This window comes from Cricetulus griseus (genome assembly GCF_003668045.3).
Source record: "Cricetulus griseus strain 17A/GY chromosome 1 unlocalized genomic scaffold, alternate assembly CriGri-PICRH-1.0 chr1_0, whole genome shotgun sequence".
In the NCBI taxonomy this organism is placed as follows: Eukaryota; Metazoa; Chordata; class Mammalia; order Rodentia; family Cricetidae; genus Cricetulus; species Cricetulus griseus.
The window spans coordinates 192,618,546-192,906,903 of NW_023276806.1; the positions used below are offsets into that span (position 1 = coordinate 192,618,546).

The window sequence follows — 288,358 nt, forward strand, 5'->3', positions numbered from 1 at the left end:
CCTGCTGCCTTTCTAGCAAGTTCTTTGGTGCAAGTGCTGTAAATGGCTGAGTGGACTCCAAGGGAGCACTCCACACACAGGAATGGGGGCAGGAAGGCAGAGGGATTTTTGAACCAGGATCACGACAAGTCAGAGGTCAGACTCTGACTTGAGCCAGCTTCCTCCTCAGGCGCCTTCTGGCTGCACTCTATATCACAAAGTCTACACAGGGAGATAGCAACTGCTTTAACAAAGATAAATGCAAACTCACTCCTTCTGAGCTGGAGCAGGGACTCCCAAGTGATAAGGGAAATGAGTGTGCAGACCAAAGTCAAACCTTCTTCTTAGCTAAGACCAGACCCCAAACTCCAAAGGATGATAGAGTCACTCTCTTGCAAAGAGGAAGGGTTTTTTGTTTGCTTGTTTTTGTTTCTTTATTTTTTTTTACATTCCAATCCCAGTTCCCCCTCCCTCCTCTCCTCCTGCTTTCCTACATCCCCCCCCCACTTCCCATAGGCTCCTCGGAGAGGGTAAGGCCTCCCCTAGGAAGTCTACTAAGTCTGCCCCATCATCTCGTTGAGGCAGGACCAAAAAGGTTTTGTAAAGCACTCTGAAAAGAACCGGCTCAGTGGCAGAGTGGGTAGTATGTCTCTACAGTATCTTTTACCCAGTCAGCAAATAGTAATGGGCACAATTCTAGTTTCTATACAGTGTATTCCTATACAGTGTATTCCTATACAGTGATGAACGACAAAGACAGGTTCCATTCTCTCCTGGAGCTGGCATTCTAGTGACAGGAGGGACAAAGCACACGCACCTGAATAAAGAAAATATGCTTTGTTGGATGGCAATAAAGTAAGGACAGGCTAGAGTGTGTGCAAAAGCTCATTGTCCTAAATATGGGAGTCACAGAAGGCCCCATTGAAAAAAGTCACAAACAACCTGAATGGGGAGGGAGTCTTTCTATCTCTGAGAAGCATGGGGCGAGTACTTCAGGCAGAAGAAACAGACATGCAAAAGCCTTGAGACAAAGCTTGCCGCATGTGCTAAAAAAACAGTGAAGCTGTTTGTGGCCAGAGCCATGTGAGCCAGGAAGATGGGAGATGCATGCAGAGCTGATGGGGACTCTGATCTTGGAGCACCTGGTACCACGTGGAGATTTTTGCTTGTCCTCTAGAAGAAGTAGAACCAGAGACAATTCTGGGTGGAGTAACATCTGCAGGCCCTGTTTCCACAGATAGAGAGCTTAGAACAGATTAAAGGGTGAGCCGGGGGCCAGAGCTAGAGGCACCATTAGGGGAGATGCTCAGGGTTAGAAGACCAGGAGGCTGCCTGGATGTGGCAAGACATAGGCAAGTTCCTGATGAAATTGGAAAGGACCATCGCCAAAATTTGATGATTAGTTGGATACGGGCTGTTAAAGAAAGAGGATGCCAAAGATGGCGACTGAGCCACTGAGGGAGCTGGAAAAGGCTGGGGATGATGCAGGAGAAGCGTGTGAGTATGTGAGAGTGTGCATGAGGTAACTGAATAATAATGGCCCTGTGGGCTCAGAGATTGGCACTATTGGAAGGTGTGGCCTTGTTGGTGGAGATGTAGCTTTGTTGGAGAAAGTGTGCTGATAGGGGGTTGGTTGGCTTTAAGGTCTCAGAAGCTCAAGGTGGGGCTCGTGTGTCTCAGTGGCTTCCTGCTGCCACTGGATGTAGAACTCTCAGCTCCTTCTCTAGTACCACGTCTGCCCACATGCAGCCCGCCATGCTTCCCGCTCTGATGATAATGGACTAAACCTCTGAACTGTAAGACAGGCCCAATTAAATGTTTTCCTTTATAAGTGCTGCTATGGTAGCTGGGCAGTTGTGGTGGTGCACGCCTTTAATCCCAGCATTCAGGAGGCAGAGGCAGGTGGATCTCTGTGAGTTCAAGGCCAGCCTGGTCTACAGAGAGAGCTCCAGGATATGCTCCAGAGCTACACAGTCCCCCACACAACAACAAAAAAGAGTTGCTGTGGTCACAGTGTCTCTTCACAGCAATAGAAAACCTAAGACAGTGTGTGGGGGAGAATGCGTGAGAGAGTCTATGTGGCTGGGATTGATTGTATGCATGGGTTGGGAGTAGAGGGATGTAAATGGAAAAACTATAGCCCCAAGCCAATTACAAATCCCCAAAGGAAGCTAGAGGAGGAAAGAGGGACTAACCTTGAAACCTAGAAGCTACAACTTCAGTACAGCAGTCAGTGTGGCCAGGAGAAGGGTGAAAACACAGGACTGAGACCAGCATATAACTTTACAAGCAGGCAGAGGAGAAGAAAGCATACCTGAAGCAAGGGGGAAGTAGAAACACGTGGAAGACACAGCCATGTGCTTACGGATCCCTATCAGATCCGGTGGAGAGGAGAAAGTGGATGATGGAGGAAAGAAAAGCTTGAGTCTCTGGATCTGCATCTTCACAGAGGCTTCGTGCACACATGGGTGGGTATGGTGGGTGGGTGGGGGGTGGGTGGATGTACACGGAGCAGGGGACCAGCATGAGGGAGGAGCAAAAGGTGGGAAGAAGTTGTCTCTGCCCTCATCCCCAAGGCCAGCGTGTTCTGCAGACTTTCAAGCAAGAAGACCAGTGTGTCCCGGGTATCCCTGAGACAGGCGCATGGAGTGACCATGAGGATTTTACACATCCCAGAAAGATGTTTAGTGCTTGGGCTGGGTGTGCAAAACTAGGAAGGAAAGCAAGAAAGCAAGTAGGCCAGGTTCACACCCCACAAAATATACACAAAGCCTGCAAGTGTGAGCAAAGCCTCCAGCAACCTTCTTGTCTGAGACCCAGTGGTCCAGCGGATGTGGGGGCACTCTCTAAGTACTCTTTGTTGTTCCCATTTTCTCTCCCTCCTCTCCCTTCCCTCTGGTGGGAGGAGGATGCTAAGCTTGATAGTGGTCCAGAACTACCTCCCTGACAAGCCTATGCTGCCACACAGTTCGTGTATGGCTCATAGGGAACAAGGAACTAAATGTACAGTGGCATCCGTAAATCAGGGCTACTGTTTTAGTTAACATCCAGTTGTTCTTTTTAGTCAGTCCTATTGAGCCCACCTTCTGAGCCTTACAGTATGCAGAGCTGAGAGAGAGAGAGAGAGAGAGAGAGAGAGAGAGAGAGAGAGAGAGCAGAAAACTCGTTCCCTATCCCAGGAGCTGGCAATCTTGAGAGCCTTTTCCAGGCAGTGAGACAGCAAGGCACTAAGTGTGCAGAGAAAGCCTCAGAGGTAGATGTGTGCCAAGGGATGAACAGGAGAGGACGGCTGGCCTGTCACCCAGCAATGTGAGAGCATGACTTATTTCAAGCTTTGTATATGTTTCGATAGGACCCAACCGGCACTTGTTTTGGCCATGGGCACTGTTGGCAGGATTCAGCCTTCATAATTGTGGGCAAGGACATCTGAGGTGGGTGTAGGGACCACTTGTTTGACATTGCCTGGGTAGACATAACTGTTTCTCACTGGCTACCTCCAGCATCTCCAGGTCTTGTCTAAAGAGTCACATGTAAGCAGTTGAAGAGCCACTGAGATGTCAGCCTAAAGGAAGCTACCCTCCAGCAGCCTAGGGACATACATGTCTCTGCCCTTGCCCAAAGCACAGGATCAAAGCAGCTGTAGAGATATGGGGTGCAATAGTGCCAAGGGATGAACCAATGTGGGAAGTGGGAGAAGGAAAAGAAGAGGGACCCTTCTTTAAACTACCTGTGCTTCAGCTGGAAAGCCATATGAGGGAGCTCTGGGTTTGACTGAGAGACCCTGCCTCAAAGAATAAGGTAGAGGAGCAATCAAGGAAGATTCCTGACCTCAACTTCAGCCCTCCACATTGCATACACACGTGTACAAGTGCACAGACACGCACACATACACACACATACACACACACACACACACATACCCACACACACACAAACACCACACACACACACATACACACCACACACACACACCACACACACAAACACACCACACACACACAAACACCACACACACACCACACACACACCACACACACACACATACACACAACACATACACACACATACACATACACACACACATGCACAAACACCACACACATACACACACACCACACACACACAAACACCACACACACACACACTCACATACACTACACAAACACACATATACACATGTGCATGTGCACACACACACACCACACACCACACACACACATACACACCACACACACATACACACCACACACACACCACACACACACAAACACCACACACACACAAACACCACACACACACAAACACCACACACACACACATACACACCACACACACACATTCACATACACCACACAAACACACATATACATATGTGTATGTGTACACACACACACCACACACCACACACCACACACACACATACACACCACATACACACACCACACACACACAAACACCACACACATACATACACACACATACACACACACCACACACCACACAAACACACATACACACACCACACACACACAAACACCACACACACACACACCACACACACACACATACGCATACACACACAAACACCACACACACATACACACATACACACACACAAACACCACACACACACATACACGCCACACACACACACATACATGCCACATACACACACCACACACACACAAACACCACACACATACCACACACACATACACACACACATACACACACATACACATACACACACACATACACACATACCCACACACACTCAAACACCACACACACACAAACACCACACATACCACACACACATACATACACACATACACACACATACACACACACATACACATACACACACATATACACACATACCCCCCCACACACAAACACTACACACACACACAAACACCACACATACCCACACACACAAACACCACACACACACATACACACCACATACACACACCACACACACACAAACACCACACACACACACCACACACACACACATACACACACATACACACACACAAACACCACACACACACACACATACACACATACCCACACACACACAAACACCAAACACACACACAAACACCACACACACACACAAACACCACACATACCCACACACACACACAAACACCACACACACACACACAAACACCACATACACACAAACACCACACACACACACATATACACACCACATACACACACCACACACACACATACACACACAGGCACAAACACCACACACATACACACACCACACCACACACACACACACACATACACACACACACACAAACAGCACACACACAAACACCACACACACACAAACAAACACTACACACACATACACACACACAAACAGCACACACACACACACAAACACCACACACACACAAACACTACACACACACACAAACACCACACACACAACACATACATGTGCATGTGCTCACACGCACACATACACACACACACACACACACACACACACACCACAAAAAGGGAAAACAAGATATTTGTTCATCCCACACACGTTCCACACAACCACCATCCTAGACTGGGCTCTGAGGCTGCTTCTACTGCTTACCACCAGTGTCACTAGTAGGTATGAGAACAGCAGCTGTTAGGAATGACAGCGCCCATCATTGAGCTCAGTTTCAAATGGGGAAGTGTATTCTCCTTGACTCTGAGAATTAGGGGCTCCCTAAATAAAGTAAGCATGATAAAAAAAATGGGTCCTCCAGAAAGGGACTGAGTGAAGAAAGCCCATGCCTAAGGCTACAGTAACTTCCCTGGGGACACCTAGGGAGCCCATGATGACAGGGAACAGAGAGCCCCAACCCACGACATTGTTCCTTCCCCCCTCCATCTGCTGGAGGTGGATATTTTTATGAGAATGACGCTCTGCCTACAGCACTAAGGGGGCATTTAAAGGTGGGTATTTTAAAGTTTCCAATAAGAAAGATATTCTGGGACTAGAAAAAAAATGGTTCAACAATTAAAGGCAATGGCTGCGCTATCCTAGAACCTGGGTTTCATTGCCAGCATTCATAATGTGCCTGCCACATCTGCCTATAAATCCAGTTCCAGGAAATCCAACACCCTCTTCTGGCCTCCTTGGACACTGAGAGCATGTGGTATACACAAAGACAGGCTGGCACACACATATTCTAAATAAGATACCTAAGAAGATGAGGCAGGCGACATGGAAGAATTAAGCTGGAACCCACCTGGACACCTCCTCCCTAAGGACGAGCTCTCCGGGTAGGGGGCAAAGCTATGCAAGATGCTAAGGAAGAAAACCAATCAACAGTCCTACCCAGCTACAGCTACACCTATGAACAATCGCAAAGGCTAGAATGGCAAGATCTCCCTAGAGTTGACATTGTGCCTCTTTTGTCATGGTTGTAAGCAACAACCATCTAAGGCTTGCTCAGGAGGAAGGAATTCATGCCTGGTAGTGTAAACCTGGCCTGCGATTTGTGACTGGTGAGGCCATGCATGGGCCCTAGAAGAGAACCTACTACTGACATCACACTATAGCAATATAATCCTAACTGTATTCTAAATACTTATTCTTATCCCCACATATAAGTGTAGCCCTCTCCCCATATATAGAAGCTTCTCCTTGCAGTAGATAGAAACTATTACAGAAAGTCCCAACTGATCAAAATGCAAATATATATATATATATATATATATATATATATATATATATATATATATCAACCACTTTACCTAAGGCTCAAGGAACATCTCAGAAGAAGGGACAGAAAGATTCTAAGATCCAGAGAACCAGGATAGGAGGCTGCAAGACAGTCTTTTATATGTGACAGGGAAACTGCACCCAGGAAATCTCAACAATATGGTTGCCTAAATAAGACCTTAAAAATGACAACACCGGGGCTGGAGAGATGGCTGTGCAGTTAAGAGCACTAGCAGCTCTTCTAAAAGACCCAGGTTCAATTCCCAGCACCTACATGGCAGCTCATGACTGTCTGTAACTCCAGTTCCAAGGAATCTGGCACCCTCACACAGACAAATGTGCAGGCAAAACACCAATGCACATAAAATAAAAGTAAATAGTTTTTTTTTAATCCATAAGGCCTTTGTTTAAAAAAAATACAACACACTGGCATATCAACATGGGTAGGGGAATTCTCACAAGGCTCCACACACAGAAGAAGAGCTACAGGCAATTGATGGTTGGGGGGAGAGGGAGAATCGGTCTTCTCCAAGGATGAGACTCCACCCCCAGGAGGTTAGCAGACCCTAGGAAGCCAACTCTAAACACTTATGAACAACACTAAATGAACCCAGCAGGCTGTGTTTACAAATTTATGTATATACATATATGTGTATACATACACACACAGAGATAGATAGATAGATAGATAGATAGATAGATAGATAGATAGATAGATAGATAGATAATTAAAGAATAAGAGACCAAGAGAAACATGGGAAGAGTTGGATGAGGAGGGGAAGAGTTGCTGATGTAAATACAAGGCTCATATGAAATTCTCAAAAACTAAATTATAAAAAGAAAGATGTTCTGGGAGAGTTGGGGAGTGAAGTTTCTCTCAGATCCTGGCTCGAGTCAGGCTCCTCCATCTTTCCACACAGGTAGAAAAGAAAAGCCATAAAAAGGACAGTGGGAAGATGGACAGAGGGCAGGGGGCTTGTTGTGCAAGCGTGAGGACCTGAATTCAAATTCTCAGCACCCATGTAAAAGCCAGGCATGGCAAAGCCAGGCATGGCAGCACGAACATGGAACCTCAAAGCTGTGGTATGGGGACAGCAGCAGCCCTGGGGCTCCCTGGCCAGCCAATCTAGCTAAAACAGAAGCCCCAGGTTCAGTGGGAGACCCTGTCTCCAAATACAAAGGTGAAGAACTGACTAAGGAAGATATCCAAATGTCAACCTCTGGTCTCCACCTCATGACCTTACAAGCAAGTGCACCATCACGCATGTGTGTACATGCATGCACACACACAAGCACACGGAAACAGCTCACTCCCTGATCTACACCAGGTAGCCATGTTTCGTTTGGTACAAAGAAGACAGAAAAACCGCACATCCTGCTGGGACCCTCCCTTGCTACTTCCAGGCAACAGGCGTGCAGAAGCACAAAGCCACATTCACCCCAGGCCTGAGGGACTTGTGACAATGGCCACAAACAAGCTACTGCCAAGGCCACTTCAGCAAAGCTGCACACGGCCACCGCAGGAGATTCCAAGGGTAGACCTTTCAGATCGTCTTTTATCATTTCTGATGGAAATCATTCTGGAGGGCTTTACACCGCTCCTGCCCTCTTTAGCACATTTAACAGAACTCAGTGCACGGAACATAGGCACTACCACCATGCAGCAGAGTAACCACCGATGGCTATGAAGAGTATAGTTGTACAACCTCAGAGGGCCACCCACACAGTCGTCTGGTTTTTACATTTCTTTCCCTGGTTTCCTAAAGGTCACAATCCTTTTCTACCCATAGGCTTACCAACCATCTGTGACTGGCGTCTGCCGCATGGAGGGGCTGAGCAGGTGGTGGGAGCTGTTTGATCCAGTCCTGAAGAACTGGGGTTTCGTGTAATCATTCCGTGTTCAACAGTTTTCTGTTTTTTCCTCCACTCCTCCCTCAGTTTCTAGCGCTTTCGGTCCTGCAGCCCACCAGGAACCCACCCATCTCCCTCCAGCTTCCAAATGTGTCCCTGGCCTTGACTGTGCCGGAAATGCATTGTTAAATCACCTTGTAGGAAGCTCTGAGCTCCACCACATGGTCCCCCTAGAGCCCAGTGTCAAGGTCTTGCAGCAGTTTGCTTCCTTTCCTTTTTCATCTGTGGGAAGATCCTTGGCATTTCTACTTCAGATGTTTAGCCGAAGTCTCTGATCACAGGCTGCAATGCAGCCCTTACACACTGACTGTTTTAAGCACTTGGGTGTGCAGTGTGTTAGGCAATAGTTTTAGGGACTCCCTTGACAAATTAGGGAACTCTTATTTGCTTGCTTTTTTTCTATTTTGCCTCATCTGCTTTGTTCTAACCTAAATTTCCTAGTACAAACTTAGCCCTGGTTGATAAATGTTTCCCAGTGTCTTGGATGCTTCTGCTGAGTTACTAGTCTGACATGCCTGGGAGCTCTCTGAGACACAAGACGAGCCTGTCACCTCCCCTCAGCTATGTCCACCACTTTCAAAATAGACTTGAGGGCTTCCCACAAGGTTAAGTCTAGAGTGGTGATCAATGCCTGTGCCAATGCCACAAGTCACTTTCTTGTCTCTTCCAGCTGCACTGTTCCCTGCTGCCCACCGGCCAAAGAGGTCCTTGTCATTGCCATTGAATCCAATCCTGCAGACCTCCCTGGAGGATGTGGAACTCCTCTATGAGGTAAGCAAAGGGAAAGCCATTGACCTAAGTCACATACATCTTCTCCCTTTTTCTGAGAATGGTCTGCCTGGGCCCGTGGACTTGAATGGTCTGTCTGTAGCAGGGAATAACCTAGACTCGTTCCTGGAGGTGATGAAATCTGGCCTATACCAAAGTATGGGACTCCTGGGACCACCTCACCTTTTCCATGTGTCCTGATATAAATGGCCGTATTCGGAGTTCAGTCCAGGCATAAGGAAAGGTGGGATTTGTCTCATGGGGCCACTACCACACCAAGGCAAAATCTTCAGGCATCACTCATCAGTTGTGTCCTGGCAAAGCCACATTGGGACCCAGGCATTATCATGTCTCTGAGGCTTTGCCTGCTGTTCAGAGATGCTGTCTGGCTGTCCCACTAACTCACCTAAGTTTCTAGAAGCCTGTACTACCAGAAGGGCTTCCTTCTTCCACTTACACCTGCTTCCCTGAGACTCCCCTCCTCTAAACCACCAGGTGAGTCTCTGGAGGTCACTTGGTTCAGGTCAGTGCTAGAAGCTTTAACTTCCAAGTTTGGACTTCTATCCTTTTGTCAAGAGTCTCTGAGCCTGATTCTTAACTGTTACATGGAGTTTAAGTGTGATACCAGAAAGTCTCTTCCAGCTTTGACACCGGTGACACAGTGAAGCCAGCGAGGAGATTTCAAACCCGGCCCTGGGCAGCAAACTGCCATGCATGGCCTCTACCAAGCCTTAAAAACGGGAGTCACAAATCAATGGTTCAGAAAAACAGCAGTGTCACGGAAGGCAGAGGAGAGCAGAGAGAGAGGAGGACATTTTAAGAAGTGGAGTCTTTCCATTCTTGGAGTATTTACTAGATTCCTCATGGAACAGGGCAGGGATGAAGATGATAGACACAGCCCCTATTGTTGGAAGCCCGTGAGATAGGACATCTCTGTATCCCAACAACCCCAGCACAACCCTCTGCAGTCTTGAAATTCCCAACTTCTGGTTACGATTTTATCTGTGATGATCAGTTTATACTTCAGAAGGTCTTCAGTGGGTAAGAGGGAAAAGAGAAGATAGGATCAGTGAACTAAATGATGACACTGACACCGGGCACCATGTCACATGTGCCTATATTTGTCTTGTGTGCTTCTCCTGCTATCCCAATGGAGTAGATACTGCAACTGATCATGTTACAGAAAAGTGAGGTTCAGAGAGGTTAATGAGGAAGGTCAGAGCTGGGGCCCAGGTCCCTTGGATTCTAAGCTCTTTCTACAGCTCCCTCCCTACCTTAACAATACCTTAACAATACCCGGCTTTGTGTTTTTCCTTATCCCACCTTTCTCCACAGCTCTTGCTGGCTGAAATCGACATCAGCCCAGACCTGAAGATCTCCATCAAGGATGAGGAGCTAGCTTCACTGAGGAAGGCTTTGAACTTCCACTCTATCTGCAATAATATAATCCCCAAGAACATCCCAGATATCCGCAGGCTGAGCACCAGCCTGGCCAACTACCCTGGAATCCTCAAGAAAGAAGACTTTGAAAGGACAGCACTGACTCTGGCTTATGCGGCCTACAGAACAGCCCTGTCTGAAGGGCATCAGAAGGACATCTGGGCCCAGTCCCTCATTAGCCTTTTCCAGGCCCTGAGGCATGACTTAATGCGGTCCTCAGGCCCTGGAATGTCTTCCTGAGAGACTGGCCTATGCCAGGACCATGAAGCAGGGACAAGCACACATAGTCTTCCAGAACATTCATCCTCTATGTACAGAGACCATGAAGAAAATATGTACTGCCCACACAGAATAGCAAAGATAAATGAGTCATCCCAATACTCTTTCATTTCTTGTTGTTTTCTGACAGACATCTCTGAACTACGATATAATGTTATCTAAGCTAAAAGAAAGGACTAGATTGGTCTTTCAAGATACATCCAGAGGTCAACTGGTCTACCTGGTAATGAGCAGAAGTCTAAGATATACTTACACACACACACAAGAGTACAGACTGAGGGTGGAGTCTGGGCATAGCAGGAAGACAGTGGTCAGATTCCTTTGGCTCTAAGGAACCTGTGTTGAATGAATATTTTCTGGCAGGTTCTATGATAAATACTAAAAAGGCAGAGATACACTCAAATAAATACACTGTTAGCCAAGAAAGACGTACTTTGTTTTCCTCAAAGCCATGGAGAAGCATCAGTCAAAAAGCCAGTAATGTGGTGACAAATGGCTTGACTCATCTTTTCTGAAGTTATTATGAAACAGAAGAAATAGGAAGGGCCCATGGAAGTGCTAGAAGTCAGTCCACCCACGCCCTGTCATTTGAACATGGAAGCCAAGCTAAAGCACCTAGTGCCCTCCTAGCGAAAGAGGTGGTAACACCATGCTCGTCTGTCCTAAAATGCTATGGTGTTGTCAGAGATTTTGGTGCTCCTGATAAAAATCACTTTCAGATGTCTTATTGTTTACTTCCAAATGATGAACTTTTTATTTTCAAAATGCTTGTTCAACATCTATTCATTATTTATATTAAATAATTACTAATTAATTAAATGGTATGTATGCAATGTCTTCCACCCTTGTTTGATATCTAAATTATTTAGGACAGTCTAATAAAGGAGGCAGAAGACTCTCAGGTCCCTTCTACTCATGAAATGACTGTAGTCATCTAGTAACTGTGAGGTTCTATGGGGAGGGACCTGTGTCTGTGGAGTCCCTGCCCCCTCTATCTCACACACAAGACCCAGACAAGCCCTGTCCACCCTGTGTGGGGTCCTGGGGTTATCCTCTGTCCCCTGACATCCAGGTCATTAAAGTATACTTTTCACTGTGATGCATACACTTACTCCTGACAGCTATCCTTCTTGAGTGGCCGGGCCCAAAATAAGCCAGGCTTCTTAACATGTGCTGAGACATAGGTGATGACCTGTGTGGGAAGTGAAGCACCTGGGCCCTAGACAGCTTTGCCCCAGAACAAAGAACTATCTTTTTTCTCCTCCTGGGCTTCAGCGGGATTCTGGGACCTACACTGCAGAGAGTCTGATATTTGAACGAGGGCATCTGCTGGGTGACATTCCGGAAAAGGTATTTTACAATCTCCTCTTAAGCATGATGAGTTTGGACTTCCCCAAAATCTTCAAGGTGAGCTTTGCCTGCATGTTCTGGCTGCATGATCTCTCTGCAGAAGGGCTAGCATGCAGGAAGAAAGTACTTCCCAAGAACAAGCATGGTGTTTTGTCCTCAAATTCTCCTGCTCGGAACAGTAGCCCCAACGGTTTCTAATGCTGCCTTTCTCCACCCTGCCTTCACTCCTTCTCTCTCTCTCTCTCTCTCTCTCTCTCTCTCTCTCTCTCTCTCTCTCTCTCTCTCTCTGTGTGTGTGTGTGTGTGTGTGTGTGTGTGTGTGTGTGTGTGTGTGTGTGTTTGTGTTCAGTGCATGTATGTACATGTGAGGGGTGCATACAGAGGTCAGAGGAGAGTGTCCGGTGTCCTGCTTCTCTCACTCTACTTTAACCCCTTGGGACAAGGTCTCTCACTGAACTTAAGCCAGGCTGGCTACCAGAAATCCAAGCAATCCTCCTATATCTGCAACCCTCAGTGCTGGGGTTACTGGGGTTCATGGCCACATCTGGATTTTCACATGGGGCAATGGAGATTTGAACTCAAGCCTTCATGCTTGCCCAGCAAATGTTCTTACCCACTGAGCTATTCCTTCAGCCCTGATGCTGCTTTTGCTAAATTTTTCTCACTTGCACATTCCTTGTTCTGTGACAGTCTGTTGCCCTGCTTGCCTCCTCTTCTATTATAGTTGGGTCGAGTTGTGAATATTTTGGGGAGGTTATATGTCTCTAGCCTCTTATAGTATCCCTTCTCCTTCCCTCTCAATATCTCACTTCATGCATACTTTTCCTTTGCTTCCTTCGGCTATAGCGAAGGTCAGCATGCAGACATGCTTGGATTTTGTAGAAATGAACCCATAATTCATGGCTGACCTTTACTCTGTGTAGTCTCCTGGATGTGAAGTGGGTAAGGAACCAGCAATACCTCAGCTCCTAGATACTGTGCAAAACACTCAGAGCAGCTTTGTCCCCACCCGGAGACTACACCAAATTCATTCCTGTACCTGATGGAAGACCCACCTTTGGGCTGGCTGCCTACCATGCTGTAAGAGCAGCAACTTACGGGGAAGGGGGACTAGAGATGTATAAGGAGGAAAACTATTCCAGGGAACACTGGGATTAATGGTAATTCATTCACCCAACACACACACACACACACACACACACACACACACACACACACACACTCTAAAAGCAATTTTATATTCATAAATTGGAGCCTGAATTTATGAACAATCAACAGCTTAAAAATGCAAAAAGGACATGCCCTTTTCAAGATAAATGAAGACTTCATTTTCAAAGTAACTAGATTCTTTTTAAAGTCACTTTATTAAATTAATTCATTTATTATTCCCAGCTTGATCATTGCTTTCCTCCCTCCTCTTCTCCCAGTCTCTCCCTCACTAACCTCCACTACCCCACCCCGCATTCCTCCTCCTTTCTCTTCAGAAAAAGGCAGGCTTCCCTTGTAAATCAGTTTGCAAGACATATCAAGTTTCAGAAAGACTAGGCACCCCTCTCCTATTAAGGCTGGACTGGCCCAGGTAACCTGGTAGGAAAAACTGGTCCCAAAAACAGGTAATGGAGTTAGAGACTCCCACTGTTAGGAGTCCCACAGGAAGACCAAGCTACATAGCTATAACATATATGTAGAGGGACGAGATCAGTCCAATGCAAGCTCTCTGGTTGGAGGGTCAGTCTCTGTGAACCCCTATGAGCCCAGGTTAGCTGATTCTGTGGGCTTTCTTGTGGTATCCTTGCCCCCTCTGGTTCCTACAATCCTTCCTCCCCCTCTTCTGCAGGATTGCCTAAGCCCCACCTACTGTTTGGCTGCAGGTCTCTGCATCTGTTTCCATCAGTTGGATGGGTGGAGCCGCTCTCTGATGACAAGTGGACTAGACACCAATCCATGATATAGCAGAATATCATTAGGGATCATTACATTGACTTTTGTCTTGCCAGTCGTTTTTGGTTCTATCCTAGGTCTCTGGGCTACCCAGCTTCTGGATCCTGGCCCTCCAGGCAGAGTCAGGGGTGGGCTCCCTCTCACGGTATTGGTCTCAAGCTGGACCAGCCATTGGTTGGCCACTCCCATAATTTCTGTGCCACCTTTACTCCAGCATATCTTGTAGGCAGGGCAAATTGTAGATCAATGGTTATATGGCTGGTTCATGGTCCCAATCCCTCCAGTGGAAGTGTAGCCTGGAGTAACTAGTTTCTTAGATATCACTCTAGTCTGAATGAAGACAGATGTATTTTATACACAAGAAGTTTATAACATTGACTTCATTGATACATAAAATCAAATATTATGTCCAACAAAGTAACCCCCACACACAAATAATAACCCCACACTTGGCTCAGAGGAGACAGGTTAAAAACACACCTTCCTGTTTTGCCTCCTTAGTGCCCATCCTACACACAGCAATCATATTTGCTCACAGAGTTTTGGGGCATGAAATTTGCTGGGGAGACTCGCCTGTCATTTCCACACTGTCTGCAAGCTTCCCGTGCAGCTGGGATGCTCGCAGCCATCTGCATCTCTGGTGTTACAATGACAAACCTATCACAGCTGATGCTGTGTTGCTCAGTCACCTCACCTGAATCTCATGAAGGAGCCACATCTGGAATCGTTGGGTCAAAAGCATGTCACCAAGTGAACTGCTATGAAACATAATGCCAGCTAAGTGACTTTGTAATGCCCCCTACTTCCTAGCCTGTCTTAATACATTGCATATCCTCCTTTTTTTGTAGTTTAAAAAAAAAAAAAAACACAACATGAACTTGCCATCAGAGCTGTGTTGACATATCCTAACTCTCATGTATCTGCACAATGCTTTCTTAGTCTTTTTTTCTTTTGTTTTGTTTTGGTTTTGGGTGAGGGGGTGGGGTGAGGGTGCAAGGTTCAATCCCAGGACCACCTGCCCACTGGGCAAGTGCTCTGCCACCGAGCCATGTTAGCAGCCCGTTACACATTGATGTGTGACCGCCCTCTGAAAGGTTTCCATCTTGATGAACTGTGACTCTGCAACTTTTGAACAATTCTCTTCCTGTCTCTCCCCACATCTTGGCAACTGTTCTACTTTTTCATGAGAGCCTGACTACTTTATCAGGGGGTGGGGGCTCACACCTGTATTCTCAGCACTCAGGAGGCTGCTACTGGAGGATCCCCGTGAGTTGGAGGTCAGCCTGGGCTATATAATGAGTTCCAAGCCATCCTGGCCTAGAGAGTGAGACTCTGTCTCAAAAATGCAAAATAAATATTTTGAGAGTTTGACCTACTTTGGATACCTTCTTCATCTGGAATCTATCCTGTACTCCTTAGCACTATATTCTGGGAAGAGTTTTTCTTCATGTGGGAAACTGATAGACCAGGGGAACTACTGGCCCTAACATGCAACTTGCCTTGCTTCATTTTATTCAACAAGTTTCACCTATGGTGTAATGCAAATGGCCCAACCTTGTTACTAAACTCACTGGAATCTTTGTCACCTCAGATTATCTCATGGAGGAATTTGAAGCGGCTCCCGGATTTGACAGATGTTGATTTCTACAGCTGTTTAGTATTATCCAATCCCTCTCAGCTCTGTAAGCAAAACACCACAAGCATGTGGTCTTGTTTATTCTGCATTTCCAAACTGTCACAAAAATGAGGCAAGGATGGAGTAGATGAACTAGCCCGTGTTTGACATGCAGGTAGAGATGACTCATCAGACATCATACAATGGCTAGATGACTTCAAAGATCTGTCAGTAGTTTCACTGGCCCTGACAGTCAAGGAGAACTGGTTTTGTGGGGGTCACCTCTGGGCACTCTACTTTTAGTCCAGGGATCACTTCAACGGGCTTGGCTACAGATCTTACAAGGTGCTCAAATCCTGTGAGTGCTCACAAATCCTGGCTCTGTATCTCCCAGATCAAGGAAATCCAGTCAAGAACCATCTGGTAGAAGAGGTTAGGGTCTTTCCTTTCTCTTTTTCATCTTGTTCCAAATCTATGTGTCCTTTCTGAACAATGGAAAAAAAAAAAAAGGCTAATTATTTGTCCAAATCTGTAAGCAGGAGAAATCCCGGTTCTAACTATTGATGAGCCTTGTTCCATCACCGGCATGGTACTGCATTCTCTACCCTGTGTCTCCATCAAGGACGTCCGCCTGCCTCCTTGTTGGTAAAGGGCCTGCCTCCTCCTTGGTAAAGGGACTCAGAGAGCTTCATGAACACCCACTCAGACTGGCATCTAGACTTTTCCAGAAGGGAGGGGAGCCTCCCCTCTCCCGATGCATCCCAGGGTATTTTCCTCCAGGCTCGCTCTTCCTGCTGGCTCTGACCTTTCTAACCCCCAAGTGTCCAAGAAGCAAACTTTGCCTGAGGGGAAGTCTTAATACTGTTCAGTCCAGAATGAATGTCCATATTCCCTGCCACCAAATGTGTCTTCCTCCCCAGGTGGTGAGCAAGTGATTCTCCCGGGAAACCTGGGGCCCATGCTTGGAAACAGCGCAGCAGTGCTTGGGGAGGTGGGATTATGCTCAGGGTGCTGACCAACATCCAGCCCCTGGGACGTTTGAGAAATGGAAAAACAAGCTTCGAAAGCCGCCTGGGTTCTGCCAAATCAGCAGGCCCCTGCTGTGACCAATCAAGGGCTGCCTTCAGATGCGACATTGGCTCATTCTTTTCAACTTGCTGATAGGCTTTGAGGAATGGGCGGAACGACTGCCCTGTGCCTGTTTCCCATTGGTGCAGGAAAGTTAAAGGTGGGCCTCCAGCAGGTTTTAGTCCTGCAACAAAAAAGGAATGCCCTGGAGATTCTTCACGCCTGCTTTGGAAGTCCAGACTCCAGGAAAACTCTAACTAGGAGCCCAATTTGAAGGAAAGAAATCTAAACAGAGTTAAGGTGTCAGGTCCTGGGACACAGCCCCACCCCCACCCCCACCCAACTCCAGTCTGAGGTCTACAGGTGCCTCAGGCTAACACGGGTGCTTGCTTTAGGGGAAGGGGCTACCAGAATTTTACCAACAATCAGGTCGGAGGTGAAACAGCAGCTGCCTCCAAACTGGTCATCAGAAAGAAGAAAAGCAACTTTTTTTTTTTTTTTTTTTTAAGCCTTCAATGGTTCTTCGAGGCTGATCACCAGCCGCAAGCACACTGCTTGTGAGGGCTTTTGCTGACACCTAGAATGAAGCCACCCTCTTGTTAACCAGGGAGCGAGAACCCACCGCCCCCGGCATATAAACCCTTCTCCAGCTCCTTTTCCATGGCCATAACACTATGCTGCTCCATCCCACCTAAGGCAGAAGGCAAGGAGCCCAGCCTTCCGTGGAAACTGGGTACAGCCACCCTGCTTTGCTGCTCCAAAGACCAAAGAGGTCTGACTTGTGGAAGCCAAGGAAGTTGTGAGGAGTCTTCCTGGACTGAGAGCGGAGCATAGCGTGGAGGAGCAGAGGAGAAACCATCGAGAACTCAACCCAGACAGGTCCACCATGGGCTTGCTGCAGGGCCTTCTCCAAGCAAGAAAGCTGCTATTGGTTATCTGTGTACCGCTGCTGCTGCTGCCGCTGCCCACCATATACCCAACCAGTGTAAGTAGCAGCCTGCCTCCCCCCGCCAGGGCATCAGAGGGAGTCGGGGAGCCAAGGAGGGGGGTCTGGAGGGAGTGGAGTGTTTTGGGGGCACCCCAAAATGACTTCACTGTGACTTGGATGAAGTTGTCCCACTTTTCTAGAAGAGACCAAAGTACTTTCTTCCTTAAAACTATCGTTTCCATCCCCCTGTCTCAAGAAAGGTCCCCCAGATCTGCCCTCCACAGAGTGGGCGACCACAGCTGAAATGACTGCTGGAAAAGGGGAGGAGCTGTGGTTAACCCCATAGAAAGAACAAGCTGGGGAGCCCCTACTTCTCAACCTGTGGCTATCATTATGTAATAGTAATTAGAGATACAAAAAGCCCTTCACTATCAATCCAGAAAGGGTGGGGCTGGGAAGGAGTCTGTCCAGAGATCATGGTGGCCTCGGACAATCAGAATGTGAAAATAGCCATCCTCAACCTTCTATGCAAACGATTATTGAAGGTGAAAGCATAGGTTAGCCTGTTACTTTGGTCCTCAGACTATCTGAATCTTCTAAATTTTCTGCTCAAAAAACAAAAAACAAAAAAAAAACAGACCTAAAGCAACAAGAAAACAGAAATGCAAGCTCCAGAACTCTAGACCATGACCTGATTTTAAAGCAGGGGTTCGAGAACTAAGGAGCTGAAACTTCATTCCCATTCAGGCGGCCTCTTGTACCTTCATGGTCTTCCTTGGCTTCTTTCCCACTCTCTCCTCAGATGTCTGGGGGGGGGGTTGAGGGGGAGAGAAGAAATAGGCCCACCCAGGGCTGGCACTGTCCTTAAGACTTTAGGAAAAAACTAAGCTAAGACAGGTTGACTACAGGAATATCCCCCACACTGTTTCCTGGGGGACTGGGTAACCAAGATTAAATTTAAAAAGTTAAACAGAAGGGATTATCATAGTCTTGTTAAACACAAGATGACTTAAATCTTTAGCAAAATAAACACTTCAGCATGCCAAGGAGGCACTGACTAACTCTGGTCTGAGATTAACAGACAGTAATTGCCAATGACATTTTTTTTTCTGGGCTATATAACGATTAATTTTCTGCTTTGTCTAAATAGACCTGATTGTTTTGAGTTTTCTTCTGATGGTATTTTTTCTCCGAATGTCAGGTCAGTTTAAGGAAATTCCAAGGAGAGACACATTGCACTCTTCTACTGAGCAGCATTAGGAAAGCCCGCCTGCCTACCCCCTCACCTCCACACTGTCAGCCTTCATCTTTGGGGACCTTAACTAGTGTCCACAGGAGGCACAAACTAGGTGCACAGTGCCTGTTATGTCTCTCGGCTACCTTCCATCCCTTCATCCAACTCTGAGTTCTGATAGTAAAATCCTTAGAATTCCTAGAGAGAAATGCTTGCTCCAGGCTACCCTTGAGAGAGGCGGCTGAGTATCTGGGTAGGAGCCCTCAGCTTGCAGTCTGCTGATTCTTCTAAATGATGAGCCACAGCCACATCTTAGGAGGTGTTGAAATGACTTCTCCTCTCTCCTTGCCCAGTCCTTTAAAGTCTAGGCTCTATGATGTACAGAAGAAGAGGGTAGGGGTGGGGATGTGGCTAGGTGGCACTTGCTTAGCATACAAAAGGCCCTAGACTTGCTCTCCAGCAGTGAGAGAATCACCAAAGAGGACATTTATCTGAACACTTCAGTGTCCCTACTGGAATTTGCACCCCAATCTTCCAAAAGAGATGTATCAAAGTGCTCCTCGGTCAGGCACAGCAGAGGAACAGACTTCAAGCCCCATCTAGTAAGGTTTGAGTGAGGTATGACTGAGGAGGGTTGGAGGGTGAACTTCCTAGGAACCTAAGTGAAGGTAGGAAACTGTCTTCACAGGGGAAAGCCACTTTGAACACTTCCCCTTTTTACTGTGTGTTTGATTCTATCCTGTTTTTGACACGGTGCCTTGCCAGGTAGCCCAGGCTAGCCTCAAATTCACAATCTTCCTCCCATGCCTGGCTTCCATTCTAATTCTAGGAAGGGAGAAAAAGAAATAAGCACTGCCTATTAAAGGTATTCCTGACCTGAATGCTTGTATGGGGCCTGGGGGCTCCAGAGCACTCTCTCTCTCTCTCTCTCTCTCTCTCTCTCTCTCTCTCTCATACACACACACAGAGAGAGAGAGAGAGAGAGAGAGAGAGAGAGAGAGAGAGAAGAAGAGAGAGGGAGAGAGAGAGAGTAAGATAAGAGACCTGTTAGCCAACATAGATTTATCCATGTGCCAGAGTCTGGTCAGATGCGGGGGACTCTATGATGTCCCAGGGGATCTACTCCACAGTCACCTGAAAGGTGAAGAGGGATGGGAAACGGAAGAAGAAAGTTGGTGTGGATTCCATGGGCAAACTAAGTGAGGAACAGACAAAAGATCCTCTAAAGATGTCTTTCATCCTTCTACTCTAAAGGAAGCTAGACAAAAATGACAGCGGGTTACTCTCTTCTCAATACTGCAGGAGACAGGCAATCATTAACGTTTCCTTATGCTATTTACAACCGAAAAGGGCAGCCCTGCCTACCTAACTCTTCCCGACTCCAAGCAAATAGTGCCTAGCAGAAAGAAAATCAGTCTGTTGCACTATCTATCTATCTATCTATCTATCTATCTATCTATCTATCTATCTCTATCTGTGTGTGTGTCTCTCTCTCTCTATCTCTATCTGTGTGTGTGTCTATCTCTCTCTCTCTCTGTGTCTGTCTCCTTTTCTCACTTAAATTGGGGCCCTGTAAAGTAACCAGGACAAAGGTCTCCTAGTGAGGCACAAACAACATTCTGCCCCTTTATCCTAACCTGGAATTAAAACCTTTCCTCTTGTCTTTTTGCCACGCCCCCCCAACCCAGCCAGGAAGCCATTTCTCTAAACTGCATCCTTTCCCCAAATCACTTCCATTATATTATCAGCCTTTCCAAAAGGTTTATCTCTTATCTGATCCTTTGTCCTTAGAGGGAATTTCATTGGGACCTGCAGTCAACAGTGGACTCACTTCCCGTCTCCTAACCCAGCCTGCCATAATCCATGACCATGTGGAGGGTGCAAGGTCCCTTCCAGCAAAGCCAATCACTGGTCCAGGAACATAGCAAGATTTGTCAGGTTCCTTGTTGGGCAAGCAGATTGGGCCAGGTCATACCTGCTCTATGTGAACACTGAGAGAGAGACAGCTAGCTTGGGTTCTCTGTGTAATTGACTGCCCTCTGTGCGCAGCTTGGAATGTTGCAATTATTAAGATCTTGGACAGTAACCTCCCCGGGACCACTTCTTGGCACCATTCACACAATCAACATTGCTGGAAGCCAAGGCTAAGCAGGGTGGGATTTTTACAAAGTTGTATTTATTTACCCTCTGCACACTTTGGTTGCACAGTGTGATTTTTGGTGAGTTGAGAAAAATACCTGTAAATTTCCAGATGTCCCACCCTGCCATCTCCTGCAGATGGATAATATTCTATCCGCTCTGTAGAAGGAGGTTTCTGTGGTATCAGGCCGTGGATGTGGCCTCCAAAGACAATGAACAGCTTTTGGGATTGTTATTACCGGGAAGATACTACTGATGGCTAAGTGGGAAGAGGCAGGTGATGCTACCAAGCACAGTGCACTATATGGGAAGACCCAGGGGCAAAGAATGATCCCATCCCAAGGGTCATTACAGCCAAGCTGAGAAATGATGAGTCTGTTCGCCCCCCTCCAAAATGAGGCTCTCAGTCTGGGGTCAAAACCAGACCCCCACACACACACACTTGGGAAGAGCTCCCCACTCACTGAAGGGGAAAATAGCCAACAGTTCTTGCCTACCAATTCGTTGGATTACCATCTAAGCCAGATGTGGTGGCAAGCCTAAGTCCCAGCTGCTCCAGAGGCTGACTAAGGAAAACCACTTGAACCCATGAGCCTGAAACCAGCCTGGAAACATAGCTAGACCCCTGTCCCCCACAAACAAAAACAAAACAAAACTAATGAATCAAATTGCTTGAACAAATATTTTGAAGCAAGGAGATTTAACTTTACTTATTTTTAAGACAGTAAAACCTGCTTATATTCCAAGGGAAATTATAAGTGTAACAACAGTATGTAAATCCAATGAGGCTAGAGACAGGGGTGGATTCAGGCCTTTCTGGTCTCCCTAGAAGAGTCCTGAGAGAGGAGCTCTCCCTAGAGGCTATGGAAGCCACCTTATGGGTTCTTTTTAACTCTCACTTCTTCCCAAACCACTCCTTTCAGTGGGTACAGACCAGATGCCCCAAATCTTCATACATTGTAGACCTGGGTTGAAGTGTAGGATGGCTGGCCACAAAGCCCGCATGTAAACCAATCGTACGCACACTGATCTGTCTTCCACTACCCCCAAGAGCCTCCAGTAGCTTAACAAGTTGACCCAATATGCAGCAATTAAAGCTTTGAATTCTACCTTTATACTCTGAGCACTTGGCCCAAATGCTGTGCTCAAAATCAATCATCACCCTCTATGGCTTTAAGACTCATCAGAGCTGGGACTCTGTCAAAGACCAGGGCCCACATGGATGCACGTATCAACCACACACACAGCATAGGTCCTTCCAGTGAGCAGCCATACCTTCACCCACAAAGGATGGCTGCCACAGTCATTAGCCAGTATCAGCTTAGCACCTCCCAGGACTGTACCCTGGCATCCTCGTGGAATCTAAGTGTCTATTGTCTTGACCCGGGGTCTCATTTGGCGTCTTCCATGGCAACGACTGTCCCACTAACTAAGTACCTCTTTCTTCCCCTTCCAGGAGGCTGCGTGTGCCTACGTGTTGCTTGTGACTGCCGTGTACTGGGTGTCGGAGGCGGTGCCTCTTGGAGCTGCAGCCCTTGTGCCTGCCTTCCTCTACCCGTTCTTCGGAGTTCTCCGATCCAGTGAGGTTAGACCACTTATGACCCAACCCTGTGCTCAGATCTGCTAGACCAGTGAAGGGGGTCTTCAGATGACAGGAGAGAGGCACTTGATGGGAGGGGCTGTCCTTACTCACAGGAAGAACTCCTGAGCACTAGGCTTTACATCTGCTGATCCAGACACTGAATTCTTCCCCTTCAGCTCCTTCAAAGTGCTCAAAACTTGAGGCTTTGAAGTCTTCCCTGATCAAACATAGCCAATTGTTCCTTACATTCCAAGTTTTTTTTTTGGTTTGGGTTTTTTGTTTGTATTTAAGACAAGGATCTCATTATATAGCTCTGGCTGGCTTGGAGCTCATTCCATAGAACAGTCTGATCTTGATCTCATAGAGCTCCATCTGCTTCTGGCTCCTAAGCACTGAAATTAAAGGCATGTGCCACCATGGCTTTTAGGAACTGTATGATTTGTGCCTATTGGAGATAGTGGTTGATCTTTTTCAGTGTCTTGTATGTCCTTCAGACTGCAGTTACATAGACAGGAAGCAGGACCCCATCTGCTGGGCTCTTACTGCTTAGCTCACACGAAGGAGGGATTCAGTTGTTGACAAGCTGTGTGCTGCCTTCTTTCTTCTTCCATTTCTGATCCTTCCTCCCCAACTCCAGATCACAGCATATTCTCTTTGCCTGCAGCTAGCAAGCTCTGTTCACTTTACAGTATTTGGCAAAGCTCAAATTGAAACTGCTGGTAACAACCCCAGGTTGTGACCAAATTTCAGGGCAAAGCCTACTTTTAAAAAAATAAGAATAGGGGGTGGGGAGGAGGGATGGAGGGGAGGGAAGGGAGAGGGAGAAGGGACTTACATGTGAAACAAGCTTGTTCCCTAACTTGAACTAATAAAAAAAATTAAGAATAACCTGCAGGAAAACCGGGCGTTGGTGGCACACGCCTTTAATCCCAGCACTCGGGAGGCAGAGGCAGGTGGATCTCTGTGAGTTCAAGACCAGCCTGGTCTACAAGAGCTAGTTCCAGGACAGTCTCCAAAGCCACAGAGAAACCCTGTCTCAAAAAACAAAAAAAAAAAAAAAAAAAAAAAAGAATAACCTGCAGGATGAGAGCCAGATGAATAGTGTTTCTCAACCTATGGGTCACTGCCCCTTTGGTGGTTGAATGGTCTTTCAGAGGCTTCGGGTATCAGATATTTACATTGTGATTCATAACAGTAGCAAAATCACACTTCCGAAGTATCAATGAAAATAATTTTGTGGTTGGTGGTCACCACAACATGAGGAACTTTATTAAAGGGTGGCAGCATTAGGAAGGTTGAGAATCACTGGTCTAGGTTACCTGATGAGGAAACTGAAAAGAAGAGTTGGGCAAGGCAGACGCACTGGAGGAAGCCGGGAAGAGGCAATTGGGTCTGCTGAAGAAAAAGGCTCTACATTAGAAGTCTGAGTTCGTTCTTTAATAGAGAACTCTCAAGAGTTCTAGGAACAGGGTGTCGGTGTCAATGACTCCAATCCACACAGTAGGAAAGAGGCTTAGAGAGTAAAACTGACCCCAGTCATACAGTAGAAATTGGCAGACTGTACCTGTTAGATTTCAGAGCCTGAACGCTTGTTCACTCTACCATATGAAGGAAATTCCTAAAATATATGGGCCTTCACAGTGTTAGCAGTTGCTAGGAATTGTGGGTATCCCTGTCTCTGTGCTGTGAGGAAGAATGAAGCTGGCCTATGGGCTGCCTTAACCTTGAACAAGAGAACATTCTTGAAAGTTCCCTTGATGGTTGTCTGTGGTCACCAGTGAACAGCTCTTTCTATGGGATGAACTTGACTGACCAATTTTTGTTAGTTTGCCTTAGATTTCTTTTACATTTTTCAGTGAGTAGTCAGCCTAAGGATAGAATCCCCAAACAGTGAGCAAGTTTTTGTCCCTACAGATATGTGTGTAACATGAATATAAGAAAAGGGCACATACAAAACCCAGTCAGTGAGGCAGTTGCTCCATCTCCTTCTCCACCCCCACCCTTCTTCTGAGGGTGAAAAGAGGGATGTGATGGGTTTCCAGGCACATCTAAAAGAGCAAGCGACCTCAAAGACAACTTTTCTCAGGAAAAGTGTGCAAACTTCTTCCTGCTCGTTTCTCCTTAAAATTGTGGAACAAAAACTTCATTAGGGAGTGGGGTTGGGGGTGACTGAAGGGTTAGCAGGAATCCTCCAGGTGAGCCCAACAGCCCAATAGACTATAGAGATGTTGCTAGGCAACAGCTATGCAAGTCCCACCCCTTTTTATAGCCAGGAAGGTCAACCTAATAGGGAGACTGTTTAGAGGCAAAGGTTTGGGAAAGGGTCTTTTAACTTGAAAGGAATGGCCTTCATGCATGATTAGGTATTGCTGTTTCTGGGTGGGTGGAATTAAAAAGATGCATTTTATCATCTGAGGCAAAAATCTTAAAACATCTGTGTTTTTAGGTGGTTTTGACAGGTAGTTATATTTAGCAGTTGGGCTACAATGAGCAGCTTAGTCCAAATATAGTCTGTTCAGCTGACCTTAGCTCGGATTCAAGGAAAATGCCAGCAGGGTAAAGGACATGGGTGATAGCTCCTTGTGGGCCATAAGAAGCACCCATTGCACCCTCTCTAACTACACCCTTATACCATCATCATGGCTCCCCAGGAAAAGCTAGGCAGTTCTCCCACAGAGCCTCCTAGTCATCCATCCATTCTGTTCCTAATCCAGCTCCTGTTCTTCCATCCCCTTGCCAAGACTTGGGGAGCCCTCTCCATTTTGGAAGATTCTTTGAAATTTCTTTACTTTTCAAATCCTACTACTCAATTATGCTCTGGCGAGAGGTTTCTGAAGACCTCACCTAAGAGTAGTTCCCTTCCCTCTGAGCCAACTTGATGTTTTCACCTTTTAAGAGGTGCATGCCAAAGGTAACTCTTCCGCAGACACGTGTTCTTTAGGACTTGCGACTGTCTTGTGGCCCAGGTGTGTCCCAGTGCTCTCAGGTTGTGGTTCCTGATTCCTGTGCTTTGGGGAGCTAAAGAATACAACCTCCAAGTGAAGGAACACATGTGAACAGGGTTGGTGTGGCCCTGGGACTGTGGCTTTTGTCCCTCATGTCACTCACTGACTTCTAGATCTCCCATTCAGGGTGGTACAGTACCCAGAGGTGACAAAAGTAAGTACGTCACTCTGCCCACTGGAGTCTTATTTCTGGCTCCTGAGTTCCCACCACCTGAGGCTATTTATAGTCGTCAGCGCTCTGCAGAAAAGAGGAGCAATCCAACAGGGAGTGGGGCAGCGTTGCTGTAGGTACAGACGTGGAAAGAGAGGGCTTTGTTATAAGAAGCTGCCTCAGCCATGCTGAGGAGACATTCCATGACCTGCTGCTGCCTCAGTAATCCCAGAGCACAGGGTATGAGCTCTGTGAGTCCAATGGTCAGAGACCCAGCAGAGCTGACGGCATAAATCCCAGCCAAAGAGCAGAAACTAAGATGAAAGGTCCCAGCTCAAGCAGCAGAGCTGGGGAAAGGGGCCTTCTTCCCCGTCTCTTTACTTCATGCCAGGCTCCATGAACACCATCTCCAGGCACTGCGTTATTTAATCTTCTATAAGGAGACATCGTTTTCTATCTTTGTTTCATAGAGGGGCAAACTGAAGTTCAGAAAGGTTAAGTCACTTACCCAAGGTTGCACAGCTAGTAAACAATAGAACCAGAACTTGGGTCCAGGGGTGTGTGATTCTTAAACTCTTGACCCCTGGGTCATCTGTACCAAAGGCTTCAGCTGAGTTAATAAATGATGGGCACAACACAGCAGGCGGCACAGGGAGCTCTTCCAGAGGTGAGTTGGCCAGAACATCAAAGATCTGGAACCGGAGAGGCCTGGGGAATGAAGAAATGATTTAGGGATACATCATTTCTGGCTTCTGAGCCTCGTATGGCAGGCTCAGTCCAAACTAAATAGTCAAAGAGCTAGAAGGAGCTCCTACCATGAGTTCCATGTATACGGGGAAAACTCTGGAACAGGTGCCTGTGTGTGGTCCTCATATTCTCATTCCAAAAGGTTTGAGCCAAACAATCACATCAGGGACACCAGACTAGAGATGGACTTCCGGGCCTTGGCACTATGGTCTCCTTGACTTTGGGACTCCACCGCTCATTTTTTGAATAGGTCTTCGTACATAGCCTAAGTTGAATCACCACCCAAGCATTCTCCCCCATACCTGCCTACATTGTTCCCAGGAGCACCCAGCAACTTCCCTCTGCTGTTGTGCAGAACTCAGCTCTGGATTTTGGGTTGGTGTTTATATTTCATTGTATTTGTTTGGGCTCCACTGTGATTGTTACTGACATTATGTCTGTCTTAAAAGTCTTCTCATCCCTTGCTGCTATGTTGCTTGTGATTCTGATAGCCTGGGCACAAGAGCAGTGTCACCCCAGTTAGCTCAGATTCACTGTGCTTAGGAGGACTGGCACACCGTGAGCACCAAAGGACCAGGATGGAGGTCAGGGGTGGCGTGAGATGCATGGTGGCACCATGGGAGGAGCTTGGGTCACTTCCCTGGGAAGCCCAGGCACAGTAATTTCTTCTGATGGTATTTACGTGTTCTGTCTATACACAACCCCCTCCCTCTCCATCCTCTGCCCTCCCACTGCAAGCCACCAGGTCAGCCTCACTCACATTCAAGCTCCTGCCAGGGCAAGAGAGATTGGAGGCACCCCCCCACCCCCACCCCCACCCACCCACGTACTGGGATAGCAGCCATGTCTTGCTGGAGTCTGATGTCGTGAATCTGCTTCCCTGCTGGCTCCCAGTCGTTCTGACCCTCTGGATGCCTGCCTGCCTGCCTGCTGTACAAACGCTGGATTTCTCTGTTTGTTCAACCCTGAAGCCATTCCCCAGCCCATTCTCAAGGTCAGAGAGGGCTGACCCTCGTCCTGCACGCAGGCCTTTGGGGATGTGGGCAGCACATGAGGTGAGCTATCTGCCCTAAGCTCAGCCACCCATCAACCTCAGCTGCAGTTCATATCAGATCTGATATAGGAAGCTGTAGGCCCCGTAGCCTTTGAGGTTAAGTTCTCGTTTCTGTGGGAGGAACAACGTCCCCTGAGCCATTACCAGACCAGTCTTCATGCCTGACCTCAAGCCCAGCCCCTGCCTCAGCCTCCCCATTCTACACTTCACACAGTCCCAAGTCAGAAACTGGAGTTGTGGTGAATAAGGTCAAGATCTCCAGCTGTATGGGAACTAGGCCAGGTTTGGGGTCTCCCTGGATGTCCATCTAGGACTCCTTGCTAAGGTCGAGTGTTAAAATAATTTTTAAATTTTTTGTTATTTATATTTATTTATGTGTGTATGTGTGTATGTATGTGTGCATGTATGTATACATGTATGTATGTATGCCTGGGTGAGTTTGTGTGCTCTGGCACACAACTTGAGGCTAGAAAAACTCAGAGCCTCTGGAGCTGGAATTACAGGCAGTTGTGAGCCACCTGATGTGGGTGCTGGGAACCGAACCCAGGTCCTCTGGGAAAGCTGTAAATACTCTTTACCATTGAGCCATCTCTCCAGCCCCCCCCCAAATAATATTTTTATCAGCAACAATGCCTTTTCTCTCCTCTCCTTTTTCCTTTCTGTGGCCCTTCATTTATTTGTTGAGGAGTAGAAGTCTTACTGTATAGCTCAGGCTGGAGTCAAGCTTTCAATCCCCCTGCCTCAGCATTACAGATGTGTGCCACCAGACCTGACTCAATGCTTTTCTTGAAAACCAATCCTCAGATGTACAAAACAGGGAAAGGGCGAGGCCTGCTCAAATAGGGATGGGAGCCTGGGGCACCAGCTACTTGGACTTCCCTGGTCCCTTCCTTCCTGGCTACCCCTGGAATTGGCTGAAGCAGTGGATGTATTTGGAAACCAGTGTTCCCAGGAATGAAGATCGCTGAAGAGAAGGGGCTGGAATCCCTGCAGGGCATTCTCTGCCTGAAGAGAATGGCAAAGAGAGAAGTAGATATGGATGGCCTTTGTGTCCTCCACAGACATTAGCCAGAGTGGAGCACTGTCCCTGGCTTTAACGGGACTCAGTGTTAAGGGAGAGCTAATTCAGACATGCAGTTCTGGGTCTAAAGTTGCAGATGTGTCCAGCCTGTGGCCCCCAGACTGCATGCACCCTAAAGTAACTATGAATGCAGTCCAATGTAAAACGTCAACTGGAGATGAGGAGATGGCCTAGTGAGTTAGAGGGCTTTTTGTGAAGTTGAGAGGACCTGAGTTCAAATCTCTAGCACCCATGAGAACACCAGGTATGGCTATGGGTGTCAGGTGTTGCCCCTAGTCCCATGGGCTGGAGAAAGGTGGATCCTGTCTCAATGGCTGGCCAACCTAGCCAAAACACCAAGCTTTAGGCTCAATGAGTATTTTGCCCACATTGTAAAAACCTGACAAAACAGAAATATCTACCCCCATGGGCACTGTGAGACCCTTGTGCTGTTCTGAGTGTGACATGCCTATCACAGCACCAGCTTACAGGCAAGAGAACAGGGAGTCGGTCGTCTATCTGTCTGCCTCCCATGAGGATGACCCCAAAGAGGTTCAAGCCCACATCCTCTGTGAGGAAGACAGCAAGATGAAGTTGATATCTGGATTTCTATTCTCAAACTTCTTGGAACAGAGCTACAATTTCCTTCTTCCCATTTTAAAAAAAAAGAGTTTAAAAAACTGAAAGTAATACTTCATAGTCCACTACACACACACACACACACACACACACACACACACACACACACACTTATACATTATACATGGGGGCTGTGTTCCAAGTCTCCCTGTGGTTGCCTAGAAACAAGGAGCATTAAACACTAGATGCATTACGTTGCTTGGTGCCCTGCAGTTTTGCCACTAAGGACCAGAGTTCGAATGTCCTTCTGGAGCTTAAGCTCACTGCCACCTTTGCATCTCTCCCCTCCTTGCTTTAGGGTCATCTTTAAATGCAATGAGTCATTTGCACACAGGTGCCACAATACAACAGTGATTCCAGTGACTAACACAGGTGATGGATGACTAGCGGGAGCATAGCATATACAGAGTAGAAACGTTGGGTCTGGGGATAACTCATGTCCCAAAGAGGAGGCAGGAGATTTCACACTGCTACTGGGAAGAGTACAAGTTCAAATTTAGGGACTTGTTTATTTCTGGAATTTTCCACTTAATATTTTCCAACCACTGTTAGCCTCGGGTCACTAAAACCACAGAAAAGTAAAACTGCAGATAAAGTGGAGGTGGGTGTGTCCAGGGTATGTTTGTGGCCAGTAAAGGTAAAGTTTAAAGCTCTCTGTTAGCTAAAGTCACCTGCAATTCCCTAACAAAGGACTAGTTAGTTAACAGGCATCCTATGGCTTTTGTCCCCCAAACCAAGGCCAAGCCAGTAGCTCTTTCAAAGTCCTCCAGTCCTTGGAGGGATTTCTGTCTCTTGTGTCTGCCCTGTCCCTCCTGTATCTTCTCATCCCTTCCACTTGCTTGTCTTGGCCGACCTACTCCTCATTCTGCAGCCCCTGGCATTGATTGCTTTTCCTTTTTTGATAAGTACTTCCTGCTGAGCACTTCTTAGGGCCCAGCTGTTCCATCTCACTCAGGGCTGCCAAGGCTATGACTATTACTTAGTGAGCTATGTGGCTCTGCTGTTGCCACTTCACAGGCTGGAGTGACCAATATGGGGTTCGTTAGCTTGCCCTAGAGCCTCCAGCTCGTGGGTGGGATGGGTGGGTGTTAGGTAGGGTGAACAGCCACTGGCTGATCTCCAAAGCCCAGGCTCCTCACCATCTCCCTCTGTGATGACATCTTTTCAAGGAGAACCCATCTCTTCTAAAATGCAATCTCCCAACGCTCCAAGGTCAAGGACATGGTGCCTGAGGAAAGCCACAGAGCATTAAGGCCGAGAAGGCAATAGCTGCCCACACCCATCACAAACCCATGTGCTGTCTTCCTGGGAAGAGCGCTCTGTTAGGACCTAGCGCTTCCTATAGATAACTCTAACAGGTTCTGCTAGCAGGTCTTCCAAGCCAACAAGTATTAGAACTTGGGAAAGGGCAGCTAAGGACACTTCATGGCCTGAGAACAAGATAGAAAAAGTATAAGATGTGGACATGGAAAGGGAGACTCAGCTCTGGCAGCAGCTAGTGAGGCATACATGGCCCTGTGTGGGCACTGCTGGCCTGCGAGTAGGACGCAGGAGGGCTATCCATGATGGAAAGAGGCTGAGACAAAGTGGGAGCCCTAATAAAGTCAGGAAGCAGGTAGCACACTTGATAACTCGGTTAAGATAATCCTTAGGAATCTGGAGACTCGGGGATTCCCTGGGAGGGCTCTACAGAAGCGGGCCTTATGGTGGAAAAAAAGTCAATGGACTGGAAAAGTCACAGAAGCTGCCACTGAGCAGGGCTTTCACTTACCTATGTGACGAAGCAGCCAGCCCTGTCGCTTAGCTCTGGGCATGAGTCTGTTCAGTGTGCTGATGGCCCCAGACCGGGTCAGGCTTTGATGAAAGTTCCTAGGAGCAGAACTGACCCAGTCTGGGGCCAGTGTTAGGACTGTGACTGTGGATGAAGGTTAGAAATGGATGCCGGCCTGTGCTTCCCAGAAACTGAAAGGTCTGCTCCCAGCTGGTTTCTGGTTGGTTGGTCCACCTCATACACCATGTTTTTATGTTGTTTTTGTTTGTTTGTTTGTTTGTTTGTTTGTTTTGTCTGTGGCTTTGGAGGCTGTCCTGGAACTAGCTCTTGTAGAGTAGGCTTAATGTGGTAATTACCAATACGGAGTCAGGTAAAAATATAAGGGAATTTACTAGGGAAAGGCCTTACTTACAGAGCAACCTAGCCAGCCGGCAGGGTAGAAGTAAGTACAGCAAGCCGAAGATGAAATGGAAGAAGGGAAGGCCACATGAGCACCCCTCATTCTTTAAACCTTCCCTACCGTCACCCTGACCACGCCCTCTCAGGCGTGGTCAGGCATACCTGTAGCCAGCCCCTAGCAGGCATGGTTAAGGTGTCCCCTACACAGGCTGGTCTCGAACTCACAGAGATCTGCCTGCCTCTGCCTCCCGAGTGCTGGGATTATGGGCATGTGCTACCACTGCCCGGCCTCATACATCATGTTACCTAGTAGGTTTTAGCATCAGCTATGCTTGGATGCCCCACCTTTGCCCTTGCACTGTGACTTCACACAGGTTCCTCAGCCTTTCTGAGTCCACTCGTCTTAAAGTTAGACACGACCAGTATACATCCAACAGGACTTCTGTGGGGCTCAGAGAACACAAGTGCAAACTGCAAAGCACCTGGAGTGTAGAAGGTGCTCCAGTCTTCTTGATGTTCTTCCTCTCACCCTTGGGTGGGACCCAGAGAAAGAAGTCCCACCTCTGTGAAGCACTGAGCCTTCTGAAAGACATCACAGACAAACTGGTGTTAAGGGATGACACATGCCAAAGAAATAGAGAACATGCTGTTGTTACCAGCTCCTAAAAGAAGAATTACAGTTTCATTAACTTTTCAGTATCGGGAGGCAGGGGTCATAGGGTAGCAGAGGGACCATTGGCCACAATTTCCATGTCTCATATCTGCTGTGTGGTGGCCTCTCCATAGACAAAGGAAAATACAAGCCTGTCCCCAAGCTAACCTGCCAGGAGCAATCATTGCTGTATGCTGTAAAAAAGATTGCCAGCATTTTTTTTTCTCCTTGAGGGTCTTTTCTCCCTCTTTAATAAGATTTTGGATATCAGGGTAATGGTTATACATTCTGAGGACCTCATTTATGAAATTCCAATAAGAGCAGGCAGAAGCAGGGACCATTTCTGGCCCCCAAAAATGCTGTCAATCTTTTGCAAGAGGTCCCATACAGCAATGATCGCTCCTGGCACTATCCCACAGAAGCCTAGGAAGGAAACTAGAGAGGTCCTAGCCCCAACAGCAGAGCCTGCCAGCATCCCAGCCATGCTCCTCCTGGGGGATAGCGTCTTGCCCAGAAAAGTTTCAAACCACTCATAGTAGGAGACCGTCTATGGCCTCTGGGAGCATTAGTGACCAGGGCTCTGCCTCCTTGGAAGTGGTCACAGACGTGAACCACACTGTGAAAAACACTCATGAAATTTCCATGGGACAAAAAAAAAAAAAAAAAAAAAAAAAAAGAATGAAAAGAAATAGAGCAGGTGCCTTTGTTGTGGCTATGAAGGGCTATTTGAACAAAGTTTAAACCTGAATGATCAAGAGTCTATCATGAAAGCCATCCATGCCCTTCCCCAGCTCTTCCTCACTTCAGTCTTATTAAGTCCCACCCATCTAGCCTCGGACGCCATGTCTTTCACCTATGCTAACCCTCTGGCATTAATCACCATATTCCCACTGAGTCACTGGTTTTAGACATGATTAAATGACACCTCCCATTATGGCAGGTAAGGCCTGTGTTCTCTTCAGTCCCCACTGTGCCTCCTTCATTCTCCAGTAAGTAACTAACTATATTGGAGGGGTGGTGTCTACAGGTATGTATGCACCACAGCACATATGTGGAGGCCGGGGGACAATTTTAAGAAACTAGTCCTTGCCTTCCACCTTGTTTGAGGCAGAGTCTCTCTTGTTTCTGGGACAGTCTAGCTGATCTGAGAGCTTCCACATGACTGTCCTGTCTCCATCTCTCATCTCCCCATAGGTGTACTGGGATTACAGGTCCCTGCTTTTTTACGTGTACTCTCAGGGAAGCCAAGCTCATATCATCAGGCTGGCTGGCACATACTTTTACCAACCAAGCTATCTCTCTCTAGCGCCTCCCCCCAACTTCTTTTAATCCAATAACCAAAAGGAAACTCTTAGTGTGGTTATGGCAATATTATTGACTGCCAGTCCCACATATTTTACTATATTTAAATGTCCTTTGCTGCTCAATTATTTTTTCCTGCAGTTAAAAATGCTCTTTAAAAGTTCAACTCCTCCCTTTCTGCCATGGTTCTTCCAACCGTGTGACTGTCATCTACTTTTTCATGTTATTCCACTGTTGGCAATCCAAAATTTTTAATAATGTCTGAAGAGACAGATGTAAAAAGTAACCAAAGCACAGTACATACCTCAAGCCACCACCCCAGCCTTGCCCTGAGCTCTCTACAATGTACAGAATTAACTAAAGCCACAATCCCAGCCTTGCCCCAAGCACCCTACAGTGTACGGAATTAATAGCGTCCACAGGGAACGATCAAAGGCTAGAACCACAGGAAGGTGTTCTGGAGGGCACCTGGCCTGAACTTGGCTTTGAAGTCTGTTCTGAAGGTACAGCCAGAGCTGAAGACAGAGTGTTCCCAGTGAGAACACAGCAGAACACAGGTGATGAGAAAGGGGAACGCTGGGGGAGGGGAGACTCAACAAGGATGGGGGCATGTACAGGAGAGACAAGGGGGGTGAAAAGGGAAAGTTAACCAAAGTGAAGGATGAAAAATTAATTATAGTCTATAATTTTATTCTTTATTAATATGTCAGTTTTTCTTCATTTGAGTGAAACATGAGAAAAGGAAGGCAAACCGTAATAATACCTTCAAGAATTCTCTCCCACTGAGCGTGACAACTTTGACTATAATCCCAACACAGGTCTATGCTACCACATCCTGTTTTAATAATTTTTTAAGATCAAAATAAAATATATATGTATATATTTTAGTTTTTTAAAACTCACAGTCATAAAAATAAATTTATTAAAGAAAAACTTGCATTCATATCGAATTCAAGTTTAGCGCTTTCTACAGAGACTATTGGTGACATGAAGCTATCGGAGGGGTGGCATGAAATGGCCTTTGTGAAGAGCTTAATGTGGCAGATGTCCAAGGCCAACTGGAGCTTAGGAGTTACTGTTTCTTTTTTTAAATATTTATGTGTTTATTTATTTATTACGTGTACAGTGTCCTGCCTGAATGTTGCTTGCAGGCCAGAGGAGGGCACCAGATGTCATTACAGATGGTTGTGAGCCACCATGTGGTTGCTGGGAATTGAACTCAGGACCTTTGGAAGAACAAGCAGTGCTCTGAACCACTGAGCCATCTCTCCAGCCTCAGGAGTTACTGTTTCTAAATCACCAACTATTTTAACTAATGGTGGAGGTTAGTGGTAGAGTGTTTGCCCAGCATGGGGAAGGCCCTGGGTTTGATCCCAGGACTGAAGGAAGCTAAGGGAAGGAAATAACCAGCTATCTGAAAAAGGCTCGCCTCCCTGTTTCTCCTCTGCCAGCCTCTGGCTCTCAGAACACACGGTACTGGCCATGGCCCTTTTCCCAGCTGGTGGCTAACCTTCCCACCCTCCCCACAGGTGGCGGCCGAGTACTTCAAGAACACCACGCTGCTGCTGGTGGGTGTCATCTGCGTGGCGGCGGCTGTAGAGAAATGGAATTTACACAAGCGCATCGCCCTGCGCATGGTCTTGATGGCCGGAGCCAAGCCGGGCATGTGAGTCCCATGTGGGGTACGGGGGCAGTGGCCTGAGTCACAGCAGGCTGCGGACTTGAGTTCCCCTGCTGGTGGGGAGAGGACTCTCACCTCCCGCATCCACGAAAGAGGTCCCATAACCCTGGAGCAGAGATTTGAACAGCCGCCCTGATACAACTATCTCCTAAATCTAAGGCATTACCCCCACAGCCTGGACTGGAGGGACGGCAGGTTTGCAACCTGCCTTGTTAGAGCCTTGTTAGAGCACAAAACGGCCAAGAGAAATAGTCTCCCAATTTTTGCCCTGTAGGTTAGGGTGCGCCCTGGACAAAGGATTGGGCGGCTCTTCCGACGTCCTTTGAGAAAATGTGGGCATCTCTTCCCATCCACCCGAGTTGCTGGGGGAGGGGGGGGGTTCAGACCACTGATCCAGCAGGTGAGCCGTGTCTGACCGTGTCCTCACAGGCTGTCTCTTTCTCCTTCCACTCTGCCATCAAGAAGCCAACGAAGGAGAGATGCTCACCCTCAAAGAATATGTGGGGGCATCGAGGTGGACCGTTTTTGTGGGCGCTCGGCTCCCACTGCTCTGGATCTCCCGTGTTCTTTGTCTTTCCCTTCTCCACTCGTACTTCATAACTTTTCACTACGTCTTATGCAAGCTGCCTCACCAGTTGGAGGGGCAAACTGTAAATAATGGAGCCTTAGTTTTCAGCATTAGTCTTTTACACTAATATGTCGGGACTATACAGCATGTTCCTGTCTCCCAGGTAGCTAAGGGGAGTGGCTAACTACAGCTTAATCCTTGTAGGCCCAGCAACCGTCTGCCCACTCAGCTTCCCAGGCACACAGGGGCATTTCTTCCAGCAAGTTGGGACCTTGTGGCTCCTTTGTTTTAGTTTTGTTTTGTTGCTTTTGTGTATGAGTAGGGGTGTGTGTGTGTGTGTGTGTGTGTGTATGTGTGTGTGTGTGTGTGTGTAAGGAGGGAGGGAAGCAGGCCCAAGTCCTCGCCCTAGGCAAGCACTCTAGCCCCAAGCCATATCTCCAGCCCCTGCAGAGCTCTTGAGAGCTCGGTGCTATCAACAAGAATCTTCACCCGTTTGTGTTTCCCTTCTTCTGTGTTTACCACACTACCCAAGCAAGTTTGCACCGGCGTGGCATGCTCCCAGTGGGTGTGCAAAGCATTCAAACTGTGCTGCTGCCAGCTCAAACAAAACACCGGCAGGACTCTGCCCTACTTGGGCACAATCCACATATGTGCTGTCCCCAGATTGTGCAAAGTCACCTAAAATATAAAGAAAATCATCTTTGTTTCGGCTTATCTAATGACAACAAGCACCGGGTCTGTGAGGCACAGCTTGCACTGTGCTTCAAGGTCAAAGGGAAATAACTTGAAGGTTACTTTTGTTCTGTGTTCCTCCAAGCTTGACTCGTTTAGTGACCAGCTGGACACACACACACACACACACACACACACACACACACACACACACACGCACGCACGCACGCACGCACGCACGCACGCACGCACGCACACACACACACACACGCACGCACACACACACGCGCACACACACAGAGTGACAGGCACCGCTTCTGTGGCTTTGTGGCCATCCTTGCAGCCAGCTGATGCTGAGACAAGCAGTAGGGAGAACTGAGTGCCAGACACTCATCTGTTTGCTCCCAAATCACTATGTTGACTTGCACAGAGCAAGGGGTGCCGTTGTGCCCCAGACTTGCTGGCTGCAGGCAGGGGGAGAAGAACCCCCTTGTCCCTAAGAGACACATTACAGAGCTCCACCCAATGCCCACAGAGCAAGAAGAGTGAGTTCGTACCCTTCCCACCAAAGGTATCCTTTCCTTCTCAAAGGGCTTTTTCCTGGCCAAGGGTACTAGCCATGCAATCCGAATCCTTCGCTGGACCAGAGCTGAAATCCAGGTTACTCTGCACCAACTCTGTGGGGAGTTGGAAGCTGACTGCACCCTGTGCGGAGCGAAGGGCGTGATTCGCAGTAGGCTAACGCTCTTCCCGCCTGTCCCCGCCTCCCAGGCTCCTGCTCTGCTTCATGTGCTGTACCGCCATGCTGTCCATGTGGCTCTCCAACACCTCCACCACCGCCATGGTGACGCCCATCGTGGAGGCCGTGCTGCAGGAGCTCATCAACGCCACCGAGGAGGAACAGCTGGGGGCAGGCAACTCCAGCTCTGAGGAGGCAGAGCTCATGGGTACAGCTCACGAGAGCTCATCTCCCCTCTGCTTCTCCACCCTCCTCTCTGGGTTCCCTGCCAGTCTCCATGGAGACACTGTCCACTGGTGCCCATCCCCTCATCTTCACACCCCTTCCCCCATAACCCGAGTACCCTTTACCCACGCGCACTCTTCCTTCCTACTTTGCTTCCAGGCACCCACCCCCTTCTCTTTGTCCCCGGTGCTCAAGCATTATTGCAAAACTCTGGGGTCTGTCCGCATCTGCAGCCCCACCGTACCTTCAGACCAGAGAGAAGGGGAGGAGGTCACCTGTGCCCCTGCTCTGACCCCTGGACTTCCCTGTAGCGTCCACTCTAGCCTCGGTTTTCACTTCCTGTGTTTCTTTACCACTGTAGGTCTTGACGTAAACAAAAGGCAAACTTCTGTGGAACTCATCTTTGTCAATGAAGAGTGAGTATGACTGCTCTCCTCTCAGACAGAGCCTCTTGGGTCCATTGGAGGTGCCAGGAAAGATAGGAGCAAATGCATCTCCTTTAGATATGGTGTCCCAAGCTCACCGTCTTGTCTCCATCCACGGGATCTACTTCTCAAGATCTTGATGGAGCTTCTCTTGATCCCAGAACACTTGGAGATGAAAAGGAGTAAAAATAATGTTAAATCTGAGTAAATGTGGGAGCTGCCCTATGGCTGGCTACCAAGCACCATTTCACCTGCACTGATGCTCTTGGAATACCAGGTGACAGTTAGCAGCAGGCTGTGTGATGCTCTAGAAAGGCAAAGCTTGGAAAGGAGAGACATGTTTTGGGCATTCTATATGTTGTGGAGTCTACAAACAGCTGATTTCCTTGCAGAGTCTCTACCAATGTAGTCTTTCAGGGTGCTCCATGGTAAATGCTACGCATTTAGAAGTTGTATTTGCAATGGGTCTTTGTAATTTCTGCCTTTTAAATTAAAAAGAAATGGAGAGCTCACACTGAGTGAAGTCAACCTATATAGCTGGACAGACACAGAGGGGACCTGGCAGAAGTGTCATCTTTGTCTTACCCCTATCTTCCATCATGACCTGTAGCTTTGCTGTCTTCCTTCCACCTTTGCTCCTATTTCAGGCTGATGACCCAGATTTTCTGGACCTTTCAGAGAGGCAGAATGATCTCACTTTCAGATCCTCAGCAGTCTAGCCCACATTCTCGTCAAAACTCTGATCTCTTTCCAAAGCTTCTCTCCTCTCCTAGAGCCCACACCTGTTTCCTCTGGCCCGAAGCCTGCAGAAGAACGAGAGGAATGAAACTGACCTTCCATTGTCCCCTGTACCCTCTCCTGCTGTCCCCTCACTCTGCTACTTCCACAGTCTCCAGAGTGGGACAAACCTAGGATACAGAAGAGACCAAAGGACAAAAAGGCTCCTGGCTAGGGTCCTGTCTGAGATCCATCCCTAGCTCTGAAACTTGTGGGCACAGAGCTTCTGGAACCACAGGTCACCCCTTGAGGTGACCTCTTCACCACCCAGGCCTGATGGCTCTTGGGTCTTGGATGGCCACCCATCTCCCTTCTTGTCAGTTCTGCTGGTTCAGCCCTCTTTGTTTCCTTGGCCACTGTTTTATAGGCAACGCTTTTCCAGATGGCCCCAGTCCTGCTCCTTCCCGTGTCCCCTCCCTGAGAAGATGGGCATCATGCCCACTAATGCACAGGAAGTACAGGCTGCCCTATAACCACAGTCACTCTTCCCTCTGGCCTTTCTGACTACACTGTATCAGTACCACAAGTCTGAAACAAAAGCTCAACTGTCCCTAGACCTCCAGAATCCTCTGTGCTGGCAGAAGCCTGGGTATTTGGTGCTCTTCCACGTCACTGATACCTCCCCTGCCTTCTGAAGCGATCCTAACTTCCCTCTTCAGCCAGTCTAGGAAGAAAGTGAAACACAACAGCACATTCTCCAAAGAACCCTTTACTGCAACCCTCCCTCCGCTGCTACCGATGCAGCCTTGACATTCTGGTGGCTACAGGACTCTGTGTCCTGTGCGTGAGTGCCAGCTCTGTCATCAGCCTTCATAGGTGAGCTGGTGGGGCCACAGTCTACACAACTGAGGTAGACCACAAACAGCTGCTGAGAACTCGGTGTGTCCGGATTTCTGATTGCTCCCAGCTTCCTCTGTCTTCAGGGAAAAAACTGGGGAAGCCATGTGGGAGGGACTGAGCAGGTCAGATAACTGTCCCCTCCCTGAGGTGCAGCTCCTGGCCCAAAATTCTTCCCCATCTTGTTTTCTCCCTTGCCTGTCCTTCCTGCTGTTGCCACCTCAAATAAGCATGTCACCTAGAGCGTGACCTTCTTGAGCCAGCTAATAAGGACACTATCAGGGCACGGGTTCTGCAATGGGACAGTGAGAGACCATGTGCACCCACTTCTGACATCCTAGCTCTAGGTGGTGATGGAAATAGATGCTGGTAGCCCGGATCTGTTGAGGGTTGACCGTGTCATAAAGAAGGAACCCCAAATTTAAGTGCCTGCACCCAATCAGAACTCCATATATGTCATTATTGGGAATGTTGATGTCACTTCTTATGAAGCTGCCGCCCCATCCTTGGGAGGAAGCAAGCCCCTGGACTCTCAGAGCCTCTCAGGAGTCAGCGAAGGCTAGGGAAAGATTGGTCCTCTTTGTAGGCTAGAAAACTTGAGTCTAACGTTAAGAGCCTTATACCAAACACTCAGCACGAGGAAGAGCATCCTCCTCAAACCTGCTCCACTCCGGTTTCCCTGTTCTTTTGCTTCTTTTCAGCACAACCACTGCAGACTTCACTTCCCTGATGCAGAACAAGGTATGACTTTGGTTCCCCGTTCTGGGCTTTAACATCACCCGGGATTCCCTCAAGATAACTCAGGCACCAAGATGCTTGGTAGCTTTTCCTATAGGCCGGCAGCCTCGGTGGATTAAGACTAGAGAGGTGCTCACCCAGGCTGGACACAAGAAGCCAGTGGGTCTTCTGAGAAGGGCATGAGAGATTCTGAACCCCAGCTCGGAGTCCTGGGTAGCTAAACAAGGCAATGCAAGTTAAATAAGTAAAATACAAGTTAGCCTATTTATGAAAGCCAAAATTCAGACATTCTGATTTCAAAAGCCACGTGTTCAAGCTCAGGATTTTATCCTCACTGCGGTTTCCATTTGCAAAATCTTAATACTAACAATAGGATTGCCTGTATGCATTGCTCAGACTCACCTCTCTCCATAAAGGTTTTACACCTCTTCATAGGAATAACTGGCCAACTAAACCATGCATTCTTTTAAGATTTATTTTTAATGATGTGTGTGTGTGTGTGTGTGTGTGTGTGTGTGTGTGTGTGTGCATGTAAGCACAGAGGCCTGCAAAATCCAGGTTTCAGATCCCCTAGAGTTGAAATTATAGGTGGCTGTGAGCCACCTGACGTGGGTTCTGGGAACTGAACTCACGACCTCTGTAAGAGCAGTATATACTCTTAACTACAGAGCCCTCTCTCCAGCTCCCCCCAACTGTGGATTTCACTGTGGTAGATTATTGCTAATGTTTTGGGTTTTTAAAAAGTAATAGAATGCTTCACTTGCTAATGAACTCCCAGAAAGCCAATCTTGCCTGTAAGTGCAAAGTAATGATCCCCAGGTTCCAAAGCATCTTCCCTTGGCTGGATGGAAGCTGTGAAGATGGATCCTACATGCCCTTAGGCTTCTGGGCTCTGCGTCCCATAGTGGCAATCCCTAGGGTAGCCCTGGGACAAGTGGTACCTCTCCAGATACTTGGACCATATCCTCTTCCTAACAGTGTGATGGTTTTGTCCCAGCAGAACCTGAATGGTGTGCCCATGGTCACCAAACCTGTCAAAACAGCAAACCAACAGCAACATCAGAGGCAGCATTCATCACAGGTAACTGAACACTATACACAATATCTTAGGTCTCTGAAAGGTACTGCCCCAATGTTGTCATTAGTGAGCTGTCATTAGCATGATGTGTGTGTCATGAAAAGAAAGCACCTGAGCTCCCTGGGCATCACCAAAAGCCAGGGTGAGCCACTTCCCGGGTCACAGGTTTTTCAACATGTAAATGCTTAAGTTTGGTAGATATGAGGTTCAAATGATTCTTCAAGGGAACTATAGATATTTTTCATTTTAAAAATTACATTTATTGTGTGTGTGCAGGTACAAATGTAAATGAAGGTTTCTCTCCTGCCTGCCAGTTCCCAGTTAAACATTCAGAGGCTTACAATTAATTCTAATTGTTTGGCCAATGGCTCAGGCATATTACAGACTAGCTGTCACAATTAAATTAACCCATTTTTACTAACCTGTGTGTCACCACATGGCCATGGCTTACCAGTAATGTTCTGACATCCCACTCCTTCAGGGCTGCATGGCATCTCCTTGACTCTGCCTTCTCTCACTCCATATCTCTGCTTGGATTTCCCACCTAGTTATATTCTTCCCTGCCATAGGCCAAAACAGCTTTATTTATCAACCAACAAAAAAAATATATTTGCAGCATACAGAAGGACCTCCCACATCATACAAATGTGAAGGTCAGTTCTCTCCATCCACCATGTAGGTTCTAGGGATGCAACTCAGGCTGCCAGGGTGGGATGCAAGTGCCTTAACCCAGAAGCATCTTACCAATTCCTGCTGAAAACATTTTCTCATACTGTCCTGAGTTTATAAGCATGGTTGCTCTACTGCACAAATGAGTCTTTTCCTGTTGCTGTAACACTAAAACAAAATGCAGAAAGGATGCTGAGGCTGGTCTGAGAGGCATCGGTTACCTATACAAAGCCCTTGATTTCAGATTTTTTTTTAATCCGTCATTGGTTTCAGTTGTTTTACGGCCTTCACTGTCACCATTAATAAATGCCACCATTTATGAAATGTTTATTTTTATGAACATGTGCTGACATGGGGCTAAGCACTTTCTCCACAGTCCTGGCTCGGTAGGGTAGCGGTTCTGAACTTCATTCTTGCAAATGTGGTAGAGCAATGAAACCAGGGACCAGCAGTGGGGCGCTGGGAAGCTCAGCATCTTGATTCCAAGCCAGTCTCCTTGAGCACTCGTAGTTAAACCCCCGGTAGACTTTCAGCTACAAAATAGAAGCCAGTTAAAAGCTGCAGTTAGTTCATGTATTCAGGTTCAGTATAAATTGCACTAGAAGAAAAGATCATGGTAAATCCTTTCCAACTCAAGCCAGCAGCGAATCTTCTGGAGGCTGGAAGTGTCCAAGCCTTACTGTGGCCTTCAGAAGATAGACAACAGTTAAGGGCTCTTAGCAAGTTAAACCTCTTCTAAAGATCAGTTTTCTTGTGAATTGACCTGCTGATGTTTGCACCAGGCTTCTCTGAGTCTGTACAGCCAGGCATGATAGTGCCAGTCTGTAGTTTCAGCACTTGGGAGGTGGAGGCAACAAGATGAGAATGAGCCAAAAAGCACTTTAAAAATGAAAAGAATTAGTGAGAGAGTGAGGGGACTCAGCCTAGAAGGAATGGGGAACACCTGCTTCTTAAGTCCATACCTGAGGTTGTGAACTAGAACAAGCAAGCCTGAGAAGGCCTTGCCAAGGCCAAGGAAAGGCAAACACGAAAGAGAGGGGAAAGAGTGAGGCAGGGAGGGAGAGATCATGCGTGTCATCTTCTCCTCATGAAAGCTAGGTTCTGCTGTGATTGTTGTGCAGTATTAGGTGGCAAACCCAAGGCCTTGCTCAGAATAAGCAGGCGTCTGCCACTGAACTACATTGCCATCCCAAGCTTAATTCTAACACTTCTCCCCACCAGGACTGTCATTCCACCTCCACATAAAAATAACACCTTGGGGTTGGAGAGATGGCTCAGTAATGAAAAACACTTGCTGCTCTTGCAGAGGACCTGGGTTCATTTCCCAACACCCACATGTTGGCTCACAACTGCCTCTAACAACTCCAGGGGATATGATGTCCTCTTCTTGCTTCCCTGGATACTGTATGCACACGGTGCAGGTACACATACATACGTTTAAACACATTAAAAAATAAACATTTTAGTCAAAATAATAGCATCCACTGTTGGCCTAACTGCCAACTGGAGTGTTATTGGAGTTCAAGTGAAAAACAATGCTATCCGTATTAAAAACATCAATAACACCAAAAATCCTAATTAGCCAGGAGTGGTGGGTGGCACATATCTACATAAACAGATGTTTTAGGTCCCGACTGCCCGGTCCCAAATAACTGACTCAGAGGCTTAATATGAATAAATAACTGACTCAGAGGCTGAATATGAATTATGACTGCTCGGCCAATAGCTCAGGCTTGTTACTAGCTAACGCTTACACCTAAATTAACCCACAGTCCTATTTATGATTTGCCACGTGGTTCATGGCTTGTTATCTCATTTTTTTACACATCCTGCTTACTCGGCCGCTGGCTGGTATCTCCTCTGACTCCCCTGACTTCACACTTCCTCTTCCCATCATCCTCTCTGCATCAAACTGTCTCGCCCAATCTCTTCTTGCCCCACTATTGGCTAATCAGTTTTTTATTAACAATAAACATAATCCACATCATCCTACAATGCTAGCACTTGGGAGGTGGAAGGAGGAGGAAGGTCCAAGGTCACCTCAGCTACATAAGTTTGAAGCCAATAGGGGTTTCCTTCAGACCCTGTCTCCAAAAAAGAAAAAAATCATAATAGTTTATCATCTTTAAAAGATTTAGTTTTATGTGTATGTGTGTCTACATGTATAGATGTGGGCCATACACATGTTTGTTGCCCTCAGGGGCCAGAAGAGAGCATGAGACTCCTTAAACCAGAGTTACTGGTATTGGTGAGACACCCAACATGTGTGCTGGGAACTGAACCCAGGTCCTCTGGAAAAGCAGGCAGTGCTCTTAACCTGTAGCCATCTCTCCAGCCCCAATGACACCCATTCTTTAATGAAGGACAGGAAGTAATCCAAGAGTCTTGTATGTATTAGTTCCTTTATCTTCACAACCATGTAGCAGAGGATATGGTTTTGCAGAAGAAAGTGGTGCTCAGAAGCGGGCCTAGTCAGCACAGGAGAAACGGGTTTATCCATCTGATGCTAAAACTCATCACCTGTCCACTGAACCACTGTGTCTGCTGCCTCTCTGGTTTCATGTCCTGGGCAACCCAAGCTCACTTTCTTTTGGTAGGAAAAGTCAGGAGTCCTGACTCCCAGCTCCAAGAACCAGGAAGCAAACAGGAAGAAGTACAGATCCCACCATGACCAAATGATCTGCAAGTGCCTTTCTCTGAGCATATCCTACGCCGCAACCATTGGTGGCCTGACCACCATTATTGGCACGTCCACCAGCCTTATTTTCCTAGAGCATTTCAACAAGTAAGTAATTCACTCGGTCAGCAAGTACCAAGCCTCACCAGAACGGGACTAGATGCCAGGGATATTGCAGGAGTCAGAGCTGAGTGGCTGCTGGGCCAGTTGAGGAGGGTAAGAGGAATCCAGGATTCTGCTCAGGGAGCTCTTCCACCTGCAGGCAGAGAGGGTGATTGATGGTGACGGGGCCACCTGGATGATGAGGCGGGGAACTAGATGGAAATTTCCAAAGAATTTACAGCAGTGTGAAGGCTCCAAGGCAAGAGAATGGAGAACTCAAAAGAAATGACAGGGCAAAGGGGACCAGGGAGGGAGAGGGACAGATGTCAAAGGGCTGGCAAGAACCACAGAGAGCTTGGACAGTACCGGGAAGGCCATGAGAAGCCTTCAAGGAATTTGAAGTAAGGGTAAAGGCGTCAGAGTTAAAGTTTTGAAACTCATTCTGGATGAGCAATTTGGAATGGGGGACCTAGGGATAGATGTCCTCGAGGTCTCAGGAGGGAGTCCCAGTGAGGAGGAGGAGCGGAGTTGAGTCTGCACAGTTCTAGATAATGTCTGATCAAACGTTACTGTAGTTTCCTCTGCCCTCGGCCCCGCTGTGTGTCTTCTGAAGGAGCTCTTGGCTATCACTCCCAAGTTCCATGTGGAAATAGCATCCCTTCCTTACCCCTGGCCTGATCTCTACCTTCCAGCCAGTATCCGGCGGCAGAGGTGGTGAACTTTGGAACCTGGTTCCTCTTTAGCTTCCCCATCTCGCTCATCATGCTGGTGGTCAGCTGGTTCTGGATGCACTGGCTCTTCCTGGGCTGCAAGTGAGTGCCAGGGCCCTGTGGGCAAACGCCAAGGTTCTCTCAAGGTCTGTGGTTCAAGTGGGAAGGCTCTGCTCTAAGTGGACAGGCCAGGACCCAACAGCCTGTGCTCTGGGAATGCAGGGGATGCAACTAGGAGCTGAACATTGTGTCTTCTGGAGACTCGAAGATTTCATGAACTCTGCACTTCTCTCTGAGTGCACGATGAGATGTTCTTAATTCCAACCACTTGGCTTGCAGACCTGTCTGGTCTATAGAAAGCCTGGAAAGTGATACAGTTTCATTGCCCTCAAATCAGAGAGCAACCTCAACCTCTCTTAAAGATATGGTTCTAAGTAAAACTGCCCTGACTTTAATTCTATAGATAGGAGATTTCTGTTTAGAAGTTTGTATGGATCTCTCAAAATGAGAAGTTGGACATGACCCTAGTGATATTATTTATAATATTGAACTGCTTAGTAAGCCCTCTCATCACAACCATCAGTCTACTCTAAATTTGATCAACCTCAAATGCAAAAGAGGAAAATTCGCATAATGTTTCGTTAGTAAATCGCCTATGGAACCCACCACTCTGTTGGCCAAGGAATGTTTTCTTTTTACTCAACTTATTGTCAATCCAAAGAAGGCTGTATACAGCAGGCCAATGTTGTCATATAAAGCTAGCACGTACTTCTGCCCCAGGCAAACCTTGTCTCTAGACAAATAAGTGTGTGTGCATGCATGCACACACCCCCAACACTGACTCTACTCACGTATGAGACAGTTGTGTGGAAGCAACTAGATATAAGTATACATCTGTAAGACATAATCCCACACTAATACACCCCAACCATGTCCAGATGGATATAAACAAGGGCCCGGGGAAGGCCTAAGAGGGGCTGGGCACCTAGGCAGAAAGAAGCTGCGCAAACAGGAGGGTGAGGTGGTGTGTTTGTGCATCTGTGCAGAGGCAAGAAGATCACAGCAGGAGTGGAGCAGTATTTCTGACCTCAGAAGCGTATTTTACCTTTGTGCCCACTCTCCCTTCTTAGCTTTAAAGAGACCTGTTCTCTGAGCAAGAAGAAGAAGACCAAAAGGGAAGAGCTGTCAGAGAAGAGGATCCGGGAGGAATACGAAAAGCTGGGAGACATTAGGTAAGAGCTACACCGGCCCCTTTCCCCTGCCCCAGTGCAACAGTAAAGGGAACCAGCAGCCCTGGTCCTGACAGTCCCTCACATTAGCAGAATTTTCCGGAAACCCAAATCTAAGCATTCAGAAGGTGCTATTTAATGTCAGAGCCATGCCGGCCCAGATTTTAGTGGCCACCCTCTTCTGTCTTCAGAGTCCAAGGCATGGGGTGGAGTATCTAGTAGGACAGTTGGAAAAAAACCAACAGGAAGAAAGCACAGTCACAAGCAGAACCGGCTAGACTCCTTGTAAAGCCTCAGATCTTTACTTTATCAGATGGGTCACAATAGTAATCAGCTGTCACCCCAGCTGGGGGCCTTGGTGCTATAGTTAGAGCACAAGACACAGACTTGAAGACAGGAGAATCAGGACATCACTACCAACTTCAGCATCACAAACACTTCTGTAAGCATTCCCACAGTACCCCATACAGCCTTCTGACTAATGCTATATCTCCCTATACACAACTTTGAGTAAAAAAAAATCCGACTTAGATTATATTTTTAAAGCTTTAATTTATAAAAGGAATAAATATTCATGGTTTGCCATTTATAAAATATAGGAATAGCTTTAATCCCAGTACTTGGGAGGAAGAGGCAGGTGAATCTCTATATGTTTGAGGCCAGCCTGGTCTATAGAGCTAGTTCCAGGAAAGCCAGAGCTGTTACACAGAGAAACCCTGTCTTGAAAATCAATCAATCAATCAATCAATCAATCAATCAATCAATAAATAAATAAATAAATAAATAAAATGGGCTTGTATCCTAGTGTTAATTGTTAGCATAATATATTCCTTTCCATTGTGTTTGTCTCTCTCTCTCTCTCTCTCTCTCTCTCTCTCTCTCTCTCTCTGTGTGTGTGTGTGTGTGTGTGTGTGTGTGTGTGTGTAAATTATGTGATTAAACTGGGTTTATAATCCTAATTAACTCCAAAGGTTGAGGCAGGAAGGTAAGTTCAAGACCAGACTGGACAACTTAGACTATTTCAAATTAAAGTCAGAGGGAGCTGGGAAGGTTAACTCAATAGTAGAGCACTTGCTGAGCATGCAAAAAGCCCTGGGTTCAAGCCTCAGTACCTACAGGATATGCATATTATAAATATATGTATACATAATGTATATATTTTTATAAGAGTCATACTGAACATAGTTGTATATGCTGTCTATTTTCACCTAGTACATTGTTGTATATGCCGTCTACTTTCATTTTTCTGCTCTGATTATGTCCCTATGTCATTCATTCTGCCATGGCAACATGTCTGTTAATATTTGGCTCTCATTTGAACAATAACATCAAAACGTATCCATTGTCACTGAATCTAATTGGATAAACAACACTGTTGTTTCCCTTTGCCATCCTTAGTAATTCACTGTGCATTGCCAATTACTGTCTCAGGTGAAGAGAAAAACCAAAACTAAAGCTCCTAAGGTATACAGTAAATTGCCCTAAAACACTGGTTGGTAGCAGTTCGTGCTCCCACCAGCAGAACCTAAAAGTGCTCACTATGTGGTGCTCTCCTGAAAGGAGAAGATTAAGCTGTTTTATTTATAACACTGCTGTGCTCTCTCCCTCCCACCTACATTTCTCCAGGAAACTTGGCTTCTGTCACCTCTAGCATCCTTGTCAGTTCTTTTTCTAAGTCACTGCCAGCCAATCTAGCGCTAAAGTAGCGACTGTGTTTTATGTCATCAGTATTGGGGGTCTGAACAGGAGCTTCCAGAAGCCATGTGAAAAAGCTCTAAGTTCCCAGTTCCTGAGGCAGGTCTTCCTCTTTCTTTGACAGCTACCCTGAAATGGTGACTGCATTTTTCTTCATCCTGATGACAGTGCTGTGGTTTACCCGCGAGCCTGGCTTCGTCCCTGGCTGGGATTCTTTCTTTGAAAAGTAAGTGACATTGTTTCCTCCTGAACCCATCCCCACTCATTCCTTAAGCTGTAACCATATATTACACAAACTCAAAGCATTTTGGCCCTTGAGAAATCCATTCCTTATAAGGAAGTGGCAGTATGGAGCCAGGAAGAAAGCACAATGTTGGGAGTCCCTGTCTAGGCTTGGAACCAGGGGCCGCCATTTACCACCTGTGTGACTTACTCATCTCACAGAAGTGCTTGGAGCCTCACCTATCTCCTAGGATGCCAAGAGTGTTAAAGGGGAAACATCTAGAAAGGACTAGCTATAATGAAACTATGGCCTCAGAGTCCTGTGGAGGAAGAAGCCACCAAGCGAGGTACACACAATTTCCAGGCCACCACTGTGGATTTACAAGCTCTCCCAGCACCAACATTGAGGTGTGGTCCTCACAGGAGAGAGGCCCATGCTTTGTTTGCTATTATCTAAACAACTCTGATCATGCCTAAACTCAAGGACTACCCGGCTGTCACTTCACACTAAGACACCTCCCTTAGGGAGGCTGTCGCCAGGCATTAACCCTGCCTATGAATCCACCATAGCACAGCCCAACAACTGGCGAAAGTCAGGTTTTTGTCACTGCTGGATTATGTCCTGTGAAGAGGCGCTGTGTTCCCACAACCTGTCCTGAGACTTGTGTTGCTCTCAAGGACTCCTGACTCTCCTCCTCCTGCCTCGTGTGTCTCTTTGCTAGGAAAGGCTACCGCACTGATGCCACAGTCTCTGTATTCCTTGGCTTCCTGCTTTTCCTCATTCCAGCAAAGAAACCCTGCTTTGGAAAGAAGAGTGATGGTGAGAGAAGACTTAAGGGACAAAGCCGGGGGTGGTTTTAAACAGAGAATATCAAGTCAGAATTTTCAAGAGACTTTCCCAGGCCCTTCAGAAACCAACCCAGCTAGCTAGCTCCCAACCCCTGCCATTTATGCATTAGGTAGGCCCTTCTTCATAAATCATCCCTCCCGGGGTTTTACCTGCCTCCATTTCTTCCTGTCTGTGATCCAGAGGCGAGCCAGGAGCCCACCCAGGGGATGGAGCCCATCATCACATGGAAGGACTTCCAAAGGACTATGCCCTGGGAGATCGTCATCCTGGTGGGAGGAGGCTATGCCCTGGCTTCCGGCAGCAAGGTAACAGTTCAGTTCTCTTCTCGGTCAAATGTTGGTTAGATTCCTAAAGAGTCCATTACAACCCTGAAGGAGAGACTAGAAGTTCCCGAGGGAGAGCACAACGGTCACTGAGTCAGTAGGAAGGATGGCAACACAACAGGACAGACACTGGTTCCTCCCTGCCATCTCAGTTGGTGCCACAAGTAAGCACAGACATTGATACCGCCTTCGCAGGCCCCATACAAGCAAAAGGAATTGGGGCTGTTATAGGCATCTCCTTTCTGGGGCCTCATACCACTGACGTGAGGTGGGTTGCAAAGACTCATAGAGACCCCACGTGATAACTCAGTAGGTTGCCCCTCTGTCCGACTACACACCTAGACTGAGCCTCTCAGAGAATCTGAGCTGAAGCTGGTATAAGTCTGCTTGGCTTCCTGGTTGGGAACACTCAGCGCGGGATCTTTTTTAGTGAGGCTGGTGGGAAATAATTGAAGCTCTCCCACCATTAGCCCTCTATGAAGGAAAGAATCCCGTGAATGAATCAGATTGAGGTTCAGACTGCTTCTCCCTCCACCATGGCCACATACACTAACGTGGCCCGAACTTGTAATATTTGTAAACTTAAAATTGATTTAATGTGTAGTAGTGTTTTACCTGTGTGTGTGTGTGTGTGTGTGTGTGTGTGTCTGTGTGTGTGTGTGTGTGTGTGTGTGTGTTTGTGTGTGTGTGTGTCTGTGTGTGTGTGTGTGTGTCTGTGTGTGTGTTTCAGAGTTCAGTAGACATCAGATCCCCAAGAACTGGAGTTAGGGTCAGTTGTGAGCCACCACATGGGTGTTGAGAACTGAAACCAGGTCCTTTGCAAGAACAAGTGTTCTTCACTGCTGAGCCTTCTCTCCAGCCCCAACCTGGTACACTTCTGATTGCACACTCCTTTCGGGCCTCAATACTATCTCATCATTGACAGCCAGCCAGACTCCTATATGGGAAGGGACCTCAGGGGACACTGAGGCCGAATTCCTACCCAGTGAGTATTCCCTCCAGGACACTCATCTTTGTACACCTCCACTAATGGGGTACTCCCTATACAGAGAATAGTTACTCATTTCCAGCCAAGTTGTTCTCCATTCTCTGTGTTGGTTCTAGAATTCCAGGTACTATTGTAATAAATAGGTCCTGTTGGATTTTTTCCAGCTAAAACTCCCTAGCTCTATCAAGCATCCTCAGAGGTTGCAATTCCTGTCTCACTCAGGACTCACTCAAGTTTTCCTCAGCTGTATTTAAATATGATCCCAGGGCGGTCAGTCTGTCTGTTAATTACAGTAGCTAACCTTGTTCTCTCCCTGATGGCAGCACAGCCTGCAGTTGCTTGGGAGCTTTTATGAGGCTTCCTGGGCATTTACACTGCCATCACCTGCGGCTCTAATCCTTTGCATTACTGGCCACTATCAGACCACAGTCCTTTCAGCCACCCTGTTCCTAGCCTGTCGCCGTTTCTAATTCTGTGTTCAAAGTTTTATATTGATTTTTTATTGTGTTTCAGTTATTAGTTTGGCCTGGGCCTACCCTGACAAGACCTATTCTTTTTCCATCAAAACCGTATATAAATTATAGACACTAGTCTGTCTTTGTAAAACCTTTTGACTCATCTAGTTTTAGTACTACAGCAATTCAGGTAAAATCTGTGTCATTCCTACTGACTCTGAAACTATTGCAGTTTTGACACAGGTAAGGAAAATGCAATGTAAAGCATTTTCACACCAAGTCGTTTAAAAAGTAAGACTCTCTTTGTTGTGTTTCTTCTAACTTGGCACCATAATTTATCAATTTATTTCAAACTCTTGTATAAAAAATTTCTATTGGAAAAGTAGTTTTCATTAAATTACTTTATAAGTTATAAGTACTATTTGGAAAACATCATGAATAAAACTCAATTGTTTCCTAAAATGCATCATTTATAACTCATCTGATGGCCCTTCCTGCCTTTGTGCAATAATGTGTTACAAGAAGGGACAATGACAGCTGCCAGAGACTGCAAAGAGCTATATGAATTATTAACCAACACCGGGTACTGTGTGTGCAGCTCTCAAAGTCTTCCACACGCCTCAGCTACAGCACAGAGAATTCTGAAGGCCTCTGGCCATCACTTATCTATGAGTTTGCCATGATGTGATGAGGGTTCCCCGGAGATCCATGAACTCTTGATGACTTTAGCAAAGGGAGCAAAGGGAGCTTGCCACCTGGGCATGTGGTGCTATGGTCTTGAAGCTTGACCCACCTTGCTTCCTGCACATTCTCCATTTCCCTTTTTTTTTTTTTTTTTGGTTTTTTGGTTTTTTGAAGACAGGGTTTCTCTGTGTAGCTTTGGAGCTTATCCAGGCACTTGCTCTGGAAACCAGGCTGGCCTCGAACTCACAGAGATCTGCCTGCCTCTGCCTCCCAAGTGGTAGGATTAAAGGTGTGCGCCACCAACGCCCAGCTCCATTTCCTTTTTTTAAGATTTATTTTTTTATATGCATTGGTGTCTCCCTGCCTGTGTGAGGGTGCTAGATCCAATGGAACTTAAGTTACAGACATTTATGAGTTGCCATGTGGGTGCTGAGAATTAAACCCAGGTTCCTCTGAAAGAGCAGTCAGGACTCTTAACCACCAAGCCATTTCTCCAGTCCTACTCTCCATTTCTGTATCACCTTTGCAGTCTCTAAGATACTCTAAGAAGAGTCTGAGCATGTCAACCACAGAAAAGAGAAAGAAGAAAATGCATATGGTGGCCTGGAATGTTTCAGTACAGAAACTCCATGTCGTTGACCATTTTTTTAGGAGAGGGGGGATAGCCCTCACCATTGCAAGGGGGATGCACAGAGTGAGGCTGTCATCCTCAGAGTGAGAGTAACCTTGAAGTGCCCCCCCCCAATTCTGCCTAGAGAGGATCTTGTGTGGCCAAGGTGGGTGGCTCTAATGCCCCATGACCAGGAAACCCAAAGACAGAATGTTGTACCTTCTTGAGACATGTCTGAGCTATAAAATTAACCTACTCATAAACTCAACGTGGGCTCTGGTGAGGCCAAACAGATGGGATGAGGCCTGGTAGCCCTCCCAGGCGGCAGTACCGAGCCCTCAGCCTACAAGCTCCCTCTGGAACACACTTTTACTCCTTTCCTCTCACTGTGCCACCCCCTCCGCAGAGCTCTGGCCTCTCCACGTGGATTGGACACCAAATGCTGTCCCTGAGCAGCCTCCCCCCCTGGGCTATCACTCTGCTGGCATGTGTGCTGGTGTCCATTGTCACAGAGTTTGTCAGCAATCCAGCCACCATCACCATCTTCCTGCCCATCCTATGTACCCTGGTGAGTACATGAGACCCCCCTAGATGGCCAGACACATGTGCCAGGGCCTCAGTGCCCAGCCTGACCCGGGGAACAGTTTCCATCGCTATCCCTTTCTCACTACCAGCTGCTTTCAGTGATTGCTGTTCAATCCATGGTGGAAGCAGTGGATTTTTTCAAATTGCAATTAGTAAAGTAAAATTATATATTAATATATCCATAGTTTAGAAACACTTTTCCAAAAAAAAAAGTAGAATTAATTTATTTGAGGTAGTAGCATGGGCTGCATAATGAAGCCATCTCAGGAAAACAAATATGCAAGACCATAGCTTGAACAGGCACCACCTCCATTATCAGCCTAACTCCATGGCCTCAGACCTATTGGTAATGAGTGGAGCAAGTGCTGAAGTCCCCAAAGTGATAGATACCCTTGATCAAATGACATACCAGGAAATGTAGGGCACGAAGGCGCCCACCAATCTCCTACAAGGTCTTTCCTGCTCTATGGAATGCCAGCTCTCGGGGCTACTCTGCTCTCTGCTCAGATGTCTGCATCTGCCTCTGCCTTCCAGTGCTGGAACTAAATACATGTGCCACAATGCCCTTCCAAACCATTTCCTGAAAACACGGCTATACTGAAAGCAAGGTCATGGGTTCAAATCCCAAAAAGGGCAACTAAACTGTCTTCCAGGGTGGGAGAGTCCCTCAGATCTATACCCCAAGGGTGAGGGATTCTTGCTCCGATTAAAGACACTTATTCATGAGATTTTCTTATAGAAGGGATTTCTTAGCTAAAGAGTGAACTTCAAGAACCATGTCACTAAGATGTCCCCTCCCCCTCAAAGCTCAGACATCCACCTTGGAGTTGCCTCAGAGTTTCAGCCCTGTGAGCAGAAGCACTGCATGTCCAGAGGGCAGGGGACTAACAAGCCCCAGACCATGGCGTCCAGACCAAGCCATCATTAGAGCACATTCCATGCCAACCTCTTCTCAGGGTTAACGTCTCTGTGACTCCTCTCTTCCAGTCTGAGACACTGCACATCAATCCACTATACACGCTGGTCCCGGTCACCATGTCTATCTCCTTTGCTGTGATGTTGCCGGTGGGCAACCCCCCCAATGCCATCGTCTTCAGCTATGGACACTGCCAGATCAAAGATATGGTGAGCTGTGGGTGCCCTCTGCCAGGCCCCAGACCATGAGGGTGGTTTGCTGTGTGGCTTCTCCTGGAGTCTATTTCATAGCAGGCTCCCAGCGCTCTCGCTGGTGTGTGGAAAGAATGACTCCTGTAGAAAGGTTCTTGGTTGGCCTGTAAGCTCCAGGAATAGCAATGGGCTTTTCCTAACTGTCATCTGGGGAAAAAGTAGGCACGGGGAGAGAGAAAGCTACCAGGGCACAGGCTGTGGCCTCATTCCAGAAGGCATGAGCTTGCACAAACCTTCTGGACAAGTGCTGATTCATTCATGGACAATGGAGTTATGAGAACCTGTATGAACCCGGGTGAAAGGCGTCTTGTGAGAACAGCATCCTTCTGTTCAGTTCTCACCCAAGCAAGGAAGCCCTGAAGCAGGGATACAAAGTAAAACGCCTCCACTCCAGACTCTGGTTTCCAGCTGGCTCACAAGAGATGGCGCTGCAGAGACCTTCTGTGGCTGCCATTAGTGCTGGGCATGCCCACATTCCACTCTCAGCCTATAATTATGGCTGATCTTAATCCTCATAGCTGACCACAGGCGAGGAGAAAGTAAACAAACTAATACAAACCACTGAGGCCCAACTGTCTGAAGCAGGGTCCCATTACCCTTGCCGAGGTAAAACTTTTCCTCAGCAGCCACACACAACAGCAGAGCTCTCCTTATGTTTAATATAGTTTCCCCTCATTTGTTACACAAATCACTACATTCCTCAGATCTGGTTTCCCAGGTAGCTCACAGACCTCCTAGGATTCTGCTTAACGATGAGACATTGCTATAGGCAAGAAGTTGATTCTTATCACTCTCCCATGCCCCTTACCCCCACCTTTCCAGTCCTTCCACAGACGGGTGCCACTTGATGAGGTAGAATAGAGCTGGAGAAGTCCAGGAAGCTCTTGGGAGGAATCAGAACAGCGTGGGGGCAAAACTAAGGCGGGGCCTAGGAAGGGCTCACGGTGGGGCAATCTGGCTACTGTTGACTCAGAATGACCGGGGCTTTCTGGCTGTTGTCCCACAGGTGAAAGCTGGCCTAGGAGTCAATGTCATTGGCCTGGTGATAGTGATGGTGGCCATCAATACTTGGGGAGTTAGCCTCTTCCACTTGGACACTTTCCCAGCCTGGGCTAAGGTCGGCAACATCACGGATCAGACCTAATGCAAGTGGACAGTTATTAGCAGAGCCAGAGCTGAGCCATGGGCAAACAAAACCACCAGGAGCACACAGTCCAGACCCATACGGAGGACATCCCTGCTGCCAGATTCCTCCACCAGCCACCAGATGTGCTGGGTGTGTTTCCTGCCCAGCCTGCCTGCTTCCCTTAGCACCACTCTCAAGAAAGCCTACAGTTGCTCTCTCCGTGTCCAGCCTTAACTCTTCCTGAAGACCAGAACCGCTGCAAGCCTTAGTTCCCCGAGGGACGCCTCACAAACTGACTGGCCTCACCTGGTTTTATGCTCCCTGTCATACTTTCCTAGGAAGCAGAAATAGTAGAAACTCTGCCTACACAGACGAGACCTGTGAGCTCTCTTCTTGGGGGGAAAGCCTTACCTAGTATTCTCAAGCATCTGTGTCTAGAAAAAGGTAACCCCTGGGAGGTCCTCTTTGTGGCAATCTGTACTTTGGTCAGTTTTATTTGCCTTAAGTATCTCTCTTTAGTGGTTCCCCTTTACCTTGGCACCAAATTGCTGGAAAGAAATAATATTCCCCTTAGAAAGAGGCTGGCCTTATTCCATCAAAGGAAAGAGGTGGGAAAAAAAATTGTGGGATGCAAATCTCTATGCATTGTCATTAAATGGAAATGCCATTGCCTTGGGAGTATGGTGAGGGAGAAAGAAGGTTCATATCTGTCTTATTAGAGAGACCAGAACTCACAGTATTATTGATATACAATTGCTTCTCCATTTAATGACTAGCTTGTTTCTAAGAACACCAAGTCCTAAGTAGTGCCCAAAGACCCTGCCAAGCCCTTCCTATGCACCCCTGAGCCCTTGGAGGGGAGATGTGTCTTGGGTTCTTTACAATGTATTAAACTCTAACTGCTTAATAAATGTTTCCGATGGGGGGGGGGACAATCACTGCAAAGCAAGGCCTACTCCTTCCGCTGGAGAACCGAGTCATTTTTCCTATCAGATGCCCTTGCAAGGGGGTTAGATGGAGATCTCCATCCCTTCTGTTTGCTGTCATTCTATGCTTCTGATTTCACTATCAGTTGCTTGTTAAGTATCTTAGAAAAGAGGAGTCTCCTGCAGGTACCACACTGTTGTAACCGATTTCAGTTGACTACTGATGGCATACAGTTTCTTGTGGCAATTTATCTGTTAAAACACACCTTTAGCTTACCATGAGTCTGAGCTGTGAAGTTCCTGGTGTGCCAGTCAGCGCTTCCAGGCTCCACAGAATGTAACCAACCAGGTTTAACCAGGAATACAACCACTTACTTCTACCTTACTAATTAGCACAGCCAATCACACAGCCAAGACTTCACAAGCCCAAACACAATGCCAATAGTGCAGCTGGCTTCAAAGTAATGGCATCCCAATGCAATTTGCTTTCAAATGTTTTGAGTCAGGGTGTTTGTCCCATTATCGGAATGGCTTATCACGGTTCGGAACCATTAGAGAACTCCTGGGTTAGACAAGAAAAGCATAGGTAATATAATTCGGGGAGAACAGGAAGTAAAAAGACAAAGGAAAGTTGGCTCAAGTAAGTGTACTTGGAATTGCTGGCCACCTTCAGGGACTTGGGTCTTCCTCGGGGAAAGCAATGACACCTCCCACAGCAGTGGCTGCAGGAGAAGGGTCTCCATTAGTGGATGCTTTCAACCATTACGGACGGGGCTGTGCACAGTACAGCACTGTCTTCCCTAACCCAGACTCTGGCCAAACATGACTGCCTACCTTGACAATGGAGTGGCAGACGTGATTAACCGCTGGTCATCTAAAAGCACTTCACTTCAACCCTTGCCATTGCAGGGTCTGATTTTTATTTCATTATAATTTTGTTGTTGTTTTTTGTTTTTTGTTTTTTGTTTTTTGTTTTTCGAGACAGGGTTTCTCTGTGTAGCTTTGGAGCCTATCCTGGCACTCGCTCTGGAGACCAGGCTGGCCTCGAACTCACAGAAATCTGCCTGCCTCTGCCTCCCGAGTGCTGGGATTAAAGGCGTGCGCCACCGACGCCCGGCTATTTTTATTTTCTACTATCCCTCAGCATTTGTGAAAATACAGTCATCTTACAATAGCTCATCTCCCAGATGATGAAACAGACCTGAGGGTATTATTAAGTATGGCTGCATCTTATTCTTGTAAGTTGAGTATCAAATTTGCTCAACGCTGCCTTTGAAATCCCTTTGAGTCATCTATGTCATAGCTACCTTTGGTTACCAACTTGATGCGTCTGCAAAGAGGCAACCTCAACCTAAGAACAGTTCCCATCAGATTGGTGGGCATGTCTATGTAGTATTTCCTTAATTGCTAATTGGCATAGGAGAACATAGCCTCTGTAAGCTGTGCCAGCCCTGGGCAGGTAGGTACCTGCGCTGTGTAAGGCAGCTGAGCAAGCCATGGGAAGCAAGCCAGTAAGCAGCACTCCTCCTTGGCCTCTGCTTCAGTTTTTGCCTCTAGGTTCCTACCTTGAGCTCCTGGGTCTTTTTGCTTAACCCATAAGCAAAAAAAACTCCTTGCTTTACAAGTTGGTTTTTTTTTTTTTTTTTTGTCAGAGTGTTACTAAAACACAGCAACAGTAAGCACGGGTATGAGCTCTCACATTTAGAATTTACACGTCATAAAGACTTACATCCATCATCATGGTTTTTAAAAACTGCTACTTCTACTCCCATGGAGGATATGTGTCAGCTACTGTGGCATTCATGCCATGACTAGTCTGAGTATCGGGCGAAAGCCTGGAGATTTAGTTCAACACAGAGACGTCCGGCCACTTGTGCTATGTGCATCTTTCCATCTTTACTCGTCTGCTATTTTCCGGGGAGAGAGCAGCCTTAAATACATTTACAGCACAGTGGAAAAACCCTAGGTGCAAGAGCGCATGGAGAAACCCCAGGTGCAAGAGCTTATAGAGAGCTTGTGGAGAGACTCCAGGTATAAGAGCTCGTTTTTGATGCCAGTGGGCAAGGCCAGGGCTGTAAGACAGGACTAGAAAACAGGATGTACCTGTGGTTATTGGCTGACAAGCAACTCACAGAGACTCCGTGGGGGCTGGGACCCAACAAGCTATATACAGACGCACACCACTGTACAGGAGGGACTTGAGCATCTTGGGTCTTGCTATCTACAAGGGGCCTGGAACCAATTCCCTGAGAATACCAAAGGCAGCACAGTTAGTTTCACATGCAGACACTCTACGGTTAGTATCTCTAAACACTAGAACCACTGTCAGTACTTCAAGATGCTTGACCCACAGACAAAGAGAGGCTGAAACTCTCCAAATGAACGCGGTTTTACATTGTACTTTCTGTCCTAGCCCTGTGCATCTGCACATGAGAGGTGACACACAACACCTTTCCCACTGTCCGGCCACTGTGGCAATGACTCAGGCAAAGCTCCACCCTGGGCTTTTTCCATAAAAACCCTCTCAGGTCTCACACTGTGCCTTATAAAAACTGCCATCCATTACGTCCTCTTATATGGCTGAGTATGCTGAACCCCTGAAATCCTAAGTACCACAACTCCCCATGAAGAACAAGCAAGGTCTTTAAATATTTTCCCTTCGCTCACTGCCCTGTCCCTTTCCACAAGGCAAGGCCCTAAGAGCAGAGGAAAAGAACTCATTGGCAGGTATCAGGAGCAAACCCAAGGCTGGGAGCTTAAGGGTGGCTTCATTTGCTACAGTACAGTACAGTGTTCTTTCACAAGGAGAACCGTTAGAGTAATGTTTAAAATGTGGGAGGCCTCAGCAGAAAAACAAACACCAGCACAGTATCCAGGGCATGAGCTTTTGAGTTACCGAGGGGAAATGAAAACATCACACATGTGGACATGTGCTCCATTGCCAGCAGGACAGACGACGAGGAAACCCACATGTCACTTCTCTCTGCAGCGGGAGGAGTACACTCTGAGTAAGTCAGAGAAAAAGAAATGAGGTTTCTCCTTTACACCAGAAGTAGGTATCTGCTTAACTCCATAAATCACCAACTCAGAAGATGCCATTGTGATGGCTCACAAAAGGTCACCCCTTAAGAATATTAAACGTTAGTTGGCTTTTTTCTCTAGGTTTATAGTTAAAGATATGTCTTTCAAGTTTAGTGTGCTTATTTAATTTCCAACAATCATGCCAGGAAGCGATGGCACATACTTTTTTTTCCTCTCTTTTTTTGAGACAGGGTTTCTGTGTGTGTAGTCCTGGCTACACTGGAACTCACTTTACAGACCAGGCTGGCCTCGAACTCACAGAGATCCACCAGCCTCTGCCTCCCAAGTGCTGGCATTAAAGGCATGCACCACCACCCGGCTTAGCCACCACCACGCTGTCTGACACATACCTTTAATCCCAGCCTGGTCCAGGACAGCCGGGGCTACACTGAGAAAACCTGTCTCAAGAAACAAAAATACATACACACATAAAATAATTCCAATAATCCTTAAGTCTTCTATTTTACGTGTCAGAGGAGCTGTGGTAGTATTTTAGGTAACTCTCTCACGGTCACCCAAGGTAGTTTTCTTAAAATACATCCACAGATTCCTCGACTATTTTTTTAAATGGAGACAGGGAAGGCCATGTCTTGGTGATGGCTCTTCACAAGCACAACCCCACTCACATTACCAGCTTCCAGTCCCTGCCCCCCACAACTTACAGTAGTTCCAGACACTTCCAACACTTACGTCATTGGCAGACTTCTTACCCAAGAGCTGAGCTACCTCTCACTGCTACAGAGCAGAAAGCCAGGGCTGGAGATAAGACTGCAGCAGAGCACTTGCCCAGGCATCAGAAAATAAACAGCAACAAACAAACAAACAAACAAAACAGGAGACTGTACCTGAACCGCAAACTTGCAACTAGCCTATATTTATTGTGTGCCCATTTCTTTGGTGGAGCTGAAATTAAGGCAGTTCCCCTTATAGAAACAATCCTATCAATACAGACAAGTGTCACTCCTGAGGGAAGCCCTCAGTCCCCAAGAGTTTGACTACATAATAAGACCATAAGAGTTTGACTACATAATAAGACCATAAGAAGACCATGGGACTGAAGAGATGGCTCAGTGGTGAAGAATACTCACTGCTAGTTCAGAGGACCAGAATTCATTTCCTAGCACCCCCACCAGGTGGCTCACAACCATCTGTAAGTCTAGCTGGATGGGATCTGAGCCTCGTGTCTCCTCAGGGTGCCTGCACTGACATGAACATACCCATATGCAGACATACACATAATTAAAAATAATATGAATAGGGACTGGAGAGATGGCTCAACGGTTAAGAGCACTGACTGCTCTTCCAGAGGACCTGAGTTCAATTCCCAGCAACCACATGGTGGCTCACAACCATCTGCAGTGGGATCTGATGCATTCTTCTGGCATAAAGGCATATACATGCAGATAGAGCATTCATATACATAAAATCTTTTTTAAAAAACATGAATAAGTCCCCGGGCGTTGGTGGAGAATGCCTTTAATCCCAGCACTCGGGAGGCAGAGGCAGGCGGATCTCTGTGAGTTTGAGGCCAGCCTGGTCTCCAGAGCGAGTGCCAGGATAGGCTCTAAAGCTACACAGAGAAATCCTGTCTCGAAAAACCAAAAAAAAAAAAAGAAAGAAAAAAGAAAAGACATGAATAAGTCCTTCTTTTATATAAAGACCTAATCTCCTAATATCTAAAGGCCCATCATCTCCAAAGCTACCCATACAATTTGCCAACAGCTTTCTAAGGAAGCCTTTACCCAGCATTCTGAATATCTTCAAAGATGACAAACCTTTCTTCTTTGGGGCTGTAGTTTATTCTGCTAAGCACCTAGTGATTTACAATCAGATCTTGTGAACTGGGAGGTACAAGGACAGTGGGTATCGCATACTTTATGAAATTTTGAAATATTTATGAAATACAAGACTAACCACAGAATACCACCACACTCTACATGATTCACCAGCTGGTGAATTGAAAGCAATTGCAGAAACACAACAGCAGTATGACCCAAAGCATCGTGTTTCAACTAGTACCTGCTATTTATTGAACAGTTTGCAAAGCACAGTTTAACAGAGCACGTACATCATCTCAATTGTTTCCCATGAAACCCTCATGAGCTAGGTGTCCCATTTCAGAAGACCACACCACTTGTACACCGCCCACCGCTAGGGAGGAGCCAAACCAAATTTGTTCTTCCTCTGTCTCCCACCAAAAGATGATTTCTACAGGGATAAAATGCATCCCCCGCCCTCAAGTATGAGCGCCATGTTCTGACTCCCATATGGGACCAGTGTCATCCCTTTCTTAAAACAGGTGTCTCTAAGTAACCCTTGCTGCTGTTGTCCACCAAAATATCTTCAGAAAGGCATTGTCAAAGAAGCTGCCCAGCAAGTCCTCTGAAACAAGACACACTGTCTTTGTGCAAGCTAGACTTTTAGAGCTTTATCTTATAGCTACACTCTGGGCAGGTATGGACAGCAGGGTCAGGGTTGTCACCACGCCAGCAAAAAAGCCACCTGAGCATTCACTGGCAGCACATTCAATTATGAAAGATCCATTCAATAGACTCTTACAGAGCAAACAGAGGGTTAAGGTTCCTTGTTCTTAACATACTGTCATGGAATACATTCCGTTAAGAATAAAAGAGCAAGCTGAGTATGATAGAGCAGGCCTTTAATCCCAGCACTCGGGAGGCAGAGGCAGGCAGATTTCTGTGAGTTCGAGACCAGCCTGGTCTACAGAATGAGTTCTAGGACAACAAGAGCTACAAGTTGAGACCCTGTCTCAAAAACAAACAAATGGTGGTGCAGTGGTGGCACACGCCTTTAATCCTTGCACATGGGAGGCAGAGGCAGGAGGATCAAAAGTTCAAAGTCATCCTTGACAATAGTGACACTCTGTCAAGCAAACAAAAGTAAAGGGAAAGGAAGAGACAAAAAGCAAAGAGTACTGTGTTAAAACAAACAAACAAAAACACACATGTGTTTAAACACTCTCTCAAAGGTACACAGGAAACTGACACAGGATTGCCTGAGGAACTGTACTAGAGAACAAGACAGAAGCTGGGAAGAACCTTTGTGTGAAATCACTTTCCTATCGTCTCCTGTGAGCACAATTACCTTTTAAAATATTTTTTACTTTAAAAAAATTATGGACTAGGCCAGACACCATGGTGCACACCTGTAGTCCTAGCACCTGGAGATAAGGCAGGAAGATTGCTTGAGCCCAGGAGTTCAAAACCACCCTGGGTGACACAGGGAAACTATCTTTAAAAAAAAAAAAAAATGATGATGGTGTTATGCTTGATGATCCATCCCGATTCAGGGGGGGAAAAAGCTTCGATTATACAGAAAAGTGGAATTTTCCCCATGGTCTCATCTTATCATACATCCGGACATCTCTCTGAGGGGGAATCACTATAAACTTATACAAGTAAGTAGTACATATTTTAATGTTAAAAATTTAACATTCTCTTATCAACAGCTTCTCACTTACCCACCTGTCATACAATGTTGCATGCAAGCATAAAGAATGGTTCTTTTAATGGCAGAGTCGGAGCAAATACATCATTAAAGAAAAACACTCAGGCTAAGTAAATGGAGTGCTACTCAAGACAACAATTATTTTGCATGTTTTAAAATTTCCCAGTTCTTACAGAATTCAGTTTCTTGGTTAATCCAGCAAATGATTTATTGGTTAAATTATCAATCATGGAGCTCAATGATAACAAAATAAATGGATAATTCACTAGAATCTGGCTTGAAAGTACTGACTTTAATTAATTTGGCAACAAAAATTTAGTTAACAAACATCTAACAATTAGCTCTTTTAACTGCTAGACAGTGAAATCAGCTATCCAAATCCATGTTTTGTTTTCTCTTGACAAGAGATGGTAGAACTCCCAGGAGACGGGTGAGTAAATTCTAATAAAGATTGTATTTGCTAACCTAGCACCATAGTTCCAGGCTCAGGACTCATAAGTAGCTGGATGGAAGTTATAGGAGGAAGGGCAGCTGCCAGAACGTAAGGTAAACCTTTGACTTCTGGCCCCATGTTGGCTTTGAGGCAGCAGGCAGGGTGTGAGGCTGAAGAGGAACACAGCTTTGGGTTGTGGCTATGAAGGAGGCAGGCCCCTCAGGAGGAAACTGATGAGTCCAGAGAGCAGTGCCAGGCAGGCATCAGGAACTAGGAGGTTTCTTCTTGGCTTCCAGGTCCTTTTTAATATCGTCAAGCTTTTTAGTCAGGTTTGGCATCTTTAAAAGAAAAAAAGGAGCATTGTAATTTAGCATCTACCTAACCAATATTCCTTCACGTCTCTTCTATTAATAATGGCTTTGCAAGGTTTTGACTTCCTCTGGAGGAGACCCTCTCAATGGTGGCATTTCTAGCTGCATATAAAAGCCATCAGCGTTAAATTTATGTCCCCCCCCCCGAAAGCCAGGCCCAACACTCAGCCCTTCAACCCAGTGTCAGCTAAAAGATATATACATCTATATGCAACAAATCATAAAGCAATAAAGTCCCTGACTAGAAAACTAAATTCTAGCGATGGGAATCCTTTAATACAGAGGAAAGCACAATCCCTTGTCTTTCTAAAACACCTTTTAGGATTCCCCATCTGGCTGTGACACCCAGTTCTCCACTCCCCCTCCCCCAAACTGCCATCCTTACATGAGCCACACTATAAATCCACATCTACAATTCTCTTGTGATGATGTGGGGACTTAAATGAGTTCAATTATTTTTTCAAACAATAGGAAAACTGTCTATAAAACTAAGAACTCATACTTATGGGCCTTATTTATGCAAGTAGGCAAACCTCACCTGAAGAGAGAAAAATAACTATGAAACAGTTACAGGGAGCCAAGGAAGATGTGAGTATGGCCACTTACGTCATAGTTCTGAGCCAGATACATTCCAACCATGTTGCCCAAAGTAAATCCAAGCTGAAACAAGAGAACAGGAGAGTTACACTGCAGACAGAATCCATCATTGGCCTGCAAGCAGGCAGAACACACGTGCTACATCTTCTCAAGATGCACGGCAGGTGAGTGCGTGCCCAGGTGCTCCGTGTAAGACTGCAGGAGACTTGGAAGTCACATCTTTCTTCTATGAAACAATCACATTCATATGTGCCATGGGCCAGTGTCAGAGATAAACCGGGGCTATGAGCAAGTTTCCCTTATCTCTACAAGCCCCCCTAAAATCCTGAATGGAGGTCTAGAAACGCAGGTGGGGTTCTGATTTTGTTACTGAATGCTACTTGGTCTCCCTTTTTGTTTATTTTATTGTAGGTGCTGTTACTCCTGTCCACAGCTGATAAAGAGTATTCAGTTATAAGCACCCACTGGAGCTGGGCATGGTGGCTCACTCTTGCAATCCCAGCATTCAGGAGACAGAGGCAGGAGGATCCTCCGCAGTAAGAGACCAGTGCGAGTCTCAGCTACAGAGCAAGAGTTCCATCCCACACATACACAGCAAGACTTGGCCTCAAGACGACAAACAAAGGAACAACAACAAAACTCATTTGGATCAAGGAAGTTTAGAAAATAAAGGGGCTCTCAGAGTCTGTCTCTCCATATTTCAGAGGAACGATAGTGGTTTGCCCAGGGTTATTCACAAAAGCAGCACAGGACAACTTGAATTACTCACAAACTAAGATCCACAAGGGCAGAAGAAACAGGAAACTGACACATCACTGAGCCCAGCACAATGCCAAGGAACTAAAGGGCAGGGCACTTAAGGCCTGTGGGGAACTTGGCTCCCACTCAACAACAAAAGGAACAAGAACAACTTTTTGAGAACTGTAAATGTTTATCCTACTGAGTATTTTCCTGAAAATTTAGAGCACTCCCTATACAAAAATGGGATAAGTTCCTCAGCTTTGGGTTTTAATGATGACAATTCTGTTTTCCCCAGTGATTTTTTACTTTTTTTTTTTGGGGGGGGGGTTCAAGACAGGGTTTCTCTGTGGCTTTGGAGGCTGTCCTAGAACTTGCTCTTGTAGACCAGGCTGGTCTCGAACTCAGAAACATCCGCCTGCCTCTGCCTCCCAAGTGCTGGGATTAAAGGTGTGCACCACCACCACCACCCGGCAAGTGACTTACTTACAGAGCTCATAACAGCAGGCTAATTTCTAACTTAATACACTCAAATTGGCATGTAACCTCTCCCCATTACTTTGTTTAAACAGTGTTGCTTCTGCTCCATCTCAACAGGGAAGTTAAAACAGAAATCAAAGCACAGCCCTGACTGTATCATCAATCTCATGTGAGGTGCCTATCAAATCTCCCACCTAGATGCACAAGGGGCAAGGGTACAGATGGGGTCCTGGAGAGAGGGCTCAGGGTTGAAAAGCATGCATTACCACTCTTTCAGAGGACCAGAGCTCAGTTCCCATCACCATGTTAGTTAGCTCACACTGAGTCCAGCTCCAGGGACCCAACACCTCATTCTGCCTTCTGCAGCCGTCTGCACTTCAGTGTGCATACTCCCACCCCAACTAAAAACCATAAAAATAAAGCCTAAAGAGGAAAGCAGCAACAACAACAACAACAACAACAACAAACCCCCCTGGGTCTTTCTATAGTTAACCTTTAAATTCCAGGGCAATTTTAAATTGGATTGCTGTTAGCAAGAACGTAAATGAGGCTATCTGGTTTCTAATCCCTGACCATTTTCTGATGCTTTAAAAAATCATTACCGCTGGATGTTGGTGGTGCACACCTTTAATCCCAGCACTCGGGAGGCAGAGACAGTCGGATCTCTGTGAGTTCGAGGCCAGCCTGGTCTCCAGAGCGAGTGCCAGGACAGCCTCCAAAGCTACACAGAGAAACCCTGTCTCGAAAAAAAAAAAAAAAAAAAACAAAGAAAGAAAATCATTTCCAAAGTGGCACCAAGAAGCAAAATTACTGTTTTTTTCCACTCTAGTCGATCCAAACCACAAGTTCTTGAAATCCAGAAAGATAGTTAAATTTGAGACAAAGTTTATAAGGAAGAGGGAAAAAAGGAAAAGAAAAGAAAAGAAAAGAAAAGACCTGGAGGATACTATCTTCATACAGATCAGAAGGAAACCAGGACTGAGAAGATGTCAAGAAGCAATAGCACTAGAACTCGGGTTGTGAGAGCCATCCATCTATGTGCCTTCAGGTGCACCATTCAACCGGCCCCAGCTTCGCTGAGCTTCCTGGTCTCTTAAAATAGCCTAACACTGAAATGTTCCAGCTCACACTTAAAATTCCTGGTTCTTACTATGTATGTCTCAAAATAAATACAGGCTAACAGATATCTAGTGTGGTTCTGTCTTGGCAACATCACCGAGCACTGGTGCACAAGAGAAGGGAACAGTTATTTTAAAACACAAAACAATGACGCCCTGTTCCAGTTTCAGAGTACTACCAGATTTAACAATAAGACATTTTAAATAGGATATATAGCACAATCTGAGAAGTCACTCACTCAGAGAAATGATACCCAGGAAGTCAGGAAAGCATGCAAGATCTTCAGGAGATGTCAGCAGGCAGGAACAAGCTGGAAACATAAAATCTAAACTTCCCCTCTGGCCTCTACATCCATGTGCACAGGCAAGCAGTGTTAGTGTCCAGGCACCTGTACTGGCCTGTCCTTGGGGTTCTGACAGGATACACCCTCAGCTGCAGCCACTAAGAGGGCACATTCACTATGTCCCCTTTTAAAAGGGGCCCTGCCTACCTCTCAGCCACCTCTCTCCTCCTCTTTCCTTTCTCCTCTCTCCTGCTCTCCTGTCTCCGAGACTGGTCTCCCCACTTCCCTTTCCTCTTTTCATGATCCCTTTCCCTCATTAATAAAAAACCCTTCTGCTTGAACCCTGTCATGTGGTGTCTTTCTCTCATGCGCTGCTTTTCTTGAATTACAAGTAGCCCTGCATGTATTCATGTGTACACACACACATACACCACACACATAAAATAAATAACTATTTTTAAATGTCTGCCTTTCAAATAATACCATCAAAGATAAAGCACAAACCACAAAATGGAATTATTTGTGAATCATGTATCTGTTAGTATTTGTATCCAGAATAAAGATCTTTAACAATTAAATAACAAAGAAATATAATCCAATTTTAAAAAGCTTTGAGTGGATTTCTTCAGAGAAGACACCCAGTCAACAAGCCCCTAAAATGTCTGATGTCAGTTAGTTGTTGGGGAACTGAAAATCAAAACCATGACGAACCATGGCACACCCACTAAGATGGCTTTATTGAAAAAACAAAACAGAAGACACCCAGCCCCTGCCCTGCAGCACGGAATGGCTAGCAGGCACCACTACAATGAACAAATACGAAATGGAGAGATGGGAAAGACAGAGTGGGGGGATGGGGTGGGAGACAAAGGACAGCAGACAGATGTGAGGAGCCTGTGCAGCCACCTGAGGCCATGGTAATGTTCCGCCAGGCTGCTGCTGAGGTCCATTCTGATGTCCAGTGTCTAGGCTGCCACCTGAGGCCACCTGAGGTGGTATCTGCACCAGGGCCATGTCTGGGTCCATGGTCCTATTGCAGCTAGGGTCTGTGTTGATGTCTGTGACCGATGTTAACACCAAAGGCCATGTGGATGTCTGTGGTCTGAGCTGCCACCTGAGGCCATGGTAATGTTCCGCCAGGCTGCTGCTGAGGTCCATTCTGATGTCCAGTGTCTAGGCTGCCACCTGAGGCCACCTGAGGTGGTATCTGCACCAGGGCCATGTCTGGGTCCATGGTCCTATTGCAGCTAGGGTCTGTGTTGATGTCCGTGACCGATGTTAACACCAAAGGCCATGTGGATGTCTGTGGTCTGAGCTGCCACCTGAGGCCATGGTGATATCCAAGGCAGTACTGTCACCAGGTATCATACTTATCTGAGTGGCCTGCACTGTAACCTGAGTTCATGGTGATGTCCAGCCCATGCTGTGGCTAGGGGTTATGTCTGGATCTGAGGCTCAAGTTACCACCTAGGACATTCAGATGTCTGTGGTCTGGGCTCGTGCCTGAAGCCATGTTGATGTCCTACCCTTCACAGGCCACTGCATGGGACAGCTGGTCACAGCATCAGTGTAGACAATGGTGGGACTGTGGGGGAGCTTCTTTCGGGGAGGAAGGCTCAGCAGAGACTTGGGCTAGCCAGCTCAGCTACCACCCAAGCCCAAATCCAGGGCCTTGAGTTGGCCCACCCCAACACCTACCCCATTCAATGAGCAGCTAGGGCACATGAAGGGGCAGGTCTTACAGAACCACAGCTGTAGGATCCCCATGACTGCAGCAACAACAAGATATCCAAGAGGACACAGTGACAGTAAATAAACCAGTGGCTGTCTGGGTTGGAGAGGGGGATAAGAAAAGAATCCTAACATTATACAGTTTCTTTTTTATATAAAACAAGACAGAGTGATAGTTACACTGAGTACACTAAAACCACTGAATTACAGACATTAGATGGGTGGATTTTTGTCTCAATGTGAGAGAGAGAGAGAGAGAGAGAGAGAGAGAGAGAGAGAGAGAGAGAGAGAAAGAGAGAGAGAGAGAGAGAGAGAGAGAGAGAGAGAGCTAAAATTTGATAAAAATAATGTCAGCTACATGGGATGAAATGGAAGAAACCAAAGACAAGTTCATAGCTTCCAAAGTGGACTTTTTCAGAAAGAATGCAATGCCAGAGGAACAAAAAAGCAGTCAAATAAATGGTACAGCCTGCACAGAAGAAATCTAAAAATACTGTGCAAGTACTTTTTTAAACACATGAACAGATCAGTCAACAATACTTTATCCATTAACATTAAAAAGGCACTGACTGTGAAGGGGAACAAAGACTACTCCAAAAAAGAGGCAGCTGGCCTTTGCTCAAGCCCTTTCCCTTCAGAAAGTTGTGTCTGGAGATCGGTAAATACAACTACATTTATCTGGGGACGGCTCCTGGCAAGAACCCAAAGTGGTGACAAGTCCAAACTATGACTCATCAAATTCTATTTTCAAAGATAACATACCCAAGCCCAAGTTACTGACAAGGGTTTAAGAATCTAAAAAGAAGGGTAGAGAGATGGCTCAGTGGCTCAGAGCATGTATTATTCTTGCAGAGATGAGAGTTCAGTTCCTAGCACCCACATCAGGCAGCTCACAAACACCTGTAACTCACCAGAGAACCGAATACCTCTGCCTTCCAGGTGTGTGTGTGTGTGTGTGTGTGTGTGTGTGTGTGTGTGTGTGTGTGTGTGTGTGTGTGTGTGTGTGTGTGTGCAGGCTAGCGCATGTGTGTGCGTGCATGCACACACAAAACACACACACTTAAAATAATAAAAATAAATCTTAAAAAGACTAAGCAAATATAATTACATACTAGAATTGAAAAGGAAGCCTAAAAATATTTGGTCTATGGTGAGAACATCTACAACACAAAACTATACATTAACTAACTAGAATTAATAAAAAGCAAAGTTGGTAACAATATTTTAAGTGTTACTGATTATTATCTGCATGGGTATTTTGCCAACATTTATAATGTACATCACTTTCGTGCAGTACCCACAAAGGCCAAAAGACGACATCAGATTCCCTAGAACTGGAATTACAGATGTTGTGAACCACTGTGTCTGTGAACCACTGTGTCTGTGCAGCAAATCAAACCCACATCCTTTGTAAGAGTGCTCTTTAAAGCTGAGGTATCTCTCTGGCCCTGTTAAGAGTGTTCTTAAATGTTAGACTTAAAAGAAGAAATCAGAAGGCCTTCCAAGGAAGCACACTACCATTTCCGTGTCTTAACTTGGTGTGAACACTATCATAAGATGCTTAATGGCTGCTCCAATTAGTAAAAATGTCTATATTCTGTACATTAAAACAAAACCCTAATAAGGATTAAAAAAAAACAAAACAACCTCTATGCTTCCTAGAAAAGCAGTTTTTAAGAGGTAAGCTATGGCTGGGTGCAGTGGCACACGCCTTTAGTTCCAGCATTCAGGAGGCAGAGGCAGACAGCTCTCTGAGTTCAAGGCCACCTGGTCTACAAAATGAGTTCCAAGACAGCCAGGGCTACACAGAGAAATCCTGTCAAAAAAAAAAGGGGGGGGGCTACGTTTTATATTCAATAATATTGCTTAGAGTATAAACTAAGAAAAACAAAATAAGAAAAATATTAACTCTTAACTGTGCCAATATTCAACAGGGGCACATGAAAATCCTTCTGGGAAGGAAGGGTCTACTGGTTTGCCTGCTCTCAAAGAAGCTGGTGAAAATATTTAACTATCTTATAACCAAAAGCAGTAATGAAGTGAAAAGAAAGACCTAAGGTTAATGAGGGGATCCATGCCAGGGCACGCCTCACACTAACACCTGGAGCTGTTCACACTGGCTCCACAACTGCAGAGAAGCCCACCCACATCCCCCAGCACACTCTAACCCTCTAGATCACTCACAATGCCTACTGCAACGCAAGGCCACAGAGACAGTCAGTCCATCCCTCTGTACTGTTTCAGAATGACAAGGAAAGACTGTACACATGCAGTGCATATATGCAGCTGTTTCCTAGCGTCTTTCGTCCGTGCTTAGTTAAATATGCAGGTGGGCCCAGCAATATGGAGGAAGGACTGCCTGCAAATGAAATCAGTCCCTTGTATGTCCCCGGACTAAAGCCCTCGGCAGTGAAGATAAGCAGCAGCATGTCAGTCAGACATGAGAGCCCTTCCAGCTCACAAGCTGGATTCCACAGGAGGCAGCTGGTGCGGCTGCTCTTCAAGAAGAGTGGGAACGACTCAACCTGCCACACAGTGAGCAGAGCAAGCTTCCGTGGGTCAGTCATGGAGACCTTATGGCCTACATGAAAGGCAGCAGTCTGTTTCCTTGACTCTTGATCCTCACAGCCTTACAGAACCACGATTATTGCCCAGATTTACCCTGGGAAAACTGAAGCACAGAGCAATGAAAGACCCTAGTCAAGACTACACAGTGAATCTGGCCTGGAAAATGGCTCAGCAGGCAAACACCCCTGCCACCAAGCCTGGTAACCTGAGTTCAATCCCCAGAACCCATATGGGGCAAGGAGAAAAGCTGTCCTCTGACCTCTGCATGTGTGCGCCCCCACAGTAGAGACATACAGAGACAGATACATAGACGGATGGATGATAGACAGACAGACAGACAGACAGACAGACAGACGTGATTTAAGAAAAATCTGCTGTATGTAAGATGCACCACTGTATCTCATGATTTTAAGAAAAAATTATGTAAACAAGTGAATACACATGTCAGGCCTATGATATCAACAATGAAGCAGTTTTAAATAAAATGAGGGACTGGAGAGATGGCTCAGGGGTTAAGAGCACTGGCTGCTCTTCCAGAGGTCCTGAGTTCAATTCCCAGCAACCACATGGTGGCTCACAACCAAGTGGGAGTTATGTGTGGGTAAAGCAGGGAGGGACAGTCAATCCAGATGAGCTGGGTCTGGGAGAAAGGCAAATAAGAGATGCTGACAGTTAACAGAGGGAGCTGGAACACACAGAAAAGTTTTGGAAACTGTCAGTGAAGATATGAAAGGTGACAGCTTGATAAAGAACACATTCCCCAAGAGTAAATTTAGAGAGCACAGTGGCTCAAGACCCAGGCTTAAGCCATCCTGGTAACTAAGAGCAGAGGGAAGCAGCCAGTGAAAACAGGAAAGATCTGCTACAACCAGATGCGGTCCACACTTGGAGGGCAGTGACCAGTCACCCTCACGATGCGATTCTGAGTCTTAACACCGCAGAACCTAGGCAGCACAGTACACAGGCCCCCAAAGCTAAAGGAAGATGCGATTTCACAGCCGCTGTGGGCTCAAGAGGAAAGACGGACTGATACTGTGGCAATGCTCACAGTCGGCTCCCCATCCACGTTTTTGAAATAACTACAGCCAAGGTAGGGGCAAGGTGTGGAATGAAAGGAGGATGAGGGGTGGCCATTTTAATCCAAAGGGAAGGGAACACACAAGCAACATAACCAAATGCACAAGTTTTACATTAGTCCCCTGAGCAGCAACTGAGGAAACATTTCCGAGGGTCACAGAGGGACTGAGATCCTCCTCCCATCACTCCCAACCCTCTCCTATCATCTGTCTGTGGGACACAGATACCTCCCATTTCTGATACCTTACAAAAGAGGAGGGGCAGTATGTCTTTAGTAAGTGCCAATATTCAAGTGTTTAATGTATTGGCTCCTTTTGGAAGCTCACAAGTGCAAACTGAAGCACAGAAATTTTAAATAATCTGCCCAACCCCCACATCATGAGAATAATAAGATAGGGGACAAATTCAAGTGTGATTCTGAAGTCTAAACATTTTTGTTTGGGGTTTTTTGTTGTTGTTTTCCAAGACAGGGCTTCTCTGTATAGCCCTGGGTGTCCTAGAACTCGCTCTGTAGACCAGGCTGGCCTCAAACTCACACAGATCCACCAGCCTCTACCTTCTGAGTGCCCTGCAGTGGAGTCTAAACTCTCAAACACTAGGCCATGATGGCCAGTGTTTTCTGGATGACATGGCTAACATAAAGAGCAAGATTTGCTGAAGTTAATAGTGTCTGACTGAGTCTACAACATTTTCATGCCACCTCTGCCCACCTGTATCCATTTTTCCCCAACAAAAGCAATGAAAAGGAGGAAGGCCCAGGTCAAGAGAACACCGGTGGGGGCCAGGTTACTACCTGTGCTAAGAGTCCGAATGGACAGCTTCAGCATCTCTCCTTAAATGTTGAAAAATTTGAATTCCCAAAAGAACTCACATTAGTAGGGAGCAACTTAGTCCCACACCAAATACACTCATTCGGCAAAAGCACGCAAAAATGTTGCGTAAACTGACTTGTTATCAAGGAGATCCAGATGCAGTAGAAGGGCCAGTCATACCTTATACTAGCTGGTTGACACTGCTTTTAAAAGTGACTCCTAACAAGTAAACAACTGTTCATTACCCCTACCTCCTAAGCAAAGGCACAGTTAGGACACTGAAGAAACGCCCAGAAGCAAGAAGAGCAGGGGCCTGTCTTTGTGGGGCAGTTTAGGTCAACAATCGTGTTTGGACCAACTGGACTAATGGCAACTCCTTCCTGGAGCACCAGGTGCCCACTGACCATCTGAAAGAAAGAGGGTAACGCTTTATTAGAATTAGAAGATAAAACGTCAAGTTTGAAAACTTTCGTCTGAAAACTGGACCGGCAAGGTCTCCTGGAAGCCTCAACGGGCCATTTTAGAAATACTTGATTTTTTGCCAGACAACCTGTTAATTCAAAGGGGAGAATGGGATAATTCGCTTTTGATTCTCATTTTTCACTCCCCTCCCAAAAGGGTCTGTGTGTGTGTAGGGGGTGGGGTGGGTGCGGGGTGTCCTATTAAGAGTTCCTGGACTCACTCCCCAAAGCGTGCAAACCATGAAGGTCTGAGGGTGTCCCTTTCCCCGGGTCCCTCGCTCGCTCGCTCCGACCTCGTGAGGCGGCTGGCCAATGCACGGCTTGCGAAAGGCACTGTAGGGGTCTCAGAAAAGCCAATTACGAGGCCGAGTACGGGTCGGGGGTCGGGCTGGGGGCAGAGGGCAAGTCACCGGGGGCCTCTCTGACCAAACTCTCACCCACTGGGAAGACGCAGCGAGCTCGCGAGCTCGCGGTGGGCGGCTCTGAGACGCCTCAAAGTGTCCACAACTTGAACGGCTGCGTCTAAACCCGGGCGAAGGACCCGAGGCCGGAGGGGGACGCGCGAGCTACCCCAAGGGGCGGCGGCCGGCTCGAGCCGCAGCTGCGGAGCGGTGCACCACCGGCCCGGCCCGGCCCGGGGCCCCGATCCTCCGAGGCGCCACTCACCACGAACTGGAGCATGATGTCGGCGGGGAGGGCGCGGAGGGTGTGAACGCCGCCTCGGCTCCAGCTCTGCTCCCGGACTCCTCCTCCCCGGCGCGAGGGCGGAACCCGCCGTCAGGTTCCGGTTTACGCCCGGCCCCGCCCTCTCCATTCCCGGAAGCGACTTGCGGTGCCGCAGCGCCCCCTGTCGGTCATCTCCGGGAGCGAGGTGCAGGCCTGAGCCTCTCTGAACCAGCAGGGGCCTGGGTTGAATAAAGCCCAGGGTTTTACCTGATTTCAATTGTGCAGTCAATTATGATAACACAGTCGGACTTGGCTGAGGGTGAGGTGCCGGGTCCCATGCCAGGTGAGCCTTTGCAGAGCCCACGCCAGTCGCCCCCACAGCGGACTCTCAGGCGGAAAGTGGAAATTTCCCATTTTTCTTTTTTTCATTTTTTTAAATAATTTATTTAACTTTATTTTATGTGCAGTGGTATGATGGTGTCAGATCCCCCGGAACTGTAGATACAGACAGTTACAAGCTGCCATGTGGGTGCTGGGAATTGAACCCAGGTCCTCTGGAAGAGCATCAGTGCTCTTTAACCGCTGAGCCATCTCTCCAGCCCCCATCTTTCTTTTTTTCAAAAGCCCACGATGGTGCCTTGCAGTCCTCGGACCTGTGATAAAGAATGGAGAGAGATCTTCGGAGACTGGCACAGCAGGATCCATGTAGTGATGGCTGGCAGCCACCAGCAACTGCCTGATGATCCATGTGAGGGTCACTAAAGGCCTGTGCAAGTGCTGCTTGCATCAGCCACCATGTAGAAGCCAAAGACCAATGTGGACATGAGCATTCTTGGCCTGTCACACTGCTGACCACCTCCTTCATACACAAACACAAGGAAACAAATACCCTTCTCTCTTCGAATTCAACTTTATCTGCCTAAGTGGAACTCTGGTTTCAAATAACAGAAAAACAAATCATAGCTGGTCTAGCCGTGCACGCCTAGAGTCTCTGTACGGAGGGTCAAAAGCAGAAGGCTTGAGGCACGTTCAAAGTCAGCATGCTTGACATATCGTGTTTTTAGGTGGGTCAGAGCTGGATAGCAAGACTGTGTCTCAGAAAAACAACCAGGAAAACAAATCATATTATCTTAAACCAAATGGGAGTGTGTTATATGGATATAGAAAAAGTATAATGTATATTTCTAAGATATATTAATTTTTTAATTGCTTAGCCTGCATATATGTAGGTGTACCAAGTGTGTGCCCAGAGCCCTTGCAGGTCAGAAGGGGACACTGGATCCCCTGGAACTGGAGTTATGGATGATGGTTATAGATGGTGCTTAGCCACCATAAGGTTGCTGAAAACTGAACCTGGGTATTCTGGGAGGAAAGTGCTCTTAACCCTTCCCTGAGCCATCTCTCCAGCCTGTTATCAGAATTTTCTCTCCATTTCTGCTTTTCTCATCCACCTGTTCATCGCCTGTCACTTTCCCTCCTCCTCTCCCACTCCACTGCCAAACTGACAAAAGATCTGGTTATAGGAAAAAAAATAGATAAAACTTAGAGATCGGGCTGGAGAGATGGCTCAGAGGTTAAGAGCACTGGCTGCTCTTCCATAGGTCCTGAGTACAATTCCCAGCAACCACATGGTGGCTCACAACCATCCGTTATGAGATCTGGTGCCCTCTTCTGGTCTGCAGATATACATGGAAGCAGAATGCTGTATACATAATAAATAAATAAAATAAATAAATAAATAAATCTAAAAAAAAAAAAAAACTTAGAGATCACACACCACCAAGGAGAAGATTGATAGATCTGACATATTAAAATGTGGGGAAAAACTGAGAAAAATAACCTAGTAAACTTCAAGTAAGTATCTGCAGAGAAAATGGGGAAGGTCTGAATTTATTATACAATTGCTTCATACCCATAAAAAAATAGATAACCCAGTGTACTGGCTAGTTTTATGTGCACCTGATAAAAGTTAGAGTCATCAGGGGCCTCAACTGAGAAATTACCTCGATAAGATCCAGCTGTAATGCAGGGTGGTGGTGGCACACGCTTTTAATACCAGCATTCAGGAGACAGAGGCAGGAGGATCTCTGTGAATTTGAGGCCAGACTAAACTACAGAGTTTCAGGACAAGCAAGGCTGTTACACAGAGAAAACCAGTATCGAAAGAAAAAAACAAAAATCCAGCTGTAAGGCTTTTTCTTCATTAGTGATTGATGGAGGAGGGCCCAGCCCAGTGTGGGTGATGATGGTTCTGGCTTCTGTAAGAAGGCAGGCTGAGCAGGCCAATAAGAAGCACCCCTTGGTCAGAGGAAAGGTGGAGCTTTAGGCCCCAAACCTGGGAGCAGTGTCAGAGGGAGGCCCAGGAGCCAGGAGTGATCACCGGGTGAAATGACAGAATGACAGCAGCGGTTTTCCAGCAGTAACTTCCAGGAACTATCACAAAAACTTCCTCTGGGAAAGAGCACCTGTGTCCCAACCAGCACCCATGACACTTCTCGGTTGGAGATACCCCGCTACTACATCCACCGCTGGACCCTCAGTCCCGCCTAGACCTCCAACAGTAGGCGCGTCCACCGGAGCTGTAGCCCCACTTGCACCTGAAGGAAAGACACCTGAGCACTGAGCAAAGGAGGAGCGCTCACAGGAGGCTCTACTCTGCTTGTGCCTGAAGGAGCTGTCAAGGGAGTCACAGCCCCCAGAGAGACCCCCTGAAGCACAAGCTCCACCTAAACCAATTAGGGTAAGTGATGGGTAGACAACAAGGTAAGGATACACTAAACAATACAAAGAGCAATACGGCACCACTAGAAACTAGTGGAGCTAGTGAACATCCCAACACAGATGCAGATGAAGAAAACGACCTACAAAATAACTTTATAGCTGGGCGTTGGTGGCGCACCACTTTAATCCCAGCACTCGGGAGGCAGAGGCAGCCGGATCTCTGTGAGTTCAAGGCCAGCCTGGTCTCCAGAGCAAATGCCAGGATAGGCTCCAAAGCAATACAGAGAAACCTTGTCTCGAAAAAAAAAAAAAAAAATTACTTGATGAGGATGAGGTCCCCAAAGAGGAAATGAATACTTCCTTTAATGAAATGGAGGAAAAGACAAAAAATTGGAAGATATCAACAAATCCCCTAAAAAAAAACCAAGAAAAAGCAATCAAGCAAGTGAAGGAAATTATTCAAGACGTGAAATCTGAAACAGAGGCAATAAAGAAAACACAAACCGAGGGAATTCTGGAAATGGAAAAACTGGGTAAATGATCAGAAACCACAAATGCAAGCATAAACAACAGAATACAAGAGATGGGAGAGAGAATTTCAGGCATTGAAGATATGATAGAGGAATATTCATTTGTCAAAGAAAATTTTAAGCACAACAAATCCTTAACACAAAACAGGCAGGAAATCTAGGACACCATGAAAAGAATAATAGGGATAGAAGAAGTCCAACTCAAAGGCACAGAAAATACATCCAACAAAATCATAGAAGAAAAATTCCCCAACCTAAAGAAAGACACCCCTGTGAAAATACAAGAGGCTTACAGAAACCAAATAGACTAGACTAATAAAATAAAAATAAAAAAGTCCCCTCATCACATAATAATCAAAACAATAAACATATAGAATAAAGAAAGAATATTAAGATCTGCAAAGGAGAAAGGCTAGGTGTCCTATAAAGGCAGACCTATCAGAATTACACCTGACTTCTCAATGGAAACAATGAAAGCCAGAAGGTCCTGGTCAGATGTTATGTATATACTAAGGGACAACGGATGCCAGTCCAGACTACTTTACTCAGAAAAGCTTTCAATAACCATGATGGAGAAAACAAGATATTCCATGATAAAACCAAATTTAAACAATACATGTCCACAAACCCAGCTCTACAGAAAGTACTAGAAGAAAAATGCCAACCCAAGGAAATGACCTATGTCCACAAGAACACAGGAAAGACATGAGCTTATCACAGTAGCAAATCCCAAAAAAGGGAATTGAACACACAATTCCATCACTAACAACAAAAACAAAAATAACAGAAACTAGCAATCACTAGCCATTAATATCCATTAATAAAAATGGTCTCAATTCACCTATAAAAAGACACAGGCTAACAGATTGGATACGAAAACAGAATCCATCCTTCTGCTGCATACAAGAAACACACCTCAACCTCACAGACAGACATTACTTCAGAGTTCCAATCAAATGGACCTAAGAAACAAGCTGGTGTAGTTATCCTAATACCTAACAAATAGACTTCAAACTAAAATCAATCCAAAAAGATAAAGAAGGGCATTTCATATTCATCACAGGAAAAATCCATCAAGAAGAAATCTCAATTCTGAACATCTATGCCCAAATACAAGGGCTCCTGCCTTTGTAAAAGAAACATTACTAAAGCTTAAATTACAAATCAAGCTCCACACACTAATAGTGGGAGACTTCAACACCCCACTCTCACCACTGGACAGATCTGCCAGACATAAGCTTAACAGAGAAATAAGGGAACTAACAGATGTTATGACTCAAATGGACTTAACAAACATCTATAGAACATTCCACCCAAACACAAAAGAATATACTTTCTTTTCAGCACCTCATGGAACCTTCTCAAAAATCAACCACATACTTGGTAACAAAGCAAAATTCAACAGATTTAAAAAAAAAATTGGAATAAACCCCTGTACCCAATCAGATCACAACAGCTTAAAGTTAGAATTCAACAGCAACATTAATTTCAGAAAGTCTACAAATACATGGAAATTGAATAATGATCAACCTAACCACCACTGGGTCAAGTAAGAAACAAAAAATAAATAAATAAAAGACTCCCTAAAATTTAATAAAAATGACCACACAACATACCTAAACTTGCTGAAAGTTCATAGCACTTAATGCCAACATAAAGAAGCTGGAAAAAATCCCACATTAGTGAATTAACAGAACAACTGAAAGTCCTAGAACAAAAAAGAAGCAAACTAAACCAGAAGAAATAGATGGCAACAAATAGTGAAATTGAGGGCTGCAATCAATAAAATAGAAACAAAGAAAACAATGCAAAGAATCAATGAGACAAAGAGTTGGTTCTTCACATAGGCACAGAAGGCCACTTCCTAAATAAAACACCAGTAGCACAGACACTGAGAGCAACAATTAATAAATGGGACCTCCTGAAACTGAGTTTTGTGAGGCAAAGAACATTATCAACAAGACAAAAACGGCTCTCTACAGCAAGATCTAACTCTCTCTCTCTCTCTCTCTCTCTCTCTCTCTCTCACACACACACACACACACACACACACACACATATATACATACACTCACACACATATATATACACACCCACACTCACGCACACTCACACACCCACACCCACATATATATACACCCACACACACACCCCCACACACTCACACACACATATATATACACACACTCACACACACTCACACACACACACACACACACACACACACCAATTAGAGGTGTTATCAATTGTGTGAAAAATACGAGACTTCTCACCCTGCAGGCAAGAGTACATTGGGAAACACTAAGAAAAAGAGCAATGTCTATCAAAAACAGGGCTCTTGCCCTCCCAAGCAGGATTTCCACTTCAGGTTACATAATGTGCAGAAGCCCTCTTACATGGCATACGTCTCGCCAAGGAGATATGTATATAATCAACACCGCAGTTCAAAAATATTGAGACCTAACTGTCTGTTGATGCCATTATAGCACAAGGCATAAACCAGGACGTTTGCACAACAGAAGGTGTTGTGTGTAACTATTCAATAATTACAAGAACACAAAACTACCAGAAAGCAGAAAGCATGCTAATTGAAAAGCAATTTACAAGTTGTTTCACGCAGTATGAAAACAGGTAACTGTATTTTGCTCTGCAAAGTATTACTACTTAATGCCTGTGAACCCACACTCGGAAGTACCAAACGTGGATCGGAAGAAGCAATGATGAATTAAGAAGTGACCTCTGGGAGGGAAGCAAGAAAGTAGGCTCAGTGAGTCATGGGGACCTAATCCTGCCTACCACACTTTTCCCACACAGGACAGAGAGCCAATGAGTCAGTACCCATGACTGTGAGCATGTGTGTCGGTATGTGCCTGCGCCTGTACCCGTGCAGAAGCCAAGAGAACCCTGGGTGTCCTATACTATTTGTTGCTTCTTCCTACTGGGAGCTAGCAAGACCCAGAAAACCTCCTTCCTATCTCTGCCCCCAGAGCACTGGGGTTATTGATTGGCACATATATGCAGCCACGTCCAGCTCTCTATGTCGGTTCCTGAGTCCAGTCTCCATCAGTCCAAGCTTGAATAGCAAGGGCTCTTTCTCCAGCCTGAAACTGTTATTTATTTTAAGGTATAAAATTAGGTGTATGACATCAAAGAGGACTGGCTATCCAGGTTTGTTGTACTCGAAGCATACAGTTTTTAAATATTTTAATGAAATGACTAATTAAATGATTAAAGGTTCTCCTGGGATCAGGATATTCGGTCTGGAAGTATTGCCCCACAAATTAGCTACTCCAATGGGAAATGACCTTTGCATCTCACCAAACGACCACTTAGTGTCTGTCACAGAACACGCTGGCGGGAACTTCCTGATGAGATACGATGATGGAAATCACCTGCCAAGTTGATTCTGGTGGAAACTATTCATGAATCTAATCAAAAGACAAGAATGGATGCTCTTTCTAACCAGCTTAAACCTGTGAACTTCTCACCTCCTTAGAAGAAGGGGAGCAGCAAGGTTTGCAAATACAGATGACTAGAGAGGTAAATATATGTACTATGTGATTCTTTTTTCTTTTTTTTTTTCTTTTTTTTTTTTTAAGGTTTTTTTGAGACAGTTTTCTGTGTGGCCCTTGCTGTCCTGGAACTTGCTCCTAGCTCTGTGCAATTCCTAATTGGTTGTTACGATTTTAAAAAGTTTTAAACTAAGTTTTAAAGACAACTGAGGAAATTTAGATACGGAAGGCATATTACAAGGTTTTGCATTTTATAGTAAAATGTCTAAAACATGGAAATGTTATTGGTTAGGAATCATTTGGGCACAGGTATCAACTGAAGGAAGAAACCAGAATGCACATGCATTAAAAAGAAAGGACATGTGCACACTGTTGACAATAGTGACTAGGTTAAAGGGAGTTGCTCGTCTTCACAGTAACTTGAGGAAAGTTGTGTTTGGAAAGGACTAAATCCATGCCTTTTACAGCACATAAACCAGTTTGTCAAAGCTACAGCAGTAGTGGCAACAAGAACATACTTTTTGAATCACCAGCTCCAATATATTAATTAACTTAGTAAAAATGAATTAGGGGCTGGAGAGATGGCTCAGCGGTTAAGAGCACTCTATGGCTACTCTTCCAGAGGTCCTGAGTTCAATTCCCAGCAACCACATGGTGGCTCATAACCATCCGTTATGAGATCTGGTGCCTTCTTCTGGGCTGCAGACAGAACACTGTGTAATAAATAATTAATTTTTAAAAAAAAGAATTAAAGACCTACATTAACTTAGCCCTTTTTAAGGAATAGTCTTTCCTATAAATGCGAAAACGGTAAATCAAAATATCTTAAACCTGCTTCTCTCCCCTCTTCACTGCAGGGGAACCCATACATGACCCCTCTCTCCAGGCCTCTTGTATGGGAGCCTCGGTCAGGCCTTCCTACTCCTACCCATTACCCTCTGCTGCACGAAGCAGGGATTCTGGTCAGCAGCACTGCTGCGGCTGATGGCATCACCCCCTCCCACACTTTCTCACTGCCCTGCTGATCTCTGAGCCGGCCCTCTGCACTGCTGGAAGAACTGATGAGATTTTAAAAAGATAATGCTTGACAGGTGGTGGTTGCACACCTTTAATCCCAACAGAAGCAGGTGGATCTCTTAAGTTGGAGGCCAGCCTGGTCTACAGAGCAAGTTCCAGGACAGCCAGGACTACACACAAAGAAACCCTGTCTCGAAAAATAAAAAGGAAAAGAAAAAAAAAGATAATGCTGGGCCAGTAAGCGGGCTCTTGCCACCAAGCTCAACAACCTGAAACCCTCACAGTGAAAAGAAAACTGACTCCCCCAAGCCATCTCGGAACCCTGTGCAAGCTATCGTTTCCTTTGGAAGCTTCTCGGGTGTTGAAGGTTGGTAGGTTCACATTTAGTTACTTGTATGTGGTACACTTGTGCCACCATGCACAAACATGCAGAAGCCAGAGGACAACATGCTAGAGTTAGTTCTCTATCTCTACCAAGTAGGTTCCAAAATTCAAATTCAGGCCATCAGACATGGCAGCGAACACCATTATGCACTGGCCATCTTGCTGCTGGTCCAATGCTGTGTTCTTGGGGACACACAATGTGCTGGAGGTAGAGGTCAGTGGCAGAACATTTGCTACCATGAGTGAGGCCCTAGGTTCTCCCAGGATCACAAAAGACTTTAGAAGAGGGCCAGTGCAGCAGCAGGCAGGAGGCTAACATTTTAACATACTGGATCCAGTTATATGCTCACTCATCTCCCCAGGACTTGTGGCTACTATCATGACATTTTCTATTTAAAGGCTGCTTAGCTAGTGGGCAGCCAATTGCTTACAAAATATAACAATGACCAAGCCATTTTAACTACAATGATTAAAAAGCTGGACAAATTTTATTAGAAAATTTAAAACAAAAGCCACCAACTATAATACCATGGACTGACAGCTACACTCTGTGTTCACGTGAGTCAGGATTCAGCCTTCTCGGCATCCTCTTTTGTAGCAGGCTAGAGTTTCTCCTGGAAGGGAAAACATACCACAGGGCAGTGGTGATTATGTAATTTTTTCCTCAGTGGTAACCACATTAGTAAGAAAATAGGTAGATGATTAATTTGAGAATTGTCACAATCCTTTCAAAGAAACCAAGAGAGATTGTACTGCCATTTGAAATGCAGGAAGGAAGGGCAAAGCTACCTTTAGGAGAAGGAGTGGCATTTTTTAGGCATTTCTGTTTTCAGAGCATGAACATGGCTGCAGTTCATTATCTACTCTGCTACAGAGTACCTCAGCATCAAAAGGCATACCACAACAACTGAAAACAAACTGTGCTTTAATTGTGCATTCAGAATCTTTCCAGGGAAAATCAAAACATCTTTATGTTGAGTCTTAATAATTTCAAAAGACTGATTATATATTGTTTTGTTATTTTTTTAAAAAGTATTTTATTGTTCACAAGTGAGGGTGAAATAAGGCAGAGGTTTACAGAAAAGATGTCCATATATCAAGAAAGAAATAGCAAAATATCTTTTGGTCATAATTTAGAAATAAAGTCATCTATAAAAAGGAGATGGTTTTCCTCAGTTCATCTCTTCCACAGAAGAGTAAAAGCACAATTCTCAACTCCTTGATATCCTCAGCAGGCCACGGATACGTCTGACAAGAGCCTGTATGAAACTATAGCGGGATCGAACTTTTGAATACAACCCTTCAATGTCCAGAAGTTTCTTTTGTAGTGATTCTCCAAAAGCATTGATGGCATCAGACTGAAGCTGGAGGTAACACAGAAAACCTTTTATTATTACATTGTTTTCTCAGGTATCTCATCCTTTGTCTTTTCATTTAAAACACTGTTACACTATTCCAATGTGTTCTTTCTTATATAAAATAAGATGGGCGTATACTTCAGAGGCAGACTGTGTGCCTAGCATGTGCCAGGCCTTGGGCTGGAAACCCAGCACCACCACTACCCCATACCTACCTCACCCACACGTACATTCACAAAAGGCATTTTTCTAAAGTTAAACACTATCAGATTTTGCAATGCGGTACCAAATTAATTAAAAGCTTACATTTCTACCTTAGACTGTCTTGTGGTTTTAATTCCTATACAAATGTGATTAAACTAATGATGTATCTATCTTCAATAGCAACAACTGCTGATGCTGATAAACGAGCAGACACAACAGACAGACAAACCTGGCTCCTCAAGGCCATACCAAGCGTTGTTAAGGGGCTTGGTGGTTAAGAGCAATGGCTACTCAAGGAGATGATGGGACAGACTCAGTAGACTTCCTATGAGAGACCTTACCCTCTCTGAGGAGCAATGGGAGGTGGGGTGGTAGGGATTGGAATGTAAAAAATAAATTAATTCAAAAAGGAGCACCAGCTGCTCTTCAGAGGATCTGGGTTCAATTCCCAGCACTCGAATGGAAGCTTACAACCATGTAAAACTTCAGTTCTAGGAGACCCGATGCCCTTTTCTGACCTCTGTGGGTACCAAAACACATGTTTCGCAGATACACTTTCAGGCAAAACACCCATAAGTAAAATAAAAATCAATGTTTCTTGTTTCTTTAAGTTTCTGTGTGTCAGACTTGTGATAGATAAGTTGCTAAGGGCACTTGGTATTCTCACAAAGAACCAGGATTCAGTTTCCAGCACCCATATCAAGCAGCTCACAGCTGTCTCTGACTCCTGTTCCAGGGTATCTGAAGCCCTCTTCTGACCTAATAAGGTACCAGACACACACATGGTGCACATACATATACACAAACACTTTCATATACACATAAGAATTCTTTAAAAAAAAAAGAAAAAAAGAAAAAAAGTGCCTTTAGGGAATAAAAAGAAACTTTTATTCTCTACTTTTATCAAAAAACCAAGTTTCCCTTTTAAAGAAAAAAGAATATGAGGACAGAATCTTACCTGGTCTATATCGTGTTGGCTCACTAGAGCCAGCCCACTTCTGAAGTCCAGATTGGGTTCTGTGGAAAAGGAATCTAGAGATAAGAGACACAGTGAGCAGCTTTGCTAACATGCGCCTGCGGCACAGCAGAGGCACCTGCCGGCAGCAGCACACAGAACACAGTGATTAGCACCTAAACTCAGCTTTGAGCACTGGAAGCCTGGGACCTATCCCAGTCCAGGATAGGTCTCGCCCTCCCTTTAGGAGTCTAACGAATGCTCACCCACATCAGAACCCCCGGCACAAGAACAATGGCTTCTATCTATTCTTCTGAAAAACCAGCTCTGACATGACTGCAGCTGGAGCAAACTTAACTATAGGAAAACAAAGGACAACAAATAAGCAGGCTCCAGAAAACTTCCCAGGGGCAAGAAGTAAAATACAGAAAAACGGTTGTGTTTACTATTTGGCTCTCCAGCACTCGGCTCACTGAGGAATCTGAAACATGACATTTAAGGTGGCTTGGAATAGTTTGTGGTGTACATCCACAATCCAGCTACTTAGGAGGCTGGATCAATTGAGCCCAGGATTTTAGGGCCTCTCTGGGAAATGAAACAAGACCTTGCTGCAAAAAACAAACAAAAAAAGCTGGCTTTTCAGAGCAGTAAAATGTAGACACTTTCCTGGCTCATTTGTTTTGAGAACAGCTTACCTTGTAGTCTTCTGTTTTTAAAGAAACTCCTACAAGCAAACAAGGAGTCCTGGGAATCTGTTGGCGTGCAATGTAACAAGTAATACTCCAGATGGCGCCAAAGAATAAACAGGCAGGTCTCTATGATAACTGGAGTTCAGATTAAAGAATCTCATCGAGTATTTTTTACAAACCAGTTTCCGAGGAGAAAAAAAAAGAGCCTGTGCTTGATCATGCAACATGAACTTGCTCTAGCAGACAGATGAAGTTCTACTGAACATGCTTCCAGAAAACGCTACAATGTGAGCTATGGGAAGTGAGGCCCACGGGGTATTGTGCCAGCAGCCTCTTGCCCAGACAGTAAGCATCTGCAGACTTTATAGTATCCCTAGCTACTCAAGGAGGTAAGAATAAAAATAAGGAGAAAATACACCAGGTATTTACTGAGCAAAAAAGATAGGTCACTAAACAATAATTATGTCCCTTTCCTTATGGTTTTGGTAGCAAAATGATGTAAGCATTAAGTAAGTGCTGTCTCATTTTAGGGTCTGCACTCTGGGCTGTGGCTGTAGAAGGATACAGGAACAGAGGGACAGCAGCTTGGCACGGTTATTGATCAGCTTCACCAGACGCCGTCTTGCTAAGACACACTTCTGCGCAGTAGAGATTTTATCAACACCAGCAGGCATCACCGACTGGCACAACTAAGGAAAAGAAAAAGTATAAATTGAAACAACTTAAAATAATGTACTATGAACAAGTCATTATAATAAGAACTGTGAAAACACTCAAATGTATTTAGACTGCTTTGTGGACAAGAGTTAATTATCAAAAGATGAGATTTAAAGAAGCAGTCAATTCCCACATGAATGTTTATCTGCTGCCTTTGAAAGTCTCCACTCCTTTGAAAGTCTGGTAGACAGACAGACACTTTCATCCCACAAGTGGCCCACCAGCCCTTGGTGTCCTATTTAATTAAACAAACAGCCCTTTTAAGCAGTAGGTGAAAAAAACCGCGTGAGTTTGTCGAGTAGCTTCAGGCTAAGGTGGGATGGTGGATATGCGTTAGACATAAAGTGATCAGGACTGATATCCCACCCCATCTGTTTGGAAACTTCAGTACAACAAGAAGATGCTGAAGACAGACAACTGCCCAAGTTCTACTGCAAAAACATTTGCAGCAGGAAGCCCCATTTCTCTGCAGCGTTTGAAGAGATTACTGGGAGCTCTTTATTGGGGAGGCCACCCACCCATTTTCTTGAGGAGACACTTGGCTGTTTCTGAAGTCAAGAGGTCCATGCGTATGAGGTATGCGTAAAGGAAAATCAGTGCAGATCCTTTAGTAGCACTGAGTGCCTCATCTTTATCCCCGAGCCCAAGCCTTGTACCTGGGCTCTTGTTGGTGCAGCCAAGACTTTTCCAGTCCCACAGCTCATACAAGGGTCATACCTCTTTTATCTCATCTGGGGGAAGCTGTTCTACATTCTGTAGCTTGTTGACGCTGCGTCGGTGACTGTCATAATAGCTGAAGAAATCGCTGGCACTCTGTTTCAGCAAGTAGACAATAATGCCCAAGCCAGGCAGGCGCCAATATGGAACCATCGGAACCTGGGTATCTAACAGGTAACAAAAAACAGAGTTCTACTTAGACACATTTTCTATCGATTTCATTTGTTTTAAAGAGGAGAACATGAAAGCAGTCCTCTACTACCACACAGATTACACAGTGGAGATTCCTACATTTGGGGAACTCACAGGGGTCAGCAAACCTAGAGTTCCATGGATGAGCCTCACCCTGGGAAAACAACCTTCTGTGAATTTTAGCCATCTGTAAAAATTAGAGATGCTCTATGATTTAGGTCATGTAAGATATGATTAGTAACAATTCAAGACTACATTTGAAAACCACTGCTGGGGCTGGAGAGATGGTTCAGAGCACTGACTGCTCTTCCAGGGGAAGCCAGTTTAATCCCCAGTACTCACATGGTGGCTCACGACTGCCTTCGATGACTCCAGTACCAGAAGATCTGATACCCTCTCCTGGCCTCCAAAGGCACTGTACACAAATAGTGCAAACATGCATGCAGGCAAAACATTCATGCACATGAAATAAAGCGCAATCTCAAAATAAATAAACACTTGTTACCTTAAAACACAAGTGGTTAGGTGCCACTGGAGTCAGATACATATATACAGCTAGAGTCCTTGAGAGAGTAAAGAAATATGGCTACTGGGCACCTTTTATTAGGTGAAGATATAGGCTTGATGAAAAACCACACACCCACCCATATATACTTTTTCGAAGATTTAGGTATGTGAGTGTTTTGCCTTCATGTATGTATGTGTACCATACCATGTCATGCCTATGGATGATGTGAGCTACCATGCTGGTAAATTGAACCTGGTTCCTCTTCAAGAACAGTAAGTGCTCATACCTGCTGAGCCACCACTCTAGTTACACACACACACACACACACACACACACACACACACACACACACACACACACACACTTACTTACTTTTAGGGGTTCTTGACCCAAACTGAAACAACTGGCACCTTATCCAATGGTTACAGTTACATGCATTTATTCTAATTTGCACTGTTCTGGTTGCTAAACTCATAGTTTTAAGTTATTCTTCCAAAGAAATACTTGAAAAATTAGCTGGAATTAATTTTAACCTGTCTCACTACAACAACTTTCTCTGGGAGCAAAACAAAGCAACTTACCTTTTACTTGGCTACATTTCAGTGAGGGTGCAAAAGAACAGTGAGTTTAGGAATAGCCTGAGCTACAAATTTAGTTTAAGATTAGCCTGGGGTACATAGGAAAACAAAGAAGTCACTGGTGGGTGACTTTAAATCAAAATGGGTCTCCGGACAGGGTTCCTAAGCATTCTATACCAACCTAGTTAAGCTACCCAGACTTCGTTGCAGCAAACTTGGAAGATTCCTTGGAAAGTACCAAGTTCCATTACCACTAAACCAGCTTTGTCACAGGGTGGCCATCTGACCTTCACTACTAACTTCTGAAGACACCAGAGGCTAAGTCAGACTACCTAGCACCTAAAAGTTTGCTGTCATGTGACAGAAATGAGGAAGTGTAATACACGAGCCACTCGGGCACTGAATTCAGCATGAACTGATTCAGGGTATGAAGAAGTTAACTCTATGAGCGTCAGACATCTCGCCCAGTTAGCGCTCTCTTCTGTCCTAGAGGCTTTCTTTGGGATCTCTGGTATTATTTAAAACTATATTCCCCCACCTGGCTCTTACAGTTTTAGCCTCAAAAATCCAAAGACTTTCCTTAATCTGTATGCTTCCAGCCTCACACGCTTCCTTTAAAAAGTCATTTTGTTGTTTGTTTTTTGTTTTTTTGTTTTTTTGTTTTTCGAGACAGGGTTTCTCTGTGTAGCTTTGGAGCCAATGCTGGCACTCACTCTGGAGACCAGGCTGGCCTCGAACTCACAGAGATCCGCCTACCTCTGCCTCGGAGTGCTGGGATTAAAGGTGTGAGCCACCAACGCCCAACTTAAAAAGTCATTTTAAAACAGGCAGTGGTGGCGCACGCCTTTAATCCCAGCAGGCAGGAGGCAGAGGCAGGAGGATCTCTGAGTATGAGGCCAGCCTGGTCTACAAAGTGAGTTCCAGGGCAACCAGGGATACACAGAGAAACCCTGTCTTGAAAACTCAAAAAAAAGGGGGAAAAAGTCATTTTAAAGTTTTCCCATTAGTAATTCATCAAGAATAAAACTGCATCTCATTGAAGTCAAGACAGAGAGCTGATCCCATTGCTAACAATGCTGCTCCTCAGATCCAGTGATTAAACCTGGGCTCACCTTGCCGAGGTCCATCTCTGTTCGTGGTCTCTGACAGGCTCGGGGTAAAGAGACACACGGCACTCTGGAAGGCAGGGGAGCTCTGGAGCATGAGTGACTGGCAATACTCCATTACATTGGCACAAATCTGCAAGAGAAGAAAAGCATTAACTAAAATGTTAGCCTAAAAATTCCTCAAAGTCACAGTAATTTAGACTGCAGGAGAACAAGGTCATAAATCAGTTTGTAAAATTACACAACTGTTATTTTTATCAAAATTTCCAAAACCATAAAACTCCAGGCACACAATTTTCACCCCTCTTACCTGCTGCATGGCCAGCTCAACTTCATCTTTCTTGCTCACCCGGTCTCCCTCCACATTGCCATCCTGAAATTTAAACTGCCGCAGTCTGTCGGAGCCACCAAAGCGACTTAGCAGTCCTAAGCACTGGCGCTGCGGAGAAAAGACACATTGTTCACTGCAGGCTGAGGAGTTTAACATTAGTTACCCCATTTTTCTTGAGATAGTAGGGGAAAAAATTCAGCAGGAGTGGAATTATTCTTGAAATCACATGATATCTTATTTACTACTAAGACTACCTCTAAGGTAGGCTTACCAAAATTCACCTTTTTTCAAAGGGATTCCCCACAAAGGATCCCCAATGTTTCTGAAGAAAATTTATGTCCTATATAAAAACATTTAATAATCCTTTGAGACAGTTACAAAAAGAAATACAAGTTAATAAGTAAATGAAAGCTACATCTAAGAAGGCGATTGCAAGACGGCCAGTGACATGTAGTCGTACCAGCACTCAAACTTAAAGGCTGTTAACTCCAGTTTCTGGGGACCCCCTGGAGGAATTAGGAATTCATAGACAGCTAACATGCAAATGCTAGGGCCTGTGGGATGGCTCCTCAGCAGGTAGAGGCTAACCCTGACAATCTGGGGCCTCTATGTAGGAGGACAGCCTCCCATGAGTTACCCTCTGGGTTTCACCCTGGGGCTTCTATGTAGGAGGACAGCCTCCCATGAGTTACCCTCTGACCTCCATGTGTGCACAATGGCACATGTGTGTGCACATACATACATACACAATAAACAAAGGAATAACAAAAAAAAACTAATGTAAATATTTCTAGACTGAAATCTTAAGTAATTCTCCCCAGGTTTGCTCCTTTTACAGATAAAATGGACATATTCCAATATTCCCAGAGGCCACCTAAAACATCTTTTTCTCCCTTTTGATGAAAAAAAGAACAAACAGTGAAAATTTGGGGGGTGCAAATTTGGTGGTGAATGCAAGTCCTTCTGGAAAGATATTTAATAATATGATGTCAAAACATACTATAGGCATATACTTGAACCTACCTATAAAATATATGTAATTAAACCCAACATTTAAAACAGGTACAAGTCAGTAGTAGTCATCTTCCTGCAGGACTAGGGTTTCAAACTCAGTGCCCCGCACATGCTAGGAAAGCACTCTTCTAGTACCCTGACAATTTTCTTTTGAAAACTTGGAAAAACAGATTATGAAAAGGTAACTGGTTAAGAAAATTATTATATTGGGCTGGAGAGATGGCTCAGAGGTTAAGAACACTGACTGTTCTTCCAGAGGTCCTGAGTTCAATTCCCAGCAACCACATGGTGGCTCTCAACCATCCGTTATGAGATCTGGTGCCCTCTTCTGGTGTGCAGATATACATGGAAGCAGAATGTTGTATATATAATAAATAAATAAAATCTTAAAAAAAAAAAGAAAGAAAATTATTATATAAAAAACAGAATGCAATTTTTTTTTTTTTTTTCCCCGAGACAGGGTTTCTCTGTGTAGCTTTGGAGCCTATCCTGGAACTCGCTCTGGAGACCAGGCTGGCCTCAAACTCACGGAGATCCTCCTGCCTCTGCCTTCCTAGTGCTGGGATTAAAGGCGTGCACCACCAACGCCGAGCCACAATGTAAATTCTTATATGTAATTATTTTATAGGTAGAAGAAGTGAAGATGTTTATGTCAAAGCAGACCAGTAGGCTTTTAGGAAGCCTCTGATAAAATATCTAATTGATAAACTAATACATTTAAATATGCTAAAGGATTATAAGCATGAAGAATTTAGGAATAAACTAATAATAATACACAAAAAACAACTTGTAGAAAGGCAAAGTACTTAGTAGATAAAGGTGGGAAGAGCAACAGTTCAAAGGCCAGACTGGCTATGCGAAACCCCGCCTTAGAGAGTCAACAGAGAGCAAGCAGGCAGAGACAGTAGTCAGCTGTAGGAAAAACAAAATGCTGCAGGCGGTGGTACACGCACAGGTATAGATAGTTTCAGCACACTGGAAGCAGAGGAATGAGGACTGCTGCAGGTTCAAGGCCAGCCTAGTCTACCCAGAGTTCCAGGTCAGCCAGGGCTACATTGCAATGCTCCTCTCAAAAAACAAACAAACTAGTAAAATTAGCAGTTGCTCATAGATGACTCAGCAGCAGCATTAACATAGTCATAATAGCTGAACAGTAGTATACTGTGATACAGTTGTGTTAAAGCTTTAGGAGTGTGTGCTAGGAAACACTGGAAGAGCAGGAATAAAGACACTATTACTTCTACTTCTAATCTTCACCAAAGCAGAAAGTCAGAAAGTGATTCTAGGAAAACCAAGCAATCCCAAAAATGGACATCATTCAGCATCATCAAGAACCCATGAAACAGCTGAAAGGAGCTGCGTAAGTCCGGGGCAGCACCTTAAAACCACTATTTCAAGAACAAGTCCGTTACCTGAAATCTTCCAATGTGTCCCTGGAGCTCCATCAAGGATCCTTCATTTACATCAACGTCAAGTTCACTTAGCATACCTGTAAGATGTGGATGTGTGTAAATCAGTTTAATGCTAAAATGAAAACACTGCAACGTAGTAGAGAGTGCTTCTGGCATTTTCTGTCCCTTAATAGCAGGAGCAGACTCCTGCCATCAAAGTTTTGAGATGCAGAATTTTCCAAAGACACGTGCTTCTGGCATTTTCTGTCCCTTAATATCAGGAGCAGACTCCTGCCATCAAAGTTTTGAGATGCAGAATTTTCCAAAGACTGTAAGTACCTTTCCTACATTTAGCAACACAAGCACAAGGGCGCATCACAACTAAAATCCAGGTAGGGACTTTCAAAAGGATTTTTACTTAAAACTTTCAGGAGGAGGGAGAGGAAAATAAATGTGGTTGGTTTGTAAAATAAATGGGAAAAAAATAAACAAAAAACACGTTACAACTGTCAAAATCAGAAACCAAATATTTCTAATAAGTAATGAGAGCTTAGACTTAAGAAGACAAATGAACTTTAGTCCCTCCTCCCCTCACAAAGAGGAGGGGGAGGAGCTAACTTATGCCACAAACACTAAGGAACAGAGCAAGAGAATGAGCTGAGGGACAAGTACTGACTCAGCTCAGGGCTTATCTACTCCCTCGGAAACAGCATGGAGCAAAGAGGATAAACTCACAGAGCCCTGCAGACCCTAACCCACGAGACACACACTGAGCAGTTAAGTGAGGCTGGGAAAGACAGGGGGGGCCCTTACAACACCTCACTGCCTTTGGGGTGTGGCAGAGGCAAGAAACAGGGAGCCTGGAGTCAAACCTGATACTCTACCAGCTGAGAAGAAAGACCCTGGAGTCTCCTCAGAAGCAGCGAGGCTCCAAGTACTCTGACAGGAACTGCACCCAGCCTCTCCCACTTGGGGTCAAATACAGAGACATCCAGAAAGAGGCAAAGTGTTGAAGACAGTAGACCAGGGGTTGCCAAATAGAAATAGAGGAAGTGTAGTTAAGTCCAAAGGCTCAGAAGCCACACTGCCTGGGACTTTGTAGCAGTTCTGGCTGCAGACCCCTCACCTGTGACTATGAACACTAACAGTTGGAACTTTGAGATTCTTGCATAATCCAGGTAACATGCCGGGGGGCAAACAGGACCTGGCACATGATTAGCGCACATGTGTGGAGGGGAGGAAAAGCCCTACAAGCTGTGCTCACTTAAGATCAGTGGCAGCATCAAGACAACCTTAAACAGGAGGGAACCCAGTGAGAGAGAAGAGACCTGCATGGCAAATGTAAAAGGCCAAGAGATAAACCAAAACAAAACTCCTGAGGGGCACAGAGGAGACCCGAGACTGAATGGGATATTACAAACCAGTCTGCAGGTGGAGCGAAGCTTAAAGGGACTCACTGCTTCAGGCCTCACATCTGGGGTGCTGACTTTAGGATTTGCATAGCACAGAAATTATACTGAAGAAAAAAAAAACACGGAAAAAAAATCCACTATTTCCTAGCTTTTTTCTTAGTCATGGAAAACTTTTAATAACTAATATCTCTCTATACTCTTGAAATATTCTAGAATTCAGTAATTCCTCTTATTTTTCTTCAATAAGCCTTTACTCTATTAAACCCATATCCTAAGCCAGCAAGTTGAAAGATAAAGGTCTCATACATCACCTCTGCATGCACTGCAACGTTTGGAAAGCTATTTATCAAATACAGGCAATGAGATTCTGATGCTTTTTAATTATCTCATTGAACTTTTTTATTTTTTGAGTATATGGTTTATATAAATATAAATGTATGATGTAATAAAGGCAGTTAAATGCCACCAGTACCAATTTCAAGTCAATCACGTGCTAACTGTAGAGTAATAAAAACCTCTCTGTCAAGCCACAATCAACTCACCAGGAAGTGCTGCTTTACTTATGATGCCTGTCAGCAGAGCTAATTCCTGCAAGGAGCCCGCACTAACATCCTGACAGCGCAGAATTGCTTGGATGGTGTCGGAATGTGAAATGAGAAACTGCAGCACCTGAGCAGCCCAAGATAGAGGAAGAGGAGAAGAAAACGACATTACTGTATAATTCATCTTTCAGCAAGTAACTGTATGCAATGAACAAGAGAAGCAGCTGCTTTCTCAACTTCAATGGTTTATTTCCTCACAAAGCAAAACATAATCACACCTCATCACAAAGCTAAACTACTTCAAAGTTGGCATATTAACACAGCAGAGCTAGCTGTAGGAGACCATGACTTTGGAAACACTCTGTGAAAACACCTATTTTACTTCATTTACTAATTATTTAATAGGACTCCAGTGATTTCATATGAATGAGTATAAAAGGGTCACTAAGTTCAAGAAGTCACTCTATGTAAGCCTGACTTGGGTGGCAAGCTTCAATCACATGAAAGCTTTTGTTACTTTTTGATATGGTAAGAACAAAAGAGATAGAAATTCTTTGTCCAAACTTCGTTCTGCCTTTGGTATTCTCTGGAGCACTCCTGAGGCACTAAATTCAATTCCCAGCACTGGTGAGGGAGTGGAGGTGTAGGAGTGTGTGGGTAGGAGTGGGGTGAGGAGGACCACTTAATCTAGCAAACAAGCAGACTAGAGAATTAACTCAAAGCCACTCTGAGTGTGAAAGGATGTCCCTTGGGTTGCTGCAGTGTAAATAAGGCATCACTTTAGAAACCACAGCTTCTACTGGTGAGGCAACCCTGACTGCAATGTAGGAAAAACAGACACAATATTCAGAAACCAAAGCATCTCATACTGTTTATATATATATATGAGATCTCTATTTCATACTTTGTTGGAAACAGAGTCTCAGAGTTCAAGAAAGCCTTGGATTAGCCACATAGCCATGGAAGACCTTGAATTCTTAATCCTCCTATCTCTACTTCCTAAATTCTTGGATGATAGGAATGGACAGCCATGTCCAATTTTAGGGGTTTTGTTCTTATTTTTTTGAGACAGAGTTTCACTATATAGGCTATGCTAACTCATGATTGTGTAGGCTCAGCCTCCCTAGTACTGGAATTACAAATATGAGGCTTCGGGCTGGAGAGATGGCTCAGAGGTTAAGAGCACTGCCTGCTCTTCCAGAGGTCCTGAGTTCAATTCCCAGCAACCATGGTAGCTCACAACCATCTGTATGAGATCTGGTGCCCTCTTCTGTCATGCAAGTGTATATGCAGATGGAATCCTGTGTATATGATAAATAAATCTTTTTTTAAAAAATGAGGCTTCTAAAGGTCTTGTGGTGGTTTGAATGAAAACGGCCCCCATATGTTTCAATACTTGGTTCCCACTTGGCGGAAGTGTTTAGAAAAGATTAAGAGGAGTTTCACTGGGATGGGCCTTGAGAACTGAAAAGACTCACACCATTCCCACTGTGCTCTCTCTCTCTCTCTCTCTCTCTCTCTCTCTCTCTCTCTCTCTCTCTCTCTCTCTCTCTCTCTCTGCCTTCTACAAGATATGGGGAGTTCTCAGTTGTTCCTATGGCCCCGCCTTTGTTCTGCCATCATGGACTCTTAATGCCCTGAAACTGTAAGCTCAATTAAACACTCTTTTTAAAGTTGCCTCTTGGCCTTGGTCATGATGTTTGTAATAGCAATAGGAAAGTAACTAAGACATGCCTACTATACCCTCTCTAAATCCCTGGCTAAACTCCATCTTAAATGCCAGCTTATTCCTCTCAGAGTAACTGCTTGCTTTTCTACAGGAACAAATTTCCATCTCTTGCTTCCATCTCAGGATTCTATTAAGGAGCTACAACGTTCCATTCACATAGGAGTACAAAAATTGGCCAGAGTAGCTCATAGTGGAGTATAAGGGACTATGTTCTATACTTTGCTTTGCCACTAATAGCAGGATGGATATGACTTCACTTGGGCTTTCTATCTATAAAATCTCTGCATTTCTCAATGTGGGCTCTACATTAGCGACTTCTATACAAAGTGGTCACCTTACCTGCCCTGCTGCCTGCAAGTGCTGGGCCATACTCGATGTGAGGATGACCTGGCATAGCTGTAGGGCTGGAAGGAGAATCTGCCGATATCGGTCCACAGGCGTTGGTATGAACATTGGGGGATCTCTCATGCCAAACATGCTTGATTTATTTCAAACAACCAAAGAGAAAGCAACACTGCATTTAAGATAGGGTCTTAACAATTCATTATCATTTACATGCTAAACTATAGACATTCATATTTATATAAAATCTCTAGACAAAATAAGATGGGTGCTGTTGAGTGAAATAAAAGCAAAATGGAAAAGTGAGAAGCTTTATACAGACTAGTAATTCTGTGCCAGGATCTCAAAAGTATTTAACTCTACTCTCTTTACATACAGAGAAAATAGTTCATTTTTGTGTTTAAAACTTGTAACAGTATCAAAACAGTCCTTCCCTTCTCCAGAAGTTCTGTGTTAAGCCTAAAAAACTGAGGTATCAATTTAGCAGTGGATTTTGAGTTGAAACAGTAACTAAACCCACCTTCAGTATTTTATTGCTAGGAAGGTACCTGACTGCCTAATGATGCTGCCATCTGCAGAATAAAGAGGAAAAAACCCAGGGCCCATGGGAAGGCTCAGCTAGTAAAAGTGCTTGCTTGCCTTGCACACCTGACAACTTGATCTCAGTCTCTGGATTCCACATTGAAAGGAGAGAAGCAACTCCCAAAAGTTGTTCTCAGACCTCCACACACACTGTAGTGCCTGCAAGCCACAGCCCCCCCCAAAATAAATGAAATTAAATTTAAAAAATCAAGCGGAATGTTCCATATCCAAATTGAACTGACATCTGCTGAAAAACTTGAAACTTGAGGCTGGGCAGTGGTGGTGCACACCTTTAATCCCAGCACTTGGGAAGCAGAGGCAGGTGGACCTCTGTGAGTTCGACACCAGAGTAGTCTACAAAGGGAGTTCAAGACACCTAGAACTATTATACAGAGAAACCCTGTCTTGGAAAACAAATCAAACAAACAAACAAACAAAAACCCCTGAAACTTGAAAATCATTTCAAACTAGTCAGCAGTGACTAAAACACTAAAACCGGGCTGGAGAGATGGCTCAGAGGTTAAGAGTGCCGACTGCTCTTCCAGAGGTCCTGAGTTCAATTCCCAGCAACCACATGGTGGCTCTCAACCATCCGTTATGAGATCTGGTGCCCTCTTCTGGTGTGCAGATATACAGGGAAGCAGAATGTTGTATATATAATAAGTACATAAACTCTTAAAAAATAAAATAAAATAAAAAAATAAATAAAACACTAAAACCAGAAGAAGAAAAAAAGAATTCTGAAATTCTGTCTAAATTATTCGGCTCAGAAATATGTAAAAAATTAGTTCTTTTTTTCCTTCTCCTTGATCTTGTGTGTTATATAGCCCAGGCTAGCTCAAATTACAATCTTCCCGCCTCAGTCTCTGAAGTGCTGGACTTAGAGGCAGATGTGCACTACCACACCAACCAACAAGGTTTAACTGTAAAAGACCCCTGACTACAAACAAGTATCCATGGAACTCATAAAATAAGGCCAACTAACAGAATTCTCACCCTTCTCTCACATATTGTGCCACTTTCCTGAAAGGGAAAGAATTAGGCCCCACCCACTTTTACTATCTTACCAACTTACACTTAGTAGTAAATGACAAAGTGACACAACACTCCCTACTCCTCAGGAATATCATCTTTGGGATTTCCACTATTGCGTCACAATCCTTTGCTAAGAGCGTAAGCAAGCTGGTTCACGTGGACACTTACCCATGTGGGTCCATCTCTGGGCGCATGTCATATACCTGGCACTGTGCTAGCCTCACAACCACCCCAGACCTTAGCAGCTCCAATGCTCCTTGCTGTAACTTAGCCACTCTTGTGAGAAATGCCTGCAAAGTTACAAAAGGAAGCTGAAATCATGTCCCAGGGCCTCACAGGAGCACAAGACACTCATCCACATTCCTTATTAATCACTCATGAGGTGCCTACAGAGACATATTATACCTCCTTTCTCATAAGATTTTTTATGGGAACTCGGGTAAATATTGTACATTTATATTATTGTACATATTATTGTACATTGTGCATTATTATTATTGTGAATTATCCATCAGGTATCTATCAGGCATTTAGTAAACACCTTTGAAACAATGAACGAATAGATGAAGACTCTGAGACTCCACTACCGTGACACCTGTGAGAACTGAACATGGAGACCCTGCAACAGGTCTGAGGGAGATGACAAACCGACACTGTGTTTAAGCTGCTGCTCCCTTCCCACCAACTCTGGCTTCCGTGCCACTCTCAGCAGCATCCTGAGTGACAGCCAGGCCACGGGACATTACTCTCAGACCTTCTCAGGATGGTTCCATCACATCTTCACACTCAGAAGATGCATTTCCAGCACAAATCCCCAGAGATAAAGCTCTTAAAATAACAACGGCTTTTATAATAAAAATATCCAGGGTGCACCAGTGGCCTAGTGGTTAGCACCGAAGCCTTCCAATACACATCTCCACGCCCTAAAGAAGACTACTGACCTATGCCAGTGTCCACCAAGCCTTACCATTTTGGACTCATAGGTATAAAGGGCTTTTAAGAGAGGAGGCTGTGGGGTCAGTAAGCTCTGCAGAGTGCGGTCATCTTCCACCAAGCTATCCACAAGGACCTTCAGATAACCACTGTTGGAAAGGTACAGGAGCCACTGTTGCTGCTTGTCCACAGAGACAATCCGGTCAAGGAGAGCCAGGGCCAGCATCTGAAGAAAGAATGAATCATACTCAAAGCCCCATCATGTGGACGGCTACCAAACCACATACAACCACTGACTGTACTTGGGGCACCGAGAACGTTTTCTTATAAGAACACCTACAGTGAAATTTCACTGTTTTGGGAAAACTAATTTTTTGAAGATGTACACGTGCGTGCCTGTGTGAGATTACATGCATCACGAAGAGCAGAGAGGTACTGGATTCTGTGGAACTGGAATTACAGACATTGTGAGCTGCCCGATGCAGGTGCTGGGAAGGATCTGAACTCAGATCCTCTCCAAGAACAGTAAGCACTCTTAACTGCTGAGCCACCTCTCCAACTCCATGTTTTCTTTTAACTATTGCTTTTAATTCTAAATTTGTATGTGTTATTTAGAGGAATCTTAGAAAAGTATTAAAAATAGATGTAATATAACAAACACAGTCAAATCCATTTTGGTCTACTTCCTCCCAGAAGTTGTTCTATGTATAAAAGTACTTTAAAATTTTTAAGCATAATTTAGGGTTTGCTCTCTAGTTTGTATTTTTATCCTATTTCTTAATTTTTTTTTTCCCATGGCCTTGAAATAAATGATCTTCCCCTGGGAGGAACTCCTCTTCAACGTGTCAGCAGGGTGCCACGATGTTTTTTACTAAAGGGGAAATGCAATTCCACCTCCATCATAAGGTTCACACAAAACACATTCAGTAAGGAGTAACTCTCCACCAGTAGACAGACCAAAGATCTATCAGGCAGGATTTCTGTTGTTTCTACCCATGTTGTTCTACCTGCAAACATCAAGCTTAGCAAAGGTAATTTTAAGGAGAAATTCTGAGTTAAGATTCCACAAAACTAAACAAAACACAGTAACAAAACATGTTACATTCATAGCAGATGAGCAAACTCAATTTAAAATAATATAGAAAATAATTATCTACATGCAACATATGTTTTAAATGCTGATTCATTATAGACTTTCATAAATGCAGAATACTTATTCAATAGCAGTTCTAAACAACTGTTATTTTACCCTTCCAATCTCATGACCATCGCAAGCGTCTCGACAGACCACTTCCATGAGGGCAGCACCATAACTTTCAATGATAGCCATGTTTTCTCTTTGTAATTTACTGAACACATCTTCAGGGGCTGTAAGCCTTTCCCACATCGTTTTCTTAGCTACAAGGGTTAAAAAAGGGGAAAAAAATATCCAATAAAAAACAGTTTAACAACTAATAGTATCTCATATCCAACAACAAAAGGAACCCATTACTATGTGCATACAAAAGACCAGATCAATGAGTCCAGACAAATGAACTTTAAGAGCATATGTCATGCATGTACACTAATAACACTTATAATGTATGACTCTTTCAGAAGACAACTTTAATTATGGACCCTACAAGAACTGATAAGTTGATTTACCCTGCTAATCAATTTGCTTTTACATTTTTCTGCCTCTTGGAGAATTTGGCTAAGAGGAGACAGATACAATATAGATAAAAATCTTCCTCAAAAAGGAAAAGCAGAAAGTTTTAATCTTTGGGGTTTTAAAACTTAAAGTATTAAATTATCATTTAAAGGTAATTTAAATATATTATCATTAGTAATGTGAACATACATTTCATTAAAAGTCACGAAAACCTTATAAAACATTCATAACCAAATAAAGCAACAGTTTTGGCTTCAAATTAATTTCATTATTTTCCTCCTTAGTTTCTGAACTACCATTTTTTGTTGTTGCTGCTGTTTTTCAAGCAGGGTTTCTGTGTTGAAAAACTCACTTTGTAGGCCAGGCAGGCCTCTAACTCATATTCACCTGCCTCCAGAGTACTGGGATTAACAGCATATGCCACCATGCCTGGCTCTGAACTACCATCTTGAGTCAGGCACACAACACATACTTGTGATCACAGCACAAGATCCTGAGTTTGCAACTAGCCTGGGCTATAGAGATCCAATCTGCATAGAAATAAATTGTTGACTTGATGACTGTTCTAAGTGTGTTGTAGATCTCCACCTAGTGGTTAACTATTGTTTGCCACTTTCACTAAAAGAATACAAAAAATACTTTTAAGAGAAAATATGGGAGTTATTGGGAATGAATGGTACCAATTAGTATTATTTTTTAAAAAAGAGTTTGTTTAAAAAGGTTCTATAAACTATTTTTCTTGACCTTAAAAATACCTGAACACGGGGGCTATAAAGATGGTTCAGGGTTAAGAGCACTGAACGCTCTTACAGAGGGCTTGGGTTGACTCCCAGCATCTATATGGTAGCTCATAACAGTATGTAACTCTACTTCCAAGGGCTCTGGCCTAAGACACGCCTCACACAGATGATATACATACAGGCAAAACACCCAAACACATGAAATAAAAAAATAAAGAACTCACACAGATGATATACATACAGGCAAAACACCCAAACACATGAAATAAAAAATAAAGAGTCGGGCGGTGGTGGAGCACACCTTTAATCCCAGCACTCGGGATCTCTGTGAGTTCGAGACCTGCCTCCAAAGTCACAGAGAAACCCTGTCTGGGGGGGGGGGGGACATATGTGTTGGGAGATGCCCTTATGTATTCCCCCAGAGCTGGAGCTATGGGTTTCAAGTTACCATGTGGGTGCTAGGATATAAACTCATATACTCTGAAAGAACAACAAGTGTTCTTAATTGCTACCTCTGTGACCCTGCCTTCCCTTAAATCAGTGGTTTTCAACCTGTGAGTCACACCCCTTTGGCAAACCTATTAATTCCCAGCAACCACATGGTGGCTCACAACCATCTGTTATGATGCCCTCTTCTGGTGTGCAGATATACATGGAAGCAGAATGTTGTATACAGAATAAATAATTAAAATCTTTAAAAAACAAAAAACTAAACATGCACCCTCCCTTTACAGCGTCTAATGATTATGTCAAGACATACTAACTGTGGTTGTGGGGATTCCAAAGATAGAGAAGTGACTGAGGCTTCACAAGTTACCATCGTTAAAAACAGAAAAGACTAGACTAGAAATCAATCTAACTTTACCAGCTTCTAATGTGTCTGGTTCATCTGGTCTCTGGGCAATCTGTAAGTAATAAAGCAGAGAACCGTACAGGTGAGTCCTTACACGCTGGAAACCACCACCTAGGAAGACAAAAACATGCAGTCAAGTGAGAACTTTCTCAATCAAAGGAAGAACAAAGTTGTAATGTTGAGAAAACACAGATGGAAAAACCTGTCTTCAAAATGAAGTCTAGCAGTTTCTTCAATATGATGTGAAGTGAAGAATCTCCAATAGAGGCAAACCCCACAGGCCGGCTCTCTGCTGCAGGAGGTGAGGTGAAAGAACTATCAAGCATGAAAGCGTAATGGGCCTCGCCAGGCCCCGAGACCAGCGGCTGCTTCTGTTCTGTGCGTACAGCCTGGCTTAGGTGAGCGGTCAGGGTGAACACAGCTCCAGCAACCACTGGCATTAACTCCTGCGCGGCTTCATCATCCAGTACCTTAAAGTATATAAAGGGATTAGAGTCAGACCTAGCTTCCATCAAAACTGTGAACAAGTCTCTTACACACTAGGCTTTTCAACTACCTTAAGAATGTAAGAACTAAGCCAGGTGCATGCCTTTATTCCCAGCACTTGGGAGACAAGAGACAGGCTTGAGGCCAGCCTGGTCTGCAGAGCAAGTTCCAGGACAGCCAAAGCAACACCACGAAACCCTATCTCATAAAACAAGACAAAACCAAACAAATAAACCAAAAAAAAAAAACAAAAAAAAACAAAAAAGAACCCAAAACCAAAATCCAAACCAAAACAAAAAGAATGTAAAAACTGTTCAAAAGAAAAATATTAAACAAGTGTGTATAACTAATTCTTATGGGAATTCCATGCAGATGTTTTTGTTTTGAAACACACATAGGTGGTCTTCATCACTTGGATCATACTCAGTAGTTATGAGGTGGGATCTGCCATGACTATTTTTACAGAGCCCCCTAGAGAATTCTGAAACACTCTAGCTCATAGCTCCTACAGTACAGACTGACTTTACCTTTCTCATGGAATGTTTTCACATCAGCATTATAAACTCTATTTTGCTTCTAATCTAAAAACTGAAAGAATGATACCTGCTTAAAGGCAAATGCATATACCTATACAAGTCTTTAGCCATATAAAGAAACAACTCACCTTATCATGCACATCTTGTAAAAGGTCACGAATAATCAGCTGCCGGTCTTCTGCCTGGATGAGCTCCTGCGGACAAGCAGTCAGTATAATCTCTACCAGTTGCCGCCACGACTCCAGCGCGTGCCGCTTTGCATGAAGACACTGCAGCAACTTGTTTCTTCCCACAACATACTGAAGAATAGTGCTGATTTCCTAAAATCATAAGTATTGACACCGTTAACTCTCAGGGAAATGGTACCTGTGCTAAACAATTTTCTATGTTTAATACTGTCATTTATTCTGAAAACTCACTCAAGTTACATTTATTTATTATGGGACTAAAAATTCAGTATTAGAAAAATTATAAAATCACAAAAGTAATTCAAACAGCTGAAAGTGTCGAACTAACACAGAGCTTACCTCCATCAGCAGAGGCCTCTGTCCTATGGCTGCCATACCCTGAAGAGCATTGACTTCAGCTACGAGGACCCTATGAAGAAGCTAAGTAATTAGTGAAAAAGAGAAAAAGAGTATCATCAGATGTCAGTAGGATAATACATAGCAATTACCAAAAACCACCCTTACTGGAAAGGTCCAGGTATCTCTGCACACAGTGTAACAATGGCACTGTCCAATGTGCACACAAAAATATTAGCCATCCCCCTCCTTCCAGAGAGTAGTACCAAAGGGACTCAGGCAGTAATTTAATGTTGGGTGCCTCAACATCTTTCTCATTTTGCTGAGGATGTTACTATGCACCTGGTAGAGAACTAAACAGTGAAAAACACTCTGTAGTCTTAGCTGGGTGGGAAAATACCTAAAGGAAAGTTGATGGAAAAACTCTTTTTAAAAAATAGGGGTATTTATTGAGTTTTATTGCCTTGCCATTAGACAAAACAACCCAATAAGCTAATAACAGAAATCAGTAACATAGAAAGTATGTATGTAAAATGGTCGCTTTTCTGATAGCTCCATGTCTGAAGCATTTCTTGTTAGTTCGTTTTGGTTTTTGGGTTTAGGCTATCCTGGAACTCGCTCTGTAGAACAGGCTAGCTTTAAACTCTCAGAGATCTGCCTGGCTCTGCCTCTTGAATGCTGGGATTAAAGGTGTGCACCACCGCCTGGCCCCTGCAGGTTCTTTAAATGAACCCTCACCTTGACATTGCAGATTGTCTGCCCCCGTAAATTCTTGTGCTCACAGTTGGCAATGACTTGCTCAATCTGAGCACGGTCAAAAAAATCCAGCTGCAAAGGCTCAGGAATCTCTTGACTGAAGTCAATCGAATCAAGAATACTCAGAATTTTTCGACGTACTAGAAACAAGAAGTAAATAAGTATACTTGAGGTGCTGAAGCAAACAATAAACCACATACTTAGCTCATTTTCAACATGCTATTCTCTAAAACCAAAGATCTTGCTGAAATCCAAATCTGACTTATTTCTGATATGGTCACGCACTAAGATATTTTCCCTCTGTTCTGTAAACCCTTAGCTACTGACAACAAATAATCCTTTACAGAGCTTTTCTATGTAGGCCCAGAATCTACAGATATGTGTAAACTATCCTGCAGTTTTAAGCAGTATACTATATCTATAACGTACAACAATTCCAAGGGCTTCACCTTTTGTAGCAGTGTCAAAATGAAGGAATCCAGAGACAGACCTATTTTCATCTTCCATTCCTCCTTCACCATCTGTTGGAGCACCAATAACAATAGATCAGAAAAGGAAAAACACTCTTTGAAATTACATTTACTTGGAAATGGCAAACATAATGAATTTTACTTCTGGGTCAAAGATCCTTTTGTAAATGGATAATTAAGATGCAACTATGATAAGCAATGTGCATCTAACTCTTTTCATCCCTATGGGACTCATTCATAATTCTAAAGAGGATAATTAGAATTTCATAACTGGCAAGACCTCATCATCCTAAGGAAATGATTAAAAAGAAGCTTATGTTTCATTTGCATGTATAATACATATTGAAATACCTCAGGCCATACTGGCTCAGTGAGACAAACTTCATTACTTTGTATAAAATATGACTACTGCAGATGCATTAAAGGGAAAATAAAACAACATCCAAGGACAACTTTAGGGTTTTATTGTTTGTTTGCTTGTTTTCTTTTTAAACAGTGTCTCTCTACACAGCCCCGTGTGTCCTAGAACTCACTATATAGAGCAGCCTGGCCTCAAACGCACAGAGATCTACCTGCCTCTGCTTCACAAGTGTTGGACAATTTTTGTGTTATAAGGATAAGCAGGAAAGAACCAGTTTTGTCTAAAGTGTCATCCTAAGCCTAAGACGTGCACCTGTCAAGGGCGGTCAACACACCATACGCCGAGTGTCTGTCAGCGCTCACCTGAGTACGGCTTCACTGGCATGTCATCCAGGAGGAGGTGCAGAAGCCTCTGTGTATGTGACCGCTGGCGATTCAGAGAAGTCACTCGCAGTTCTATTGAGGCAGTCTTCATGAGCCACGACATTTGATTGAGCATAGAGATTTCATACTCTAGAATTTAAACAAATAAAATTTTATCTCCCATAGCTGTAATGCAAGATCTGAAAGTCCACAAATCATCAAATACTTCCTCATGAAACAGTAATCATCTCAGCAATGCATGATCAAAACATAAAATTATGAAAGAAAAAAGGAAACAAAGGAAAAAGAAGTTATCCTATATCCATGAAAGATGAAAAGAACAATAAAATTTCTATTAGTGCCAGAGTTGTATATGCCTTTAATTCCAGCACCAGGCTAGCCAAAGATATATAGTGAGATACTGTCTCTAAAAAAAAGTTTATTATCAGAGTAATTTCACAAAGATCTTATATAAGTATGCCATAATTTAACATTAATGCTACTTTATATGTTGTCTTTAAAAGTAATTTTAGAGTATGTAACAATCCATAAAAACAATCATAATTTTCACTCCATAAAACATACCTAAATTCATATTACATAATTAGGTATATGATAAGATAGCTGGTAGAGCTCTTGCCTTCACCTATAATTAGGGCTATAAGTTCCATATATTAAAGAAAGTTAAAGGGGTTGGAGAGATGGCTCCATAGTTAAGAGAACTTCCTACTCTTGCAGAGGACCCTGGATTAATCCCTGGCACCCACGTGGCAGCTCACAACTGCCTATAACTAAAGTTCAAAGGAATCTGACACTTCTCTTCTGGCCTTCATGGGCTGCTGAAAACACATGGTGCATGGAGACACAAAGGTAAATGTACACATATAAAATTTAAAAACAAATCCTTCAAAAAAGAAGATCTCAAATTCAGTATTATTTTGATTTGAGATAGTCTTGCAATATAACCAAGGCAGGTCTCAAACACAGTCCACCTGCTTCAGCCTCCCAATGCTGGGATTACAGGCATGAGTGATCATTCCTAGCTCAGTACTGTTTGTATGCTTGGTGGGTCCAATGCTTTGAAGTCCTAAATGTTGACAATGTAAACATAATTGACCGAGTAATAGTATTAACAAATGTCAGTCTATCCTGGTTTATCTTTGTGCCAACTAGACACAGGTAAGAGTTATCCAAGAAGGAACCACAATTGAGAAAATGTCTTTATAAGATCAGGCTGGACCGGGTGGTGGTGGCGCACGCCTTTAATCCCAGCACTCAAGAGACAGAAGCAGGCAGATCTCTGTGAGTTTGAGACCAGATTGGTCTACAAGAGCTAGTTCCAGGACAGCCTCCAAAGCTACAGAGAAACCCTGTCTCGAAAAACCAAAATAAATAAATAAATTAAAAAAAAAAAAAGCTGTAGGCAAGCCTGTGAGGCATTTTCTTAACTAGAGATTGATGTGGGAGGGCCTGGCCCGCTGTGGTTGATGCCACCCCTGGGCTCCTGGTCTGGATAATCTAAGAAAGTAGGATGAGCAAGCCAGTAAGCAGTGCCCCTCAAGGTTTCTGCTTCAGTTCCTGCCTCCAAACTCCTACCTTGAGTTCCTGCCCTGACTTCTCTCAGTGACCTGACACTAGTACAATAAAATAAACCCTGTCCTTTCCCAAGTTGCTTTTGGTCATGATGTTTATCACAGCAACAGATGTCATAAGACACAGGTCAAGCTGAGTCTTAATCTTTACAATACATATAACATAAACCAGACAGTAACTATTCTTTTGGACTTACCCATGTATAAAATTTTAAAGTTTCTATAATGTTTTTATATAAACAAAATCTCATAACTAAAACTGTGAATATTACGAAAATATAGAGGACTGTTTTGTCAATTAGATAATTCCCAATGATGTTACAGTTTTCTAATTGGTAAGTTAGAAATCTGACAATTACTAGTAAGAGAAATGTATTACTAGGATGTGTGGACCTTAATTTCAAAATTATGATGACATAAGGTAAGCTTCAGCCTGTATGACAGTGCAGGCTTGTGGGTCTAGTTACTCAGGAGGGTGAGGCAGTGGAGAATAGTCTGAGCTCACAATTCAACATGGCTCAGCAGATAAGGGCACCTGCACCAGGCCCGACTAAGTTGAGACTGAACCCTGGGACCCATGTAGGTAAAAGGAGAGAACCACCTCCTGAAAGTTGTCTTTCAATGTCTACAGGCATGCAGTTGTGCAAAACGTAATAAAAAAAAATAGTAAGTTCTACTGCATATGTGAGAAATTAACCCAAACAAGTGTAGAAAAAGAATTTGTAAATAATTAATCAAAAGAAAATAAAGAACTGGGTGGTGGTGCACACCTTTAATGCCAGCACTCAGGCAGCAGAGGCAGGTGGATTTCTGAGTTCAAGGCCAGCCTACTCTACAAAGAGAGTGCCAGAACAGCCAGGGCTACACATGAAAACCCTGTCTCTAAACATACAAGTGCATGCACGCTTGCGTGCACACACTAAGCAAACATAAATATATTTATTTATAGTAAGAGACTGGGGAGATAGACTTCTGGCCTTGGTGAACACCAAGCACACATGTGGTGCACAGGTATACACGCAGGGAAAATGAAAACATTTTTTAAAATGTATGTTTTATTATTTTGAAAAGGAAACACAATATTGATAAAACTAAAATTAGGCTAGAACAGTTCTCAATCATGTCAACAAACTAGATTTATAATTTTCTCTAAAATTACTTTGCAAAGTTTTATTTCAAGACTACTTGGCTGGCTTCAAATACATATAACACAAATTTAAATCAGAAATTTTTCTAAGAAATTTTCATTCACAATCAAGCAAGATGTTTCAGCAGGTAAAAGCACTTGCCACACTAACTTGATGATCTGGGTTCCATCCCTACAACTCATGTAAAGTGAAAGGAGAGAAAAGTTGTTCTCTGACATCCAGATGTACACACACACACACACACAGAGAGAGAGAGAGAGAGAGAGAGAGAGAGAGAGAGAGAGAGAGAGAGAGAGAGAGAGAGAGAACACAAGATATCTAATGTCAGTGATTTTCTTATCCCTCCAACACAACCTTTTAAGTTTTGTTAGTGAAGAACCAATTCCCTCACTCTGAATATACTTGTGTAATTTTACACTTGAAGTGAAAACAGGAAGCTTCTCAAGTAGAAATTACAAAAGCATTTAAAGTAACAGTAACAAAGGAAGAAATGAGAGGTCTACAATACCTGCTGCTCTAATATGTGTCTAAATAAAAACCAAGCAACAACAGTATATATACTCTGGTTACACAATTTGGCCAATTCTAAGCTGAAAACAGAAAACCCACACTTACCAAACACCAAGATTTGTAAGTGCCCACATAATACCACAGTGTAACACTCCACATCTGATCTCACATGACAGGTTGCAGACAAAATGAAGGCACACTAAAAATATGGGATAAAATGAACTTCAGGCTACTCCTATTAGGCTTACATACACACATGAACTTTGTGTTTAGAATTGGGTATGGTCCCCAAGACACCTCATACGGAAGAAATACTCATAATCAAAAGGGGTTGGAATGGGTGTGGTGGTATATACCTATAATCCCAGCTGAGGAAGAGTACCTCAAATCCCAAGCCTAGGTCCAGAGAAAGACCTATCAACCAACCAATCATTCAAATACTCAAATTCTGAAGCACTTCTTATACCGAGCCTTTCAGGTAAGGTTCTCATCTTACAGCAGTAAAGCAATACAATGTCCTACCTTTGTTAGAGAAAGGAAGATGCTGCAACTGAGAAAACAAGAAATCTTGGCTGGTTCTCAGGTACCTCATAGTAGGACCTGATGTATCAGAGCACGCGCATAACTGATATATCACCTAATGAAACAGAAGAAAATCTCTGAATCAGTTAATTCTGTACTGATTTTAAGATCACAAAATGTTGAGTAAAAAATTAAGATTGATCAATAACCCAAGCAAATGGCTAATCACATGTATAAAATAAATATCAGCTTAGATTTTTTTAAAATAAAGATTTATGTATTTTATGTTTATGCGTGCTTTTTCCATATGTACACATGCACGCCAGAACAGGGCATCAGATCTCATTATAGGTGGTTGTGAGCCACCATGTGGTTGCTGAGAATTGAACTCAAGACCTCTGGAGGAACAGTCAGTGCTCCTAACTGCTGAGCCACCTCTCCAGGCCCTTAAGCTTAGATTTCTAAATCCAGGTCTTTGGTGTGCCAGTTCAAGAAAACACACTGAAACTCGGTTCAGAGTACAGACACTGCCAGACACACCTTATAATCCCAGAGCTGAGGAGGCGGAAGTAAGATTATCAATAGTTCATTCAAGGCCAGCCTAGGTTACACAGCAAGGCCCTGCATTCAAAATAAAAATGAAGTTTTACATGAAAGGACTAAATCTTGAAATCGCTCTAAACAAATTTATTTATACATACACAAAACTAAGTTTTATATTTTAATTAGTAGTAGTATTACAGGTGGTCACTTCTGAAAATCATAATTATTTTATCTTAACTTCAAAAAAATTAGTAAAACAGTAAAATTGAAACAATCACTATTTAAAAAACTACAAAGATTTGCAAACTTCACTATGTGACAAACATAAATTTTAAATACAACTTTAACAAAGACAGTAAATTTGAGGAGCAAGCATTTATATCAATTCAAGAAAAATGAGATCTGATAAATGTACAAAGATCTCCATTATGTACATGATTATCATAAATATCTAAACAGAAAAAATGGCATGAAAATGAAAATCACTCACAATGAACCAAGAGTCCACCTGTTTTCAATAACAGACAATAATTAAGTGAACTGTGGTGACCAAGTACCCAATCCCAGCTCTTTGGAAAGCTGGAGAAGACAGATAGCTTGAGCCTACTAGTCTGAAGCTAGGCTGGCATACAAAGCAAGAAGTGAATATGTCTCTTAAAAATACATAAATAAGCTGGGCAGTGGTGGTTATGTATTATGTAAAAATACATAAATAAGTGGAGGCAGAAACAGGCAGATCTCTGTGAGTTCGAGACCAGCCTGGTCTACTGAGTAAATTCCAGGACAGCCTCCAAAGCTACAGAGAAACACTGTCTCAAAAAAACAAAACAAAAAAAAAAATCAAAAACATAAATCAAGCTAGGTGGTGGTGGCACACGCCTTTAATCCCAGCACTCAGGAGGCAGAGGCAGGCAAATCACTGAGTGTGAGACCAGCCTGGTCTACACAGTTCCTGTCCTGAGTTCCAAGATAGCCAGGGCTACACAGAGAAACCCTATGTTGAAAAACAGGAATAAAAAAAATAATAAAATCAAGCAGCAAAGCAGGTGTCATACAACATCTTGTAAGTCTAACTGCAAAATGTAAATTTCAGTATTTGCAAAGCAACCATAGTAATTTTCATTCATGAATCATCCATTTTGTAAGGACTTACTAATCACTTTCAATATACTGGGCTCTTTAAGCATCACTCTCTCAGTACATTAATACTTGTTACAATTGTTATGATTATTTGAATGAAAAATCTAGCCAGACAATTCTTCATCCCTTTGGAGTTGACATAACCAATACTCTCTACAAATTCCATAGGTGCCAACTTGCCTATAAGGTAAAATTGACCATAACTCTTAAACCAATGCTCAAACTCTTGTGCAGCAGTGGAAAGATTCAGCTGCCTGACTTATCCACGCACAAACAAAGCAGCACGCTGCCTTGTCTTCCAACTCTCACATTAGACACAAAGGTCCATTTCACAGTCTAGCTAGTGTCATACTTATATCACTTTGGTTCTTTTACTTTTACTTAAATGAGGGCTGGAGAGACAGTTCAATGCATAAAGGCATCTGTCACAAGCCTGACAGCCTGAGTTCATCCACCACCAGGACTCAACATGGTGAAAGGAGGAGCTGACTCCCAAATGTCCTCTGACCTCCATCCTAGTGTGGTAGTGTGCGTGCTTCCACACTCATGCAAATAAACAAAGCAAAACAGGACCAAGCATAGTTCTGCAGCACTATTTAGTTCTAAAGCCCAAGAAAGCTGTGAGGTAAACTGCCTTTCAGAGAAACTATTTGTTAGTGAACTCCATACAGCCCAGATTACGATGCCACTGCTCCGGAACTGAACACCAGTGGAGCATCAATACATAGCATATAAGAGCCTTGTAACAGAAATGCATTTATATAAGGTCATAGGTTTACCAGTTAACAAGAATGGTGGTGACCGGGAACTGTAGGAATCCAACTGAATTTTCACTAGTAGCAACAGTCCAGGACTTGCCAGTTCATTATTCAGGGGCTTTACAGAACATGCCACAGCTAGGGAGAAATAACTGTAAATCCCTGCCTCGAAATAATTTTGGGTGTGGGTAAGTGTGGAAGTAGAGGTCAGAGAACAACTTTATGCAGTTGACAACCTCCTTCCACCATGGGTTTCAGAGACTGAACTCAGTTGTCAGGTTTTGGGAAAGCACTTTTACCAGCTAAGCTATCTTGCTGGCCCTAGAGATGTATTCTTAAGAAATTCAAAACAGCCGGGCGTTGGTAGCGCACGCCTTTAATCCCAGCACTCAGGAGGCAGAGGCAGGCGGATCTCTGTGAGTTCGAGACCAGCCTGGTCTACAAGAGCTAGTTCCAGGACAGCCTCCAAAGCCACAGAGAAACCCTGCCTCGGGGAAAAAAAAAAAAAAAAAGAAATTCAAAACAATAACATGCTCACTAGAGAAGAGTAGGAAAATGTACATGTAAATTATACTTTGACAGCACAGAAAATATATCCAAAGGGACTACAGAAAAGTGTACAGAGGGGTTTAAAGGAACACAGGAACATCTGTGTGTGCTGAACGCAACAACATAAACAATAGGTACACATAGGAAGAGAACACAAAATTAAAAAGCAAACATTTCTGCTGCAGATGGATGGATGCCCATCTTCAAACAGCTTTGGTATTCAATCAGCTAAACAAAACACAAATCAGTTAAATGATCAGAGAGTACCCTCATCTCCTCTTCTTATTTCAAACCTGGCTTCACTCAGCCTCACCTACCCTGGACCTGATAAAGCTTTTCAATTGCTTCTGCATATATATCAGATTCTGTAACCCTGGGCTTCTATTATCTCAGATCTCTCATTAAGGAAGATTTAATTCAGATTCAAAGAAGTATGAATGTTTGGAATAGCCGGAGAACAAAAGTGAATACTGAAAAGTCACAAGCATACGCACAAGAATAACAGAGACGTCTCCATTACTGAGGCTGAGAGAACAGCCCTACATGTTAAGCCATGAAATGAACGAGAATCACAGCGCTCTCATGCTGAGCGATCAGTCACAAATAATGAAGTCGAGTTCTCAGAACACTGGTAAAACGAGTGAAACAAGACACAAACACAAGGGCATGTTCTCTAGTCAGATCCTGACATCTATCTCCACAGCTGCAAGACTTCCTTCTTTTCATGCTTCTTCAAAGGCACTGCCTTGTACTGCCACTGACTGCCTCCCGCAGCAATCCATTTCTCAGACAGAAAACGCAACACCAGAGAAGCCACAAAGCAAGCCCAAGCTAGCTCAGCCTGCCAGGGGACACAGATGGCAACCAGGGATCTTTCGACCCACACCCACTCTAGACCCCCAAAGAGCTACTTTCAATACACTGATAAAATCCATCAAAACACCTAATAGTTCTTGTTTCTCACAGTGTCAGGATCTTCAGATCTACAGGATTTTAGTGTTTGTGCCTCATGGATTTTATCCATAAATGAAGACTGGAGAAACTGTTAAATGAACTTGTTTTATCCTAAGTGCTATTCTTTCATCTATGAACTCAGCTGCTCAAGTTTCTGCTCAGTCCCTCAAGGTGCTATCTACTACGTACCTGGTAGCACAGCTCAGCCAGCTGAGGGTACTCCTGCACAGCCACAGGGCCAGTTCTCCCTTCTGTCCCTTTCTCCAGGATGTTGAGGATGGCATGCAGGCAGGTCCGAGGGCAGCCTAACACTCCTACACGAAACCAAAAGAAAATCCAAGTTTTCTCAGGGACTCTGCATCACAAACCTGAGACTCCACTTACCAAAGTCAAATTTTAGAAACACATGCTCAAGTGTGAACATGCTACAGGAAATACTTACAAATCTCAATCCTCTAAATCTGTTTAGACAGCTTTGGTCCTAAAGTCTGACCTACAATACCTTGTACATGTCACTTATTTTCTACGTGAATCACACTGTGAACCCAATATTTAGTAAAAGACTGCTTACATCAACAAAGATGTAAGAAATGATGCCCATATGCAGTACAGCCATACCTGGGTCTTGTAGATTTGTAGTACTGACGGGTTTCTTTAATTCAAAGCCCAACAAGTAGAGAGCAAGATTTGGTGGGTTGCGTTCTAGAGATGTGATGAGAAGATTCAAGATGTGGATTCTGGTTTCGTGGCGGATTGCAGCTACCTTCTTTTCAGACTCTGAACCTGAATACAGAAACCACAGAACAAAATCACAAATCAATGTAAGCTAAGCACACCAAACCTTAAAATAGCACATATCAGCTGGGCAGTGGTGGCACACACCTTTAGTCCCAGCACTTGGGAGGCAGAGGCAGTCGGATCTCTGTGAGTTCGAGACCAGCCTGGTCTACAAGAGAGTTCCAGGACAGGCTCCAAAGCTACACAGAGAAAACCCTGTCTTAGGGACCAAAAAAACAAACAAACAAACAAACAAACAAACAAACCCAGCATGTATTCAAAACCTCACATCTACTTAATTCTTGACTGACCACTACAATGCTTTGATTTAAACAATCTTAAATTCTAGCAAATTTTCAATTTCTCTTACATCAGCACCAGACAATTAAGTGTTCAAGTTTTTCTCTTTCTACTACATAATGTATATAAAATAAAAGACATGGGTCATCAGAGCCATACCCTCTTCTACACGCACAAATTCTTCTGCGTCTTCACTATCCAAGCACTCTACAAATCCAGCCATCAGCTTCTGGCTCACACTCTGAAGTCATAGACAGAAAAATGACAAATTAATAAAAACTTTACATATTAGACAACCAACAATAGACAGCACATCAACAGACATTCTCCTGTGAAAACAAAGGCAAATCTGGCCCAGTGTTTAGATTTTAGGCTTGCTTTGTTTTGAATTTTATGTGTGTGGGTATTTGGCCTACATGTATGTCTGTGCACCAAGTGCATGCCTGGTGTTCAAGAAACCCAGGAGAGTCACCAGATCCCCAAAACTGGAGTCACAAACAGCTGCGAGCCACCATGTAGATCCTGAGACTTAAACACAGATCTTCTGAAAAAAACAATCAATGCTCTTAACTACTAATATGTACGTACGTACGTCTCTCTGTCACCCTTAGATTTTAGTTGTTTTTATTTTATTTTTTTAAAGATTTATTTATGATGTATACAGTGTTCTGCCTACATACCAGAAAAGGGCACCAGGTCTCATTATAGACGGTTGTGAGCCACCATGTGGTTGCTGGGAATTGAACTCAGGGCCTCTAAAAGAGCAGCCAGTGCTCTTAACCTGAGCCATCTCTCCAGCCCAGATTTTAGTTGTTTTTAATTAAAAGAAAATTTAGCTATTTAGATTGCTACACATAAACTTATTCCAAAAATAATTAAAGCAGGCACAGTGCCATGCAGCTGTAATCCAAGCACTCCAGAAGCTGAGGTACGATGATCTAAGTTTGAAGTAAGCCTGCTCTGAATAAAGAAAGCAGACCAAGGGTGATACACACACCTTCAATCTCAGCTCTTGGCAGGCAGAGGCAGACAGGTCTAAGTTGAAGACTTGCCTGGGCTACATACTGAGTTCCAGGCCAATCAAGGTTACTTAATGAGATCCTGCCTCAACAAAAAAAGAAAAGGGAAGGAGAGAAACCAAAAAGAAACCTGTCAGGAAACAGTATGCTCCGATTAGTGGCGCTAACTTGTATTTAAAGCTCAGCATGGTGGGGCTCGCACCTGAAACCCAGCACTTGGGAGGGAGAGGACAAAGAAGGATCATAGCTTCTAATCCAGTGTGGCACACACAGTCAGACCCATCCTCAAAAGGAGAAGAAAGGGCAAATTCCAAAGCCACCTGTGCACTTACAGTGGCTCCCAGCCTTGGTGGTGCCGTGACCCCAAGGACAAAGGGCACTCACGAAGATGTGAGGTCACTCTGATTTGCCAGAATTAGAGCTTACTACTAACACAGAGGCAGGGAACCCAGCATCATGACAAAAGGCCATCAAGTGCATGGCTAGTTCCTCACCTATCCCTTATGAATGCACATACTCTTTTGAGGATTATTCCACAAACAAAAATTCAATACATCCAGGCATTGTGACCACTAGAATGCATCAATAGCAGAATCAGTTACCTGGTCATGTGTGAAATCGCCAACCAGTTTGATCTGTATGTTGGAATTGCAAGAGATACAGCAGAGGATCTTGGCACTTTCAAAGGCTAATTCAGGATTACTGTTCCCATGATAGAGATACCTTCAGAAGAACAATGTGGAACAGTGTGATCAAGCTTGGCTGTTCACTGCTCTCGATACAGAAAATGAAAGGGCGCATGGTTAAGAGCATTTGCAGAGGACCTGGTTTGACTCCCAGCACCTCCATCTGCTTGCAACTGCTTCACACTCCAGCTCTACAGGCTCCAACCTCCACAGGCACAACATGTACGCAGGTGATGCCGCAGTCAGGTAGGCGCACACAAGTACATAAATCAAGTACTGAGAAGGTGGCTAAAGAGGATGGCGCTGGGCTACCTTTATGTCAACCTGACACAAGCCAGAATCATTTTGGAAGAGGAAGAAACCTCAACTAAGAAGATGTCTCCACCAGACTGGGACATGGGCAAGCCAGTGATTTTTCCTGATTGATGGTTTTTGTGGGAGGGCCCAGCTCGCTATGGGCGGTACCACCCCAGGGTGCTAGAAGAAGGGTCCTGGGTGCTAGAAGAAGCTGAATTCTTCCATGGCTTCTGATTAAGGTACTGCCTCCAGATTTTTGCCTTGAGTTCCTCCCTGACTTCATCAGTGATGGGAATGTGAGCTGAGAGCTACAAAATGAAACTCTTCTCAAATTGCTTTTGGTCACATTGTTTTATCACAGCAATGGGAAACATAACTAAAACAAGGGTACAACAAGACTGTGTCCTCACCAAAGGATATATGGACAGAAGCACTTCCACAGAACATCATATGAAGGTGAGGGATTGATTCCACAAGCTACACAACACCAAACCATCAGAATGTTAGCAAATATACATGTGTGTACATCAACACATGTATGTGACTGGGGGTGGCTCTCTATCCCCACACCAGCCCCAAACACTCAGTTTCCCTACAGAAAACAAACATTATTCATTTTGGACATAAAACTTATAGGACATAGAATGACCTATGAAGAGAAAGAAGAAAAGACATGGTAAGACTGAGTGATTAAAATCAAAGGGGTGAAATTAGATAGTATGAAAACAGGCCAAAACCAATAATCTGTGATGTTTTAAAATGCAACAAAAAAGAGAGAGAATCAAAGCTAGAATGCCCCTATCATTCTCTTGCTCTACTGACAAATGGAACTTACCTGGCAATGTTAACCACATTGTCTGCTTTCTTAGTTCTGGGATTAATTCCCTGCAAAAGCTGTTCCAAAGGTGAGACAATGAGAGCCAGCTGACTTTCTCTCAGAAGGTCCATAAAAAGGTTCTCCTTTTGCAGAGTGAGATTGAGAAGTGCAAGGCAATGCTGAACTGCTTTTTCCAGGTGTTTCTTTCCTGTCAACCCAAGTGAAGTTAGAATCCAAATGAATCTTGGAAACATACAGTACTTAAGAGAAAACCACCTAAAAGGCAAGTTTTAATATCAAAAAGCTCTTGTTTTTACAAACTTTTCAACAGCACCTTCACAATAGCTTTCCCTACATAAACGCAATTATTTCTGTGACCCAGGCTATTCAGATGTTAGCGTCTCTCTAGTCTTGCCCTTGATCCTCTAGAGCAGTGGTTCTCAACCTTCCTAACACAGTTCCTCATGTTTTGGTGACCCCCCAACCATAAAACTATTTACAACTTCATAACTGTAATTTTGCTGCTGTCATGAATTGCAATGTAAATATTTGGTATGCAGGATATCTACTACGTGATCCGAAAGGGGTCGTGACTCACAGGTTGAGAACCACCATTTGGCACGATGGCTCTCTGAATGGGGTGATGTGTGTCCAATGAACATCTGACAACACCTGTAAACACTCTTACTTGTCCTAACGAGGAAGTACAACTGGAAGCCAGTAGACAGAGCATACAGCACACAGTACAGCACCCACAACACAGAACCATCAGCTAAATTGTCAACTGTGCTGAGAGTAAGACACTTACTTCAACTAAGATATAACAATTGTAAAAAATAAATAAAGGCGCTTGCAAGCTCAAGAGAGGACCCAGTGGCTAAAAGCACTTGGCTCTTGCAGAGAACCTGGGTTCTGTTCCAGAATCTACATGGTAACTCACAACCAACTGTAACTCCAATTCCAGGGAAGCTGACATCCTCTTCTGGCCTCCACAGGCATAAGGCATACACACAGTACATGTAAATTCACACAGACAAAATGTTCACGCACAGAAAATAAAAATAACCCTTCCAAAACTCTTTACAGGAACTAAAAAGCAGAAAATATATCAAGGATCACTTGCTGGGATAACTCTTTCTACAGTTTCTTACCTATGAATTATATAATTACAGCCCCATGTTTAGAATCTGACTTTCCTATTTCAGACCACTGCCACAAGAAAGACAACACACCACAACAGCATGAAGATGGGCCCTGGGGCCTGACTGCCTAGGATCAAATCCCAGCTCTCAGTTTAACTTTTTTGTACATCATTTTGTTAAATATAAATGAGATCTGCCACATAAGACTTCTCTGCAGATTAAAACATACGCTATGCTTTTAAGAGCCAACTGCATAGAAAGCAGTCAACAAATAGTCGTGCCCATGAAAGTAAGTAACATTTACTGGACACTATGAACCAGACCACAGTACGTGTTTCTGTAGGTATCATGAGTTAAGGATGTTAAAGATGTGAAAGCAATAGAAAGATCACTTTAGTAACCTGCAGAAGACCCTACAATGACCATGAACGAGATGAGATAGTCACAGTGAGAGAGTCAGTACTACAGTCTATTTTCACTCATAGTGACTCACTGAAAACACCACCATTAGATGAGATACTCTTCCAGTACAGAAGATGACGGTGTCACAGAGACCTTCAGGCACATACCAGGGAAAGGTGCGTAGGTATCCAGCTGCTTAACTCCTTCTTCCAGTAAACTGAGAGCAAGTTCCAACATCGGTGACTCATTCAGAAGATGATACATCAAACTGAAGCCAGGCGGCTTATAAGCTATGATTTCTTCTCCTAAATAAGACAGTCCAAAAGATGGAGAGTCAGCACTGGCTTAACATGTGCTTGTGCGTGTATGTGCGCTGTGTGTGAGACAGTGTGTGTGTCTGTGTGTGTTCAGAGCACAGCCTGCAGGAGTCAGTTTTCTCCCATCGTAAATCCCAGGATTTGAATGGAGGTCGTGCAGGTGCCATTACCTATAAAGAATCAGTTAGTGGCCATCTCACTGGCCCCTCAATTGCAATTTTTGTTAGACCCTCTGCTTTTGTGAAATGTATGACACTGTAACTTAAATCAACACAGGTGAAGGCGAGCCTCAAGCCTCGCTCACTCGAGACAGTGACACAAACTGTTAACAGGAGCAATTAATTCCACAGAGGAATAACTAACATGCACATGGGAACCAGTGCCCACTATCAACAAGTGAACTCATGGAAGCAACTATAGCCTGAGTACTTAATCTTCCACTCAGTAAAGTCTTATGTTCTCTCTTGAACAGAACATGATTAAAACAGTAAGGCAAAGGTTAAGTTCTAATCTAAATCATATGTACATCATCATTAGATCATAAATACTTTACCTTGTAGCTCCACAAACTGATCTACAAAATCTTCAAGCTGAGGCTCATAATCTCTCAGGAGCTTATAAAACACTTCCAAGACAACTTCAGCAACTTCCCACTACAGAAAAAAACAAATATTTCAGTAATAATGAACAGTACAAGGTGGGAATTGTCAAACTTTTCATTCCCTCCACTCTCCTCTCCAGGAAAGAGATGAAGCCCCTTGTCAACTTTATTCATCTATGAAAACATTCTTAATCCATGTTGTCATTTGTTAAAGGATAACAGGTTGACCTTTTTCCAGACAGAACATTTTCTAATATTAAGTGTCTTCAGGTGAAGTTTGAGCTCTTTTATAAGCTTAAGGTATTTAGCACCTGGCCATGTTCACTTTCTAAGTACTCAATACCAGGTTTCTCTAAAGTAACCGAATCCCTCAGACCACATGCTCAGATGAGGGTTCACTCACTCCCAACAACCAGTCAAAACTCCCCAAATGATCCCAGGACCATCTCACTTTAAAGATGGACTTAAGATACTTTACATGGAAGGACATGTGTGTACAGCTATATAGCCAGCAGAATTTAAAGTTTGCTTTAAAATCCTTTGCACAGAATATTTTATTGCATAATTTACCGCAAAAGCAGTACTGGAGACTGAACCCAGATTGCACATGCAAGGCCACTGCTCTAGTGCAGCACACCTGCAGCCCCCTGGTAATACTGCCTATTTTTAATGACTATCTTAAAGCCATTAAACTATTTAATTTTATCAGCTGAGTTTTAGAATGGGACTACACTGTGGCCTTTTTGAATTTTCAAACAAAGGCATTCTCTCACACCACAGATTGTTAAATCTAACACTGTAGCATTAATCTCAACCCAAAGCACTGTTGTCATTACAATTCATTGTCTTAATATATAGTTACTTAAGTTAAACTAAAGAAAGCTTCAAGTAAAAAACGTTCTAAAGCCTGACAAAAATTTTTCAGGGAAAATAAGTGGCAGCAAAAAAAGCAGCAATGTTTGAGGGGTAGCTTCACATAGGCAGAAATGATCTGGAAGCAATGTGGCTGACCAGAACCTGCAAGCACTATGGTCATAATGACCTTGTGTCAGAACATTCTGCTGAAGAGACTGTAATGATCATGCATGCTCATCTGAAATGACCTTTAATGAAGCAGGGTTTCTATTAATATATCATCGGATCAGGAAATTTATGTTAACAAGGTAGTTCTAGAGATCAAATAAAATGTACCCCCTTATATTTATCATCACACACACAAAAAAATTATACAGCAAAGAGAACTTTAGTTTCTGTGACTAAATATTAGCATGACCCCTGGTGATAAAAATGCAATGCATCAGGCTAGGCCAGGTGTAGATATAAGGAATGGATACAATGCAGCCATCTAAAAGCCATTTTTTAAGTGAATCTTCATAATTACTTAAAACCTCTATGATACTAAATTACGAAGATACAAAGTAATGTAAGGTATTCTTTCTAGTGTTACTTAAATGTGTACAACAAAAAAAGAACAAGAAATTATTATTTTTCCTTTGATAACAAGTCTAGTGGTGATAAAACTGATTATGTTCTGAACTGTCCAATATTAGCACGTACCGAGTTCTTGCTATAATCATTACTACAGGAAAATATCCATCAGGCTATGGGAACAACAAACTAATAAATTATATCCAAGGACATTCTGTGAGAAGATAAATAGTATTATACACTAAAGGTGAACTACATAAGAACCTGGAAGGGTCTCTTACATAGCTTAGTGGTTATGAGCTTGGATCTGAAGACAGAGTCCTATGTTCAAATGCTGGTCCTGGACCTTAGGCAAGATCCTTAACTTTGCTAAGCCTCCATCTGAAAAATTGGAACATTAATAGTACCTGCCTTGAGATAATACTGGAATTACATAAAATGATACATACAATGAGCCAGCTCGGTAGTGTCTAAGAGCAGAGCCAAGACGTACATAAACACCACTGCCCTCAGCATTCACCCACGGTAGCTAAGTCCACCGGGTCATAACACAGATTCCTTCTGGTGACTAACCTGAAACCGAGAACTGCTGCTAATAGACCTAGCAAGTCAGCTGCAATTGATACAATTCCTAATCTAAAGCACCCATGTGTTTCCAGCAAGGGTGGAAAGATTTTAGTTCAATTGTAGTTAAAACTTGCTCAATGACACGTGGTGAAATTTTATCTCAAAAAAAGTGTTCACGCCAGGCATTGGTGGCACACAACTTTAATCCCAGCACTCGGGAGGCAGAGACAGGCAGATCTCTGTGAGTTCCAGGATAGGTTCCAAAGCTACACAGAGAAACCCTGTCTCAAAAACCCAACAAAAAAAGTGTTCAGCTCAGGACTGACTGTCATGTCAGAAAACTGTCACTGATCATTAAAATGTGTCCATTTTACTTTCCAAATTTATTTGTAAAACACATGAATTAACCCAAGTAGGGATTACAGAATTAGAACTATAAATTTTACTAACTTCCAAAGGCGGAACTGAATTTACAGCCCCTTACACAATGGATGAACGAAGTGACAATAAGTCAAAAGGGGAGAAATGGTTTACTCTGAACATAACCTTTTCAGCTGCTCTCCGGTAAGCTCTTGTACGGAATCGGAGAAACACAGAATCTCTGAGGAACTGCAAATAAGGATCAAAGCCAGGGGGGCGCAGGCCAGCACCCAGATTGGAAGGGAATGAGCTCTCCACCAGGGTACTGATCAATTGGCAAAAGGCCCGAGTCAAGGGGTATTCTTCACAACGGGACTCTATTTCATTGAGTTCAACCTTCAAAGAAAAACATAGAAAATTAGCAATACAAAGTCAGTAACTATGAAATACAAATCATTTTGCTGATACTAACTCACTAACAATGATATATCACCGCACAAAAAAGTAACAAATAGTACTTCCTACTTAGCCAGAAAAGATACCAAAGTATATCACTCTAATGAGTCAGAAGAATTTCAAATTTTCATGTTATCTCAATCTTGAATAAAAAAGATTTTTTACATGCTTCTTTTAAAAATACGGGAAGTGCACATCAACTGATTACACATACGGGTGACATTATAAAGACTGAGCAGATTATATTTATGAATATGTGTATATATGCATACATGCATGTAATATCACTTAATAAAAAACAAGCCATGATTTTGAAAAGAGCAAAGAGGAGTATATGGGAGGGTTTGGACAGAGGAAGGAAACAGAGAAACAATATAATTTTAATCTCAAAAGTAAAAGAAAAAGATGGCTCAGCAGGTAAAGGTGCTTGCTACCAAGTCTGAGGATATGAATTTGATCCCCTGAATCTACATTTCAAGGGAGAATTGACAACTAAAAAATTTTCTCTGGAGACTGGAGAGATGGCTCAGAGGTTAAGAGCATCAGCTGCTCTTCCTGAGTTCAATTCCCAGCAACCATATGGTGGCTCACAACCATCTGTAATGAGATCTGGTGCCTCTTCTGACCTGTAGGCATACATGCAGGCAGAACATTGTTTTCATAATAAATAAATAAATAAATAAATAAATAAATAAATCTTAGGGAAAAAAATTCCAGTCAAGACTTTCCACTCTGATGGCTGCCATGGGACATCCTTTTTCCAACTCTGAATATACTAGTTTCTTTCATTGACTGTTTCATTTCATAATTAACAAGATGGCACAGCAGATAAAGATGCTTGCCTCCAAGCCTGACAACCTGAGTGTGATCGCCAGGATCCCAATAGGGAAGAAGAGAACTGACTCCCCAAGTCTGTCCTCTGACCTCCACACACACGTGTGTCTAGGCATGCACATGACCATACTGCAAATAAATAAAGTAATGATAAAAAGTTTTGTTTCTAGTTCAGCACTGTTAAGAAAACCCTCCAATGGTTGGAGAGATGGCTCAGAGGTTAAGAGCACTGACTGCTCTTCCCAAGGTCCTGAGTTCAATTCCCAGAAACAACATAGTGGCTCCCAACCATCTGTAATGAAATCTGGTGCCCTATTCTGGCATGTAGGCAGAACACTGTATACATAATAAATAAATCTTAAAGAAAAGAAAACCCTCCAAAAGCCAATATATTAAATATAAAAATTACAGAAACATGCCGGGCGTGGGTGGCGCACGCCTTTAATTCCAGCACTCGGGAGGCAGAGGCAGGCGGATCTCTGTGAGTTTGAGACTAGCCTGGTCTATAAGAGCTAGTTCCAGGACAGCCTCCAAAGTCACAGAGAAACCCTGTCTCAAAAAACAAAACAAAACAAAAGAAAAGATTACGGAAACTTTAATGTACAAATAACTTCTCACAATCTTATTTTGGCATTACTGTATGAATAAATATAGTGTTGAAACTAAAAAGGAAAACCTCACCTCAATACCAATAGCTTGCCTCTGGCTTGGAACCCTGACAGTCTGCAGTATCTAGAAGGAAGAAGAAACATATGTCAAGAGCATCCTGTCCATTAATGAGCAGAAATGGCATCGCACAATTACACATCTCACCCACCACTCCCACAAGCTTCACTGTATCTGTCACAAGAGATCTGTCCCTGATGAACTCTCAGCAGCAGTTCTGGCAGACAGAATTATAACACAGAAAACTGGTAAGTTCTAAGAGCACACAATTTCCTTTTACTCGTCTTGGATATTCTGAAATTTGCTCTTGAAAAGGATTTTACAGGGTAGAACTTGACTCATGTTCAAAACACTCTGCTGACAACCAGTCATACATAACTAAGAAATTGTGTGAGAACAGGTAAGTCTTAGATAAGCTCTTTCTGACTGTGCCACAGCCCTTCAGGGCTCTACAGTAGAATATACCACAGTTATTCAAAATACTTCACTCTCCTGAAAGTTAAGAAGACACTACTACTATATAGATTAAAAACAACAACAAACAGTAGTGCTGCTCTAGAGACAAAACACCCAGTCACACAAAGCAGTAAGCACACAGGACACTGCTCAGTACTGGATTACTATGAACGGAGGAGGGGGGTGATCAATCTCAGTCTGCCAGCACACAGCAACTCTATTAATAACTGTTTAATAGTTATTATTCTAATCTTCAGGGCACATGTTTGGAAAAATCCAAAAGCCTCTGTTATTGGAAAGTGGTTGTTGGTGTGAATAATTACCAAGCATCACAGGCCCCCTTATGCTGTATTACCTCTGAGACAGATGTATATTCCACCTAAGCATCTCCCCAGAGGTGTTTCTATAAAAATGGTTCTCAACCTCTGGGTCACGAGCCCTTTGAGGGTCAATGACCTTTTCACAGGGACCATGTATCAGATATCCTGCATATCAGATATTGACATTGTTATTGTTAGGGGGTTACAACTATATAAAAGGATCAGAGCACTGGGGAGGTTGAGAACCACTGATACAAAACATGTTCTTTCTACTTAGAGAATCTCAGAGGAAACAATACTTAATGGAAAGATTCCACCAGAGCTGGCTTCTGGAAAAAGAAAAATCATTCACTGAGTTGTCAAATACCACACAACCCTTAAACTTACTCTTCTGTGATGGTGTAAACGGACAGAAGTCAAAAAAGTTCCTGCTATCACACTCCACTGATGCCCAATATGAGCCTTTATGTCCACCAGTGAAAAGTCATCCAGCTGCTCTGAAAATGTCTGCAAAGCTTGTCAAACAACTGGGTGCCCATTTATAGCTAAAGCCAGGAAAACAGAAAGCTACCTAGTAACTTAACTCTCCTGTTTGGGGCAGGAAGAGCACAGGGGAAAGGGATCAGTACAGAAACACGAATATCTACTTCCTGAATTTAATGAGTAGAGCTATGTCTGAAGACTTACATTAATTAGTCTGGTCTCAAAGACAACTGTGGCAACCTAGCACACTGATCTTGGGAAGCAAGATCTTCAGTTACTGGAAGAACCTATCTTTGGTAACCCAGGAGGAAAGCCAGGAGGAAAATAACCCAGACTATCCATTTCTAATACTATGCTTGGCTCCCAAATTCTAACTTCCTACAAGGGAATCCCCTGGAATACTCTGTTTCAACCAGATGCTCTTGCTTCTCCAGTACCATCTTTCTACAAATTATACTAATAAGACGGTGCATGGCATTACCTGAGTGTACTCCAATGACTGCCAAAGTGAAGCAGCAATTTCAGGAGACTTTCCAAAAGCTGCGAGTGTCTTCAGTAGCTCGGCTTTGAGAACTGGGGGGATACTGCACTGCAGAAGCCCCAGAATCACCACAACAGGTGTCCACTGAGGATGCTCACAAAGGGCCAAGCGAGCATTTTCACTCTGAGATTTGAAGACAAAAACAAATTTATTATATTTTATTTATTAACCTAGGACTTTGTTTTGTTTATGAGAATGACTTGCTATCGATATGTTATCTATAATGGTCTCCAACTCCATTAACTCAAGCCATTCTCCTAACGTGGCCTTCTCAACATGTGAATCCAAGCACCCACTACCAACTCTGGCTTTCTGTTTTTGACAGCTAAGAAAATCAATCAGCAATACACTGTGTCAGCTATATACATTTAATACACACTAAAACAAAGAAAGACTACATCATTTAGCTTGAGGCCTATCGGTAGATTAAATCAGATTACTAGTTTGGCTATGGAAGGAATGGAAGATAAATTTCAAAGAACTTCTTTGTCAGACCCAGGAACAGAAAATACTACTACAAGCAAATGAGTAGTCAATCTATAGGGTGACAAACCTCAGGCACTTTTAAGTCCTTTCTACAACAACACAGTATTACTACACTAAAATATATCTAATTCATGAATGTCAACAAATACCTTTTCTTTTTGAGGGAAAAAATGAAAAATATTTTATATAGGATAACTTCATTTTATTTCAATAAGATGTTAAAATAAGGGGCTGGAGAGATGGCTCAGCAGTTACGAGCACTAGCTGTTCTTCCAGAGGTTCTGAGTTCGATTCCCAGCAACCACATGGTGGCTCACAACCTCTGTGATGAGATCTGGTGCCCTCTTCTGGCATGCAGGCTTACATGCAAACAGAACATTGTATACATAATAAATAAATAAATCTTAAAAAAAGATGTTACAATAAATTTGATGTTTTAATACATAATAATACCAAAGATGATTAGAAAAATCAAAAACCTAAAAAATACGTATCTATACTCCAGACAAAATGTTAACCTGAGCAGTTCATTTTGCTCTAGTGCTCAACTAGGATTTCTAATTGGTGAAAAAAATGTACACACACACACTTTTGGGGGGGCAGGGCAGGAGGAAGGTACAAGGGGACTTGGTATCACAGTAAAGTCTTTGGATGGATCTGCTTTCCATGATGTGGCAGAACAGACATAGGCTTCCTTTCGGCTTAAGGAAATTGAAGAAAGCCATCACATGTGACCCACAGTTCAAGTGGGTGTAACCACCCCACCATAGAGAGAATGACGAGGCATGTCTCACTGCTCAGAAAGCAGAGCCTGGAGAGACTGCCTGGCTGGAACCCAGTTCTGTCATCTATCAGAACATGCACTCTTCAAGGTCACCTGTGTGGCCCTCATGTTCAGAGGCTCAAGAGAGGAAAGATTTACAAATAGGACAACCAGAGGGACTCTAGATCAAAGGCTGACTCCTGGGCGTCAGCTTGGGGATCCTCAAAATCCACCCCACCAGGTGTCCAGTCCCCACCTCACTTGGCAGAAGTAGCCAAAAATGATTTGATAAGAGCTGTAACTTGCTGGAGGGGATGACACACGCCTTTAATCCCAGCACTTGGGAGAGAGGCAAAAGGATCTCTGTGAGTTCAAGGCCAGCCTGGTCTACAGAGGGAGTTCCAGGACAACCAGAGTTGTTACACAGAGAAACCCTGTCTGTAAAAAGCAAAACAAAACAAAACAAAAAACCCTGTAACTTTCTTTTTAATGAAAACTATTCCTGTTGTACACATACACATCAACATGTGTGTCTACCTCAGAATTACCCCTCTAGAACAATGGTTCTCAACCTTCCTAATGCCAAACACTTTAATATAACTCCTCATGTTGTGGTGATCCCCAACTATAAAATTATTTTCATCACTACTTCATAATCATAATTTTGCTACTGTTAAATGTAAATATATCTATGTTTTCCGATAGTCCTAGGTGACCCCTGTGAGGTCTCGACCTGTTTTAGAAGGATGCACACACAGCAGACTCTTACTTTCCTCTCTTGATTTCTTTCTTAGATGTTCAGGGTATTATTTTCAAATTAAGATTGTGCTAGTGAACAGAATTAGCAAAAAAATATATCCTCCAGAGGCTGGGAAACAAGAGCATAAGGTTGAATGCTATGTATGTGCTAAATATATCATTCATAAACACTAATCACTAAAGGCAAATACTTGGTCACCACATAAATCCAGTCATGCTGTGGGTGGGGTTACCTACCCAAGTTATGATCGTAGACGTCAGCTGCAGAAAAGCAATCAGTCCATCTTGCTCCTTCTGGGTGATGCCACGTGAAGGAAGGTGACGGTACTGGACACTATCTGCACTTGGCAGGTCCTTTCGGAGATGTTCATGGTAAAGCAATAAGGAGTGAAAGAAATGCTCCCAGGATACAGGACTGCCACCCGCTCCCTGAATGTTTTCAACTGAAAAGAAAAGCAACACAGAGTTTTCTTTCAAAAACTGCCTATTCGTGGCTCAAAGGTAGAATACCACCTACCCACATGAAAGGCACTAGGACCAAGCACTAGCCCCACAACAACAAAAGGTCTTGGAGTCTAAAAATAATTTATAATGACGTTAGTTTGCCTTTGTCTAAGCAGATAGGCAATCTGTCCTAAATGAGCACTGTTGTTTTGCCCGGATAAGAAGTATGCTGAACATGGTCAGAATCCCTGTGGAGTCACTCGTGTTCAGACCTAAGGAGGGTGATGCCCATATAAAGTGCCATTTTTCGGGCTGGAGAGATGGCTCAGCCGTTAAAGGCTAGGCTCATAACCAAAAATATAAAGTGACTTGGCCTGCTATTTACCTGCTTCCTACCCAGAAGTCTGTGATGCCACATGACAAAATGGTTACTTTTCCCCACCACATAATTGACAAGAGTTGAGCTTGAACTCCCATAAATGACAGCTACAGTGTAGAGCCACAAATTATAATATTCATTATATAACAAGCACTGTGGGGCCGAGCATCACAACTAAGACAAGGAGGCACTGGCAGAGTAGCCAATATGCTGGCGTGGCAGCCGGACACATCTGTTTTAATTGAGGCTTCCCCCAACCTGTGACCATGGCTGTATTAAAACTTGTCCAAACCTCATTTTCTTCACATACAAAAGTGAAAATAACAAAGCAGATACTTAGTTTCTTTTCCCTTTTAGCAGTGTATCTGGCTTAAGGAGACCTGAGTCTGAAAATTAGAAATAAGAAACCAAGTACTATGAAGACAAATTATAGAAATCAAATTAGCTATGCATGGTGGCTTACACCTGTAACTCTAGTACTGTGGAGGCTGAGGCAGGAAGATAGTGACAAGTTTAGAGCCATCCTGGGCTTTAGAGTGATTCTAAGACAGCTTAGGCTATAGAGTGAGACCCCATCTCAAAACAAAGTAAAACAAAACAAAACAAAACCTCCACTGCAAGGAAATACACTAGGTCTTATGAACCAAATGTGTTCTTAGAAAACTACATATATTGCTTCAGACTTGTTACACTTAACTGTATTTAACAAGACAAATGGCAAATCCCCAATCTCTGAGACCATAATCAAAGCATTACCATGCATGAAAATCACCAGTGTAACTCTGTCCCTCAATTATAAATACAAATTATACCTGCGGTAGAATCTACCCAACAGTACATGAACACAGTAGTGTGAAGACAAATTTGACATGCAGACTGCCCTTACCGTGACTACTACCATTGACTTTGAGCAGGCTAAAACAGTAGTGGGCACACTGAGGCCCATTGGCCAAGCCCTGGAGCATTTTTAAATAAGGAATATAAATAGTTGGCGGCAACAGGTCACCCATTTGTCTAACAAATTTTGACAAGACAACCTGAAATTAAGAAAAAAAAAATTTAGAAAAAATATATTAGGTAATTTGGACTAACTAATAAAAACCATATAAAAAAAAAGAAAACAAATTCAGTACTATGTATGATTTATTGCTTAGTATTAAAAAAAATCAAAAGTAACTGCTATTTTGTTATGAAAAACTGTTAAAGTTGTTATTATCAATGTAAGACAATTAGAGAATATCATAATGAACATTCAACACATTTTCTCCCAATGTCCAATCTCCACCTCAGTGTCACAACATATAAGACTACCAGTAATTTTAAAGATTTATTTTTATTTTTGTACACATGTATGTCTGTGTCCGTATATATGTACAGGTGCACAGAGACATCAGATCTCTGGATCTGCAGTTGTGAGCCATCTGACATAGGTGCAGGGAACTGAACTCTGGTGCTCCGGAAGAGCAGAAAGCTAAGCCATCACTTCTGCCCCCAACTACTCATATTTTTTAACTATGCAAAACTAAAAACTAGCTGCGTTTTCAGATACCTGGAAATTATTGTGAAGTGTTAGGTATAAAATAGTTTTATATACTGTAAGAAAAAGTATCCTTATTTCTAAGAAAAATATTTAACCATTGAGGGGTAAACACCTTGCTGTAAATTGTTTACTTTAAAACATCCCTCAAGATACAAGTATAGTTGTAGATGAAGCAAATATGGCAATATATCAACTTGAAATGTGAAATTAGGACACTGGAAATCCATTACAATTATTCTAGTTTTCATATTGGCCTTTGGAAAGCTTTAATATATCCTTCGATAGAATAAATTTTTCTACATGGGGTTAAAGGCAAAACAATAAACCTAAGAAATATAGTAAAATAAAAGGGAGGCATACAGTCTAGACACCAGGGAGGGGATAATGAATGTTCACCATGAAAGCTTCTAAAAGTGAAATCCCAAATGATGAATTCTCTTTTTTCTTTTAAGATTTTATTTATTATGTATACAATCTATACAGTGCCAGCAGAGGGCACCAGATCTCATAAGAGATGGTTGTGAGCCACCATGTGGTTGCTGTGAATTGAACTCAGGACCTCTGTAAAAACAGTCAGTGCTCTTAACCCCTGAGCCATCTCTCCAGCCCCTAAATGATGAATTCTGACAACCTTTTTATTTATTTCTATACATTATATTACAGAGAATACAAGACAGAAAATGGTACTTGTCTACATATATGAAGACTCCCAGGTGTGAGGTCATCAATGATGACTTCTAAGTCTTCTACAATGCTTACACCTCATCTTCCTTAACCTGGTCACATGTCTAGAATGAAAGAAAGGACTGACTATATAAAACTCAAGATGATATGAACTAAAATGATGGATTCAAATTTTCTTCAAGAAAAGTGGGAGGAGAGGATGGAGGGGGAACTGGGATTGGAATGTAAAAAGTAAATTAATAAAAAAAAAAAAAAAAACTCAGGCTAAAGAGATGGCTCAGAGGTTAAGAGCACTGGCTGCTCTTCCAGAGGTCCTGAGTTCAATTCCCAGCAACCACATGGTGGCTCACAACCATCCGTTATGAGATATGGTGCCCTCTTCTGGTGTGCAGATATACATGGAAGCGGAATGTTGTATACATAATAAATAAATAAAATCTTTAAAAAAAAAAAAAAAACTCAAATAAATAAATAAATAAGCTGTAAAACTCACCTGGCGCTGAGGGGGTCGCTGATGAGCCACTCCCAGGTAAGAGCCCATGATCGTGGGAGTCTGTAGAGGCTCTGAGGGACACCAGTATTCTAGAGCAAGTTCCAAATGAAAAGGATTTTTTTTATAAAGTTCTCCAATCTGCAGAGAATAAGCAAAAGCATTAGTATTGAATTTTTTTGCTAAAATTTTTCAAGGTTCAAGAAAAATAATGGAGAAGAGATTTAAAAAAGAACCCTTTCCAGCAGAATGACTTACCAGGAGCATCAAGTGTTCCAGGTCCCTCCTAAGTGACATGGGGGGCTCGTTACCCATCTGGATGCTCATGTGAATCATTCGAGCGTCTTCATCAGCCCGGTTCTTCAGCTGCTTCACCTTTGTATGTATTAGACAACGTTTAATGCAAGTATCTATCTTATGCACTGGTTAATAACAAAATCAAGAAATTAGGTAACCAAGAGTAACATTACATTAGAAAACATCACTTAAACACCTGTACATTTTAGCAACATGAAAAACACACTAGGAATTTCACTGAAATACTAAGATTATAGTATCTTAAGGATCACAGGGAGCCAGGGAGATAGTGCAATAGGTAAAGACACCTGCACCAACCCTGCTAACCTCAAGATGGGGGAAGAACAACTCCTATAGGCTGCCCCAATTTCCACTCTACCCTGCCTACCATGGCAGGCACATATACATACACAACACAATAGATAAATAATAAAGTGTGCAAAATAAAAAAGTAATCAGAGTTTCCCACTGCACAGAAGTTGAGACTAGTTTGTGTTTCTGAATGGAGACATCACTAACATTTGAGGCAGGCCATCTCTACTTATGGACTATCCTAAATACTGCATGAAACTTCACATTCCTGGAACTACTAAGAACACATTACAGCAGTATAACAAGCAAAACTCATTGCCCAGCATGCTGTGAAGAACATTACACCTCAACATTAAAGCAACATGGTAAAGTATATATTCTCTGACTACAAAGGATTAGACTAGAAACTAGTGAAAGAGAAATAATTAGGAAGTCTAAGAATTTAAAAATTAAACAACACACTTCTACATATTCCGGTGACCAAAGTCAATTCAGGGAAAATGCAAAACTATATTAAACCAAACAAAAAACTGAAAATACATAGCATTAAAGGACTTATCCTACGAAGAAAGTTTCAAACCAATAATCTAGAGAACTAAAATGAAGGACCTGGATGTGGCTCAGTGAGAAACCCTTGTATGATTGTGGCCTATGTCTCACCTTTGCACTACCAAAAGCAGTTAGGGGAGGGGTGTGCAAGACAGCTCAGTGGGTAGATGCTTGCTGCAAAACCTGATAACCCGAGTCTGACCCCAGAGCCACACGGTGAAGAAAAGAAAAACCCACATATTCAGTGGCAGACACAAATTACTAAAGCTCATTTAAAAAACAAAAACCAAAAAACAAAACCCTTGTCATCCTATTATCTATTAAGTAAATTCTAGTATTCAAGAATTGTGTGATTAAACTCGTTGTCTCCCTTTCCCAAGACACTTCGGGCTCTTCTGCCGAAATTTCCTCAACTTCATCTTTTCAGACAGCTGTTATCTCTCCATAATCAAATACTCTTGAAAGATATTAATCAGAAGAACTACTTCAAACCTTAACCTTTCTAAAGGTCCCTTTCCCCAGACACAAAATGAAAGCACAGGTAGGCTTCTTCCTGTTTTGCTCATCTTTGTCTTTAGAAGTGCTGGAGCCTCCACTTACCAGTTCACCCTGACTACTCTAGTCCTTCACGGAGCTAACCCTAGTCTAAAGAAACCCACTGTCATTAATGCCTGTCTCTGTGAGGAGGGGCTACTGCAATCTACATTTTTCTTTATATACAACCTATCTGTCCAACTGCACTATAAAGTATGCTATAAGGAAGACAGTGTCCTACTCATTTGGCTTCTAATATGTCTTTTCTTTGTCCTTTTCTCCTTAGAGAAGAGGGGCTTAGGGGATCTAGCACTGCTGTACCAGCCCTAACTGCTTCACACCCAGCACAGTACATGGACCACAAGGAATGGGGCTGAGATCACCGGCCTGCGCAACCCCACCTGGCGCAGGGGTCACCTTACAGGCATGCTGAGGTTCATCTGCGCACCACAAAGAAAAAGTCTACCATTTCCCAAAAGTCTAAACTATCTATAAAAGGAGATTTTCCCACCATGTCTCTTCCAAATCAAAATTCAGTAATCCCTTGAAATCCACACCATAGTATACCAAAAACTCTATGGACACTCATGTCCCTTATGCAAAAAAACAAGGTAGTTAAATACATCCGACAGACATCTTCCCACCTTACTCTTTAAGCCATCTCTAGATGACTTACAATAACTAATGCAAATAATACATATATTGTTATTCTGTATTGTTTAGGAAATAGGAAATAATGAAAAAAGTCTATACAGTTTCAGGTTTTTTGGTTTTTGTTTTGTTTTGTTTTTCAACACAGGGTTTCTCTGTGTAACAGCCCTGGTTGTCCTGGAACTCAATCTACAGACAAGGCTGGCCTCAAAATCCACCTGTCTCTGCTTCCCAAGTGTTAAGATTAAAGGTGTACGCCACCACACCTGACTCACACACAATTTTTAAAGCCTGAATATTTCAAGTCAAAGCTGGTGGATTCTGACGACATAGAACACATGGAATACAGAACCAAGAGCATTAACAAGGCACCCTCAGCACTAGGTTACCTGCTGTCCAAGGCACCAGGAAATTAACAGTAATCACCTACCACAGAGAGATTTTCATTAACCCACTACTTTTTGAAAAACCCATTACTTCTGCGTTCTCAGCGTCCAATGTTTCTTCTGGAAGACATCTTTCCAGTTAGTAAGGTTTATATTATTTCACCTCACCATGCAAACTGTGCTTGTAAATCATGACTGTCAGATCTTAGTCTGTACTGACTTTATTAGTTGCCAAACATAAAGCTAGTTAAAAGTTTTAAACTGTCTTAAAATGCTCATTCTACCCTGCCACACTTACTTTCATTGGCATAAATGCAAGGAAGTCTGTGATGAGATTATGGGTTCTGCGGATGTAAAATTCTTCCTGACAGAAGTTTTCGGACAGCACAACAGACTCGGTGAGGAACAGAAAGACATTATCAGCAATGGCGAGTTCGGCAATTGCTTCATCTGCTTCCGTGAACTCAGCCAGGGCTAGAAAGATTTAGAACATAAAAAAACAAACTGAGAAAGTCTTTAACTCAAGTTCTATCTCATGACTGAATACTAGTGGCTCATATTCAGACATTTTTCCAGCCTCCTAGCAGGTGCTATGTACAAAATGTGATTAGCTATAATTGTAATGGACTCACAAACTCCAAAAACTACTGAAGAGTCCATCTGAAACACATGAAGGTGGGTATGGTGGTGCATGCCTTTAGTACCAGCACTCAGCAGGCAGAGGTGGGTGGATCTCTATGAGTTTCAGGCCAGCCTGGTCTACATAGCAAGCTGCAGGCCAGCCAGGACTACATGAGATGAGACCTTGTCTCAAAACAAACAAACAAACAAACAAAAAAAAAAACAAAAACCCACATGCTCTTCCTATGAGTGACCTGATAATTAAGAGATGGCTAATGCACCAGGCGTTGGTGGCACACGCCTTTAATCCCAGCACTCAGGAGGCAGAGGCAGGCAGATCTCTGTGAATTTGAGGCCAGCCTGGTCTCCAGAGCGAGTGCTAGGATAGGTTCCAAAGCTACACAGAGAAACCCTGTCTCAACCCCCCTCCCCCAAAAAAGGGGGGGATGGCTAATGCAAACATTAACATTCGAAAACAATTCAAGGGCTTTAATTCCACTGAAATCTCCTGGGTCATACAAGAACAATGTTAAAGACATAAGTGAAGACCAAGACATGAACGTGACTGCTGAAGTTACTCCACTAATATGGTAATCTACAAACTGTAATTTAAAGACACATGCTAGTCTACTTGGGATGTTTTAAACATTGGGAATTTCCAAGCTGTTCATACACAGACAATGAGCCTCACCATGGCCATCATCTCATTTCTAACATTGTCTCTTCATTTCAACTACACTGCCAAACTTCCACATATACTAAATTGCAGAAATTCCAATTTAACACTTTACCTTTAAGTGTTTAATATGCAACTCGGTTACTTTAAAAAAAAAAAAAAAAAAAAAAAAAAAAAAAAGGCCAGGTGGTGGTGATGCACACCTTTAATCCCAGCACTCAGGAACTAGAGGCAGGCAGATCTCTGTGAGCTCAAGGCTAACATGGTCTACAAAGTTACACAGAGAAACCCTGTCTGAAAAAAACAAATTATATACAAAAAATACAATTATCCTATCTTTAAAAATAATTCTTCAGTTTCAAATATGTGGTGATCAAACATAGCTGTGTCATTCAGACTATGAAATGTCTTGATTTTGTTTGGAGTTTAGTGATTTTTGTTTGGGCTTTGTAGTTTTTGTACAGACTGTTTGAACTGGGAACTATATACAGTCTACAAACTGCAGTTAACTAATACACGGTAGCCTCCGGATGTCTCTCTAATTTTTGTTTCATCCTTTACTTGCTATAGTTTTCCACAATGTGCCCTGTGCTGCATCCAGTGAGTGGTACATGTCACCTTGCCCACTGTGGAAATGCTACAACATGGTAGTTTTTTAGAGATGTTCGTCAGATGTAAAAATTTTTGTTAAGAACACTTCATGGGTAGTGCTGCATCCTTCATCAGAAAACACTGCTGGGTTAGGGAATACTGAGTTGATAAAGCATTTGCCAAGTGTATCCCTTGCATTCAGTGGTCATCCAACCTAGTCCCATTAGTGAGCATCTGGCCAATGAGAAACCTTATCTCAAAGGAAGCAGACACTGAATGTCCTCCAGCCTACACTCGTATACATTGACACCTGCAGTTATAGAGGACACACACACCCCACAGTTCAAAAAAAAAGAAAACTCAAGGCCAGACAGTATTGGCGCACGCCTTTAACCCCAGCACTCAGGAGGCAGAGGCAGGCGTATCTCTTTGAGTTCGAGGCCAGCCTGGTCTACAGAGTGAGTGCCAGGACAGCCAGAGCTACATAGAAAAAAAACCCTCTCACACTGATGATCACTTTGAAACTTTAATATAAAACTGCTAGATAATTTTATGACAATCAAAAACTGGGGGAAATGTGCTTATAGCTTATTCTGTCCCAAGGTCCTAGAGACCAAATACATGGTTTGCTGCTAAAAGGCTATTTTTGGTACCCTCAGTAAGGTTACAAATATATAAGTGAAGAAAATCTCAGTAAAGAGGAAAACAAATGAGCTGGTTTTCTTTCTTACAAGTTCTGTGTAGCTTAGGCTAGCTTGAGACATGCAATCCTTCTGCCTCAGCCTCTGCCCAACAAGTTGTGCATACAAGGGTAGTTGTGCATAAAAGACTAGTTAGGTTTTGGGATTTTTTTTCCTGTTTCCTTTAAGATTTGTATTTTATTTTCGACTCTGTGTGGAGGGCTAGGCAACTCTTTATCCACCCAGAGCATATGAACTAGTAAACTAAGTGTACCATTGTTGAGCTGAAGTTAGCATTAAAAGTACTGGGGATTCAGTACTGCATTTTCTCAGATGCATCAATACACTTTGCTCATGTTTACCCCCATTTAACTACTCCTGTACACCCCCTGCACCTCTACTGTTGCTTCCTGTCCGCCCTTACTCCAACATGAATTCCACTCACTACCTATGCCGTTGCCTTTACGATTTTTCTGCCTTCATTGTTTCTTCTACTCTCAACACACACACTCATACGAACACATACACACCTCTACATTTTTCCATGAGAGAAAATAGTATTTACCTGAGTCTGTGGTATTTTACATTCATAATAATGGTCAGTTCTATCCATTTTCCTGCAAATGTCATATTTTTCTTTATAGCAGAAAAAATTCCATGGTCTATGCACCACATTTTAGAAGACAATATTCTTAAATCTTTATTATAACTAATAGTGGTACTAATATTTTTAAAAAATTAGTGGTTAAGAGAACTGGTTGCTTAGCCGGGCAGTGGTGTCGCATGCCTTTAGTCCCAGCACTCGGGAGGCAGAGGCAGAGGCAGGGGGATCTCTGTGAGTTCAAGACCAGCCTGGTCTACAAAAGCTAGTTCCAGGACAATCTCGAAAGCCACAGAGAAACCCTGCCTCGAACCCTCCTCCCAAAAAGAGAGAGAGAGAACTAGCCGCTCTTCCAGAGTACCCAAGTTCAATTTTCAGCATCAGGGGATTGGCACCTGTACACAGACAGACATGCAGGCAAAGCATCAGTGCACATAAAAAAGAGAAAACCAAAAAACTCTCATAGTTTAAAAATGGTTAGGACTGGGATGAAGCTGAGTAGAAGAGCACATGCTAAACGTGCCTGAAGCCTTGGGTTCAGTCCCGAGCACCAAACAGAAAGCCCTAGCAGCACTGACTGTTAAAGCTTGTAAGAGCATGAACAGGAAAAACAAATGAGGGTTAAGTAGGCCAAGACCTGGGACTAGAAACTAGGACCATAGTTTTTAGTCTTACAAATTATTCCAGGGCATATTCTATTGTGCCTCTTGGGTTCGGGGATGAAAAGCTAGAGAGATGCCTCAATGGTAAAGAGCACTTGCTGCTCTTTCAGAGGGCTGAAGTTCAATTCCCAGTAACAAGTCAGATAGCACCCAACAGCTTGTAACTCCAGTTCCAGGGGACCCAACATCCTCTTCTGGTCTCTGCACACATACACATAGACATATACACATATGCATAAATAAATAAAAAAGATTAGGCAAGAAAAATTACGGTATAGATTTGATTATCATGGTTGGCAAGATGGGTCAGCAGGTGAAGTCACCTGCTGCCAAGCCTGATGACCTAAGTTTGATCCCTGAGACTCAAAAAGTGGAGAAATGAATCCTACAAGTTGTCCTTTGCCATTGTGTGTATACACACACACACACACACACACACACACACACACTCATACACATGTACACACACAAATAATTTTTTCATAAAAAAAATCTGATTATAGCCGGGCATTGGTGGCACATGCCTTTAATCCCAGCACTCGGGAGGCAGAGGTAGGCGGATCTCTGTGAGTTCGAGACCAGCCTGGTCTACAAGAGCTAGTTCCAGGACAGCCTCCAAAGCCACAGAGAAACCCTGTGTCGAAAAAACAAAAAACAAAAAAACAACAAAAAAAAATCTGATTATCACATACCTACTTAAAGTTGGGTAATTTCATGTCATAAAAGTACTGAACCAAAGACTTGGAAATGAAAAAGAAAAAAAATCTGTAGACGAATATAAAAATCTAATTAGCTATCTACTCACTGTAATTTTTTAAAATAAACTACAAAGAAAAGATTCCTAACAGCAATGACTGTTTCTGTGAACCCCCTGAAACAGCATCAATACTGATGGACAAAATGTTGTAAAACAATAAGAGTGCTGGGTACTGACAGCTGCTATCTCAGGAAAAGGAGATGCCGAGCCCAGGAGATGTGCCCTGGCACACTCAAACCAGGCACTGGGCTCACCCAACCGCCATCATCAGGACTGGAAAACACTGACATGGGTACAAAAGGTCAACCCGGTTGGACCTGGAATCAGTGGAGAGAGACAACTCTGGGCATGTTTTTGGAGGACCTTTCCAGAGAGGTTTTCTTTTTGATGTTTTGATTTGGTTTGGGTTTGGCTTCTTGAGACATCATCTCAACTACAGCCCTGGCTGGCCTGGAACTCACTTTGTAGATTAGGCTGGTCTTGAAGTCAGAGATCACCTGCCTATGCTTCCCAAACACTGGGACTAAAGGTATGAGGCACCCTGCCTTGCCTTCCAGAGATTTACCTGAGGAAATACACACATTGAATGTGGTAAGTATCATACCATAGGCTAGGAAGAAAAGAAAGCAAAATAGCAGAGTGCCACATTATCTCTGCTTCCGGGATGCAGGCATGACAGCAGCTCTTCACTCCCGCAGCCACGCAGCATCCACCACAACTGTACCCTCACAAGCAGGAAGTAAAAGAAACTCTTCTTCCCTTAAACTGCATCTTATCCAGTAACCAGTGCACAGATGGCACCAATTAGTCACAGAAGTGACAATTTTTGTATTTCAAATCACAATGAAAGTATAGCTTGCACTTGACAAGGCAAACCATGTAAGCATTCTAATTTCACAAACATAGACAGTAAAACAGGATGTCCTATATAATAATACAGTTTAAGTCAACTCCCCTATCTATGCTTGACTGATCCAAATGTCTCCTTTCTAACACACTGAATTAAAAAAATAAAAACACTAAATCTTTAGTTTGATACAATGTAGAAAAGCTTGTGAACAAAATCAAGAATGAAAATCGAAAAAAAAAAAAAAAACACTTTTTTTTTTTTAAACAGTAATAATTGGCTGGTTGTGGTAGTACACATTTAATAATCCCAGAACTTTGGAGGTAGAGGCAGGGGGATCAGTAGTTAAAGCACACCCTCAGCTACATGGTTTAGGGCCGCCTGGGATACATGAGACTCTGTTTAAAAAGGAAAGAACTGGGAATATAACTTAGTGGCAGAACCCTCCCTCACCTAACACATGCAGAAGGTTCCAAATTCAATCATCAGCATCCCAAAAAAGAAACAAAATCAGTGTGACTCTGCCTGTTGGAATTTTCAACTTTTAACTCTTACTCTGAAGGTTAAAGAGCTCTGTCACTAGATCCAAGAAAGGGAAATAACCTATGAAGTTCTTCTCTGAGACAGCAAAAAATAGTGCATCTCAGAACTACTTTATAAGGTTTTTGTTTTGTTTGTTTTGTTTGGGGGGTGGGGGTGCGGTGTTGTTTTTGAGATAGTCTGTGTAGTCCTGGCAGGCCTGGAACTTACTCTATAGACCAGACTGGCCTCGAACTCACAGAGATCCACCTGCCTCTGCCTCCTGAGTGCTGGATTAAAGTGCTAGCATACGACACTGTTCCTGGCTTACAAATTCTTATCAAACAGAAATTGTATTTTCTCACTCTCATATTTATATATCCTCTCCCTGATTTAAAATCTGACATTTGAATATAAATGCACTTGGGGCCTGAGAGATTGCTCAGTGGTTAAGAGCTGCTCTTCCAGAAAACCCAGGCTCCATTCCCAGCTCACATGATAGCTAGAAACCATTCCTAACTCCATGGGATTCTTGGGTCTCAGGAAACACAAGGCACACATGTGGTATATAGACATATTTGCAGGTAAAACATTTATACACAAAAATCTAAAAATAATTTTAAAGGAGGAAAATAAAAATGTTGCTATGTGTGACAGCTCAAGTCAGTTATCTCAAACTTTCATTAGGGGCTGATACATCCTTTCTCATAACAAGAACACCTACAATTTACCTGATACATCAGGGAGCTGGGATATTCCCCTCAACGCCAGTGCCCAGGCAAGTCTAACAGTGGCCTGCAGCCCAGGGAGCTTCCAAGGCTGCGAGTCCTGGAGCCGAGAGTGAATTGTTGCAATGTACTGTCTCTCTGTCAACAGTGGAAGCTGATGAATCATATCTGGAAACGCAAGAATAGATTACTTCACCAAAAAAGAACAGAAGTAAATTCTCACTTTTAATACACAGGAATATATAAAAGTAAAAAACAACATTTCCAAGAGGAATTATGACTAATTAATACTAATTATTTGATATATCAAAAATCCATGAGCTGGGGGTTGGTGGCGCACGCCTTTAATCCCAGCACTCGGGAGGCAGAGGCAGGCGGATCTCTTCTGTGAGTTTGAGGCCAGCCTGGTCTACAGAGCTAGTGCCAGGATAGGCTCCAAAGCCACACAGAGAAACCCTGTCTCGAAAAACCAAAAAAAAAAAAAAAATCCAAAGCATGATATAAACAAAAACTAAAAAGTAAAGATAATGCTAAATTTTAAGTTAACAACTTTCAATTATTTTCATAAACATAGCAGAAATTAGAAAAGAGGCTCTCACTTTTTGCCATATATAAGATTTCCAAAATATAAATAAATGCTCTCTAAAGATAGCATTACATACACACACACACACAATGTCAAATATGAAATAGATTCCGTGTTTTCATGTAAGTTTTAAAAATGTGAACATGGTACAAAACAGTGAAGTTAGGCATGTTTACTCATGAATACATTGTTATCTATCATGTAAGACAACCATTTCAAATCTCAAAAGAAACGAACTGCATAGGAACAAAGCCGAGCATGATGGCACACACATTTAAGCCCTTAAGCCCAGCAAGAGGATCTCTCTGAATTCAAGGCCAATCTGGCCTACAAAGAATTCCAAAACAGCCAGGGGTTGATCATAATCTCAAAAAAAAACAAAAAAACAAAAAAACAAAAACAAAAACAAAAACAAAAAACAACTACCACTAAGGCTCTTTAGGGAACAAACTCAGCGCTTCACACATGCTAAGCAATCCCTCTATAACTCAGTTCTCACCTCAGCCTTAAAATGTGCTGTCACATGCCAGGTGGTGGTGGCACACACCTTTAAGCCTAGCACTTAGAGGACAGAGGCAGGTAGATCTCTGTGAGTTTGAGGCCAGTCTGGTCTACAAAGAGAGTTCCAGGACAGGCTCCAAAGCTACAGAGAAGCCCTGTTTCAAAATGCAAAACAACAAAAAAATGTAATCATACATTTAAAATGTTTCAAACATGCCTGAGTTACACAGACAGAAACAAAGAGGAAAATTTAAATTGTGGAAGTTAAAATATTGTCCTCCTTGAATGTTCTCTTACCAATTTGAAATTTGATTGTGAAAATAGATGTATTGGTGGGTGTGGCAGCACAAGCTTATAATTGCTGTGTGTGGTAACTCATGCCTATAATCCCAGCACTCAGAAGGCTAGAGCGGGAAGATCAAGAGTTCAACACAAGATGGCTCAGTGGGGTGACTGTGCTTGCTGCCAAACCTGGCAACCTAAGTTTACCTCCTGGACTCACGGTGAAAGGAGAGAAACAATTAACGCCTGAAAGTAGTCTACACACACACACACACTGAACCACCCTGAACCACACAGTGAGACTCTAGGAAAAAGGCAGCATTAAAAGGTATAAATATAAGACGCAATACCGTCCCGCTCCTCTGTGCTTTGCTCCATAAAGCTGGTATCGAAACAGTAAAGAAGCGCCATGAGGAGAGCCAGGTTCACAGCATCCAGGGAGCCATTAGCCTCAACTGTCACTCTTTCCAAATGTCCAATAAGGAGGAGGGTATCATCTTTGCCTAATGGTGACTGGCAAGCCCAGGCAAAAAGACTTTCTGCCAGAGATTGCCTGCACTCCTTGATGAGATCAGAAACCTACAAGTAGAAACATGATTGTGACATAAATTTTAGGCAAGTCTGGTATTACAAAATGTAGACTATCTTCCATAAAGGTTAACAAAATCAGCTAATTTGAATCCATGAGTGATCTGAAAATTGTTGAAATTCTAAACAAATTTTAGGGTTTAGACCTCTCTTTTCAATTCCTTAAGAAACTGTACTGATGAATTCCTTTCAGAAAGAACTAGATGAAACATAAACACTGACACACAACTGCAAATCAATGCCATGAGCAGAGCAGTCTATACATTAAAATGCAGTTTCTACAGAGGTAGTTGTTCATGCCTTGAATCCCACACACAGGTGGATCTCTGAGTTGGAGGCTAGCCTGGTCTACATAGTAAGTACAAACCAGTCAAATACTATATAGTGAGACCCTGTCTCACCAAAAAAAAAAAAACCAGCAGGGGGCAGGGGAGGCAATGGTGGCCCATGCCTTTAATCCCAGCATTTGGAAGGCAGAGGCAGGTAGATATCAGTGAGTTCCAAGCCAGCCTGGTCTACAGAGTGTGTTCCAGGAGAGCCAGAGAAACCCTATTTCAAAAAAAAAAAAAAAAAACAAAACCAAAATAAGAATTTCTGTTTTATGGGGCTGGAGAGATGGCTCAGCAGTTAAGAGCACTGGCTGCTTTTCCAAAGGACCTGGGTTTGAGTCTCAGAACCACAGAGGCTCACAACTTTCTATAACTACAGTTTTAGGGGATCCTCTGCTCTTCTGTGATCTCTGTAGCTACTGCAAACACACGGTACACAGACATACATGCAGGCTAAACAGACCAACAGATACACACTCATGCCAGTGTGCATGCGTTCAAGAATAAATAAATGGGGGACGGGGAGAGGACTGGAAAGATATCTCAGTGGTTGAGAGTGCTGGCGACTGTTCCAGAGGACCCAGGTTCAATTCCCAGCACCCACATGGTGGCACACAACTATCTGCAACTTCAGTTCCAGGGGATCTGGCATCCTCACAGAAATATACATGTAGGCAAATGATCAACACACAAACAATAAAACAGATGAACCAATAAAAGCTAATGATGATGATGATGATGATAAGATGCAGTGTTTGCTTCTGCCTAAGTGAAGCGAATATTGCAACTGTCACAACTCCTGTCCCAGATTTCACAAAGACTCCTGTGAACGTATCCTATGGAACCCTTGCCTCTTTGCGGTGCTTCTCACTGCCCAAACCTCTCTCTCTCTGTAGTTTCTCAAACTCATTATTCACATCAATCTGTGACACCAAAGTAAGGACTTTGTAAGTCAATCCTTGCTCCATCAGCTCATCCGTAAAGCGTGTTGTTATGGAAACCAGCTCTGGACTGTAATGAAAAGAAATAAACAATATATGAACTAAAATACTGTTTTGACAGCAGCCTATTACTACTAACAACCAGGATGAATTATAGTTTGTTCTTTGTATCCTTTCTCAGTGACTGGAGTTAAATAATCCTTTTAGTGATTTTCCACTTGCAAACAAGGAGATTTAAACTAACTTACCACTCTGGAAAGAGTAGTGCAGTATATTACTGACCTGAGATCATAGTTTTCTGAAACTGTATATACTAATGGGAAATTGTTATTTCCAAAATTCAAATTCAAGTAATTTTACATTAACCCCTTAAGCCCCAAGAGGCAAACAGACCTGAGTTCTAATGTCCATGTCTTCCCTCGCCTAGACTGTATCAGGGTTTTGAGAGAGTTTGCAATGCACCGCTTTCCATCCCAGTATAACAGGACAGCTACTAATCCCCTGGTGAGGCCAGGGAAATGTGGCTGCTGATGTTCTCCTAGAAAAGGAATTGATTGTTTAGTAATAAAGCTCAAATGTGTTTGAAATGAGACACAAATCCTTACAACAAGATTGAATCAAATAAGCAGAGTCTCAGAATTAAGGGGACTCTGAGGACCTCTGCTCCCTGAATTATTCCTGGCATAGCAGACTTACAGGGCCACCCACCATATGCTTGAACAAACCCCAGCAATAAGAAAAAGAAATCACCACTTTCCAAACTCTCTTTCATCTGATTTCCTGTGTAGTACCCACTTTTCTTCACTCATATGAACTCTTGAAAATATTTGAGTTTCCTCCTTTCAAGGCCACTCTACTCTGCACTGCCTCCTACCAAAACCTCCCTACCTCTTCCCTAAACCATGAGACTGTGCTCCTTTACACTAAATGAGGCTTTATGCACCTACATTTTACACAAGTCTTCCCACAGTAGACAGTGGGAATGTGTGTTAAATCAGCCTTCTGGTTCTATCTCCAGCACTGACAGGAAAAAAGCTCAAAGTTCTGAAATAAATTTAAAATCCAAGTATGTCAAGTTGCATCGCCTCACACAAGGGAAAACTACCTTCCTCATTTTCATTCATTAATTTTCTTCAGTCAGAAAGGGTTTTAGTTAAACAACAAGCTAAATTACGGTTCAACTAAGATGTCTGTATTTTCTTTACCTGGCTCTGGGCGATCATTAATGAACTGTGTATTTTATGGAAATAGTGATCTTTACATAGCAGTCACAAATTGAATTATTTGGGGTTACATTTCATATGCTTGTGCTAACCCTCCAGTAATATCTTACTACTTCAATGAGAATAAAATCTAAACATCTGCACTGTCCTGCACCCTCCCCTATTCACCAGGCCCCAGGCTCAGGAGGCTTCTTCCCTTACACATGCATTTACTCAGACCTCTACCAGCCTTCCCCAAGAAATCTGGGTGGCTGGCATCTGCACATGACTGAGGCCTCAGGTCAAATGTCCTCACCTCGGAGGAGCCTTGACTAAGCCCACTAATCAGAACTATCTGAATCAACCCTGATGCCTCTATGGCCCGATGCCCAGTTTACTTTCTTCCTAGTATTGCTATTAAAATTATATGATTTTCCACCTAGTCATTCATTATTTAAAAAGCCCCTTCCAGAAGACACTCCAAAAAAGCAGTAAATGTTGCCTTCCTACTCACTGCACGGCAGGACTTGCCTTGAGCCATGCAATTCTAGAGATGCAACTTAATCTTTGCTAGTAAATTACTAGGTGGAGACCAAGCTCAAGGCAGCTCATCAACAACTAGGATCACCCAACTTGCCCTTTAATCCAAGACAGATGAAATATTCTCAATCATCCTGTCAAATAAATTATATCTTTAAAAACAACCCAAGAGGGGGCTAGACAGAAGGCTCAGCAGTTAAGAGTACTTCCTAGCACCACAAAGTGGCTCACAACCACCAGTAACTCTAGTTCCCGGTACCTAATGCCCTCTTCTGACCTCCCAGAGCTCCTGGATGTGTATGATGGACATACATACACACATGCATGAAATAAGTAAACATTTTAAACCCATTTGTTAAATAAAAATTCTAAGTTAGTTGTGTATACCTTCATGATTCCATACTACATACAAATTAGAGTTTCGGTCAAATGTTAACTTACCAGCAAGGAGAAGCTCAACAGCTGACAATTCCCCAATATCAAAAAGGTCACTGATGATGAAAGCTTCTTTAATGAGCTGCTCAGGGAGAAGTCTGGTTCCTTGTTGCCCCTGGATGGCGACACCCTCCGTACTGGCTTTCTGAATCTTCTCATGTTGTTGAACATTTTTTGGCTAGAATGGTAAGATTATAATCAAGTAATGAAAAGAGTATATTGGAGGCAAGGTCCCACAAGTACTCTAGCAGAAGACTGGCTTACCATGGTAGCACAAGCCTCTCTAATTCTAACGCCTAGAGCCAGGCAAGCAGAGTCAAGACCAGGCTGAGTGAAAACAAAAACAATGAAGCCTGGTAGCATGACAAACAAAGGTGTTTCTTATCAGGCAATCTAAAACTGGAGAGTAAGAGGCAACACTGGTACCACCTTCAACTCTTTAATCCAGTACTACCGTCTCAAAACTTTCTACTCAACTAAAAAACCCAGAGAAAACACAAACATACCGTTCTGTTTTCTACATGTCTAAGTGACTTTTCCAGTTACATATCAGTAATTCAAATGGACATATGACTGTATTAAGTAACAAGCTATAGTATTACTTTGTAGAGCGAATCATAGATTAATAAAATATGATTTTATTTCCTATAGTCTTTTGTGTGTGGTGGTAGAGCTGTAACCCACAGAAAGACAGACATTAGGCAAGTGCTCTAGTACCCAGCTATCTCATTAGCTCCCCCTAAAGACTCCTTGTCTGATATATTCACACAAGACACAGAGAAGTCTCTGACAGGCAACAAACTGTCAAAGTTTAGATCCTGAAGAACTCCCTGGATGGTTTAGTCCAGCTCCTCTCCCAGAGGGAAATGTCACCGAGGTAAGCTAAGTAACTTGTTTGAGATCAAGGGGGAGAGCCAAGACAGGAGATTCAGCTTCACTGGTTCCCAGCTCCAAGCCAGGGCTCCTTCTACTAAGGAAAATCACAACAAAGTCAGGCCTGGTGGAACAGGACCCCATCCCAGCTACTCAGGATCATAGGTTCAAGACCAGCCTGGGCAAGTTGGCAAGACTGTTTCAAACATAGAAAGTACACATGCACACACAAACGCACGCACTTGCGTGCAAGCAAAAACAAAAAACTAAAAAGCAAACTGACAAACTAGTTAGATGGATTAGTGCATTACAGGACTTGCTGCCAAGCCTAAAGACCTGAGTTCAGTCCCTAGAACCCACAGTGAAAAGAGCAGAATCAGTGATCAGAAGTTAAGAAGTTACCTCCTGACCTCACTCATGCACTATGCATTCACACACAAAGATAGTATGTTTTAAAGCAGTAAGTCACTTCTTGTAACACAATGCTGCAAATCTTAGATGATCACACTAGTACATTTACAAAAAAAACCTGTCAGACATACATGACTGCTCATGTCATGTGTATAATCCCTGCATTCCAGAAGCTAAGGCAGGAGGATAAAAGCCAGCCTCAGCTACACAGAGTTCCAGGCTAGCCTTAGAAACAGAGACAGCTGAGTGAGACACCACCTCAAAAACAAAAACAAAAACAAAAACAAAAAAAAAAAAAAAAACGCAGAAAATTGCCCAAGAGCAAGGGAAGGAGTTTGCTAACTTGAATCCCTCTACTCCAGTCCCTTCCTACTTGAGAAGGTTTCAAGATACACTGACTAATGATGTTTTCACTAAGAAATACTAGTTCAGCTAACATAATTTACATTACACTACAGAGATTTAAAACTCAGAAGTGTATCTGGAAATACGTAATCAATGAAGGCTACAAATTTGTAAGACAATCAGCATTTGTGAGTTGTACTGCATTTCCTAACTCATCTTCAGATATTACACTTACCACTTAGCTGGATATAAATTCAATAGTTAGTTCTATGAAAAAGAAAAAAAAAAAAATGGGAAAGCGGCATTTTTAAAAAGCTTGAACTAGTTCCAGGACAGCCTCCAAAGCCACAGAGAAACCCTGTCTTGAAGAACCAAAAAAAAAAAAGGTTGAACTACCAGCAGAGTTCAAGGACATGTTTACACACTGAGCACTGAGATTTCACTTGTCTTTTATTCTTTAAAAATCAAACAAAACAGTGTTGGTGAGATGATTCAGCAGCAAAGTCTCCTGTCACCCTGCCTGGGGGTCTGACGTCAAACCCTGGGTCCCTGCACTGAAAGGAACGAGAACTCCCTCCTACAAGTTGTCCTCTTACCTCAGCACGTGTACCACGGCATGCTCATGCCCACACACCACAAACAAAAAAACGTGACTAAAAAGATCTAAAAACAAAAAAGCAAATCTAATAAGCAAAGAAGAAAATTTCCTACTGGGTTTTTGAACAGTGAGATGAAGTCAGGTTTGTGTTTCTTCAAAATCATGTCAAGAAGGTGGACAGCTTCAGGTTGTCTTCTCCAAAGGGCATTTCCAACTGTATGCCAAATGTCTTTGTAGGGTCCCCATAAACTGGCAGCTTAAAGGAAAAATAAAACCAGTGTGAAATAATCATGTCATCTACATGTTAGTCACACTCTTGTCTACATTTTAGCACACAATTACAAAAGGAAGTATTAATGTCCATTCTTAATATAAAAAGTTATATACACCAGCCAAAAATAACAGTATAGTTTATTAGAATTCTTTGGCAACAATATAAACTTGCTTACAAGATTAAAAGAAAAAAAATCAGCCCGAAACTTCAGTTGAACACCGGCTGAACTTGGTTTCAGCACTTTGTACCCTCTGTAAGCTAGCTTCCTTTTTAGTTAGTTGGTTTTCCAGACAGGGTTTCTCTGTGGCTTTTGGAGGCTGTTCTGGAACTTGTTCTGTAGACCAGGCTGGCCTCGAACTCACAGAGATCCACCTGACCCTCCCTCTTAAGAAAGCCACCCCACCCCACCCCTGGCTTTTAGTTTCCTTTTATACAAAGCAGGAGACAGGCAAGGTGGTGCACAATATAATCCCAGCACATGGGCACAGGCAGGCAGAGCTCAATAAACTCAAGACTAGCCTGATCTACATAGCTAGTTCCAGGCCAGACAAGACTACTTAGCGAGGCCTTGTCTCAAAAAAACAAAAGACAACCTAATGAACAAAAGAGCTGGCTCAGTGGTATACAGCATGAGATGTTCTTGCAGAGGACCCGTGTTCAGTTGCCAACACCAACAGGGTGGCTCACAAACTCCTCTTCTGACCTCGGAGGGCTCCGGTATGATAGATAGGGTACACACACACAATTAAATTAAAAATTAGGAAAAAAACAGAATTATCTACTCATAAGGCTTATAGTTCTTTTAGTGTGTGTGTGTGTGTGTGTGTGTGCGTGTACTTTTGGGGTTTTTGTTTTGTTTCTTGAGGTAGTTTGTACAGCTCAGGCTAGTCTGAAATCACCCGTTGCTCCCAAGTGCTGGGATTACAGGCTTGTGCACCACACTCGGCAGTTTACAAGTTTTGAAAAGAAACAACTAAATAAAACACACAGCATCATGCATCCATATAATAGGCACTCAATAAGAGTGCTTTTTCTTCTCCCTAACTCCCAGGTGAATAGCAGATTTTGTGAAAACATTTTGTTTGTTAAGGAAATAGAAACACATACTATTTTAGCTGGGACATTTGGCTTTTTTAAAAAGCAAAGAAACATTAAAGACTCTTAAGAAATCATCATAATAGATAATCCTTATTGAGCTTTCACTGTGCACCTAAGCACAGAATGACTGTCTTTTGTTGTTGTTATTAGAGACAGGGTTTCTCTGTGTAACAGCCCTGGCTGTCTTGGAGCTCACTCTGTAGACTAGGCTGGCCTCGAACTCCTAGAGATCGGCCTGACTTTGCCTCAGAAGTGCCAGTACTAAATGCATGCACCGACACCACCTGGCTGCATGATGTATCTTACAAAATCTGAGTTCAGCACTGTATCTTCCTCTGTTCTGCAAATACAAAAACTAGCACTCAGCCATCCACACCAGAGTAGTGGATCTGCCCCTGGCCAATCCATTCCCTAACCACTGGGTTACACCATCTCTGTACATACTTAGCAAGTTGGAGTTTTAGAAGATGAATTAGGGATGTCAGAAATATGTAGCAAATACCGTAGTAAGTAAGGGAGTTAGGATTGATCTGCCCTGCCTGAAGCAAATGAGACTGTTTATTCAAAACTCACAGAAAGTGAAACTACAGGCAATAAGAAAGTGAGGACAGAGAGTGAGCTCACGGGGAAAAAAGCAGGCCACACTATCAAATACCTAAAAAGATCGAGACAACAGGAGTACAGCAAATGGATCTGACGAGGTAGGCAATTGTCACCCTGTACAGGATGTTCGGGATTCTGGTCTTTACCCTGAAAGCTCACTGATGACAGTTTAAAACATCTGCTAAATTTGAGGCTGCAGGGATGGGTCAGTGGCTAAGAGTGCTGCTCTTACAAAGAGTCCAAGTTAGGTTTCCAGCACCCATATCAGGCTCACAACTACCTGGAGCTCCAGCTCCAGTGACTCTAATGCCCTTTTCTGGACTCTACACACAATATAAAACATCTGCTAAACTTGGTGAACTACAGAACACAGAACCCTAACTAGAGCTGTTTAGGAGGATAAGAACAGACTAAATGCTGGCAACACTAGGAAGTGTGGAAAGGGAGCCAGTGAATGCATACTGACAATCCCCTACAAGGTTTGACAATGAAGAAAAGCAAGAGCATGGTAAATAAGTGAACATGAGATGAAAGCAAAGACAGGTTGCTGGGAAAATGGAGCAGGAGGAAGCCACATGAAACAGAGAGTAACAGAGGAAGGGCATAAAGGGTGAGATTTACCACTGGCAAGGTCGCAGGAGGAAGCGATGTGCAGAAGTATCTAGATTTTCAGACACGAGAGTGAAAAGATAGATGCTGCTCGCTTTTTCTTTCTCTAGGTCCATTGGAGGGTAGAGGTTTGAGAAGTGGAAAGGGTATGAAATAGTCCCCACTGTGAATTAAGCAGGGGTGGCCAGGTTGTCTAGCAGTGTCACTAGCTGCTTACAAGCTTAGGAATGTAACTACTTGGTGGGCATGATAGGTCACAACAGTGTAAGCCAGTTATACCCAACAGGTATAAAAAAACTCTATAGTCATCAACCCTCCTTTTCTCCTTCCACACCACTTAAGTTGTTGTGACTACAGAAATAATAGAAAACATGGCAAACAATAGCTACTTAACTATTCTTGTGAACAGCAGCATTAAGCATATTCACACAGGTGTTACAACCAACACAGTGTTACCTTTTTAATCTTGCAAAAGTGAAATGCCAAGGCAGGCCTGGAGGTGCATGCCTGTAACTACCAACCACGCAGCACATGAGAGGCTGAGGGAGGGATGTGATGCTCTAAGGCTATTCTGAGCTGCCCAGGCTACATCATAAGAGTACCCCCCAACACACACACTTTTTTTTTTATCTGAAACTTTCTATTCCTTAAATATCACTATCATCTCTCACTTTTCTAGCCGCTGGCAACTGCCGTTCTAATTCTACTTTTTTGTTGTTGTTTTTACAGTAGCTACACTTGGTAAGTGTAGTTGTTTTGTTGTTGTTGTGTATGTGTTGTATTTCACTTAAAGTCCTCAAAGGTCTTCCGTGTATCACGTGACAAGATTTTCTTTTTAATACTGAAGTTAGTCCTTTGTGTGCACATCATGTTTCGTTTATCCATCCATTCATCTATAAATGCTTAAGCTCTTCCCAAAGATGACAAATAAAAAGAAAATAACTCTCTTGGCTCCTGGCTTTTTTAAATGCTTGCTTTTCTTGCTGCCAATTAAAGCTCTCTTGTACAATGTGTACTCCTGGGAGTACTGACAACGGCTTCTTTCCCTCAATGGTTCAGTTTAACATAGGGATATTATATGCCAAAAGTGCATGTAACACAGCTACAACACGGAAGCCAAGGCTCTAAAAAGTTTTAGTGGTATATTATGTATCTACTTGTGGGGGGCAAGCATGATATGATGTCACAAATCAATGCAGTGCACACGGGAGCACACACACACACAAAGGGTACACCCACACATATGATGTCACAAATCAATGAAGTGTACACATACACACACACACACACACACACACAAAGGGTACACCCACACATATGATGTCACAAATCAATGAAGTGTACACACACACACACACACACACACACACAGGGTACACCCACACATATGATGTCACAAATCAATGAAGTGTACACACACACACACACACACAGAGACACACGCACAAACTCGCACGCACACGAAGGGTAGGCCCACGCATATGAGGCCCACGCATATAATGTTACAAATCAATGAAGTGTACACACACACACACACACACACACACACAAAGGGTACACCCACACATATGATGTCACAAATCAATGAAGTGTACACACACACACACACACACACACACACACACACAGAGACACACGCACAAACGCGAACACACACGAAGGGTAGGCCCACGCATATGAGGCCCACGCATATAATGTTACAAATCAATGAAGTGTACACACACACACACACACACACAGAAACACACACAGGTATACACACGCACACACAGACACACACGCACACAGACACACACACGCACAAACGCGCGCGCACACACACACGAAGGGTAGGCCCACGCATGAGGCCCACGCATATGAAGCCCACGCATATGATGTCACAAATCAATGAAGTGTACACATACACACACACACGCGCGCGCACACACAGAAACACACACAGGTACACAAACGCACACACTCACACTCACAGAGACACACACACAGACACACACGCACACACAGACACACGCACACACACAGACACACGCACACTCGCAGGGTGCCAGGCGGGAAGAAGGAGCCGGCCCGGGCCGCGCGCCCCACACACTCTCGCACGCACGCACACACTCACCCCGGCCCCGCCGCGCCGCCTCCGCTCGGAAAGCGCTGCTCCAGGGCCGGGCCGCAGCCGCGCCTTCGCGCGCCATTCAAACCGCGGAGACGCGGGGCCGCGGGCCGGGCGCGAGCCGGCAGGCGTGGCGCTCGCACTCGGAAGAGCCTCGCCGCGCGGCCTCCCTCCCCCGCCCCACGCCCGAACAGGCCCCGCCCCGCCCCGCGGCCCCTGCGGGTCTCCCGTGGACACCCCACGGCCGCCCAGGCGCGCTCACCAGAATTGACCGCCAATAGCGCCGCCATCTTGGAGGAGGACTGCGGAGCCCTCCCTCGGCGGGGAGGACCCCGGGCCGCAGGGCCTGCCCGCGGTGGCGCCTGAACAGAAAGGCGCCCCGAGGTCGCCTGAGCACCGCGCGCGACGCTCGGGCGGGTGGACGCAGGACTCCAGACTCTGCTCCGACCCACGGCCGCAGATTCTCGCGGCGACCATTCTCGTTCAAAGGAGGCGAGGGCCACCGGCTCGGAGATGGACCGTGCAGTGCATCCTGGGACCTGTAGTTTATTTCCAGGGAGACCTGAAGTTGACTGGTGTGGAAAACGTACATCAGTGGAATAGTAAGAAAAAAAAAAGTTCTTCAAGAGACACCCACTTATGGTTTCATAAAATTCCTAAAGACAAACAATTACCTTCATTTCGACTTAAATGTTATTTGAATATCTCCCTTACCTTGAGGGAGTAGAAGTTATTACAGCATTTCTATTTAGTAAGTATATTGTGTAGACGTTGCATTTTATGAAACGTTCAGACATCCACAAAATATGAACACTATCTACCCGATTTCAAAAATGTCACCCGTTTGCTTCCTCGCCCCCAACATTATTTTGAAGCAAATTCCAGACACAATTTCATAAACACCAAGTGTTTTTCTACCTAAGCAACCAAAATCACTAAACGCACTTGCTAAATTTTAGTTTGCTAACTTCTATGTTTTCACAGGAGTTTATTTATTTTTACGGTACCAAGGACTGGACCTAGGACTAGCTCATGTTAATCAAGTACTCTGACACTGAGATATTATTCAAAACCTTTTTTTTTTTTTTTCCTTTCGAGACAGGATTTCTCTGTGTAGCTTTATAGACCAGGCTGGCCTCGAACTCACAGAGATTCCCTTGTCTCTGACTCCCGAGTGCTGGGATTAAAGGTGTGTGCCACCACTGTCCCACTCTAATTGAACTCTAAATGACCCTGCAGTCATTTTTAGCCAGGCTACAGGAGGAGCACTCTTCCTGGTGTTGGCTCATCGGAGGATTTGTGATTGGTACCGATCATAATTACTTATATGCATAAAGTATTGTGCCATGATTGGTGCAAAACCCCTACTGTATACCCTTTCTGGTTATACAAGCCCGCTGTTTGGCTCTCTTTTGAAGTCATCTGGGAAACACCCTTTTTGTACTGCCCCTTGTTGTTGTATCCTTAAGACCATTAAAGGGCTTCTCTCAAAAATAAAATCTATTTTTTAATCTGTAAGATTAAAATGACATGCTGGGCTGGTAACAGGAGAGTTGAGGTGACAGCAGACCCGTGAAAGAAGCAAAGGTGACAGGGAACGGCAGTAGTGGTCACAGCAACAGATTCAGCAACCAAGATCCCACAGGGTGACGAGGTACTGAAACCATAAGAATTGACAGAGGCAAGAATGGATGGTGGAAATGTAAAAAAGTCAAGAGAGGGCAGATAGCCAAAGCTAAAGATAAAAAGACATGAAGAACAGGAGGGGATGGAAACTGTGGGCTTTTGTTGCTGGAAATGAGAGGTCTTAGGAGCTGCTAAACCTTCAGGGCCTATGGTCCTGAGACTCCGGGCCTGAGAGCTGAAATACATTGTCAAAGACTACTATGGTTCTGACGCCTAGGCCCGAGAGCTGTGGCACTCATAGACACTGCTTACTGCTGCCTACCAAGTTGTGCAGAGTAAAACTTCTATTTGCAAATCAACTCATAGGATCAAAAGGAGTCTGGAGTAGAAGCTTCGGAGATGACTTGGCAGTGGCCCAGAGCACTGACTACTCTTGCAGAGTACTTGTGGGGTTTGATTCCCAGCACAGGCATCGTGGCTGACAACCTGCTGCTCACTACTAGACAAGAACTGCAATAATCACTGAGTGTGGGAAGCATGCATAGTCTGTGTTAGGATTGGTATTAATTGTCAACTAGACAGAATCTAGACTCGCCTGTTGAAAGACCCCCAGACCCCTAAGGGCCTCAGGATCCCAAGGAGCCTCCAAGACTCAGAAACCAGACCAAGAGCTGCAAAAGCAAGAGGTTTATTGAACGAATGCGCATTCGGGTGTCAGCAATATTGGGAAAGCTGCACACCCCAGCATGGGGTGAAAGCTCCTTATATAGGAAAAAACCACAGATCAGCATACAGGCAAGGGACACAAAGTGATTGATTATAAAGTATGATCTCATGTTAGAGTGGTCACCCAGGGTGTGATCTGCTTTTTTACAAAGGAAAAACCACAGAACGTATCCTGGAAAGTCCTTGATTGTCTGTTGGCCAGCCAGGTGTGACCCAAAGAGGGTTATCTTGGCGATTGCCCTCGTCTAAACCATAGGATGTGCCCAGGGTTTAAAACTTTTTCTCTCGGCAAACTAAAATCTTTCATTCCCCAATTTTTTTGTGAGGTTTTAATCCTAAAACCCATGGTCCTTCTTATTGCCTGAGAGCCTGATATTGCTGATTAAGAACTAGGGGGAGGGCTGGAGAGATGGCTTAGCAGTTAAGAGCACTGACTGTTCTTCCAGAGATCCTGAGTTCGGTTCCCGGCAACCACATGGTGGCTCACAACCACCTTGAATGAGATCTAGTGCCTTCTGTTGGCATGCAGGCAGACAGCTGTATACATAATAAATAAATAAGTCTTTAAGAAAAAAAAAGAACTAGGGGAGATTAGGATAGTGAGCCAAGGGGAGCTGTTAAATCATCCTTTTAGCAAGCTTGGTTGAGACTCCCCTTCCTCTCGCTGCTGGTTGAGTCTTGAGCTTGGCCATGGAATCCCTAATAACTCCAGAATGGTTAACATAGAAACAGCACTCACTCCTCTTTTAGGGCAGCACAGAGTCCTCCTTCCTTAAGGAAAAGGAGATCAAGTCCCCTACGATTCTGTAGGGCAACTTCCACTAGGGAAACCAAAGACTTTTCTAATTTAGTGATGGATCCTTTTATGGCTTTAATATCCTCATCTATGGCTGTTTTTAGCTCATTATAGTGGTGGGATCCCTGGACCAGTGCTGTGGTTCCGGTGCTGACCCCAGCCATCATCTCCGCATCCCCAACAGGGAGTGAGAGATATTGTCATTTCCCCATGAAAGGGAGTTCCTTTCGACTTAGCATTTCAACCAGGGAAAATGGGTGACGTATTCTTTTCCATTCTACTTCCTACTGACTTTGGGACGAAGTAAGGACCCAAGAAAGCTGAAATGCTAGTCAAAAGCAAAAAAAGGGAATTTAGGCAATGGGGAATCCATCAGGAGTTTCTGTTTGGCAGACTCTGCTGCAGAGATGGGCGTGTCCGTATTAGCTGGCCTGGTTCACATCCATAGCAAGTCTAGGGCTTGCAGTCTTTAGGAGCAGGCTGTAGTCAGCAACTGATTTTCGTCTGCCAGAGGGGGAATCTGTTGAGGCATGTTTAAACTGGGAACAGAAGTTAAAACTTATATATCTTATTGGAACTCTTAGGCCCATATTTTTAGTGGTCAAGAAGGACAGGAGTTCCAAGACAAGGGAAAAAATCCCATCCTCAGGAACAAATAGATGGGATAACAAAAGTTGTACTTATCTGGAGTCCTTTTTACCTATGAGAAGTGGATCCAAGTTTTATGACTTTTGATCCTCTGAAGCCAATATGAACTTTATTATATAATAGGACATAGAAGTTTTAGACATTTTATTATTATTAATCTGTATTGAAATCTAAATTGCAGAAAAAAGCAAATATTGGGTATCTGTAGAACGGCAGAAACATATTTATATCTTTGAGTTCTAGCAAAAACTACAGATTTGGGTTAGAAGCTTGTACATTTTTTCTTCTGTCCAGAGAGTCAGGTATAGATTGGACAGAGGTGCCTTTGGCCTGATGAAAAGCCCTTTAAGTTTATATTTAGATGACAACTAAAATAAATCTAAAAACCTTGAGCTTGTGACTGAACAGCAGGTAGTTGGTTTTATCAGCTTATCAGAACTTTATTAAATGAGCTATTAAGCTGACTATAGTTTAACCATTAATACTATCAGAGATCTGAGAAGGATAAATTTTATACAGTTTCTGAATCTATTAAAAATGACAGGGTCCAGTCCATATAAAGTTAGCCATACCCAAGTCTCAATAGTGTTGGGGGCAGAAGTAAATCTTTGCCAGGTCCATAAAGTCAGAGTTTTTTCTCTCTGTGGAATAGGGACATGGAAAAGACTGACCTACGCAAAGGTGGTGCAGTCAATTCTCCAGTGTCCTGTAGCCTATCCACAGACTGGGCCCAGTTCTGCCTGGCAGCAGGTGTAGCATCTGAGCATCATGCTCACTGGTCAGCGTTGTCACAACCTATGGAACCCCATAATCTTTTTTTAGAGACCTTGGGTCATTGTCAGGATCTGGAATTTTCTGTCTGATATTATAACCTTTTTAGTTACATTTTAAATGCCATATTCTGCAGATCTCTGCAGTATTAGAAGTCTGCCTAAGTAAGTCTGGCAACTTGTTCATTTATAAGAATGGCTAGTACCTTGTATTTTTTAAATATCTTATAATAGGTTAGCAAATTTTATAAAACTAAGACTTTATATTGTCAGGTTTACCTTTAATCAATGTAAACATCTGACATACAGGTGGTCTTAGGCTACCCTTATAAAAGAGTTTTGTTTTTAAAAGTCTAAAGAATTGAGACCCATGGGCTTAGAAGTTATTTTAAGCCCCTTGTTAAATTTAGGTCATTGTCTTACTGTACCATAAGAAATAACTAGCTTAATTTTTTAACATATGGAACTTATGGCTGTGATCTTAAATTTTAGCTCTTTTGATTTAAGCACAAATATTAACAATATAGCAGAAGCATAAATATCTTATAACCTTATAAATTTGAACATTTAAACATCTTTTAATGTCTTTTTGTAAGAATATCAAAAATCAAGTATCCTTGATGTGTTTAAAATTATTATCATCTGGATGACTATTAAATTTATGTTGTCAATTCCCAGGGTTACTAGTTTTAACTTTTTTACAGATTTAACCATAAAACAGTTTTAATATCTTTATTAAAAGAGATATCTGAATTCCTGATAACCCAAATTTAATGACTAGAGCTCAGAGATAAATTCTGAGCTATGTCCATAAATGACTGGCTGTTGTTAGCATTAGACAGCAAAAGTATTTAAATTATTTTTGTTTTGGCTTTTGGCTTATAATAAAATTTATGTTTATACCAGAAAACACAGATAGAACCTTTTAACAAGTATACAGAATTAACTTTTAAGATTTTTAAACAGAATTAACCTGGTGTGGTCAAAATTTTTAACCCATATTATTATTATAAATAGATATGAGAGCCCATAGTAAACAGTTTAGATTTTTTTTCTCTGACATTTTTATAGACATCCTCATCTTAGACAAACCTGGTTGGGGTGTCCGTGGGGTCCAGAATTGAACATCTTTTCTTTTACCTATAAAGTAATCTTAAGATTAAAAGAACCGTCCCAAGGCCAGCCAACATTAAATGTTGGCCATTCGGAACTGTAGAAAGTTTGCCATTTTTTTCTTTTTGATGTCCAGGGACTGGTTGTTAGCTTGGTCCCGAACGTCTCCCCAATAGTCTAGAGTCAAACTTAAGGGGGTTGTTAGTTGTCCCATGGTGGTCAGATGGTGAAAAAAAAAAAAAAAAAAAAGACAAAGAGACAAACATTGAGACAGACAGTCAGGCCAAACAACAGAGACCGAGTGGCTACAGATCGGCGCCAAGTCGAAACCAAAGATTCAGACGGGCAAGAGACTTTCATTGACTGCTCCCAGGGACCAGGGTTGCCTGCTCGCCCTCTCCCATTCATATCACCCGTAGAGCGTCCTCCAGGGTCAGACTCAGAGGGGAACGACTCGTCAGTCTACCTCATGAGTCTCTACAGAGCCTGCATAGCCTATACAGGGCTTCCGGATGGACAGACAAACATAGAGCATGAACATAAATGTGCCGGCCGGACTTACCAACTCTCAGGTGTGGTAATGAGTCTGGGGTCTCCTCAAATTCCCAGCTCCTGGCTGGCTCGACAAATGAAAGACCCCCAGACCCCTAAGGGCCTCAGGATCCCAAGGAGCCTCCAAGACTCAGAAACCAGACCAAGAGTTGCAAAAGCAAGAGGGTTTATTGAACGAATGCGCATTCGGGTATCAGCAATATCGGGAAAGCTGCACACCCCAGCATGGGGTGTAAGCTCCTTATATAGGAAAAAACCGCAGATCAGCATACAGGCAAGGGGCACAAAGTGATTGATTACAAAGTATGATCTCATGTTAGAGTGCTCACCCAGGTGTGACCTGCTTTTTTACAAAGGAAAAACCACAGAACGTACCCTGGAAGGTCCTTGGTTGTCTGTTGGCCAGCCAGGTGTGACCCAAAGAGGGTTGTCTTGGCGATTGCCCCCGTCTAAACCATAGGATGCGCCCGGGGTTGGGGCCAACTTCCTTGTAAAGGGCCAAGGCCTGTGGGAAACTTTTTCTCTCTGTGAACTAAAATCTTTCAAAACTTTTTCTTTCTCTCAGCAAGCTAAAATCTTTCACTGTGAGACAGACTTCCTGAGAATGCCTGTGGATGATTATTTTGATTGTGTTTATAGAGGAGGGAAGAAAGGGCCACTGTGGGCAGCGCCATTCCCTGGCTAGGATCCTGACCTCATGAGTGGGGAGAAGGAGCTGAGCAGCAGCATGCATGGCTTCCTCCCTCTCTGCTTCCTGATGATGGGTGTGATGTAACCAGCTGCTTTGGGCTCCTGCTGTCTAGACTTCCCAGCCAGGATAGGTTGTACCCTTGCACTACGAGCAGAAATAAATTCTTTCTCTATGGAGTAGTGTTTGCCAGAGTATTTTTATCACAGCAACTGGCAAACAAACTGAGACAGAGGGGAAAGGACAGAGCCATAAATCTTGCACCAGAGTACTTTGAATAAGTCCCTAACTTCAAAAGTCTGGAGCAATAGGCCCCTAATTCCAGGGCTTGGAGCTGTAAGCCTTTGGATCTTCCACTTTTAATCCTAGGCCTTGGGTCCTCCAGGGCCGCACATTGTCATACTGAAAGAACTTTTCCTTGCCCACTTGTGATTTCTATCTGGGAACAACAAGACTGTTGCCCAGGTGTAATATCATCCTTAACCACAAAAATTCCATAGTTGGAAACATGAGAGTCATTCTGTAAGTTTCCTTCAGTTGATCATTTTACCTTACAAACATTTCGGGAGCCCTCTTTCTCTTTGCTCCTATCTATGCCATTCTTCTCCGCAGGTCCTATCTTAAACTTGATATCTTGCAACATTTGAAGTAGTCTTCCTGATTTCCATCTCATTCCCCCTCACAGATTCCCAAAGTACTTTCCAAATCCATGGAATGTCATGTTTTGTCCTCACTAGTATTTTATTACTTGGTAGTGTCATTTGAAAGCGTCTTAGCAAGTCTGTGACAAGTGTGTACAAGCTCCTTCTTCACCCTCCCACCTACTTTCTTCCTCTAGTGTCTTCTACTCTGAGCGTTCTGGACTTTCATCCTCTCAGGATAACATAATCTATTGAGTCATGTACCAAAGCCTTTGCAACAGTTCTATTGTCTGAATCACCCTCTGAATTCTTTCCCTCTGAGAAGCGCCCACTAACTTTTCCTCCAGTTACAGCTCTTCTCCAAGTCAAAGGGACTAGTGGAAATGGCAAGATGTCATCCTCAATTCCTCCCTGCTGCCAAAGCTGACTTGGGGGCTTCTCTCCTGATATCCCCATCACCCTATTTTACCTATCTATGTGATAGTCCCATGTCCCATGACACTTGTCCTCTCACTGAAACTATTAGTGTATTGTAGTCAATGGTATTAAAAGGCTCCCACTGAGACATACTTGCCCTGGAATACTGGCAGTCTTATGATGGAGAAGGAAGTACATTCACCTTAGATACCCCACCCCAGGGACTGACAATCACTATGTAGCAAATGGGTCTTGTGAAAAGGCAACTTTCCATAAGCTGTACCCTCAGAACCCATCCATATGTCCCTAGTCAGTCCTACTTCTGGACAATTCATCTTCCATACTGTAACCAGCCTCCTCCTAAAACTCTTCATCTTCTTATTGCCACACCTTCTTTCTCTCTGAATGTTTGTTGATTGGGTCTTTGTAGAGCATCCCTCCTTCATCTTGTTACTCTTCTTTGGCCTTGAAGCCTCAACTAAGTTATTCTCTACCCTCACCCCATTCCTAGCCCAGGCTGGGTTAAAATCCCCTGCTGTGCTCTCCTACAATGTGCTCTTCTTCCTTCTGGACAGAAGTATACAGATAGAGGAGTGCTCAGTAAATAATGAATAAAAGTTTTTGTCAGATGAGTCAGACTGAGCAAAGAAAGCTGCTATCTTATCTTTCACCTAGTTATCATTGGGTCTCTCTATATAGCCTTGGCTGTTCTGGAACTCACTATGTAAACCAGGCCAACCTAGAACTCATGAAGATCCAACTGCCTCTGCCTCTGAGTGCTGGGACTAAAGGCGTGTACCATCCTTCCTGGTCTCATCCCCCAAAGCTCATGTGTTGACAACTTGTTCCCCAGTGCAGGAGCATTCAGAAGTGGGGCCTTTGGGAGTGATTCGCTAGTGAGGGCTCTGACTTCATGGATGAATTACTTCATTAGTGATTCGCTAGTGAGGGCTCTGACTTCATGGATGAGTTACTTCATTTATGGATTTGTGGCTTAGTATGTTTAGGAGGCAAAATTTTGTTAAAAAGGCAAGCCCCCTCTGCTTCCTGGACACCATGAGGTGAGCAGCCATGCTCCACTCCACGCTCCCCACCGTGATGTTTTGCCTCCCCACAGGCCCAAAGCAAAGAAGCCACATAACCATGGACTAAAAAACTCTTAAGCTAAAGTAAATCTTCTCACTAATTTTATTGCCTTGGGCATTTTGTCACAGTGACAGAAAGCTAACATACATGCATTGCCAGAGTGGACCTTGGGCTTTGGAAGAAAAGTTTGTAAGCAGGGGGCCCTCTCCCTCCCTCCCTTCCTCTCTCCTTCCATCCTCTTCTTCCCCCACCTCTCTCTTTCTTGGTTTTGGTTTTTTTGAGACACAGCCTTACCCTGTGTAGCCCTTGCTGTACTGGAACTCGATCTGTAGACCAGACTGGCCTCTGACTTGGAGTTTTGCCTACCTCTGCCTCCTGAGTGCTGGGATTAAAGGTGTGTGCCACCACACCTGGCTGTTAAAATATTCTCTTGAGAGTATCAGAAAACTCTGGGATTAGGAGGATGAATTCCTTTCTTGATACCAGATTGTCCAGTGTGGATATGAAAAAGGTGGGTCCCGCCATATTTCCTCCTGTGCCAAATCTCTGACCCTGACAAGGGTATGAACCATAATTACTTAGCCTAAACCAAAACACCAAGTTATGCAGAGTAAAACTTCTATTTGCAGATCAATCCATATGATCAAAAAGAGTTGGGATTGGAAGCCACAGGGATGGCTCGGCAGTGGCTCAGAGCAAATTAGCTGCTCTTGCAGAGAACTTGGGTTTGAGTCCCAGCACTTGCATGGTAGCTGACAACCTGCTGTAATTCCAGTTTCAGGGAATCACATGCCATCTTCTGGCCCCTGTGGGCACTACACACGTGTGGTGCATATACATATGTGCAGGCAAAATACATACACATTAAATAAATAAGTTCCTTTTACACTCTTTCTGGGTGCTCAGGATGTTGAATCAAGGACATGCTGGGTACTCCAGAGTGAAATTTTGGACTTCTGAGTCTTCCAGTAGGAGCTATTATCAACTATGCTGGCAATACCGTGTCTGTGAAGGGAGTCAAGGACAGCTGGACAGACTTCCTGCTGCTGATTGATGACACGGTGATGGCCACAGTTAAAAAATGCAAACCATTGGGGAGTGGTGGGTGGATGGGGTGGGGGATAGGTTGGGGTGGGGGAGGAGGAATGGGGGTGAGGGGAGGGAGAGGGAGAAGGGACTTACATGTGAAACAAGCTTGTTCCCTAACTAGAACTAATAAATAAATAAATAAAATGCAAACCAGAGTCAGGTGTGGTGGCACATGCTTTTAACCCCACCACCAAGGAGGCAGAGGCAGGTAGATCTCTATGAGTTCAAGGTCAGCCCGGTCTACACATCGAGTTCCAGGACAGCCAGGGCTGTTACACAGAGAAACCCTGACTCCAAAACAAAACAAAACAAAAAACAAAAAGGCAAACCAGAGCTCAGAAAAGGGTCTAGCCAGCTATGCTAATTTGACAAAGAAAGTCATATTGAAGGAAAAATAGGGTGTTTCTTTATTTTGAAGACAATGCAGAAGTAAACAAAAGGAAGATGAAAGGTTTTGCCATCACAGATCAGTTACAAAGGAATGTACAGACTTCTGGCCCAGAATTGCATCCAATGAAGGCAGCACTGCGTGGTTCTCCAGTGCCTTTGTAAAATATAATAGCCATTAAAGAGCCTTTGCTCCAAAGCCTGGACTGTGCTGTGGGAGTAGCGTGACTGTGTGGCTCTGGCCCTGGACAGGCAGAGATGGGGGAGGTGGGGGCCCTGAACAGGCAGAGTTGGGGGAGATGGGGCTTCGATCTGTAGGTAAGGAAAGAGCTGAGCATTTATCCACTCAGAAGAATGCTCCAGGGACAAGAAAGCCCCAGCTCAAATAAACTGCTGAACCACCTAGGACATGATGGAAACTCAAAAACAAGGAACAAGAGAAAGAAAAAACATAAAGTAAGTCAGAGAAAGACAATACTAGACTAAAACGACACTGTCCTTTCTTCACTTCCCTTGGTTTTCAATGACTCTTTGCCAATGTATTTTTAGTGCCTTCTCTTCCCATTTCCCAAAGTGTTGAGATGTCAGGGAGGGGAGGAGAAACAGAGGAAGCCCTGGGGTGCTGGTGGAGTTGCGGAGACACTCCCTAAACAAATTGCTCTGACCCTAGCTCCTAATTCAACAGTGATTTGCCATATGATAGAGAGCAAGTTTTTTTTACGCCACAAGCCTTATGTAATGACCAGTCACGAACTCTAAGTTTCGTGGACCACAAGCTTTCTGTGGAGTCAGGAATGTCAGGAGTGTGTCCCCCTCCACACAGTATGAATAAAAATAGTTACAGAGTGACCAGGGTCACCTAAGAGTTCTAGGATGTCTGAAGAGAAGTCTTCCAAAGCCAGTGTACTTTGTCTGGAATGCTGGTGACTTGAGCAAAGCCTCCTGAAACACAACTCAGGAAGTAGCTGAGGCAGCAGTATTCCTGGCATCTGAAGGATAATTTCTTCACAGTGTCTATGAAGTGCTCAAACCAGCTAGGACTCTGGTGACAGTCAAGCTGGTTGCAAAAGGGGGATTGGTTTGTTGATAGCTTCCTGCTCTCGGTAGCCGAGGCACTTTAATGTTCTCTGGCGTAGGAGCTATGGTGGTGGAGTGCCTAAACCCCTTATGCCCTGCCATAGGTTCCAGCACCAAAAAAACCCACAGATCTGTGAACTATTCGGATTGTAACTTAGACACCTGTACTCTCAGCTTTGAGTTTACAGAGTAGTTCCTGTCTTAGTCTTTTGTTGTTGCTTTCTTTTCTTGTTTTTCCAAGACAAGGTTTCTCTGTAGCTTTGGAGCCTGTCCTGGAACTCACCCTGTCGATGGCCTCGAACTCACAGAGATCTGCTTGCCTCTGTCTCCCTAGTGCTGGTATTAAAGGTGTGTGCCACCACCATGCCCTGCTTGTTTTAGTCTTTGTAAGTAAGGATTTCACAGCAGGGCCTGGAGAGAAAGCTTAGTGGTCAAGAACAGTCACTGATCTATCTTGAAAACTAGAGTTGGATTCCCAACACTGACATCAAATCACTCACAACAGCCTGTACCTACAGCTTTAGGGGATGCGATATCCTTTCCTGGCCTACACTGGCATTAGCATGCTTGTTTGCAAGCATATTTGGACACTCACATACTCATAAAGTGCAATTAAATTTTCTCCATAAAGGACTTTCAAAAATATAAGCCAAAAATGGGGCAAAGTTTAATACTGATAAGTACTTTAAATCAAAACTGGTTTAAAAAAAAAAAAAAAAAACAGTCAGGACAAGCAATTGCTGTCCTTATATGCTATCTTGATTTCTTGGCGCAAGAAAGAATTTCCAGGTATTAATTTCAAAAAATCTGGATTAATAAAAAGATTTCTGCAAGTTTTGCTACCATATTATATGCCACTGAGCTAACTGTGACTGTGGTTAAACAGGAAAGGAAGTGTGGTCCAGACAAACACATCCAAAAGGCCGAAAATATTCAGACATTTCCCCGGTGGTGTTTTGTAGTTCTTTCTATATTGCATTTTTTCCCTCTTAACAAAGACCCTAGTCTGCAGCCGGCACTATTTCACCCCCTCAAAAGTCTCTGAACAAAACCGTCTGGATTCAGATCTCTATTTTTAACCCCCGTGAAAACCCCCTTGAGTAAATCACTTGATCTAAGTCTGTGAAATGTGCTCTGAGCTCAGAACAGCTGCAATTATATTATAGTCTCTCCAGGTAAATTCAATCCAATTATTAAGACCCCACTAACGAAAACAAACGGAAAGAAGAAAGAGGTCCAGGACTAGGGATAGATGCATCCCCACATAACCACACACCTGTGTCTTTGTGAAATGCTAGCATAGAAAGCAAGCATCATAGGGAGCTGGAGAGAAGGCTCAGCAGGTAACCGCATGGGCTGCTCCATTGTAAGGCCTGGAGCCTGGATTTCTGCAACCACAAATGTCTGTAACTCCAGTTCCAAGAGGTCTGATGTCCTCTTCTGGCCTCCGTGAGCACCTACACATACATATGCACATATGGACACACACACACACACACACACACACACACACACACACACACACACACAGGTTAAAGAGTAAATGAATAAAATAAAGCACCGTGGAAATTTAGATAAGAGGATGGGAATAAAACTCCTTGTGTCTCTTTTTCTCATTGAATGAGTAGATGAAGGGTTTTCAAAAAGTGAAGGGGAGAGGGGAGAAAGAAAATGGGGTAAAAAAAGAAACAAAAAGAAATCCTTCAGGGTTTTTTCCTCATATCCACAAACCCACCCCTACCCAAGATTTTTTTTTAAGATTTTATTTATTTATTATGTATACAACATTCTGCTTCCATGTATATCTAAACATCAGAAGAGGGCACCAGATCTCATTACAGATGGTTATGAGCCACCATGTGGTTGCTGGGAATTGAACTCAGGACCTCTGGAAGAGCAGTCAGTACTCTTAACCTCTGAGCCATTTCTCCAGCCCCAATTTATTTATTTATTTATTTATTTATTAAAGATTTTATTTATTTATTATGTATACAACATTCTGCTTCCATGTATATCTGTACACCAGAAGAGGGCACCAGATCTCAAAGAATTTAAACTCTAGGTAGGCTTCTTGATTGATGTGGAATTAAAGTAAGGAGCCAAAAGTTTTGGGACAGGTAGCTTAGAATTCATGGGGCAATATGAATAGCTACTGGAAGTGGCCATACAAAAGTAGACCAGGAAACACAACAGACAAATGTGTGTGGCTGCATTTCCACATAGATAGGTCTTTACAGGATCATTCTGCATATATCGTCTCATTTTTCCTCATAAAGGTTCAATAATGACCATTTTACAGGTGGGTAAACTGAAGGTCAGATAAGTCAATTGACCTGTCTAAGATCATCCGGGAAGTATCACAGCTAGACAGAGCCTACAAGATCCAACTGTAAGGTCCCTCTAGAAGAAGAAAGCTGTAATCTTTTATAAGTGATGCTGGTGTGATCTGGGCATTTAAGAAGCTCTAGAGTCTAGACTGCACTTTCATATTTCTACAAAGGTCTCTTTTAAATCTTCTACTAAAGGCTAGACTGAAGGGGAATAAAGAGAGTGGTTGCAGCACTGACTTGCACAAAAGAGGCAAGAAAATTACCATGCTCAAGATACAGCTAGGGGTGTGGCTCATTGGTAGAGGTTACCTGGCATGCATAAGTCCCTAAATTCAGTCTCCAGTAAGCACCTCCACAAGGCTCCCAAATGTATATTGTTCTAAAACATTTACCTTTCTCACAAAAGGTAAAAGACGAGGTGGCCTTTCTACTTAAAGAAGACAGACAAAATTGATAGCATCAACATTATGGAGTTATTATCCAATTATCACAGGAATTAGTACTTATTCTTGCTTAGTAATATCTAATACTCATCACATGAGTGGGGGTTTCATTTCATTTCCTATACATAGTTCTGTCTGAGAAATGCAAGCTCATTTAATCTTTACTCCTTAAGAGTTTATTAAGTGATGCAGCTAGCATCACGCAGTGGTACTCATGCAGAAGGCTGGGCTTCCCAGAATCACTTAACTATAGACTACACCTCCTTAGGTGCCTGCCAAATTCCTTCTGAGAACAAGACCTCCATGTGACCTTTGTTAGAAGGATCTCCTGTACTGTGTTCTCATAACACCTTTCTCTCCCTCCATCCAGACAGCCCACGTTTTATTCAGTCATGCAGTCGCATCTTAAATGGCCTGTCTCTAGAGGCTCAAAGTTATGGGAAGAGATTATGTGACCATCTCATTCACCATCATATTCCAAGCACCTGGCTCAATGCATGGAGCATAGTTCTCAATGTGTAATTTATTAAGCTAATTAACAGACTGATCTAAGAAACACCGCTAGTATTGTCTACCATGTGCCTGGTACTGTTTCAAAGAACAAATATTAAACAACTCTAGGTGGTATTACAATTCTACAGTTGAAAAAAAAAAAAACAGAAAACCGAGCACACAGTGGTTGAGTAATTTGATCAAGGTCACAGTAGTAATAGGCAGCAAAGTCAGGCTTAAAACCCAGGCAGTCTCTGGCTCCAGAGTCTATGTCCACAACTCATGGATGGATGGATGGATGGATGGATGGATGGATGGATGGATGGATGGATGGATGGGAAGGGAGAAAGCAAGCAAGTAGGAATACACTCCAACAGACATGGATCTTCCTGATGACTCTTGATGGCTTCCTTTGAGGTTCAGGTTGGTCATTTTTCACTGGCCTTCCCTACTGGAAAGCTAATGAGCATTAGAATTGAGACTCCACTGGGCTAAGCACCACACACCTCTCTGTCTTACTTGCTTTACTGTTTTGTTTAGAGAGACAAATGGCTCAAGTTGGAAATGGTTGTCTAAATCTTTAGAAAAGAACTGAAGCCTGGGGCTGGAGAGATGGCTCAGTGGGTAAGAGCTCTGGCTGCTCTTCCAGAGCTCCTGAGTTCAATTCTCAGCAACCGCACGACCATGCATCATGGAATCTGACTCATACATATAAAATACATAAATAAATCTTTTTGGGGGGTTTTCTATTTGGGGGGGTTCGAGACAGGGTTTATCTGTGGCTTTGGAGGCTGACCTGGAACTAGCTCTTGTAGACCAGGCTGGCCTCAAACCTACAGAGATCCTCCTGCCTCTGCCTCCCGAGTGCTGGGATTAAAGGTGTGCGCCACCAATACCCGGCTATAAATAAGTCTTTAAAAACATTGATCCCCACAGCATGGCTAGATGTCAGCAGAGTGCCAGCAGAGGGCAGGGGCGAAAAGCATTATTTTATTTACAAATCTGCAACATCATTTTACTGAGGTCCCTAACACCCTAAGTAAATTGGGAAAAGTATTCAAACAGAACTGTGCATATTTAAAGCTCACAGAAACTGCTGTTATGGCATCTGTGCAGACTGTTTGTCTTATTCTACAAAAGCTTGTATGTGAGAATAAGAACTGTAGAGTCTGGGGTACAGCTCAGTGGTGGAACAGTCACCAAAGAGGCTTGGGTTCAGTTCCAACTGCAACTGCAGGACAAACAAATTTTTTTCTTAAAACAACTTTTTCCAATTTCTGGACTATTGAGAGGAATGAAAAGAAAGCACAGTTTGAAAATAGATGGGGCTGATAGCTGGGAAACTAGCATAGGACTGATTCAGACCCCCTGAGCGAGGAGGTCAGTTTGGAGGTCTGGGCAATCTATAGGGCCTCTGGTAGTGGATCAGTATTTATCCCTAGTACATGAATGGACTTTGGGAGCCCTCTCCACATAGAGGGATACTCTCTCATCCTAGATACATGGGGGAGGATCTAGGCCCTGCTCCAAATGATATCACAGGCTTTCAAAAAAAATCCCCCATGAAAGGCCTCACCCTCCCTGGGGAGCAGAAAGGGGTTGGGATGCGGGGTTGGGGGAAGGGGAGGAGGGGAGGGAGAGGGAACTGAGATTGACATGTAAAAGAAGCTTGTTTCTAATAAAAACATAATCACACATATAGTAATAAATTACCAATACGGAGTCAGGTAGAAATATAAGGGTATTTAATAGGGAAAAGCCTTACTTACAGAGCGAACCAGCCAGCCGGTGGTAGTCTGTACAGCAAGAAGCAAAGAGAAACCGAAACGCAGTCCCCCTACTCACTCTGACCACGCCCTCACAAGCCCTCAGGTACTCCTGTAGCCAGCCCCTAAGAAGGCGTGGCTACAGCTTCCCCTACACACACACATTAAAGAAAAAAAAATGGGGCTATGTTGATGTCCCTGGCCTGTGTAGCTGCCGAGGTCTGCAATAGTTAGTGTCTGTGGTACTTCAGCAGAGGGCAATGTTGATGTCTGTGGTGTGTACTGCGTGCTGGATGCTGAGGTTTGTGGCACTTACTGACACCAAAGACCATGTGGGTGTTCATGATCCATGCTCCCACCAACTATAAAGGGCAAGGAAGCTACTTATGTAGTGGCATTGATGATTGCAGAATCACAGTTGAGAAAGAGGGACATAGAAGGCTCCTGTCATAACCCATACTCCTACCCCCTAAAAAGTAACAGGCTAGACAGGAAAACATTAAAGAGAACTCTAAGAAATTGTGAGAAGGGCTAGGCAGTGGTGGCAAAGGCAGAGGCAAGCAGATTTCTCTGTGAGTTCAAGGCCGGTCTGGTCTACAGATCTAGTTCCAGGACAGCCAAGGCTGTTATATAGAGAAACCCTGTCTTAAAAAAACAAAGAAAAGAAAAGAAAAAGTTGTGATAAGCATGCCTGAAGTGTAGCTCTCCACAATTGATGGCTTCTGGCAGGAGTGGGGTGGGGAATGGCTCAGTTTTCTTTAAGGGGCTGGCTACTGGGAGTTTGACCATGCTCCAATGAGTATATGAGCAACATAAATTGGACTTGGGTGTTTCTTTTTCTTCTTTTTGGGAGAGTGGGGGGGTGGGGGAGTCACAAAGGTGGGGGCAGACCTGGGATTACTGAGAAGCAAATGTGAGGAGTGTGTGTTGGTTTGAAAGAAAATGCCCTCCAAAGGGAGAGGCACTATTAGGGGGTGTGGCCTTGTTGGAGGAAGTGTGTCACTGTGGGGATGGGCTTTGAGGACTTTTCTCAAGCTTCATTCAGTATGGCAATTTGACTTCTGATTTCCTGTTGCCTGTAAGATGTAAGGACTCTCAGCTCCAGCGCCGTGTCTGCCTGCATGCCGCCATGCTCCCTGCTATGATGATAAAGTACTGAACCTCTGGAACTGTAAGCCAGCCACCCCAATTAAATGTTTTCTTTATAAGAGTTTCCATGGTCCGGGCGTTGGTGGTGCACGCCTTTAATCACAGCACTCGGGAGGCAGAGGCAGGCGGATCTCTTTGAGTTCGAGACCAGCCTGGTCTACAGAGCGAGTTCCAGGACAGCCTCCAAAGCCACAGAGAAAACCTGTCTCGAAAAACCAAAACAAACAAACAAACAAAAAAAAACAAAAAAAAAGAGTTTCCATGGTCATGGTGTCTCTTCAAAGCAATAAAAACCCTAAGACAAAGGTGCATGATGTTGAAGAACCAGCTCCCCATTTTGGCAGCCATAACAGCCGGACACGTGCTTTTCTGACCTTGCCTTAATCACTAGAGGTTAGGCGCCTGCCTTGTGACAAGGAACCAATCAGAAGTTACTTGGTCGAGCTATGCTTTACCACTCTGGGTGTACTTTACGGACAAGCCACAGCAATGACGCACAGAGCATAGCAACCACCCTGGGAGGGCCTATGGGCCATAATAACCAGGGCCAATCAACACAGGGCAAGCCCTCCAAGCCTGGAGGCACACCAATCCTGAGCCTGTGCGTACCGCTAAACACTCCCCTTACGATGCCCTATAAGATCTCTATGTAGACACTTCGCAGTGTCTTTGCTAGCTATCCACCATGGCGGGTGGATGAAAGACCCAAGCTAACATGGGGTTAGCTCGTTAAAAAAACAATAAAGCCTCATGCAGTTTGCAGCAAGCTTTTGAATCTGCCTGGTGATTGGGGTGACTGTGGTCATGGGCTGAGACCCCGGAGGCCTGATTTTTCCGGGGGTCTAACAATGTGAACTCAAATGATCAATAAAAGTACTATTGTACTTTTATTTACTTGTACATATAGAGGCAGACCTATTAGAATTACACCTGACTTCTCGGCCACGTGTTGGTGGCACATGCCTTTAATCCCAGCACTTGGGAGGCAGAGGCAGGCAGATCTCTGTGAGTTTGAGGCCAGCCTGGTCTACAGAGCGAGTGCCAGGACAGCAAAGGATATACAAAGAAACCCTGTCTCAAAACAAAACAAAACAAAACAAAAAACAAGAAACAAAACAAAACAAAACAACAACAACAAGAAAACAGCTATACCACTGCTGGCATATACCGAAAGAATGCTCCATTCTATCACAAAAACACTTGCTCAGCTATGTTCATAGCAACTTTATTTGTAATAGCCAGAAACTGGAAACAACCTAGATGTCCCTCAACTAAAGAATGGATAAAGAAAATGTGGTACATTTACACCATGGAGTATTACTCAGCAGTGTAAAAAAAAAAAATGACATCATGAAATTTACAGGCAAATGGATAGAACTAGAAAAAAATCATCCTGAATGAGGTAGCCCAGACCCAGAAAAACAAACATGGTATGTTCTCACTTATAAGCAGATATAAGCTGTAAGTAAAGGATAATTATGCTACACTCCACAGACCCAGAGAGGCTAAGTAACAAGGAGGCCTCAAGGGGGGTTGCATGGATCTCCCTGGGAAGAGGAAACAGAACGATTTTGGGGGGTGTACTAGGGGTGGTGGAGGGTGTCAACAGCAGGGATCAGGAGGGGCAGAGAGAAATGGAGGGAAGGAGTACTGAGAGAGATGACTGGAATTGGGGGGAACTTTGGGGATGAGGTAGAAACCTAATATAATGGAAACTCCCTGGAATCTATGAGGGTGACCTTAGTGAGGACTGCTCGTCATGGGTGGACACAGAGCCTGAACCAGCCATCTTCTGTAACCAGGCAAGGCTTCCAGCTAGTGGGGGTGGGGCACCAACCCAGCCACAAAACCTTCAACCTACAATCTGTCCTGCCTGCAAGATGTGCTAGGACAATGGCGGTGCAGAACTTGTGTGAGGGGCCAGTCATTGGACTGGTCCAACTTGAGGCCCATGCCTCGAGAGAAAGCCCATGCATGACAATGCCTGGATGGCCAGGGCCCAGAGTCTGGATAGCCGGGAGACCTAGGATAGAACCAAACATGACTGGCAAAAAAAAAAAAAAAACCCCAAAAATGATGACATGATTCCTAATGATATTCTGCTGTACTGGTAGGCTGGTGCCTAGCCCAACTGTCATCAGAGAGGCTTCATCCAGCAACTGACGAGAGCAGATGGCAGAGACCCAAAGCCAAACATTAGGCTGAGATCAGGGAATCCCAAGGAAGAGGAAGAAAGGAAAGACTATAGGAGCCAGAGGATACAAGAACATGACCCACACAATTAACTAACCAGGGCTCCTAGGGGCTCACAGAGACTGAAGAGACAATCAGGGGCCCTTTATGGATCAGAGCTAGGACCGCTACATGTATGTTATGGTTGTGAAACTTGGTGTTCCTGTTGGACTCCTAACAGTAGGAGTGGAGTATTGTAGAATATTAGTTGAAGATATGTTACATTTATTTATGCTGTGGAATATTTGTTTAACGATGCAGAGAGGTTTGGATTCTTTTGTTACATTTGTTTAACTCTATGAAACTGTTACTTTGCCTGTCTAAGACACCCGATCAGTCTAACAAAGAGCTGAACAGCCAATAGCAAGGGAGGAGAAAGGATTGGTGGAGCTGGCATGCAGGGAGAATAAACAGGAGGAGAAATTTGGGAGGAGAGGGTCGAGGAACGAGAAAAGGAGGAGAGGTGGACATCAGGGACAGGGCCACCCAGTTACACAGCAAGCCACACAGAAAGAAATAAAGAAAGGTATATAGAACAGATGAAGATAAAGTCCAGAGGCAACAGGTAGACAGGATAATTTAAGTAAGAAAAACTGGCTAGAAATAAGCCAAGCTAAGGCCAGGCATTTATAAATAAGAATAAATGCCATGTATATATTTGGAAGCTGGGTGGTGGCCTCCCCAAGAGCAAAGAGTAAAAAAGAACCAACTACAGCGGGCACTGTCTCTGACTCTTTTGCCTGCACATGGGACCCATTTTCTCCTACTGGCTTGACTCATCCAACCTTGATATGAAGTTTGTTCCTAGACTTTGTTTGTTTGTTTGGTTTTTTTGTTGTTGTTGTTGTTGTTTTTTGTTTTTTCGAGACAGGGTTTCTCTGTGTAGCTTTGGAGCCTATCCTGGCACTCGCTCTGGAGACCAGGCTGGCCTCGAACTCACAGAGATCCGCCTGCCTCTGCCTCCTGAGTGCTGGGATTAATGGTGTGCACCACCAACGCCGGGCCTGTGTCTAGTCTTATTAAACTTCTTATTCCATGTTCAGTTGCTATCCCTGAAAGGCCTGCTCTTTTCTGAAGAGGAGGGGTGGATTTGGGTGAAAGGGAAGGTAGGGGGAGGGGTTGGGAGGAAAGTAGGGAGGGGAACTAAGGTCAGGATATAGTATGCCAGAGAAGAATAAATATCAACAAATAAATGTAGGGTTGGTAACATTTAAAAATACTGAAAAAGAAAGCTTTCTAAAACCTTAGCTGGATTTACTTCTAATTTTTTGAAAACCACATGGTAATTTAGGGAAACAGTAAAATGTAATGGAGATTAGACATTTGCCTTATGCAAAGAATAATAGATTTGGGTGAATAAATAGATTTACTTACAAGTACAATAGTTGAAGAAGGATGTACAGTGTTTGGAAAGCAGAATGAGATTGCTGAAGACCAGATTGGCTTCAGCACAGAGTTTTTTTTTCCAGATTCAAACAGCCCTAAGCCCAGAAAAGTTATAGAATACAAAGATGTTCCTCATGAAAACAGGTTCTAATAGTATTGCAGAGAAAACCGGTGAAGGTAAACAATGGCAAGAAAGTGACAAAGAAACCAAGGCAATTCATGGTGAAAAAGAAATAAAGTGTGTGTGTGTGTGTGTGTGTGTGTGTGTTGCAGAGGATTGCCACACTGTGATGGTTCCAAATGGAGGTCATTATAAATCCATGTAAGACCCCTTTGCAAATATGGCTTTGCACATTCTGATGGTTAATGTAAATTGTCAACTTGATGAGCTCTAGAATCACTGGAGAGAAGAAACATTGGGCATGCACATGAAGGATTAATTTGTTAAGGTTAATTGACGTGGGAAGAGCCGTTTGCTGCGGGTGGGATCATGGGTGAGCCGGGATATCAGACTGTTTAAAAATAGAGAAAGAGGCCGGGCAGTGGTGGCCCAGGCATGCCTTTAATTCCAGCACTTGGGGGGCAGAGACAGGAGGATCTCTGTGAGTTTGAGGCCAGCCTGGTCTATAGAGCGAGTTCCAGGACAGCCTTCAAAGACACAGAGAAACTGTTTCAAAAAACCAAAATAAATAAATAAATAAAATTTAAAAAATAGAGAAAGTTAGCTGAGTGGAGTATTACTGTTCTTGGCTTCCTGACCATGTATGTGAGGTGACCATCTGCTTCCTCAAGCTCCTGCTACTGTGATTTCCCTGCCATGATGGACTGTAACCTTGGACTGTGAGCCAACATAAACTGCCTAAATTGCTTTAGTTGTTTTTTTTTTTTTTTTTTTTTTTTGATCACAGAAACTGAAAAGTAACTAAGGCACACCTTAATCCAAAGTCAACCTTGGTCCTTCCATCTCCTCAAGCAGAAGATTTTGAGGAGGATCAGCCTGGGGAAGCTGGGGTCGAGGAAATAAAATATGTTCCAAGGCCCTGCTGGCCAGAAATTGCATCCTACTCTACGCCTGGCAACATGAAGGGCTCCTTCCCCAGAGAGGGTTCCTACTCTTTACCTGCCCTTGTTTGGAGAATGTCTCTAGGCCCAGATTCCTGACTTATCTCAAGCTTGACCCTTGACATCGTTCCCTGCAAACACACTTCCCTTGTGGACCACATGGTAATTAAGTAACACGCTCTAGCTTTTTCATAGTGCCATGCCCCCACTAACCAGCTTTATGATAGGATCGTGCCACTTGATGCAAATTAGGGTTTGTCCCCAGGTTTCCCAATCCCATATATTTCCTGTACTCTGGAATAAAGTTGAGCTGCCTCACTCACTGAAGTCATCTCCCGGAGGGCTATCTCCATAGTATCCACAGCCTTCCGAACCCTGTTCCCCAGATCTGTTCCCTCTACCCCCAGGGCCTGGTGGCCAGCCGTCCTGAGGAAGAAGAGAACGCCCAACATGTGATGTGTGTGCACGCAGTCCCAGCTGCTCAGGAGGCTGAGGCGGAAGGATCACTTGAGCCTATGGATTCAAGATCATCCCAAGCAACATTGCAAAACCCTATCTCAAAACAAATAAGAACAATCATGATCTACACTTCGCAATCAGATATCCTTTCTAAAACTCAGAATGAATGATTCAAGGAGGAAGAGATGGCCACATTTTGCTTGTAGGGAAGGAACAGTTACAACAGTGCTCTTGGAGCCACTGAACAATGGTGATGGATGTTATTGATGCCAGGGATATCTGTCCTGCTATGCAGATCTACGAGCTGCCAGCCTTTTGGTTCCTGCATGTTTTTTAATGCTGGTTCTCCATTCCTCAGCCAATTTTTTTTTTTTGCGTCAGACAGTGTCTCTCTAATAAATTTATTTTCACCTTGTGTTTGTCAAGGTTCTTTGTTGTCCTTGGTATCAATACAGTGAACACAAAGGCAAGAGGGCAACCGTGATGAGACCTAGCCTCTTTCAGCAACATCCAAAAGCAAGGATGTGCAGAGAAACCTTACCGAAGCACCGCTAGTTGGTAAGCTAATTAAAAATAGACTTTATGAAAAAAAAAAAAAGAATTTGTCCCAGCACAATGAAGGAAGAGGCAGATGGACTTGCAAGTTCAAGGCCAGCCTGGTCTACAGAGTGAGTTCTAGGACAGCCAGGGCTACACAAAGAACCCTGTGTCAAAATAAATAAATTTTTTTTTAAAAAAAAAGGAGCTTGAATGAGCTTTGGAGCTTTGCTTCCAGAAGATGTAGGTAAATGACAATATCATTGGCAGGCACAGATTTCCTCTCTATGATTTATTGGTCACAGAGGCCCAATATAGGCTATTACTATCGTTTGTGGTTGCCCATCATAATTAGATGTTAAAACACTATTTTCTGAAGACAACACACAGTGGCTTCAGGATACATAAACATCAGTCTGAAATGACCAGGAAACCTATGTTCTCATAGCTTTGGAAGGTGCTATGCAGGATGGAAGAGTAGAAAACACATAAACAGTCTTATCATGCACTGGTGCCTACAGGCTACACCGCTGATCTGACAGGCAAGACATGCAACACTGTTCATAGGAGTAACCAAACTGCGCTTCTGATTGTATCTGAGGTTTGCTCCACAGGCAGGGATTCATGCGTAGTCCTGTAAACCTGGTTAAAAACAGTAGCCAGGGAAACCATAGGCCCCACGTCAAAACCTTTTGATGTCGTTCTTCTAAACTGTCATGTCGTCAAGCTGCCTTCTATATATTTATGTTCGTATCTGTAGATCTGTGCTGCTCCAACAGGAGAGGCTTCTTATTGTAGTGGCCAACGCAGAGATGCATTTCTGTTCAAGGTACTAAAAATCAATGACAGCCGATGCTCAGCCAGTGATGCGACATCTATATCAAACCAACCCGGAGGCTCTGGGACCATTGGGATGGTGGGCAGAATGTAAGAGCTGAAGGATGAGGGGAAGAACTGTGAAATGCTGCCCTCTGGACATGACACGGCCATTGTATATATGAACTCACAGCAGCTGCAGTCACTTACCTAAGACTTGTGCAAGATCAAGCCAGTTAAAAGTTCCAGCACGATGCCAGGTGTGGTGGTATACATGCCTTTAATCCCACACTTGGGGAGCAGATGTAGGTGGACCTCTGTGTGTTTGAGGCCAGCCTAGCATACATAACACATTCTAAGTCCAACCAGTGAGGGTTACATCATGAGATTCTGCTTTTAAAAAAATCAAAACCAAAGCAAAACAGAAATCCCAGCATAGAGGAGAGGTTCCTAAGGCCTCACTCACTCTTGGTTGAGGAGCTACTGGCAATTTGATGGCTGCTGAGAGAGAATCAGTTTTCTTTAGGAGTGTGGCTGATGGCTGGTTCCCAGTATCCAGTAGATGCCCCCATCCCATGCATATATTGAATTCACTGGGTTAAAAATAATAAATAGAAATGCAAACCGAGGTTTCTCTGTCCCACCCTGTTTCGTAGCTATTTCCAAATAATCACTCAGAGGCTTATATTAATTATTAATGCTCAACCAACATCTCAGGTTTATTACTAGCTAACTCTTACATTTAAATTAACCCTTATTTCTATCTATGTTTTGCCATGTAGCCCAAGGCTGTTTTCCTCATTTTCTACATGTTCTGCTTGTTTATCCTGGCTGGCATCTCCTTTGACTCTGCCCTCCTTCTTCCCATCATTCCTACTTTGGCTTTTCCCCCTAACCTTATCCTGCCTGGCTATTGGTCGGTCAGCTTCTTTATTAAACCAATCAGAGCATAATTTACACAGTGCACAGGAAACATAGTTGGCTATCTTGTTACAGAGCTTCTTACTGGGGATAATAGTGATCTCCTCAAGCACACACACTTGTTAGTGTAGAAGTCATTACCCAGGCATTTGTAGTACTTCTCAATGATGACCCTAGCCACCTTCTTCACAGTCTTGGTGTGAATGTCACCCATGTTGACAGGTCCCGGTAAAAGAGTGGTAAAGATACTTTTAAAACTCATCTTCTGTTGTTGTAGGACTAGGGATTAAAGCTAGACCTTCATGCCTGTAGATTGGGTATAGTGGACAGTGAAAGGATATACATAAATTCGACTAGAGTAACAAAGTTTATTTAGTACTTCCCAAGGAAACAGCCCATAAGGTAATAACAAAATTGCCTGCAGCAACACAATGATTGTAGCAGTGTTTTGGGTGAAGCTTCCTCCTCGTGGTTGGAATTTCCGTCATGCAATTCCCGCCAAGCAAATTGCCTAGTCCTGATTGGTAGTTGTTTGATTCTGGACAGGGACTGGATTTTTAGGGTGCCAGCTCTGTTGACCCTGATGGAAGAAGCTAAGTTTGATTTGCTGCAGTCAATCATGTGATTCCATGTGAGTCACTAGAGCCAGTTCCTTTATTAGAGACTGTTCTCAAACCTTCCATTGTGGCAATTCTCTGACGATTCTTCCAACAACACCTTTTCCCCTACATGAAGAATATGTTCTACCTCTGAATCTTTGGACATAATTCTTTTTCTTTTTAAAAACTATTTATTTATTTATTTATTTATTTATTTAATTTTTGGGGTTTTTTTTGTTGTTGTTTTGTTTTGTTTTGTTTGTTTGTTTCTTTCAAGACAGGGTTTCTCCGTGTTACAGCTCTGACTGTCCTGGAACTTGCTCTGTAGACCAGACTAGCCTGGAAAGCAGATATCAGCCATGGAATTATTCCTTTATATTGTGTGAATATAAGCCACTGTGATTGGTTTAATAAAGGAGTTGACTGGCCAATAGCTGGGTCGGTAGGAGTTAGGGGGACTGACAGACAAAACATGTGAGAAGAAGAAGAGCCTCAGGAGCTTTGAGAAGATGCAGAGGGAGCAGGAGATGAACTTGCCATACTGAGAAAAGGAACCGGGCCACATGGCAGAGTGTAGAAAAGGAATATGGGCTAATTTAAGTTATAAGAGCTAGTTAGTGATAAACCGAGCTATCAACTGAACCTTTGTAATTAATAATAACTCTCTGTGTGGTGATTTGCTGGCAAGACACAAAAGTCTGCCTACATCTGTCTGTCTTTGTCTCCCAAGTGCTGGGATTACAGGTATGTGCCACCACCACCAGGGTAAAAGATTTATTTTTTATTTTTAAATTATGTGTGTGTGTTTGAGAGCAGATACCCCTGGAGCTGGAGCTATAGGTGGTTGTGAATGTTATAGTAAAGGTGCTGGGAATCAAACTTGGTTCCTCAGGAGGAGCCCAAGAGCTCTTAAATGCTGTACCATCTCTTCACTCCCAAGAAATTCTTATATTGTAATGAAATAGTATAATATTAAAGGTAGACCATGATATATTAAAGATGTGTTAAAGATATAAAGCCTAGGGCAGTCACCAAACAAAAGGAGGTATGAATCTAAGAGGCCAGACCTGGAGATGAAATGTATAATAAAATATATTCAATACAAAACAAAGCTAGAAAAGAGGATCAAGTGGGAGGGGGGGGACAGGGAGGGAGAGGGACAGGGAGGGAGAGGGAGAGGGAGGGAGAGAAAAAGACCAGGAGAAGAGGAGAGAAAGAAAAAGAGAGTGACAGAAGGAAAGAGGGAGAGAAGCAAACAGATTATTAAAATGGTAGATTGAAATCCAACAATGACTAACCCTAAATGTAGAGGGTTTTGGCAGTCCAATTTTTAAAAGATAGTGATCATCACATCAGATTAAAAAGATGGACTCAACATATGTGGTTATAACACTCACTGCTGTCCCTTCAACCAGGGCTCCAGGATAAATCCATATGGCTCTATTATTTCTCTTTTACCTTTTTGGGGTAGCTTATTAGGCATCTTGACTCAGTAAAAAAATCAAGGTCTTTCATTAGTTCTGCGATGTTCCCAGACATAATATCCAAATGTTGTCTCAATCCCACTCTGTCTCTGCTCCTGTAGTTATAAAAATTATATTAGGATATCTTAATGAAAAATATGTATCTCTTATTCTGTTTTATATTTTACTTCATTTTGTTTCTATGAGCCTCACTATGGATCAATCTTCTACTATCTAGTTCAGTAATTTCCTTCCAGCAATGCCTAGTCTGTAAAACTCATACTGAAGTCTTATTCTTGGTGACTCTATCAGCTTTAAAATTTCCAGTCATGGTTAGAGAAACTTAGCTCAAAAGTTAAGAATGTTTACTGCTCTTACAGAGGACCAGGGTTCTCAGCACCCAATGGAGGTTTGCAACTATCTTTAATTCCAGTTTTAGGGACTCTACTGCCATCTGTTGGCCTCTGTGGGCTCCTGCACATATAAGGTACACAAACTGATGGGGTTCAGATACATATACATGAACAGAAATAAATAAGTAAATCTCAGAAACATTCTAGCTGGATGTTTTTCAACTGTGATGCTGCTATTTTTTTTATTTTATTTGTGTTTGTGTATGTCTCTATGTGTATATGCACCCATGCACGTGGGTACCCGTGGAGGTCAGGTAGATTCTCTGGCCCTGGTTGTGAGCCACGTGACATAGGTGCTAGGAGTGAAACTACCGTCATCTGCAAGAGCACCAAGCGCTCTTAACTGCTGAGCTATTTCTCCAGCCATATGTGATACCACTTAAAATATTATTCATTTGGGCTGGACGGGGTTGGTGCATGCCTTTAATCCTAGCTCTTGGGGGGCAGAGTCAGGCAGATCCTTGGCTGTCCTGGCATTCGCTCTGTAGGCCAGGCTAGCCTCCAACTCACAGAGATCCTCCTGCCTCTGCCTCCCGAGTGCTGGGATTAAAGGCGTGCGCCACCACCGCCCGGCTACTAAGACATTTTCTAATGGTTAGATGGTGTTGGGATTGCTTAGTTGACCCCCTGGAATTGAGTTCCTCCCTCTACTTTCAAAAGTGGCACATTTCAGTTTCTCCGTGAAGGTGAGAAACTCTCCAGCCCCAGCATTACGTTGAATCAGTGTCTGTTCCCTTAGTCTCAGGTGACTTTGAAGCTACTTCGTTTTACAGCTATTCCCCTTATATTAGCAACTGACCCCCCACAGCAGAAGCAGTGATCTTTTAGCACATACAGTAAGAAGGGCACCCTCTGTCGTGACTCTTTATGTTCGGCCTCTGGCCAAAGACAGCTTTGTTTTGTTTTGCTTGTTTGTTTGTTTTGTTTTGTTTTGCTTGCTTGTTTGTTTGTTTGTTTGAGATCAAATGCTCCTTGGTGAGAAATGGATTCAAGTCACCTCTTTAAACTCCAACTCGTCAGCTCAAAGCCTACTATATTTTTGTCTTTTATGATTTTTTTAGTAAATGCTTCCAGGATTCATCCAACTTCCTTTCAGTTGTTTGCAGTGAAAGGATAAAAGGAAATCTGCCTTGAGTCTCCGGTAAGGAGAAAGTAGAGTGGACAGAGACAAATGTGTATAGGTTTTGATATTGACTCTTTCCCTTCATTACTTGATAAATAATTCTTCAGCAAATAGTCACTCATCCAGCCTTCATGAGAAGACTCTACTTCCCAGGGATTCTGATGTTGAACATGCTTTGATTATTGAATTATTGCTAAGTGTGATAAAAGGAAAGGCTTGACATGCACTTGCATATCTGGGCCTGCTCTCCTGCGCTTCTGCCTCTGCCATCAGAAAAACCTCCCTCATACACATGCAGCCTCTTCACACATACAAAGAGATGCTGGGTGGCTAAGCCCAGCCATGTTGTTAGTACTGTCAGAGCATGGGCCCGGACAACCCTGACAATCTGGGTTTGGACAATCTTCCTCAACAGGCTAAAACACAACAGAGGTTCCAGGTGTGGTGGTGGTAGGCCAGGAGATCTCTGTGTGTTCCAGGCCATTCTGGTCTGGTCTACACAGAGTGAGTTCCAGGACAACCAGAGCTGCATAGTAGAGAAATCATGTCTCAAAATACAGAGAGCAAAATAACAACAAAAAATGAAATGAAACCAAACCAACAAACCAAACACACACACACACACACACACACCAATGGAAAGCAGAAAAAGAATATTTCTTCAGTGTGGCCACATTGGGAAGAACAAAGAGGTCCAGGCCATCTTGCAGGTCCTAACATGAGATTTAGGTTTGAAGAGAAGACAAATGGTATAAAGAACTAGGCAGTCCATGTCAAGGTGTGGTTCTGCCCTTCACCATTACTCTGACCCCAGATTCTCTTGTAATTGGTCTTACTAGTTGTTGGCATGGTGTGAAATCTCTTCCCGGGAAACAAACTCCCCTCTGTGGCTGACACCGGGGCTTTTCTTTCTCTCAGTATCAGGCTCCTGGGAAAATCCCAATTTCTTAGGGTTCACTATTCAACAGTCTTGTAATTAAAGGGAAGCACAGGGGTGTCTCTGTGGAATCTCTTCATTCCTGGAGTTGTGGAGATAGCTCTGTGGTTAAGAACACTGGCTGCTCTTCCAGAGAACCTGTGCACAAGTGATGCACAGACGTACATGTAGGCAAAATACCCATTCACATTAAAAAAAGAAGAGTATCCTCATACTTTCCAGGATGGTTACAGCAGCTTGAAGCACAACCACCCAAACCGACCTAGCTTAGACCCATTGATTCCTGGCCCTGAAGACCAATAGTTGCATGGCAGAGAGTAAATGACTATTGCTGTGAGCCAATGCGCAGGGTTGGATAGTTTGTTACACCATACATGTAGTCTCCCAAGAAGCTGGCTCAATAGAAAAAAAAAATTAAAAAGGCTCAGCGCATGAGTTCTAGAAGCTTCTCTTTTCTAAGAGCCATTTCTTTAACCAGAATGTTCTGGTTATTACATAATTCTCAGGTACTTTCTACTTTCCATTCTCTACATGCAGTTAAAATAGTTCAGTAAGTGAGCAGGAGTGTGAGCCTTTGCAGTAGGTACGAGCACCTGCCTCGTATGTACCAGGCTGTGTCCGATCTCTGACACCACTCAATAAAAATTACTATATACTCAATCATGTGCACCTGTAGGGCAATGAAGACTAACGAACGCCTTGCTGCAACTATGCCTGTACTTTTACTCCTCCATGCGAAATCTTGTGTTAGTTTTGTGAGGAAAAGGGTCTTACTTTGTAACCCAGGCAGGCTGGTTATATATATAACCAGGCTGGCCTCAGCCTAGCAGTGATCCTTCTGTCTTAGCTGGGATTCTAGACATGAGCCACCAAGCCCTGATCCCCACTATATCTATTTTTACATTTGTACTATGCAGCACTGGGGGTGGGGCGGACAAGGCTCTACCTCTTGTGCATGTTAAAGGAGAAGACGGGTCAGAATGAACTTAGTAATGTTTCTGAAAGCCTGAGATTTCAGTGACTTCATTAACATCTACTAGCAAGCCAAGTTTGGTGGCACAGGACTATAATCCTAGCATCAGAAGGCTGAGGCAGAGTTTAAGGCCAGCCTGGGCTACAAAGTAAGGACTTATCAGAAAAATCTATTAGGATTTAACAAATGACACTATTTTGTCACCTGTATCTTTTTTGTGTATGACTCAGGAGATGAAACCCTAGCTTTGTGCATGACAGGCAAGCACTGAGCACACCCCTATGCACTTTTTTGCATTATTATATATCATTGACCACATAGGGACACTACTGATTTATGGGAATTTTGTTTGTTTTTATCGCATTGGATCTAATCCAGGGCTTAGCATGTGTTAGGCAAACGTACTGTTTTTTTGTTTGGTTGTTTGTTTTGTTTTGTGTTTTTTGTTTGCTTTTGTCTTTTTTTTTTTTTTTGAGACAAGGTCTCACACAGCTCCGGACTGGCTTCAGATTCAATATGTAGCTGAAGAGGACTGTAAACTCCTTGGTCTCCTAGCTCTACTTCCCAAATACTGAGATTCCGGTCACACACCACCACACCTGACAAATCATACTATTCCTTTCTTTGTTTTCTTCTGTGCTGGGATTGAACATGGCAGGTTAAGTCTTCCAACTGAGCTACACTCTTACTCTGATGTTTTACATATTGATGCTATATCTAACAATCTTGCTTAAATCTACATTATTAGTTCTTTAAGAGTTTTATAGATTTGAGTTTTGGCCATATTCACTCCCTTCACCAATTCCTCCCTGACCCATGTCCTCTTCCCTAGCAACCTAAGCTTGTGTCCACATTTTTTTTTTCCGTATCAAGCCCAATTTGTGCTGCTCATATATTCACATAAACAGGGGCTATTGTAATGAGATGTCTTTCTCTGTCCCACCAGCCAGTTCCCAAATAATGACACAGAGACTTCTTTGTTTTTTTAAGATTTTATTTATTATGTATACAACATTATGCTTCCATGTATATCTGCACACCAGAAAAGGGCACCAGATCTCATTACAGATGGTTGTCAGCCACCATGTGATTGCTGGGAATTGAACTCAGGACCTATGGAAGAGCAGTCGGTGCTCTTAACCTCTGAGCCATCTCTCCAGCCCAACACAGAGACTTCCTATTAATATGAACTCTCAGCCTATAGCTTAGGCTTGTTCCTAACTAGATTTTATAACTTAAATTAACCAGTTTATATTAATCTACATTCTATCACGTGACATTACGTCTCTTTTATCTTGTACCTCCAGTTCCCTCTCCCTGTCTCCTGTGAGCCTAGATTCTCCTCCTCTTCCTGGAAATCCTGCCTATATATCCTGCCTCGCTATTGGCCATTTAGCAAATATATCTTCACACAGTGTATAGCTTCACAAATATTCCACAACAGGCTTCTCTCTCTCTCTCTCTCTCTCTCTCTCTCTCCATATCTCTCTTTCTCTGTCTGGGTTTTCAAGAAGGGTTTCTTTGTGTAGCCTTGGCTGTACTGGAACTCTCTCTGTGGACCAGGCTGGTCTCGAATTTACAGAGATCCAGTTGCCCTGCCTCCTGAGTGCCGGGATTAAAGGCATGTGCCACCACCACCCAGCTAGGAGCTGTACTCTTTTTTTTTTTTTTTTCTTTCAAGACAGGGCTTCTCTGTATAGCTTTAAGAGTCTGTCCTGGAACTTGCTCTGTAGACCACCAGGCTGGCCTGGAACTCACAGAGATTCACCTGCCTCTGCCTCCCCGAGTGCTGGGACTAAAGGCGTGTGCCACCACTGGCATGGTGGTGCATGGCGGCAGAGGCAGAGGCAGAGGGATAGCTCTATGAGTTCCAGGACAGCTTGGTCTAGAGGGTGAGTTCCAGGACAGCCAGACCCTCTCTCAAAACAAGACAAACAAACAACAACAAAACACCGCCCCCCAAATGATTCTCCTCCATTAAGCCACTACCAGTTGCTCACAGCTCCTTGGCTAGGGGTAGGACTTCATGTTTATCGTCCCTTTCCATGCTGAGCTCTGGTCTGGATTGAGCTTGTACAGGGCTTTTGCATGCTGTCACAACTTCGTGGGGGTTCATATGTGCAGCGGCCCTATTATGTCAGAGAGACAGTGTTTCCTTGTCCCTCACGGCTTCTGGCTCTCACAGTCTCTCTGTCCCCTCTTCCACAATGATCCCAGAGCCTTGAGGAGAGTGGGTGCTACGTACAGATGTTTTTCATTCAGGGCTCGTCATTGTGCAGTTTCTTATTCTCTGTATTCTCAACAGTGTGGGCCTCTGTGTTGATTACCACCGACTGCAAATAGAAGCTTCCTATACGATTTTATGTATGTACAGTATTTTCTACCCTCTCTTTCACTGTTTTTTTTTTTTTTTTTTTTTTTGAGACAGGGTCTCATGTAGCTCAAGTTGGTATTGAACTTGCCACACACTGATGGATAACCTTGAGTTCCTGACCCTCCTTTTTCCACCTTTCAAGTGCTGGGTTACACACATGCACCACTGTGGCCAACCACATGTCATTTTATAAACATCTTTTTACTTTGGCTGATGCCTTCACTATGATGTCGCATAGTACCCATGGTAATAGTGAGGACACTGGGAATTTTTTTTTCAAAAAGATTTATTTATTTATTTATTTATTATATATACAATGTTCTGCCTGCATGTACGCCTGCACTCTAGAAGAGGGCACCAAATCTTACTATAGATGGTTGAGAACCACTATGTGGTTGCCAGGAATTGAACTCAGATCCTCTGGAAGAGCAGCCAAGGCTCTTAATCTCTGAGCTATCTCTCCAGCCTCACGGCTGGTATGTTTTAAACAGAATGTTTTTTTTTTTTAATTCCCCTACTAAGTATAATATTTGCTATGACATGCTAGAAGGCTAATGAAGCCCACTAAAGTCCTTTATTCCAACTTTGTAAAAAATCGTATTTTAAGAATGGACTTGTACTGAAAGCTTTTTCTTTAACTGTTAGAAGTACATGTACTTTTCCCTTCCATCTATTGAAACAGTAAATTATACTACATTAATCTCCATAATGAGAAAGGAAGTTGAACAAGAGAAGGGGTATGAAAATGAGAGAGAGGATTATGCATTTCTTAAATGACTGGTAAAAAGTAGATGGCAAGGGTCTGGCAAGATGGCTGGGTTGTTAAGGACACATACTGCTTTTGTAGAGGATGAGAGTTTAGTTTCCAGCACTCGCAGGGCAGCTCCCACGGCTGTAACTGCAGCTCCAGAGGGATCCACACCTCTAGCCTCTGGGGGCACCTATACTAGGACGCACATATGCCCCTCCCCAAATACACATAATTTTTAAAAATCTTTTTCCTCCCCTTTTTCAAGACAGGGTTTCATTATGTAGCCCTGGCTGTCCTGAACTAGCTTTGTAGACCAGTCTGGCCTGGAACTCACAGAGATCCGCCTGCCTCTGCCTCCCGAGTGCTGGGATTAAAGGTGTGCGCCCTTACTGCCCAGCTTTTTTCTCTTCCACAGTTGCCAACCATCTCAGATCCATCCCCCACATAACATGCATGTGTGTCTATGTATACATATACACGTATAATGTATAAGTTGCTTTTTTTTTTTGAGACATGGTCTCACTGTGTAGTCTTGGCAGTCTGTGTAACCCAGGTTGGCTTTGAATTCACAAAGATCCACTGGCTTCTGCCTCTACTGCTGGGATTAAAGACACGTGTCACCCTCCACCCTTTCACACAGTAAACACACACACACACACACACACACACACACACACACACACACACACCACACACACACGCACACACGGAACACCCGTGTGGTCAAGCAATATTTTGATAAGATAAACAGAGTCAAGTCAGTCTTCCACGCTATTGCTCTATTGCCTCCTATGCCATTGGGAATAAATCTAAACTTCATCCAAATCTGAATCTTTTCTGGCTTCCTTCTGCTATGCCTCTGCATCCATTTGGTTGGTTAACTTTCCATTCCTGGAATATTCTAAAGATATCCCTACAAGGTCTTTGCATGGGTCATTTTTTTTAAAAAATGGCATCAGTGTTTCTAAACCTTTAAATCTCAGATTAAAGTAATCACTTTAGAAAAGCTTTCCCTTTTAACAAAATCCAGCCCAGGAGTTTTTAGCTTATACTTTATTCTTTTTCCCTATAAGTTAAGAATTCTCTAGTTATTTTATTTGTTGCCTCTCTCTCTTTTTGCTTTCAAATCCTAAAATAACCTTGCATACCAAAACCTATATCACAACCTTCAACACTCAAATACTGATTAAATGATCGAGACTAAAAATAGCAAGTAACGCCGGGCGTTGGTGGCGCATGCCTTTAATCCCAGCACTCGGAAGGCAGAGGCATGCGGATCTCTGTGAGGTCGAGGCCAGCCTGGTCTCCAGAGCGAGTGCTAGGATAGGCTCCAAAGCTACACAGAGAAACCCTGTCTCGAAAAACAAAAAAAAAAAAAAAAAAAAAAAAGCAAGTAACAATAAAAGACACAGTTAGTAGGGTTTGGGGAAAATTAAGATTCACAAATAATGTGACATTAGTGTTTATTAATATTGAAGTAATCTGATTTTTTGTTCAGTACTAGGGACCAAATTCAGCACCTTGAGAATGCTGAGAGATCAACACCACTGAGCTGCATTTCCCATTCTAGAACAATCATTTCTTAGCATGTAGTAAGGTTCATATCTGAAATTAAATCCCAAGAATGTGACTTGAAACATTGATTTATTTCAAATATCCACACGAGTAATTTACCAAAGTGCACACCACCATTCACAAACATGCACACACATACACAGTAAAAATTTAAAAACAAATTTACCAGGTTCCAGTGGGCAATCACTATGCCTCTGAAGTCCTTCAGCTTTCTTTTCACCTGAACTTGCCCTTCATCTCAGTCATCATCACCATCCCTTTCTTTCTCTCTTCATTCCTTTCTTTCTTTTTTTAACTTCATAAATAATTTTTTATTTTTTTGCAGATTTTTTTTATTTGAATTAGAAACAAGATTGTTTTGCATGACAATCCCAGTTCCCTCTCACATGTCCTTTCTGTTTCCCCTGGATGGTGAGGCCTTCCATAGGGTGTCATCAATGAGTCTATCATATCCTTTGGGATAGGGCCTAGGCCCATCCCCGTGTGTCTTGGCTCAGGGAGTATTCCTCTATGTGGAATGGGCTCCCAGCATTTCTGTTTTTTAAAAAAAGATTTGTTATGTATACAGTGTTCTGCCTGCATGCCTGAAGAGGGCACCAGATCTCATTACAGATGGTCGTGAGCCACCATGTGGTTGCTGGGAATTGAACGCAAGAGTAGTAGTAGCCAGTGCTTTTAACCTCTGAGCCACCTCTCCAGCCCCATTTCTTTCTTTCTTCTTCTTTCTCTCTCTCTCTCTCTTTCCCTCCCCTTCCTCGCTCCCCCCTTTTTCCTTCCTTCCTTCCCAAGGAGCCCCATCAATAAGGCCATTTAGTCCAGAAAAATCTGACGCATTGACGAGCATTCCTTCTTTTCCAGGTTATCAGTCTTGTTATTTCAATCTCAGAAAAAAAAAATATATATATATATATATCTTGAATTTGTTACCTTTTTTCTGTCTTTTTTTGCCACTACAATCAGAGTAACCATCTGGATGACTGAAATATTCTCTTAATTAGTTGTTTCAGTTCCATTTCGTGTCTTTCCCCAATCCATTCTCAAGACAGCAGAGTGATCTATTTTTGAAAATGTATAAACTGATTCATATACAGAATCATAAATCAATGCAGCAATTTCTGAAGAAAGATATGTTTCTCCCTCCCCCCCAGTCACAATCCTCTTAAGTAACTAACTACATAGTACATATTTGGTGTGTGAGGTTGTTTGAATGTAACTGGTCCACATGAGCTCATAGGGAGTGTCAGTATTAGGAGGTGTGGCTTTGTTGGAGTGGGTATGGTCTTGTTAGAGGTGTTAGTGAGGTTTCCTATGCTCAAGATACTGCCCAACATTTCGACTGACTTTCTGATCAAGATGTAGCCAGCAGTAAGTCTGCCTGCATACTGCCATGCTCCCCACCACGATGATAACGGACTGATAATGAACTGTAAGCCACCACGGCAATTAAATGTTTTCCTTTATAGGAATTGCTGTGGGCTGGGCGTTGGTGGCACACACCTTTAATCCCAGCATTCAGGAGGCAGAGGCAGGCGGATTGCTGTGAGTTCAAGGCCAGCCTGGTCTACAAAGCAAGTTCCAGGACAGCCAAGGCTACACAGAGAAACCCTGTCTCAAAATAACAACAGAAGAGCCCAAACCAACCAAACAAACAAAAGAGTTGCAGTGATCATAGTGTCTCTTCACAGCAGTAGAAACCCCAACTAAGACAATGTGTATGGATCCTGAGATCATCTTTAGAACAATCATGTTTATGGAAATATTGATAATTTTATTATATATTACTTTTTATATATTATACATATTACTTTTTGTTATATATTACTATATATAACTTTTTTATACTTTACCATTTAGCTAAGTCCCCAGACTTTAACTTTGATTTTTACTTTGAGACAAGCTCTCATAGCACTATGCCCAAAAGTGTGATTCTTTTTAATGTTTTAATTTTTATTTTTTAGATTATTTTTTTTTTTGATTCTTTTAAATTTTTTAACTTTTTTTTTTTTTTAAGCAATTTCATATGCCTATAACATAAGTTTGGGTCATTTTCATCTGCCCATTAACCTCTTTCATCTCTCTTGTACACTAACTGAAAGCCCTTCTGCCCCCTGCCTTTTTTTTTTTCTAATTATTTTTGACACAAGGTCTCATTCACAATGTAATCCTGGCTGGCTTGGAACTTGCTCCAAGTCCAGGCTGGCTTTGAACTCACAGAGCCCACAGAGATCAGCTTGCCTCTGCCTTCTGAGTGCAGGGCTTAAAGGTGTGAGCTACAACAACTAACCTTAGATCTCTTCTTTCTCCAAAGAAGTGACCCTGGGCTTGGCACAGGCAGGTGATTCTCACGATATGTCCTTATTGTGAACAGTTCTTGCCAAGTCTAACTTTCTTTTCTTTTCTTTCTTTTTTTTTAAAAGAGTTTATCTATTTATTATGTATACAACATTCTGCTTCCATGTATACCTGCACGCCAGAAGAGGGCACCAGATCTTATAACAGATGGTTGTGAGTCACCATGTGGTTGCTGGGAATTGAACTCAGGACCTCTGGAAGAACAGTCAGTGTTCTTAACCTCTGAGCCATCTCTCCAGCTGGAGTCTAACTTTCAATAACGGAAAAACTTGGTGGGGCATGGCAGCACATGCCTGCAATTCAAGTATTCAGGAGGCTGATGCAGGAAAATAATCTTTAAGTTTACGGTCAGCCTGAGTTACATGAGGAGATACTGTCTAAAGTTAAATAAACAAAACAAAACACAAAAAACCTTATTTGTTCATCTTGCTATTTTGCTTATCCAGTGTAGAATTATATATATATCATTATGTATAAATGATCAGATTTAAAAAAAATATGAAAAAAAAAGAAAAATGTGTCACATATATGGAATATTTAGAGATTTAAGTACCCGAAGATGAATGCAAATTGTTTTCCAAAGTTATTTTCAGGTAATCATTTTATATGATTTTTGTAACTTCAATTCAATTAAGTGTGAGTTTATTACCACTGATTCTTCACTAAAATTATTGACTCTACCTTGAGTGAAAGTGGAACCATAGAAAAATAATTAAAAAAAAAGTGAAATGAGAAAAATGATTTAAAAAAAGTGAAATGAGGGCTTTTTCACTAAGGGATCTCAGATTTTAAAACGTGAGTTTCTTTCCCTACTCTTCCCTTTTCCGTTTTTAATCCTCCCCTCGCGCCTTTTGCTTTCGGGCCTCAAGTGTGCCAGACCGCACTACCACTGTGGTACACCCTACACAGGTATTTTAATGCTGGATTCGAAATTTTGTTTCCTTCCACTTCTCCAAACCCCAGCACGTGCACAGGCGCCGGGACGGGGACGGGAGATCGGTGGCCCTGCTCACTGCAGTTCCCAGCCTGCGGCCCAGGGCTGGGTGCCGAGGAGGTGTCAGCATTTGTAGGACTGGGTGAAGAAGAATATACTCGCCATAAACAGAACCGACCGCCCCGGGACAGGCAGCCAGGCGAGCGCAGCCAAGCGCGGGCCTTGGCTGTTTAGGATCTGCTACTCCGGCGCCGGATCGGGCTGAGGTTTTGCATCGGGCTCTCCGGGCGGCGTGTGTTCGTGCACGGCTGGGCGGGCTGGGCCAGCCGCTCGCACCGGCGGCACGCGCTGTCCCCGCGCACCTGGCACTCCGGGGGATCTCCTCCCTGGAGGTCTTGCCGTAAGGACGAGCTGCAAAGACCGGGAGACCGAGGACGCTCACTCTTCCCCGGGAGCATCCAAGCCTCTGTGCGGTTCAAATCCCGCGCCCTCGCAACCCTCGACCCCATTCCTCCTCCCCCTCCCCAGCGCCCCGGCCCGATGCTACCTCTCTGCGAAGGGCGGGGCGGATAACACCCATCCCCGCTCCCCGCAAACCCTCAGCTAAGTGTCTCGGAGCTCTGGCTTGCTTCCTGCATCTCAGCAAACGCTAATGAAAACCGCCGACCACATGACACAGCAGCCGCACACGAGGGCAGAGGAGGAAGCAAAACAAGAAGAAAGCCGGCGCTCCAGCAGCCACGTGAGGCGAGGAACTCCCGAGCGCCCGCTCCACGGATGACTTCAATTCCCGGCCTGCCTCGGGGCGGCCGTCCTCCGGGGACTACAACTCCCAGGGTGCAGCGGACCAGCCCGCCGCAACCTCCCACTCGGCCGCCTGCCGCTCGTCCCGCCCCTCCCCCGCCCCGCCCAGCCCGCTCGGCATGCGCCTGCGCACCGGAGGCCGGAGGAGTCTTACCCTAATGTAAGATGGTGGCCCGTCTAGCTGTGGAACCCACCGAAAGCTGAGAGTCTCTCTCAGCCGTAAAGGTCGGACTCGCTGAAGCAGTCAGGCCCGCTTCTGAAGAGTTATTTCGCCGGCTCTCGTTCATTGGTCTCCTGTGAGGACGCGGCAGCGCGTGGAGTCGGCGAAGGGAAAAGCGAGGCAAGGCAGGCGGGTGAGTGTCTGCGGGGCTGGGCTTAGGGGAAGCCCGGGGCTGACCGGCTACGAGAGAGCGGAGGCTTCGCCGGGACTGTGCAGGCCGCACCCCCCTTTCTCCCCATCCCCCGCCTCGTCTTCACCCTCCTCCTCCTCCTCCACCTCCTCCTCCTCCTCCTCCCCCGGCTCCCTCCTCCTCCTCCTCCTCTTCCTCCCTCTCCCCTCTACGCCACAGCAGTTACCACCAGGAAAAGGCTGCCGGGCTGGAGGCAGCGCGGCGGCGAGCGCCGGCTCTCTCCTCAGAGAATTTCTTCAATTGGGGAGCCAAGAGGGCTTCTTATCGCCAGCTTTGCCCCGCATTTTTTCCGGCAACAGTACCCTTAGGTCTCAGTCCTCCTTGTTTCTCCAGTCCCCTTTCCCCTCTGACGTGCTTTCCAGCTGGCCCTGGTCTCCGAAGCCAGAACCATCCTCACTTCTACTCCGACCGGTGCTGCTGTTGCTTATTGCCCACCCGCCCTCTTTGGTGCTTGGGGTTTTTTGCCCCCCCTTTTTTTCTTTTGCCCCTCTCCACTGCCTCTGCCCTCCTCCAGTGCTTGCAGTCATGCAGTCAGCCCCCGGTCTGTCTGCCAGACCCGGCTGATTCCGAGGTGCAATCAGTCTCCTTTAGCCACATCAGTCATCCAAAAGCCTCCCCGTGAGTATCTAAATTATGTTGCTGCCCGGTTGCTTCGGTGTAACCCACCTGTTTCTCAGCCTTCTTGAGTAGAGTCGATTCCTTTCCTCTTTCCAATACAGATTCTTTCAACACACACTTCCAGAAAAGGGGAGATGCCTCTTGTTGTTCCTTGAAAAGTAGAGGAAGTTGGGAAGTGAATGAAGTGAGGTGAGGTAGGGTACTGGATCTTTCTTCAGGCTACCCAGGAATTTTTTTTTTTGCATCGTGTGATCTTTTTGTTGCTCATTCACTCTGTTGGACCATGGCTTTTTACTCTCTCTCTCTCTCTCTCTCTCTCTCTCTCTCTCTCTCTCTCTCTCTCTCTCTCTCTCTCTCTTATTTTCGACCTTCTCCATGCCACTCAGCATTCTCCTGAATTGCCTTTCCTCAGGACACTTGATTTGGACGCTGATTATACCCATAAAGAACAGCTTAGCATTTCAAAACAAGATGAATCTGGCTCTCACGAGCGAGAGCAAACACACACACACACACACTCTATGCAAATACAAATGGTATTTTGATCATATGTGTGTTACGGATTCCTTTTATATTGAGAATAGATTATTAGCCACATCATAATGATGTTTAGGTTAATTGATAACATTTATTTGTGATTTGGGTGGAGATTTCCTGGCTAGTGTAAGATTGACCTTTTTTTTTTTTCTCTTTTGATCTGGGAAGTTCCCTCTTTTGACATTTTTAGGATAGGAGTTATCTGAATAAGTTGTGTGGAAAAATATATTGGGTATGTATGCAAAAGAGAAGTTGATATTTTGGGGTAAACTTAAATTCATTTTTTTCCCCATAGAAAAGAAGGGGCTGAGAGAAGTCAAAAAGCTGTGCATATACAGTGGCACTTAGCTGTTGTCACCTATAGTAAGAACTAGAAACCCAAGGGCATGGTTTAGTGAAAGCACAATTGAAATGTACTTGTTTTCATAAAGAAAAGTCAGAGCCATTGCTATAATGCACCCCAGTGAAATAAAGAATTGCCAGAAAAGCAAATAGGGTTATGTAGGTCAGATACACACATGTCAAATTTGAACATAACACATATATATTATATATACATTAATATATATGCAATCTAGATAGTGGTGACGCACACCTTTAATCCCAGCACCCAGGAGGCAGAAGCAGGTGGATCTCTGTGAGTTCAAGGTCAGCTTGTTCTACAGAGCAAGTTCCAGAACAGCCAGGCCTACACAGAAACGTTGTGTAGAAAAAGTGTTTGTTTTGCAAACATATATGTTTGTTTTGTATGTGTATGTATATATATATATATATATATATATAATATATATATATATATATATTATATATATATAAAATATTTAAAGTCACAGTAACAGCCTTGATGCAGTTTGTCTCTTATTGGGAAAACAGTAAAAAACACTTTACATGTAAATACAAAAGTGTCCTCTAGACACTTTTGCACATTACCAGGTTATTGCTTTACATATTTTACCTATAACATTTGAGTATTCTTGTATTTGATATTACATTCTGTTATTGTGAAACAGTCTTTAAAAATGTAAACTAAGGTTAGAAAAGCTGTTCCTAAAGCTTACTTCTTTCAGCCGGGCAGTGGTGGCTCATGCCTTTAATCGAAGCACTGGGGAGGCAGAGGCAGGCCGATTTCTGTGAGTTCAAGGCCAGCCTGGTCTACAGAACTACACAGAGAAATCCCGTCTGGAAAAACAAAAAGCTTGCTCCTTTCTTCTCTCTCTCTCTCTCTCTTTTTTTTTTTTTTCCTCCTTTTCATTTTTAGGCATGGTCTTTGTGTAGCTCTGACCTGGAATAAGCAATATAGATCAGGCTGGTCTTGAACTTGTATTGATCTTCCTGCCTCTTCCTCCTGAGTGCTAGGTGTGCCCTCCTATGCCTGGCCTACCCCCCCCCCCTTTAGCCATTTAAGCCCCTATTTGGCAAAATTGAATAAATCCCTATTCTTCTGAGAATTGGAAGCAATTTTATATAGCAAACCTTGTCTTTCCTTGAAGTTAAAAAAGAAAACTTTTCATTTAGTTTATCAATAACTTGTCTTCAACTCCAAGTAAAAAATAGATGCTGGTAGAAAGCTTCCACTTTGAACAATCTTGTCTAGATACTCTTGGCAGTCATACTTGGCTGAATTGTAAGCAGTATGTTCTGAGGAGAGGACTGTTTGTCTGATAGAAGGGGTGAGTGAGTTTTTAATACATCTTTTCTTTTGTAAGGTATTTGGCTCACTCAGTTTCTTAAGTCATTTTTGTCTCCTCTGAGGTTATCAAATTCTTGCTTCTAGCCTTTTGAAATAAAAGTGAATTTATTTGAGATCTTTAGGATGTCTAGAGAAGATGTAAAAGTTCTTTGACAAATTGATAGGAAGTAAGTTGAATTTTATAAATATTCTTGTGTTTTTATTTGTAACATTTTCAGCATGGCAGTTTTATACTTAATGATTTCCTTTGATAGTTTTGAATTCTTTCTGCCAAGTTGAATAGTTGAAGTCTTCAAATGAATAGTTTGTTTGTATAAGATTTTTAAACGTGAGTTACTTAAAGTTGGCTTACTGTATAATTTTTCAGAAAGTTGCATAGATAAACCTTTAATTTGATTGGGATGAAAGATACAATCAAACAGCAAAATACAAAATAGAATTCTTTTGTGACATTTGTTGACTTCATTTAAATGGAAATGCTAGAGATAACTTGCACCCCATTACTTTGTTTTTGTTGTTCTGAAATGAGGTTTTAATGGTGTCGCTCAGGCTGTCCTGGAGCTGACTATGTAGGCTAAGCTGCCTTCAGGAGAACCATCCTGCTTCAGCTTCCTTAGACTGGAAATAGAGGTGTGAGCTACCCATGTAACCAGTCCTGGGTGAGCACAGAGCATTTTGTGGCACTAGGCTGGAATGTGGAGCCTCCTGCATGCTAGACAGTAGCTTTCAGGGGGGTTTATTGTAAAAAGGGTTTTTTTTTTTTTGTCTTTTTGTCGTCCGTCCCCCCCCTCCCCCCCAGACAGGGGGTTTCTCTGTGGCTTTAGAGCCTATCCTGGAACTAGCTGTTGTAGACCAGGCTGGTCTCGAACTCACATAGATCCGCCTGCCTCTGCCTCCCGAGTGCTGGGATTAAAGGCGTGTGCCACCACCACCCGGCTGACTTTGTGTCTTAAGAGAATGAAAAACAGTTTATTTAAGCAGTTTGATTTTAGAAGCTTTTTTTTCCTTCCTCTTTACTCCCTGTTTTAAGATGAAGCTGCACTCTTCATTTTAATGATTTTTCTATGTGACTGCAAGTAATACTTGATTGAACTGTTACTGTTTTTGTAGAATGTGAGATAGGTTTAATTTTTGAAAGCTTCAGTCTCTGCTGAAAATTCAAATAGTTCTGTCACTACCTATATTATTGCCTTGACGTTTTGTGAAGGAAGTTATAGTGAACTAAGTTGGTTTTGAAACAAAAACAGTAGGGAAATAGGTTATACAGGTTTTTGCCGATCTAGAAACAGAATAACTAGAATGTACTACATACATTTCCCAAAGGATTTCTTAATCTAAATGGAACTTGTAAATGGTTTTCATCCCACCGGAATAGCATGTATCAGATGAAACTTAGTAACACATTCTAAGATTTTATAAACTTTCTGTTCCCTCAGAGTTATTAGGAAAAGTCTACAAATACCCATTCTTGAAAAGAAAGTTGTTGTAATCCTGGCAACTTAAAGACATAATGTATTTTTTTCTTCAAAAATTGAGACTGCATGAATTAATGATAGTGTAATCTACTTCTTTGATCAAGTTGTGGGTATTTACACATTTTATTTCAAAATATTAATCTCATTTTTTTAACTTTAAAGTTTTTAAAAAAATTTTTTTTTTTTTGAAACAGGGTTTCTCTGTGTAACAGCTCTGGCTGTCCTACAACTCATTCAGTATACCAGACTGGTCTCAAACTGACAGAGATTCACCTGCCTTTGCCTCAAGAGTGTTGGGGTTAAAGGCTTTCACCATTAAAGGCCCCACCCATTTTGTAGACTTCTTTAGTTGAAAGATTGTGTGATAAAATGCCAGCTTTCCCAAATGTAGTAATCTAATGGGGTCTCCCACATTATTCTTTCATAATAAAAAAAATGGCTGTCTTTCTGTGTGTGCATTTGTCTGTTCACACAGATTCATGTGTGTAGGTATGCCAACAGCTTCATGTGTCAACTTTAGGAATGGGAACAGAGTTTCTCATTGACCTGAAACTCACCAAATAGGCTAGATTGGCTGGCTTCCAACTCACAGAGATCCGCCTGCCTCTGCTTCCACCTCCGGAGTGCTGGGATTAAAGGCATTGCATGTTTTTTTTTTTTTTTTTTTTTTTTTTTTTTTTTTTTTTTTTTTTTTTTTTGTCAGAAGAGGAAAGCCTAAAATAAAAGATATATGAGTATAAGGCAGTCTGAAATGATTTTCTTTTTTGTCTCAGTGTATTTGTGAGGATGGCTCCTTTATTAAGCTGTTTATATAGGAAGATTTCTCTCTCTCAAGGTTTACTTGTACTAAATGATAGATAGGTAGTTGATGTACTTACTATTACTAGGTGTGCCTTACTATTTGAATAGCATATGTATTAGATATCTCTTCAGAAACATATTGTTTGATATGGTCACTAAATATCTCATCTATTAAGTTAAGCAGTTATGGAATAGAATTAGGAATCAAAATGGTCAAGTTGACTGTGCGCAAAACCAGTGTGTATAAACAAAGCTCAAATATCCAGTGTAGTGGTACATACCTTTAGTCCCAGAATTTGGGAGGCAGAGAAGCAGGCAGACCTCTGAGTTTGAGACCAGCCTGGTCTACATAGTGAGTTCCAGGACAGCCAACACAGTGAGACCCTGTTTCAAAACAAAGCAAAGCAAAGCAACAGCAACAACAAACAGGTGGAGGGGGGAAAAACCCCAAACCAAACTTCAGAAACCCAATGTAACTGGAGCAAAGAATACCATTACTTAAAAATAGTAGGTGTTGTATTACTGTTTGTAGAAGGGATTAGCAAGTGATGTAGAAAAAACAGTGATTGAATCTGAATGGTAGCTATATATTGACATATCCAAGGGGTGGAAAATTCTTAAACAGTAGCAGATACATTGTCACTAAGCCACATATCTGGAAATTCTTAAGCATGTTTTTCTGTCTCTCAATAAGATGTTATTTTCTGATAATGGAGGAACCTATTTAGTTGGTTCCCTGTTTGGACATCAGATGTGTTTAGATTGTGAACTTAGTGAGTTGACATTGGCTGTCTTAGGTTATTGAACCTTGGTTGCAACAGCTTTTTCTCCATTTAAAAAAATTTAAAACTGCTGATTTCTGTATTTTACTTGATGTTCTGATTTTTTTCATCAGTTGTTTAGACCACTTGTGGATTGGCCAACATTGATAAAAATGTGTAATATAGATAGTAATGCATTGGTGGTAAGTTTAATTTTGCTTTTCATGGAAATTTCTTATATTTTGATGGCATATCCCCCCAATTTACTTTCAGTAACTTGCAGAAAAGAATATAGATGCTGCAAGTTCCCTGTCAGATTGGATCTTTCCAGAAACCTTTCTTTTACTGTCAGTGGAGATCTAGATATTTGTTGGGTAAAGAAGTTAATTACAATGTAGGCCTAGTGGTACAGGTCTGTAATCCTAGCTACTTTGGAGTGAGGTAGTTTGATCATGAATTCACACACACACACACACACACACACACACACACACCAGTAATTATGGCTTGGCATGGTTGTATAGACCTCTAATGTTAATACTTGGAGACTGATTTGGGCTTGTATAGTGAGACCTTGTTTCAAAAAACAAAACAAAACCTTTTTTTTTTTTTGTCCCAGGTTAATATTGATGCACCAATGATCCACAATAACAGTACCCACCCAAGAAAAGATATTATTATGTGTTTTGTGTATCTTATTTAAAATGATGTTACAGACAGTGTTGTTATTTTTTTAATGGGAGGTGGGGAGCTGGAATTTGAATTTAGAGCTTATATGTGCTAGGGAAGCATTCTAACACTCAGCTATATTCCCAGCCCAAATCCTTTTTAAAATAAAAAAATGAAATTTTGTGAAAAAATTTCAACAAATAGGAAGTAATAAATGAGCTCTGATGTAGCTGTCCCTGAGCCTCAAAGATAATCAGCTCTCAGTTTGTTTCCATCTCTCAAAGATGATCAGCTCAGTTTGGTTCCGTCTCTGCCCCACTTGATTTACCCTGCTCCCTAGTCCTCTTCACACTGCACCACCTTGAGTCAACTCCTAGTTGTCACATTATTTTCTTTTGTACTAGAACTCTTTTTACATAATGAAATACTTTGAATTTGGTTTGGTTTATCTTGACAAGAATACTTTGTAATAGTATAACCAGCCCTGTCCAGAGCAGTATTCAAATAATGTATATCATACATAAATTTAAGTCCATTGTCTTCACTTCAGTGTTGTAGGAGTGAGGCTTCATGAAGAAAGTAGGACTTAAGAATATGAACTCTGTGTGTTTTCAGAGCATCTCCAAAAGAACGTTCCATACATTCCATGTGGGGACTAGCATGATGGGGGGGGAACGCAAGAAGTCTGATTTTTCTGAAAGAAAAGGTTAACTTGGTTTGTAACAGATTATTTTATGTAAGTAAGGTAGAGTTGGTTTATGAAGTACATGTTTAGAATCAGGAAGAATTCAATCTGCAAAGCAGTTAAGCACCCCTTCCCCCCTGAAAAAGGTAAGGATCAGGAGTTACATGGTAGTATTTTTTAGAAAGATGGATTGATTGTTCTTTCAGTACTGTGCAGAATAGTTTGGGGTTAACGGCTGAATTTTGTTTGAAGTATTAAAACCAGTGGGAAAGCTGTTCTGAGAAACATTAAAGCAGGAAGGTGGAAATTGTACAGGATTCAGCAGTGAATTAAGTCTTTTTTTTTCTTTTTAAGATTTATCATTATGTGTATTTGTGTGTGTCTGTGTGTATATGCTAAGTGTGTATGGGTGCCCAGAAGAGGGAGTTGGATCTCTTGGAACTGGAGTCATGGCCTCCTGGTGTAGATATTGGGAACTGAGTTCAGGTCCTCAGCAAGGGCAGTATGCCTGCTTAACAGATAAGCCATCCCTCCTATTCCTGAGTCTCTTTTCTTCGGCCCCTTAAACCCCAAAGTGACACCATGTTTAGATTGGAACATAGGACTAAAGAAATGTGTTGTAGTTGTCTTTTATAGTAAACTGCAATTTTTTATACAAGGCTACTCCCTTACCTGCTCCTAGTAGAGTCTCATGTTATCTAGGCTGATGTGCAGCTCAGACTCAAGTCATCTGTTTGCATCACCTCTCTGAGTAGCTGGGACTATAGGCCAACATACTTGTGGTTAATACAGAAGCAGATTTTTAGTAAGGAAGTGATACATGATTATGCAAATAGCCTAAAAAAGAAATTCAGTTTTTAACAATTTAGATACTGGGTTCACTGGGTAATAGTGAGGAAAACAGAAACATTAAGATAGTAAAAAGTAAAAATTTTTTTCCTGACTTTAAGAGAGTCTTGCTTTGTAGAGCTGCAAAGTGTACTGAGTTTAGGATGATCCTTCTACCTGGGCCTCCTATAGTGTTGGAGTTACAAGTGTGTGCCACAGTGCCTGCTCCTTTTTACAACAAGAAATTTTATCTCATCTGCTTCTGTGTGTTTATTATTATAGATAAGATATGAGACTGCTTATATTTGGATAATTACACTCAGGAAATATTACTGGGTTTCTTTAAAGTTTAATGATGGCTTCATGAGGTAGAAAGAATGGCAGAAAATTCTGATGAATAGGGGCGTTAAATATTGAAAACTCCCAACTTCTCTTAAGGATGAATAGGATTTTAAGGTCAGCAGGACAGAGTATAAGGACATTGTGAAATGAAAGTTTATTCTTTGATTTACTTTGATATGCTTGGTTTTATAAAAGTACTTTTGGAGGCTGGGGAGGTGGCCCAGTTGGTAAAGGGCTTGCTGAATAAGCATTAGGACCTTAGTATGGATCTTCAGCAGCAACTACTTGCAAAACAAAACAAAACAAAACAAAAAACAACCAATGAGAACACCTGTAATCCTTTCTTGAGTAGGCAGAGAAAGGAGCATCCTTGGAGTTTGCTGAGTCCCTGAGCTTCATTCACATTGAGTGAAAAAGTGTCTCCGAGGGTAAGTTAGGGAGTGACTGCAGAAGATGCAAGTGTCCACCTGTGGCTTCCACATGTACATGCACACATGTGCACATACACATGAACACAGGCCAGTGCATACAGATTTTAAAACATCTGGTTAAACATCAACCATCTGTGTGTGTGTGTGTGTGTGTGTGTGTGTGTGTGTGTGTGTGTGTGTGTGTGTTGCTGTTTTGAGACCCTTAAAGGTATTTTATTTAGTTTGTTGACCCTCATTAAGCTTACTTCCTTCACATATTGTCTATTTCTAGACAGCGGGCTTCACTTTGTGAAGAAAATTTTCCCATTTTCCCAGTTCTTTCCCTTCCATCCTCTCCGTAGGCCTTGCTTTGCTCATGCTAACAAGTGCTGTACTATTTAACTACATCCCCAGTTCTTTCTGTAGCTTAGGCTAGTCTGAAAGTCACGCTGATTTTTTTTTTTTTTTTAGCTCTTTATTTATTTATCCTGTACTTGTCTGAACGTGTGCATTCCATGGGGTGCATGTGGAGTTTAAAGAACAGCTTTTGGGAGTCGTTTCTTCTACCATTTGACCTCCAGAGGTCAAATTTACTGCATCAGGTTTGGTAGCAAGTACTTCTACCTACTGAACCCTCTTGCCAGCCCCTGAAAAGCTACTTTGTAGCGGAGGATAATGCTGGATCTCCTAAATTAAACTCCCAAGTTATGAGCTGAAGGTATGTGCCACTCGTCCCAGTTCACTTTGTGTTCTTTCTTTTTAAATTTTATATCTTTACTTATTGTATAAATGTTTTGCCTTGCATGTATGTCTATTTGATAAGTGTGTGCCTGGTCCCTGTGGAGGTCAGAATAGGGTATTAGATCCCCTTGAACAGGTGGGTGAGATCTACTGTGTGGGTGCTGGGAATTGAACCCCAATCCTCTACAAGAGCAGCCAGTACTCTTTAACTGCTGAGCTATTTTTCCAGACCCTTTCCTTTGTGTTTTAAAGTGTGTATATGGGGGGTTCTTTTAGCTTTGTAAATGGTAGATGAATAATTTATTTATTTATACATCTTGCTTCCTTCCATATCTAACATATTTTTATGCTGTATTTAACTTGAAATCTCAAAGATTCTTGTAGTCAAGGATAAAACGTCTGGAGCCCAAAGTGCTTAGAATTTTAAATTTACACTTTTACCAGTCGTTTTCTTTCTTGTGTTATAAAAATGTTAGGATCTACCTAATGCCATGGGTGTTGTAGCTTTTGTGTAATATTAATAATAATAAAAATATGTAATGTACATTATTGGGAAAAATAAGTTGATTATCCCTAACTTCAAGTTCCAAAATGCTCCCAAATCTGAAACTGGAACACTAACATGATAGCCTTAGTGGAAAGTTCCATACCTGCTCTCAATGAAAGATCACAGTCAAAAAGCTAAACTATAACTAGAAGATTTTCTTATGATACCAAGTTTGTAAGTAAGTTAATGTGTATATGAAAAATAAATGAATTTCATGTTTTTATAGTTGTGTGTTAATCTCATTTTTGTACCTGTCTTATTTTACATATATATATATATATATATATATATATATCCATATACTCTAGAATCTCCCCACACTCTGAACTCTAAAACACATCTTCAAGCATTTAAGGGATAAGCAGCCTATAATCTGCTCGACATGACCCCTATCCTTAGAGCTCCTTCATTTTTTATAATGTGCCAGAGCTAACTATCTTATCATTGTTTTCAGTTTCACTTTTTTTTCCAACAGGGTCTTGCTGTATGGCCCAGGCTGGATTCAGAGATACTGTTTCAGACTCTGTAGTGCTGGGATTATAGGCATGTGCTACCATGTCTAGCTGGCAGAGCTTTTTTTTTTTTTTTTTTTTAACTTATTTACGTGGTTATGGTTCTTAAACACAAACACCATTTGCCTTCTCTTTGGGGATTTTTTTAGCATATTTTATGTATTAATTTTTGATTTTTAAGATTGAATTTGTACAAGAGAACCTTTTTATTTGTGTGTGTGTGTGTGTGTGTGTGTGTATGTATGTATGATATGTGAGTGTCTGCATAGGCCAGAGAGGACATGGATGTCTTAGAGCTGGAGTTAGAGATGGTTGTGAGATACTTGACATGAGTGTTGGAAGCCAAACTTGGGTCCTCTGACAGAATAAAAGGAAGTACTCAGCTACTGAGCCATCTCTAGCCCCGTGATTTGTCTGTTATTTTCAAGTATATAGGTGTCGGGAAAATTGTTAAAGCCGGACATTTTGCAAGATTGCAAAAGCAGGTTGTTTTAGGGAAAACCTTTCTCTGTTAAAAAGTGTCTCACGGGGGCTGGAGAGATGGCTCAGCGGTTAAGAGCACCGAATGCTCTTCCAGAGGTCCTGAGTTCAATTCCCAGCAACCACATGGTGGCTCACAACCATCCGTTATGAGATCTGGTGCCCTCTTCTGGTGTGCAGATATATATGGAAGCAAAATCATAATAAAGTAAATAAATCTTTAAAAAAAAAGTCCACTAAAAAGTGTCTCACGTTAGCAATGAGGACTCAGACATCATTATTCTTTCTTACTAATAATTTTAAGGCAAGGAGAGCTTCTTGAGGATTATTATTGTGTTCCTTTTTTTTTTTTTTTCTTTTTGATACTGGGGATTCCATACATGCACCACTCCCCAGCCCTGTTCTGTTCTTCTATTATGTATTACTGAATCTAGAGAAAGGAGTGGTAGGTCATGCTTGTTGTAATCCAGCCAGTAGGAGGCAGAGGCAGGAGGAATGTCACAAGTTTGAGGCCAGCCTAATCTGAGTTTCAAGGCTATAGAGTGAGACCTTGTTTAAAAAAAGAAAGAAAAAAGTAATTTTGAAACTTGGAATGTAGGCCCAGAGAGATGGCTCAGCGGATAGAAACAGTTCCTGCTCTTCCAAAGGAGCTGTTAGGTTTTCAGTACCTGCATCAGATGGCTTACAACTGCCTGTAACTTCTGGATTAACCCCACCCCCCCACCCCCTAAACACACACAAACACACACTTATAAGTAAAAAGAAAATGTTTAAAAAATTTCAAACACCTTTGTCATGATACTAGAGAAAATACTATTTTTAAGTTTTTAAGTATTTGATATAAAGGATAAAGGACTAACTTAGATGATTTTTATTAGTTTTTGTTTTGTTTTTAAGCAAGGTTATCATTATCTAGCCCTGGCTAGCTTGGTATTCACTATATAGATCAGGTTAGTCTTGAACTTGCAGAGATCCACCTGCCTCTGCCTCCCAGTGTTGGAAATAAAAGTGTGTACCACCATGTCTTACATGATATGTGGGTGTTTGCCTATATGTACATCTTTGTATACTGTGCATGCAGTGCCTATAACGGCCAGAAGAGGCATAAGATTCCCTGAGACTGGAGTCTCAGGGAAAAGTGGTTTGCAAATGTTTTATCTCAGTTTCTAATACCTCTTCATTCTCATTAGTGTTATTCACAGAGCAAAGGTTTATTTCTTTGGTTTTGTTTTGTTATTTTGAGGTGCAGGGTCTCACCATTTAGTCCCAAATGTCCTGGAACTCATTATATAGACTGGGCTGGCCTTGAGCTCCGCCTGCCTCTGCCTCTCAAGTGCTGGGATTAAAGTGTGAGCCACCACATCCAGCAGAAGTTTCCTTCCTTCCTTCCTTCCTTCCTTCCTTCCTTCCTTCCTTCCTTCCTCCCTCCCTCCCTCCCTCCCTCCCTCTCCCTCCCTCCTTCTCTCTCTCTTTTTTGGGAAAGTAAAATATCAACAACCCTTTTTGAAGAGCAAGTAAACACTGTATACTATGTACAGGTGGTACAGAAAGTTTCTTTTTAATGTGGTAGTGGTGATTAAACCCAGGACTTGGAACATCTTGGCAAATATGGGGTATTAATACCCAGCTCTAGTATACACTTTAAGTCTGAACTGATGGTTTAGCCCTGCTCAGTGGTGGAATGCTTGGGTATCACTACACTGATTTTTAATTTTTTTTTTTTCATGAAAATTTTATGCTTTGATGTGGTCTAAATCTTCCTTTTGTAGATAAGACTTTTATGGGGGCTGGAGAGATGGCTCAGAGGTTAAGAGCAGTGGCTGCTCTTCCAGAGGTCCTGAGTTCAATTCCCAGCAACCACATGGTGGCTCACAACCATCTGTTATGAGATCTGGTGCCCTCTTCTGGTGTGCAGATATACATGGAAGCAGAATGTTGTATACATAATAAATAAATAAATAAATAAAATCTTTAAAAAAAAGACTTTTATGTCCTTTATCTAATGCTGAGTTTTGAAAAATTTTCAAGTTAGAGAGGGTTAGAAGGGCTAGAGGTGGAGATTTATTTGTTTTGTTTGTGGTGGTGGTAAGGGTGATGCTGTTTTGAGACAGTCTTACTGTGTAACACATTCTGCCCTTGAACTTCCAGTCTTCTGCTGCAGCTTCCTAAGTATTAAGATTATAGGCATGTATCACCACCATACTTTATGTTTAAATGTGCAGTCCATTTCACATTGATTTAATTTAACATTTCCTGAGTAGTAAGATTTCACAGCGTAGCATCATTGCTTCAGCATCATTTGTTATAAAGGCATTCTTTCCTCCATTGAAATGCTTAGGTAAAGTTGTGAAAAGTCAGTTGGACATACTTGAGCACATTTTTCTGGGGTTTCTACTCTGTTTAATGAGTCTGTGCATCTCTCCATCAGTACACCGATGTGTTGTAAATTGTAACGTTGGGAAGAGTAATTCTTCCCAATGGATTGTTTTTACAAAAATGCGTTAGGTATTTTAGGACTTTCCCCTTCCCTTATAAATTTTATAAGCCCCATTCATATCTGCAAACCCTTTTTGCTTTTAACTAAGGACCTCAGAGGTACTGGGCATGCATTATTATACCATTGAGCCATTATACCATTGAAACTTTTTTTGCTTTTTTTTTTTTTTTTTTTTTAAACTTGCTTTCAAGATAGGCTTCTCATAGGATGTGCAGATATCCTCATAGGATGTGCCTTGAATTTGTGATGCTCTTACCTCAGCCTTCCCAAATAGCTAGGACTGCAAATCTGTACCACACTAGGCATACTGGTTACCTTTGATCTAATTCCTAACTCCAGGAAAGAAGGGCTAACTCACAGTTTGAGGGGATGTAGTTGATGATACAGAGAAGGCGAGGTAGCAGGAGCATGATGTGGCTGACTATATTGTGTCCAGATAGGAAGCAAAGTGATGAATGCTGGCACTCAATTTGCTTTCCTTTCCCTCTTTTATGGTATTGCTTACATGCAGGGTTGGTCTTCCTTCGTGGAAAAACCGTCATAGATACAACCAGGCTGTGTCTCCTAAGTGATTACAAATTCAGTCATGTTTGCAGTGAAGAATAACCATTGCATAGACTAGTTTCTTTGAGCAATATAAAAACATTTCTTTTTGGTTTGTAGATCATATAGAAATGTGCTTGTTTTTGTTTATTGATCTTGAATCTTGTGATCTCCCTGAACTTACTTAGATAATAGAATTTCTTTTTCTTAATTTCTAAGTAAATAGTTATACCATCTGCAAATAAGGACTGTGGAAAAGCTTTCCCAGTCTGGTTTGCTTTTCATTTTCTGTTCTTTACTGTCAAATTTTCCATTACTGTTGACTGAAACTGGTGAGAACTGCTGTCTTTGCTTTGGACCTGCACTTAGGAGGAAAGATACTGTTTTTACCACTAAGCATGATGTTAGCTTGTTGGCTGTGGCTGTTTTTTTTTTTTTTTTTTTTTTTTTTTTTAAGCTGTTTTTTGCCAAGTTGTTGAAGTTACCCTTTTGTTACTGGTTTGTTCAGAAGTACCTCCCACCCCAAATCAAATCTGGGCCTCAGGTATGCTAGGCAAGTGCTCTTTACTACTGACCTGTGTGCCCTAGGCCCTGTTGAGATTTATTACCAGGAATTAAACATTATTTTCAAGATTTTTTTTAAACATTATTTTTGTTTTAGTGTGAGTCTGCATGCCACATGTGTACAGTGTTTCTGGAGGCCAGAAGACAGTATCTGATCACCTGGAGCAGCAGTTGTGAGCTGTTCTACATGAGTCCTGAGAACCAAATTCAGATCCCTGGAAGAGCAGCAAATACTTTTAACCAGTTGGTATATTTCTCTAGATCCACATGTTTTTTTTTTTTTTCCTACCAATAGTTGAGGCAGGACTGGAGAGATGGCTTAGTGATTAAGAGAACTTGCTGCTTTTCCAGAGAACCTAGGTTTGATTCCCAGCACCCTTGTAGCACCTTACACCTGTCTAGTTCCAGGGGACTCAACTCAACATCCTCTTCTGGCTCAAAGCACCAGGCATACACTTGGTACACAGACATGCAGCCAAAACACCCATGCACAAACAATTTCTAAAAGTTAAAAAAAAAAAAAAAGAGGGCGTTGGTGGCACACGCCTTTAATCCCAGCACTTGGGAGGCAGAGGCAGGTGGATCTCTGTGAGTTCAAAGCCATCCTGGTCTCCAGAGTGAGTTCGAGGATAGGCTCCAAAGCTACACAGAGAAACCCTGTCTCGAAAAAACAAAAAAACAAAAAAACCAAAAAAACAAACAAACAAAAAAGTCGAGCCTCTTGCATAGCTGGAACAAATTCCATTTTGTTGTGGTTTACAATCTTCCTTATGCATTCCTGAGTTTTAATCTGATACTCTTTTATTCAAGATTTCTGTGTCTAAGTTCATGAGGGATGTTGATTCGAAGTTCTCTCCCTCCCTGTTTCTGTTTGCAGTGCTTTGTCATTATCGTTGTTATTATTATTATTATTACTATTATTATTTTGAGACGGGGACTGACTATATAGCCTTGATTGGCTTGGAACTTGCTGTGTAGACCAGGCTGGCTTCAAACTTATAGAGATCCACCCGCTCTGTCTCCCAAATATTAAAGGAATGCACTTCCACATCTGGCATGAAGTACATATCAAGCATATATTGGGAAATGAATGAGAGAGAAATCTGTGTCCCTAAGGCATTTCGTGTGAGTGTAAAACAACAGACACCAGAGCCACAGTGGAGAGGGAGCACTGTTGGAATAGGATTAATTTGTTTAGAGTTGTGAAAGATAATACTGGAATGAGTGGTAAGGAAGGTTTAAGCGAACCCAAGGAACACGCATCTACATACAACTACTGAGCCAAAGTGAACATGTATGGCCAGAAGTCAGTGTCAGGACATTTTTTTTTTTTTTGGTCAGGACATTTTTTGAGGCAGTAGAATTAGGCAGTATAAGGAAGATACTTTCCTAAACCCCAAGAAAGAATTTAAATCTGAGCAGAATAAAGTACTAGTTTAAAGGTTCCTAACCTCCCCCCCCATTTATTATTTTTATGTGTGTGGGTGTTTTGTCTGCATGTATAGCTGTGCATTATCTGTGTACTTGGTACCAACAAAGGGCAGAAGTACAATGGATCCCCTAGGACTGGAATTACAGTATTTGGGAGGCTCTATTTGGGTGCTGAGAATTGAACCCTGGTCCTCTTAATTGCAGAATCATTTCTTTATCCCTCAGTTTAAAGGATCTATTTATTTATTTATTTATTTATTTATTTTTATTCTTTTGGTATTTTGAGACAGGGTTTCTCCGTGTTAACAGGCTGTCCTGGAACTTGCTTTGTAGACCAGGTTAGCCTTGAACTCACAGAGATCTACCTGCCTTTGCCTCCTGAGTGCTGGGATTAAAGGCATGTGCCACCACTGCCCAGCAAAGATTCTTAATCTAAGAGTAACTTGAATGTAGTTTAAAGTATGGGCACCACCTCAAAAGCCTGGATGGTATAAAGAGCTGTGATTTTTTTTTTTTTTTTTTTTAATTCTTACGCTACTAGAACTTTTTATAATAGAAAAGTCAGCATAAAAACAACTCTGGAGAAAATCTCAAAAAAATGAAAAAAGAATTCTTACAATTCAAAAGCCCTAAAATAAATATCCATTTATTTTTTTCATATTATCTTGCTTTTTAAAAAATATGTGAATTTGTTTTTAAGTCATTCTTAGTAAAGACAGTTTTTGTACTTTGACATTTGTTGTGTAAATATCTTTCATATTTCTTTGTAATTTATTTTGAAGGAATTTCCCCACTGTAAAGTATATCACTCTCAAATTGTAAATATTCAAACATTTAAAATTATTACAATGCTTACATGATAAGACTATAAAGATTAAATTGGCTTTATTGAGAATGTAGATTGCTATAGTTTTTTATTTAATATCTGATATTTCCCAAGCTATTTGAATATTCTTTTTTTTAAGATTTTATTTATTGATTATGTATACAACATTCTGCTTCCATGTATATCTGCACATCAGAAGAGGGCATTAGATCTCATTACAGATAGTTGTGAGCCACCATGTGGTTGCTGGGAATTGAACTCAGGACTTCTGGAAGAGCAGTCGGTTCTCCTAACCTTTGAGCCATCTTTCCAGCCCGTATTTGCATATTCTTGATGAAACAGTTTAATGCCTAGGAATTGATTCCTTAGATACTTTAGCTTTGTGTCAGTTAATCCACAGACCAATTGGTCAGATTTGTTGGTATTTTCAGGAAAATATATTTCTAATAAATTTGGCCATTTTGTATGAGAAATTTTTAGTTTGTTTCTAATTCTTTAAAAGGTTACTTTATATTTTCCTCCAAGTATTTTTATTATTAGGATTCTTCTCTCAGTTTCAAAGTCTATAAAATGGGCCGGTGAGATTGCTCTGTGGATAAAGGCTGAGTGAATCCCTGGGACTTACATGGCAGAAGGAGAAAATTTGTTCTGAAAGTTGTCCTCTGACCTCCATGAGTATACAGTGGCAATTGCAAACAGACAGACACACAAACAAATGTAATTTGAAAGTTTAAAAAAAAAGTAGGGGCTTGAGAGGTGGCTCAGTAGTTAAGAACATTGGTGCTCTAGCAAATTTAGTTCAAACTGTCTGTAACTCTAGTTTCTAGTGACACGGTGTCTTCTTCTGACCTCTGAGGGCCCCTCAGGAACATACACATAAAAATAAAATAAGCTAATTAAAGTAAAGCCAAACAAAATACACATACTAAATTTGCTTTTTGACTAAATTTAGCCTTTTATATCTGATGGAATGCTCTTATTAGCTGTTGAAGATTATCAAAGAAATTTTGTTGGCAATTCATATATATATATATATATATATATATATATATATATATATATATATATATATATATATTAATTCACAGGGCCTGGGGGAATGGCTCTGTACATAAAATGCTTGCCATGCAAGATGTGAGGTTGGGAGTTGGATCCTCAGCATGCAGGCTCCAAAAATCTGGGTGTGGTGGCATAAACCTAAAATTTCAGTGCTGGGGAGGTGGGCATGAGAAGATTCTTGGGTTTCCTAGCCAGCTAGTTTTGCTGAAAGGGTTAGTAAGAGATGTTATATCAAAAAGTAAGCGTTAGAAGATATGTGATGTCAGCCTCTGGCCTCTGCATACACATGCACAAACACATGTATATATCATACATAAAATTTCACAATCAATAAAGTTTTCCCTAACAATCTAACATACAGGGCTGGAGAGATGGCTCAGCAGTTAAGCACTAGCTGTTCTTCCCAAGGACTCAGGTTCAGTTCTCAGCACCTACTATCTAAAGCACTCCGTAGTACATGCAGTCGAAACAGTCAAATAAAATAAAATTAAAAGGACGAAACGCTAACATACATGTATGATGAAAATTTTGCACAGTAACCATATCAGTAAGAAATGCTACTGTATTAAAGTTGGAAGTTTTTAGTTGACACACTGGAGAATAATATTATTCAATTACTGGAATGATAAAATAATTCACTCAAATATGAATATATGTAAGTTGGACATCGTGGCACATTGTAACCGTAGTGGCATGCACACTTGTAATCCTAGCATTTAGAAGCTAAGTTAGGAAGATCAGAAGATTAGAGGCCAGCCACCATATCTCAAAAAGATAGCAAGGGGCCAGTGAGATGGCTGAATAGGTATTGTCATTTTCTGTCAAGCCTGGTGATCTGAGTGTGATTTCTTGAACCCGTGTGGTAGAATTCAATAACCGGCTTTCCACAAGCTGTCCTCTGGTTTCTATACCCACATAGACCGCTGTGCATGCATGCGTATACACACACACACACACACACACACACACACACACACACACACTTTTAAAATTTAGATTTATTTATTTTATTCTATGTGTATGGGTATTTTGCCTGCATGGGTGTCTGTGTACCATGTGTGTGCCTGGGACCTACAGAGGTCAGAAGAAGGCATTGGATACCCTGAAACTGTAGTTAGGGGTGTTTGTGAGCTGCCATGTGCTGAGAACTGAACCCTGGGTCCTCCACAAGAATAGTAAGTGCTGGTAGGTGCCCAGCTATCTTTCCAGCTCCATGTAAACAAATTAAAAAACAAAAACAAAGAATATGAAAACATTCAATAAGTTTTTTAGGAGCTGAAGACATGGCTCAGAGGTTAAGAGCACTTTGGCAGGAGTAGAGAGAATTTGGTTTCTGGCATCCATGTGGGATGGCTCACAACTATCTGAAACTCTAATGCTAGGAGATCGTTTTGGGCTCCTTGGGTATCTGCAGACACATGGACAAACACACATACCCTAATCGAAATCTCACTGTGAAAAGTAAATGTTAAGGGCTGGCAAGATTGTTCAGCAGGTAAAGGCTTGCTGCCAAGCCTTCCAACCTTAGTTTAATTGCTGGAACCCACGTGGTACAAGGAGAGATTGACCAAGCATGAATGTTTCCACAAATAAAATAATTAAAAAAACTTTTTAAAGTTAAAGATGCTAGCTAACTGTGTTAAATCATAGTTGTACTCCAGCACTTTGCAGCTGCAGGCAGGAGGATTTGGAGGTTGAGGTTGGCTTATGTTACAAAGTAAGTAGGCCAATATGAGCTGCATAATTAGACCCTGTCTCAAATAAAAAATTATAACGACTAGAGAAAATATTAACAAATATGTTTGTTAGTATATTAGTAAATGCAAACATGTTTGTAGGGGAATGTTTATATCACATCTATTAGTAAATATTCACACATTAGTATAGACATCTGAAATTATTATAAATACATGTAATTTTAGTATATCAAAATAACATACTGATGTAAGATATCAGGCTCTCGTTTCTGCTTTCTTTAGGTAAACATGTAAGTTTGGTAATTTCAGTGATTTTATTGTTTAGTAAAATAAGTTTTAGGGAATATATGAATATATGTGTTAGAGGTTATGAGACAAATGATTGAAAGCAGGATCAGTAATAAAAGGTTGTTGAATTCTGTGTGGCCATGTAATGGGATATTTTATGCTAACACAAGAATGAAGTAGGAGTGTCTCTCTCTCAAGATGGAAGAGCTTGCAGTGTATGCTATGTATAAAAGTCCAGCATGAGAACAGTGTACCAGTCCTTAACATTTTTTTGTTTAAAGTTCATTTTGTTGTTTTCTCATTTTGCGGGTAATTGTTTCTATTGTTTGAGACATGCTCTGAATAATGAGCTCTGGCTGGCCTTATCCCTCCTCAGACTACAGATGTAGGCCACCACCACTGGCTGCCTTTTTAAAGCATTAGCCTTGCAAAGTTACCATAGCATTAGTATTTTCTAATACTAATACATACTGTATTACATACTTTGAAAAATGGAGGATATAAGATAAATCTACAAGCAGAATTTTTAGCAGCCACTTAATACTCTTTGTAATTGTGACGGGGAGGCAAACTGGTTATGTATATTCCCCTTTTTGTTGCCTGGTCTGATGGCTGATTTGTGGGTTTCCTGGTGACATCTTCCCTTTGCAAAGTTAATGCTTATCTTCCAGATTTCTATAGCTATAGAGCTCGATGACAGCCTACTGTGTACGGAAACCTTCCTCCACTGAACTTTGTTTTAAGACATGTCCCCCATTGAGATTCTTTTCAATCATTTTTCTCTCTTCCTCTTCCCCCACCTCTGAATAGACTTTATGAATAGATTATCTTATGTGTAAAGTTACTTTAAACTAATTTATTTGTCAAGATAGCAACACTAAGATTTTCAAGTTTTTTATTTTTAGATTTATTTTTCATTATGTGTATGAGTGTTTTGCTTTGCATGTATGTAAGTGCACCATGTGCCTGGTGCCCACAGAACATGGAACTGAGAAAGTTAGAGGTGGTCATGAGACCCACGCCATGTGAGTGCTGGGAATTGAACCTAGGTCCTCAGCAAGAGCAACAAATACACTTTATCTCTGAGCCCTCTCTTCTAGCTTCTCCTTTTTTTTTAAAAAAAAGATTTTCTTTATGTCATGTGTATATATGTGTGGCTGAATATGTATGTGCACTGTATAGATGCAATGTCCTCAGATGTCAGAAAAGGGCATCATCTGGTGGTTGGAGTTGCCCATTGTGGATGGGAGAATAACCTGTGCTTTGGGCAAGCACAGCACATGTTCTTAACTGCTTAGCCATCTCTGGTTCCTCTTCCCCATTCTTTTTTGTTTGTTTGTTTTTGTTTTTGAGACAGGGTTTCTCTATGCAGCTTTGGCTGTCCTAGAACTCAGTCTGTAGACCAGGCTGACCTCAAACTCAGTGATCCACCTCTCAAGGGCTGGGATTAAAGGTGTGTGTCAATACGGCCTGGCCTTCCCCATTCAGATTAATCAGTTTTGTTGGCATTATTGTTTTTATACTATAAAATGAATGTTTAATCTGTTCCTTCAGTTTTTAAACATCTTTTAATCTTTCTTAATTTCCTACACACGAAATGTATTTTGATGACACCTCCCCCCCACCCCATTATCCTCTCATATCCCCCTCCACCCACAGAACATTTTATTCCCAGGTCTCCCTTATACTTTAATGTGTGCCACCCTATGTGTATGTGTGCCTGTGCCCACCCCATGGGATTTAATTAGGGCTGCTTTCATGAGGATGGGTAGGGGATTTAATTAAGCGAAGTTTAGCAGTTGTTACACCAAGGAACATGACTTCCCTCCCCACAGCACAGCCATTGACTAACTAACTGTCTATCCCTCTTCTGGGAAGGGTAAGCTGCTGTTTGTGATGGAGTGTTGATGGGCTCAGTCTTCTGAAGGTCTTGTGCAGGTCTCATGTAGGTAACCACGGATACTGAGAGTTCATTGATGCAACAGCCATGTTATGTCCTGAGAACAACAGTTTACAACATTCCTTGCCATCCTTTGACACTGATATTCTTGTTTTTTTCCATTTTTTCTTCAGCAGTATTCCTGAACTTTGAAAGAGGAGGTGGTGGGTGACACAAATATCCCGTTCTGGCTGAACACTGAGCAGTCCATTACTTATTCTCAGCACTCTGACCAGTTAGGAGTCCAGTAAGCAGCTCCCGTTGCAAACTGGAGCTTCTCAGCTCCCCTCCTTCCTGAGAGCCTTTTTTTTTTTTCCCTCCCACTTATTGTTTTTGCAGACAGGTTTTCAGTAAGTAACCTACATGCTACTTAGACCAGGCTGGTCTCAAACCTTCCTGCCTCTCTCCCCCAAGTTTTGGGATTACAGGCCTCAACCACTGTGACTGGTCTGTGTGTTAACCTTTCTTTTATAAAGATATAGCTGGAATCACAGGCATGTGCCATGTGTCTGACATTAGTATGTTAGTTTTGAACTATGAAATTCTTTTTCCTACCTCAAATATCACACACCAAAATTTTATCAATGTTTGATTCTTTCATTTTAGACAGCCATATTTTTTGCCCTGTATAGTTTGTGTCATGATCTGCTAATTTTAATTTCCCATTTGTAATCTTTGTGAATCATGAAAGACTGAGGCTTTATTCCTTAGGTATTCTTTTTTTTTTTTTTTTAAGATTTATTTATTATGTATATAACGTTCTGTCTACATGTATGCTTGCACACCAGAAGAGGCACCAGATCTCATTACAGATGGCTGTGAGCCACCATGTGGTTGCTGGGAATTGACTCAGGACCTCTGGAAGAACAGCCAGTGCTCTTAACCTCTGCGCCATCTCTCCAGCCCTTCCTTAGGTATTCTATAAACAGATTGCAAGGCATTTCTCTTTGCTGTTGTGGGACTGCTAATTTCAGCAAACTCCAGAATTCTTCCCAGCCATTTACATTTTGATGTTTCTTTTCCCTGAGAGTCCTAGAGATGTTGGTGTCTTTGTTTTGAAACTTTCCAGTGATGAGATTCCTTTTTTTTTTTTTTTTTGAGACAGAGTCTCTTCATTATCGATGATGAGACTTTAAAATATGAAATTGCTTGCTTTTGACTTTCCCTTGGCTTTGCAAAAGCTTAATTTTATATATTCCATTGATTTTTTTTTTTTTTTTAAATCACCCAGAAAGCATCTGGGGAATATAGCAGATCAGTTTGGATGCTCTAAATTCAGAACTTGGTACTGGCTTAACCCAGATTTTAAATTGACTATGTGAATGTAGTAACTGCCCTCTAAACTGCTAGGCAAAATTGAAAGAACCATCATTTCTTTTAATTAAACTATTAACTTAGGCTAAATATCCAGATGTAAAGTTACTTGATTGAAGGATTTTATAATTGATGTAGATTTTTGTATTGTATTGATTTTCAGACACTTATGATGCCATTGGTGGTATATATCCACTTCAATTTTAGTACTTTCTTTAGAATTATATATCACTTTTTATTTTATTTTATTTTATTTTGGTTTTCCTAGACAGGGTTTCTCTGTGTAGCTTTGGAGCCTATCCTGGCACTCGCTCTGGAGACCAGGCTGGCCTCGAACTCACAGAGATCCGCCTGCCTCTGCCTCCTGAGTGCTGGGATTAAAGGCATGTGCCACCAACGCCCGGCTGAATTATATATCACTTTTAAAATGTTTTAGAGTAGCAGTTTCTTAGAAAATTTGAAATGAAAGTTGCTTATATTTATGTTTTAGTATATTTTAGGAATTTAATAGGAGTAAGATTTCCCCCTTGTGGTTCTAGGAATGGAACTCAGGTTCTTGGGCATGTTAGGCAGGTACTTTAACACTGAGTTGTAGCTCCTGGGTTGAGACAAGTTGATTCTTAACCAGAGCATTTATTAATAATACAGCCTTCTGTGCTATGCATTAATGTGTTGAGTCAGAACCAATTTAAAAAATTATGATTGGCTATTAGCATAATGAAATAGAGTGTTCTTGGAAGGAAAGCCTTGAAGAGTATTACTATCCTACTCTTAGAACAGAAGACATTGTTCTTTTGTCTTATGCCCTTCTAGAATCTGAATAGAATGATAGACTATTTTTATCTGCAGTTTCACACATTGCTTAAAACTGTGTTTGATTGAGACGGTTTAAAAAATTGCTTTTAATTCTTTGCCAAGTTAGAAATATATTTTCTGGGAAGTAAATAGAAAAAAGGCATTTTTGTTCTGCTTGTTAGTTTTTATTTAGCCAAGAATATTAGTAGATGTATATTACCTAATTGTTATCTTAAAATTTTATTCTTATCTTTAATTATTTGTATATGTGTGTGTCTGTGTGGGTATATGCACATGAGTGCAAGTGTCAGGTCTCCTGGAGCTGGATTTATAGGTGGTTGTGAGCTGCCTCGTGTGGGTGCTGGGAACTGAACTCAGGGTCTCTACAAGAACAGTATACATGTCCTTAATCACTGAGCGTCTTTACAGTCCTTCTCATTGGTGTGTGTGTGTGTGTGTGTGTGTGTGTGTGTGTGTGTGTGTGTGTGTGTGTGTGTGTGTGTCTGCATGTGTTATGGGAGGCTAGCGAACAACTTTGGAGTTGCTTTTCTCTTTCCATCTTAATGTCGATTCTGAAAATTGGTCTCAGGCTGCCAGGCTTGCATGCAAGGCAAGCCGTCTCTCTGGACCTTCCTTATTGCTTTTTAAATATGGCTTTTGACTGTGAGAGTTAAAAAATACCCTTTATTATTAAGTGAAGCATATCACTAGCTCATTTATCAGAAGAAACACCTAAATAAGACACTAAATAATATTTTTATTTTCCTATTTATAACACCTTTAGGATTTGTATTCAAACTTCCAAGTCAATCTATTTTATTGAAACTTGATTCTATAGAAGGCTAATTATCTCTTTTTCATGTCCAAAAGAAAATAAATTGTCAGGCATGATGGTGTGTGTCTGTTTGATCCAAGCATTGAGGTGACCAGTGTGGTCTATCTAGTGCGTTCCAGGCCAGTAAGAGGTACACATTGAGACCTGTCTAGAAAAGAATTGTGCTGGGTAGCGGTGGCACATGCCTTTAATCACCACAGGCAGGCAGATCTCTGTGAGTTCCATGCCAGTCTGGTCTACAGAGCAAGTTCTAGGACAGTCAGGGGTACACAGAGAAACCCTGTCTCAAAATAAATTGCATTCATTTTTTTAGTATGCTTATTAACTTTTTCAATTGTTTTCATAATTCATCAATTGTATATTTAAGGTTTTTTATATGTATTATTATATAATATATTTATTATCATAGTATATATTTAATATGATATAATATACATAATACATAATATATAGTATGTGTAATATATACTATTAATAGGATTAGTTTGAAAGGGTTCAGTATTTTGGGATGCTTTCTGCCATGATTTGTTTGTACTTCACTGGAGATGTTTTACATACATAGTCTCCTTTGGCTAGGTATAGAGAAACTCATACTCACAGAGATCCTCCTGTCTCTGCCTTCCAAGTGCTGGAACTAAAGGTGTGTCCCACTGCCCAGCTTAAAAGCATTTTTGATTACATTTATTTATATGTATCTGAGTGCATGTGTGCCATGGTGTGCATGTAGAAGCCAAAAAGACAGTTTGTGGGAGTGGATACTTCTGCCATGTGACCGGGTTCCCCATTAGGCATGGCAGGGAGCTCCTCGTCTCCTAAGCCATCTCGTAACACTGCTTTTTTCAGTCAACTGGAATCCCTTCTGGGTTTCCGCATCTTATTCTTTACTGACTTTTGAGTAGCTGTGTAAAACCCTGATGTAAATGTTTGGGCTTGTAGTTGTAGGGCATGTCCCCAGAGACTGTTCCCCTCCCTTGGTGTTTGAGTTTCTTTCAGGTCTCTATGACTGAATAGAGGTTTCAGTTCTCACTCATCCGATTTCTAATGGAGTAGGCTTAAGCCTGTAGAGATTTTGTAGCTTAGTTTTATTTAAATTTGAGGTCTTATGTACAGTGAAACAAGTTTTGTTAAATATGTGTGACAGATATGTACAACTGTGTAGCCCACACCTCTGTCAAGATTGACAACATTTATGTCTCCTAGGATGCTCCTCATACTGCTTCCCACTCAGTACTTATCACCCAGACTGTTTCTGTCATCAGAGGTTAGTTTTGCCTGTTAATGTAAAAGGGTTCATTTTGTGGTAGGTTTCTTGTACTGAACATAATACATTTCATATTTGTTAGTTCTTTGTTTATTATGTTTTGTTTTTTTCTGAGCAGTTTTTTTGTATTCTATTGAAAGATTTGCTTATTCATTTATATGTAATTTTTTCCTTGCCCACTTTTGCTACTATGCAAAATGTGTCTGTGGACATTTGTTGTATATAAGCCCTTTGTGAATCTATTTTCATGTTTCTTGGGCTAATATCTATAATTAGTATTATAGGTCGTGTGTTAGAAGTATGTTTAGAAACTTTTTGTAAAGCTAGTGTGTGGACATAGTGATAGAGGTGTGTGGGAATGAGAGATGAATCAGAAGGCTGCCATAGGCTCAGGAGATGGATTACTTGGTAAGAATGCTTGTTGAATAAACATGTGGACCCGAGTTCAAATCCTCAGCATCTACATAAAAAGCTGAGCATGACACCCTGTGTGTACCTATAGCCTCAGCCACTTTGCAGGGCAGCGACAGGAGGATTACTGGGACTTGGGCTCCAGGTTCTGTGGAAGACCCTGGCTTAAGTGACTAAGGCAGAGAGTCATAGACCCAGGGCACCTAACTAACCTTCTCTGGTCTCTGTATGTACATGGACCATATGCCTACAAATTTCATGTATGTACACACACACACACACACACACACACACACACACACACACACACACACTCATTTTAAGCAAGGCTGTTTTTCGTAAGTACCACATAAATAATTTTATCACAAGTACCCATTAAATTCATGGGAAATTTAAGATAGGAAAGTAAAATCACATTTTTACTCTCATTACTTCTTAAAGAATCTATTAAAGATCCAGTGAAGAGACTTGTCACTTAGGACTGTATAAATGACAGAAGACATGGTCTAAACTAGTTTAGACAACAATGAGAAAGTCTGGGCAGTGTCATTCATTCTCAAAGCTTTAAAATACTGTGTATGTTTGACTCACATTAATGCTTTATCAGCTCTTACATCTCTTGTGAACTCTGTATTCATTTAGCTGAGTTGAAAGTATCCTTGAATAAATGAAAATCCATAGTATAGCTGGATTTGTTGTTGTTGTTTAACCTTTCTCCATTATGTGGTCTGTCCTCCCATGGGAGTAGTTTTCAAACTTACCCACTTTTTTTCTGTCTCCTTGTAATGATACTGCTGATTTCTCTCTATGTTTTTTGAGTATCATTTACAATTTATGCTTCCTTTTCCATTGCAGTCACTGAAAGTTTGGAATTACTTCATCTGTGGTTCTTAGCTTAACCTGCCTAGGTTTAAAAATCAAAGATGCTGATAGATACAATATTAGGAGTAAGTCTTCCCACTCCTTTGTTGTGATTTCAAACCCAGAGCCCCACACATGTTAGGCAAATGCTCTAATATTAATTTATACTCTTACCCTAGGCATGGGATTTTAAAATGACATTATTGCAATATACAGTAACACCATGCTAATTTGCTTTGAGGAAAATTAGAAAATTGCTTTTTTCTATAAGCCAAAGGAATAGATATATGAAAATTAAGGCAAATTTCTAGTCATGTTCATTATGGTTTGAGAGTGGGGAAATGTTTATTCCTTTGTCCCAGAGTCTACAGATTGCTTGCAAATATGAAGAAATACATCAAGCCTTAGTTACCATTCTATTGCTGTGAAGGCACCATGATCAAAACATTTTAAAGAGACAGGTTGATCTCTGTGAATTCAAGGCCAGCCTGCTTGCTCTATAGAGAGAGTTCCAGGACAGTCAGGGTGGTTACACAGAGATACTATGTCTTGAACACCCCTCCCACTCCCCCACCACTGTCAAAAACAAAAACAGAACAAAACAAAAAAACTGGGATTGTAGGGACTATGGCGTCAGGCAGGCAGATTTGTGGTGCTGAGAGCTCACATCTGATTCCCAGGTTGGAGGCAGAGAGAACTAGACTGGGCCTGATGCAACCCAAACTTTTGAAACCTCAAAGCCCATTCCATGTAAGACTTTCTCCAACAAGGCCACACCTCCTAATCCTTCCTAAAACTGTCCCACCAACAAGTAATGTAGCACTCAAATAATGAGCTTATTGAAGTGCTAGTCTAATTCATCCTTATCAATAAAGAAATCGGGAGTCAAATATTGAGGTAAGAACCTGAAAGATCAGAGAAGCAGGGCAGCAGCCACCAGTGACTTTCTACCTCTTCTGTTCCTCCTTGTAAAACAGAGATCCTGTCAGCCCCGCCTTACCACTTCCTGTCTATTCTCTCTATAGTCATCCAAACCTTTATGGTCATCTAGTAGCTAGCTCTGCCCTCTTGACTCCAAGCAAGCTTTATTTGTCAGAACACATTCAAAATACCACACAGCAGCTTATTGGGGGGGGGGGGGCTAGTCTCATTCAAACCACCACAGTTATCATTTAGTCTGTCTGTCCAGGATTTTTGTTTTTGTTTTTATTTGTGTGTGTGTGTGTGTGTGTGTGTGTGTGTGTGTGTGTGTGTGTGTGTGTGTGTGTGTGTGTGTGTGTGTGTGTGTGTGTGTAGAGGCAGTTTTGAGCACTCAATTGGATGCTGAGAACTGAACTCAGTCCTCTGCAAGAGTAAGAAGCTTTCTTGCCTGATGAGATGTATTTTCAGAGTTGTATTTTCTTTTTCTTTTTTTCTGTTTCCCTAAAATTCTCTTATTTTTATTTAAAGTAGAAACAAGCTTGCTTCACACATCAATCCCAGTTCCCTCTCCCTCCCCTCCTCCCCCGCTCCCCCAACCTCCCACTTTATCCTCCTCTGCTCCCCAGGGAGGGTAAGGCCCTCCATGGGGGAATCTCCAAAGTCTGTCATATCATCCTGGGCAGGGCCTAGGCCCTCCCCCATGTGAGAGAGCATCCCTCCATGTGGAATGGGCTCCCAAAGTCCATTCGTATAACAGGTATAAATACTCATCTACTACCCGAGGCCCCATAGAATGCTGAGGCCTCCTCACTGACACCCACATTCAGGAGGTCTGGCTTAGTCCCATGCTGGCCTCTCAGCCATCAGTCTGGGAGTCATGAACTCCCCTTTGTTCAGGTCAGCTGATTAAGTGGCTTTTCTTTTTCAGATTGTTTATATATGGTGGATTATATTGATGGATTTTCGTATGTTGAACCATCCCTGCATCCCTGGGATGAAGTCTACTTCATTATGGTTTATGATTTTTCTGATATGTTCTTGGATTCCATTTGCCAGTGTTTTACTAAGTATTTTTGCATGGATGTTCATGAGGGAGTTTGGTCTGTAGTTCTCTATCTTAGTTGTGTCTTTGTGTGGTTTGGGTACCAAGGTCATTGTAGTCTCATAAAAAGAGTTTGGCAATGATCCTTCTGTTTCTGTTGTGTGGAACAATTTGGAGAGTATTGGTATTAGCTCTTCTTTGAATTTCTGGTAGAATTCTGTGCTGAAACCATCTGGTCCTGAACTGTTTTTGGTTGGAAGACTTTTGATGACTGCTTCAATTTCGTTAAGGGTTATAGGCCTATTTAAATTGTTTATCTGTTCTTGACTTAATTTTGGTAAGTGATATCCAGAAAATCGTTCATTTCCTTTAAATTTTCCAACTTTGTGGAGTACAGGTTTTCAAAGTATGACCTGATGATTCTCTGGATTTCCTCAGTGTCTGTTGTTATGTATCCCTTTTCATTTCTGATTTTGTTAATTTACATTGTTCTCTCTCTGCCTTTTGGTTAGGTTGGATAAAGGTTTGTCTATCTTGTTGATTTTCTCAAAGAGCCAACTCTTTTTTTTTTCCATCGATTCTTTGTATTGTTTTCTTTGTTTTTTATGTTATTGATTTCATCTTTCAATTTGATTATTTCCTGGTATCTACTCCTCGTGAGTGAGTTTGCTTCTTTTTGTTCTAGAGCTTTCAAGTATTCTGTTAATTCTCTAGTGTGGCTGTTCTCCAGTTTCTTCATGTGTGCTATGAACTTTCCTCTTAGAACTGCTTTCAGAGTGTCCCATACTTTTGGGTATGTTGTACCTTCATTTTCATTGAATTCTAGGAAGTCTCTGATTTCTTTCTTTATTTCTTCCTCTACCCGGGAGTGATGCAATTGAGCATTGTTCATTTTCTGTGAATTTGTGGGGTTTCTGCAATTTGTGTTGTTTTTGAATTTTAATTTTAAGCCATGGTTTCCATTAAGATACAGGGGTTTATCCCAATTTTCTTGTATCTATTTAGGTTTGCTTTATTGACAAATATGTGGTCGATTTTAGAGAAGATTCTATTTGGTGCTGAGAAGAAGGTGTATTCTTTTGTGTTTGGATGGCATGTTGTATAGATCGTCTTTTAAACCCAATTGTGTCATAACTTCTGTTAGTTCCTTTGTTTCTTTGTTAGGTTTCTGTTTGGTAGTCCTGTCCAGTGGTGAGAGTTTGGTGTTGAAGTCTCCCACTATAAGTGATTAGAGTTTTAGTAATGTTTCTTTTATGAATGTGGGTGCCTTTGTATTTGGGGCATAGATGTTCAGAATTGAGACTTCATCCTGATGGATTTTTCCTGTGATGAGTATGAAATTACCTTCTTCATCTCTTGATTACTTTTAGTTTTAAGTCTGATTTGTTAGATATTAGGATAGCTACAGCTGCTTGCTTCTTAGGACCATTTGATTGAAAAATCTTTTCCCAACCCTTACCTCTGAGTTAATGCCTGTCTTTGAAGGTGAGTTGTGTTTCTTGTATGCAGCAAAAGGATGGATTCTGTGTTTGTATCCATTCTGTAGCCTGTGTCTTTTTATAGGTGAGTTAAGACCATTGATATTGAGGGATATTAATGACCATGTTAATTCTTGTTTGTTTTGGATTAGTTTTTGGTGGTGGTATTATGTGTGAGTTTTCCCCCTATTTCTGACTTTTGGTAAAGTGAGATTATTGCCTATGTTTTTGCGAGTGTAGTTGACTTCCTTGGGTTGGAGTTTTCTGTAGTGCTGGATTTGTGGATATACATTGTGTAAATCTGGTTTTGTCATGGAGGATCTTGTTTTCTTCATCTGTAGTGATTGAGAGTTTGGCTGGGTATAGTAGTCTGGGCTGGAATCTGTGGTCTCTTAGTGTTTGTAGAACATATATCCAGGACCTTCTGGCTTTCAAAATTTCCATGGAGAATTCAGGTGTAATTCTGATAGGTCCTCCTTTATATGTTACTTGGCCTTTTTCCTTTGTGCTCTTAATATTCTTTCTTTATTCTGTATGTTTGGTGTTTTGATTATTGTCTGGCGAGGGGACTTTATTTTTGGTCCAGTCTATTTGGTGTTCTGTAGGCTTCTTGTGCTTTCATTGGCATGTCCTTCTTCAGGTTGGGAAAGTTTTCTTCTATGATTTTGTTGAATACATTTTCTGCACTTTTGAGCTAGGCTTCTTCGCCTTCTTCTATACCTATTATTCTTAGGTTTGGTCTTTTCATGGTGTCCCATATTTCCTGGACATTTTGTGTTAAGGATTTGTTGGATTTAAGATTTTCTTTGGTTGATGAATCTATTTCCTCTAGTTTATCTTCAGCTCCTGAGACTCTCTCTTCCATCTCTCTCTCTCTCTCTTTTTTTAAAGATTTATTATGTATACAATGTTCTGTCTGCATGTGTCCCTGCAGCCCAGAAGAGGGCACCAGATCTCATTACAGATGGTTGTGAGCCACCATGTGGTTGCTGGGAATTGAACTCAGGACCTTTGGAAGAGCAGTCAGTGCTCTTGACCTGAGCATCTCTCCAGCTCCCTCTCTTCCATCTCTTGTATTCTGTTGGTTATGCTTGCATCTGTAGTTCCTGATCGTTTACTCAGCTTTTCTATTTCCAGCATTCCTTCAGTTTTTGTTTTCTTTATTGTCTCTATTTCAGTTTTCAGGTCTTCAACTGTTTGATTGGTCTCATCTGTATGATTGTTTTTTTCTCGGCTTTCCTTGCTTTCTTTAAGAGGTTTGTTGATTTCTTCCATTTCTCGCTTTGTTTTTCTTTAAAGGATTTTCTCATATCCTCTTTTAGGGCCCCTATCATTTTCATGATGTTGTTTTTTTTTTTAAATATATCAAAAGGCATTTATTTTATTTATTTTCTGATGAATGGAGGCATATGTCCATGAGGTTGTTTTTAAGGTCATTCTCTTCTGTTTCATCTATGTTGGTCTTGCTGGTGTAGAGTCCCTAGAATCTGGTGGTGTCATGTTAGTCTTTCTGTTGTGTTTATTCTTACATTGTCGTCTTCGCATCTCTTCTTCCAGTGGGTACAGGTGGGGTCTTTCCCTCTCCTGGTGGGTATAGGTTCAAGGCTCTATTCTGCTGCCCTTTCTCTCCCTCCTTCTCTCTCTACCAGAGGGTGGAGGGGCAAGACCGGAATGGGGGCAGATGATGCTGGCTGCTTTGTTCTGCCTCCAGGTCCCTCTGCAGGATTCGGTGGGTCTGTCCGCTGCAGGTCAGGGAACTCAAAGAGGGGGAGGTGGGCTAGAAGAGCCGCTGGACTCACATATCTACTGGAGGGTAGAAGGACAAGCTGTATTTTATTTTTCTAAGCTAACAGGTGACTTTAAATTTTGACAAGAAAGTGGAAAAAAGTATTGCATAATTTATCTAAAGCATCAACATTTTCTCCCTTCTCTGCATTCTTAAAAATCCCACCTTGTGTTTTCCTGTGATGTTTAGCTTTTCTAAAGATACTAATTTTTACAATCTCGGCTGTTGACTCAGTGTGATGTAAAACTAGTGGCAGCATGGAGTAGATAGAGTCCACTGTAGTTTGCATAGCTATGTTTAGCTTATGATGGCTAAGGTTTTAAATCTCAAAGTACCTGAAATTTGCCTGTGTAAATAGAATGAGGGCCATTGAGGATACAGTCAATTTATTAATGATTAATATTCTCAGACATTGTTGTCATTGTCATAAATGATTGGTACTGTTTCTGATACAGTGGATATCTATAGGATTAGCTGTTTTATTTATTTTTGTTTTTACTTTAAGGTGTTTTGAGATAAGCTCTCTTTTATCCCAGTCTGACTTTGAACAAACTGTGTAGCCAAGGTTAGCCTTAAATTCCTTGTTTTCTACTTTAGCTTTCCAAGTGCTGGGGTTATAGACATATGTCACCATACCTAGCTTGCACTTAGCTACTTTAAAAATGATGAACTTCAGTTCTCTAGAAAATTCAAAGGTGAAGGAAAGTACAAGTAGATGCTTAGGTGATGGCTCCATTTGTACATTACTTGTTAGACCCTGAGTTTGATTCCAGCACCATGTGAAAACAAACCAAGCATAGTGTTGCACAATTGAAACCCTAACCCTGGGGAAGTGAAGAAGCTGGGTCCCTGTGTTTCACTCTCCAGCCAATCTAGCCTGTTTTTGAGTACTATGCGAGTGAGAGACCCTGTCTGCAAAAATGGTGGATGGCTGTTGAGGATCAACACCTGGGGAAAATACACCTTCTGAAACATTGCATCTCTTAATATCTAAGGCATAATAACAAACTCATTCATATCATGGAGTAGCATGTAAATCATATAGATTTTTACATTGGGTCTTAATTCTCCATACTTCTTCCTTCTGTCATTGGATAGAAATTATAGGAAAGACTGAAATGTTTATACATTTTATAAACTTCTTATCTTTCTTTAGCATAACTGAAATACAGATATATAGGAGTGTGATACATACTTGTAAAATTTAGTATTTTTCATTTACTTTATTTTAAAAGCACGGTGTACTGACACTTTAAGCAATTTAATGAGACTGAATATATTTAGAGACAGTGTTCTTTTCCAAGTATTCTGAATGCTTTGTGCATTTGCTCTTGTAAAGTATGTACACATGTATACTGCTAACATAGATAGCATGTATTTTCATTATAAGAAGCTGCATAATATAATTTCCTTTTAATAAAATGGTGGTGGTTTAATGGTAGAATGGGAGTAGATAAATCCCCCAGTTCTATTTCTCTTTAAAATCCACAGTTTGTTTTTATGCAATTATATAAGGGATCAGGAGTATTAGTTTAGTGGGAGAGCACCTGTTGACAATAGCTTTTTATTTTGAAGGTATATCAGTGTGAGTAGTTTAAAGAGTAATAGAACCTATGTATTGATTATTACTTTGTAGATTGGAAGCATAACTTTTGAGTTGGTTGAATAGGTTTACATTGCCATGGATTTAAAGCTCCCCTCCCTGCTTCTTTTATTTTTGGGATGGGTGATGTTGGATAAATGTGTTTCATGATTAGAATCCATATAATTTCTTATGTAAGTAGCTCTTTATGTTTTATTATATATAATGTGTTTGCCATGGTATGCTTGGGTAAAACCCAGGGCGTTTGGTATGCTAGGTAAACCCTGAACCACTGTGCAGTCGCCTTAGTGTTTTGTTTCTGAGACTGCCTTGCTGTGTGTAGCCTTGTCTGTCCTCTTCCTTTCAGGTACTGGCGTTACAGGAGTGCACACAACTCCTGGCTATTACTTTTAGGGAAAATGTTTCTTTTGGTGTTTTGAGACTTTATTATACTGTAGCCCAGGGAGGTCTCCATGTTTCAACACTTCTTCTGCTTTCACCTCTTGAGTACTGTGAACGCAGATATTGAAAACATTCTGATTTTTGTATGTGAATATTAGTTTGGAGAAACCCTCCCTCCTCTCTTCTCTCTCCTCCTCTTCTCTCTCCTCCTCTCTCCTCTCTCCTCTCTCCTCCTCTCTCCTCTCTCCTCCTCTCCTTTCCTCTCCTCTCTTCTCCCCCCCATCTCCCCTCTCTCCTGGTTTTTCTGTGTAGCCTTGGCTGTCCCAGAACTCGCTCTGTAGTCTAGCCTGGCCTCAACCTCACAGAGATCCGCCTGCCACCCAAGTGCTGGGATTAAAAGTGTGCACAACCACCACCTGGCATGGTGGACCACTTTTACTGGCAGTACAATGAATTATTTGTGCATAGAATAGAAGATTTTTGGCAGTGCTATTTTAGTTTAATGGTGTTAAACTGTTAACAACATTCTAGAATTGAGTTACAATAGAAAGATTAGGAAAATAAAAAGCAGGATTTTCCTTATTTTTAAAGGATTAATAGTTTTTCTGTGTTTTAGGCCCCTTAAATATCTAATTATTTCATTTTATCCTGAATGGCTGCATAACAACATACCCAGAAAATCTAATAAAACTGAACATCCCATCAAATTTTTATATGTAACTTGATCTGAATGTCTGTTTAACAGATTCTATTTTATAAATTTGGTCTCAAGATTATGTTTCTTCATTCCCCCTTACTGTGCTCCACTCAGCCAAAACAGTTGAAAAGGCAGACTTCCCTATGAAGCAGTGGGGTCAGGAAGTTGACTATAATAAGAGATGGATGAATCTACAGTGGTTGCTTGGTAAAAAGGAGAGTGATTGATTGGCAGTATATCCTTCTTACCCCAGTCTGGTAAAAAGGAGTGTCCTTGTGCTTTAGCCTCTGGAAGGCTTCTAGGTGTGTGCCTAAAAGGCTTACAGGTCTGGGTTCTCCCCTCTATTCCTGACAACCCCTATCCTTCCTATTGCTTTACTGGTTCCTTAGGTTTTCAAGTATTTGTGACTACAGGCATGTGCCCTATTTAGCATTCTTGAATTAATATTTTCTATTGTGTCCATCGCTACTGATACATTGTAAATTGATATGAGAAATAATACAGTAAGGACAAATTTGTAAGTCCAGACTAAGTAAGGAAAAAACTTGGGATACCTGGATAAATTTATTTGAAGTACAGGGTTGGGTTCATCCTTAGACTTTTAAACAGGTGTGTCCTCCTGTCAGATTGTTTGCCTGAAATCCACGTTTTTTTTTTTTTTTTTTTTTTTTTTTTTTTTTTTTTTTTTTTTTTTTTTTCAGAATTGAAAATAACTGATAGAAGCAACTCTCTCTCTTAGTTTGCACAATTGTGGTAGAGAATAGTTACGTACCACACTTTACTAGTCTTGCTTTGATTCTATGCAGATTTGATTTTATCTTATTATGCTACTTTCATCAGGCATAGCCTTTAATTTTTAAAGTCCTAGCACTTTTAAGAGAACATTAATAGGGAGCATGTTGATGTTGGTTGTCAATTATATGTTAGTGTTTTCTTTTTGTCTTGTCAATCATTTTATTGTTGTTTGTTAGTTTTAATTTAGTGTTTATTTTTCTATTAGGAAAGCAAGTATTCATTTCTAAAAGTTCAAAAATAGAGGAACATTTAAAAAGGAAGCAAATTATCTCTGACCCTATTATTAAATGACAGATACTATTTGTATACATTTCTCCTGAGTCACTCTTTTAGGATTCTAATTCCTTCATGCACAGTTTTAGGAAGCTATAATTTGCAGTATGTGTCTGTAGTACAATATAGAACAAAATAGACACATTCTTTAAATGCAAAAGGTTGAAAGTTTAATTGTAGTGATTATTTCTAATTTATTAAAGCTTGACTGAGGATTCAGAAAAGCAAAGTCAGCCTCAAGCTATAGAGATCAGGCAGTGGTGATACACACCTTTAATCTCAGCAGCCAGAAGCTAGGAGGTGGTGGCACACACCTGTAATCCTAGGACTCAGGATTAAGATGTAAACAGAGCCGGGCTGTGGTGGTGCACACCTTTAATCCCAGCACTGGGGAGGCAGAGGCAGGTGGATCTCTGTGAGTTCCTAGACCAGCCTGGTCTACAAGAGCTAGTTCCAAGACAGCCTCCAAAGCCCAGAGAAACCCTCTCGAAAGGGAAAAAAAAAGTAGATCTCTCCAAGTCCAAGGCCACCCAGATCTATACAAGAGTGAATCAGTCTAAAAGAGAACTATAGCTCACACCTTTAACCCCAACAATAGGGAAGTATATAAGACAGAAGCAAAGTCTCAAGAGAGGCATTCATTCTTCAGTCAGACTGGAGAGGTTACAGTCTGAGACTTGGATGAGAGCTCGTGGAGACAGGATCAGCCCATTCAGTCTGAGGTAGAGGTAAGAAGCTAGTGGTCAGCTGTTTTGCTTTTATAACATTCAGCTTGAAGTTCAAACTGGGTCATTTTATTATTTAATGTCTTTTAAAAAGTTAAAAAATTTTGCTGGAATACTGAATCAGGAAAGGGTGTCTTGGGTCAGCATACATTCGGGTGTGTGTGTGTGTGTGTGTGTGTGTGTGTGTGTGTGTGTGTGTGTGTGTGAGCTATTTTATCTCCTACAGCACAAAGCATACTAAATGGTAATTTGGAATCTCAGTTGTGCATTTGTGTCTGGAATATTTTCAGTTATAGCTGGCCTCAAGTTTCTAATAGAACAGTTACCTAAAAACCCCACTTCTCTTTCTGTCCTTACCCTTCCAGAACTGTAACATTTCTGGTCATGGCAGTCCATTTTCCTAACGGTTGTGATAATGCCCTGTGAAAGATGGAAATTTTGAGTATGTGCTGTATGTGTCATAAAGTTGTAAGTCAGTGAGATCAAGGATTATGTGCATTTGATGGTTATGTGGGGTTTTGGGGAAAACTTGCCAGGTTTGAGGATGGACCATCCCTGGAATGGGTTCAAAGCTCTTTTGGGTGTGTGACCACAATATATGACTCTTCACAGGGCTGGTGCATGTTTGTTTTTCAAGACAGAGTTTTTGTTGTAACTGCTAATATTTATCAGTTTATATTTTTCCCCATGAATTCATTATATAATTATGTAGAATTTTTGTTTTGTTTAATTTATTTTGAGATAGGGTTTCTCTGTGTCTCCCTGGCTGTCCTAGAACTCACTCTGTAGATTGGCCATCTAGGAACTCAGAGATTCACCTGCCTCTGCTTCCCAAGTGCTGGGGATTTGAGAAACATTTTAAATATAACACTTGTTATTCAGTATTTCCAGCTAGCCTTTTTATTCAGTTTTGATGTATATAGATTCATCTTTGTCCTTTTTTATTGTCAGTCTTGTTCAAGTTCAAGCTTTATTAAAATTTTGTAAACTTTTAATTAGCATTGTTAGCATCAATTAGCATTAGGTTTCCTCCTGTTGTTTTCATGCAGTCTCAGTTTTAGCTGATCACCTGCCAGTTTGTTCCACTTAGCTGTCTCCTTGCCTGTATTCCTTCTGCTTTCATTATCTCATGTATCCTATTAACCCTTTCCACTCATCTCCCTCAAAGCACCCCCTGCATGTGTCTCTTTGTAGTTTTCTGACCCGTGTCCTTATTCAGTTCCAGAAGTACGTTCATATATAAATTAGTTAGGATCTACGTATGAGAGACAATATGGTGTTTCTCTACTTTCCACTTCCTGCTCAGGCTGGACTGGAGCTTGGAGCAACCTCCTGTTACAATTCCTAAGTGCCATCTTAGTCCTTACAATACAGTTTAATTAACCTAACAAAACCTACCATTTCCCATTGATGGACATTTAGCCAATTATTTGCTGTAGCAAAACAGTGTTCCAGAAGCTTATCCCTGACTCTTCATACAGATGGTCACCTGTTTTTCTAAAGTAGCTAGAGGGCATGGAATTAGTAATTACAAAGTGTTATGTGGTTGCCCTTTAAATTTTACCATCTTTGCAGTTGGTCTTCCAAGTGTATTAGCTTATTTTACTCTTTTCCTACCTATATGTTATTTCCAACTTTTTAAAATTATTCTTAAGTCTAACAAGTTAGATGCTAATACTTTATATGTGATTCTTTTTATTTTTACTTTTACTAGGTTCTTTCCTCATTGTCCCTTTTTGAATTTTTGACTCTCTTTCTGGGATATTGTCTTCCTTTGACAGAAAAACTTTTAAAATAATTTTAAAAAGATTAAATTTCTCTGTGTATTTTTACTCTGTGTGTTTGCTTGCATGTGCTGGAAATTCTTGCAGAACTTTGTTCACCTCTTCTACTGCATGGCTTCCAGGGATCAAATTCAGTTCTTTAGACTTTTGTTAGTATTCAGGCATCTATACTGGTCTGCCTTTGCGGTTCTGACAGGATGTACCCTCAGCTGCAGCCACTAAGAGCACCACCTGTGCACATTCACTACGTTCCTTTTAAAAGGACTCTGCCCACCTCCTATCTCTTTCTTTCCCTCCCTTTCCCTCTCTTTCTCTTCCACTCTCTTGTCCCTAGGTACTGAACTCTGCCCCATCTCTCTCTCCTTCCAATAACCTCCTGTGTGAGTCCTTTTGTATGGCATGACTTCACCTCGAGGTGTTCCCCTCCCTTCACTCCCCATCATCTTTACTCTCTGAGCTACCTCAGGCCCTATTTGCAGTTTTTGAGGTAAGTAAATCAAGCCCTGGAACTTTGCACTGTGTTACCCAAGATCATATATCTACTTAGTGGAAGAGATGAGGTGGAAATGAGCACTTTTTCTTCAAATGCCACTTTATCCACATATATTTTACCACTCTTGGATAACATTTGATGACCTGCTTCTGTGGAATCTCTCCATAATGCCGAAAGTATTCAGATGAAGATACTTTTGTATTATTAACTCTCTTATGATACCTCTTGCTCCTTCCTTCCTTCCTTCCCTCCCTCTCTCCCTTCCTTCCTTCCTTCCTTCCTTCCTTCCTTCCTTCCTTCCTTCCTTCTGTGAATATACAGTCTTACAAACCTTTAAAAATTAAAAACATAATTTTAAAAGCCTGAAAATGTTATTCAATATTTCTTTTATTTATAGTAGTACATTTTCTAGAAAGATTTGGTATTCCTAAGCCTCAATATTTGTTTCCTTCTCAGCATTCAATAGATTACTTCACTAAAATGCTAATGATGTGTAGTTAAAAAAAAAAAAAAGTCTTTCAGTTGGGCATGGTAGCACATGCCTTTAGTAACCAGCACTCAAGAGGCAGAGACAGGCAGACTTTGAGGACAGCCTGGTTTAGGAAGTGAGTTGCAAGAAGCCAGGGCTCCATAGAGAGACCCTGCCCTTCCTCCTGCATCCCCCTCCCGCCCAAAAGGAGAGAAAAGAAGAAGAAAACATCTTAAAGCCACAAATATTAGAAATATAGATAGCAGACCTTAATTTCAGTTCAGTTTCCTGTTGGTAGAAGCTGTTTGGAGCCTGTTTTCTACAGTTTTGGATGCTCAAATTACTCAGCAGAAATCTATTCTGCACCCCTGGTTTTAATATGGAGAAAATGGCTAATTCAGTTTTATAAACTAGATATGTTGGATTGCTTATAAATATACATGCATTTTTTCTTTTAACTTTAAATTTGAAATAACATTATAGATTCATAGGATGATATTCCAGGAACACAGCTAATTTACAGCTGATTCTAGCTTGGCTGCCCCATTCTTAGTGTATGGTAGAAAACAGAAGACACTGTTTTAGCATCTCCCATCTAATCATTAAAGTCAGACATTTTCTCTAGAAAATGAAAACAACCCACCCGATGGTTTGTCCACTTGATTTTAAAAATAACATTTTTATATCTATTCAGATAGTAACAGATCTTGTCTAACAAAAGATGTCTACTTTTATTTTTTTGCTATGTCAGCATCCTTGTCTTATTTTCTTAGTGAAATTATGTATGGGTTGTTATATAAAGAATTAGATAGTAGTTCTCCAGCTTGTTCTTCTTTTTAAAGTCTTAGTAAAGAATAGATCTCTTTATGAGTCAACTTACACAAATTTACTAAATTGCTATCTCTCTGTCTCTAAAGCCAGAGATTCATACTGTAGCACTAGATGGCCTACTGTAGCATAGACTCGCAGCATTCTTGTATCTTCATGTCTCCACTTCATTGGTGTTGGGTATAAGCATTCCCAGCTATATTGCTGTGTCTTAACTATTAATGATTTCCCTGCTCATGGATGTTATGTTGGCAGTTTCTGTTCTTTGATATAATGATTATTGAACATAACACACTGCTTGGTTCACGGGTGTATTTATATGGAGGAGCTTCTTGCTTAGGCAGTATATTGAATAAAAAACACAGGATTTTGTTTCTTTATCCATTATCTACCTGTCTGTGAATCTTTGTCTGGCTATTTATTTTTAAAGATTTCATGTGTGCCCATAAAGGTCAGAAGAGGGTATTGGATCCTCTAGCACTGGAGTTATGGATGTTTAACAGCCACCATGTGGGTACTGTGAATTGAACCTACGTTATATTCTTTTAATTTTGTTTTCTTCTTTTCATGTTAGTGAATTCTATTCGTTTATTTTGGCTTTTGGAGACATGGTTTCTCCACGTAGCTCTGGCTGTCCTGGAACTCTGTGTAGAACAGCCTGGCCTTAAACTTGGAGACCCAAGTGCTGAGATTAAAGGCCTCTGTGCCACCACCCCACTGGGTGTAATTATAGTGTAACTTAGATATGTAGCAGTGTTTTTCATTATTTATAAAATGGTCCATCCCTACCAAGAACACTATCTGTTTCTTACTATTTATAAAATGGTGGCACTGTGTTTATTATCCCAGCACTGGGGAGGCAGAGTCAGGTGGATTTCTGTGAGTTCCAGGACAGCCTGGCTGTTACAGAGAAACCTTGTCTAAAAAAAAAAAAAAAGAAAAAAAAAGTGTGTGTGTGTGTGTGTGTGGGGGGGGTCCTTCCCATCTATATTGATTTGTAGTGTGATTTCTATTAAAAATTAAATGAAATTTTATTATTTATTTCCATCTCTGAGTTTTCTTAGTTTTTTTTTTTGTTTGTTTTTTTTTTGTTTTTGTTGTTTTTTTCTCTGCTTTCCTGAAGTAAGAAGTCACAGCTTCATAGAAAGCCAGTTGAGTGTCTGATAGGGCTAATCATCATATTTAGCCCTCAGAAGTGTCAGTTGTTCTCATATACACTCTTCAGGGTAACCTTTAAAATTGCTTTGTTGAATTGTGTATTGTTTCCAAACCATTGTGCTGTGGGATTGCATCAAGATGTAGATTAGTTTGCAGCTTTTCCATTTTTCAACTGCAAATAGTGATTTCAGTATACTCTTTAGCATGAAATTGTTAACTGGTTTTCAACTCTCCATAACTTAAAAAGAATTCACATTTCACAAAGCATGACTGGGTTAGAAAGGTCTGTTTGTTCTCTGATTTCTTAAATACTTTTTGTAGCACTTAATATAGGAATATTTTATAAACATACCTGTTTGCTCAGCAGTTTTCACTGGCATAGTATTATATATTTGTAAACAGTTAGGGCATGCTTGTTTAGTTTTAAACTGTATTTTCTCTGGCAAGAATTTTATATTAATCTGTAACCATAGGTGATTAAATCTTATTTTTATCAGTCCCTTTTGTAAATTGTGATACATTTTGGCATATCCTAATTGTTATGGTTCTTATTAGTTTTTAAGTAAAAGATACATAGTTAAGTATGCATAGTTTTGAACTTTTATTGTTACTGTTATTTAAGAGAACAAATATGTTGGCATGCACATGTCATGGCTTGTGTGTAGAAGTCAAAGGAGAACTTTACAGAGTTGGTTCTCTCCTGTGTGAACTCTGGTGATTGAGCTCAGGTCAGTAGGCTTGTGCAGCCAGTGCTTTCACCCTCTGAGCCATTTCATCTCCTTTATTTTCTTTTCCTAAAATGTGTTATAGACAGTGTGTAGATCAGTATTAAATGTCTTAGTTGGAAAAAAAATGGGAATTCTTTTATATTCTATTTGATCTGAAACCTAAAATGCCAGTTATTTTTTCTTCATATGCAGAAATGACATCTATTGCAAAAGTTAGTATTTTTACCTGTAGTAAATGGTGTGTTTTTATTTTTTTCTCATGCAGGTCTTCAGAGTTCTACATTTTAGCTCTCAGTGCTGAATTTCCTTCTCCCTTAAATTATTATAAACCTTTGCTGCTGTATAACAAGCGTGAAGATGTCTCGCAGTCCTGATGCAAAAGAAGACCCTGTGGAATGCCCTCTTTGCATGGAGCCCTTGGAGATAGACGATATTAACTTTTTCCCTTGCACCTGTGGCTACCAGATATGCCGATTTTGTTGGCATCGCATTCGCACTGACGAGAATGGGCTTTGTCCTGCCTGTAGAAAGGTAAGTGCTTCTAAACAACTTTATTTTCCTGTATGTTTTTTTTTTCCCTATCCATTATTGTGTATTCTTTCCCCATGAGTATGAGTGGGTTTTTTGTTCTCAATTTTTAAAATACTTATTTAAATTTCATTTCATATTCCAACCAAAGTTCTCCCTCCCACCTCTCTTGCCTCCCCACTCCCCAGGCCACCCCCCATCCACTCCTCCCAACAGGTAAGGGATGCCATGGAGAATCAACATAATTTGGCACATTAAGTTGGGGCAGGACCATGCCCCTGTCATCTGCATTAACTCTGAGCATGGCATCCCTTCATAGGAAATGGGCTCTAACAAGCTAGCTCATGCACCAGGGATAGATCCTGGTCCTACTCCCAGGGCCCCTCAGATAGTCCAAGCTTTCTCCCACATACAGAAGGCCTAGTTTGGTCCCACGGAGGCTCCACAGCTGTCAGTCAGTCCAGCATTCATTAGTTTCCACGAGCTTGGTTCAACTGTCTCTCTAGATTTCTCCATCATGATCTTGATTTCCCTTATTCATGTAATCCCTCCTCCCTCTCTTTGACTGGATTCCTGGAGTTCAGCCTGGTGCTTGGTTGTAGATCTCCTATACATCTGGTTCCATCAAATACTGGAAGAAGGATCTAGCTTCTCTGGAGCTGTGGATTGTAGTCCGGCTATCCTTTGCTTTATATCTAATATGAGTGGTTGGTTTTAAAACAAACATTGTGTGATTTTTAAGGCATAATGAATTAGAAAGAGCACTGGACTGGGAGTCAGCACTAACTGTTGTCTTTGTAGTGTTAACTGGCTGTAAAGTTATATAATCTCTGGCCAAGAAAATAGATGATTTTGGTGCTTTCTAATTAAAATTGGTAAAGAACTATTGAGTTTGGATATGATAATGTGGAACTAGGAAAACATGTTCTATATTAATGTGGGATACTAAATTGGAAGCAGAGAGGGACACTCTGATGCTCAGCTGACCTTTCACCTTTTCATTCAGTTGTGCACCCCAGTCCATGGGATGGTGCCAGCCACATTAGAGTTGCCCCCCCCCCCCAGTCCTCTCTGGAAACACCCTGTGACACAAGCCCAGAGGTGTATCTAGATGATTCTAAATCCAGTCAGTTTGACAATGAAAATTAATCATTACATCTGCCCTTGGATCTTTCTACTCAGTTTTAAATAACTGCCATCCATTTATTGTGTTATTAGTAGTACTGATAACTCAGTCTTTTTTGTTTGTTTGTTTTTTGTTTTTTTTTCCGAGACAGGGTTTCTTTGTGTGTAGCTTTATAGCCTATCTTGGCACTCCCTCTGGAGACCAGGCTGGCCTGGAACTCACAGAGATCTACCTGCATCTGCCACCCAAGTGCTGGGATTAAAGGAGTGTGCCACCAACGCCCGGCTGATAACAGTCTTTAGTACTAATTTGTGCAGAACAAATTTTAATCACTTTTAACCCGATTAACTTCTACAAAACCTCTGATTAAATGTGATTCCCATTTTACAGATGAGAAGGCTGGGGCAGAATGGTCATATAGTTTTGGAGAAGGATGACTGGAATTCAAAGCCTGGCACTCTGATTGCACATTTTTGATCCACCAGTGGCCCTGATATTATCTGTAGGAATGAAAATACTATAATCCTGAGAAGGAAAAGACAAAGACACACAACAGAGAAGATTGCTAGTAGTTTTTTGAGGCCACAATGATAATTGTTTTGAATATTACTTAATCTGTACATCAAATTTTAGGGCTGTTTTCACTTTATACATGAGAATACTGAGGCTTAGAGACTGGGTTGTTTTAGGGCTCATGGCCAGATAATGTTAGAACTAAATTTGAATTCTTCAGCCAGTCTTAAATATTTATGCTCTTGTGCTCTCTCTCTCTCTCTCTCTCTCTCTCTCTCTCTCTCTCTCTCTCTCTCTCTCTCTCTCTCCCTCCCTCTCTCCTCCTCCCTCCCTCCCCCTCTCCCCCTCTCCCCCTCTCCCTCTCCCTCTCTCTTTTTCTTTTGGTTTTTTGAGACAGGGTTTCTCTGTTATTGCTTTGAAGCCTGTCCTGGAACTTGCTCTGTAGACCAGGCTGTCCTTGAACTCACAGAGATCCGCCTGCCTCTGTCTCCCGAGTGTTGGGATTAAAGGCGTTTGCCATCAATGCCTGGCTCATCTTTTTTCTTTAGACTAGCAATGTATTTAAAACAAACAACCAAAAAGGATATGGGCTGAGGACCTGGTTTAGTAGGTAGGTCAAGTACTCCTGAGAACTAGAGTTGGATACTGAACATTGATGTAAAAGCCAGGCATGTTTCTATGACCTCACCACCCGAGGGGTGGGAAGGATCCCTGGAGCTTGCTGGCCTGCTACTTTAGCCATTGGTGAGCTCCAGATTCAGTGAGAAAGTCTGTCACAAATAAATGAGTAGAGGCCTCCACATTCACACACACACACACACAAACTAGCATGTAATGTATTATTTTAGCACATAGTAGGATTTCCTTAAATATTTAAACATTTATATTTTGTTGATGATAGAAATATATCTTCTTTGCTTTCTTTATATTTAACACAATTTCTTTGGGATTTTTCACATCATGTATTCCAATTCTGCTCACCTTCTAGTCTTAGTGTACACACCCCCTGCAACAGCCCCCAAACAGAAATTAAAAAACAAATCATACAAAAGCAAAGCAAGCAAAAAACAAAAGAAAAGCAAAACAAGAACAACAAAAGCCCTCTTTTCTCCTCCATCTTTCCCAACTCTCCAGTACCTCTTCATTGACCCTGGTGACATTGGGAACTGTGGTGTGTCACACATTATACCCTTTTGTCCAATCAGCTTTATTTGCAAACGTCCGTTTGAGTCGTTGGTCTGGTTCATGGCCTCTGGTTTCTGGTACACCATCATCATTGGATCCTCACTGAAACTCTTCTGGAATATTCCATGGCTTTCCTGTGTTTTGGAGATGTTGTGGTTATCATTCCACAGGACCAGTCCCTTCACTAGCTCCAGCAGATCCTAGATGGGGTATAAGTTAGGGTGGGCCAACCCAAGGCTCAGATAAGTCCAGGCCACTGGTCTGCCCACCTCAGGCAAGGGTTAGCTCTCTCTCCCCCACCTATGGTGAAGGGTGGGATTGTGTTTCCTGGGTGGGGGATGATGAGGGCAGCTTTCTTGCTGTAGGGTCCAATGAGGGGCAGAGTTAGCTATCTCAGGCCTGGCTCAGCATGGCCCTCTGAAACAACATGGGCCACAGTTATCAGCACAAACCCAAGCTACAGCAGGACCACAGACCCAGACATGGCCCTTGGCAGCAGCTTGGACCTTGACAACATCGTGGCTTCCGGTAGGAGCAAAGGCCACTTAGATCAGGATGATTCTGGTGGCCGTATGGCCCCTGGACATGAATAAGGTATTAGGTTGGGGCCACACCCTTAGGCTTCCTATAACCTTTGGTGGCAGCACAGACCCTGGCTGCTGGGCGTACCACATACCCAGACATGGACCCAGACATGGTTGTCAGCAGCATTGGATCTGGATGTCACCATTGCCCCAGGTAGCAATGCAGGCCTCTCAGATCAGCATGGCCCTTGGACACTAACATGGCCCCTCGTTCTCAGGCATCATGTAGTATTTGATGGTAGCAGGAACTTTGGACATCAACACAGACCCTGGCTGCAGTAAGGCTACAGACCTAGACATAGTCCTCAGCTGCAGCTGTGGCCTTATGTTACTATGGTGTTGGGTAGCAACTCAGGTCACTCAGATCTGAATGGCCCTTGCTGTAGCATGTCCCTCAGCAACCAGCATGAACTCAGGTGACTGACCTGACCCTGGGCAGCCACATGGCCCTTGGTGGCAACAGGAGCTACGGACATCAACACAAACATGGCTGCTATAGCACCATGGACCCACACATAGCCCTCGGCAGCAGCTTGGGCCCAGATCTTTGTTGCCTTTTGCAGAGTATCTCCATCTTAGAAGCATAATCTTCCTAAGAACCGTGTGCAAGCTGTAATGGGAATACCAAGACTAAGTAGTTGATTTTGTTTTAACATTTGTGCTAAAAATGATCTCTGCTAAGCTTTAAAAAATAATTTTTAGAACTTTTAACTTTTATTAAGTAAAAATATTTTAACGAAGTTGGAATAGTTAGAAGAGAGAAAACTAATGGTCTTATACCTGCTGCGTAGAATTGCTTATTTACCATTTATGCAGTTTTCTATTTAATGCTAACTTCATCTTATTTGTTGTGCTTATAGCCATATCCAGAAGACCCAGCAGTTTATAAACCACTTTCCCAGGAAGAATTGCAAAGGATAAAAAATGAGAAAAAACAGAAACAAAATGAGAGAAAACAGAAAATTTCAGAAAATCGAAAACATTTGGCTAGTGTACGTGTGGTTCAAAAAAACCTCGTCTTTGTTGTAGGTCTGTCACAACGCCTAGCCGACCCAGAAGTAAGTCCTCTTGTGTTTTCTTTATCAGCATGATGGTCTTTTGTGTTATTGGAAAATAGTAATTGACCCTGAGAAACTGGAAGATTTCTCTGAAAATAATAAGTCTTGGGAGAAAGCATAAATAATAGTAATAGTTTTTATAATGGCTAAGAACCTGTGGCCAGTTATGATCTTAGGCATATCTTAATCTTTCTGGGCTTCAGTTTCAATTGTGAAACTACTGTCTTGAACTAAAAGTCCCCCTTAGTGCTGATAGCTTGTGAAAATAACAATCCTGTTATCCTTAAGGCTAATAAGAGTTGTGAGAAATTTTTTTTTTTTCCTCTCTCTTTCCCTTCTCTGTAGCTGTGTGGACAAAGTGATTGGAGACACAGTTATTTGCAGCTACTAAGTAATCTTAATGAGCTGCCCAAGTAGTAGTGTGTCTGCCACAGTGTATGTGTAGAGGTCAGAGGAGTTTTCAGAACTGTTTCCCCCCTTCACTGTGTGGGTTCTGGGGATCTAACTCAGGTCGTCAGTCCCAACAGTGAGTGTCTTTACCAGCTGAACCATCTGAGCCATCTCTGTGCTCCCCAAGCAGTAACTCTTGTTCTTTCAGAACAGTTGTAGTTTATCATATCCCTTTACTTTGTCATTCTAAGCCAGTTTTAGGGAAAGAAGGAGAATTTGATTAAGTGAAATAAAAGACCAAGTTCTTTGTAGTCCACTTCCCTAATTGGTGGCTCTTAATCTCTCTCTTTTCTCCTCCTTTAATTAGTCTTACCAAAGTTTCTCTGAGCTTATACTTTCTTGTGGACTTGGGATTTGTATTGGCTAATCTTTAATTTCCACTATACCATGAAGTGCTGACAAGATTGCTGGGAAGGAAAATTGAAGCTGAGTATCAGCTAGAATGTTTGCTTCAGTAGGAAAGTGCTGACTTTGGGTAGTCTTCCAAAATAAGTTCTTGATAACAGTTTGAGGTAATGTTCTTCAGAGTCCTGGGCATTAGCTCTGTAGTAGAACACTCACCTGTCTGTTTCCAACAGCTTTTTACTAACTGTGGCAAATCCCTGGTGGGCTGGGGGAAGAAAACTTTAAACAAAATTTATTTTGGTTAATAGTGCCTGTCTGAAGTTTTCACTGGCTCTATTGCTGTGGGTCTAAGGTGAGATACCTCACCCTGCTGGCCGCTGAATGTGAAAGAAGACACTGTTCATTTCATGCAGCCCAAAGGCAGAAAGACAGACAAAGTAAGGGGCTGGGAACAACATAACTTTCAAAGGCAACCTTAGTGACCCCCACTTTCCATAGTTTCTGTGACCTTTCAGTAATTTATTAGTTATGAATCTATAAGCAAATTGATCATTGATTAGGCCAAACCTTTCATATCTACCAGCTACAGACCAAACCGTCAGTATATGATCCCTTTGGAGGGATAACTTCATATCTAACCGTAACTGAATCTGCTGGCTGTTTTTGTAAACAGTTGATGAGTTTATATTAAGGCCTCAAAAATTCCTCCCGATCAATAGAGGAGAATCGCAGGGAGCCATTGTTTGGAAGAACCTATCATGAGCATTAAAAAATGGATACAACTCAAGAATTACTAGGATCTGGGCCAGTAAGATGGCTCAGTGACCCAAGTCCAGTCCCTGGATCTCCTGTAATGGTAGGAGAGCATCAACTCTGCAAAGCTGTCCCCTGACCTCCACATATGTGCCATGGTACATATCCACTCCCCTGTCCTGCCCTCTACAACCCTACATACTACATACAAAGAATTATTAGGCGTCTAGGTCCAGGGACCTTGGCTGTAGTGTTTATATCTTATTCAGGAGATCTGTTTGTTGTTTTTTGTTTTTGTTTTTTCAAAGGGATTGGTCTAGAATTGATACTTGAGGCCAGGCGGTGGTGGCGCACACCTTTAATCCCAGCATTTAGGAGGCAGAGGCAAGCAGATCTCTGTGAGTTCGAGACCAACCTGGTCTACAAGAGCTAGTTCCACGACAGCCATAGAGAAACCCTATCTTGAAAAACCAAAAATAAATAAATAAAATAAATGAACAAACTTAATGAGTGCTGGGCCATCCTGAGCTAAAGAAGTAGGTCCTGTCACAAGAAACAAGGAAAAAAAAATTCAAACAAAAAAGAACTTCAGTAAGAAATATTAGACCCAACTTAATTTCAGCAGTCACTTCTTCCATCTTGTTTTCTCATTCCTCAGGCAGACACAATCCCACCCCTTCTGTGACCATTTCTCTTGACCATGACTTCTCTCTCTCTCTCTCTCTCTCTCTCTCTCTCTCTCTCTCTCTCTCTCTCTGTGTGTGTGTGTGTGTGTGTGTGTGTGTGTACATACATACATACATACATACATACATACATACATAAATGTGTGCTTGTGTACATGCGTGTTATTGAGGGAGAATATACTTGTGATGTGGAGGTCAGCAGATAACTTTGTGAAGTTGGTTTTCTTTGACCTTTACATGGGTTTCATGGATAGAGTTCAGGTTGTCAGACAGGCACAGCAAGTGCTTTGTCCCACCTCTCTGGCTTACTTACGTCTTTTTGTTACTTCTCCCTAATCTTATTGATTACTTTTGCCTTTCTGAAATTGCTACTTCAGTAACTTGCTGGGATTTTCATCTTGATTTGAGAGCTTTTGGGTGTGAAATTGCCTCCTGTTTGTTTATATTTATCTTTAGTTTAGCCAACTCTAGTATTGGTAGCAAAGTGGAGCCACATCTAGAAGTGGATTGATTATCAATTGTATTCTTTTTTTAGCAGAAAAAAAATCTTAGAAGATATGTTAATTTGTTGATGATTAAGAGGTAATTTATCTTAAAGTCCTAAAAGTGTAGTTTTGAAATTTGTATGTCATAAAATTTTATATCAAGATCAGTTATCAAATCTATTTTAATGTCAATAGAAAAGCATCTCAGAATCTGTGGGTAATTTGATGATTAAGGGGTAATTATATCTTAAAAATCCTCAGATTTCAAGTTTGTGGAGATAATCATTTTTATGAAAAGCTGAATTTTTTGAAAATATGCTGTTTGAAGCTGAAGTTAAGTTAGGTAGCAAGCCAGACATAGACTGTACTCTTAACAAGTTTATAGGCCAGCAATTAAGAGCATTTATTGCTCTTGCAAAGGACCTGAGTTTGGTTCTGAGTACCTATATGGTGGCTCACAAGCATTTCTAACTCCAGTTCCAGGGGATCTGACATCCTCTTCTAGCCTCTGAGTGGTACCACATGCACATGGTGAGCATATTTACATGCAGGCAAAATACACATGCACTTGAAAAAAACCTCCCCAAGAAAAGGATGATCAGGATCAGCTTTGAAAATTGATATTAGCTAGGCAGCAAGTAAAGTCGGATAGTGTCCCAGGCATGTGGTGGCACCAAAGAGCATTTCATTTGAGGAATTAAGCAGCTATTCAAGCATAAACATTTCATTTTATAAACTAGAAACTGAGGCAAAGGCAAGTTGAATGATTTTTATTATGATAGAGCTTCTCCTATGCTGGTGTATTCTGTGCTGATGATTGCTTTGTTAGTCCATTCATTATCCACCAAGCAGCCTCTGATTGCCACAGTTTTGTCTTTCTTAGCAGTGTCCATGAATAATTGACTATATTCCAAAAGAATACTTCTGCCTCTGTTTTATCAGTTGTTTAGGCAAAATCTAGAGTGTTTGTGTTAATATAGAATGTTCAAATTCTTTGAATTTTGTAACACGATAAATAAAAGATCCAGAGACTGATATTGAAGTTCAGGCTTCAAGTTGAAGATCAGAAAAGCAAAGCATCCAGGCACTAGCTCTTACCTCTACCTCAGCTCAGACGTAATACGTCACCACAAATTTCCTTTGCTGTAACAGCCTTTCATGTGATACTGAGAGGCCTACCAATGTCATTGATGTACACATTCAAATTTTTGTTTTCCTTTTGAGAAAGTCTGTTGCCCTAAACTCCTGAACTTACTGTGTTATGAGTTATCATACCTAGATTTTTATGTAATTCTTTTCACTTAATGCTAACACAATTCATTTTTTTTCATTTAAGACCTCATTCTGCAATCTGATTTCTTTGTCTGGAAGGTTAGAGTTCAGTGATGAGAAGTGTGATTAGGACAAGTTGAGTGGCACTTCATTATGAAAGGCTTGTCAACAATGCTGAGGAATTTGCATTTTATCCTAGAGGCAGTAGAAAGCTGTTGAATGTTCTCAAGAGTAGAATAACATGCTGGATCTGTGCTCTGGAAATAACATTCCAGCTATCATATGGGCATGTCAATGTAATTCACCAGAGATTGTTTCCATTAAACAGTGCCTTTAGTTCTTCAACTCCAAAAATGCTTCATTGCTGCCTCCTTTTAGAAAAGCTCATATTATATAACATACCTTCCTTTTTTGTTTTGTTTGTTAGATCACATTCATTTGCATTTTACTATGCATTCTTGTGTGGTATACAGTACTTGATCAGAATATTTTGGGGAAAGACCTGTGTGGATAACTTGCCAAAGTCCCAAATTACCTCCTGTGTACAACCAGAATCTAGAACCACAGCTTTTTAATGAAATATTACCCCCTTTTCTCTTTCTCTCTCTTTCTTTCCCTTCTTCCTTCCTTCTTTTTTGCGGGGGCGGTTGAGACAGGTTTTCTCTGTGTACCCCTGGCTGTTCTGTAACTGGCTTTGTAGACCAGCTAGCCTCAAACTCAGAAATCTGCCTGTCTTTGCCTCCTAAGTGCTAAGGTGTGTGCCACCACCACCTAGCTACCGATCATTTTCTTAATGACTTAATTTCACTGGACCAGTTAACAGCATTTGATGCAGGCACTACTTTCTAAATAATGGTCCCCTGAATTTGCCCTTGCCTTAACTCCTATAAGCTTGTACTCTACCCTATAGCCAAACAGATTGTATCCTTCATTTTCTTACAGTAGTCCTCCACGTTTCCTAATCAGAGTAAAACTCAAATTCCTTTTGAGGGCCCGAACACTACATGACCTATGGCAAACTTCCTTTCTGGCCACATATGCCACTGTTTTTCTGTCTTAATGAAAATGACCCAGGTTTCCTTGGGCTAGTCTAAATTTCTGTTCTCCCCTGTGCCCTAAATATTCTTGTACCAGGTGGGACACCTTTATTCCAGTTTCCAGTAGACAACATATGTTTCCCGGAAGAGAAAAATAAAACATCCATAGCCTATAACACTTTTGTTTATTTATTTTGTTTTTGTTTTTTCATGACAAGGCTTTTCCTGTGTAGCCCTAGTTGACCTGGAACTTACTCTGTAGACCAGCCTAGTCGTGAACTCAGAGATCTATCTGCCTCTGCCTCCTAAGTGTTGGCAGTACCACACCTATCGTGTATAGCACCCTCAAAAGACAAGGATGGAGAAATCCTTGAGATAAGTCAAGTATAGATATGTATAGGACACTTAGATACTAAAAGTATGACCAAAATCCCCAAAAGACATTCCACTTTCCTTAAAGTCTTATGTTTTAAATAATCACTATTGCAATTAAAAGTGAATTCTTAATGGTATAATCTCTCCTTATATATTTCAGACACACACACACACACACACACACACACACACACACACACACACACACACCCACCCACCCACCCACCCCTCCCTGCGCGTGTATGGAAAATAATGATGAAAGGACCTTTTCTGCATGTAAGTGCTTGAGCACAGCTACTCTAGAACCTACCCACCTGTGATCTGTGGCTTTTTAAGCCAGAAGCATTATTACTACTTTGGAATTTACTACGTCAATTCTTTGGTCTGCCTTAGCCCTATTGGATAGGAATTTCTTTTTTAACTTGCCTCTCAATGATTTGCATTAATATTCTATTTCTTGGAGTGTTTTTACACCACAAAATAACCTTTCATCTAATTTGCAGAATCACTAAATGTAGCAGTTAAAGAATTTATCTGTAAATTCAATTTATGTCAAAACTGAGAACATACTTTGTTCTGTGTTTATGTATAATACAGAGTTTCTGATTTCCCTTAACTCTAAGTAGGCCTCATAGCTACACACATGTCTGTAGGACATTCAGAATATATAGAGAACCATTGTTGGGCAGGGCTAGTTTGAGCCATGGAAGAATCCCTGGCTTCCATGCTCTGAATGCTAGGAATGTTTCCCTCTTACTTTAGTCAACCCCCAGTTAAAACTTGCACTCATCTCTAAAGTGGCCCCTGCAATGCTTCCTTCACTGAGAGCTGCAGCTCTGCTATAAACTCACTTAGGATATGAGCTGCTGCTGGGGAACAACTGTGTGCTGCCAGCCTTGGGAAGCAGGCATTTAGCTGTGAACATGCTAGCTGAATTGGTATTCTTCCAGCTGGAATATTTATTGAATGCAGTTTCAAATTCTACTGACCAGAAAACCACTTTTAAACTATTTTCTTCTCAATCCTTTAACCCTGAAACAATCTGGGAATGAGGTTTTATTTAGTTAGCTACCATTATTATTCTATTAGACAATCGATCTGGATAGAGAGAAAAAAGTGGAAGTCACTGTAGTCACCTTTTAATCCATTAAAACAGGCTGTGTATAATCTTATAAATACCTAAAATATAGTGAGGTTAGTATGTATTAAGTTGAAATCTGTTAAGAATTAATGGCACAATATAGACTGCTCTCTGAGAAATAGTTGTTGTCTGTAAAGTTTCAGGAAATGAACAAAATTTAATGTTGAGGTAGTTCCAAGTCATGGGAGAGGTTTTGTATCATACAATACTATGATCAGATTAGTCAAGGTTATGGATCTAAGAAGATCCATAACCTGTAAGAAGATCTAAAAGAACACTAGTAATCACAGAGTAACAGAGGTGAGAGAGATTTGAGGACAGGAAAACACCAAGAAGTGACTAGAGGAAGAATGTAAGTTGGTTTTCCAGATGTAATTTAGCAGCAAAGATTGTGAGGAGGGAATAACCACGAGACAGATACAACATAATGAGTTAGTTCACTGGCATGGGAAATTAAACACATGGTGATAAGGCACAGAAGGCTGGGGTGCTGTCAGTGTATTTGGAATTTATAAACAGTGACTTAGTGTAACATATATTTATTTATGAGACATGAATGTCATTGCTTATGTCTGTTCTTATATATAGTTTTGATCGTTACTGCCTTATAAAAAGCATTTATTAGTGACAATACAGTTGAATTCTGTGAAGGTAAGATCCCATAGAATATTGATGCAACTATTAGAACATAATAATGTTAAAGATCTTAAGGCTCAGTTCCTATTTAGTGTTTCAAAAGAAGAAGAAGAATAGCTCTTAGACTCCTAAAATATCCTGTGAGTTAGCTACATAAATATACTAGGAGGTAGTTACATTAATTAGAAACTTAAACAATTACTGGTGTGCTTTTCACTTACAAGGGATGATGAATGTCCCCATTATCAGGATAAAGATGATTAAAGCGGGGACAGTTTATGCCTTATTTCTTCTTCTTTTATAGGTTTTAAAACGACCAGAGTATTTTGGGAAGTTTGGTAAAATACATAAAGTTGTCATCAATAATAGCACATCATATGCAGGCTCACAGGTAACTCATCATAGGGATTTTTGCCTTTCCTCCCTATGGTCTGGGCTTGACCTGGGCTGTCAGAAGGAAAATTTTCTTTCTGCAATCAGAAAGCTTGAGGGTCAAAGGAGTTATAGTGTAGTGACCTCTGTTGGTGGGATGGGGGAGTTTTTAATGTTCATTTGATCCCTCAGGTCTTAGAGCGAATGGCTTGATGGAGTAAGAGGGAAATAGAAAAACAGAAGTTTATGGGGGTAAGGGGTGGGGGTGGTTACCAGGTAACCTGATAATTAGGTATTGATTTATAATCATATTAATTTTAGATATTAAAAAAATAGACAGCTCTGTCAAACTGCCATTACTTAACAACTTGTGTTTATTTTTGAGAGTATTTGTTTTGATACAATGTCTTTAAGTGTGATCTTTTAAAATTTCACTTTTAAACTATTTTGTAACTTTGATGAGCCTGTCAAGTTACTTTTGAAAAATAAGCAATGGGGGAGGAAAGATATTATTTACCTATGTTATAATCCACTTATAGCTAGGTAAAGGTCAAGTATGATGCTTTTAAATGAGCTAGTCAAAAGAACATTATATCAAAAACTACTACTTCTAATTATTGCTATTATTATTAACAATGTCAGTAGTGAAATAAAAACCTTTAGAATTCTTAGGCAGGTTGCAAAAGAATTTTATTTTGCAGTATTAATTTGAAACTAATAACAACGGGATGGAATGTGCTTCGCTTTAGGGTCCGAGTGCCAGTGCTTATGTAACCTATATCCGGTCAGAAGATGCTCTCAGAGCAATACAGTGTGTCAACAATGTGGTGGTAGATGGCAGGACACTTAAGGTAATATGTTTCTCTTGATTATTTTCTGTCTTTTAAGAGGAAGGGGTAAGGTTAAAACGTAGAGTAGTACCTGGCATTTAAACGGTAACTTTGAAGGCATTTAATTTAATTTAAAGGTTGTCTTTTTTGGTTTCCATACCAACCTGTTATGTGCAAATTATTTAGTAATAAGTAGGACTCTATTTACTGGGTAGGAATACACATTATTTAGGAAATAGTACTTTAACATTTTGGTTCATGTTTTTCTTGTGAAAATGGAACTGTTCTCATCACAAACAGGTAATAGTTGTGATTTGTTGTTACTAAATACCTGACCTTTGGTTTACGTTTGGGCAAATAGTCCCAACCAGTGTAAATGAAAAAAGGATGGCATCATTTAAAAGAGGAATTTCCTTTCTTCTGAATTGAATTACTTATAAACACGTAACAGGCTTTTTTGTGCCCCTGGTGCCTAGAGAAGAAGATTCAAATTTGCAAATTTTGGAAACCATTCACTTAGATGTTTTCTCTAGCTCTCCCAAGTGAATGTCTGCAATAAGTCCACCAGTAATCAGCGCCCTAGTATTCTCAGTCACATTGTGTTCTGTGCTCATTTTAGGTGAAGTCATAACAATAATAATGGAAATTGACATCATGGTATCAATTCATATTTTGAGTATTCTTTCCCCTGCTCCCCTCTTCCTCCTCCAGGCGTCTTTAGGTACAACAAAATACTGCAGTTACTTCTTAAAGAATATGCAATGCCCAAAGCCTGACTGCATGTATCTGCATGAATTGGGAGACGAGGCAGCCAGCTTCACAAAAGAGGAAATGCAGGTAGTAAACTCATGTGACTTACCAATTTAGTACAAAAGGAATTACTTTTAAAGTTATAATTGTGAAGGCAAGAAGGAAGAGTTGTTACTGTTGTTGATTTTTTGTATTACTTTAAAGTAACATTTCCAAAGCATATCTTAAAATGTCTCTTCTAAGGACACGGTTACAATAAAAATGAGTCTGTGGTCAGCTGAATCAGAAAACTACATTAGTGAATCAGCAGATTGATCTGTTGCAAAATGTTGCAGAGGTTTTAATGTGCCAGCATATATTCAAAAGGGAGCCTGGCTGACCGCAGGGAACACTTTGGGGAGTCCACTTTAAGGAGAATGTCAGCAGGAAGAAAGCCAAGGAGTTACAGTAATTATTAGTTGGGGTTTTTTGTTGTTGCTTTCTTTGTTTTGGTTCAACATCTACTCTTTATAGAATGTTCTAGAAAATAATGTGTCCAATGATGGTGATAATCATTTTTAAGCAGTGACTCTACTTTGAAAGTGTCCACAGAGTAGTCATTGTCCTATAAAAGGTAACTTGAAGGCTTAATATCCTGTCTTCTTTTTTTACGTTTCCTCTTCTCCTGTCTCCTTTCAATTTGTAGTATAAACATGCTTTTACAAGTAAAAATGTTGACCATACGGCATATTAAAATGAGGATTATACCAAAGCACAATGCTGCAGTTCCCTTTTGTAGATGAGGACTTCAGATTGTTGCTGTGGACTTTTGCAGGAATACTTCTCATTTAGAAGGTGGGGGGCATTCATTGCTACTTTTTATTCCAGGTCAAACTAGAAAATATATGAGCTCCTTTAAAGGCAGATTGTAAACAGCATGAAGTTTTGTCTCTTTTGACTTGGAGTTAATGCAGGTTAAGTCCCATTATTTAAACATCTTGGTGATTTTGACACTACTGTCTTTGAAAATAAGAAAGTGTTTAAAATTATGATATTCAGTGGGGCACACAATACAATTTTTTTTCATTTAGTACTTTAAAAATTTTGTTTCTGAATGCTTTTTCTTTACATAGAATTTTGTTTTTTTGCGTGTGTGTGCATGTATGTGTGGCATATATGGATTTGTGCGGAGCCCTCACCTGTCCACGCACCTGTGGAAGCCAGAGGTGCACATGGAGTCGACACCTTTACTTTTGAAACTGGCTGCCTAAAGAGTACCTAGTATCTTACTGTATTCTGCACACACACACACACACACACACACACACACACACACACACACACACACACACACACACACACACACACACACACACACGTTTGTACTGCACCACTTTGCCCACTGAGTCATCTCCCTAGCTCCTGGGTTAACCTTCTTAGATGAAATCTAGATAGATAACATTTCAAACTCTATTTTAAGTAGCGCCCATATATTTGCTGTTACAGTGGAAATTTGTCTAAGGATTTCAAAGTCCAAGTAAATCTCATGTAAATAAAACTGTTGTTCAACAATAGGAGAAAAATGCACATGGTGAGATTTTTAACTGCTTGAATGAACTCCATAATCACTTATATATCGGGCTGAGCCATAATAGCTCCAAAAATATTGCTTACAAAAGTAATTTTTTAGGTGGTTCATGTTTTAAAGATATAAAATCCACATCTAAATATATTTTTCACCTTAAAACTTATTCATAATATGTTCTTTTTACCCGAGTTTAAAATTATTCTGATAGTTTCTTTGGTAAAATATTTCTCAGTTTGGAAAGAAAATTTGAGTAAGTTGTATCACAGCAAAAACCAAACACCATGTTATTATGTAACTCAGAATTGAGTAACCAGCTTGTGTGTCAGAGTAGGGAGCAGTGCTGGATGAGATGCAGTTTTTTTGTGCTAAGTTAGATGATACCACTTTTGCTTCATATTTATTTTATTTTTTTCTGCTATATTTTCATTTTGCCACAATATATACTTAAGTCACAGCTTTAAAATAGTTGATATTCCCATCAGTAAGTGAAATGTCCTTTTAGTTAAGACATACATTGCCATTTATTTGTGTTTACAGTTTGCTTGTGCAGTGATCCTTGCCTGATTTCTCCTGTACCCTTTGTGACATTGCCTTCTGATATAAAGCTACCCCAACTACAGTAAAGCAGTGTTTTCAGGTATATACAGTGGATGCCAGCAAGGCTTTCTGTAAAGGCTCGCCTAGTGAAGTATTTTAGGATTTCTAGACTATGGAACATCTTGTCTGTCACTGTGCTCCACTATCCCTATTGTAACACTTCACTCTGACTCTGTAGCAAGGAAGCATGCACACAGTGTATAAATGAGTAGCCTAACTGTGCCCCAGTGAAGCATTGGGACAACAGGAGAGACTGACTGTAAACTGCTTATTCCTGGTTTAGAGTTTAAGACATTAATTTTTATTTTGTTATCAGTAGGGAGAAAGTAGAGAATAAAAACAAATCAATGACACTTTTACCTGGTGTCAAGAAAAAGAAAAATGCAAGAAAACTGTGGATTCCTTATGCCGTTATCTTTAAATAAACGCAGAAATTGTTTCATCATCAGATGTTCTGGGTTTCCTTCCAGCTGTTGTGACAAACAGCATGACCAAAAGCAGTTTATGGGAGAAAACGGGTTTATTTTAGCTCATAGGTTGTGGTTCATCTTTGAGGGAAGTCTAGGCAAGAGCTCATGGAGGAATGCTGCTTGCTTTCCTGCTGATCTGCTCGTACAAAGCTAGTTTTCTTTTATAGCCCAGGAATTGTGGCCTCGGCTAGACCCTCTTAACCGATAGAGTTAACCCTCTCTCAATTAACCCTCAAGATAATTCCCCACAGACATGCCCACAGGTCACTGATTGGGCAGTCTTTTAATTGGCAGTCTCTTCTTAGGTGATTCTTGTCAACAAGTGCCTTTATCCACCGAGCTGTCTCAGTGGCCTCCTCCTGGTGCCTTGGTTCTGATGGAATGCTTTGGTCTGTGAAGTATCTATAGTGTAGCTTAGCTGGAATAACTTGTTAGTCTAAAAGTTTGATGGCATCATCCTCAGGTTTCTTTGACTCTGAGAAAACTCTAATATTCTCTTTAAATGGTACCTTTAATAGTTAAAAAAATAAAAGCATTTCATACCAGACTGTGTTTTTTGAATCCTACTGCAGTTTTAATTTCTTCTTTCATTAGGCGGGTAAACACCAAGAGTACGAACAGAAGCTACTCCAAGAATTGTATAAATTAAATCCCAATTTTCTTCAGCTATCTACGGGTTCAGTTGATAAGAATAAGAACAAAGTGACACCATTACAGAGGTATGATACGTAAGTACTGACTAAGCACTGGTACTACTCCAGTCTGATGTCTTTCCCTCCTCTTTGCCATTCTTTTCATTGTGTGTGCTTGTTAGACACAATTCCTAGTAAGATCTACCATGTATACATCATCTTCAGCTATGTAGAAACGTTAGGTCATTGCTTCTGAATATGATTTTTATTTTATTTTGAAACAGGGTTTTCCAAAGTAGCCTTCACTGGCCTGGGACATGCTCTGTAGGCTAGGCTGTCATTGAATTTACAGAAATCCTTCTGCCTCTGCCTCCGAGTCTTGGGATTAAAGGTGCGTGCCACAGGCATGGCTAAATTTGAATTTCTGTTGCTCCCTACTCCCTGATAACACTTAGCTTCTTGATGCCTTCACTCTGGGCTCTTATTTAAAGATGGGGACAAGCTTTCATGTTGAAAGGAAATCACAGAGCTGGGTACAGTGCTCTCATCTCTAATCCTAGCACTTAAGAGGCTGAGGCAGGAGGGTCATAAGTTTGAGGTCACAGTGTGGGCTAAAGAGCAAGTTCTTAGCCTTCTTAGGCTTTCACAAAATAAGAGCCCTGTGTTGGGTAGGGAAAAAGGAAATCAAGTAGTGTTAGATATTGAAAAGCTCTTGCCACCCAATTTAAGATTTCTCCCTAACATAAAGGAGAAATCATATTATAGAAGAGAAGAAGATAGTCATCTGAAATGTGTGTTCCGGTTACAGGTGTGCACGGCTGTTTAGTCTAGTGACCACTGATATTACGTCCTGTGAGGAGAGAGTGTCTTACCTTTGGGTACAAGCAGTCTTCCTGTCTTCAGCCTCTTACATGGTTTGGGTGGTAGATATTAACTTGAGTGTTTAAACAGATTTATAATTTTAAGTACAAAGTCTCATGATTTGGTGATCTTCATGTCTTAAACTGTACTTTGCTATAAGTTGTCAGATATTGTACAGTTAAATAGTAACTTTGAGGGTTTTACCCTAGCCTATCTAAATGTTCTGTAAGTGATGTTTAATATACAGCTTTAAATAGTAGAATCCTGTGTCTAGTGAAATAACTATTTTTATTGTCAATCTTCAAACATTCTTTTCGTTTAAAATTTTAAAGCAACTGTCTTCCCTTTGCTGAAGATTATTTAAATAGTAAAGACCTTTTAAATATGAGTATTTATTTCTTACACATGATGGGTATGTGTATGTATATAGATATATAAGTAGACTTCAGCATAATACATAAAATCACTGTATATTAAATAATGCGAGGTTTCCTTATGTTGAAGTTAGGAATAAAAGCTAAATCCAGCCATATCTTTTGAGTTGAACAAACTGACCCTTTACTTCCATAATTTGTACTACTCTTTCTAGATGATTAGCCATGTGCTATTGCTCATTACCTACCACTTCTATGGTAATTAAAAGAATAAGATTATTGTAGTAAACATTTGTGATACATTCAGCACTTATATGCATCATTGATCTTATTAAAAATAGTTTTTCTGCATGATTAAGTTACTTTGAAATGATGGAATTCAAGTGCTGAGAGCAGGAAGTGAGGAAGCCATCAATTGTAATGCGTAAGGGTGTATAGCTTCAAGCTATAAAATGTATATTGAGACATTATTTGTGAAACAACTGAAGATTCTAAAAGGAATAGTACCTTGTTGGGCTATTGTGCTGTGGACACTGAGCAGACCTAGTGGTAAGAATCACAGAGTACACATCGGGTGCCCTGTAAGTCGTCATGGCTTGATGTGGCTCCTGTAGCCTATGTGGAAAAATGTTGAGTTCAGACAGAAATGAAAGGAAGATGTAGATGTAAGTAAAAATTTGATATGCTTATTTAATTTTAATAGTCCTGTGTGGCAGATGTTGTCATTATTATTTCAGATAAGAAAACTAAAACGGAGCTAAGTGTTTAATAAGTATTCCACATTCTGACCAAAATCCCTGTCACTTTAAAGACTAGACACATCTCACTTTGCAATCATTGAAAACATTTAAACTATGCCACAATTTTAAAGGAGAAATTGGTAGAAAATAATTTAATGCGTTACATTAGTTTTATTAAGTGAAACCATTTTGACTGAAAATAATGTGGTACTTCAGAGTTATAACTTTCAGAGAATTGATAGTGTTTTAAGCTTTCTTCAGCCACAGATAGAGGGCACTAGTATACTGTCTATCTAGTAAAGGTATTAAAAGAAAAACTTCTGTAGGAATTTATCAGTTTTTATTCCATGGAAAGGAAGTTTATGTTGTTGTCACCACCACCGTCATTGTTGTTATTGTCATTTTTTTGTGGTATTATAGATCAAATCCAGGACCTTGTGTGTGCTAGGCAAACAGTTCACCACTGATCATAATCTCTAACTCCCTTTTAAAAGAGCATGGCTGTATTCTTACTGAAAATGAAGTGTGCTCTTATGGACAGGTGCTGTCTGAATGCCATGCCTTACTAATTGAGGAGATTAGGAGGAATTAGTGCATTAATCCTCTTCTGGATTCCTTGGCATTACTTGGTACTTGGTACTGCTAAGAATCAAAAAAGGTACCAGGTGATAGTGATGCACGCCTTTAATCCCAGCACTCAGGAGGCAGAGGCAGGCAGCCTGGTCTGTAGAGAGTTCTAGGAGAGCCAGGGCTACTCAGAGAATCCCAGTCTCAAAAAAAGTGTAGTGTAGTTTACCAAATATGTACAAGATTCTCTCAAGCAGAACTTGTTAAATCATTAACCAGTATTAAGATATCTGTGAACTCTGAAATTTCATGCAAAATTTTACATATCAATTGGTTTTCTATGGAGATGTTGCTATGCTGCTAGCTAGAGGGCTAGAAATGAATCTTTGAGTGGTAGAAAACAGGGTTTCTCAAAGTATGGACAGGAACCACAAAAGTGGTCTGCATTTTATGAATCTCCAGAAAGACTTCTCTTTATTGTAGAAAAAAGATTTATAATTTCCCATTTTTATTTTTGCAAAAAGCCCAGAGCTGTTTATTAGTAATTAAATGGGTAAAAGTCTACTAAACTAGGATAATTACATTAAAATTGGCTAATTGCTAGGGATTTGGTTTTTTGTTTTGAATTCTGTCTTTATTTCCTCTCAGTTTCTGTCCAGTTCTCATTTATATGTAGTTACTACTACACACGTGCATACATAGTGGGAAGCTATTACGTCATCTGGGGGACTCTTACGCCACTTAAGTTGACTATAGCTTTAAAAAAGTTATTAGAGCCACTGATGTTGTAACGGATTTGTTTAGAAAGCTAGATGGGGTAATGACCCCCACTTCATAGTAACTAGTACCCGAGACTCTGACAAAAGTGAGGCAGTTTATGACTTTGGTGGGGCAGGGACGAAGACCGAGTGACAGGCAAGCTGATTAAGTACTCCCGTTATGTGCAAATCATTCTTCTATCCCTTTCCCTCTCTTCACCATTTGCTGCATACTCTGAGGTACACTCTTCATGTTGCCTAATTTTTATTACCCACTGCCTTCAATGCATATATTTAATCATGTAGCATACCATGGCCTGTATTTTTCCATCCTGAGATTAAACTTTTTTATTGTGGTCTTGGAGCAATTAATAAACAGAATCTACTCCAACAAAACTTTAGGTTTGAATGAAAGGTAGCTAAAAGGCACTAGCTATTTGAACAGGGGACCTGTTTGAACAGTGCCATCTGCTTATCTAAACCCTAAGCTCACTTAGGGTACTTTTTTTTTTTTTTAATTAAAAATGGAACATTGTATTTTGTTTCTCACTGAATCAGTCAGGAGAGGGATGGTTGAAGATAAGATTTGAGGGTCTGGAAAAATGGCTCAGCAATTAAGAGTACTTGTTACAAAAGCATGAGAACCAGAGTTGAAATCTCAAGCACACCTGTAACCTTAGTGCTTCGAGTTGGGAAGGAGACACTAATTACTAGAAAACAGCTTGGAATTTATTCAAAAATGAAAATATGGAGATTGTAAGTGATTTGTCCACAATAGAAGAGGAATGTCTTTCTGGAGATCCATAAAATATTTCTCAACACCAGTCTAGCTTCAGATTCATTAACAGAAGCTCTGTTTTGACAGGCAGTGGTGGCACATGCCTGTAATCCCAGCACTCGGGAGCCAGAGGCAGGTAGATTTCTGAATTTGAGGCCAGCCTGGTCTACAGAGTGAGTTTCAGGACAGTTAGAGCTGTTGCACAAAGAAACCCTGTCTCAAAGGGGGTTGGAGGAGAGAGGCTCTGTCTCAAGGGAATATGGTGGAGTGTGATAAAGCAAGCTGTCCCAAGTTTCTCCTCTGGCCTCCATGTGTGCACATGGCACACAGGTACATACACCCCACCCACACAAGTAAATACATAAATAACATGTTTCTAAAAGAGAAGGTTCTTTGGGTTCTTATTTCCTAGAAGAGAAGTACAACAAAAAAGCAATAGGGTTTTTAAGTCAACTTAAATATATAATATCTATTTGAAAGTTAAACTTCATTACAGAGACAGAATAAATGAATGGAGGAAATGAATGGAGGCTTTACCTACTGTGTAGGAAGGCTTATCACATCTTCAGATGTCTTTCAACTTCATTATTAAGAGTAATTCTTAGCTAGGTATGGTGGTGCATGCCTTTAATTCCATCATTCAGAAGGGAGAGACAGGTGGGTTCTTGTGAATTCAAGACCACCCTGGTCTACATAGTGAGTTACAAAACACCAAGACTATGCAGAGATACCCTGTCTCAAAGGAAAAAAAAAAAATCTTTGCACAAACCTATGGGAATCAAGACATTTATTTTCGTTTATGATAAGTGGTTCTAGAGGTTATGAGAAAACCAATTAAAGCATTTGCCCAGTTACAAACACTTCAGGTTTGCTGAGGCGTTTGTTTTCCTGCCTATAAAGAGCTAATTGTGCTACTTAAAAGTTGGCCATATTTTAATTGCATAGTAGTAGTTTAAATATTGATGTGTATTTTTGAAGCCTATACAAAGTAAAATGTGTTCTGGGAGGACAAGTTTTGGATGTCAGTAATATAAGCCTATCGTTTGTGCTATCAAACATTTAAGTATCTCCCCAGATTTTTGATGCTTTGGTAAACACGAGAAATTAAAGTAAATTCATCTTAATAAACTTATCTAAATATAAGTAAATATGTTCATTTAGAAGTAGAGTATATATGCATTTGTGTATACAGCAATATGCCATTGAAAATTTGGAATTGTCGATTATATTGGCATCTTTATTTAAATTTACCTTATATTTAAAATGTAACTAAAATACACTGTTTTGAATGTGAAAAACGAGGGAATTAGATCCTCAACTTTTTTCTATCCCCCAAATGAATTTTTCTTTGGTCCTTCTATTGTATAATATTGTTTTATGTTCAAAAGATCTTTCTTATAAACCTTCATCAAGAAGCGGAAGCAGAGACCCACAGCCAAGCACTGCGCTGAACTCCTGGAATCCAGTTGTAGAGAGGGAGGAGTGATGAGCAAAGGGGTCAAGACCATGCTGAGAAAAAATCACAGAAACAGCTGACCTGAACAAGGGGGAGCTCATGGTCCCCAGACTGACAGTTGGGAAATCAGCAAAGGACCAAACCAGGCCCCCTGACCGTAGGTGTCAGTTAGTAGGCCAGGGCAGTCCATGGGGTCTCTGGTAGAAGAACAGTATTTATCCTTTGTGCACAAATGGACTTTGGGAGCCCACTCCAGATAGAGGGATACTCTCTCAGCCTAGACACACGAGGGAGGGCCTAGGCCCTGCCCCAAATGATGTGACAGACTTTGATGATCCCCCATGGAAGGCCTCACCCTCCCTGGGAAGCAGAAGGGGGATAGGATGGGGGGAGGGTTGGTAGAGGACAGGGGAGGATGGAAGGGAGGGGGAACTAGAATTGATATGTAAAGCAAGCTTATTTCCTATTTAAATTAAAAAGATACTAAAAGTGAAAACCTCCATCAAACTATTTTTTGGTTGGTTAACGTATACTGCTTGCTTACAGATAGTTTTGAATTTTGGTTTCTATCTATGTAAAATAAAATATCAAAATTTACCCTTGACTCCTTACAGTTGTAAAATCTAACATCCTGAGAGACTTAGGAGACTTGATCCCTTTTCACTGTGTCTCCTCCTTTGAGTCCCTTTGTTATTAGGTCATCAGTAACATGGTATCCCAGTTTGCTTTCTGCTGCTGAGATAAACACCATGAGCAGAATTTTGCAACTTGAGGAAAAGTTTATGGCTTACAGTCCATTGTGAAAGGAATCATGGTAGGAGCTGAGGCAGGAAGTAAAGCTCATGGAGGGATGCTGCTTACTGTCTTGCTGTCCATGACAACCCAAGACCAACTGGTACCCACCTACTGTAAATTGGACCCTCCCATATCAATCATTAGTCAAGGAAATGCTCCATCGACTTTCCTACAGGCTAATCTGATGGAGGCATTCTCTCACTTGAGATTCCCTCTTCCCAGATGACCCTAGCTTGTATCAAATTGACAGAAAACTGACTGGTGTTCCAGGTGTTTGAACATAGACTGACTTTATGCTTTATGTTGTCTATTTTATTTAAATAAAACACATGTGCTTCTACATTTAGCTTTTGAAGAGTTTCCCAGCTCTTGATTTCAACTGTTCAGGTTAATTACCAGTATTTATTCTTGGAATAGAACTTAAAAAATGTTAGCAAAACTTTTATGAAAATGTGTTTATAAATTTGATCTAGAGCTTATGCATATTTTTCTGGGTATGTTATGTATCTGTTTATGTGTTTATGCATGTGAGTCCTATGGTAGAAAGAGAGAACTGACTCTAGCAGCTTGTCCTTTGTCCTGCTTGTGCAGCTTGCACATGTATGCACACACACACACACACACACACACACACAAATGCAAGAAAGTTGTTCTACAGTCCACAACCCCAGAGAAGCTGGGAAACAAGGAGGACCCTAAGAGACATATATGGACCCCCTGAGAAGGGGAAAGGGATGAGATCTCCTGAGCAAATTGGGAGCTACCGGAGCAGGGGGTCGAGTTGGAAGAATAGAGGAGAGCAAGAAAAGAGATACCTTACTTGAGGGAGCCAGTGTAGGTTTAAAGACAAATCTGGCACTAGGGAAATGTCCAGGGATCCACAAGGATGACCCCCAACTAAGAGTCTAAGCAATAGTGGAGAGGCTACCTTAAATGCCCTTCCCCTATAATGAGATCAATGACTACCTTATATGCCATCCTAGAGCTTTAATCCAGTAGCTGATAGAAGCAGAAGCAGAGATTCACAGCCAAGCACTGAACTGAACTCTCGGAATCCAATTGTAGAGAGAGGGAGGAATGATGAGGAAAGGGACCATGCTTGGGAAACCACAGAAACAGCTGACCTGAGCAAGTAGAAGTTCATGGACTCTAGTCTGACACTTGGGGAACCAGCATAGGACCGAACCAGGCCCCCTGAACATGGGATGCCTTGGCAGTCTATGGGGCCTCTGGCAGTGGAATCATTATTTATCCCTAGTGCATGAATGGGCTTGGGAGCCCATTACCTATGGAGGGTTACTCTCTCAGCCAAGATAACGGGGGAGGACCTAGGTCCTGCCACAAATGATGTGTCAGACTTTGATGATCCCTCATAGGAGGCCTCACCCTCCCTGGAGAGTGGATGGGGGATGGAATGGGGGGCTCATTGGGGGACATGGGAGGATGGGGGGACAGGGAACTGGAATTGGTATATAAAATAAGATTGTTTTTAATTTAAATAAAAATTTATTTATAAAAAAGTTGCTGTTAAATATTGCTTATTTCCATTGGTCTCTTCTGGCCTCTGTCTTATTTTCTGTATTATCTTTGTTAATTCAGACCATCTTTTTGTTAGGAAAAATACCTTTATTAAAGTATATATCATTTATTTTTCTTGTATGTGTGAGATACACACTTGCCCTTTCTTCCTTGAGAACAGGATTAGTATTCGTAGAAATACTTTAAAAAAAGTGGACTCTTAAGAGCCTGTAGAGAGCATTTCCTCACTGTTTCTTTTTGTCATTTTCCCTCTCTGATAGCAGCTGTTTATCTCAGCCTTAAGTTCTGGGGGCTGCAGTTGGAGAGATGGCTTAGTGGTTAAACGCACTGACTGCGTTTCCAGAGGTCTTGAGTTCAATTCCCAGCAACCACATGGTATCTTACAACCATCCATAATGAGATGTAGTGCTCACTTCTGGCATGCAGGCATACATGTATACAGAATACTGTGTGTGTGTGTGTGTGTGTGTGTGTGTGTATGTATGTATGTATGTATGTATGTATGTATGGTTCCAGGGGAAGAGACCTTCCCTGTACATTTTGAACCCTTAATAATATCTTGCAGAAGGTCTTGTGTCATAGTGTCTCAAAAGCATTGTTTATTCTTCTTATTTTGGCAAGGTTTTTTTGTTTGTGTGTGTGTGACAATGATTTACTCTTCCTTTTACTCAGTTTGTTTTCTTTTACAGCCCCATTGACAAACCTTCAGATTCTCTCAGTATAGGGAATGGTGATAATTCCCAACAGGTAAGATATAGATAAAATATTTTCCATTTATTTGCTATAACTGAAAGCAAAGTGTCCTATGCAGGTAAATTTTTCAAATTGAAAAAATACTTTAAATACTGACACAATTAAAAAAATGCCTTGAGAGACTGCTTTGTTAGATATATAATAGTTAGCTTTTTTTTCTACATAGAATGTGTAGGGTATAAATTAGTCCCTTCTTTTTTTTTTTTTTTTTGCTCCATATCCTCTCCAGCATAAGGTGTCTGGTCACTTTTAGCCATTCTGACAAGTAGGTGTAAAATGGAATCTCGGTATCTTTGATTTGCATTTCCCTGTGAATATTTCTTTAAGTGTTTAATTTATTTATGTATTTTACATCCCAACGAGTTTCCCCTCCCGATTCTCTTCCCATTATCTCCCCTCATCCCTTACCCCCTACACCCCAGTCCACTCCTCTTGTTTCTGTTGAGAAAAGGGCAGGCCTCCCATGGGTATCAACAGAGCATGGCATATCAAATTGCAGTAAGACTAAGCACCTCCCCTTGTATTTAGGCTGGGCAAGGCAACCCAGTATGAGGAATAGGTTCCCAAGAGCCAGCCAAAGCATTAGGGACAGCCTCTGCGTGAACTGTTAGATTCTCACAAATAGACAAGCTGTACAACTGTCACATATATGCGGAGGGTCTAGGACAGTCCCTTGCAGGCCCCTGTTGGTCCATACTCTGTGAGTGCCCATGAGCCAAATTAGTCCTTTCTCTCTCGGTTCAGCAGGATTCCCAGAGCTTGGGCTAATGTTTTTCTGTGTGTTTCTGCATCTGTTTCCATCTGTTAATGGGTGAAGGCCCTCTGATGACAATTGGGGTAGTCATTCTGATCACAGGAGATGGCCAGTTCAAGCTGTGTATCCACTATTGCTGGGAGTCTTAGCTTGGATCATCCTTGTAGGTTTGTGGGAGTTTCCCTTGCATCAGGTTTCCACCTGATCCTAAAAAGCCCCCACCCCCTTTTTCAGTATTCTCTTCCCTCAACCTACCCCCAACCTGATCTCTCAAGTTTCGCGCATCCCCACCAGTTTCCAGTCTACCCAGATCTCTTCTATTTCCCCTTTCCAGGGAGATCTATGTATCTTCCTTTGGGTCCTCCTTGTTACCTAACCTCTCTGGGTCTGTGGATTGTAGCATGGGTAACTTTGACTTTACAGCCAATATCCACTTACGAGTGAGTACATACCCTGTTTGTCTTTCTGATTACCTCACTCATGATTATTTTTTTCTAGTTCCATCCATTTGTCTTCAAATTTCCTGATGGCGTTTTTAACAGCTGAGTAATAATGTTCCATTGTGTAAATATACCACATTTTCTTTATCCATTCTTCGGTTGAGGGGCATGTAAGTCTTCTCCAGGTTCTGGCTATTACAAATAAAGCTGCCATAAATAAATACAGTTGAGCATGTGTTCTTGTGGTATGGTTGAACATCCTTCTGAGAAACCTTCATACTGATTTCCAAAGGGGCTGTACAAATTTACACTTCCACCAGCAATGAAGTAGGGTTCCCCTTACTCCACATCCTCTCCAGCATAAACTGTCCTTTGGGGTTTTGATCCTAGCCATTCTGACAAGTATAAAGTAGAATCTCAAAGTCGTTTTGATTTGCATTTCCCTGGTGGCTAAGGATGATGAATATTTCTTTAAGTGTTTCTCTGCTATTTGAGAGTCTTTTGTTGATAATTCTCTGTTTAGATTTGTGCCCCATTTTTTAATTAGATTATTTGATAATCTTGTGGGGTTTTTTTGTATATTTTAGAGACCAACTCTCTGTTGGATGTTGGGTTGGTGAAGATCTTTTCCCATTCTGTAGGCTGGCATTTTGTCTTATTGACTGTGTTCTTTTCAGTTTCATGAGGTTCCATTTACTAATTGTCTATCTTAGAGTCTGTGCTACTGGTTTTATATACAGGAAGTTGTCTCCTGTGCTAGTGCATTCGAGGTTATTCCTCACTTTCTCTTCTATCAGGTTCAGTGTAACTGGTTTTATGTTCAAATCTTTGATCCACTTGGACTGGAGTTTTGTACAGGGTGATAAATAATGGATATATTTGCATTCTTCTACATCCAAACCTCCAGTTATGCCAGCACCATTTGTTGAAGGTGCTTTCTTTTTCTCATTGTATAATTTTGGCTTCTTTGTCAAGTTAGTCCCTTCTAAACAATCAAAATTACCTTGATAACCATATACTATTATACAATATCATATGCACCAGTATCCTTCAAGTCGACTACAGTTCTTGGTTGCTTTGATTCTGTACAAATGGTTTCAGCTAGCTTGCCTTTGAGTTCTTGCTTTTTAGTGTTCCTTTCCTCTTTGATGGCAAATATGGTTTTTGCTCACTGTACTTTGCCATAGCAAGACACACACACACAGACACACAGACACAGACACACACACACACACACACACACACACACATACACACACACACACACACAGACACACACACACATCATTGACATACAAAAACTTGAACAAAACATAAAGCTTTGCTGACCTTATTAATAAATATGATGACACAAAGTCTGCTGTGCCAGCTAGACTTTCACTTGTTTTCATAGACAATGTTGAACAGCTTATTGATTTTACATTTCAAAACATATTGTCATTTGGGAAAAATGGGAAGAAGTTTTTATGGGAGCACTTACTTATGTTGGCACATGTGAAGTCTAGAGGTTGACATGTCTTCTTCAATTGCTATACCATCTAATTTATATACATATATTTATTTTGCTGTGTGTGGGGGGTGACAACTTGTGGGAGTTAGGTCTCTCCTCTTACCACATCCATCTAACTTTTAGTCACAAATTCTATAAAATAGCTTAAATCTATTTATGCCTTTGTGTATTTTGAGTTGACACTATTATTATTATTTTTTAATGAGCTAATGGTACTTGGGGCTGGATGCTCTTGCAGAGGACCTAGGTTTAATTCCTAGTACCTATATGGTGGCTCACAGCCATCCTGCCAGGGGATTCAATACTCTCTTTTGACCTCTGTAGACGCCATGCATACATTTTGTGCATGTACATACACACAGGCAAAGCATCCACACCTTAAAAATTTTTACAAGATGTAATCTTTATCATATAATCAGCGTTGATGATTTTCTTTTTTATTTTGAGACAGGGTCTTATTTGTAAGCTTGTTTTGTATTTGCTATGTAGCTGAAGCTGGCCTTTAGTTTCTGATTCTCTTGGCTAAACCTTCCAAGGGTTGGACTTGCATACTTATATAACAGTTTTTTCAACCAAAGTACTATATTACTTTTCAGATATATCTAAGAATCATAATATTCTGTACCCATCTTCATATTTTGGTCACATCATGTTTTGATACTGGATTTAGAAAATTTATTTTAGAATTTTCAACAGTTAGAAATTTTACATCATTCTCTTTTCTTCTTTGAATATAATATACTTGTATTTCTCTTGCCATCACAAAGTTGTATCTTAATGCATTATACTTCTCATAGTTAAATGTAAGGCTCATAAGATCTGAATCTGTACCCCAGGAACTCGCATAAAAGCTGAGCACAGTAGCATATATCTATAAACCCAGCATTGGTAGGGTAGGGACAGGAGGATTCAGCACAACTGCCTTAGGTGATCTCCAAGTTTAGTAAGAGACATCTCAAAAACTAAAGTGGAGCATGTATAGGAAGATACCAAGTACAGATTTCTGGCTTTTGTATGAACTTATACACGTGTACACTTACTTATAAAAATACACACAGCGCGTACACACACACACACACACACACACACACACAGAAAACCCCTAAATACGCTTATAAATCTGAACTGAAATGTTTTTCTATGGCGAGGGATTTTTTTTTTTTTTTTTAAAGATTTTTATTATGTATACAACATTCTGCTTCCATGTATATCTGCACACCAGAAGAGGGCACCAGATCTCATAGTGGATGGTTATGAGCCACCATGTGGTTGTTGGGAATTGAACTCAGGACCTCTGGAAGAGCAGTCGGTGCTCTTAACCTCTGAGCCATCTCTCCAGCCCCGACAAGGGAATTTTTGTTTGTTTGTTTGTTTGTTTGTTTGTTTGTGTATTTTGGTGTTGGTGCTGGCAAATGAATCTATGGCCTTACCCATACTCAGCAATGGTACACTTATATTCCCAGCTCTATGAGAAGGATTTCAAAGCCTTTTCCCCCATGTTGACTTTCTATTAATAGTATTGAGTTGATCAAACAGCATATATTGGGGTCATCTCAGAATATTTGTGTATGAACATTGGTAATATTAAATAAACTTGCATTAATCTTACTCATTCTTTTTATTTTCCCAAGACATTTTGTATAAATAGTGCACAGATAGAGGAGGAGAGGAATGTTACTGTCCCTCAGACCATGGAATTAAAAGCCTCAGAATCACAGAATGATTTAGCCTCCCAATAGGCATGGGGTTTTCTTTTTTCCTTTTTGTTTGATTAGTTGTTATTTGTTGTTGTGTTTTTGCTTTTGATGCTGGGGGTTTGATCACAGGGTCTTTTTCGTGCTATACTCCCAGCCTCCAGAATTATTAATGAATGATTGAGAAAAACTTAGATCTTCCTTTATTTTGGTTAAAAACTAAAATACTTGGAATCTTCTAATATGCAAAAGGATGCTGTAATTGGAGCCAGTTATTGACTTGCTATCAGTTTGAGCATTTCTGATCATTTATCTTTGCCCCTAAAAGTTGAGCAGTTGCTACATAATGAATTCCTAGACAGCAAGGGAGTTTGGGGAGTTGTAAAAGATGAGAACACTATTTTTTTTAAGTACATGTATAAATTAATGAATTGCTTGTTTTTTTCAAATTCCACACTTTGATTAAAAAGTCAGGTGTTCTGGTTTGAAGACCACTGTTAGAAACCTTTTTTGCAAATGTTTTCAATTGTGGTTTATTAGGATACAAATTTATCTTGACTTCTTCCTCTTTCTTTTAGATATCTAACAGTGATACGCCTTCACCACCACCTGGTTTATCAAAGTCCAATCCTGTCATCCCCATCAGTTCATCCAATCACAGTGCAAGGTCTCCTTTTGAAGGGGCAGTAACAGAGTCACAGTCATTATTCTCAGACAATTTTCGACACCCCAACCCTATACCAAGTGGGCTTCCTCCTTTTCCCAGCTCTCCACAGACACCCAGTGATTGGCCTACAGCTCCAGAACCACAGAGCCTCTTCACGTCAGGTATGTAATTACCTAGTATTAGTAATCAGACTCATAAATTGACAGACTAATGGAATACATTTTGGTTGATATACTTCTATCTTGTTTTCTGTCGGGTCCACTTTTTAAAAACTATAACTTTTAAACTACATGGTATTCGATATTATGAAAGTTGTGTTGCCTAGAAATTATAGTGTTGGAGAGCAGATTTATCTAGAAATCATTTATTATATTTTCTCAAAAACTCACTACTCTGGCTGGGTATAGTGGCACACACCTTTAATCCTAGCAGAGGCAGGCTGGATCTCTTGAGTGTTAGGCCAGTCAGGGCTACATAGAAAAACCCTGTCTTAAAACCCAAAGGGGGGGAAAAAACCAAAAAAGTTACTGCTCTGGGAGTAACTTAGGACTCAACTTTTTAAGTCAGATTTGTGTTGATGTAATCAAATTTAAGATCTTCCCCTAATTGTCTAATTGGCATAAGTAATTTACGTAGTTGTAAAAACTAAATTTTGTCCCCTCTCTGCCATCCTATTTTTAAAATTTTTGGCATGGTTTATATTTGTATAAGAGTTTTGCTTTTACCATTTTGGAAATTATGGTTTTTTTTCCCTCCATTTTGTTTTTTTTATTTAAGTTAGAAACAAGATTGTTTTATGTGTCAATCCCAGTTCCCTCTCCCTCCCCTCCTCCTCTGCCCCCCACTAACACCCTACCTATCCCATACCATTTCTGCTCCCCAGGGATAGTGAGGCCTTCCATGGAACTGATCCAGACCCCATGAATGTGGGTGTCAGTGAGGAGACCTTGGAAATTTATGGGGCCCCTTGTAGTAGATCAAGGATAGCATAGGAATGGACTTTGGGAGCCCATTTCACATAGAGGCATACTCCATCAGCCTAGACACACAGGGGTGAGCCTAGGCCCTATCCCAAAGGACATGACAGACTCTGGAAATTATGTTTTAACTGATATCCACAGCACAATGCCAGCCACCTGCTGGAACTTTGGTTCCATCACATTCAGATGAAACTAGCCTGAAGAATGGTTTATGTTCTCTTCCCTGAAGAAGCATGGCTTTACATCTTTGTCTTGATGGTTTCAGAGGTGTCAGGTGTGAATGGACAAGCAGAGAGTTTTTAATTAGAAAGCAGAGAGCACACCACTTATCTTTTTACTCATTTAAATATTTTTATCCATCTGAAAGATGGCATAAATTAATAGCCACAATGACGCCTGTGATGTAGATTAAAAACATAATCTTAGCATACAATAGAAGAGTTAGCCTTACTAGTTAAAGTCTTTTAGACTGTAGCACTTTTAATAGCATGCTAGTTTTTAATTATGAATGTTTGTGTAACCTGGATAACAGGGGAGGTTTTCCTTCTGATCAGCACAACCAGTCTATATCATTAAGGTTTATTTTTTTTTTTAAGATTTATTTATTTTATGTGTATGAATGCATGTATGACTTTATGCCAGAAGAGGGCATCAGATTCCTCTATAGATGGTTGTGAAGCAACCATGTGGTTGCTGGGAATTGGACTCTTAACCTCCAGAACAGCCAGTACTCTTAACCACTGAGCCATCTCTCCAGGCCCTATCATTCAGTTTTTGAACTTAATTTAGCAGTGAAATCACTGCTAGAAATTATGAGTTCCTTTGGAATCTTGCATGTTTGCTTTCTATTATAATGTGGCATGTGTAACTTAACACTGGTATAGACTGTAATGTAGGATGTTTAATATACACTGTGAAGATAGACTATGTTCATCACTATATTTCTTCCCAACAGAAACAATCCCAGTATCATCATCTACAGACTGGCAAGCAGCGTTTGGTTTTGGCTCTTCTAAACAGCCAGAGGATGACTTGGGTTTTGATCCCTTTGATGTCACTCGAAAAGCCTTAGCAGACCTGATTGAGAAGGAACTGTCCGTCCAAGATCAACCTTCCCTTTCTCCCACGTCTCTTCAGAACTCCTCCTCACACACTACAACAGCCAAAGGTCCAGGCTCTGGATTCCTGCATTCTGCTGCACCTACAAATGCCAACTCTCTTAATAGTACCTTTTCAGTCTTGCCACAGAGGTTCCCTCAATTTCAGCAGCACCGAGCAGTTTATAATTCGTTCGGTTTTCCAGGCCAGGCAGCCCGCTATCCTTGGATGGCCTTTCCACGCAATAGCATCATGCACTTGAACCACACAGCAAACCCCACCTCAAATAGTAATTTCTTGGACTTGAATCTCCCGCCACAGCACAACACAGGTCTGGGAGGGATCCCCATAGCAGGTAGGTTCATTTAAAGCCTCCGAGAATATGTATGTATTCATGACTTCAGGTTGCTGGGTGGTTAGGGAAGAGCTGCTGGGTAACAAGAGTATATAATAGTCTTAGAAATTTCTACGAAAAACCTTACATCTTTAACCTTTTTGTTTGTTTGTTTGTTTTTTGATTGAGTGAATGCCTTGTAATATGGAGCTTTATAAGGATGGTGGAGTATTATATCTACTTATTGTTTGGAAGCATTGTATTTAATAGGATAGTTACTAGACCTTTAGATGATATGTAAACACAAAAAAAAGAAAAACAAAAATTGGGCTCTGAAATTATAGTGTTTTAAAGGCCAACACCATAGTAAAAATATCTTGTGTTATAGTCTAAAGTGGTTAAATTTTTTTAAAATCAAAATTAATGAGAGCATGAGGGATAAAGCCACTATAACTGCTATCGAAATTGCTTGTTTTGACTGATACATACATGCACACATCAAAACTGCCATATGTGTATACAAAAATATTTGACAACTTAAATTATCAATGTTTTATAAGCATATTATATGTCACAGACATACTTTCTGTGGAAAATTGTTTAGGAGAGATTTTATCTGTTAGTTGGGAATAATAAATTATGATGAATAAGGTAATACAACTTTAATGCCACAGGACTTCTGGTTTTGTACTGCTACCCTTGAAGGTTTCAGAAATTTGGGGTTTTAAGGTCCTATATAACAGTTTTAAATGAAGCATCTTGGAAAGGAGTCACTCTGGTTAACTCTTTTCATTTAATTTGGGCTTTAGAGATGGTGTGATAAAGCTTGCTCCCCTCTGGTTCTCTTCAAGTAGAACAGAATAGTTCTCACTCTGTTGTGTACTTACACAATTGTTTCCCCCCCTTGCTATGACCTTTAACCTTTCAGGTATGTCATGGCATAGTGTCATTACAGTAGTATACTTTTACCAGTAAGGTACTCATGGTCTTGTTTGCAAGTTGACAGATGAACTTAGAACCTTCAGTAGTCATTGGTTATATTCCCTAGGGCCAGCAACATTTCATGTTCTACACAAGTAGCTAGGTCTTAGTTTGTTGTTATGGATATAGTGAAGTTTAACAGTTGAAACAGTGAACTTAATTTTGCACATATTGGAGTACACCTCCTGTAGTGATTTGTACATTTGGTGGGGCTCATGATACTTGCTCACTGTATTACACTAGGTTGTAGGGAGTCCAGAGTAGCGTTTCCAGTCCTTTCCTTGTAATATCCACTGTCATGCCCTTTCCTTTTCTTCCACTCAGTGTAGCATATTAGAATGTAATTTGTTTGGGTTTGCTTTGTTCCAATAATTTAGAAAGAAGACATTGTATTTCTTGTAGTGTGCCTGTTAGCTGGTCTTAACATTAAAAGTTGAGATCCCCTTAAGTATACCAAACATCTAAAAATTATGAGCCAATTATGATTAACATATCAGTTCCTTTTTGCCCAACAGTGAGCTAGGTCATGTGGGGAATACAAAAGTAGAAAATACAGATGCTATTTCCGGTAGTTGATAGTATACTTGAAGACTTAATATGAAACTCCTATGGGAAAATGGCTAACTGTATGTGTGGTTCTGAACTCTGAGAAACAGTGTAGTTAATCATTGTTTGAGAATTTTTTAAAGAAGTTGAAATTGATCTGTAACACGGTATTTTGAATTTGGGTTAGCAACAAAAGAGAAAACTCTTTTATGTTGATGGAAACCTTCTGAATAAAGGCATAGAGACAGATATTGTATGGCATTACAATAAGCAGAACTGTCTTCTCTAACAAGAAGTGTTCTTTCAATTATAGGGATGAGGTAGAAAAGATAAGGATCTCTGGTAGAGAAACAGTGCACATGACATTGGACTTTTGGTTTTAGCTTTTACACACTTGGTACCCTTGTTTGACTTACTTCATGTCTATCTTTACTAGGCTATCTGTTCTTGCAACTTCTTAGTTGTTCTTGTTCATTAGCACCCAGGAACACTTCCAGATGTTTCAGACAAGTAGCTATTTTGAATACCAGCAATGAGATGTCTTGTTGAGTGCAGGCCTTTTTGTGTGTTGGTTTTGTTTTTTTTTTTTAATCTTCACCTAAAATAGATAACTTTATTTTTTAATGCATTGGATTATAATTGCATCCTTTGTTTTATTTTCTCTCCCTGTGCCTATACTCAACCACAGAACATTGAAAACTTTTTCAGAGATGCTAAAAGTGAAGTCACCAATTTTAATTCTGAGTATTGTATTTGCTGTGGGGTGGGGATAGTTACTTCAGATTTTCAGTATTTGGCTATGCATTCTTATTTGGTAGTTAAATGGTGACTTAAAACTAAACTTGTTATTAGATTACTTTTAAAGTACTGAAGACTAGAGAAAGTTAGTTTTAATTTACAAAAAAATAACTAAAATTGTTAGAGTCACATTAGAGTCCTGCTAGAGCTAGTCAATATTGACAGATGTTTTAGAGTGTACCTTAGAATGGTTACAGAATTGTAACCAGATGATTTAGGGTTTTCAGTGACTATTAATAATGACAAAAGAAAACATCTGAAATGCATCTGATTTGAAACAGTTTACCAAGGAATTATCTATCTCCCTCAACCACAGATGTATTTGAATTGGATGACTGCCAGGAACTCATCTTTGCATCCTCTGGTCTTTATCATGGTGCCCTATTCAGCAGAGTTGCTTGTTTATGCTTCACAGGGGAGACTACACACTGTGGGCCTTCTAAAATATACTTCAAACTAATTCTGTTGTAGGAAGGAAAGGGACACATACTCTTCAGCTGTGTAAAGCAAAACAGGGTCCTGATCTATAGGAACAAATCAGAGGTGGCGGTCACCATGTCATGCAGATCCCTTGTCTCTTTACTACATATTTGCATTTAAATTTTTTATTGTCGCTTGTTCAGTTAATTATAAAAACACTGATAATCTGAAACCTATCATGGGCAGAACAGTTGCCAGAGGTGTGACAGAAATTCAGCTTCCATTGTTTTGTCTGACTGGTCATATTTTTCTGCTTTAAATTGGTTATTTCCTTTAGAACTTAAGTATTTTCAGCAGTGTTTTCTGGGCTTGTGTATCTGGTTTCCTAAGTCCAGAAGATAATTGAAATATTCCTGTTGAAAAATTTGGTTAGTAAGTAGGTAAAAGGGATTCATTTAGGTATTTTTTATTATTGGGACCATGCACGTTTGTTCTAAAAAGTGGCTCACTTGGTTCAGTTCCTTCATTTTAGGGTTGTCTCAATGTATTCCAGCATACTTAAATAATTTAAGGCTGCATGTTCAGTTAGTAGTAAGCTAGGGTCACAGCCCAGATCTCAAAATCAGTATGGAAGTGGTTTTGCAACGCAACACTGATACTCTCCTTCACAATTGAAGACCACTGGCATGTGTTTCAACTTGGCTTTCTCCCATAACTGACTTTTGCTCTCATGTACCTCGCAGATCCTCTTTTTTTGCATTAGTAATATTTCTTTATGAGACAAATTGGCCCAGCTTAGGAGTATGATCCATAAAAAACAAATACAAAGAGAGTAGAATGACACTTATCAACTGGAGGAATCAGTCTCTTGCGTAGGTCCTTATTAGATTGATGTTCTCACCAAGAAGTGGAGTTTAAATTTGCTTTGGCACAGCCTCCCGCTATGTACTTGAGGGTATAAGAGAGTATACTAATTGACATAACCTGTTCTATGGATGAACAACTCTTTCTGCAGTTGGTCAGTTAAGCTGTCTTTCCAAATGTAATTTTGCAGATTTATTTTTTCAAAGAATTCTTTGCTAAAATGTTTTTATTATATAATGCTGAAACTTATTTCGAAAAAAATTAGTAAGTTTAAATCTGTAAGCAGTGTTTCAAGGTATTACTCAAAAATACTTGAAATTGTTTAGGCTTTGGATTTTTCATTTTTGTTAATTCAACTTTTACTTATCAGAAGGCATTTTTCTTTAAATTTTGTTTTGGTAGTAACTATTTTCACAGTGACTATTGACTTTTGTGTCATGCATAAAATAAGTTACTTGTAGTGAAATAATTATCAATTATAATTATAACTGGTCTCATTCATGTATAGTTTTCTGACTAGAAGTAGTCATCTTACTTTTCAGTCAATTGGATCATTGTACTGTTAATATTTTAATATTTTCTAATTACCTCAAAAATACATGGTAAATTTCAGATGTTATATGTTAATTTAGTAAATTAATATTGTATCTAGTATTTCTTCTTTTTCCTAATATATGACTTATGCCTTTGGAACATGGATTTATAATTTTCTTCTTTTAAAATCAGTTTTCTGTCCTGTAAGTCAAGTCTCAATTATTTTTTCCAAACTAGTACCTACTGCTAAGGAATATCTATATAAGGGTCCAATTGGCTTGGAAAAGAATGGCTTTCCTGGTCTTTAATCTTTCCTTTCTTTTTATTTATTTATTTTTGGTGGTGCATTTGTAATCTATTTGATTTTACTTTAAAGTAAGGGTGTGTTTAGTTTACTTTTAAGGTACTTAAAGTTAATACTTTAAAATTCATGTCTTGTTTCACACCCAGATTCCAACCATTAAGCATGTATTTTATATATGTATCAATATTCCAAATATTGAAATCATTTTTAAAGGGACTGTTAACAAATCTAGTCACCCGTAACTAGACCATGACTGACTTTTCCACAGGGGAAGAAGAGGTGAAGGTTTCGACCATGCCACTGTCAGCCTCTTCCCATTCATTACAACAAGGACAGCAGCCTACAAGTCTCCACACTACTGTGGCCTGACAGCAGAACTGAAAGGAGAGGATTAGACTCTGGGGTGCTTGCATGGGCAACTGGATTTTTGCATGATTCCTTTCTGATTTTGCATTTAATGTATACACCCAAAAGAGCCAATATAAACGTTCCTCATGCCTACAACTAGCGTGTACCTCATAGTTGCTAAAGTATTTCTTCATTAGGCCTTTAACATAATTTATTAGCATAATAATTTTGGCGTTGTTTCTCATGAGTGATACTATTTTTAACTCATACAAATAAACTTATAGCTCTAATTAAGATCCCAGAGGAGATTAGCTAGACCTGTTCTTATTCTATTATTGGAAATATACAAAAGAAATGGTAGTTCTTTGTTTTTTGGTTTGTGAAAAAGAAATGATAATATTCTAATATACTCCTGAAAATTTTGAAACATTAAGATAATGTCTGTTGCATTCTTTGAATCCTTGAAAAGAAAGAATACATATAAAACAAGACTGGTGGTGTCATTTAATGCTCAGAAAGATGTTGTCAGCCATTGTTTTTAGTTGCCTAGATTTATATCATATATTATGCATTACATGTATACAAACTGTTTTGTTCTTCTTCATTTGCACATTTGCACTTTTCTTTTGAATGGTTGTTAATTATACGTAGATGGTTAAAAGGTAATTATTATGGCCTAAATGCAATATAATCTCTTTTCTAATGCACTGCCTAGTATACCAGGAAATGCCTCAAAAACAGAATTTCAACTTGTAGTTGATTTATTAGAAACTTGAACATGGGTAAACATTGTATGTAAGTAGTAGCCATAGTATAACATTTTTATTGAGCAAACAGTTCAGTGAGATCTGTTTGGAAATTTCATTGTTAAAAAATTGACATGTGATAAAAGTACCTGGCCAGACTAAAACTTAGAGTAGAAGAAAGAAGCTGGGGATCCTATAAAATGAGACTGTATAAGTTGTAATAGATGACCTTAGATAATCTGAGAACAATGGAGTACTTTATAAAGGCATAATGTAAAGTGATACTTCTGATAATGCAAAACTTCTTGAATAGTCTCATGATAATAAAAAATAAACTGAACTTAGTTCTGAGAAGTGGACGAAAGCTGATTTAAAAAATACCACCATAAAAGCATCTGGGGAGAAAAGAAAGCCAGACCTCTTGAGATTAAAAAAAAAAGTTTAAGAAGTATGCCTTAATTTGTTAAAAACAATATGAAAAGGGTATTGTGAATACCAAAAGACATATAAATATTATGTTAAATCTAAAAATTTAACATAATATTAACAATAAAACATCTTATTTGAAGATGTTGCTCATGTTATATAGCATTGGCATTTTCTGGGTTACCTTTCAATATAAAATATGGTGACTTCCTGTTACATACAACAAAATAAATGGCTTCATCCTGAGGTATAGTGGAGTAAAGTGAAAATTTATTCTTGTTTCTTTTCTTTCTTTTTTTTTGGTTGAGATCATAGAATTGACCAATTATCTATCTAATTTGTGTTTTTACAGTTCAGCATAAATGCCAATCTCTAGTTTGCATTTAAAAGTAAATTTATAGCAACATAATGAGAAAGCAAACTGTCTTAGAAAACACCATCACAATACTGTATACTTATTAAACATAAGCCTTTAATCATACCTTAATTCAATTATGGTTTTCATTTGACTCTCAAAGATGAAGATTTTGCTGTGTGTTCTGTGGGGTTTCAGCTTCGGGGCTCTTGTTACTGATAATCTGGCTATTGCAGTGGTGCTCACTAGATCCTCCAACTTTGAAGTGACCCTTTCATTGGCTTCCAGTTTCTTACAAGGCCTTAGGGGGTGATTGGCTCTGCTTACTCACTTCTTTGTGTTTTGAAGAGTGCTGCTGTACCAGGCTGCTTTCCTTATCTTTCTCTATTCTTTTTCATTCATAGTTTGTGCAGAGAATTTGTCCAAAGTTTTCCCAGTTTGCCCATAGTCTCCTCCCTGCCTGCTCTCTTACCCCTTTACTTCCGACATAACTATGAATTCAGAAAATGCTTCTTTGGCAATTAGAACTCAGCATTACAACTTATGTAGGATGGTTTAAAACTTACTTTTAAGATTTTTGGTTTGTTTTTTATAATTTCTAGACCTTGTAAAGCCTCACATTTTGTTTAATATGTTTTTTTAGAAGTCTTTGAAGTCATAATTCACACTAAAGCATGGAAGAAATTATGTGGTACATAATAAAAGTACCATTTCATGTGGTGGGTAAATTTAACCAAAATGGTGGGCAGAGTGAGGAATTCTAAGAAGCTTTGGGTTTGTCAGTTCTGTCTTGTCTGATGAATTTTACACTGGGATACTATTAACTTCACTTCTTTGACCATTATAAAGCAATTAGTCTTTTCCTTAACACAGGGGTTTTAACCTGGAGTCCCAAACTCTTGCAAGGTAAATGTGAAATGGTGTGTTTGTGTGCATGAACATATGCTTGCTGTTTTTCTGAGGAAGATCCATAGTTACTAGATTGATAAAGAGTTTGGTGGTATTCTCCCTTTCCAAACAGTTTCAAATGACCAAGAAATGACCGCCTTCAAAAGCCTTTAGCCCCTGAAGGAAACAGAGTCCTGTCCCAGTGGACTTTTAGCTCTGGGATATGAAGTGTTTTTTTATTTTCTCAAAGATTCCAGTAGAAAATATTTTAATTAATAATGATTTTCTTTTCATTCTACATTTTGTATTTTTCAGGCAGTATTTGGTATATTCTCCCTTTTATTTTAGCAAAGCATTAATTACTATTTTTGTTGTTGTTGTTCTGTAAAGTGACCTGATCTAGGATCTCTGTATCCTGAGGGATACAGAGTTGAATAAAACATACAGACACCAATCTAGTGGCAGATTTATTTCAAATTATTTTCATCAGGTCAGCCTTTTGATACTCTTATCACAACAGTCACAGCAACGCAGGCTCATTCTATTAGTCATCTCAGTAACTGTTCTGACAGTGGCAGCAAAGGCTGTTAAATACTGATATCTCAGTTCTACGATGTGTACTGATTTGGAGGGAGGTTAAAAACATAGAAAAAACATATTCATCATTCTATTTTATACATGTGTATGCTCATGTCTCAGCATCCTGCAAATTGAATCATATAATATAATTGTATGTTTCTTTGAAGTAAGTAACTTTGATGCATTTTGCCTGTGCATACTTGTACTGATAAAATTTATTTGATGGTATTCCAAGTACCTTCAAAATTGCTGGAACTTTGTTCTGCTTTGACACAGGTTTATAGGGAGTTACACCCAGAGATGAATTGCTGCAAAAAGCCCAGAGAGAAGAAAAGAATTGTAGGATCATTTGAAGTCTCACAAAATTGAACATAACTATGGGGGTAGGGCTTTCTTGTGTTGATTTAGAAGGTTTTAGGTTTTTTCTTTTTCTTGGTTTTTTTTTTTTTTTTTTTGATCATGAAGTTTTCTCAAATCTGTTTAATTGGCTTAAGAGATGAAAACATAGTAGCCTTTTCTTTCTGATGAAAAGAAATAATCTATATTTTATGAAATAGGCAAAACCAGCTATTTGGTGGTAAGCCAGTACATCTGCTCTTCATACTGTCTCTCTCCCTTGCTGAATGAATACTCACTTTGTGCCTCCTCAGGTTGGGTAAGTGGCTGTAGTGGATGCAGATATTTACACCAACACGCTTAGCAAGCAGATCAGACATTTTGCCAATTTCAAAGCAAAGCAACAGGAGTTTGAAAATGAGATGTTAAGGTAAAGGGTTTTATAAAAAGTGGGATGTTGTTAGTTTGGAAGAAGACTTACATTTAAATTAAAAAGGAAAGTTGGTACAGTAAAGGAGAAAGACTGAACCACCAACCAGAAAGAAGGACCAGGAAATAGACATGATTGAGGTATATGGGTCCAAGTAAGCTAATGCCAGGAAAGTGAGGAAGAAAAACTTAGTCTCAGTATGGTGGGGTAGGTGCTGTAGAGTTTGGGCATGATGTAACAGTATTGTAGCATTTTAAGATGCTTAATTTGGTAAGGCATTTCATTGCAATTAGGACAAATTAGAACCCAATTATAGGATGCCATTGTTGGCCACTGCAAAAAGATGGCTTGATCTAGACTAGGTTTGACTAGGTCTCTAGTGTCCTTTTAAAACCAAAATTGCAAAAAATTGTTCAAAATGGGAGCTAGATTTTTTTAAATTTTAATTTATTCTTCTCTCAAACTAAACATCCCAATCACTTGAAGTCTCCCACCCTCTAATCCTCCAACCCCACCCCCTCCCCAGAACCACTGCTCCTCCACTTCCCTTCAGAAAAGAGCAGGCCTCCCAGTGATATCATCTGAATATGGCATAACAAGATGCAATCAGACTAGGCACAAACCCCTCATATCAAGACTGGGCAAGGAACTCACTAGGAAGAAAAGGGTCCCAAGAGCAGGCAGAAGAGTCGTCAAAGACACCCCCACTCCCACTGTTAGAAGTTCCACAAACATCCAAAGCTAAACAACCATAACATGTGTGCAGAGGACCTAGTTCAGACCCATGCAGGATCTGTGATTGCCGCTTCAGTGTCTGTGAGCACCTATGAGCCCTGCTTAGTTGATTGTGTGGCCATGTTCTCCTGGTGCCCTTGATCCCTCTGGCTACTACAATGCTTCTTCCTCCTCTTCTGCAGGATTCCCCAAGCTCCACTTAATGCTTGGGTGTGGGTCTCCGAATATGACAAACAAAAACAAAAAAACAGCATCTCATGGTTTGTCCTTCATTGAACATGACCCTCTTCTTTTGTGTGAAATCCAAAAGTAAGAGAGTCTCCTTCCACATCACTCACAGTATAGGTTAACAGAAAATGCTATGCCAGCCTCTCCTTGACTATAAGATTATTATTATTCCAGTTGGCCTCAAACTCACTATAGTGCTGAACTGATCCTTCTGCATCCATCCCCTGAGTTCTGAGTGCTGGGATTATAGACACGTGTCACCATCCCAGTTTTGTGTAGTGCTGAACATTGAACCTTAGGTTTCATGCTTCACCAACTGAGAGCTACATCTTCAACCCCTCTCCCCATCTCCATTTTCTAAAAGACAGGGTCATAATGATATATCCCAGGCTGTCCTCAACTTCCCTGTCCTCTAGGACAGAGTGCTGGGTTTACAAGTCTGCCCCATGATACTCAGCTGAGAAAAAAGTTCACAAGATGAGGTTTTCTCTAGAGATTTGGGATATATTAATGATTGGATTATGCTTAGAATTTTTCACATAGTTTCCAGTATATGTGCTTTTTAAATGATCCTCGGTTCAAAATGAAGTTCAGGTGTGGAAAAAGCAAACAGTCCGGAAACTGATTAGAAGGGGAAGAGGATGAAAACAAATAAATTCAAAATTATAACATCAAAATATCCAATTTTGCTGGGTGTGGAGCCACATCCAGCACAGAGGCAGGTGGATCTCTTTGAGTTCAAGGCCAGTCTGATGCACATAGCAAATTCCAGGACAGTCAGGACTACATAATCTTATAGTCAAGAAGAGGCCAGCAAGGCATTTTCTGTAACCCTCTGGTGACAGGGATGTGGAAGGGGACAAAGAACAGGATAGTGGTCAGTGGATGACAGATAACAGAGTCGTGGTGAATGTGATGACCTCAGTGCTAAGTGATGGATGAGAAGCAGAGATGGATGAGAAGAACAGTGGATTACACGATTGGAAGGATGTTAGGATAAAGCTGGGAGGGGACCTTGGGTGGGGACCATGGCGGATTCCATGGTGGTCGAGGGTGACCGAGGCAGGGGACAAACACGCCAGGCAGACACAACTTAAATGAGAAGTTTTATTAGAAAGGAGAGGGAGGGGGAAGGAAAGAGAAAAGAGATAAAGAGACAGAGAGAGGACAGAAGAGAAGAGGGAGTCTTCTGGAAAAGTCCTGTCTGCCCCATGGGAACAGGAAAGAGAGTGGAAAGAAAATGGGAAGAGAGCTGTGTAAGAGTAGAAAGACGAGAGCAGAGAGAGAGAAGAGCCTGAAAGAGCATAAGTGGGCAGGGGTCTGTCTTTTAAAGGGGTCCTTTGCACCTGCTTGCAAACTAGTTCCCATGGAACCCTGGGCTGACCAGAGTACTGCCTGAGAGCATTCTGCCAGGTGACAGGGCCAGGCCAGCATAAAGGATATCTAGCTTTTGTAGCCCCTGTATCGTCTCGTCTCTATTTTCTTATAGTCTTTTTTTGAGAGTATGAAGTCAATCTGAATTGTAGAGAGCATGGTGTTACCTGTAGAATCCCAAGTCCGGTTTCCTGTGAGTTGAAATGATCCAAAGGCAAACTTCTGAAAGAATGATAGGAGAACATGAAAGGGAGTACTGAGGAGGGGGGCTAGAAAAAGCCCTGGGTGAGAGGAGCCAGGCTTGAGGAAGCTCTGTGCAAAGGAGTGATTGTAATATAGGGATCAGAAAGAATGAGGGTGGGGTAGATGTGGGGGACATGGTGAGTCTGTTAAAGAGCCCATTGTTAAACCAGTCTCCCAATTCAGAAGCAAACTAGGAAGTCCCAGCATAGGCAAAATACTTCATACAATTGGATTAGGTTATTGTGCTTTATAGTAAGTTAAGAGCACATCTGTGGAGTAGAGAAAACGTAACAATCTCACTGTAGAAGACAAAAATATTTTGGTAATTTTCCTCCAGTGAGATTATATTGTATGAACAAATCTACAAATTTGGAGGCTAATATACTTTTGGTCCTTATATTTTGTATACTTAGGTTGGTAATCTTTACAAAAAGTTACTGAAGTATAGTAGATCAGGATTGAAGGTGTGTGTGTGTGTGTGTGTGTGTGTGTGTGTGTGTGTTCATCTAATTAGTACTGGAAGCAGCCTTAGTTTCCTGGCACATGAGTATTTTTTAAGTTAACTAGATTTGCTTCCATATATGTTGAATGAGAGGTCAGCAGTGACACATACATTTGTGAAACATGTTGATTGAGAAACCACCGTTCTTGGACCTCTTTACTAGTTTGTGGTTTGCTTCTAGGATAATTAATGTTACCACCACTTAGTTTCATTTCTGTTGCTGTGATAAAATACCTTGACAGAAGAAACTTAGGAAAAAGGGTTTACTTTTGCTTACAGTTCCAAGTTAAAGCCCATCATTTATAAGAGTTACAATGCAGGAGCTTGTGATAGCCATCAGCATTTCATCACAGTCAAGAAGCAGAGGGGAAGGAATAATTAGTATGCCCAGCTAGCTTTCTCCAGTTTCACACACCCCAGTACACAAACTCAGGGAATGGTGCTACCCACTTTCAGGCAGGGTCTTCCCACATCCTCCATAGATGTGTCTCCAATGGCCAAACTGATCCAAACATATTTTCATTGAGACTCTCCTCCCTGGCTGATTGTAAATTTTCTCAAACTGACAAAACTAACCATTACACCATTTTACATTGCTAGTCATGGGGTGGGGATGGTATCTACTTTCTGCCTTTTAGGTGCCTAGAAGAACTGAGGTTAGCCTAAGCAATTTTAGCTGTTTGAAGAATTGACTAAAGTGCCCCAAGGTCCTGTAAAATGGCATAAGACGTTGACCTTAACAAGCCAGTCAGTCCACTCTTCTTAGCTTCGTCTTGACCACACTTCGTAGGCAGTTGATTTCACTGGTAGCCCTTTTCATACTGTCCAGATGAGTCTAAAGACTCCCGGAAGCTCCAAACTGGCTTTAGAACAGTGTTTCCACACCCGCTTCTTCTTAGTCCTCAGATACGACATTGTGCTGGTAAATCCAAAAAGCATTACCCCAGAAACCCCCTTTCATCATATAACTTATAAAGCTTTTAAAGTACCCTTTCGTTTTCATTGCTGTGAAATCCATGTAAAATAGGATTAACTATTTAAATATGTGTGGGTCACTAGCCTAGTACTACTCTTTAAGCATTTGATTGTTAGTGAGAATTTTGGTCCTTTATTGTTGGGGCAGTGTGATGATGGCCATATCCACATTCAGTATTTTACCTAGTAAGCTAAAAAGTAAATAAACATCAAACTTTAAAATATTCCTATCTCTTCACCACTTCAACTTAAGCTTAGTTTGACATTTTCATTCTCCCCTCAACTCCCTTTCTCTCAAAAACAAACCCAAAAAGATCAAGGAGCCAAAGCCTAGATCCTTGATTTCTTCTAGGAACACCTGCCTGCACAGTTTTCAAATAGTAATAGCAGCCTTACTGTCTTCAGGGTGCTTAGTTAGCATTACGCAAGAAAGGCTTTACTTAGCCAAGGTGTAAATAACCCAGCAACTGTGTAATAGTGGCTCTGTGGCACATTACATCCGCACTTAAAGGTGTGCACTCAAGTTGAAGTTTGAAGAAGAGGTACCCTGTGCTACACCTTGTAGATTCTAAGCTGCTTTGCTGACTTTTTCAATCGAGGACACTGTTGCTTTTAGCATACTGAAACAGAAAAAACTGTGCAAGAATTTAAAGATGATAATACCGTCAGCATCTCCAAGAAAAAGAAAGTCAAGAAAGCTGTCTCCAGTCAACTGTTAACAGCCTGCTGCTATTTCCTGATATGGAAAAATTGAATTCCAATGACTCGACTCCATATTTACACTGCTATTATTCTCAGAACAGAACAAAATGGTCTGGAACTCCACTGGGATTCTCTGAAACCTCGACACATTACATGTAGTCTTTTGCCAGAAGTTTGACTCCCTGAAGCTGTGTGGTTGGTTTTTTCCTTATTTTCCTTTGTTGCATCTCTTAAGTTGACTACCCAGCTAAATGAAGGTAAACCAGGCTCTGTGTTATGAAGTAGGAACATTTTGCATTCACCTAAAACTGAGTGTTGAATTGCATGCTATTGTTCTTTGCTATTAGAATAATACTTTTTTATTAAAATATAGTTGTGGCACTTGTGCAAGGCCCTGTGTTTGATTCCTAGCCCCCCTCCCTGCCCCCCTTAAAAAAAAAGCCCTACCGCTGCTCCATCTCCCTTACTTTTTAATGACCATTAAGGAAAGACTGTCAGGTTCGTTTCCTTACCTCTTCTAAATTTGTTCACTGATAAACCTAACTGTGATCTTCACCTGGTCCCAGTCCATGCCAGCTCTTAAAGCCTGGCATGTTGGGCTTTGCTTTGTTCTTTTGTTACTGTTTTGTTTAGAGACAGGTTCACACTTTTTAACCCTGACTGGCCTGGGACTTGCTTTGTAGACAAAGCTGGCCCTGAACTCAGCAGAGATCTGCCTGCCTCTGCCTCCTAAGTGCTGAGACTACAGATACGAGCCACCACAACCAGCCTCTCAGTGTATTTTTAAATTCACTTAAATATATTACTAAAATAAACATAGGTTTAAATAACCTCCAAATATACAATTTGGATTGCAACAATTTCAGATTTTAATTTTTGAACATCTTACATGCCATCCTGACAGTTTATGCTCACATCTTTATCTTTTTCTTTCTTTGGACAAAGAATCATTTCTTGCTCCATGCAGACTTCCCACTAGTGGGGAAGTTGCAACTAGATCTTCTCAGTTTATATATATTTTGTTTTGAAACAGTGCCTCATGTAGTCCAGGCTTGCTTTAACAAGATGACCTTGAGCTGTACCATTTTCTGAGTATCAGATTACAGGCATGTGCTAACAAGTCTGCTTTAATGTAGTGCTGGGACTCAAACCCAGGGCCTTATATATGCTAGACAAGCACTCTTCAACTGAGCTACAGAACTAGACCTCAATGTGTGCTATTTGTATGCTTTTCCTTCTGGATCCAATAATCCCAGATTGATTTCTATTAGAAGAGAAAATGGTGTCTATCAGAAATGCTAGTTGTCACTCAGTATATACTGTTAGCTAGAAACTTCTACTCCCCTATCCATTTATTTCCAAAATGGATTTGGATCTTTTAAGTGATCATATTCTTTTCTTCCTTTCTCTTTTGAATTAAAACAACACATTTGAACAGAAGGCATAGTCTGGGTTTTGGAACTGACTGAAGAGCAACCACTGCATTGTTAAATGTTGAACCAACAGATTTTTGACATTGGAAGGTTTTGATATTCAGTTCAGGCAAGTTTTTAAGATATTCTTTAAAAAAAATCATGTAATACTTCTGATTATTTTCTTTCACTAAAACATTAGTTCTAATTCAGTGTGAAGCTCCAGAATATCTGAAATAAGCATTACAGTTTCTGACTTATATTTAAAATGTATTCATCTAATCTTCCTTCCCTCTTCCCTTCCTGCCTTCTTTTGCAGTGAGCTTGAATATTGACTGAGAATTGGTTCTGTCAAGACCATCTCTGGCAATCTGTTCCAAATTCAACTATAATAAATCATAACTAAGGATGAACACTTACATAAATACATATTCTTAAGTGATTTTAAAATAAAGTCTTTTTAGTGGACTGGTGGTAAGCATCAAAGTCTTTGAATTCATCAGAGTCTTTTGAAATGCTGTCCTGCCCAGGAGGACTGGCTTCTGTGGACTGGAGAGGATGTGTTCTTATTAGGACAGACTAAATCTGTGTTGAATTTGTACAAGAGAACCTTTTTATTTGTGTGTGTGTGTGTGTGTGTGTGTGTGTGTGTGTGTGTGTGTGTGTGTGTGTGTAAGTACTAAAAAATAACCAGTTTAATAATTACAAATACATGGCGTAAACATACATCACAGTAATCAATACCAGGCGATTATGTTGTTAAAGAATTGCTGTTCTTTGAAATAAAACCACTTGAAAATGGGAAGCAGAAAAGGTTTCATTTTATACTAGTAGTTAACTAAGAAGAAAAAGCAAAATGACCTTTAAAAATCAACAACAAAACCTATGTGCTTAGAGCTGCTTTGGGTTTCACTGCTAAACTGGAAGTTGAATTTCCCATATACTCCTTGAGCCCACACTTGTGCAGCTTCCCCCATTATCAGCATCTTCCAGTGGGTGAGCCTGTACTGATACAGCACTCTCCCCCAGATCACAGCTTGTCAGATGGCTGCTCACTCATGCTCTTGTGTATGCACAGAATTAGACAGCTGTGAATGTGCATGTCCGTTATTGTAGTGCTGTCCTGATACCCCTCTGTATCCTGTCTGTCCACTCGTCCCTACCCTCTAAGCCACTGGTCTGTTTACTGTCACTGTACTTTTACCTGTTGTAGTTTTATTGTCTTTGGGATAACATTACCCTTTTCAGCTTGTCTCTTTTCATATATTAATATACGTTTCTAGTCTTTTTCCCCTTAGAACACATATTGCACATAAGTAGTAAAATTTCAATATGTACATGTTTGTTCAGAAAATGAGTGTTTGTATCTCAGCCAATCTCAAGCCTTAACAAATGCCTCTTGGTTTGTAAAACTTTCACATCTAGAAATTCCTGGAGGTGTATGAGTGGTCTGTTAAACTGTGTCTTAAAGTGTATGAGTCATCTCTTAAACCGTAACTATACCCATTCCATTCCGTTTTAATATAAAGTAATGATCATGTTCTGAATTTTTTTAATAAAACTACAGCAAAGTAAACCATTCTAATGCTTAGAAATACTTAAGCATGTAGCTTATAACTAAGTTATGAATTTGCCGGTTAAAATGTTTTGGAAAAATTAATAATTTTAGTTTCATTTGAGATTTTTGTGAATTTGTAAGCGCTTAAGATAATTCTGTGCTTGTAAGAGGTTTCATTTAGAACTGGATGAAGCTGGCTAATCTCACTGTTGTAATAAAGTGACTCTAATAAAAATGCAACAGACATAGCTGTAGTGATTTAACTTATAGATTGTTGGAAGATCTCTTAATTATAAAAATGATGAACATCAGAAATCTTAGAAATTTCAAAAGACATAAAACTATTGGGAATTGCTTCAAAGTCAGCAAAGTATCTAATCTGAATGCAAAACTGAAGAAAAACTTGTACCCTAATTTAAAAGAAATGCCTTATCAACATCAAACAATCCATCTTACTGCTTATTTGGTGTGCACAGGAAAAATATACATATATATATACATATACATATATTATATAATTATATATTATATATATATAATATGTATGTATATATAGATTAGGCAGGTAGATAGTGTTGGTCTTTCTTGACTTAAATACAATTCTAAAAGCTTACATACAATTATTGGAATTTTCAGACTTCTTTAAATATACTGGTGAGCTGTTAGAGAACTTTGTTTTAATAATTAGAAGTTCTTTATGGCAACTTGTAATTGCTTAATTTTTTTTCTCATAGTTAAACCAAAATCTTTTCATCTTTTCCATTTGTACCTTTTCAGTGCTATGTGACAAAATGTAGATCAGATTCTCAGTTTGGCCATTCACACGTAACTTGACACCCAGTTCTCTGTAATATATGTTACTCGACAGTGCCTTTCTTAAATCAAGCCTGTCTGATGATAGTAGTTATGGATGGTCAGATAATAGATCTGTTTTCTCACAAAAGCCATTTTTACTGACAATACCTGTCCTTACATTCGTGCCTATGCAGCTCTTTTATAAAAGCATCTAAAATGATGGAACTGAGGCTTAGACTGGTTACCATTGTGGTTTGACCAAGCTTGTTCTATTTCTGATTTAGACATGTGCATATGTTTATATGGCATTTTTAGACCCTCTCTACCAGTTTAGTTTGTTGTTTTGTTTTTCTGGACAGGGTTTCTCTGTGGCCCTGACTCTGTAACCCAGACTGGCTGAGATTCACCTGCCTCTGCTGGGATTAAAGGCGAGCACCACCATGCCCTGCTGTACTAGGTTTTTGTTTTTGTTTTTTAAATCAGATACCACGTCTGACTAATGAAGTCATTATGTCTTTTCCCATACAACATGACTGGATACTTAGGTTTTGTTTTTTTTTTTTTCTCCTGTACTCCCTTGATAGATGCATTAAAAAAAAAAAAAGGAATGTGTAATTGATAAATTTTGTGTGGCTGGATTTGTTCTAGTTAGAGTGTATTCTGTTTATATGTCCCCATCTTAGAAGTTTGTCTTATGAAATGACTACATAGTTATAAGATGATACCCATGTGTTATTAGTGACTTTTAATTTGTGTAAAGAATGTAGTAATTTTAAGAAGTATGATTTTCACTCTTGATTCTGTCACCTGTACAGTTGGTTTTTTTGTTTCCATGTTTTGAACTTCTGTACATTTTGTTAAGTATACAGAAAAATGGAGGAGTTAAACCACACGGTATGACAAAAACCTACACAGTATCTAAAATTCTACCTACATTTGTCTAGACTATTGTTAGCCATGCTATTCTTAACCATCTTTACTTCAAAAGGAACTCTTAAAAACAGCACACCAACAACCAAGGAACCTATATCAAACAAATTGCTTTGGTTGGATTGGTTCCTTCTGGAAAGTCTTTCTGGCTCTCGTTGGTCACTGTATTCTACTCTGTTTGGGGGCTGATGTGTCAGTGGGATGAAAGAAGAGCTAGCTGCAAAGCCTGTGATTTGAGCAGGCAATGTAAGAGGAAGAAATGAGTCTCAGGATGTAGGAAGCAGATCTTTCCATTTGAAAAGTAGTCAGTAAAAGGTACGTCTGTGACTAGCTGTTCAATTTCAAAATAAGTTTAACTTCTTGAATGCTTCAGTTGGAAGGGAGCTACAGTTCTTGGCAAAATGTTGCTTATTTTCCAGAGAAATGTTTAGAGACAGAAGTTGAATGAGCAGATGTTGGTATCAGTCACTGAAGAATTCAGATGTGTCCTCCCTGCAGTCGGCCTCTTGCTGCTGGATGGCTTTTCTCTCATCAGGGCTCTGCAGTCTTCTCTCTGAGGACCAATACCCTTGGCTGCACCTAGAGAGCTGAGCTGGCCTCACCACAGCAGAGCCTTTAACTGCCTCTGCACCTCCCTTCTTCGCGTTACTTGGTCTGTCCTTTTGGTTGGGAGAGCCTGTTCCTTCCAAAGAGGATGGACGGGGTGAAATGACAACTGACATGCCTGCCGTGTCTGCCTTTTCCTGTGGCTCAGTGTCAGTCATCTGAGACTCAACAGGTGCTTTTCCTGTGTTTTTCCTGATTCTGCACGTAGCTTTTTCTTGCCATTAGGATGCATTAGATCATTATGGATTCTAATTTTAATTTACAAGAATTATAATACTCTCACATTACAGATAATATATGTCTATTCTAGTTTTGCTAATCCTTTCAAATATAATCTCATCAGATCCTCTTCATGCAACTCACTTCTTTATATGCATCTCAGTTTTATTTCCTTATTAGTATTATTAATATTTGTTAGAGCATAGCTAGAATGACAAGTTTTTAGCAACTTATGTAATCTATGAATCATTGCTCCCACATGGAAATCCCCCCTTCACCCATCCTTTTTCTGACCTGTTTTGGAAAAGGTATTTACCAACCTGGAAGCACATTGTTCAGTGTCATTCATTCCATTGCCTAGTGAAGATGGATACTATTTACCAAACCAAGGAGGAACTCAGAGTCCAGTAGGAAGGAACAAATGTAAATGAATGATTGCAGTACACTGT

At 41.8% G+C, this 288,358-nt stretch overlaps 4 protein-coding genes, 2 long non-coding RNA genes and 1 other non-coding gene across 15 annotated transcripts in view; 4 read left to right on the forward strand and 3 right to left on the reverse strand.

The window, feature by feature from the left end:
* Fam180a (family with sequence similarity 180 member A) overlaps positions 1-11,313 on the forward strand; it is a 15,011-nt gene extending 3,698 nt beyond the window's left edge. Inside the window, exons 2-3 of the mRNA XM_027391458.2 lie at positions 9,294-9,394; positions 10,727-11,313. Coding sequence (XP_027247259.1) covers positions 9,294-9,394; positions 10,727-11,071 — 446 coding nt within the window. The 3' untranslated portion in view covers positions 11,072-11,313. The remainder of the gene's footprint in view (positions 1-9,293; positions 9,395-10,726) is intronic.
* A 6,656-nt stretch (positions 11,314-17,969) lies between these two features.
* Slc13a4 (solute carrier family 13 member 4) lies at positions 17,970-55,638 on the forward strand. The gene is made up of 16 exons (XM_035452002.1): positions 17,970-18,068; positions 22,841-22,969; positions 35,276-35,412; positions 37,439-37,614; positions 37,993-38,047; positions 40,372-40,411; positions 41,409-41,489; positions 44,753-44,940; positions 45,627-45,746; positions 46,775-46,876; positions 48,693-48,794; positions 49,513-49,610; positions 49,821-49,945; positions 53,107-53,268; positions 54,273-54,410; positions 55,459-55,638. Exons 1-16 carry the CDS (start codon positions 17,970-17,972, stop codon positions 55,594-55,596), a joined length of 1,890 nt encoding a protein of 629 aa, XP_035307893.1. The 3' UTR covers positions 55,597-55,638.
* Positions 55,639-63,186: 7,548 nt separating this feature from the next.
* LOC100771577 lies at positions 63,187-74,505 on the reverse strand. Its single transcript, XR_003480304.2, has 3 exons — positions 74,390-74,505; positions 64,464-64,517; positions 63,187-63,824 (listed from the first exon to the last, which is right to left on the reverse strand). It is a non-coding gene; the product is annotated as an uncharacterized LOC100771577 (long non-coding RNA).
* An 8,956-nt stretch (positions 74,506-83,461) lies between these two features.
* Nup205 (nucleoporin 205) lies at positions 83,462-153,380 on the reverse strand. 2 transcript variants are annotated; one of them, XM_027391455.1, is made up of 43 exons: positions 153,353-153,380; positions 148,513-148,655; positions 146,179-146,350; positions 144,389-144,533; positions 143,906-144,065; positions 142,488-142,716; positions 140,772-140,936; positions 134,385-134,560; positions 131,616-131,732; positions 131,361-131,498; positions 129,530-129,680; positions 128,058-128,263; positions 125,753-125,935; positions 124,028-124,078; positions 122,243-122,452; positions 119,654-119,753; positions 118,951-119,088; positions 117,258-117,447; positions 116,042-116,162; positions 114,580-114,661; positions 113,962-114,126; positions 113,533-113,657; positions 109,400-109,514; positions 105,628-105,777; positions 104,884-104,955; positions 104,417-104,574; positions 103,682-103,762; positions 103,283-103,474; positions 102,335-102,602; positions 102,145-102,243; positions 100,138-100,286; positions 98,923-99,114; positions 98,124-98,245; positions 96,336-96,474; positions 94,268-94,394; positions 92,335-92,411; positions 89,888-90,016; positions 89,584-89,710; positions 87,194-87,360; positions 86,325-86,448; positions 85,766-85,894; positions 85,074-85,147; positions 83,462-83,917 (listed from the first exon to the last, which is right to left on the reverse strand). In XM_027391455.1, exons 1-43 carry the CDS (start codon positions 153,378-153,380, stop codon positions 83,765-83,767), a joined length of 6,039 nt encoding a protein of 2,012 aa, XP_027247256.1. In that variant the 3' UTR covers positions 83,462-83,764. The 2 variants fall into 2 exon arrangements, with proteins under 2 accessions (XP_027247256.1, XP_027247257.1); XM_027391456.1 differs by having other exon boundaries at positions 83,765-83,917; positions 85,074-85,132.
* LOC113832860 lies at positions 87,424-87,585 on the reverse strand. The gene has a single exon (XR_003480334.1). It is a non-coding gene; the product is annotated as a U1 spliceosomal RNA (small nuclear RNA).
* A 39,337-nt stretch (positions 153,381-192,717) lies between the features above and the next one.
* Positions 192,718-288,358, forward strand: part of Cnot4 (CCR4-NOT transcription complex subunit 4) — a 104,241-nt gene continuing 8,600 nt past the window's right edge. For 2 of the 8 annotated variants that reach the window (XM_027391449.2, XM_027391452.2), the window contains exons 1-10: positions 192,719-192,950; positions 235,851-236,116; positions 240,382-240,579; positions 248,064-248,150; positions 248,881-248,982; positions 249,673-249,798; positions 252,940-253,064; positions 261,535-261,592; positions 266,575-266,824; positions 268,599-269,096. In XM_027391449.2, the coding sequence (XP_027247250.1) occupies positions 235,943-236,116; positions 240,382-240,579; positions 248,064-248,150; positions 248,881-248,982; positions 249,673-249,798; positions 252,940-253,064; positions 261,535-261,592; positions 266,575-266,824; positions 268,599-269,096 (1,618 nt within the window). In that variant the 5' untranslated portion in view covers positions 192,719-192,950; positions 235,851-235,942. Of the gene's footprint in view, positions 192,951-202,419; positions 202,542-235,850; positions 236,117-240,381; positions 240,580-248,063; positions 248,151-248,880; positions 248,983-249,672; positions 249,799-252,939; positions 253,074-261,534; positions 261,593-266,574; positions 266,825-268,598; positions 269,097-273,790; positions 275,524-288,358 lie in introns of those variants that run through there. The other 6 variants (XM_027391453.2, XM_027391454.2, XM_027391447.2 and 3 more) reach the window with 6 other exon arrangements.
* Positions 279,909-284,475, forward strand: LOC113832840. Its single transcript, XR_003480303.2, has 2 exons — positions 279,909-282,646; positions 283,828-284,475. It is a non-coding gene; the product is annotated as an uncharacterized LOC113832840 (long non-coding RNA).

Excerpts from the sequence above, each read along its gene's own strand:
- Nup205 (XM_027391455.1), bottom strand. The coding sequence starts at position 153,380 with ATGGCGGCGCTATTGGCGGTCAATTCTG. Across the intron at positions 122,453-124,027 it reads GGCAAGCTATTGGTATTGAG|GTTGAACTCAATGAAATAGA; the intron begins GTGAGGTTTTCC and ends TTTTCTTTGAAG. Across the intron at positions 113,658-113,961 it reads TACAAATCTACAAGACCCAG|GAGTGTTAGGCTGCCCTCGG; the intron begins GTATGGCTGTAC and ends GGTTTCGTGTAG.
- Slc13a4 (XM_035452002.1), top strand. The coding sequence starts at position 17,970 with ATGGGCTTGCTGCAGGGCCTTCTCCAAGCAAGAAAGCTGCTATTGGTT. Across the intron at positions 18,069-22,840 it reads CCACCATATACCCAACCAGT|GAGGCTGCGTGTGCCTACGT; the intron begins GTAAGTAGCAGC and ends TTCCCCTTCCAG. Across the intron at positions 49,946-53,106 it reads CCCTGGCTTCCGGCAGCAAG|AGCTCTGGCCTCTCCACGTG; the intron begins GTAACAGTTCAG and ends CCCCCTCCGCAG.